A 215902-nucleotide genomic window follows, 5' to 3' on the forward strand; every position below is an offset into this window, starting at 1 on the left:
AGGGCAGCTCTGTTTCTGCCAGCTGAGAAAGGCTGGACACAAAATACTCTTTTGAGCCTCCTCCTTCTGGGCAGAAGCAGAAATAAAACTATTGTGCATTACTAGTATTTCTATTCCTATTGTATTATTTAGGCTTCACTTTCAGATTTGAGAACCAATTCTTTCCTCTGTCTCTATACACAGACTGTTAAAATATAGTCCATCACTCTCATAGCTGGATGTTTGAGTTAAGCCACAGCAGGAGATCTGTTCTCACTCTTATTTTAAGTAGAGAATTACTTTTTTGAGAATGTGCAAGTCTGTGCAGTTATAGTTTTATGCAATAGTCATATGATTATCATTAATATATTTCAGTGTTCACATTAAGAGAAATTGTCTTAAAATGCAAGATGTCATACATATTTTTTCTCCAGTAGAGATTTTAACTGGGTTTTTATCATTAGTATTCTTGGATTTCTTTTATATTTAACAGTAATTTTTTAATTTCCTGTGCTTGAAATGCATAGCCTTTTTGATCATTCCAGTGTTTTCATAACAACTGTTATTTATGTGTTGCTGGTATAAGCTCCCAAACCTCCTCCCAGCTTCATGCAGCTTTGTGTCTGGGAATCACACAAACCACGGATATGCACAGGCACATATTAATAAAAAATTCTTCCTGAAGAGTAGTGTTAGGAAATTGAGTAACAGTACAGATTTATTGTTAGTAGCAAAGTGTACTGCAGATAGAAGTAAATTTTGTATTTTAATAGAAACTTGTGCCCAAGCACAATGTTGTATTGTAGCCTGTTCTGCATTTAATGTTCACAGAGTGCCACACAAGCATTTTGCACACTTATATCTCACCTTCACATTTTTTTTCCTATGTTTTATCTCATTTATAGAGCTAGAGTCATCTTCAAAGTTAACTGAAGTTATGCTGGGTTTACAGAGAAAAGGATTGGGAACAGATGGGGAGCGTGTCTCTGCAGTGACAGGGAGAATGGGATCTGGATTTTCTTATCAGACTTTTGAGTGAGAGTCTCCTCTCACCTTTCCTTTGTTTATGCAGCTGACTTATGCCAGTATCTGAGAGAGGAGAACAGGTGGTCACTAAAAAGGTGTGTCTGGTCTTCATATGCATGATGCTGTATTGAGAAACCTTGCATTGCCTTCAGCATACACATTTTTTTAAAGCCATTTACTAGCTGTAGGAATTAAACCCATTTTAGGCTTTAGGCAAACCTTGTTAGTAACATCATAAGAGCAGAGGATCCACTGGGCTGCCTGGATGGTTTGAAGAGCAAGACTGTGACTAACTGATTTTCTCAGGATCAGATTATAGATGGTAATTACATATCTCTCTAAAATGAAGAGCAGCCTTGCCAGTAGAGCTGAAACATGTACAATTTTTACCAGGAATCAAAGACCCTTTTCCTCTTTCAAACAGGTGAAATCAGGTGAGAGTCCCTTGCAGTCAAAGGAGTTACAAAGAAAGATAATTGTAAGATAAGGCAGGCCCCAAATGTCAGGATTTACAAGGTATTACAGCTCAAATGATATTCAGACTTTGCATTAGCATCAACTGTATCTCCTTTTATCCACTAATTGTGTAATTCATTCAGAAGAGCAGATTGGTTTCATTTGTTACATGTTGTATGAGCCAAACCCCAGGAAAATATTTCCCTTGGCTCATCCCAAGAAAAACATTCACACGCGTTGTTTATTTTGATATTTTTCAAATACTACTTTTATGTTGAGTTTTAACTAGATGTTCCTTTAAGCTTGCTCTTCTGATTCCTTGTCCCTTTGGTATCTCTTAATTAGACCTGGTGACTAATTCAAATGGAATTATTTATTTAACAAATCCCTCCCTTTCCTATCACAAAGCATCTACAAGCAAAACACTTTATTTTTCAAGTTGGTATTAAGTAAAAATCATTTACAGACATTCCAAGCAGAATTCTTGTTCTGTAGCTTTCCGCTTGTGCTTCTTGAAAATGTACTATCAGTGCTCTGCAAGACAGACACCCGAATGACTGACATGGGTAGCTATGCGACAACTTGGAATGGAAAATGTTTACGTCCAGACATAGACTCTTCTACAAATATAGACTAATTAATAGTGTCAGACATTTCTCTGTTCTTCACACTAAGCTCTTCCTCATTGTTTTGCTTTTCCAGTCTGGACAGAAGGTAGGGTCCTGTACAGCCTGGGAAGGTCTCCATACAGTTGCTTGTCCTTGCAGTGGCAGTCAACAGCTGCGAAACACAATGTGAGCATAGCCTCCTGCCTCCTTGGCTCTCTTCCTTTGCTGATACATTGGGTCTCATCACTCAGAGGTCTTCTACTTTTACTGAAGGGAAAGGGCTAGGGAAAGAGACTGGAGAGCTGTGTTTACTTCTTATCAGAAGTCCACACCCATCGTGTTGCCCCTGCAATACATGAATGCATATCTGCATACGCACCTGGAGCATGGTACCATACCAGCGTATGAGGGAACATCTGTATACCTTTCCACTGACATTCTCATATACCCTGCTCTGGACACAGACAGGGGAGAAGAGGCCTCTCAGCTCTCTCCATGCTAGCAGCAGACTCGTGCTGGAGGACCAGATCATACCTCAAGGACACACCTCAGTAAAGCATTGTTTTGTAGGAGACAAGGGAGTCATTGATTTTTCCCAGGATTTTGAACCTAATGAAGAAGAAGAAATTGGTAGAAAAGCTGACATACTTTTTATCAAAAGAAAGAGAATATAGGAAACCATACAAACTTGCTGGGGTTACCTGCAGCAGGGCGCACCGCTGCTGTCTATAATGCACTATAGGCACAGACCCTTCTATGCTGGAGCTGATGCAAGCCTGATTTCACATGTACATACATCAACATGTCCATATGGTTAAAAATCACAGCAGAGTACCTTGAAGCTGAGACAACCCCAGAAGCATGTCACTGAAAGGAAATTACAAATGGCTCCCACAGCACCCCTGACACCCGTGCAAGTTTTCTGCTGGACCTGGGATTGAAGCCCCAGCACAGGAGCCACATTCCCACTACTTAAGTGCTCCACCTGAATTGCCCGTCACAAGCTGGCCAGCCACAGGCAGCCTTGCAGTCAGACACCAGCACCTCTTCCTGTTCAGGTACTCCCATCTGACAAGCACGGACAGACCAAAAGTCCCCATTGAAAATGCCTTTTAAAAAAGAGGTAGTTTTAAAGGACTTTAGCATCTTTGCAATATTTTCCTTGTTGTTTTTTTTTTTTCCCTAAACTATTCTTTAAGGAAATTAACAAAAAAATTTATGTTGTTTTCAGAATAGCTTGTTCAGTGCAATTTTGGCTAAGAAACATGGGAAACTACAGAGCAATGAAGCTGGAAAGTGCGGTCAAGCTGACCATTGCTGCCAAAAGGTTTCCATAGAAATTGCATAGAAAATACCTGCTGGTGGGGATGGTCACATAGGACTTAGAAATGATCATGTAGGGCTGAGTCTCAGTTTTAGGAGTTAGGGAAGAAGGAAGAAGAGGGGCTGACATCCCCTGAGCCTGGAAGAGGAAGGACACCCTCCTCCTCGCTGTCAGCAGGGGAAGGAGCCGCATTCGCAGATGTTCCCCTTTCCCTTAAGCTGGGTGTCACAGACTTCCTGGGCCAGTGACAGGACACAGGCCTAGCGGATGTCGCTGGCTGGCTGCCAAAGGCTTCTGTGATAAATAGGTCTGGTTAACAAAAAAACCTACCGTTGATTCGAGTAAGAGCTCTCCTCATTCAGTTTCACCAAAACAAGTGATTTTTTTTTTTTTTCTAGAAGATGTTAACCTTGGGGGAAGGGACAGGGGAAAAACAAAAAAAAAAAGAGAAGAACAGGCATTTCATCCCAAATGAAGAGCTTGGCATTATTTTGGCTCCTGAAGTTCCGTGGTGTCTCCCAGGAGCTGTGGCTCAGCTGGCTTGTGCCTGTGAGGGGCCTCCAGCTATGTTTCCCGCAGCACGTGATGTTTGCTGTGATGCACGGCCTGTTTGTAAACAAGGTAACATAGGGCACATACAGAGTCAAAGAGGCAGTGGAAAATAAGAGGCTGAAGATCATATGGGATATGTAAAGCTTGTCTCATTTCATACTTATTCACAGCATTAGCTTTTGTTGAAGGCTTAAGCTGTCCTAATCTCCACTAAAGCCAAGAGAATAACAAGCCAGCTATAATTAATCTATTTTCTTGGCTTTGGAGAAAATCCCAAGTGGTTATTTTTCTTCATCTACTCAGCTAATTCCAACAAAAAACTCCTCTCAGTGTCAGTTATGTGAAAAGTATTTCTGACTGAACTTGAATCCATGCAGTAGTTTTCAAAGTGCTTTCTTCTCTGATGGTTTGAGGTGTGTGCTATGAATGTGTGTGTATTTCATGTCCTGCCTCATGAATGTGTTCACCTCCTTTGAGTACCCTAGGTATGTGACATTGTTTTCCTTCTGCTTTCTTGCTCCATCTACTGGAACCAGTTCTACATGGCGTTTGAATGAACAAATCATATGATGAGTATATTTATTCTTGTAAAAAAAAAACCCAAAACTCTTATTCCAGTATTTAACATGGATTTTTTTTTTAACTTTATAATGAAGTGCACATTTTGTAAAATAAATCTCCCCCTTTTTCAGGCTCCTAATCAGAGCCCTGACAGTAAGAATACTCTTCTAGATCTAAATGTCCTCATAGGTTTGCATTATTGAACTTCAGTGTTTCCAAATTCTTATGAAAATACGTTGCTATTTCTCAAAAGATTAGATGTAGCAAAACAGCAACAAGTAAAAACCCTCTCCCAGCATCAACAGAAGGATGTTTCATGGAATTAGCTGAGATTGTACCAGACATATGTAACTGTCTTTTTAAAAATTATAATAATAATAATAAAACTGTTTCATAACAGATAGAAAAGGAGCTAAAAGACTAGATGCAAGAGGAAAGTTTACACCACACCTGTAAGATTCAACATAAGTTTACTGTCATATTTGTTTGTCCCTTGTTTAAAGAAGTGGCTACTGGAAATGTTTTTGAAAAATTTGGCTTTTTAGGATTAGGGCTAATTTTCTGTTTAAGCACTGGGTAGAAAATGTTAGAAGTTCTTTCGGTATCTGTGCAGCTAAGACCTACACAGTTTTTGTCTTCAATTTCTGCTGTCTTTGTGCATAAAATTCAGCAGAGTACCCAGGAATCACTCAAGAAACAGACTTCACCTTGTGAGCCACGTGCAGGTAGGCCTGCAATTTCTTCTCATAATTTCCCTTTAAACAGATAATAGTTTGTTCCTCTATCTATGAATTTCAAGTTAAATTAAGACTGGTGAAATATCAGTATTTTTGTCAAGGCTCATCTAGCATTAGAATTAGTAGTCAATGAAAGAATAACAATTTATGCTGAATGAACCAAGACATTTTATGCAATCAGATTAGGAACACTAGCACTAGTGAGACTTTTCTTCCTTTGGTCCTGTAATGGTAGTTGGAGTTCCAGCAAAGGATGAAGCTATGGACTGGAACATGATATTGGTAGGTTCTGAAAAGTATGTGTTTGCCAACAAACAGTGTGCTGAGACCTTTGTTTGAACAAGAACAGCGTTATTCTCGCAGCTCCATGGGCCTATTCTCCTGCTCTCCTGGTTCCACCTCCCCGGCTGGCTTCTTTCTAGCTTAAAGGGCACAACTTTCACTCTCAGAACAGCCTTTCCTAAAAATACGTGGTTCAGCTACAGGGCTGCAATAGTCATTCCAAGCTGATGGATCACATTGCTTCCTCGTTTATTCTCTCCCTTAACTTACTGAAATCAAGCACTATAGCATGGGATAACCGGCCCTGTCCCCAGAAGCTAGGTATCTTACATAACCTACATAGATTTAAGTAGATTATGGATCAGTATTCTTAGATTCTTACCTATATTATACTATTTATAACAGTATCATGTGCTACCTCCTCTTTCATCAGAATAGTGTTGATAAAGTATTTATTCTTTTAATTCCTTATATATTTAAACTCATGGATCATAGTGAATCATAGGTGTGTCTGCCTTAAATCCATGCCACATGGAAGCAGAGTGATAACTGTTCTGAAAATCAAGTTTACTAAATCCAGCCCTAACAAGACATCAGTATGAGTGTAGACAAAATCAGTAGTCAGTTTGGAAGAGTGATCCAATCTCAGGAAAAATGTATGGTCAAATCCCAAACTGCTGACTGCCCACATTTTCCATAGCATTGACATAGTGGACTCACTGAAGACCACAGTAATGGAAGGGTTTGCTATGGATGCACATTTTATCACTGGTGCCACATTTCTCTGACTAACTTACCTACATTTGGTTGAAAGCTGCATGCAGAGTTGCATAGAAGAAACACTCTCTGAACAAGGGGGCACTGAAGCCAAAAGAAAGACTTCCACTGATTCCAGTGAGGTTTGAATCTAGGGATCTTGTCTCAGGGGGCCACATTAGAGCCAGACATAATATAAACCCATGATAGTAATCATTTTGCTCATTAAAACTGTATCTGTAGAAATAGGTCATCAATAGGAATGGCTTAGAAAATGCTGTACATGAGTAGAAGAGTCGTTGTTAGTGTTTTTCTTAAGAATCAGGAAAAGTAAAGCAGCAGGATTGTGCTGACAAGCAGACTGAAAATACACATAAAAAGATTTCATTAGATCATTATGTATGAACAAAGTGTATTATCGGGCTGTCTCAGGAGTTGTTAGGGAATCTGATTAATTTTAACAATTCCATTGGCAGTGTAAAAGATGCAGGAAGGCAGCCAATTAATTAATGCAATGGTTAATAATTTAATAGTCAATTAATAATTTAGTACATTTGTAGATGATGGGTAAAGGATGAGAACTGTAGAGAATATTCAGGGTTTTGGTAGTACTGAGGGATTTAGGAAGGGCTGAAACACCTTATTTAGAAAATAACTAAAGGAGAACCTTCCTTAAAAATGTTGCACATAAGGCATACAGAACCTATACTCATTTTCATGCTAAAAGTATGCCTCAACCTCCATTGCCTGTGGGCCTTTCAGATGAACTGTGTACCGATGTCTTTTACAAGATAACTGGGAGTTCAGGTGTACACAGTCCTCCTCTCTCTGTAACTCTAAGTGCAATAAAGGCATTTCCTACTGGTATATCTGAAAATCTTGCGTCACTGGGCACGTGAGATGTCTTAACCAGTATGTGGCATGGAAGAATTTACCTACAAGAATAGGTCACAAAAAAACTGGTTTACATTTTCTTCTCAAGAGCAAAAGACCAGCCGGGGAATAGGAAGACCATCTGTACCTAATTAAAGGGTGAGACTGCATAACAGCAACAGATGTTATATTATTGTAGTCAGAAGAGTTTATTGCTAACAGTGGTAAATATTGTGCATGTTGAGTTGGATACTTCCAAGCAATAATTTAACAGACATACTTCCACATAGGCTACCCTTTTCTTCCTGGACTACATTTAATTAGTTTTTAGTGTCATGAAAGGTCAAATTGCAGAAGAGGTCTAGATAGCAATATTTTCTACATACTGGGAATGCTGAGGACTGAAAAGCCAATGATACCCATCACAAAAAGGCATCTAGTGCTGATGACTACAAAAACAGGCAAGTCTGCATGCTAAAGTTTTATACAAGCCTTATTCCTCCATTTTGTTACTTTGTAGTCTCACTGTTCTGGTTTGAGGTGCAATTATGTACATTGCTGTTAATGCGACTCCACATGAAGCCTAGAGTGTGGATTTGGTGTTTTGTGACTGTGTACTACTCAGGGTGGTATTAGCTCCTCACAAACAACGGGATGTGGGGTTTTGTTAGTTTGTTTCAATTGGACTCTTTACTTCACAGTTGGAGCAATCTGAAGGGCTATAAAATTCTGAATTAAATCTGCAGGAATATCCTTGCAGATTTTTTTTCTATGCTTACTTTTTTTTTCCTTTCTTTTGCAGAGATTTTAGCTTGTTTCCATTGCTAAAGAAAGGAATGACAACAGCTCACAGGTTTTGTTACTGCTTTGTGTTTCTGCTTGCATCCCTCTTCTCTTATTCCTTAGAGAGAACTTTCCATGCACATTTCTTGAAACAGTCATTCTCTGCTTCTGAGACACAAGTTATGGTAAAGGGGTGCTTTGTGGGTAGACTTACAAGTATCATGCTGATAAAAAAGGGATCAGATAAAGTCTGGCTTTGTCCTAAAGAGATAAGTCAGAAACTGGAATGAATGAATGAATGCCCTAGCAGTGATCTACAATTACAGGGGCTGATGGGAAGCAGTGTCAGGAGAATCAAGAGGTTGCCATAGAAATGTAACAATGGGTGCAATCCTCAGGGACTGCACCTGAGTCAAATACCAAACGTGCAGGAATTCTCAGTGAATGAAACGCTCAAGTTTAAGAGAAAAACAGAAACCATATCACAGATAAAGATAATTGAGCTGTCTGTCCTGTTTGTGATATCATGGTAGGTCCCATCTGGACATCAGCCACGATTGCTGCTATGCCGACTTTCCCAGCCTTGTTTGGGTGAAATATATAAACCTCTGGAGAACTTTTGGAGGACTAGTGTACATCTGCTGGCTTCTTTAGTTCCTTTTGCTAGGAAATCTAGAAACACATTATCATTTTTTAACCATAGCAAGCATTTCAGTTTCTTGTTATGGAAATTCTGTGTAACAGCAGCCTAATGCATTCAGCTTTGGGATAGCATTTTCTGACCATTTTTGAGTGACTCACAGTTTTTAAAAAGACAAAAGGGTATTTCCTGGGTAGAGGGAGGGTGTACAAAAATGGTTCTATTTTAAGAAAAGCCTTAACTCTGACTATCCTTCATCCAACAAGACGCTGGAAGAGAGGGTGCCATGCAGCCTGTAAGCCTTGTTCTAAATCCATTTCTGCATGTAGTCCTACATACCTGGAAAAAGAAAGGGACCATTATGATCATCTAAAGGTCTGGCAAGATTGATATTTCTACTGTTTGGAAACATAATGTTTCTCCCCATTAGAGGCATTTTGGAGTGAAAAGAAGTTAACTGCATTTCAATCAACTGGAGTTGTAAACAACAAATGTAGACAGTTCCAAACCCCCAAATCCACCACCAGAATACCCTCTGCTGTAAGCAAGGGAATAGATATCATTCCTATTGACTGCCTTCATATATCAGACCTTGGAATCCCTGACAGGGCTTGTTGGTCTTTTGAAAGTAAAATGATACAATTTGTTTTTGGGGAGATACAGTGCCCTCATTTGAATGTTCATCTTAGAGTGGGGAAGCCAAGGCTTAGCCCTGTCACAGATTTCCAGCAGGAAGCCATATTCTTACAAAAGATATTGATTCAGGCACCTAGCAAAATTAAAACAAAACAGAAGAAGCATAATCAACTAGGAAACTAGCTGTTTCTAATTCTTTCAATGATCTAAACATCTTAAGTACTCTGACTCAGGAGGTTAGGTGCTGGACTTCTGCAACCTGAAGCCCAAGTGCACAATCTAAGACAGGCATCGGGGCTCCTGCTGCAGTACAGGGAAGGAGATGGGCATCCTCCAAAGTGATTCATCTGCCCACAGCAGTGTCAAGATGGGATGAGTAGCTGGCTGGTGGTGCCCTTCTCTCTCTGGTGACTGCGGAGAGAACCTACCTAAATTTTAATACCTATGTTTTGGTCATACAAATCCCATCCTCTCAGCCTCCCCAAATGTAACAACATGACTTTTGGGCCTGACAAGGGTGTTGTTCACATGACCACAGGTGACTATAAGGTATTTATACTAAGAAAAAGCTTAAACTGTTTTTAAGGCGCTGGCTATTTTCCTAAAATTTTTCTACCTATCTCAATCAACTAGAAACACCATATAACCATAGATTATACCCAGTACATTGTGTCAGAAGCTCGTCAGATAGCTTGTCTTAGTACATGTGTATATAAAAAAGGGAGAAATCTTGTAATACTACACATTTTTGCACATTTACAGGCTGTATTTATAGCCTTGAGTGTATATAGTCAAATTCAGATCTGGGAAATATCCATACCAAATAGCTATTCATTTAAAAAAAAAAAAACAAAAAACCAAAAGCAGTGTCAAAAGTCAGCAGAACTCTTTCTGAATTAATTTAAAATTCATCAAATTAGTTTTGACAGGGGAAAAAGAAGAAAACATTTGTAGAGGTCAGACTTTTGGTTCAACAAAATTAAACATTTGTAATTTTATTGAAGTTGACATTATTATTTGAAGATTGATCTACTATATAGAAGGGATAAATACCCCTAAATGAAACTTTAAAAATGAAACTCCAGAATGAAACTTGTCATTTCAGCCCACCCTGAAACAGTTCTCCCATTTTCTTTAGTTTAGGCACAGAATGAAAAAAAAACATAATTATTTTCACATCTCTCATTAAATTACCAAAAATTCTTACAGAAAAAGATCTTTACATCTAAGGGAACAAACAAATCCTTAGGCTTCAGAAATATATAAAATATCATTATAATGTTAAAGAGCAATTATATTTTATACAACACCTGAAATGGAAGCACTTCTTTTGGTTTATGTTTTTGATGGTATTGGAAGCATTGTTGAGAAGACAAAAAAAAAGGAAAATCTTTTATACAGACTCCAAGTTTCAGCTTGGGTTAGAGACACAATCTACAGTAAAAGAATCAGCTTTTAAAGAAAATTTTATTTCATTCATTACAGAATAAAGTTATTCATTAAATGCTTGTAGATTAAAGCTTGGTTAGTGAATATGTTTATCTTCCAATAAAATGCAGTACTGCAAGATATTTTACTTTACAGTAAAAGCACAACAGCAGCAACTTTTGTTACTTTACGCGCAATGTACACGAAGATGCCATATGATTTACAGGGCTTGATTCCATTCTCACTCATCAGCTTTCCACTGGTGTTGGTTTAGTGTCGTGATTCCTCTTGATACTGGCTCTATTCCCAGTCTAAGTGAGAGGAGAATCAAACATGCGAAGTTTATTTGTTCGGGACAATGAATAACAATGAGCTTCCCTAGTTCTAACAGCTTTACTTCATTCTGATGCATGCGTATGTTGTGGTCTCTCTGCCCATAAGCACATACATTCAGGTTCCTGCTAAGCAAAACACAATATATCTGTAGGTGAAGGTGCTCACTGATTTTCATTCTTTCTGTTCCCACAGCTCTGTGCCCTTAACAACAGCCTTGCAGCACCAAGTGGCAGTGTACTTTAAGAAGGCACAATGACTCCTTGAGACTCCACATGTTTATAAACCATCTGCTGGCAGCTCAAGCCGTGAGACCATGCATTGTGCTCACTTCACTGTGGTCGGTCAGATCTGCCAGAAGATAGATGCTAGGGCAGGAGTGTCCCTTCTACTCCCCGTGCCCCACAGGAGGGTCTCTGCGGGAAGAGGGACGGTTGTGGTCCTATTGCTGAGACTGCATGAGTGAAAATTCCTGTGTGCCTACCCAACTCATATGCATCACCACAAGGAGCAGCTACAGCCACAATATAGCCCTTATCTCGCACTGATAAAGTCTGAAAATGTTGCAGCTCAGGTAGCATATAAAATGTAATGGAGACCCTTGCACATGGAGTTTCTAACGAAGCAAAAGAAGCCTCCTTTTTGCTTCCTGTCCCTTCCTTGACTGTCTCTCCCTCCCGTGCTCCAGGTTCAGAATCACATCACACAGTAAGCAGGTATTGCAGAGGTAAGCATAGTATGTTACCCTTCCCTAAGGAGTCACACTTCTGTGTGCTGTGAGCTAAAGGAGGCAAAGCTGCCTTTCTGACTTCGGTTAAACTGGCAGAAGCTGGCAGCCCGGATCCTTTCACCTTTGGTCCCACTTTTGCATTTCTGTTTGTCACGTGCAATAAAGCTTTCAATCAGCTTCAGTTTTTCATGTTCTTCCTTCAGGAAGAAGTCAACAAGCACGCTTTTCTCCTTTTTGATCTGTTCACTGATGTCCTTGGGGATGTCAGGAATCATCCAGTCAACCAGAACACTGAGGAACATCACCAAGTTCTGCAAACACAACAACAGATGTGAAGCAAGTACAAAAAATCCAAAATATTCGCACTAGAGCAAAACCAAACCTCTTCAATAGCTAGGAGGCAGGTATCAAATACATTTTGCTGATGGCATGCAGTAGTAAGCAGTTGAGTAAGGCCTTAGTTCAAGAAATAGCTCGCATTTGTGCACAACTTCCCCTCAGTGGAGTGGCTGAATTAAACACATGCTTTAGTCAGGTTTGAAATGGGAAAGGACTTGGATTCATCAAATGATTCATGGCCTAAGCAGCTAAAACAGCCTTATTTCTTACAGGCATTCAAAGGTGCTCTGTTCTCAACATCAAATTCATTAAGACTGAGTTCAAAAAACATTACTATAAGGGCAACATCAGTGAAAGCATCCTCCAACACAATCGTACCCATGTGTTTCCAATGTGGCTTGAGCAAACAGCAGACAACTTTTGTGGTCATTCTGTCCTCAAATCCTTCTGTCTGCTGACAAGCAGGACTTTTTTACATTACCACAGCATGCAAGACACAACCCTGTACCTCAGGTGTCAAGGTCGTTACAGGTGATGCTCGTAAGACGGAGGCAGGAAGCAGACTGGGCAAAAAGTTTTGCTTGTTTGTGAAATTTATATAAAAATTGTGCTTTGGGGTTTATATTATCATGATAATGCTTTGAAAACTGCTGTGTTGTGTTATGCCTCAAAATGTGTGAGAATGCTTGCTGACAAGGCTACTAGTATGAACCCTCCATCTCCATCTGAGACAATGGAGCTAATTAACCAGGGAATGTACTCTGGCAGAACAACTGGCAGGCTATCTGAAGCCCAGCAAAACCAGTTGGTTTCAAATATTTTGCAGCTGGCAGTGGAAAACTACTGAAGAGAGAGCAAAGAAGCAGAAGAGGGCAATATAAAACAGGCAAGACTCACAGTCACACTTAGGAATATTTGGCAGGTGAGGAGAAAAGATAAGCAGATTTCAATATGAGTGGTGGGCCCAATTTGACTGTGGAGGAATCCCAGATCATGGGGGAGACTAGAAGGCTTCTGCCGCTCAGAAGGCAATCCATGGTAGTAAATCCCTTTCCAATGAAATCTCCACAGTGGGGAGGATTTAATCCATTTACTTGTAGAAAGCAGCAATAGACCTTGGAGAGCTTAGTACTTCTGTTTCTTTCTTGTTTTGGGTAAAGAACAGCATTTCACAAGCCTGCATAACATTTATGTGCTTTTTACAAGTGGTGCCCTCGAGAGTATACAAGTCCACTTAACCAAAACATTTAAGAGCCTGGGGTATTTTGGGGATCACTGCTAGTGCCAGGGGCTAATGCAGGCTGTGGGGCTTCCCTTCCATAAAGGGAGAGGAAATCTCCACTGAGGAGGTGTGCCACAGTGCTCTGAAGGGCGAACCTGTGCTGGAGCCCTCTGACACCTTGGCAGGCTGAATGCAAGCACATCAGGCTGGGTATTTGTAAACAGAAAAGCTCTACTGGACATGGGCTTCTTTGGCACATGCATTTCAATTTATTTATTATGATATTTCTGTGACTGAAGTTGCAGCAACTCAACAGACTTACCTGAAATAGAATAACAAAAGCCAAGCGAGCAGATAAGACTGCCCAGTACTGTTTAGAAAACTCATACTGATTTTGGGACCAAGGTGGTTCTCTGTAGTCTTTGAACCTGTCAATGGAGACAGCTCAGTTATCACACAGTGTCAGCAATTTCCTCCTGCATCAATTGCTTTGATTAACATGATTTTCCAATCACAAAGCCTAAAGAATCAAATCCTCCAGATGCTCCTACCCTTATGAAATGCAGCTCCAGAAGTAGAGCCGGAATATCGCCACTGAATTTAGCAAGCTTAGTCTGGTTTCACAGTTGTAACCAAAATCAGAACATTGTTCTAATCTTGGAAATGTCCGTATTTTCCAGGATTTACAAATGTCCCCTTTTTTTGTTAATGTTAACTTGATCTCAGTGTACAGGGAATGAAGTGTTAAAATTAAAGCATAGGGATAATCCAAGGCATTTTCAGACTAAAGGAGACAAGTCTGTATTCATCTCACCTAAACCTTGATTAATTTAGGGAACAATTCAGCCCATGTAAAATCTGACTCATGCTTTGGTGATCCCTGTCTTTGCATTAACAACAGGGGGAGCCATGGGAAAGGCACTTCCTAAATTAACTGTCTAGCCTGAGACAGGACAAAACAGAGCCTTAGTGGTTTGGTGTAAAGACCGATGCTTTTAGTATTATCATCAATCATTTGGAAGCAAACAACAGGCTAATAAAAGTCACAGATGCTCCTAAATTGGAAAGTTTTGCAAATAGCAGGAAACACAGAAAGCAATAAGAAATACAGACAGGAAGCACAATGAGAATAATCTGGGGAAATGGAAAATAATTAAAAATAAAACAATTGAAAGATCTTTGAAAAGATAGAGTTTGAAAGAAAATGCAATGAAAATAGCCTGGAGCTTACAGTGTCCGTCAAGTTAGCACAAGTTTGAAATATGGCAGCAGGACAGTATGACTTGTGGATATACAAATAAAAGGCACAATGGTGCTTGGGGGTATTAGCCCTACTTTGAAGAGCTCAGGTAAAGCCACACCTGGAATGCAGCGTTCAGCCATTCAGCTGTGGGGATTTCAGTGAAAAAAAAAAAGGAAAAAAAAAAAAAAAGAAAAAGAAAAAGAAGAAAAAAGAAAAAAGAAAAAAAAAGAAAAAGAAAAAAAAAGAAAAAGAAAAAGGTAGCAACAAATTGAAAGCAGTTCAGCAAAACCATCCAGGGGCTGAGGAGTCTGATTCACCAGAAAAGATTAAAGAAGAGCACATGTATTGCTCCACTTTGGTAAGTAACATCTATAGTTGGACATGATAACCATGCACAAATTGTGCCCTTAGGACTGAAAGGGATAATTTAGTGCTGTTCACAGTGTTTGACTAGGAGTAATGGGATGAAATTAAGAAAGGCAAAATCTGTTTTGAATACCACAAAACCCTTCCTGACGGTAAGATTCATTAGACTGTGGAAAAGCCTCCATTGGGGGATAATGGAGAAGGTTCATATATAAAATCTGTCAGCTTCAGTTTGCAGGTGTGCTTACCAAAATTACCTTCAGGTTCTACCCACACGGTTTTGCATTTTAGATTATACATTTACAGTCTACACACACCCTACATCCTGTTCCTCCCCCAGGAAATTGAACCTCAAATCCTGGATGCAATTCTGTGCTGCACCTTCTGGAGACAAAGGATACAAGGTACAACCCATGATGGTGACAGGAAGGAAGGAGAGGAGCAGAAATCAACTTTAAATTGAGGGATGTATTAATTTATGGAAGCACTACCTGGGCTGTGTTAGACCCTGGATTATTTGTTTTGTTCAGTGGTGTGTACACAGCAGCCAAGCTCTCTGTCCTGTGTTACATGGGATTCCTCTTTGGGCCTGTGCTGTGCCTGCACTGTGAGATTCCCCCTCTAGTACCTTTCTGTACAGTGTAGATTCCCTCATGCTTCAGTTCCCTTGAATTTAATCTGCTTGAACATCAAAGCCAAGGAAAACCACTGAGTTTGTTGTGGATTTTGCCTAGCACTATAAATCAATCCCAGTCTTGAAACAGAGCCCGAGTTCACCTGCAAGGGTCACCAACTGTGGTGGGTTTTCCATTTAATGTACTCTGAGTTTCAAAACTATGTAAGTGTTGCAGGACATCAGACCCACAGAAATTTCTCCTGGCTCAGCTGGAAATCACACTGCTTATGATGCCTGAATCTACATTCAAGAGAACACTAGCAAATGATTTATGGTGAAGGGAGATGTTGTCAGAGCTATAGACAAGGTAGCTGGACCTCTTCCCAACCTCCGTTTTTAGTTATTCTATGGCACATGGGCCTTCAAAGTGCAAGTACCCAGGCCTTTTCAAACCACTACATTCTGCAGGTAGTTTCTTTTTTAAAAAGTCCATCTTTTCCCTTACCTCTTCAACTCTTCATTCTTAAAAAATTTGTTTCAGCAGGTATGCTAGGAAGAGCAAACCACTAGTGGTAGAAAGGCTATTGTTTAAAAAATAGTAAACAACTCTTATTCCACTGAAAATGGGCAAGAATATGAAGTAGTCAATGTGGTTTAAGGATAAAGCACAGAAGCCTTCTGAGGGGAAAAAAGAAAAATGCACACTGAGAGTAGAGATGTGTTGGAGAAGTGAGGGTGGATGGAGAGGACTAGGCAAGACTTAAACCAAGCTGAACTTCAGGCAGAGCTAAGAGAAATATGCAAGTACTTTTAAAAGTCTATTATGCAGGGAAAAAGAAAGACTGGTAGAAAATGTGTATCTAGGTGGAACTGTGAATCAGTCTAAGTAAGCTGATCTGTTTAATTTCCTTTTCCAGCTGGTCTTTCACAAGAAATTAAAGAAAACGTGACTGAATCACAAGAAAGTAGTGCTTGCTGAATATTGAAGCAGACTTGTGTTAAGGGAAGAAGTCCCTTAAATGATTCCGTTTGCTGCTTTCCTCTTTTCAGTGTGATCAGCATGCTTTCATGTACTCCATTGTGATAGCAGATTATAAAGATTAAAAGGGCTAATCCAATAAAAATGTCACATAATTTAGCAAGGTTTGCTTTTTAATTTGCCTCCAGCTACACAAATGTCATTTTGCTCTGAAAAAAATCATTACAGCTAATGGTATGCATCAGAATGGCGTTACAGCAATGTTTATTTGGAAGCAGTGTCAAAGAGTTCACAACATTGTAGCAAATGCTGCTCAAAATATTCAAAGAATGTATCTGGATGTTTGGTGGGAGAGTTGTTTCTGGCTTGTTATGGTTATTTTTAAGATACCTTAATCTCTGGCAATGCCCGTAAGGAGCAAAATGCAGGCTTATTGTAACCACATTTATCTCCAGAGGTCACAGAAATCTAAGAATAAGAGAGGTCAGCTTGTTCCCAACATATTTGCCAGAAACAGAAAAGCAGATTTTAGTTCCAGCTTAAGGGACAGTGTTTGTTGCTTGTCTCTTGGGACACAGGCTAGATGCCCCATATTTTATCACAGTGATAGTTCTGTCCAAAGCTGTGATTTTGATAAGATTCAAATGAGGCAGATGATAACAAAAAACAGTGAATGCGGATGCTGACATCTTTTCCTAATTGTTTCCTGATAATGGAATAGAAATGCTCTCATAGTTGTTTCTCATCCAGACTACTACATGGTCAAACATCTAGTATATGCTTATTGTTTGCAATTTTTTTTTTTTTTCTCAGTGGCATAGACCCCCATTGGCCATGACCGCTTTTATACCTAGTGTGGGTGGTTTCCTTCTCCCTGTAGTTTGGCTCTGTTGAATCCATGCTCATCTGAGGAGTGCATTTCAACACCTTTGTCAATGCACATGCTTCCAAATACACTGGCAGTCATACACCATAAACAGAGGCCAGTGACTGAGACCAGGTAAACAATAGGAAAGTGAAAGTAGCAAAGTCACAGTGAAGTGGAAGGTCCATATGGCTCAAAATGCTGTTGAAGGAAAACAGGGGCTAATTTGGGGATACAAATACCAGGAACTGATTGCAGAAAAGCATTTCACAGACTTACAACTCTCTTAAAAAGTACAGAGATGCTGCATACTCTCACACATAACATTATACTGAGAGCTCCTAGCAACACAGTGAAATGGGGAATAGCAGAGCTTTACCCTGCCTGCCACAAGCAAAGCAGCAGGTAGAGCACAGCATCCAGGTTTAAGCACTGGAGAGCTATTTTTTCCTTTCTGTCTGCCCTCAAATCTCATCTCACCTCCTCCCAAGAGGCAGCAGAGATTCCTTTGACAAAGTTCCTGACACCAGCACGTGGCTGTACTGAGTTACATGCTCTTTTTACCTACTTAAAAATTAGTTGTCTTATTTGTGCACTCATCCAGCCTCTGTTGTAAGTCAAGGTAAGAAGGTAGGTACATCCCAAAGGTAATCCCAAGAGGAGTGCCTGCGTTAGAGGGCCAGATTTCTCTCTGCATTTGCTGTGCTTCCGGTGATGGAACTGAGATGCGTAATTTTTGTGGGTTATAGTTGGGCAAGATAAATACTCTGCTTAAAATCAGTGGGCTTTTAAGTATGAATAGTTTGCTTGCACAGGAGCAGGAGATAAACATACACAAGCTACATTGAATAATGCCAACTTTAAGATTTCTTTCTTGAAAGTGATTACATTATGATATTTAATACACTCTCTAAGATGAATATGGATTTGTAGTTCTCATTGAAGAACTTTTATCTAGCCCTTCTCAAGCTATTTGAGAAAAACATCTTGTTCCCTAATAAAATCAGTATGGGAAAAAAACCCCTGATTTTGTGGGAGATAGGTATGTAGTCTACATTTAGAAATGTGCAGTCATTTAGGAGGAAGGGGAGTTTTTTGGCTACTTCAGGAACCTAGCTAGAATATGATCCCTTAAATAAGCAGTGAAAAGCAGTGAACTGTTCTGAAGGGTAATTTACAGCACCTGTTAGCAGCATAATTACAAAGTTAATTTCTCTCTTTGCTTTTAAGTGGCTGCTTGTTTCTAAAGTTATTTATTTTCAGAAGGGTAAAATCAGAAAATATATAAAATTAATTTAATTTGGGGGGGTCTTATTTTTAAAAAATCAAAATACCTGATTTATTTGAAATATTTTCTCTCCCCAACTTTAACATGAAGACAAAGATTTTGGTAGGACAAAAACATGCATCTTAACCAGCTTTAGTTACAAGGCTTCTATGTCACACTGAGAGCTGCTTTTGCAGATTTATAGAAGACACTAACAGTTATAACAACGGTAACCCTATTAAAAGCTTCCAACTGCCTTAGCTATCTATGTCTACTCTGTAAATACAATGTCTCTAAGAAACTCTGAATATCAGATTGGCAGAAATATAGGGTAGTAATGAAGAAATCTCTCTGCATTTTGAATACAGATTTATCAAGAACAATGAATTCTAGTGAATGGGAGGAAAGAAGAAAGAATTCTGAAGCTCTAACCAGAAAACACTGCTTGTTATTTACAACTTCTACAATACTAGCAGTATTTTTCGTCAGTCTCTGAGTATTCAATAAACCAGTATCACGAGAAAAGGCCAAACTGATGTTAGATGGTATGTGAATGTCACCTGTAAGATTTGTCTCATCATTCTGCTTTGCTTGGTAACTGATTTTGTGCCCTCACTTTGACACTGGTGCCGAGAGGATATGGTGATAGATTTCAAGAATCCCACCTTTGGCACCTTAGCCAAAATTTGACCTCAGAGTAAAACCACACAAGGAAAGTAAGCAAAGACCTGACTTTGATAAAGGAGACTGGGAAAGACAGAGGTGAAACTAGTTTTAGAATCAGGACAGGTTCCAATGGCAACTATCTGGAGTACTAGATTCAAAAACCTTGCCATACCTCAGAAGAAGACAGCAAAATATGTAAATATGCATCAAAGCAAGGAAGGCCAATTAAAGACTTGTGTATAGTAAAAACCATGTAAAAGAAGGCTCTCCTTCCAAAGAAAATGGAAGACCAAGTTTCGTGATGATTTCTTGCCATTGCAGAGGCAAAGCACAATGTGATTTCAAGGGAGTCCAAAAGGAAGGTGAGGCAGGTTGTTGAATGACCCAAGGAACCTGGTTTTGAACAGACTTGTATTTTATTGCCTTAAAACAGCTCTTTGAATTTCTGCATATTTTTATAAATATGGTTACTTTGAGAGCCCTAGAACCATGTTAGTGATTTCTCATGTAAACTGGAACTGCTTCATAGGTATCTGCACTAAGGGACCAGTGGGCTAGACATTTTGGACATATTTTAAAGGAAGTCGAGCCTTGTTTCCCCAGTCTGAAAAGATGAATCGGAAATATAAGACATGTATATGGGGAACAGTGCAGGTTTTAAATATGGGCAGAATATATTGAAAACTCAGATCTCATCAAATACTTAATAAAGAAAAAGAAAGCCTGGTTCTAATTAATGGGTGTCCATTTTAAAAACGTATTGTTCTTAATGAAAATTATGTCTTTCAATAACGAAATTATTTTTGTTTTATTTGAATAAGTCTGCCTAAAATGTTTATTTTGCCTTTTAATGCACTGGAAAAACCATTCTAAGAAACTTCTAACACAGTGAGAATACTCTAAAGCTGTACTCTTAAAACCACCTTTTTAAAGGCACAAATACTATCAGTTCTCACTTGGAAAAATTTTGTCTGACAAAAGACACAAAGAAATTACTTTGACTATGTAAATTGTCATTAGAAGTACTTTACCTGCAGAATAAAACATCCTGTGAAAATGGGGAGTTCTCTGGCTGTGTTCCAGCTTTGAGATGACTGACATTGAAGTATGAGAGCGTGTGATTGATGAAGCCATGCATGGTTCCATTTTGACTGTATGCATATTGATACATAAGGCGTGGAATGAAATCAGATGTGACAGCAATTACAAAAGCCTGAGAGACAAAAAAAAACCCAACAAACAGCATCATGAATCAATGGCTAATGTAGTTCAGATTAAGTTAATTCAGGTGATAATTTTCATGTTTAACTAAGTTTAGAGAGGTAATGACATGAGAGTTAAATGGCCAGACCTGGTACAGAACACACATAAATGCACAGTAACCCGCTCTGTCTCTCCAGGGGAAGATTGTAGTTAGGGAGGTGGAATATTTCTCAGAGCATAGAATAGCAAAACCAATTAATGTACTGTACGTTTCTCCAACTTTTTTCCATCCCTGGAATCATTAGGAGGTTAATCACTAGTTTTAAAAAAACAAGAAGACATAATAGCTAGCTGGTATAATTTGGAGTATAATTTGGTGTAGTTACACAGTGTTATCTGAGATAAACCAGTTGAGTGTAAGGTAGTCATCCTCCATTTTCCCCTCTGATCAGGATTTACATATCTGACATTGGTGGATCTCATGCTGGTATAAAAATGGTATAATTATGCAGTGAATCAGAAGCAGAAGTATCTAGATCATATAAATAAGAATTCATTAGATTCATTTAGAGCTATATTTTGCTAAATAGTTCTTCTGCATCAATATTATTCAGATGGAGAAGCAGAACCGAGCATTCAGTATTTTTTAAAACTGGGTATGCACATATTTACATTTCTGTCAACAAAATGTAGCTAACTGATATTTTAATGGAATCTGCAGGAAATAAAATTGTTCAGAGTTAGATTGGCACAGAAGATAACAAAGGATCATAAATCTGCAAAGTGTATTCAGGTGAAACTGAGAGGGTGCAGAGTTTTGCTCATCCAGCACAGCTGGAAACCTGAAAGCTATGCCTGAAAGCAAAATGGGTATGTGCAGGGCTACACAGATTTCCTACCTTAAATCCTGGAAACTGCCAAGCCATAAGTGCCCAGTGCTCCACCCAAGCCAAACAACACTGCTTGTCTGGAGGTATTCTAGTTCTCCCAGTTGTAATGATAGCTTACATACCACCACAGAGTGCTGTTGTGCTGGAAGGTATTGTACTAGATAAATTGCATAACACCTCTGCATAAGTTTCCCCTTCAGTGGTGACAATCATCTGCCTTTCTGAAGTGCTTTGATACCTTCGATATTTTACAGTTGGAGCTGATGACCTTAAAGGTCTTTTCCAACCTAAATGGTTCTATGATTCTATGATCTGTGGGTGGAAAACCCACTACATAGTATTACCATTAAGCTCCTAGGGGGTAAGTCTTTTTCATCTTAAAGCATATACAGGAAAATTTTCCTTAAGGAATACATGTAGAACAATAAATATAATATATCTTTATACCAGACATGCATAATGTTCATGTAATCATTCTTCTTCTATGAAATAATGTATTTTTCCGTTAAGATTTTTTAGCCTGGGGAGTGTGTGAGACAACAACAACAAGAAAAAAAACCTACGCTTACAGAAATACTCACTCTATGGGAGAAATTATGTTTAGGGATATAACCATACCTGTATATATCAGAACAAAGGCTAATGCTGTCTAGCTAGAGGACTTTCTGCTCCTAGAATCTAGGATGTTATATTTACATCCTTTTTATTCCTACTAACAGTTATACTAGCACAGTAATAGAAAAAGGCATGGGTATGAATGAGAAGTAGATCTTTGACAGTTATCTGTAGTGTTGCCTGCTTCACTGGTTGTTCTTATATGAATTAGTCTTCCTGTCCTACACAACACAAGGATAGAGAGAGTGGTCATCTCGTCTGTAATTAAATCATTGATTTACACTTCCATAAGAATGAGCTGGATAACTTAGATTTTATTATATTTTATAGCAATTGAGAAAAATTAAACTTCACTTTTAAATTATGTTGGAGGGACAACATGAACTCCCAAGATCATGGTTAGAAACGGGTGTAACCAAATACTTACATTAATGATAACTGAAAGCTTTCCAATACCACTCAAAATGTTATACCAAATTCCTGTAAGTGAAAAACAGAACTTGTTAATGAATTTACTATAATTTATTTTCTTCCTTATTGATTTTTTGGTGTTATCTGTACTGTAAAGTTTTTTCATTACTTACCTATATCTTTTGCTCTTACTGTATCTGGCCTCCTCAGTTCAGTAACAAACTTTTTTGCATCAAGACGGACTTCTATGATGTTGTTCAGAAGAGCAAAGAGAGGTGCCAGAGGGAAGGAGGCAACAAAGAGTGTGACAAAGCCAAATTGGATAACTGGAAGAGAAATATGCAATGTTTTTTATGTATTCTGAAGGGAGCTGGTAAATGCAACAGACAGCAAATCATTGATGAACTTTGTGGGCTACAAACACCATAAAAATCCACTTCACAATTTGGTCCCAGTAATAAATATCACAAGAAAAGGCTATGAAATACAGAAAGGTTTGTCACTATGCTTTGTGAAAGTTCCTAATAATGCTTCTAATCTCCAGCACAAGCACAAGCCAAGTAAATAATAAGTTTAATAAAGGACAAAGAGTTTGGGGTGTATTCTTTTGCATTTATACATAATCAACTGATTAAGACTGTGCTGTTCTTCCCTGTCCTTTTGCCTGTAAGGAAAATGATACAAAAGCAAGCAAGAGGAGAATATCTACAAGGTGTCACTGTTTCTTCCCAGCTTCCTTTGGAAAACTCGGTGGCAATCTGTCAAGAGCAGGAACAGAATAAATAACTTTGTGGATGAATGAGCCTGCGTTGTTGTACAGAATTTTAATTCCTCCTTATGTCACTGATATCCTCCAAAGTTAGAAATCTTCCTCTTTAAGTCCTAGCAAAGGAGAAAGCTATTATCACTTTTTTTTTTTCCCCTGGTTTTGAAATTTGGGTAGCTTGAGAGAAAGAAAGCACTAGTCTACTGGTCCTAAAGAACAAGTAGTATTGCAATGAAGCACAGGCCTCCTGAGTTCTCCATAGTTGCTAGAACAGATACACAACTAATAAGCCTGACTTCTTCCACAGTGGAAAAAATCCAACCAGCTAACCAACCAAAAACCCTCTCACTTTGAAGTGGATTGCACATTTTGTATCATCTTGCTCCCAGTAGTAGCACACACAGTGTTCAGCACAGCACCCGCAGTATAATGATATAAACAAAAAGACCACATTGTTTTCTGAGTGAATTACATCTCTTTCCCAGGGCATAGGATGACCTGTCTTCATGCAAACAAATTAGCAGCTAAGCAGCTAAGGAGCCAATGTCACCCTGCAAAAGCACAGTTCTGACACGACAGTTTTTCTGATGTCTCTCTGTGCACTAGAAATGCTTGGAATAATGTAGTACGAAACCCAGTCCCTCCAACCGAGCTTCTTCAGTTTTTGGGTGGACAGAGTATCCTTAATTCCCCCTTCTTTCAGTGGTACTTCAGGATCTACCTCATCTGCGTAAATCTCATTTGGGTACAATTAGAGTCTGAAAAGGGCTGACTTCTCTTTTTTTTTTTTTTTTTTCTTCAATACGCTAAAGTATTAACAAATTGACTAAAAGCGTCTTCCATGGAAAGCAGGAGGCATCAGTGGTGAATGCTACTCACAAGACTGAATCATTTCCTTGTAAAAATGCTACATTATTTTAAAGTAATACGTCAGGGAAGTGAGAGAGGTTTATTACCCTAGAAAACTAACAAGGAGTAGAAGAGGAAAGAGACCAAAAAGCATGCTGCCCAAATGCAGAGGCAATAATCCCAATAAGATTAAAATAATAAATCTAACTTTGACTTACATGTCAGAACCAAATATATAGCAGTATAGAAAAAGGGTTGGTGTGTATGAAACCCTATTTACTGTGGCTTCTTTTTGTGAAAATCAGGGGTGTATGTAGCAAAACTGTTTCCTTTAAAACAATTTTCTTAGGCATTGTTGTCACAGCCTAGAACTAACTGATAAAACAGATTTCTCCAGGACCTTCTCCTGCAAGCATCTTTTTTGTGTGGAAATTGCAAGTCTGCTGACTGACATTCCTGCTTTTCTCTTCTTAGTGACAATATATTTGCACAGTAAAGTATTATCTCTACATTATATACATGGCATTTTGATTTTCATTCTCATTGTTTTGCTTTGAGATAAAGAGTATATCCTAACATACACTAAGATGGAGCTTTTTCAAACCATACAAACAATGTATGCTTGTAATCATACTTTCCTGAATATTTTATGTTCAGAGTCAGGAAAAGGAATTAACAAGGAAATAAAAACAGATGTTAGAATAATGTCCCAAAAACCTGTGAAATGCTTAGAAAAATACTTATTTGGTTTTAAGTGAATTTAGCAATAATAATGCTGGGAGAATTCTGTCTAAAAAAAAAAAAAAGAGAGAGATTTGCAATGTTTTAGGTATAAACCACGCACACATTTGCTTTGATGTTGTTTGAAGCTCCTTTTATTCATTGCCTGGGAAAACGCAGTTTAATTTTTTTTCAAGTTCATGAAAGAATGTTCAAGGTATGCGAAAGACCTCTGGACAATTGTGTAAATATGTCTTCATAGAAAACTCTACGCCAGAAGTGTTTGTGTGGCCATCTTGAAATCTCTTCAATTTTCTAGCCTCCCTTTTATGAAAGTGTGAATGATGCAAAAAACAGGCAAAAAACCCAGAAACAAAACCAAGCATGCCATAATTTACATGGTCTTGTGTACTAGCAAACAATCATTCAAAACAAGCAATCTGTGAACAGCCTCAGCAATTTAAAGGTACTTCTTTAGTTCAGCCATTACTTGTAGAAACATAGATGTCAACAAAGCTGCATAGATTAAAAAGAGAAGAATTCCTGCCGTACAGTTCAGGTCCCAGAAGCAATCTAGTCACAGTATCCTGGAGTTCTGTGGACATCTGTCCAGTCACAGTGGAAAGATTTACAATACTTTTAGGGCACTCACAAAGACTGTTCCATCAAGGACAGCTGATGCTGAGGCATCCTAGTTTTGGCTAGAGGACTTGATAGCAGCCCTGGAATAGCCTTTTCATGTTCATGCTTATGCCACAAGGTCTGCATACAAAGCTCCTCTAGTGTTCACATACAGTTCTATGATCCCACACAGGAGCCCTACCTGACTTGGGTGATTATTATCCTGTGCTTTAAGGCAAAAGGCTAAAGAGACCTGTGCCAATAATTGGACCTCTGGACATCCAGCCTCTTTTATAGCTTTCCTGCTTGCCTGGTAGGCCAGCCTGGAGACAACAGAGATGAGCATCACCCAGCCTCATGGTACAAGCCAGGGAACAAAATGACTGTATATGGGGAAGTCAAGGACGTGGAAAATAACACCTTCTCCTGGGGCATCAAAGCAGGAGACTAGATGTGCTGTCAGAGACACGGACTCTATTTCTCATGAGTGAAAATACCCAAACCACATACTCTTGGTGTCCAGGACAAGTCACCTTTACTGTCTGACTTATGCAGGAAAGAGGCAGAGGCCTCAGAGCTATCAGAGGAGGTTCTCAACACCTGATGCCACACCTGCAACATATCATCCAGGCTTAGGCTGGCTGGGCCCTGAGAAAAAACCTATAAACAACAAACAGCATTAAAAGAAGTCTTTCAGACCACAGGACTTCTCAGCAGTCTACTTTTCACAGAAGCTGCTCCTCTGTGCACAGGGCCTGAACAGAATACAGCCCCAACAAAGACAGACAGAGTACATGCTGTCCCTCTAACTCTGGCCTCCAAATTATGATTAAGAGCATAGATCAAGGCTTTAAATTATGGATCTGGAGAGGGGTGGCTAGTGTTCTTATGTAAGGGATACAGAATCAGTCACAAGCATAAAACCACAGTGAATATCACTCAGGTTCTACCAGATTTACACACTGACTAGGGTGAGTAACCCTAGTAACTTTTACATCAAAACCTAACCTAAAAGAAGGTACTTGTTTATGATTCTGTTGGGGGTTTTTTGTATTTCTGTATCAATAATGTCTGTCATAGGCTCATGAGCTACTGGAAGTAAACAATGTAAGAGTCACTGCTGTGCTAAGTGACTTTCCAAGCCCTAAGAATAAACTTTCAATATACAGCCAAGCCTGGCTGAGAAACTAAGGAAAAGGTAAAATTTACTATTCTTTGGTAAGAAATGCATGCAACAAGCCTACACACAACAGGCTGAGTTGGTATTTTCAAATCCATCCTCATTATAGAGATTATAGAAAAATGCAGGTTTCTCTTCAATGATTCCTTTTTGTTTTTTTCTTTTGCTGCCTCACACATTGCCTTTTTGATGGCTTTTCCTGCTTTAGGGGAAATTCCTCCAAACCTCTGAGATTAATACTTTCCGTAGCTGGTAGCTACAGACATTGAATCTGATAATTTTTTTTCTTAAAATTTAAAAGGGATTTTTGCCATTGATTTCTAACAGAAGTTGGATGATGAAATCCTTGATTATTATTTCTCTTTGAGAAAAATGTTTTCAATTAATTGCCACATGGACCTTGGACTCTTAGAAGGGTTGGACTGGAGAAGGGAAGACTGGATGAAATAAGAATCTGAAAGTCATTGCTGATGTCAGTTTCTTCTCAAGAAAACAGTAGTGGTATAAATTTTACACGTTCACATGCATCATTTAGCTGGTTTTGGAGCCAATTTCATAAAGTTTATTTCATTAGCAATATTTATTGCTACTCTAAACATCAATTTCTTGCCAACTCCTATCACTGCAGGCTAGTTACACATGTTGCAAACTTGCTACCAGCTGGATGAGGAAATTGCTATACGTGCTATCCCCTTTGGGAATGGATATAGTCTGGTATATTGGGCTGGGTCAAAAGTCATTGCACAGTTTTAGAAACAGAAAGTACTAATGATAAATTTGACACATGTTAACAACGACAATCTATGTTTCAGGATACCTTGAGGAAAATTTTCTGATCACCCAGGAATATTAAGAGTTCAGCTCACTGAAGAAATTATCTACAAGAGCTTTCCCCAGAGGAAAACTTAAAGTTTATTTGCCACGGTGAAGTGATAGCCTCTTCCTCCTGCACTACTGGTATCTGTAAAATGTCACTGAAGTTAACAGAAGTCTGCCTAACTTGTAGACTTTGGATTTTAGCCTCTTATATTTTCTTTTTTTTTTTTTAGATTTTAATATGGCTTTTACCTTAAAACTAAAGACCTTGGTCTTGATGCTTGCTCTATGTTACATCAAAGTCATGAACTAAATGTTTGCTCTATGCTACATCAACGTCATGTACTTGATTTTGCTGGACCTGCTTCTAGTTAGACGTTTCACTTTCATAACTAGTAACAGTTGAAATATAGCTTTGTGCAAGAGTCAGAATCCATAAAATTATCATTTCTATCACTGGCCACCATGGATTTGCTCCAGTGTCTTGCTTCCATGCCACAGCTGCTGACTCTCCATCAATCAGTCAGAACTACTGTAGCACAATTCTTCAAGAAAACTTGCATTAGAGTTTATGAATATCAAATAAATATTTGCCTCATATTCCCCAGCTCTGTCCTAGCTACCTATTTTATTATCTTTTTAAAGCTTTTGTTTGAGAAAATCCTTTAGTCTTTATTTAGGGCCAGGAAACATCATAGTGTCACAAGCTGTTAGCCCAAAGCCTCAATATATAATCTTTCCTGACTAAAAAGACAAAATGACAATAGTCTTACTTCTCCATGCATGTCTTCCTGGGGCAGAGAGAACTGTCATCAAAATCATGGGTTTATGAATGGGGAGGAGGGACATGAAGTCAACAGGCCGTCAGAAAGTATCATTTCCCCTTCCCATGACGTTTAGTCCAAATGTTGAGAAAGCTTCCTACAGCCTCTCAACTACAAGGTTTCAGGCTTCTTGGTATAATAAATCAGAACAAAAGGAAATCACAGCAGCTTTAAAATTGCCATTCCAAAACTGAAGTGGGATAGTTATCACCAAACGCTCCTTTACCTGTTGCATATCATACTGCAAAACGCATGCTGATATTGCTCCAAACACTATGCCTCAGACAAGTAGTGCCTCATGAGGGCTAATCTGTTTCATAAGGGAATGCAAAGATTTGCCAAATGGGAGTAGGCCAGACTCTAGGTTTCCTTTGTAAAGGGCACATCTCAATCCTTTTGATAGAAATTAGTAGAAGAAACTCTATATGGGTACAAAAAGCAAGGTCTGCCTGTGATTAGGGCACAGCCTAGCGAATGGCAGACTTGGAGCGAAGAGTTTCAGCTTGGTCAGAGTCTTTCTGTGTAGTCTTAAAGTTATCACCCATCCTTAAAAGTAGGAGCATCTGGTAGGACAAACCTGAATGCAGTGAATATTCACACATGGATACATAATCTGTCCATGCCTGTCTCTGCATGAAACCCTATCATCATCTGGATGGGGGCACCCAAAAGCTACAGTAAGCCCAGCCTACAGGTTTTTTTTAATTCAGCTGCTTCATTCCTGGTTGAGAAGATACCAGTGGGAGCTTGCCTGAGTAAATCAGTGTGAAAATTAAGAACTAAGTTCTGAAACAACAGTCAGATTTCTCTCTTCTCCTTAATATAATGCCTCTTCTTATATCCCAGTCATTCTGCCATTTTAAGCAAATCAGGAAAAAAAATGTTGCTTCTGCACTTGCTGCATTGTTTCCCTCGCCTCCCCCTCTCAAATCAAATTTAGAAAGACAGGTAAACAAGCTGTATAACTGCCTTTTGCCTAGCTTGATGTCCTTCACTACAATCCCAGTTGACAGGTTCAGTACTGAGCTGCACAAAGTGCTTTCTCTAGGTGTGTGTGGCCTGAGTCACTCTGCAGTGAATCTGACAGCTGAGTGCAGTGATACAGACTGGGAGCAACGAGCAAGCTGGGGAGGTGCAGCTTGGGTTTCCTTTACTGTGCATTTCTCTTGAATCCCACGGGCAGGGCATAGCTCGCTGTGGCATACTACAAGGCTCAGTGAGCTATTCTCTTCGCTTGAGAAGATAATTCTCCTGTTGTAAATAAATGTTTAGATTAGTAATTCATCCATTAATTTGCAGGCATCTATCTAATTATACCTGAATGACTGCAGGATGAGGCACTAAACATTGTTTATCATCTAGGCACAAGGAACTAATCTAAAATATAGGCTTAGTGTCCAATGATTTATAACATCAGTAGCTTAGACCCTGATACTACAAGTGATTCCAGCAAGGCAAACCTTTGCATCTCAGTGGTGTCCTCATCAATGAATCAAGGGTGATCTCCTACACAGGCATCTTCAATCAGTGTGATGGTATCATCACAGACGCTATGGGAGTTTGCCATAGATAATGGAGAGTGGAAAGAGCTTCCTCACACACCTCGATGCTTTGCTTTAGGTCCAACTACAATTAGGGGAAAGCACCAGTATATAATGTTTGGAAAGTGGGAGATTCTAGTTCATAACATACTCAAGGCTTCATCCTGCTTCTGTACCAGTCAGCCACACTTCTTGGTTATCACAGAGCATACTCAGCAGCCTCTGGTCCATTATAACAGGGAAGAAGTCTGGATCCTCCTTACCCCGCCAGTGGCTTTTGCTGTAATTAGCCATTAATGCTGCAACTGATCATGTGCTTTAGTTCCCAGAATAAATAAGATCAACTACCACAGATGTGCAAGGACAAGTAATTAAATATTTATAAACAGTTATAGTTATTCTGTTTGTTTATTACCAATAACTAAAGGTCCTTGTCCTTTGAGAGAATTAGCTAACAAGGAAATTTTGGATGTTAAAGTGCAGACATTTCTGAGTTATGCCTGAGCGTAAAAATATATGAAAATGTCTACAAGGGGAAATCTCTATTTTCTTCACCATTTATACATGTACATATTTACATATTTACATAAATCCACCACTATATGAAATCCCATATATGAATTTCTAACTGTATTATATATTACATCTATAAATCAATATAGCCATTTCTAGATATATAAATAAACCATACATGGTATTTGCTCTTTTTTGATGTAAAATGCATTCTCTTTCAGATGTTTTGAGAATAGTGGCTTGTTAAAACAGGTGTTGTCACATACAATATTTAACAGATGTCTGGTTTTAGATAACATGCCCATTGACAAGCTGTGGTTCTCACCTGAATAGTTTTATGCCCTAAAGCTTGGGTTTGTTGGGTTTGCCTAGATTATTTCTCTTCTTCCTCCTCCCCCACCCATACCATTCACCCTTGCTCCTCCCCTGCCTCTCCAGGATCTACTCATGAGGCAGCTACAGGGCTGAGGGGTACACTGCAATTTTGGTTTGCATGTTGTGTGAAGAGCCTGGCTTCTTACTCCCCAGCATCCCTTTGTGCTGCTTCCTCTCATTCATTTCCCTGAGGACAGCTGAAGTTGGATTGTGTCCCAGGCCTGTAAGACTGAGTTACCTGGTGACTATTTGCACCTCTGTCCTCCTGAGTTCTGTTAAGCCATAGAGATACTCCTTGAAGTTTATAACAAACACACTTTAGAATGAGAAAGAAGGCATGTATATATTTCACTTTGGAATTCTCTATCAGATGCTTGATATTTGTCCTCAGCTTGTTCATCTGTAGTGTACTCCCTTATCTTGGTGTGTGACCTGCTCCTGCTGCAGCAGTGGATGAGTGGACGCATGGAGATGAATGTGATCAAACAACCTCAGTGAAGGCTGAGAGGAGGCAACAAAGGATTCCATGCAAAGCAGAATTACACCAAAAGTGGCTAGCTGTTGGGTTTGCTCTCTGCATCCATCTATACAGGCCAGATACTGTACTCAGAATTTCAAACATAATTTCATAAGTATAAGCACAACTTTGGACAATTGAAGTACATTTTCTTTTGAGTAAAGTGCAATCAAGACAACAGAGGGACCAGACTTCCAAATTATAACTACTGAGGACAATGGCAGAGTGCCAAACATTTTAAAATGAAAAAAAAAATTATTAATGAACAAACTCAGTGCTTTAAAGTTTCTTTCTTGACTCTTGACTTCCAGATAGCAAAAAACTCTCTAATGCTCTATCTCAAATGACTTACAGCAGACTCACTGACCTTGGATCCTAAATCAGAGAGTCTTTTAATGGTATGCAAATGATGGATCAAGTCACTTAGATGTCAGTAATCCACACTTGCAGATAACAAAAAGTGCATATAGTTCCACTCTGACAGACATTGCATCTTGAGAGAGGTATTTCTGTGAAACAGCAGATCCAGCTCCTGAATCCCACCTAGTGGAAATCAGGAACTGCTGCCTCCCTGACAGTGTGGCTGTCAAATATATAACTGGTGGTATCTTGCCACTTCAAGAAATAATTGCTCCCAGTTCCATCTGGGTTTCCACCAACATACTTATCTCCTCTAATATGGAAGAGCAAACTGTGGAGCAACCTTGAAAAAGTACTGATCTCTGCCATAGTATAGCAGCAATTTAAGAAATTGTGAAAAACAGCAAGCACATGCATACATGTAGGTGATATACACATGGCAGGCACCAGCTTTACAAAATTAGAATACTATTGACTTTAATAGGGTTGCTCCTACTTTACACAGTTTTGAAAGGTGACCAAATGTCCAGCAGTGCATGCCACTAGTGATATCAGTCACTCCAGAATGATGTGATGCATGCAAAGGAAGTATGCACATGCTATTTAAAAAACTAGAGAATGTCCTGGTTAAAGAACTGGTATGACAGGTGGGAGACTGAGAAATAATTCCCATGTGTGCTCTAGATTTCCTTAGAAAGTGTGGCCAACCCAATACCTGCATGCCACAGCTCTCCATGAGTAAAATGGGAATAACAATTCTCCATTCCACTGTCTTTTTCAGCTGACTGAGAAGCTCTTGCAGGCTGAAAGTTCCCTCCTGATGTATATATGTGTGGATTTTAATTTAAGCATAGCTGTGAATGCTGTGTATGTAATTCAACATCATGTAACATTCAGTTGGATAATCCTACAGTTTTCTGTTGTAAATGGCAACTTAGTTCTACAAGAAAATACATATTACTACTGTGACCACACCCGCAGCAGCGCTCTTTCCAGTTCTATGCTACTAAGTACAAGAAAGACATGGACATACTGCAGTGAATCCAGTGAAGAACCACTAAGATAATTAAGGGATTGGAGTACCTGAGGTACAAGAAGAAGCTGAGATTGTTGTACCACAGGAAGAGAAGCCTCAGGGGGATCTTACCAATACGCTTAAATATCTCTTGGGTAGATTAAAGAATACAGAGCTAGACTCTCTCAAGGGTACCCAGTGAAAGGACAAGAGGCAATGGACACAAATTGAAATATAGGAAATCAATTTAAATGTTAAAAAACCTTTTTTACTGTAAAAGTGATTGAATACTGAAACAGGTTGCACAGAGAGGTTATAGGCTTTCCATCCCTGAAAATTTTCAAAACCCAACTGGATAAGTCCCTGAGAAACTTGCTCTAGCTGACCCTGTTTTGAGCAGGGAGTTGGACTAGATGGTCTCCAGAGGTCCCTTCCAACATTAGCTATTCTGAGATTCTGTGGCTGTATGGTTTCTATGCACTGTTCTCAGCTGGGAACACTGGACTCTCACAGTATAAGTTTTAACAGATACTAGGACTCATCACTGTTGCTATGCTGGTAATGTGGTAGTCTCATAGCCCTGCCATCTTGCATGTAATTTCTGCAAAGCTACAAGTGTTTTGGGCTTTTTCCCCCCTTTATCATGGCAAGTTATGACATACAGTCATATGATATACAGTGATTGGCTCTATGTAGAACTATGGTTATTGCAGAAAGGGAAAGGAAATTCAGAAAACTTACTCATTTCCATGTATTCTGGAGTTAGCCCAGTGAAAGGTTCCAAGATGTAGTCAAGATCCCACTGCTGAGGGTTCTTTGATTGGTTGGTTTCCATTTCCTTTGTCTCAGTTCTTTCATCCTTCAGCTTCCTGAAGAGCTTCTTTAGCTTTCTGAGGAAAAAAAGTTCAGATTGAACCTACTCTTTTTTTTTTTTTTTTCCCTACAAGATTGGGTCCAAGTCTTTGTGCAACAACACAAAATTTATATCATGTTCCTTTGGTGCCCCATAGGTTTAGTTTACACCATCCTCTGAAGTTCAGATGCTGCTTATTGCCAGGTGACAGGCTGCTGGGGGCAGAAGTTCCTGTGTTCCTTTGTCAAGAGGAAAGTTACAACAGCATAATGCTGTTAAAATGGAGTTGAACCCAGTACTTTTTAGTAATTGTTTCTTTCTAGATACTTGTTGAATGGGCATCTTCCTGAAGCACAAGCACCTTGGACCTAAATAATACTAGTAATAAGTAATACTCTCAAAAAGAACGCACTGGGCACCTCTTCCTCAAGAAAGAAAGACAGAAACAAACAAAAATACCAGAAGGTTAGATGATGCCTTCATACCACATATCCAGCACAGGTGCACTTTTCTCTCACTGTGAAACTTGGGAACTTCCAATATAGTATACTTTTAAGGTCAAAATGAGCAGACATATTGCCAACCAAATAGTGTGCAAGAAAGTTCAAATTCCTAAACCTGGTGGACTTATGAACATTTTAGCAGAAAAAAACTGCCTGTTGTTCAAAGCAAAAGGAAATCACCACCTCTGCTAATAAATCTGTGGCACCGAAAAAAGAAGTGTCTCCAAGATACTGATAGGTCCAAAGCCAATTAGGACTCTAAAAATTAATATTATTGATTTAAATCCAGTCCTGTGACCACCAGAAAACACCTGCAGCTCTTCAGGTCCCAGTGCTCTCTTGTCACAAGCATCTGAGTTTATCTAAATAGACAAAATAAGATGCTGCTTGTGGAATCTTAAAGAGGAAGGACTCTTTAACCAAAATGATGCTATAACTAATAAAAATAATAAAATATGTACCTATGAAATGTTAAGTATAAGCAATGTCTTAATTTTACTAATGGCCTTTCATCCCAAATAAATGCAATTCCCTTGCTTCTACCTGAGGTGCAAACAGCGTTCAAACTAATGAAGAGAATCAGAATAATGAGTTTCAGCAAGGGCAGTAGAATTTGGTCTCAGAGAGGTGTATCATTCCTGTCATCCACAGACAGAAATCCTACCTTAGTCACTTTGGATTCAGTAGCAAATTATTGTTAGAAAAGTGTCACTTGGGATATACACAGTAACAGCCTCTTCACTAGTCCACAATGCCACCCATACCGGAACTTGCTGGGGAAGAATTAGACCTCACTGGAACTTCTCTGCGAGTTTATGTTTAAGCCACTGCAAACTACAGAATTCTGTAACCGCTAACATAAAAATTGAAGCATTTGTTGAGTGCTTATGTGAAAAATATATACTTCTGAACTAATTTTTTTCCTGAGAGTTTACTGATCATGTATAAGACAAAGGAAGCAGATCTACATAGACCCTGAAAAACTTACTTCACCAGGAGGAAGATGCTTTATGTACTTGCACAACTGTGTAATCTTCTTTCTAAGATATGTCATAAGAACTTTATAGGTTCTTAATTTTCCTTCAGCTACGCTGCAGTGTGTACAGAGGTGCAACACTGAGCTTGCAGACAACCACTGTTATGATGAGACTTGGAAATTCCTGATTTCGGTCAGGAAATTACTACTACCTGAAAAGTATACATCTTGCAAGACCAGCTACACTGGTTTTCACTGCCTCTGAAGCAGAAAAGCAAAACCATTTCCTACCATTTCTTCAGTAAACACAGATCATTTATGTCTCCCAGCTCCCGTAGATCAGGAAAGGCTGTATCAGAGGTTCTCATTTGATCACATTTTACAATAACATTGTCCATTTTGGCCAGACTATAAATTAGTCACATGGGTGAGCAATTATTTGTGCAAGTATTTCTTTGGACCTCAGTAGGAATAGTAGTATCAATCACTGTTCGACTGAGATGGGGATACAAATTTCACGACACTGACAGATACGTGGATTTCATAAGTAGTATAATCCCAGAGAAAAATGAATCCATCTCTAAAAAAAGCGTAAAGGATTCCCAATGCCCCTCACAGATGACATCAATGACTTCATGTTATTTTACACATTGAGAAATTCCCATGGGAAAATGCAACAGAATGAGATATTTCTTCAAAATCAAGGCAGTGAAATACAGTTGAATTAGCATAAAACATCAAGATTTGTACTTACTGTATGCTTTCATTTTGCAGATGAAATTTATCTTACACAAATATGCATGACATTATTTCATACTTTTTCACATATGTGCCATATGAGTGAAAATCCAGACTAATTCCAGTGATGTTTTGCCAGAAGTGTAAGCAGGGCCCTCCCACAAACTTTTCCCCCACAGCTTGTGATAAATCCTTTGAACTAGAGGTGTGTGGCCTGGAGACAGGAGTTTATGAGGAAATGGTAGGGGTTTTTATTTGTACCTCCAGTGGAGCAGAACTGCTTTCTCAGACCCTAACTTAAGTAGCAGGGAAAGGCTAGCTGGCAAACACACTAAAGGCTTTGCTGGGTAGGTTTATTGCTTTGTTCCTGAATATATACTGAGCCACACAGGAACACTGTGTCACCACATAGCACAAGGCTCTATAGTAGCCTGGAAATTACCACGGTGGCTGCAGAATTTCGACACATTCAATTTCATCACCAGTACGGAGGAAATGGGGATTGACAGACACACTTAAAACAGATCTAGATTGGGTCAGGCCCTGTGAGTCCCAGGATCACAAATCTGCAGAAATCAACACATCAACTTCAGCTTTTTGTTCCAGGTGCAGCTAAGATATAGCTCCTAAGTCTGATGGTAACATCCTCAGTACTTTGGCAATAACCAGATATATTGGGCTAACGAAATACCTTCAGTGCCCAGAACGTTCAGTTTACGCAGTTTTAATAAAAGGGTGGGGAGACTTAAAACACTTCACAAAAAAGAATTAGATGGATCCTCTCAAAGACATTTACCTCCTACATCATGCAAACTCGGCCATTTCAAGACACTAAAATTTCTTCCCCCCACTTTATGGCAATCAAGGGAACTTGTCTGTGACAGAGTGATACAGTATTTAGAGGGTAGGAGTTGGGGGGCAGGATTTAAAACAATCAAAGAATTCCCAGGATGGTCTTCAAGCATACCGCAATTAATTTCTTAATGTGAGGGACTCTCAGAGGACAGTGAACAATACATTCAAGACAGTGCAGATTTCTGTTCCAATAAAATGATATGAACTACAAACATCCCTCACATTTCCACGGGCAGATGAGATTGAAGAGCATCTCACTGTCAGTGTGCAGCAGCTGAGATAAAATTTGGGTGAAGTATGTACATGTGTGACCTAATCCTCTGGTTGTAGCACCACAGAGTCAAGTTATAGAGTTTAATGCATACACATAACTCCCCTGAGAACCCAGTAACCAAAACAACAGTTGTTGGTTTTAATGTTTATTTGGGAATACACTAAATCTGAGACTCAGTTACTCAGAATAATTTTTTAATTTTTCATCTGGCTATCTGTAAACCAGGCATGAGGAGTGGCACTATTAACCATTTTGAGTTAAGCTTTGAAGAGTGTTCTTATTTTTATTTTTATGGAAATTTTTAAAAGATCAACTAACTGAAAGCAAGCCAAACTAATTCAAATTTTCCACAAAAAAATGTACCTTTTTGTTGCTTCCAAGCATGTGAAGTTTCAGACCAAACAGAAATGTGTCAGAAAGCTAAAGGAACAGAGAACAGGGATTTGCACAGTGTTACTCCCCAGCTATACAGCAGTAGGGCAATGAAAATGAGTTTTGCAGAACTCTATAGCTGCACATATGATTGTGCTATTAAAACTAAGTTTTTAAATGTACTTGTGTGAAACCTGTTTTTTAATTACTCAGATCAACACTTTTAAACAAAGATGGCAGACAATGATAATCAAAAACTATTTTAGCTTCTGATTTCTGCATGCCAGGCGGCTCCACCAGTGAGAAAGAGGTAGCTTTGCCCATTTGGGATGAGCCTCCAAGAAGCTTTGTGCTGAAGAGGCACAAGCAGTAAGGTTTCATGACCCCACTAGTAGCTATATGAATCTGGACAAACACAGAAAACTGTAGAACTGTAGAACAGCCATTATTTCTGGTCCTTTTGCCAGTGAATATCGAAAAGCAAGATACATTCTTGAAAAGACTGAATTGCATGATAGAAGAATGAATGCAGAATCAGCGAGAAAAAATGAAGAACAGGTTTTTGTCAGAAGGCTATGTCTAGAGCAGTTAAAATGATGCTGCAGTTTCTTACAAGGGATAGTCACCAAACTTGTGTTAGATAAGAGGTGGGAACATGGTACAATTATGCTGTTTGTAATTCCTAATATAATCAATAAGCATCCCATTATGCAAGGTAATCAGCATCTGAAGAGAACATAAAATCACTACAGGAAACACTACAGGAAAACTCGTGAAGAACCCACAAGATTTTGAGAAAAAACATGAGGAAAAGAAGGGAGAAATCAAAATCAAGAGATCCTGCTGGGCTGCAAGCACATGCTGCACTTACATGAAGCCACCTTTTAAAAAAAAAACAAAACAAAACAGAGATGATTCAACAATTGCTCTATTTATACAGTAAAAAGGAGTAGCAGGATTTGAGGAATCTAGAAGACACGAAGATGACTTGGGAAAAATGAGAAATTTGTAGAGTGAGATAGAGTAGAATGTATAGAGGCTGGAGAGGCAGGGCAACTGGGAGGCAGGCTGAAATAGGACAGATGCAGGAAAATTATTTTGTTGGCACAAGTCTTTGTGTCTTCAGTGGCTGTGTAGTCCTCACATTGTATCTCCACCAGAGCTTGCCAGAAAGGTTGGAACTGAGGATCATTTTACCAATTTCTCAAGACTCTCAGTTAACAAATGCTCTTGGGTACTGCAAAGGCATATCACCTGTGACAGTCACCGAGAACTGGATTTGAAGTATTGCAAGGCAACACTTGCTAGAGGAGAGATGCAAATGGAGACTTTACACAAAAAGATAGAAGAGCCCTAGAATCCAGCTGCCAGGGATGAATGATTATTTATATCAGGTAGTTTTTAAGGTTACCTTTCCAGTTAATGCTTCTTCCTTTGTAGCATGATAGAAGAGGGTACAGGGAGAAAACTAGACAGGAAATACTTTTAGGTTGAGTAGCCAGAGTGCACGTCTCTAGAGAAAAGGAAGAGCAGTGACCCAGACTCTTGTGTCCTCGCCTGTGATTTTGTTTGCTGCTTTGGAGAAGGAACACTGAAGGTCCAGGCTTTGCTTCAGTCATATTCCTACAGTCTGTTCACATAAGGAGAGACCTTTTCATATTCACAGGTGGGGGTTACAAGAAGGAGGCAGGGGGAGAATGAAAGGACTTTAATATCTCATCCTGTTCCACAAATTTATGGTATAGTCATGCTTCCTTGGCACACTCAGACCTACTTGCTTCTACGGGAGTTTCAGTTGCATTGGGGATTTATTGATTTCTCAAACAGAAGAAAACAACAACAAAAAATAGGGAAAAAAGGCAAAAAAATACCCCTTTAATTAAGAATAATTTTTAAAGGTGAAAAGCAACATAAAAGATAATAGCTACGAAAGGGTATCTTTAAATTTATTTTATTAACTCTTGGTATTCTCATAGAGCATATTTAAGTACATTTTGAAGTAAGTGATGGAAACTGATGCTGGGTAAAAAGGCCAAAATCATGGCCCCACTGAAGTCAATGGGAGTTTTGCCATTGACTTTGACAGGGCCAAGATTTCACCCTAAGGGTTTATTACCAAGGTCAAAGACAGAGAATAATAAAATAACCACATATCTTTTTTTTTTTTTCAGTAAGTTTAGAAAAACAGAACTGAAGAAAAGGAGCTTTAAAGGAACTCTAGGTTAAGGGTCTCAAGTCCTGAAGCCTTTTAGGGTCAATTCCATTGCAAAAGTAAAAGAACTGTGGTATGTAACATATCTGAGTGAACTATGATATATTTACATCTGTTAAGCTTGTGAATTTCAGCCACACAGAACACACATTTCAATTCAAGAAGGCTTAATTTTCCATAATTCAACTGTTGCTGCATTTACCTAGCTGTTCTTATATTCTTGGGTGTAGAAATTGAAAAAGAAGTCACAGAAAAGTTTAGAACACCAGCAAGTCACATCTGTCATAGCTGTGCCGCTGTTTCTCCAGAAACATTGAAGGAAAAAACAAGGATGTGTCCCAATGACCCCAAACAATGCAGGGCTGCCATCTGAAGTTTAACTACATAACTCTTCAGCCAGCACCGACCATGGATAAGCCAGAATGAAGACATTGAATGATGGTTCCCAACTGTGGCAACATTTGGGACATTAGACACATAATGGATGGCTGTTGCTTATAAACTCAGTCTATCATCTCCTTAGTAGTACTTTTTGAGGGAAAGAGGCAGCAAATGGGAGTAAAGCTTTGTGATCTTCTGCAAAGCAGTTAAAATGTCTTGGGTTTTATGGTGAATGAAATCAAAAGGTTTTCTGAAAATTATCCTGAAATCCCAAGATTTCAATAAAGAAGAAAGCTTTTGATCTGGGTCATCATATAACTTAGCAGAGAGATATTTCCATGTTACGAAGAGAGGGCAGTTCCAGGTTCTGAAGAACAAATCCCCACTTATCACAGTCCCTTCTGCCTCTCTATATGGGTAAGGATGTCCTCAGTGAAAATATAGGGAGGCAATGGAAGAATACGTGTTATTCATTCCGACTCTCATTGCCTTCAAAAAGAAGCAAAGCAAAGGGGAAAAAAAATGTAGCTGCTGAAACTGAAGGTAGAAAAGATTAATCTATCTTTCTGCCACAGGAGGACTGTTCATCACAGTGCATAACCTGTGCAAAAGTAGACACCAGAAAATAGAACAATGGCCAATGAAGACAGAGATATCCTGGGAAGGAAAATAAAAAACTTATTGGCAAAAAAGAGATGATCTAACAGAGGAGATGAACTGACTGTTAGAGATTACCAGGGAAAACAGGCAGCTGAACAGAAGGGTAGGGGAGTAGAAATGAGGTAGAAAAATGGAATGAAATTGTCACATTCTTGCAACAAGATTTAGAGTGAGGGAACTGAGAAATAATTTGGCAGGAATTTTCTGTTTGGACTGGATAAACCTCTACTTTCATGGGTCAAAAATAATAAATACAGTATTTTTAACATCATAAAATCCCCATTAAAAAAGTCCAGTAGCAGTAATTTTTTGGAAGATGAGAAAAAAATCACACCAGGTTTATACTGAGAAAGCTTTAAGCCTTCAACATGTCAGATATTTTGGGAATGATTTACCACCCTTTTCTCAAAATAAACTACACTCAATGAGATGTAGACAGAAAACAGGCCTCCCTATTGAACTTTGACACAAGAATAATGAAAGTATCCATAACCCAAATTTGATTTGTTTGGGATTTATTTATTTTCTATTTAAATTTCTTCCAAAAAAAAGTTCTTGCTAGGAAAAGGGAGAAAAAGGGCTCATTTTAAAAATATTTAATAATCTTTTAAGCATCACTTATCCTGGTTTCTGGTTAGCATCTTCAAGGCCTTCCTTAGGGATGTGATCCAAAAGCTCCTGACACCAGAGTTGAAAGACTCTAACTTCAGTGGAGCTGAGGTTTGTAGCTAAGCCAGACTCTTCACCTAACACAACATTTACACATCACTGCCACCAAGGATGATTCAGTTAACAGACAAAAGAGCAAACCTCCCAAGGGGCAGGAACAGGACATTCTCAGTGGATTCCCAGTGCCTGAAGATCTGCTTGACATTGGAGACAGACCAAGAGAGCTTTCTAGCTGTATTTGGAGCAGAAGACACTGTGTACTAAGGATCCTGTGGCAGACAGCCACTGATCAGCGTGTCAGCATCTCTCCCATACTCTAGCTCCTCCATCATATTGAGATACAGGCACCTTAGAAACATGTGGACTTCATCTGTAAACCCGTAAAATAGTCATAGATCAAGTAATACATTTTAACATCTTTTATGAGCTATTGCTTTTCTCCTTGCCATCTCTCCTTCACTTTATACTAATTTGTATTCAATACTGCTACCCTGAAAGCTTCTCTAAAACTTCCCAAGAGATCTATCATACCTTGCCTGTTTTCCCAGGTTTCTAAAATTAATTTAGATCAATTATTTAATATATTCAATCACTTTCTTTAAGGCATTTACTGCAGATATAGCCAATTATTCAACATAAAATACAGCCAGATCATTTCATCACAACCAAAAATGTAATTTATCATCACATTCAATTAGAACCCACTGAATGCAGTGGCAAAAGTCCCATTCAGCTAAATAAGGATCAAGCGTTTAATTTATCGTGTCATAGGAGTAATACATGGTAATGGAGAAGGTTGGGATACATACGGGATTCCAATTTCAAACAGATTGTTTTGAATCAGTTGTTTTCCAAGCATAATGATGCTCAGCTGAATACAGAGTTCCATCAAACAGCCTCCTGGAGCACACTGTAATTAAACAAAACCGTAGAGTGTGAAGGGAGTAAGAGAATTAATTTAAAAGTACCCACCTGGGAGAGCTACTGATGTCTATATGTGCCCATCGCTCCTGCCAGCAATTTGTGCAGGAGCATGGAGCTCGTCGATCATTGCAATTCTGTGCTTAACAAGGTATTTCATCGCCACTCATAAAACTGCATTATGGAAAAATATGCAGAGCGCTGAAATAGCTTACTGTGCCCTGGGGCTACTATATTTCCTTCTAAAATATTTACTATATAATCAATGGAATAAACATAATGCAGTATCACCAATACTCTTCCAACCTGATGTCTCCCAAGAGGGAAGAAAGTCTTCAATCTTGCACTCATGTGCAAGCTTTATTGTAAAACTTTGAGTAAGTCTATTGGTTTTCAAGGGAATACCCACAGCAGTTAAAAGAAATTTTGGGGAAAAAAAAAAAAGTGTTTACAGGTTTAGCACAAAATGGCTATACCTTTTTAGGCATTAAAATTGCTAAGCTTCTAGTGATCTACAGAATGAGAATGAGAAGCCAGATTCAAGTTCTGGCTCTGCCATAAGTTTCCCAAGGACTTCAGTTAAATCATGTAATGTTGGTGTCATAGTTCCCAGTCATAAAGCATAGGAATGATGAAGCTTTACCTAAGAAAGACCACGAAGTACTCAAAACTGCAGAAAGAAAGAACATACAGGTGCCTCAAATGGAAAATTCAGGTTTTGTCTATGTAGAAGGTGTCTTGTTTTAACGTCTTCTGTTTTTCCCTTATTGCCTACACTGCACTGAAATACACTGTACATTTACCTCTTTTTGTTAAAGACTTTTTTGTTTGAATTTCATGTGTACTTACCTCTTCCATTCGATAACCATCGAACACATACACATAACGGCCAGGACGGCCAACAAATCTGAAAGCAATAACAATATGTGAAATAGTATACAAATAAGAAAAAAGTTAATTTTAACAACATAACTGTTCATCCATATTAGCTAAAATATTTCAGAACTAGCTACTCCAACATGAATCTTAAAAGACTCAATACCTATTCAATTTCGATCATTTAAAATTATTTCAAAGTAGTAGTCCCCTGCAAATGATTTTCTACTACATCTTGATGAAATAATTTTAGTAAAATCTTTTCTGTGCTAAAAAATAATAATCATCTCCCTCTCTTGACTGTATATCAAAAACTAAACTGGGAACACATATGCTAACTTACATTCTCTTGCATCTGAGTAGTGCCTTAAACGGAGTTATTTACACATCTATACAGCCAAGGCTCTTCTGAATACACAGGGAGAAACAGTGAGACTGAATTTATTATAACCATACAACACAGAAAAAATGGTTAAAAAAGAAATAAATTGGTGATATTTTTCATTAATGTCTTACAATATTTACAACTGCTGGTAAAACGTATCATTAATTCTTAAATCAATGATGCTGAATTGGATTAGTGAAGACTATAGATTAACAAACTTTACAGCCCCCAAAAGGAACAGAAAATGGTATGAAGCAGAACACAGAGGATGTTTTAAACATTTTTGCCAATGTTTGAGCAAGCAATCATTTTAAGCTTCCCATTCAAAAGCACACGGTATACTGTGGATAACTGGGTCCCAAAAGACAATTATCCTGAACCCATAGGAAGTCACACTTATTTAGCAGGACAGCTGAATTAGCTTTTTGGTCATTCAGTTCATTTGCCAAAACATGCAACTTCCAGTTGACTATAACTATTTCTTAATTTAACTTGATACAGGCAAATAGTGCAAAACATTGAGAAAGTAATAGATAAAGTAGTTCCACAATTTTAAATGAAACAGGAGAATCTTTATTCTAAAACCTCTAAGTGATGTTTCAAGAAAAAATTGCTAAAATGTGGAAAGTGGGGATCTGTAAGCACTACCATTCACTCATAAATGTAACACCCTTTTTAACTAAAAGGAATTACTTTCTGAGGTGTGGATTATTCTTAATTTAGAAAGAAAACTAAAATGTTGCATTTCAGTACAATACTTAGAAGAGAGACAGGACAGTAGTCAACATCACGCCCTGCCATTCAAAAGCACGTTTTAGGCCACCCTATTTATTCTATTTTTTCATAGCTGGTGAAGGTGCCCAGTCCCAGACTTAGTTATGTAGCCCTTTGTGCCCATTTTTAAAGAATTAGATATACAGAAATATCTATATACATAAATATCTATATGTAAATGTCAATTTATCCTACCTTCCTTTAAAAAATGCAACATAAAAAATTGGTGCATAAGAATTCACAAACTTCAGTAGGAATGCCTTCAATATCAGTCTCTCCTCAAAGGTTTTCTCTGTTTTTGGTACCTCTGGGCAGGGAAGGAAGGAATAAAAAAGAAAAAAGAAAGCACACCACAGCAAATATTAGTAATTTTAGTAAATATTATTAGTAAATATTAGTAAAAATTAGTTAATATGTAAACATCCCTGATATCCCCAAACATGGTTCTCCCACTAGCTATCTGAAATTTGAAGAAAAAAAAATTGTATCTTAATATTCAACTGCAAAAATCTAAAGCATTAGAAGCAGTTTTAATTTATATATCTATATAAATATACATATCAGTTACAGAACTGAAATAACAAAGTATTAATATCCACATCTCAAGAATGATGAAAGCAAAGTACAAAGACTTTCATCCAGAAAAAAACACCTTAAAAGCCTTTGTAACTTTGTGTGCACAGGCCTTTTTTCGATAATGAAGTCATTAATGTGCTTAATGCTAAACACAAGACTAAGTACCTTGCTGAATAAGGCATTAAATAAATTGTTAATTGCCATGCAAAAAAAAAATACACATTTTTTGCTAACATTTCTCCATTCACTATATATATATATATTCTACATTTCTAGATAACATCTAAAACTGCGTCTTACACATCATCAGTATTCATTACTCTGTTCCCAGATTTATCTCCAATTTCCATGGAAATTTTCTAGCAACAGAACACATAGATATAAGACAGAATCTTTTCAAATTTACAGCAGGATCTTCTTTTAAAGACTCTATATGGGTTAAACTCTTCTATTAGCATGCTCATCCTGAGCTGTTAAGTAATTTGAGAGCAGATAATCTGATTGTGGTATGTTCTTAACGGAATTTCTGTAGCACAGCAGAAGTGTGAAATAATAAGTTAGTTCCAGAGCTCTGGCTTTAAGGACTTAAAAACTTGGCTGTACTTGTACAGTTTTCTTTTGGGACACAGTTTGGGTGTTTTGGTTGCTTTGGGTTTTGCTTTTTTTTTTTTTTTTTTTGTTAAAAAAGAAGTTGGTGTTTATTTGAGCACTAAAGGAATAGCAAAACTCTAATGAATCCCTACTGCCCAGTTTTATCTGTGATACTTTCACAATATTTTCATAAAAGACCAACACACAATCTGGTGAGCCTTAAGCCATCATTCACTTATACATATAGAAAAGCTTAATTAAAACTTCGAAGAATATGAACGATTTGTAGATGACCCCATATGCTAGATAGATCCTCAGGACAACAGCTCAGGGCAACAGGAATATCAAATAACAGCGGTGCAGCTTTTAATTTGAGGGAGAAAAACCCTAGCCTTTGCCTTATGGATAACTCCCAGAAAGATGAGCTCAGCCTCTGGATGAAAATTTGCACACCATATATGGTTCCAGAGACTCACTCAGCACTTCACTCCCTCTCACACTCAGATATACTATATCATACCAGTAGAGGCATGCATAGAATTTGTCCTCTAGCTAGAGGAGTCTGCTACACAAGAAATGCATCCAGCGAGAAGAGATGCATTAGTAAGAGAGAAAACTTTCCCACAAAAAATATGATACACTGGTAATATATGGTTGGTTGTGCAGCATGTTACACCAAAACTGGGCACTGAAACCTTCCAGGTAGAGAATGAGCTGAGATATCTGTGGCATGTGCCTTAGCTCAATGAAGGAGCTTCTGCCTTTATAAGGCACAAACCCAAATACTTTTGATTTTGTCCCCATTTGACTGGTTGTTCTGAATGAGCAAATATGCTGCAAATCGAGTTTGAAACCACCTGATTTCTGAAGATGACCTATTCAACCTGAGAATACCAGGATATAATGCACTTTTGCTGGTTTGATCTGTGATAAGGGGGCATCAGTGCCCCACTTTGCTGGGTTCACAAGAGGTGTGTGGAGTCCTAGTTCATCCTCTACAAGTTCTCTGTATTGATTACAACAAAACAACTACTTTTTTCCTGCTGCACTGGTTGGTATTGAGGTAGATCTATTACTTTGATCCTATGATGAATGCGTTTGCTATCAGTAGTAGTATTCTTGTAACAGATGTAATTTTTCACTTGAACAAAGTTTCAAGTGCACTTAGGGTTGGAATAGAAACCTACGCTGTCAAGAGCTGTTCCTCCAGCCCAACAAGTCTGTTCCTCAGCTTGTCGATTAACTGCAGTGTGAGAAGAGAATTGAGTATGTTTTGCTCTGTTCAGCAAAATGAAAGTTCACAGGGTAAGGAGAATTTATCAGCATGATGAATTGTGATTTTTTTTCTTTTTAACATTTGGCGTCTGAGCCTAGCACTGGAGAAAGCTGCCTGAATGAACTTTCTAACTCATGTAATTTGTAGCACTAGAGATTACTCAAGCTGGATCCTTCTTAAACAAAACATATGATGGTTAATTAGGAATTCTGCCTAAATAAAGAGAGCAGGATTAAAATTAAATGCAAAGTGACAGGGGAAAAATAATCAGCAAGTAAGAAATTCTTGTTTCTTTCACAGTTCAGGCTGGCAGACATTACAAAGGGAGAGATTTCCCTTCTGTGCTTCCCCCAGAGAGGCAATGGTAGTGGCTTGCACTTCCCAACTTTTGCCTAGAAACTGCCAGAAATGAGAAGCTTCACCTTCACCTCTCCCTACTCTTCCCATACAGCAGTGTCATGCCTTAATAGTTGTGCCCTTTCTTACCTGGGCAGGTGCAGTGAACAGAATTGATCAGGTCACACACAGTTAGCAGCCTGTCAGTTATATGAAAGCTGAAAATCTGGGTACAGTTTTGGCCTGGACAGTAAGCCTGAGCTTCCTTACACCGCTAGAACAGTTCATTTGTGTAACCCTGCTATATTCTGCCCAAAGCCTGGCGCAAACCAGAAATAAACAAACAAATTAACCCCATACGGTGGCATTCTGTGAAAATTAATTGCTTTGTCTTAATTTCTTTCAAATACTTTACAAATTTAATCTAAACTATCAGGCCATCCTTACTGGTAAAACCACAGGACCATATTTCAAAAATTCAGGATTGGACCTCTGTTATGACAGCTACAAAACTTTAGTCGATGGTGTCCTTCAAAAAATAGGACCAGGAGAGACATTTTCACTTGTGACTTTGAGAGCATTTTGAGAAAGTGAGAATAAGAAACACAAATCTTAAGAGTTCCTAAGGGGAACTCTTCACAATGGGTCAGGCTCCAATTGTCAAAAAGTGTCAGTTTGGATGCTTACATTTAGATGCCCAAAATTAACAGGTAGAACGCTTGCTGCAGTTAAAGGCATCTGTGGCTGCTGATTGATTTTCAGTGTTTTGAATCATTGACTTCATGTTCCTAGACTTCGAAGCATCTAGAATTAGATGTGATGTATAAAAACATGGGAAACAGTACTTAATGACAGCTATAAGAATCTCATGCTAGGGCCCTATCAGTAAACAACTTTGGCCTGATTTATATAACAAAACAAAACCCCAGCCTAAACCCCTATTAGTAAATAACTTTGGCCTAATGTATACAGCAAAACCAAATTCTATCCTAAACCCTTATAGTAGTCAAAAAATTACTTGTCTTTAAAAGACTTAAATATATTACCAGGCTTGTAACAATACAATGACGTTAAAAACAACCCCTAACTGAAATAGCTATTATTATAAAAAATTCCAGTCCAGACATGCCCTTTGAATGGCAAAAAAGTTTTTTGAGTGGTACGGATCTGGTAAAAATCACATTAGCAAAATAACATGGTAAGCATCAGCCACTGTAACTTTGCCAAAGCCAGCAACATCTTTGAAACAACCCAATGACTTTCAGTAAACAAAGCTCCTAGAGGTAAAGATATATATATCAAAATACATACCAGGTCAAAAATTCTCAAACAGCTCTAGATAAGTGGATCATGGCACAGAGCCAGTGCAATGCAGAAATACCAGCTGAGATCCTGTAAATAGCACAGCTGTGTTAACATGGCATTATGGCCAGGCTAATTAGTCCTATTAGTAGCACACTGCATGTTGTGGCGTAGATCCCTAGTTCACAGAGGCATGTCTGAGCGTCTTACCCCATAGGCCTGAATATTTTCACTGGCACTCTGCAGTGGGAAATATTCCTGTAGAACCTCCTTGCATACTCTCATGTCAATACATGCAACATACTAATGAGGAATGTGGTGAGATAGTTTTACCAATTTCTGTCAGCCATTTCGCAACAGCTCCATAAATTTCATCAAGTATAAGTATCACAACGAGGTTTATGATGACAGCAGTTGCAGTCACAGTCACCCGAACATTTGACCTGGTTGTCTCATTTGTGCTGAACGACAAAGCTGCTGCTGTTGTGATTCGGTATACAATCACACCAAATACTGCTGAAAACGTCAGCATAATCTGCAAAGAAATGTACAGATAGATTAGTTCAAGTTTGAAAGCATTTAAACAGAAGCTTTGACTGAAATGCCAGGTTTGTTCCATGACTTGGTATTGTGTTGTTATTTCTTAAAGCAACAATAATACAGGGATAATCAAATTAAAAATGTGACCATTCAAAACTCTCGAACAGTGACGTAATGAAAAAAATGGATGCAGAACACTGAATTGGCACAACAGTTCCTGAGGATGTTGATGTACTCTCTGATTAAAGCTCCACACATTATTCATGCAATACTGGTGAAACTCAGGTAGCTCGGGTTCAAATGCAGGTATTAAGCAAGGTCCTTTATCTGGTGATCTGTCCAAGCCATCTGAACCTAAGGGCCTACAAGTGTGTGCAGTCGAGTAAATAGGCTTTACTGGCTGAAACAGTTTTACCTTTGCACAGCGGAACTAGCACCCTACTCGCCAGTTGTGTTTGCTCAACTCTTGCCAGAAGTTAAAGAAATATAAGTTTCCCCCGTTATTATTCTTTTAAGACTGACCTAAACAGTATTACTAGGGATTCACTTTACATTTCTGTCCCAGAAATGAGCTGATATCCTGCCACTCTTCATGGGCTAGCTTTGACCCATAAGATGAAGAAAGTCAGCCGTGCTACTTAAGGTCAAGTTCCCACAAGAAGAATTTGAATTTCACAGGGCTCTGGTATTCTGGTTGCAAAAAACACACCTCACAATTAAAAAAATAAAATAAATCAATAAAATAGCAATAAAAACCCAGCAAATTTTCATAGCCATGGCAGTAAAGGGGGAGAGGGTACATTTTTCTCTTTCATTTTTGCCTTTGGCAAGAATTCCAATGTACATTCATTATTTTAGGTGAAAGCTCTTGAGATCCTCAGATGAAAGAGACTACCTAAATGTGAAAGATTAGACTATTGCAGTTATTTCAATGGGCCTAGGGGCCCAGATTCACGATGCAGGTTTAAGGAAATTTAGCCATTCATTTTAAAGATCTAGCAATAGTTTATTGAATTCCTGTATGCAGAGGAAGGTTGTCTTATGAAAAGTACTTTTGCAAAAGAACCAGAACAAGAATCAGAGCTATATTCAAGGTTGAAAATGAAAACTGGCCACATTTAGTTTTAACAGAGAACTAGTAAACTTACTAAAAAATAACTATTTAGAGAGACTCATGAAGATATCAGATGAAATTCACAAATATGTTTTGTGAGAAAGCAGTAATAAAGTGTTAGATCTAGTAAAACATCTAATTTTGACTTTTTAAAGAAATGAAGAATTGTTTTAACTATTTTAAATCAAATACAGGTGAAGAGTTTTTGTTTCATGCTAATATTTTTCATTCAATAACTGGTCTAAAGAAAAAAGTCTAAACATGAAACACTTCAAAAGAAGATGTTTCAAATGGCATAAAATATTATTTCCTTTCCTTCTGTAGTTTTCATTGTGTGGAGAAAACCGCTCTAACTTTTCTGCTTATTTTTATCTTTTTCTTTTGACTTACCTACCAAACATGCAGACAAAAATTTGATCATGTTGAACTATCTGCAGCTCTTGCTGTGACAGAAGTGGTGCAGGAACACAAGGATTAGAACTTTTACCTAACTTACCCACTACAGAAGTGATCACGACAGTAGAATAATAACCCCAATAAAGAAGAGAAAACAATAAAGCAAAACCTGGCCGTAATCCAATTCACCTTCTACCTCTATAGTCACTTTCAGCTGTTTTCATTTTGTCAGTTTGGGTCACAGATTCATTCCTCTTAATCACCTTCCAAACACTCTATTTCTGTTTCTTTCCCCTGTGGATTTCTTTGAAATTTTTACTATTATGGTGAACAAGGAAAAATAGCGAAGTAAACTTGTATGTATCTTTCTGGAGGTAAAGACCTCTCTGGGCCTCCATAGACATCTGTCTCCATCACAAGCTTCCACTTAGAAATGGTATCTTAACAGTACAGGAAGAAGAGTCATCACTAAACAGAGAAACAGGAAATTTCAGGTCATGGAAGTTGAATAGCAAACTCTTAAACCTGACCAAAGGATTTAATTGATCCATAGCAAAGATTACCAGAGGATGAGATACTATCAGACGCTTGCACTATTCTAGCCTTGTCAATTCATGCAGTGCCATAGCAAGCTACACAAAGTTACCTGAAAAATATGTTTTATTTGTTTAAAGAAAAAACATGCTGGTTTTGCAAAAGCACCAGAGCTTCAGAAACGCCTCAGTTGCCCAGCTGTTTTTAAACATGTGCTTAGATGCAGATGGAAGAACATTCCTTTAGGAGTCTTCATTATCTGTGGATTCAGCAACAAGAGAAAATCGAGCAGGGCTTGTAGGGCTGTACAGTAACTGAGAGCATACTTCTCACTCCCCAGACAGTCACTGAGAGGGAGTGGTTCCTGTATCTTCACAGCATTTCTCCCTTTCCTTAGAATACCTCTTTTGTCCACATACCAGATCAGATGGCCACCTTTTATCCAGGAGCTTACTTTGCGTTTTGTTGTCATTGTCAACTTTTCATCTAGCGAGTTCTATCCCCTATTATGGCAGACAGTTTCTTCACCGAATATCTAAACTAGTCTGTCAAGGACTCAATTGCTTAGAAACAGATGTGAAAATTGGCTGCAGTAAAGGTCACCTACTGAGCCTGGTATGAATGAAGACAAACAGGAAAGCATACTAGATCTGAGAAGGAAGCTATAAAACCCCGTGGGCTAGACTGATACCTTCATCCAAGTAGCATAACAGTTTAATGTCCAAATAGTTTTTTAGTTCCCCAGTGGAGTTATTCTAAAGTATTATGCCATGTGAGTAAGAATAGGACAATACTCAATGAACCCAGAGAAAGGCTCCAGTCAATTCCTCCATGTCCTCCTGTTCTCTTCCAGCAGCCACCAACATTTGCATCACATACTCAGAAATCTTCACCCCAACATGTACCTTCTAAATGAGGAGTTTCTAAACTGTGACATATGTTATTACTCGTCACACACAAGCCAGACTTGCATATGTCCAGTTCAGCCTAGACCTCCTGCTACCACTGGTCTTACTGGGCAAATAAGACTTGTGAAATTCTGTTCTAAAATCCCTGCAAAAGATATTGTGTAAATCAAGGTTGGATCTTCTGCCTCCTCAGCAGTCACGTGAGGCTTTCTGTACAACAAAAGACCTATGACCAGATTTTGAAGCATCTGTAAATGCTTCAGCATCTGTAAATAATCCTTGGAATTATTTGGTGGTGTATAACACCAAGACCAATTGGGCAAGAGAACCAAACCTGACATTTTTTTCAACCTGCACTTTTAAAGAAACAAACAGCATACCTAGCTTAGGAAAGACAGGAGAAAAGCCAGAAAGAAAATGTAACACAGTTCTTGAAAGAGGATTCTCAAAAGTGAATATGCAAGTGAAAAATAAAGAGAAAAGCTTTTACAATAAGAAAACTGTTAAAAGCTGCAAGAATCATTCAGGAGAGTATGGCATGTAAGGGTGGGGGAAGGAGTGACAGAACACATCAGCATCATTCTACAGCAACATAGATGATTTAATGGAAAATACCTTTGGGTTTGTGCCACCAGAACCTTTGGGCCTGGAAAAGGTAGTATTAAGAAGTCAACAGTCCCTTCTACAGCACTAGAAATTGCAGCACATGTATATGTGTATATGTGTCTGAGTCTCCTATATCTGTGCATTGTGTATGTGCACACACAACATGTAAATTCAAGATTTCATCACCTATTACGTAGTGCCTACAGCTAAAGAAACTAGTCTCTGCGAATAATAGTAATGGAGGTAGATAAGACCAATTTAGTTTCCTCAGTGCAATACTACTGCACAGGCTGACAGCAAACTTTAGTCTGGTGTTTCCAATTCCTGTTTAACTAATCTAGCAGAAAAAAAGAACCATTACATACAGTAAAGAGTAGATTGTAATCTCCACATGGGAAAGCAGAACTGGCTCTCCCTCATCAAGAGCTGACTTGAATTTCATGCATGGTTTGTAGGTTGTCTCCTGTAGGTGCTTACATCTTATTAATGCTCAAAATAGTCTAAAAAAATCATTGTGGTCACTTCTCCAAATGATGAAAGCCAGCATAGTTCCACTAGTCACTAACAGAAGTTGAAGACTTGGAGCCATACATTTTACCTTTGTAAATCTCTCTGAGATGTTACAGTAAGCAGAGAGCGTAACACATAGTCTGTGACTCAGGAAAGCACTTTAAGCTCATGCTTAGGGGAGATTTAAACATGTAGTTAAAGTCAAGAACATATGTAAGCACCTTGTCTGCAGAAGAATGGCTTGTAAAAGCTACACCAAAGCTATATGCCGAGAGTATACTCCATATACTCTGCTTTAAGCAAAGTCCGAACTGATGCCAGTTAGAGGTTCTGTCTAAAAACCAAACGCTTTATATCACCTCAAGACGATAAACTCACTCAATATACACATGAATCACACACCTAATATGTACAGAAAATATACCTAATATAAAATATGTACATCTTCACAAATATATATAGTTATGAATATAACTACAGATATTTATAAAAATGCAGATTTTAGATTACTTCAGTTTGGATATAAAATATTTTTGATCATCAGAAGAAGAAATTAAATTTTCACAGGACATCTGTTGCAGTACATGCAAATTCTAGTATATTAGAAATACACTTAGGTGTTTTAAAATAACTTAGTCCGTAAGTAAATTTCCCGTGCCAGATGCTCCTGTGGTGAAAAACAGTCTACTTCATTGCTGTTTCATACTGGCTCTAGATGTGAATACATGGTTTCATTCTGTAATTTCCGTAACCAGAGAGATAATGGGATCGTTGACAATGTAAATTAAGGTTTATTAGCCAGGCTTTCCTATTGCTGTTTACAAAGTCTAGTGGCTTGATGATGTGTTTATGATCTGCTGGAAATTTTGCTAGGACAGCAGTGTCCACACTTTATAGTATACACCTTATTCTTTTTCTCAAGTGAGGATGGTACACCATGGTCTTCCTCAACTACAGTACAGTCTACCCCTAAATGTGTGTTGGACAGATACTTCTCAGGAACAGATTTATTTCAGCCGTATGTCATCTATTCAGTAGGCTCAACACTTCTGAATGTCATCCTGACAGATCACATACAATACTGTGCACACAAGCAAATACACAGTGGGCTTCCCTTCATCAGATAATGGAGGATGGAGCAGAAACCCCATGGGAGAGACAGCATCTAGTAATGAGCTGCTGTCATTACAAGAAGTCATCCGCCCAACAGCCCTTTCATAAGCAGCCTTTGGAAAAAGAGAATAGAGCTGGAGGTAGGCATTGAGTTCTATGAGTCTTCTAGCAGGACACACATTTCTCACAAGCTGTAGGTTATAACCCTAGCTTTCTTCTGATTTTTAGCATCTTTGAACAGCAATTCAGGATTCCACTGAAGATGCTCATTGCAAAGTTCCTCATACCTAAAAAATGTGGAGAAATGCAGATTATATTACCATAAATAAAATCAATCCAAAGTTTGCTGCATAACCAGGCATACGGTCACTCCATGTCAGCTTCTCCTTTTCATCCTGTGACAAAACACAAAGATAAAATAACAGACATTACAGAACTGTACAATAGCAAATACTATAGGTTGTAAGATCTGTTATTGAAAAACATTCTCAATTCCCCTACTCCTGTTGTAGTTTTTAAGACGATTATAAGATTTGTAACACTGATATTTTAAAGCAGGCTTTAATTTGAGTGAAAAGAGGGTAAGAGGATAAATAAGACATACAGAAAATGTTGGCAAACATCAGAAAATATCATACATAACTATGACTTTAATATTTAAAAAAATGCATTCAGCTGTTACTAAATTTCATACTATCAGGAGAAAGCCCTGAGATTCACCTTAATTTACATTTAGGGAAATCAAGATTCAACCATTTATTTTCAATTGCTTCTTGTAAAACTTCAGAAGAATAGTACTGGAGACAGAAATCATGAAAAGAATGCTTACTACCAGTGAACACAGATTTTTTGACTAATGGTTACCTTAGCCAAATATGGCCCCTAAGACAGTTCTTATAAAGACAACATAGTCCTTCCCCTGGTACTTGGTCTACAGAATAGAGAAACTACAAAGGCAAGACCCCTCTGTGATCTCTGCTGCCAGCCTTGTTTTCTTCATGTGCAAACAGCATCTCTTTCTTCATTACATAATTTAAAGCAACTCTGATCAGTGAAGTCTAGTATGCTTTTATTCTCCCTACACAAACCTAACTCCATCTCTAGCAACGTGTACATCTAAAGAAGATATTTGAAAGTGGGTATATATAAGAAATATGACTCCCTCCTCTCAAAATAGGTTTCTTAAAATAATAAGAAGGTCATTACTTTGTTTAAGTTAAACTAAAACAATATAATCAAATTAACTAAGGACACAGAGCCAGATGCTCTTTGCATTTCTGTGAACCACCATAGCTATCCCATGGACTAGTACTTCATTTACATTGGAACTAACCCAGAGTTATTCTGAATTTAAATCAATTTAAATCAGATTAGAATTCAGATCAAGGGTTTCAGATAAATAATTTCTAAGGCACAATTGTCTTCGGGTAAAAGTAAAAATCTGGGACTGTTATGCCTTTGTAAAAGGCTTTCTCAAAGTAGCACTAGGAGTACAGTATATACTCCAAGTGCAGAAACGCAGCCGTGAGTTTTCTCATGGAGTTTACTAGGATGTGGAATTAGACTGAAGACATGATCCTGTCTACGCATCCATTGCCATTGTGGTGGTGCCTCAAATACTGTGGGAAGTAGTATTACTCAGCATCCCTTCTTCTCAGCTCAGCTGTTCAAACAGAGAAGTTAAGCGTGTCTCCTTTGGGAGAATGCTGGCAGGACTGGGCCATAGCAAACCCAAGCAGAAGCACAAATAATTTGGCCCCATGTATGCAGTACATAAATACTCCATACAGTACATAAATGAAGTCTATCATTTAGCTGGAAGGCTGCTTTAAAAAACATTTATGTGAAAGCACAGATGCATTTCATTTCATTTTGGCTTTACCACTTAGCAATTATACAGGACATAAAGAAGGTCTACATGATTATACTCCAAGAAGGCCTGAAGGACACCATGTCTAACAATTTCACTAGGGGAAAAAAAAACTAAACAAGCAAAAGAGCAAAATGAGTTAATGCTAGCCAAAGCAGTTAAAGGAAAGAAGAAAATCTTTTATAACCATACTGAGGTGGAAAGAGGCAGGAGGAGGCAAAAATGACCAAGAAAATTACTTCAAAAATCTCTCTAGCAGTAAGAATTTTGGATACTGGATGGTTACAGGAAAGAAGAAGAAAAACTAGGAAAATGGAGGAGCAATGATTGAGATGTACATTTAGAAATGAATATCAGAATCTAAGGTGTGCCTAAGCCTACATTTTTAAGCATTAAGAGACATTAGGATCCATCTGTTTAAGGGTCCCAACTTCAGGAAAGTTTAAGGTCTGCAGTTATTAGAGTATCTGACCTCTTTAATCTCAGCATGTGTGTTAAGAACACCGTGACATCTAGTATGACCCATCATTTTGGAAGCCCTAGGTTTAGTACCTGAATACTTGTTTTACATAAATCATTGCTTTTCAAAAACACTTTGTGCTTGATGAGTTCAGTAAAATAAGTTCCTGCAATAAAGATTTAGAAGCATAACTAATTCTTAAAATTTCAATTTATTACTGGGAATAACTAAACGAAATATGACTACCTCCAAAAATATTACCTTGCTGAACAGGTCAAAAACAGTCCTTTCTCTTGCGGTGGGTGGACATTGTCTGGCTGCCAGATGCCCACCCAGCTGCTATCTCACTCTCCCTCCTCAACAGGATGGGGAAAGAAATCAAGATGAAAAGCTTTTGAGTTGAGGTAAAGACAGGAATATAACTTACCAACTGCTATCATGGACAAACCAGACTTGACTTGGGGAAAATTAATTTAAATTATCACTGTTTAAAATAGATACGAATGGTAAGAAATAAAAACAAAACTAAACACTCCTTCCATTTCACCTCCCTCCCAACTTCTTCCCGTGGCCAAGTTCAGTCCTTCATTCCTGACTCCTCTACTTCCCTCCCCAAGTTATTCAGGAGTATAGGGAATGGTGGGTTATGGTGTCAGTCTGTAACAGCTCCTCTCTGCCATTCTTTTCTCCTTACACTCTTCCCCTACTCCAGCGTGGGTCCTTCCATGAGCTGCAGTCCTTCTGGATAAAACTACACCACTGTGGGCCCTCCAGGAGCTGCAGTTCCTTCAGGAAATACCCACTCTGGCATGGCGTCCTCCACAGGCTGCAGTGTGGGTATCTGCTCCACGCTGGCTCTCTCCATGGGCTGCAGGGGAATCTCTGCTTGGGCACCTTGAGCAGCTCCTCCCCACCTCCTGCTCTCACCCTGGTGCTCACAGGGCTGTTTCTCACACTTCTTCCCCTCTTCTTGCTACCAGGCAGCATTTTACCCTTTCTTACACACACTTTCCCAGAGGTACCTTTTCTTGCAGTGAATGACACAAAGGTGAAATTAGGAAGAGGAGAGGGTGTGCATGGGAAAGGTCAAATGGATAAAGGAAGGAAGAGAAGATCAGCATGCCATCTAGTTAGCTTTCTCTTTCACGCATGCGTTTCCTTTAATCTCAGGTGATTTTGCCATTCATTTGCCATTCTCTGTAGCACTTAACCAAAGGGAGATCTGAATAACATGCCTGAGTTGCTATGACATTATAAGAACAAAGAAAAAGTTTGATGAAAATATTACTGAGTTACTTAGACAGCATACATGGCACAAAGCAAATCCTGAAATTTGAATCATTATAGTAGGCAGCTGAGTGCTACCTTCTCTTACAGCTCTTGTTAAGAAAACCAAATCTGTAAATTCACTTGGTATTTTCTGTTGCACCTGATTCTACTCTCTGGCTATAGTGCCACCTAGCCGCTAAAAGACTGTACTGTGAGGTATGAAGAACACCTTGTCTGCAATCAAAATATTATATTTCCACACTGCAGCAAGTGTGCTTTATTCTAAGTTAGTGGAATTGATTCATAGATTTCTCACAGGATACAACACATATTCCATTCTAATCAATAATGTGCATTACAGAACATTGCCTACATTTCAGACAGGGAAGGCTTTCCTGAAGATTGATGAAAACTCAGCCAAGCAAGCAGGGAATCTATCTGGAGCAGTCTAAGGTGCGTATGAATTTATTGATGTAATAAGATGAAATTGATCATCTGAAGAACAATCTCAATGACAGATATCTTACACTGTGGAATATTCCTCAGGAGAAATTGTATTGCAGGGAAATATTTATATGCAGACAGAAAACCTTATGATAGAGATTTTATTTTTGTGGTGAACAAGACAAACTAAAAGATATATTTTAAAATCTTTCTTTCAGTTTCTTTAAACATGGTGATGTATTTCCAGTTGTATTGCAGGAGAAAATAGTTGTTATTCTGGGTGTAGTGATGCATTCCTGTTTTCATTTTTAATGTGGTTTTGAATGTGTTCCATGCAGGAACATAATTCTTTCCTGTTAGAAAATAAAAAATAAAATTAACAAAAAAAGCAGAAAAGAAAAAAAATACAATTAAATACCACCTAGGTTTTGCTGCATGGTTTATTTCCTTATGAGTTACCTAACATGGCAAAGATTCAACATGTGCAGCTCTGCATCCTCAGGTGAGTCTCTGAGCTGTGGAAATTTGGAAATATACTGCACTTGGACAGTACCAAGTGGCTTTGTGAAAACAGTTCTATGTTTGTCTGTGAATTAAACCACAGCTAGTTTGCTCAGATCACAAGTATTTCAGTTATTTATTTATGTTTTCCCACAAGAGAACAAATCCTCAAAGCAGGTGTTTCTAACCATCAGCCATGCCAGCTCAACCTGCACTTGGGGAGTAAAGCAACATTCTTTCTTTCTTCTGCATCCTGCTTTCTAACTCCAGTTCTGAAATTCAGTGTCTTCAGTGTGGTTGCACCAGGGCCACCCCAGTGACTTCACTAGACTTGCACAGAGCCGCAATAATTGACTGGAACTTAGTAAACGATGCTCAGGGAAGAAGAGAATCCAGGACCCCTCTCTCTGGCTTCCTAAGGTCTTGCACAGCTAGCACAGCAACAAGCTGCAAAAATTATATTTCTGATGACAAAATCCAGAAGTTCATCTCTCAGTATGCCCAGGAAGCATCAAACAAGTAAACGTAATTTTTATAACTGTGCTAAAAACTGTGCTGTCCAAGTGAGCATCTAGAAATAAGAACTGGGGTATCAAATACAGCTTTTCTGTATTTGAGTAACACCCCAAATTTTACATGTGTATTGCAGGCTCAAGACAAGGAATGAAATGAGATTCTTCTGAAATAAAGGGTCCCTATAATTTTACTTTGGGCATGAAATAAGACGAAGATAAGGAGAAAAGGATACTTCAGAGCTATTTGGAGTTTAAAAGAACTTAAGAGCCAGAAAAAGCCTGCAGCAACAGGCAATATTGGAAGACAGTGGATTCCAGGTTGGCAACACAAAAGGGGGCACAATCAAGACACATCAGCATTTCTGGGATCTTGCAGTGGCTCACAATGGTAATTACAGCTAAGAAACTCTGGACAAGTTCATGGGACTGTTTCAGTCTGTAATAGGGACTACTGGGCCTCAAACTTCTAAGAGGAAAGACAAAACTGCTGCCACCCTGGGCATCTGCCAATGTCTGTGTCTATCCCAGTCTGAATCTATCTCCCTAGGCGTTCTACCTTCACCTCTCACTTAGAAAGCAGTAAGGGCATATAACAGTAAAGATGGCTCTGTTTTGTGAACAATGTTCTGCTTCAGGCTTGCACATGGAAAACGAACAGCCAATACTCATTTGGAGCCAGCTGAAGGACTGCAAAACTTTTAATTAGAAACTTTTTACCATCTTTGAAACATACAGAATAGCACAGACACTCCGATAACTTTCAGTGGAGCTTAATGGACACACTCTAAATCATTTGCAGAATAGAGAGCTATAAGAAGTGTGTGCAAGGCTCAGTACCAGGATCATGGAAATTAACGTAATTTAAGGCTAAGCAAGCTATTGTTAACCAGCCAGTCTTGGTCTCCTTTGTAACCACAGAACTTCCTTGAGGAAATTTTTGCTATAACGCTAATAAATGTGTCCTAACTAACATTCTTTTTAGAGAAACCTCTAATCACAGCTTGAGCACTACTATGATGAGCAGCCAGTCACAAGCATGATTAGGTCATTCCAATTGCTAATCGTCCTAGCTATTTAAAATGTATGGCTTATTTCCAGGCTGAATTTGCCTATCTGCATCTTCCAGTCTTGGCATTTAGCTGCAACTTTGTCAGTTAAGAGCATCTACTGGCAGAATATTGGTTTTGGCTGTAGGTTATTACAGACTGTGATCAAGCCACCTTTTGGCTTTTCTATTAGCTTAGAGCACTCAGTCAGAATGGGAACAATCATTCAAGCCCACAGCTGTGTTTCTTCCCCTGCAATGTGATGGGAAACAAATCTCCCACAGGCTACAGCCCTGACATAGGCCATTCACTTGGCCTTTCACATAACAAAGCCTATGAAAACATGTGTGAGTAGCCAAGTGCCTGTGCCTCAAGATACACACATGCACATCCCTTCCACAGGACCAGACATATGATGTGATGGTTACTGTGTTAGGTGAGGGTCATACTTCCAGTCATGGAGCACAAGGAAGCCTGGTGGAAAAGGAGACACCAGCCTCTTCTCTGTCAACAGACATGCTGGCAGAATGGAGGAAAGGATCTGCTAATCCAAGTACTTTCTAGTCCTTGTCAGTCTTAACACTATATTCTGAACTTTCTCAAAGTATATGTATGTGTATATATGTGTATATACATACTACTTGACATATATACACACGCACACACGTAAATATGTGTGTGTATGTGTATCACATGCACGCAATAAATACCTTGGTAAAAACTAGCTCTGATAATTAAATAAGAACTGAGATATGAGCTACAGTTCATAGCTGAAATCTTTTATCAAAGTTGTCCAAGGCATAGTGAATGTGGCCATTTGCCCAACCATGCCAGTACTGCTGGAATAAGGGTAAGCTGAAACATGGCAACTATATTTCTTACTGATTTTCCCTCTGCAGCAACAGCATGTACCTAGACTATATCAGGAAATAACGATTAGATGTAGCGTACATAGACAGGTAGGGCCAGATCTCAAAATCAAATCACATATGACAATGTTACTGAAAATTCTACCTTCACTTCAAAGATACAAAATTAATGCTCCTTGCAGTAGTTTCAAGGAAATATTTCAAGCTGCTTAATTCACTTAGAAATAACGGCAAAAGGCTGGAGGTCTGCTATCACTGTACTTTACATTTGTAAAGCTAGACTTGGTTAATTTAATACACTGTATTTTATTCAGAAATAAAAATGGTTCCTTTCTCTGCTGTATTTAAAACTTATTTTGCCCTAGATACTCATCTTAATGCATCTAGTGCATTGTAGCATATTGCAATCGTTATTGTGTAAATGGCACTGAGGTACTTATTCTTTATATCACTGTTTAAAATCAACTTCTTGATATTTACATATGGTTCAAGTGAAAACTGGCAGCACTTCTTTTTTTACATTGACAGTTTAACATATGGCTTTACAAGTATGAATTATTTATGTAAACTTGAAGCCATTCAGAACATTACCAGAAAAACACTATAATTTACACAAACAATAGGGTTACATCTGTAGTCATAAATATTCATTGTTTATCAATGCTCTTTGTAGATGATTAATAAATCATAATGAGTCTGATCCTGAGAAGGCAAAGGGCCAGGTGTACAAATACACTTAGACATCTGGTGGGATTTCCAAAGCAACTGACTGACAGTGGTACACAGGTCTGTCATACTAGGGAAGATGATAGTGGAATGCTACAAATAAGTTCATGGCATGAAGGGATATCCTGTCACTGGCTCAATTTTTTTTTTAGTGTAACTCCTGAACTTTCTCAGAGAAGGCAATGAAATACCACATATGGCTTTAAAATACGCTTATATAAATGTAGTCATGCATAAGGAAGACAGATTCTGAGCCAGATATGTGCCTACTTTCATTTGTGTGATTAGATCAATTCAATACACTTTGATATTGACTAGACATGGGCCTATCGGACACATTAAACAAAGGGAGAACAAGGTGAGTTTTAAAGACTGGCTTTAGAAAAATAATGTATTATCAGCAATACTCACTACCTTACATTGTCCTGCAGTTAACTGGATTTGCAACCACTTTGTACCCTGAAATCCAGAACACCATTACTCTAATAGTCAATCTGGTTTCACACTTTCTTATGTAAACTGTGAACATCTGATGGAGAAGTTAATGGAATAATAAAACTAGCACGTTTTAAACAACGTATCCAGTGTAATTTTTCAGCAAATGAATGACTTTTTACTAGTTCCCATAATTCAGTACCATTTTAATATTGGCAGTGATTTTAAAAGTTTCTCTCTGTAAATTATTTTAAGTATAGGACTATCTTTTCTGCATAAGTCCTTTTAAAGGGTTTGGTCACACAATCAAATACCCGGCTACTTGCAGTATCTCTCCCTAGAATATAAAAAGGTCCAAAATGATGTTAACATTTGTAACTTCAAGTCTATTTGCCTCAGACAGATAACAGTTTACCTGAAATTTATCTGTAAAATCATTCAGTCACTGTTATACACTTTAATATAAGCAACTTGGGCTCAATGGAACTAAGCCAGTTGGCAACTCTGCAATTTTCAAAACTCGAATTACAATTTTCTATGTGGGATTCTCTTAGCAACGTTTAATAGCCTTGTTATTTCTCTAAACTACATGTATTAGTTCCCTTAATTATGAAGGGAACACAAGAAGTTTAACTGAGCATATGGTTTCAGTTCTGGATGAGATGTATTTAGTGCTAGACTCTAAGGAAAGATGTCCTTTCTATGTTTACTTGAAGCTTATCTGGCCCAAATCTGGATCAGTGTCCTAGCTTGAAGAATCTAGGCTGAAATTCCTGTTCCAGTGAAATCAATCACAAAAGTCCCAGTGACTTCAGTGAAGCAGAATCTCATCCCAAGGCTTTGGCACTGCACACTTAAAATCAGATTCTCCATTGTCTTACGCCATGTGAAGTCACTTATGCCCACAGAAAGTGGGAGAAAAAGGCATGCAACACATTATCAGTTTCCTTTGTTTGCAATTTCAAATTTAGCTTACACAAACTGTGAATGACCACAACGACAGCAGAGGAGAGTGAAGTGGTGTAAATTTTAGTAACATTTTTAAGTTGGTAATGAAATGTTTGAGAAGCAGGGAAAGAATTAAAAGGAGATGTGGTTATGCTAGGTTCTTTCCCTGACTCCAGAACATTTATTACCAGCTGTAAAAAGTTAATTTTGTATCCTAACATTTAAATATGCTATAAAAATTGACACTTGATTGCAGAACGCAATCTACAAAGGCAAACTTTTGCCAATAATATACAGATGACATGGAGAGGAGAGTTCTGGGTAAGCACACAACTGGAAGACTGGAAGAATGGGGAGGGGTACAAGAGCAAAGCAATCTTCAACTCTCTCCGCGTCTGCTCCAGAAAGACACATTTCAGAAGTACAGAGGCCCTGCCCATGCACTTTCTCATGCTGAGCCATTCTAGCTGACTGTTTAAAGCCAGACAGTGAAATTTATTGGTGTACCATTTCTGCATTATCTCTTTAACCAATACTAGATATGCATCACCATACTGCGAGCACACAAAATGAACAAGGACTGGGAGGTGGGTAAAAGAGACACCAGATCTGTTATATGGACAGAACCAGAATAAGGGAAGAAACTACTCACAAAGTCTCGCTTCAGTATAGCAGGAGTAATTGCTACTGGCTTCCTCTGCAGACAGTGCAGAAAGAGGCACTTCCAGAAGGAAGAGTCAGAGTCCAACCTGGTCTTGGTCTGAGCCTGTGTCTAGGAAGAATATTACTTTTGGCTGATTATTATTTAGTTTATGTTGAGTAGATCTCCATAACAAACACCCCTGTATCTTCACACACAGAGCCTCTCCCCAAAACACGATGCAAGAGTGGAATAGTATAGAATAGTAAGAAAGAGATGTCAATGAAACACTGGAAGGCAAAGACAGAAATCAGAGATTAATGGAGCTGGAAGAGTAATGACAGACATACATTATGGCACTATTAGCATTATCTTTAGACTTGAGAGCTTTAATTTCAGGGAACTACAGCCATCAGTGTTTGTATCAATTTTATTTTTTCAAAAATGTAAATTCAATGATAAGTTTATTTTTCTAAATAATATACATTTTTGACATCATAAAATTGGCAGTCACTTTTCATGAAATACAATACTTCCCAGTGCTTCAAAAGCTGGAGTTTCACACTCCAAATCACAATGTTTGGTCACTTGATTTTTTGGTGGGTTGGTTTGTTTGGTTTTTTTTTCAACACAAGGGGGTAGAGATATCAGACCAAAGTTGACTGACAAGCACATATTAACAGCTTTCCACTAAGCCAACAACAACTTACAAAGTTGTTTAGATCTCCCAAATCAGATTTAAATAAAAGATAGAGAGCAAAAGTTCCTGGCACTCTAATTCCAAATCCCTTCTGATTTCCAAACAGGGAAATAATAACTACACATACACTAGGCTGAATTAGCTAATATTTATTCAAATTGCATATATGTGCTAAAACTGTATAAAAAACACACAAAGTTCTCCAGGGAGCTCCTTCCCACAGCATCCCAGATCTTTTGCCTTTTTTTTTTTAAAAAAAATACTTGTGTTGGCAGTTGGCAGTAAAATGTAGATCTATTGAAATTTGCCTTGAAATTCCCCAGTCAGATTTAATATAAAACAAGTTGGCAAAATTGGAAACAGTGGGAATCAATGTTTCACATTTCATTCTCTTGAAAATGCTGATTCTTTCCTATCGTTAACAAAATTGGAGTATGTATATCAACAAAATAAATTTCTGTAGTCCCATACCAGAAGAATGTTGGAAGTAGTGGCAAGCTATACATGAAACTGTGATTTACTATCTAGTTAGAGATCAGTATACTGTTTGTCCTATATTTAACATAGCAATGACTCTTAAAGTCGCATCAAATGGATTTGCAGATGATACTAAATTAGAAGAGGTTGTGAATAGTGAGGAGAACAGAGGCTTAGATACTGGGCTGTTGAGAAGTCAGAAATATAAGCATGAAATAGAATAAGATTCAAGTAGGACAAATAAAGGTTGATACAACTAGGAAAATAATTAGAAACAGCAATAATGCTCAGCAAAAAAAATCTAAAAAAAAGTTATATTCACAGGTAGTGAAGAAATGAGTGTTTTAAAGCACACCCAATCTGCATGGGAGTAAATTCAACATATTTGACATACACAGAATGAACTAAGTAAGTGGCGTGCAAACATTTAGCCCTTTAATGCGGTGGGTTAAAAAACCCTCTGACATTCACATATAGCAAGGAATGAGGCTGCATTTATGGCAGTTTTTTACACATGTGAAAGAGAGCAAGAATTGTATGGGTACATAAATATCACCGGGTGAGCACATGAGCACAGACCTGAGCTGACCCTACCTGTGCTATTTGGCGAACTAGAGAAAGTATGCCCAAAATGACTGGATATGAGGTCACCAAGAAGACCTCTGGAAAGAGTCATAAGTGGTGATTTGGCATGCTCCACTTCCCCTTAGAGACTTGCTCAAAATCCCCATGCCAAGCTGAAGATTTTCTGAACTTTTCGTGTTGTCACAGAAAGTGGACAAGATCCTGTTACTAAGATTATTCATTAACTAAGTCACTTAGCTAAGCTGTGGGAACAGGAAAAGAAATACTTCGGAGAAATAGACACCTTTCAATCAGAGGTAAGGCTAAAAGGGAGACTCTCGTGCAGCATTTTATTGCCATGCACCTTATATGGTTTTAGACTACTGAAATGCCTTTGCATCCTGGGGCATGACCACCTACTGCACTGGCCTGTGCAGACAACTCAGAGTTCCTACTGCAGAGCATAGAAGAACGTAACACTGCCACATAAACAATGCTTATCTACATCTCTTCTTATTCTGACACTGTCCTGACTATATCCCAAAGACCATAAAGCATTTACAGTTATATAGAATCTTACATTTAAACTTTATGTTATAACTAAATTTCAACAGAAGTTAAGAATAAGAGTTTCTGCTGGAAAACAGCTTTCAGTGTGAAGTCATCAACATAGTATTTCCTCAAAGTTCCCAGAAATATGCAGACAGATCCTTTCATTTGCTGCAACTACTTTGCACAGGACTTCTGGAAGACTTTCAAGGTAGACTCTGTCCAAAGGAAAATTGCAGGGATTTGTTGGGAATCCTTTGTTGACACAAATCTGAAACAAAGACTTCTATTACATGTCCCATTCCTCTGACTAGCTTATGATATGTGGCTGAAATGAAGGTGACAGATATGGCCTAGACCACCTACATTGCTGGTTTGTCTTTGGACAAAGTTTCAGCAAGTAGCCTGTGATTTGGGCAACAAGGCCTGTGACAGGCATCTGCTGAAAAGTCGGAGCTTCATGTTACCATTACATACACACAAAACAGTTATGTTCCCCAATGAGACAAAATAGTACCAAAATAAAGTCTTCCCAAATTGTCTCATTGTGTAGTATAGTCAGTCTCTGAATCTCCCATTCAATCATGAGTTAATGGGAGGAAAGATAGTACAGGGGCAGAGAGAGAACTTCTGTAGAGATCTCACACTCGTGTTTCATTCTACGTGCCCAGCCTCTTTCAAAAGGCAAAGGCCATGTTTGTTTTTCACCCTTGACAGAACATGCCTTGTTCACTGGTACACCTGCAGAGACAAGGGAAGGAGGAAAAAAGATCTTTGGAATCTAGAAATACAGAGGAATTCTCCATTTTTTGCAATTTTGAAATCAAGGCCATATGCTTTTCTATAATTTTCTACTTGGTTTTTTTGTTCAATCAGTTGTTATGGATTTGTTGCAGGATTCATTTAGTGAAATTCTGTAACTTGGATAATAGAGGAAATCAGTTTATATCAAAATTAAAGCAAAAAAGTATTTTAAAAGAAATTTATGCAAAGGAAATAGATGAACAGTCTTCATGTCTATTGATGATATGGGTAAAACATACACAGGATGGTATACTCAACACCAGGTCTGCTGACATCTGATGGTATTCAACTTTCTCAGAAGAGGAAGAGGGTTTTTGCTCAGGAGCTAGCAGGGCTGATTGACAGGGCTTTAAACTAGATTGGAAGGGGGAAAGGGGCAGTACTAGAGAGTGTCCAGAGGAGGCCAACGATGTTGCTGAAGGGTTTAGTGGGGAAACTGTATGAGGAGTGGCTAAAGTCACTTGGTTTGTTCAGCCTAGAGAAGAGGAGACTGAGGGGAGACCTCATCATGATCTACAGCTTCCTCACAAGGGGAGGAGGAGGGGCAGGCACTGATCTTCTCTCTGGTGACCAGTGACAGGACCCGAGAGAATGGCAGGAAGATGTGCCAGAGGAGGTTTAGGCTGGATATTAGGAAAAGGTTCTTCACCCAGAGGGTGGTGGAGCACTGTAACAGGCTCCCCAAGCAGGCAGTCACGGCTCCAAGCCTGATGCTATTCAAGAAGCACTTGGACAACACCCTCAATGATCTGGTGTAAGTTTGGTGTTGTCCTGTGCAGGGACAGGAGTTGAACTTGATGACCCTTGCGGGTCCCTTCCAACTCAGGACATTCTATGATTCTCTGAATAAGTAAGTAGTGGCTTAAATTACTACCAGGAAGACTTAGATTGGACATGAAGAAAATCCTTGGAGCAGTAAAACCTTCAATCCTTCAAACAGGCATAGCTAAGGCCTGGGACAAGTTCCCTAAGGAGGCTGTGGCATTTTCATTACTGAAGATTTTTAAGAACAGGTTAAAGAAACATCTGGCAAACATGACACTGGATATAGCTGGTCCTGCTTTGGAGCACAGTGGGGGAGCTAGGTGTCTTCATGCCTTCCCTTCTAAGCTGAATTACTGCATATGTTTTTTTCTGTGATGCCAATGACCTTTGCGGTCTTAAACTCTTTTAAACTACTTAGAATTTTTTCCTATTTCTTTTTCTTCAGAAAAATATCAAATTTTGACAAATCACATGCATTTTCCTCAAACTACCAGTAAAAGAAATTAAAAATTCAAGTTGTTACCAGCTGTTACTGATAGGCTGTGAGTAGAGGTAGTATCACACACAAATAAGTGATTGTCTCATCATGTATCCACACACTAACTCATGTGAGAAAATACAACAATCTTAGCACCATTTCAAGGGAACACTGGCCATCGAAGACAATACTCATTATATAAAAGAGGGTATTTATTATATGATGATTGCCTCACAGAAATCTATACCTAGAATATAACTAGAAAATTTGGGTATACCAGACCAATGACTTCACAGCAGCCAGTGCCTTAGCAATAAGACAAGGAGCTAATGAGACTGGCTGAGCCAGCACCTCACAAAGCTAATTTCACTTGTCCATAGCAGGGCAACCCAACAGAACTGCTAACCCACATGGTCCCAGCAAAATCTATCTTCATATGACATAAGTAGCAAACACAACAGAGGCCTGTCTGTCCCTTGACCTCCAACTGGGAAGTGTGACTTCCTGACCTGACAGACATATAACTTGTGTCCTAGACATGGACAGAGAAAGCAAGGAGAGGTGACCTATAGACCTTACAGGCAATCAAATATGCCTTCCAATAAGCCAGTGCTCTCTATCAATGGTCTAAGGCATCCTGTCACTTGATATCAGACCAAAAACCAGAAGTGCTAAGTTTACAAAGTCTTGGGACCTAGACATCACTCTAACAAAATGGTTGCTCAGGGGCCTCAGAGCTTCATGTCCTAAAGGCAACCATGACTACCTAGAGGTTCAGACCTAGTAGTGTCAGCCCAACAAGCTACAGTCCATTCAAATCAGCAAGCTCACAACTTTGTTATCTAGCATTGGCTGAGGAAATAAAGGAAATGTCTGATGTCTCAGACATTAGCTCCCACTTTGAGAGTTGTATTTGCTGAGTAAGCTTCCCCTCCTCCCTCTTCTGAGAAAGCTGAGTTCTCCCTTCATCCAATAGTTTTTCACTAGTCCATGACTCCTCACAAACTGTAGGACAGAGATGCTGAAGGTCATGATGCTCATCTAGAGGGTGTATGAGCATGAAGTCTTCCCATCAAGCCCCACTAACTAAATACATGCACACACATATGCAAGTTAGTGACTTTAATTACAGGCTATGGTTTCAGGTTGGAAATGTATTCCTTCTGACTTTTGGAGCTTGTTCTCTGGTCCTTTTATGAAAGATAATGCACTATCCTTGCCCCAGATACATCTGATAATTAAAGCTGAATCTACTACTATGATTAATTCAAGTTCCCTGAAGTCCTGAGGACACACGTATTACATGTGGTCTTGGTTTCTTTTTTTTGTAAAATGGTGCTACTACCAGTTTACATAGCTTGTGGGATTGGCACCGTGCAAAATTCACCAACTGCAAATAGATGGAGGTATTATAATTGCATCACCTATTGCTTAAAATGTATCAATGCCATTTTTCTCATGTTCATAGAAATGCCTAACTGAATTTATAGGATTATAACAGAACTCAGACTATATATTCCTGCCTGTGAATAATAACATGGAATCATTCCTTCAGAAATAAAGCAATTTCATTTAAGTCCAAATAAGAATGAACAAATTAGCAACAGATTAAGCATCTGGAACCGTTTAAATAATTTGACTAAATGTGCAAGATTATTAAGAAAAGATGTGCTTTCTTCTATTGGGGTTTATGTCTAATATTTATTTCACCAGAGATGAGCTTCATCAGGCAACAGGAGAAACAGCCAAAAGAAAACAGTTTGCTTGTTGGCTCAATAAATGAACTATTTGTTCTGTATTTTAAAGAAGGTGAAAACTGTCACGGTGCTAATCCTGCCAGGCATGGCCTGTGTGTGATTGGTCAACTGAACCCTGAAATCTGGTTTACAAAGGTCTGGAAATTATAAAACACTGACAGGTTCAGAGGAGACTAGTGAGCTCAGTGAACTCAAACTTCCAAGTCCAAGTTTCCAACATTGCATTTTGGGGCCTTCAAAGGCCCCACAAGGAATTTCAGGCTCCCACTTTCCTTCTACTATTCCAAAACATGGAACCTGACATATCTAAGGTAGATATCCTTCAGAGAAATGACATTAATACCACCCACATCTACCCCTTTTTCTTTTGCTGAATTATCGTATTGTCAGTACCTCAAGGGATGCCAGGTGGCTATTCTTCATGCAAAACAAGTTATTCAGAGATGCTATTCAGTATGGCCCACCAACCTTTGAATCCAGAATGTCCTCTAGGGACAATGAGTGGGTGGGCTGTTTCCTCAGCAATTACAAAAGAAGCTCTGTCATAATTTCTAGCCCTGCAGTTTTCTGCTACTCTAGAAATAACCCAGACACCATAAAACCCCTTTGTCACAGAACTTCTGGAGTGCATATTTTTCCATTCTTGCCTTATTCTTTAGCAAGACAGATATTTCCTCTGCCCTGCCTCCCACCAGAAGACTTCTCTGGAGGAGAAGCAGGCATCTATTCAGCAGTGCCTCCCAGAAAACCTACCAATTACGTCGTCTACATCATTCCTTTCTTAGCATTCTTCTTGTGGTCCCATTCATCCATATATGCTACGTGGCCTCGCCTTGAAGAACCTCCAGCACACACCTCACTCTTCCTTATGAAATCTTACTTCATTTGGAGACATCAGCCTCTGCCTCTCTTTGCAAAGGTCTCTGTCTTTGCTCCTGCTTTTGCCCAATCTTCTTACGGTATCTGTATCACAGAATCACTGGTTCCGCTACAACAACAGGCATTCTACTCCTATTTTTCTCTCACTGCTCCTCTTCACATGTCCATGTTGATCAGCTCCTTTCTTTACTTAGACTGGAATCTAGGGATAGCATTTTGGCATAGAGTTCTGTAAAATATTCTGTTTCCAAAATGTATGTTAAAATTAATCTTAATGATGGTAGAAAAACTATTCCTTTTATTCTCCTGTAACCCAGGTGAGATCGTAAGGATAAGAATAATGAAGAAGATGCACCACAGAGTCAATCTTAGTCTAAAGAAGTAGTCAAAAGGTCTTTTCTGAACAGATAGCAATGAAAAGTTAGGCTTCACAGGCACTTAAGCAAGCTAAAAAGGGCAATAAGGGCTTTTTTATTTTTCTCCAATGAAAGCTTTACAGCATTTCAGGAAAAGAAAAAAGGAGGGAGATATGTCCCAAATTAGGATAAAAATCTAAAGTGTTTGTTTTCAAAAGTGTTTTTAATTACTGTGAACCAAATGTTTTACGTCAACAGCTTAAAATATTTTGTTTTGATTTATTCTATTTTTAAAAACCCTCTAATATAAATTGCATTTTGAAAGAAAAAGTCATTTAATAACAGCAGTTGGAAACTCCTCACTCTATAAAAGTTGAACTAAGATATTTCATTAAAATTAAAACATGTTTTATGAAAAAATAGCTTCAGTAAACAGTATTTTCCAGTGGAGAGGAGTTTCAACTCTATAATTTTTTTAACAGCTCTGCTCTCAATTTTCTTCCAGTACTGTACCAACAGGTGTCTATAGAAGGAAAATGTCACAGGGGGACTTCTGACATTACATGCTCTGTGAATACCTGCTGTTAATGCTTATCATGCATGTTGTGTGTTATCATGTCAAATGACTCCTACTGGTAATGGTAAGATTCTACATAGTATACACTTGCTGGGACAGAAGACACAAAAAAAATACTTCAGCTCACTTGACCCTGCAAAAAAGGCTTGACAGACCTGCAGTTTGTGCTGTCTTGCATGCAGACATACTGCATTCAGCATACTCCACCTGCTTCAAGAGCTGCTGCTGAAATAAGTACTTCAAAAAGCAATGAGGAACTGTAAGGACCACTGCATCCGAGGTGGTTCCCATCTGAACCCTAGGCCAAAACCTACTGGTGCAGCACTACGTCCGTTCATACCTTGTAGCTTTGTGAAAGACTGTTGCCCTTGACTATGTCTCCCAAATATGGAGGTAGTATTGCCCTAAGCTGTATTAATTTTGATGTTTGTATCTGGAAAGGAAAGCGATGACATGTTATGGAATGCTGTTCAGCTGTAGCAGTTACTTCCTAATGCCTGTTTGCCTTGAAGAGACTGTTTGGTAAGCAGAGAATGGTAAGAGGAAGAGAAGGAAAACTTGCAAAGACTTTCTCCCAAACCTGTGCATGTACAGTGACAACATAGCAAAAATTTAGCATTTACAAATATAGACATATTTTATCAGAAAATCTTTTTCAATTTTTATCAGAATAGAAGTCTCTGCACCACCACAATATATGTCCATATTTGTATAGAGAAGCTTGAGAAAAAAACAGCAAAAAGTCTACCTCATAGAATAGTAATGATACTTGGTCTTCCAAGTATTATGTTGTTATCATAACTATATTAAGAAGAAAGATCTTGCCAAAAGGCTTATGATTACAGAAAGAGGGAACATACAATGATAAAGCTGATCTCTAAGTTCTGTGGATTCACAATTCTATGTCATATTAAAAATGTGACAGCAAAAGCCCCAATATGGCTGAAATTCATTACTGTGCTCTTGAACAGAGTAGTCTAGTCACTACATTTAAATTCCAAGATGTAACACTGTTTGACAGAACTGGAACTTGTGTGTTTAATTTCAGTTGTTTTAAATTGCTAGCTGTTTCATGTAACATGCACTATTTAATAATTCAGTACTCTCATTCTGTTAATGCAAGTTCTAATTGAACTCAGAGAGTCCAGAATAATCAGTAGCTCACCCAACATAAAAGTTATGTTCAATGACAATCATTGATACAACTCAAAAGGAGTATGTTGGGAGAAATACTTTACCCACAGGGACACTTCATGCTATTCCATAAGCAGATATGCAGAAAACTCAGTTGTGTCACAATCATATTCCTCCCCATGTGTTACAATCCAGAAAAGCAGAAAGACACAGCAATTCTTCTGGCTGGTACTTTTATTCTCTTTCACACTTGGTACCAGATCCTGTTCTGCTTCTGTCTGTGGGATTTGGACTCCTATTGGATTCCCAGCATACAAGAGGATCCACACTTTGCATGATCTCTGTTCACCATTTGGCCATTATATAGACGGATATCCCAGAAAAATATTATTCATCTGAAAGCATGTCTTTAATTTTTTTTATGTTTTCATAGTTAGCAGAATCTGTAGCCTAAAGTAACAATTAACCCTCTGAAGAACCTCTGCTGCCTATCTCATATGCATCACAATAATCGATACATTTCATGACCTTTTGGAAAGAGCACTGTGAACTATGATATCATACCTCATCTGAGGCAAATCTGTAGTACATGCTTAGTAGTCTGATAACACTTGTATTAATAAAGAAATGTACCCTATGCCTAGTGCTTGACATAGGAAAGGTGTAGAGTCAGCAAAATGTTAATTGTAATAAGTCTCTTTTCACAGTATCAGCTAGTTGCTCATCAATCTGCCTAATCATTACACTTCTCAATTGTACTAGATTTGTTTCTGCTTCTTCCATATTGAACTATGTAAAAGCTGAGTGCTAGGGCACAAGTCAGAGGCTTGAGCTGTTTAATGCCTATGCAGAAATATTTGCATTAGGCAAAGAAACAGAGTGCTTGAGCACATGAGCAGTCTTCACAGCAGCATCAGATACTGGGGAATAGGCAAGAAACTGGTAGACAGGGATAAGAGGTGTGGCTTTATAAAGAAGAGACCATGATATAGAAACTTAAAATAACGAAGCAAATGCCTGACAGCCACTTTGAGACAACCACTTTGAGACGGTCATTCACAGCTCTTATCAGCTACAGGAAAGTGTTCTCTGAGACAGTTAAACATGGATTTAGATGAACCTGATACAAAGGCAGCAAGAAAGACCAGCAACTAGTACAGAAATGTAATATTAGAAAATCCAAATTTTCAAAACTTCCAAGTCGATTTTCCTAAACACTACCAAATTTTGGCTTTATCACTTTTTCATTTTACTTTCCTTCTGGGTTTTGAGTCTTCACTATTTTTCCCATTTTCTTCCTCAAGAGGATATCTAAAAGTAACAGCTTCACAAAATAACACGATGCTTCTTAGCTATTCACATGACTTTGGGAAATAGGGCTTTTAAAAAGTATTAGATATGCTGAGGTATGTAATAAAACTTCAAGAGTTCATAAACCTGGACATTTTTTTGAGGATTTTGAAGATGTGGGTTCTCATGGCCAGAAGATTAGAATATGCTTTGGGTTCAGTGTTGCTGCTGACCCAGCAGCTCCTTTCACCATACTGTCTTTAACAGCAGGATCTCATCAAAGCATAACTTATTCAGGAGGTCCAGGTGACCTATGGAGATATAAGTATCCAAACTATTGTTGCAGCTGCATAATGCCATTAACAGTATACAGGGATCAGAATATAAGACTTTTTTGTACATAAAAGGTCAGCAGAAATAAAGTTCCACATAAAACAGTGGATCTTCTCTTACAATGAAGAAGAACATGATTTATTTCACGACACATATTTCACTGTTTGTGAAAATAAAAAAACTCATCACTGTCATCAATCATATTTTACTGTATTGTGTGACATGAATTGATTTAGGGTGTATCATTATATTGCAGAAATATAGACATATGCTAATATCTATGAAGGTACATACATACTCCTTGACTTCCATTAATGTGACCAAATAAAACAAAACCTACATTTATTGAAAAACAGTTCCTGGTACAAAAAAGACACAAGGGGCTATCACATAATCAGATAGACTGGGGGCTGTGGTCTACTAGCTAAGTGCACTATTCCTGGTACAAGTAACCAAACACATTTACTCATTTTAGAAGACCACCAGAAAAGGATACCCAACACACAAAATGAAACACAGAATTTACCTAGAAAAATGCACTAAAGAATAAACCAGAGTAGGCTTCTGAGCTGATCCCTTCTGTCAGAACTGTTCATATGATTCAAAATTGATGGAATAATCTTGTATTGGAGGAATCACCTTTGCACAGCAGTTATCTCTCTGAGAGAATATGCTTCAGAAAAATTATTTAGGAAACGGTTAGCAATCTGATATTCCTCTGCCTAAGTAATACAGAAAGGTCTGGTTAGAACTGAAGTATTTCAATTTCGTACACCTCTCCTTTTGCCCTAATCTAATGCATTAAGAAACAATTATTTAAGGGACATAATTTTCTAACTTTCCAGGATTTTGTATGACAATCTTGTCCCTGTTTAGCAGAGAATTACTGACACATCTGTATTTAGCAAATGGCTGCTAACTGGACCCAAATATAAAAAGTTCCATTAAGACATACCATGTGAATTGGGAACATCTTTTGTGGAGCTTTGGATTGGCAACTGTATACCTTCTTAACTTGACTAGATTTTTATCAGTGAAAGAGCTAATATGGATAATATCAATTTAATTAAGAAATAAAAAATGTTTTATTCAAGCCACTAAAATATTTTACTAACAAGAGATCAAAATTTAAAGTCTTCACTCCTATATATATAAACAATTCTGGAAATTCAGAATCATGGGGTTTTTAAATTTGGTTTTGACTTTTTATAAAGAAAATTCTTCCCCCAGAACACAAAAACTAAAGAATATAAGGCATAAAGTATAAGGTTCATATGTGAAAGAAATTTCATTATTCACTGACAATTTTGTTTTGTTTGTTTTGCTTGCTTTTATTATACAGCAACATATGCAGTGGGTCAGATTTTGATTCCAGTTCCACATATGTAAATTAGAAGGACTTTCAATTAAGCCTTGTGAATTACTCCAGACTTATACTAGTTTATCAGACATCAAGGTCTTGGTCAGAAATGGTGGCTTATATGAGTCAAGAACAGGCTGGGACAATTACAATTAATGGGTCAATTCCAGTTTGCTTGCACATATATGATCTATGATGATAGGCACCTGCAATTTCAGGAAGGCCAGTATATCCCTCATATAATTCTAACCTTCTTTACTACTGAAGTTTATGTTCAGTCAAGAATTCTGCGGTGAAGTGATCACAGCTTTGACAAGCAGATTGAGGTTAATGGCATGCACAAAATGTTTAAACAGAAACATAAGTATGTGCTTGAAAATAAAAACTCCATTCGCCAGAAGCAGGCATCTGGAGACAGCATCTACATTCAGACTGGCACATGCAGTCCGGCTACTACAGCAGGGATGGTCTGAACCTCAAGGAAACAAATGAGTATTTAAAAAAAGAGGATCTTCTGCCAGATCTTCTTAGGCATGAATCATCTTAAAAGTGCATATCCTTCTCCTATAAACACACACACATGCACAAACATGCTGACACATGAGCACGTATGCACAAGCATATATTTCTAAAGGTATCCTAATGCTGTCTATATATGATAGCAAGGCTCTTTTTAACAAGTTTTTCATGCAGAGTAAAAAAGCATTTCAATGATGGGGGAATGTTTTTATACTCAGTTTCTCCAGTGATGACTTTCATACTGTAGCATGGTAATTGATTTTGCCTGCATCCTCTACTAGTGAAAGACAGGGTGTCTAACACTGTAGGCAGTTGTGATCAGCCAGTTATCTGATAAGTATTTCCAACAATAAGACAAGATCAAATAGCAGGACAGCATTAGGTTTCCAGAAAGGTGGGAGTTCTGTTCTTGCTGTTTGCAGAAGTCAATGTGAATAAACACTATTCCTACTTACAAGACAATCAAGGTTGTACAAACAACTGTCATTTTTGTCTTCCCCTTTAATGAAAATACAGCTGTAAGCTTATTAGTATCCATTTCTATGATAAATTACACTTTGCACAAAAAAGGTTTGGGGTATTAAAATTATTTCCATAGTTGCAATTTGACACTGGACAATTTGTTACATTGTAATAGATATATCATGCTTTTCATAGATCTGACCTCTTAAATTTATATTTCATTCTATATTCCTTCTAAAATAAAGAAGTTTACACCAGCTACCAGGCATGATGTTGCACAAAAAAAAGTTTTGAATACTTGTCACTTGAGGCTTGACTCACATTGAAATCATCCATGGACCATAAGGAGAATAAAAGAAAGTGTTCCCTTGAATGTTAAATGAAAAATTCCTTCCTATAGAAACTTACAGAAAATAAAAGGCAGATTAAGTAATGAGTAGAATTCCTCCTATTTTCATCTTCATTTCTCTGCTGTTACATTCACAATAACACAAGTAAATTAGAGCTATATGAAAGCACACAGTTTTTTCTGAAAATGACATCTTGAAGTTGCACCTGATTACATATTTGTCCTTTTTTGGCTTATTTATACCTTGTCTTTCAGTCTTCTTATCATCACTCCTAGCCATAAGCCAAATTAATCTTGGTTTTGCTTCTGTTACAATTTTTACATACATCTCCACTTCTCATTCTAAGATTTATGATTCCCATGGCTATAGCTTCTCCAAGTCCCTATACTTCAAATCACAAACAAATCCAAAAAGTTATTTTCAGATGTCTCTCCAAACAGACAGAAACATATTAACAGGTACAAATTTACCAAGCAAGGCTTAAGCGGGTTCCCCCGTAATATTGCTCAGTGAAATTCCTGTGTTCACTGCTCGTGGAGAACAGGGGAACACCTAGGTAGCTCCATGGATTCAAACAGCACCATACCTTCTCCTACAGATCACTGTCTTATCAGTAGCATCTTAGCCAGCTGGTCTTCCTTTCAGCCCCCAGCACCTCAAATTTTCCAGCGGTTTACCCTTCTCTTCCAGCTCACCACACAAGTAATAGCCATTCATTAAAATTTAGAAAGGTCTTAACACTTTCCCATAAGCACAGAGTGATCACTTATCATGTTACACAAGATTCCCCTACCATTCCATGCAAGAAAAAGGATTTTATTTATTTTTACCAGCCAGTAGTAGCTGCAAAATAACACAGAGGAAGTATTTACCTCTTTCTAAGGAAAACCTGTCTAAGGAGAGGTGTGCTAGCCAAACCTTAGCAACAATCACAGAGCAACTCCACAAACTCTATTGCAGATCACCATCAGAGACAACAAGCTCATGTACAGCTTCAGACTCACCAAGATGAACAGACTTTAGTCGTCAAAACAAAGAATTATATGCAGCTAGAAGGAAATCAGTCTTTCCTCTCTGCCTCAAATAATAAGGTGAAGAACAACACTGCTTACATCCCCCACTATATCCATAATATGTAGACTGGAAGCCAGCACGGCACATGGGAAAAAGACAGAAACTTTTTTTTTTTAAGAAGATTGGCCCATCTGAGAAGCCTCTGAAGATACAGCAACCCCAACTGCAATCTTCACATGTGTGCCTGCTTATCAGAAACTTGCTATCCTCAGCTTGCCAGACATGGCAAAATTTAGACGTTATGAATAGTGGTAAAAATCAGCTATACTCTTCATGTTGTTGTTCAAGAATGTTACTTTCTAGTTCACTTCAACAAAATATCATTCAGTCTTCAGAGGGAGAAAACCAATTCTGTACACAGACTCCTTTGGTATCTCTGTTGATGTCCTCCACAGCAAGGGCAAAACAGGTTTCACACCTTTATTTTATTTAAATACTCAAGAAGAGGAAAAAAAACCAAATCAGCAGAATACCATTCAACTAAAAGAGTGATACCATTTGGTGGTTTTGGCACTGTAAATATTTTAAACTTTGCTCACCTCCACTGTTTTTATTTGTGCCACACCATTCAAAAGTACTGCCAAGACCTGTTTTGTAGAAGGCCATTGTGCTGGTTTTGGCTGAGAAGGGGTTAATTCTCCTCACTGTGGGGGTCGGCTACCTTTCCAGCTTCCCGCGCTCTGCCGCGTGGCGGGGGGGGGCTGGGAGGGGCAGGGCCGTGGGGGGGGCGGCTGACCCCGACTGGCCAATGGCAGGTTCATTCCATACCATGTGACACCATGACCAGTATATTGAGGGGGGGCAGTGGGAGCGCGGGGGCGGCGCGGCATCGGGTCGGCGGGCGGCTGCGGCGCGTGCGGTTTGTTTCGGCGGTTCGTCCGTCCCCCCCCGTCCCCCCCCCCTCCTCCCCCGGGGCTTTGCGCCTGTCGTTGTTCTCCTTTACATTGCATTTCTACTGTTGTTTCTTTTAATTTTCATTATTAAACTGTTCTTACCCCAACCCACGAGCGTTACCCTTCTGATTCTCTCACCCATCTACCGGTGGGGGAGTGAGCGAGCGACTGTGTGGGGCTGAGCTGCCGCTAAACCACGACAGTCTTTTTGGTGCCCAACGTGGGGCTCGAGGGTTGGGGATAACAGCAGCTGCTGGTCACAGCACCATGTTGTCTTTTTTTGCAGTTGGTGTTAAAAATCGGTGTTGGTTTGTTGAGTCTGCTGTGTTCTGCTGTGATTAGTAAAGTTTTGCCTACAAGATTTGTTATACAAACACTCGTTTTCAGCTTTCTCTGGTATTTGGGGTTTTTGCTGAAACCGTTACTGTACTTCGGATACCACCTTGTTGAGGCAATTAGCAATTATACCTCCTCCTCTGAGAGATTTTATATGGAGGAAATACAGAATAATACCTTTGCAACTTTGTTCTATGTTGTCTGTGCCTTTGTTACAACAACGTTTTTATATCTTGAACATCCTTGGGTGGTTAAGGTGCACTTATTAGTTTTGGGGCATGTTGTTTTGGTTTTGACTAAGCAACTTAAGAATATCACCCAGAAATCTGCCCCGAGGCTTGATAGTTACGAGTGGCAGGGCATGTGGGATAGCATGGGCAAATACCTAGGGCAGTGGGCACCCCCAGTGTTTTGGAGTTTCACCCCCGAACAAGTGCAGAATCCTAAAAAACTAGTAGAATATTTGGAGAAAGTATGTTGTTACGCTGGGAACTCCAGAGAGACACAGATAACTGCAACATGCTGGGGTCTGGCCCATGCATACCGAGCCCTGCTCGACAGTATTCAGTGCCCCCAGGGGGAAGAGAATGTCTCTGGATTGAAATGCAAAGTGACTGGCACTGTAGACAATCCAGCCCTGACAACAGGCACTGCAGCCACTCAAACCCCCACAACAAGTACCGGAGCTAGCTCAGAAAATAAACCCGTACCAGTATCAGTTGCCCCCATACACAAGACGAAATATTGGAAGCGGACATCAACTCGTTTAGAACAGGATGATGAAGAACCAGGGCCATCGCGGGGAGAGGAGGGAGAAGTAATAAATGAAATAGAGACCACCCGATCCCTGTCCTTAAGCGAGTTGCGAGATATGCGAAAAGATTATAGCCGTCGTTCAGGTGAGCACATTGCCACCTGGCTGCTCCGATGCTGGGATAATGGGGCCAGTAGCCTGGAACTAGAGGGAAAAGAAGCCAAAAAATTGGGATCCCTTTCTGGGGAAGGGGGCGTTGACAAAGCAATTGGAAAAAAACCACAAGCCCTCAGCCTCTGGAGGCGACTCCTGTCTGGAGTGAAGGAAAGGTATCCCTTTAAAGATGTTACATATCGCCCAGGAAAATGGACAACTATGGAGAAAGGCATCCAGTATCTAAGGGAATTAGCTGTGTTTGAGGTGATTTATGGTGACCTGGATGATCAACGGTCATCCAAAGATCCAGATGAAGCCGAGTGCATGCGACCCATGTGGCGGAAGTTTGTACAGAGTGCACCATCTTCGCATGCAAACTCATTGGCAGTGATGTCCTGGAAAGATGACGAGACACCAACGGTGGCAGAGGTGATTGATAGACTCCGGGATTACGACACAAATATCTCTTCCTTGCTTATCTCTGCTGTGGAGAAACTATCCCAAAAGGTCCAGCAACTCAAAGAAGATCTGTCCTACTCCTCACCTCGACAGAGCAGTGTCTCAGCTGTTAGGAATAAGCGTCCTTTGGCTCAAAGAAGGGGATACACACCACGGGCCACCCTATGGTTCTACTTGTGTGACCACGGAGAGGACATGATGAGGTGGGATGGCAAGCCTACTTCGACCCTACAGGCACGAGTACATGAACTGCAAGGAAGAACAGTCACTCAGGGAGGCTCTTCCAGGAAAGCTGCTGCTCCAGTGTCCAGCGAGCAAGTCCCCAGACAGAGGAGTAGAAGCACAGATTTTATTTCTAAGTGTAATAGAGGGACTCCTGATTCACATTTACAGGAAGTGAGTTGTGACTGCCATGATCAGGACTAGAGGGGCCCTGCCTCCAGCCGGGTGGAGGAAAGGGATAACTGGGCTTACTGGACTGTGTGGATCCGATGGCCTGGCACATCCGACCCACAGGAGTATAAAGCTTTAGTGGACACCGGCGCACAGTGCACCTTAATGCCATCAAACTATATAGAGGCAGAACCCATCAGCATTGCTGGAGTGACAGGGGGATCCCAAGAGCTAACTGTATTGGAGGCCGAAGTGAGCCTAACTGGCAATGAGTGGCAGAAGCACCCCATTGTGACTGGCCCAGAGGCTCCGTGCATCCTTGGCATAGACTACCTCAGGAGAGGGTATTTCAAGGACCCAAAAGGTTACAAGTGGGCTTTTGGTGTAGCTGCCCTGGAGACAGAGGAAACTGAACAGCTGTCTACCTTGCCCGGTCTCTCAAAGGACCCTTCTGTGGTGGGGTTGCTGAAGGTCGAAGAACAACAGGTGCCAATCGCCACCACAACAGTGCACCGGCGGCAATATCGCACCGACAGAGACTCTCTGATCCCCATCCATAAACTCATTCACCAACTGAGGAGCCAAGGAGTCATCAGTAAGACCCACTCACCCTTTAACAGTCCCATATGGCCAGTCCGGAAGTCTAATGGAGAGTGGAGACTAACAGTAGACTATCGTGGCCTGAATGAAGTCACTCCACCGTTGAGTGCTGCTGTGCCAGACATGCTAGAACTTCAATACGAACTGGAGTCCAAGGCAGCCAAGTGGTATGCCACAATTGATATTGCTAATGCATTCTTCTCAATCCCTCTGGCAGCAGAGTGCAGGCCACAGTTTGCTTTCACATGGAGGGGCGTCCAGTACACCTGGAGTCGACTGCCCCAGGGGTGGAAACACAGTCCTACCATTTGCCATGGACTGATTCAGACTGTACTGGAACAGGGAGAAGCTCCAGAACACCTTCAATACATTGATGACATCATTGTGTGGGGCAACACAGCGGAAGAAGTTTTTGAGAAAGGAGAGAAAATAATCCAAATCCTTCTGAAAGCTGGTTTTGCCATAAAACAAAGTAAGGTGAAGGGACCTGCACGAGAAATCCAGTTCTTAGGAATCAAATGGCAAGATGGTCGTCGTCAGATTCCAATGGATGTGATCAACAAAATAGCAGCCATGTCTCCACCAACTAGCAAAAAGGAAACACAAGCTTTCTTGGGCATTGTGGGTTTTTGGAGAATGCATATTCCAAATTACAGTCTGATCGTAAGCCCTCTCTATCAAGTGACCTGGAAAAAGAATGATTTCAAATGGGGCCCTGACCAACGACAAGCCTTTGAACAGATTAAACGAGAAATAGTCCATACAGTAGCTCTTGGGCCAGTCCGGGCAGGACAAGATGTAAAAAATGTGCTCTACACTGCAGCCGGGGAGAATGGCCCTACCTGGAGCCTCTGGCAGAAAGCACATGGGGAGACCCGGGGTCGACCCCTAGGGTTTTGGAGTCGGGGATACAGAGGGTCCAAAGCCCGCTATACTCCAACTGAAAAAGAGATATTGGCAGCATATGAAGGGGTCCGAGCTGCTTCAGAAGTGGTTGGTACTGAAGCACAGCTGCTCCTGGCACCCCGACTGCCAGTGCTGGGCTGGATGTTCAAAGGAAACATCCCCTCTACACACCATGCAACTGATGCTACGTGGAGTAAATGGGTTGCACTGATCACCCAGCGGGCTCGAGTAGGAAACCCCAGTCGCCCAGGAATCTTGGAAGTGATTATGGACTGGCCAGAAGGCAAAGATTTTGGATTATCACCAGAGGAGGAGGTGACATGTGCTGAAGAAGCCCCACTGTATAACAAACTGCCAGAAGATGAGAAGCAATATGCCCTGTTCACTGATGGGTCCTGTCGCCTTGTGGGAAAGCACCGGAGATGGAAGGCTGCTGTATGGAGTCCTACACGACAAGTAGCAGAAACTGCTGAAGGAGAAGGTGAATCGAGCCAGTTTGCAGAGGTAAAGGCCATCCAGCTGGCCTTAGACATCGCTGAACGGGAAAAGTGGCCAGTGCTCTATCTCTATACTGACTCCTAGATGGTGGCAAATGCCTTGTGGGGCTGGCTGTAGCAATGGAAGCAAAGCAACTGGCAGCGCAGAGGCAAACCCATCTGGGCTGCCACATTGTGGCAAGATATTGCTGCCCGGGTAGAGAAACTGGTTGTAAAGGTACGGCATGTGGATGCTCACGTCCCCAAGAGTTGGGCCACTGAAGAACATCGAAACAACCAGCAGGTAGATCAGGCTGCCAAGATTGAAGTGGCTGAGGTGGATCTCGGCTGGCAGCATAAGGGTGAACTATTTCTAGCTCCGTGGGCCCATGACACCTCAGGCCATCAAGGGAGAGATGCAACATACAGGTGGGCTCGTGATCGAGGGGTGGACTTGACTATGGATATTATTGCACAGGTTATCCACGAATGTGACACGTGCGCTGCAATCAAGCAAGCGAAGCGGGTAAAGCCTCTGTGGTATGGGGGACGATGGCTGAGATATAAATATGGGGAGGCCTGGCAAATTGACTATATCACATTCCCACAGACCCACCAAGGCAAGCGCCATGTGCTTACAATGGTAGAAACAACGACTGGCTGGCTGGAAACATATCCTGTCCCCCACGCCACTGCCCGGAACACTATCCTGGGTCTTGAGAAGCAAGTCCTGTGGCGACATGGCACCCCAGAGGGGACTGAGTCAGACAATGGGACTTATTTCCGAAATAGCCTCATAGACACCTGGGCCAAAGAGCATGGCATTGAGTGGGTGTATCACATCCCCTATCACGCACCAGCCTCTGGGAAAATTGAACGGTACAATGGACTGTTAAAAACTACACTGAGAGCAATGGGGGGTGGAACATTCAAGCACTGGGATACACATTTAGCAAAAGCCACGTGGTTCGTCAACACGAGGGGATCTGCCAACCGAGCTGGCCCTGCCCAGTCAGAAATCCTACATACTGTGGAAGGGGATAGAGTCCCTGTAGTGCACGCAAAAAGTATGCTGGGCAAAACAGTCTGGGTTCTTCCTGCCTCTGGCAAAGGCAAACCCATTCGTGGGATTGCTTTTGCTCGAGGACCTGGGTGCACTTGGTGGGTGATGCGGGAGGATGGAGAAATCCGATGTGTGCCTCAAGGGGATTTGATTTTGGGTGAAAACAGTCAATGAACTGAATGGCACAATGTGAACTGCTGTATAATACTGTGTGTCACCTCTGTGTTGTATCAATGATATCAGAGTACGAGCCTCCCAACCCATGGAAGATCAACTATGAAACAAGCCGTGCAGCAGTGATGGAACGATGACTGACTCGGTATGCAGCAACCCAACGCCACACACCATCTCTCCCACCCTGAAAGACTGATACAACAGATGGAGCCCAGAGTCATGGACTGGGTGAACTCAATGGACATTTTAATGGACATTTTACAGGGAAGGTCCATGAACTAAGGGAATGATGTCTGTGTATTATGTTAAAGGATGGGAAGGGGAGGGGTGGTGGTTGGTACGGTTGTATTGCATCATATGGGACCTGGGCATGGTGTAAATGGTATGGAATAAGGGGTGGAGAATGTGCTGGTTTTGGCTGAGAAGGGGTTAATTCTCCTCACTGTGGGGGTCGGCTACCTTTCCAGCTTCCTGCGCTCTGCCGCGTGGCGGGGGGGGGCTGGGAGGGGCAGGGCCATGGTGGGGGCAGCTGACCCCGACTGGCCAATGGCAGGTTCATTCCATACCATGTGACACCATGACCAGTATATTGGGGGGGGGGCAGTGGCAGCGCGGAGGCGGCGCGGCGTCGGGTCGGCGGGCGGCTGCGGCGTGTGCGGTTTGTTTCGGCGGTTCGTCCGTCCCCCCCGTCCCCCCCCCTCCTCCCCCGGGGCTTTGCGCCTGTCGTTGTTCTCCTTTACATTGCATTTCTACTGTTGTTTCTTTTAATTTTCATTATTAAACTGTTCTTATCCCAACCCACGAGCGTTACCCTTCTGATTCTCTCCCCCATCTACCGGTGGGGGAGTGAGCGAGCAACCGTGTGGGGCTGAGCTGCCGGCTAAACCACGACAGCCATTTAGTTCAGGGTAATCTTTGCTCAATTTACAGAAGTAAAGCTGCATCTCTTAACATGCAAATGTTGTACTGTAGACAATGTGAGGCAATAATACTCCCTTTTCAATATGAAGTAAATCCATGACATAAAATAGATGAGTTGAACCTGAACACTAACATGTTACCCAATTTTTTTCATGGTCTTGGGAGGAACATCTGATAAAACGTCCAACCAATACTGTCTTAATATTAATACAATGTTAAATAAATATGGTAGTTTTTATTGATAAACTAGTAGTTGTCTTCTTGGTTAACTGCCATATAAGAATTTAGGTAAAAAGCAAGGGCCTTTTGGTGAATTCAGTCATAAAATACTTTTCTAGCCAACACAGTTAGCTTGGGTGGATAAGGCAAATAATTTGGGACTTTTTGGCAAATGTTTAGATAAGAAACAAATCACCTATCTTTCTTGCAATCTTCACCAATAAGTCTACTCAGAGCCTGAAGTATTTAACTAAATATATGAATAAGACATTCCAATTTTAACCTGTAGGATTATTATGAGACAAATTAAACTTTTTCAGCATATAAATATGCAAGCCAGTTTACTACAAGACCATAAAGAGAGAGCATTTATTTTGCATTGAGATACAAAGAAGATGCATTGGGTGTTCCAGAAAAGAGTAAACATACGTTAGTAATGTTTTTATATTTTGTACAGCCATATATATTCTGCTTTACTGAATACTATTCATTTAATTATTCAGCCTTAGAATACGGTATAAACCCAGATTACTTTAAATTTCTGTGGCCCTCAGAGTTTTTAGACATGGACTGTGCAGCCATACAGTCAAAGAATGTCAATGCTACAAACGTTATCTTGCATCAACACTGCCTAACCTTTCCAACGGTAGAATCATCTAAAGGAGATTTCAGTGCAGAAATGGAAAACAAGACTCATTATGACATTAGACATTACTTGCTTTCTTTTCAGTGTTCACTTGTGTGATCTAAATGGAATATGACCCTTACAAACTTGTTCATTAACATTCATATACAGAAAAAGGTAATCATGCACTTCAAATGATTCACTAACACATTTTTCACATAAGATCTTTTAAGATATAGACATAAAATACAAATAAGAAGAACTCTTCCTTCCCTCCTACCTCTGAAAAATTTCACATTCTCAGAAACAGCCCTATTAAGGAAGGGCATTGAGTAAAAAGCTTACTTAACTAACTTTTAAAGGAAAATCTGAAATCAATACATTTAAAATCAAATGCATATTGATTTTGCCATTTTCCTCTTCAAAAATAAACTGGGTTAGTAAATTACATGAAGCTCTCAATTCTTGACACAATTCCTTAAGAATATTTGCAGATCTAATTCCTTCTCTATCTGGTCAATTTTACTGCTATGACTAGTTCCCAGTTAGCAAGATTAGTTCTGGTGGTAAAATCATGCACATGCAAAAGCCTTTTGAAAATCTTCAAATTTTAGCATTCTTTAGCTATTTTTGATGAAAATATGTAACAGTTATAGCAGCTGTACAATCACTCTAACAACCTGACTCAAAGTCAGGTGAAATTATGCAATACCCCCTCACTTTGACGGATTTCAGATACAGAGTAATTCTTACTGAACAATTAAGGTAAAGCCAGTAACTTCAAAGACATAGAGAATGATGGTTTTAATACCCTGAAAACTCTTTATAAATATCTGATTTTAATACTGTGATAAATACAGATGCTATATGTCTGCTTTCTAGGATAAAGCTTTCCTTAATGCTCTCTCATGCCAGGACCTTGTCTTGCAAGTTTTCCATTTGTAGCTCTCCCTTTCACTTCAGTAAGGGCTTTGGAGAAAAGAATAGCATAATCAAGCCCTTAATCAAATATATTAAAATCCTGATGATATACAACCCAATTAAGGAATACCTCTCCATTCCATAAGAGCTTTTTACAGTCCCTATAAAACATTTTCTTCCTCACCACATAAAACTTATTGTATGCATTGCCGTCTGTCAGTATGAAGTACTAGCCTTTGAAATGAAAATGGTGTAATTAAATCTACAAGCTGTTGCTGATTTAATACTGAAAAGATAATGCTAATTGGCTGAAGAACTTTCGAGCAACTTTCAATCATGCTATTAGCCACATTGTGAAAACCACAGCAATACTGTGATATGCCATTTTCTAAAAGTAGGATCTTCCTTATTGCATTTGCTGGTACAGTACTTCCCTCAAGCGGTAAATGTATTTCTGCCCACTATGAAGTTTCCTGTATGATATCAAACAGTAAGAATGCATATCATATCTCCTAACCATCTTGCATGCTATATTATTATAGAGTCAAGCCTTTTTTTTCCTGCTGGTCTGTGTTGCAACTGTATTATTTCAGATGTGAGACCTTTTAACTGTGTCAACCACAGTCCTATACAGTGAGCTTTATCAGCACATCTCTTACACTTATATATGACACATTTCAGAGCACAATATCACTGCTTCTGTTAAGCTGAACCTCACAAGAGGCAGCTCACCAGTTCTGACACGATCCCTAGTCCCATGCCTCAACCCACCTCCTTAACACCTTAATTCAAGACTGGATGATCTAGTGAAAATTCTGCAAGTTTTTCATAGAGCTCCATTTCAAGGAAAAAAAAAAAAAAAGAAAGAAAATAAAAAGCTGCTCAACAGTTAAGCTCTGCATAGTTCGAGATTTGAGATTTTCTATATTGATAGTTTACCCTCTTCTCCATAATCACCTCTCTCACCTACAATCTTTTATTTTTCTATGTTTTCAGCCAGACCACTTCTGCACCTCTAAGCACCAATCAGATATGACTCAAAATGTATTTTCTCTCATGGAAATTATCCTAGGTGAAATCATACTGAAGTGTTTTCACAAACCCATTTACATATCTCTTAAACTTCTTTCCTCCTGTGGGACTGGCTTTTCCACTGCTTTGTATCCAACTGGACATGTGTAAGGAGAAAAATACTATGAAAATGGTAGTAATGTGAACTTTCTCTACCTATGTATACTTGTAAAAATAGAGGTAAAAGGCAACAGAAAAGTGTGCGTCTAAGCCCTAGTCATCTAAGCCCTAGTCATGCATACAAAGTCTCCTTCAATAGTTCAGAGAATTTTCTAGAGAAAGAAAACTTCTTTCCTCATAATGAATGTAAAATTCTACCAGTAACCTCCATTAGGAACTCCACCAGTAACTTCCATTCAATAAAACCTTCAATATACTTACACACATTACAATTTTTCTAGAACAGTTCAGTATTGCAACCTCCCATGCAGCATCATATCAAATTCATGCAGGTGATTCCTCTCAAACTTACTTTGTTTCTAAATGTTCTGTTTTCAACAACAGATACCAGAAAGTCAGGCATAATCTACTTATGGTAAATTAATAAATTATTTTATTCTTTTTTTCTCTTAACCTCTGTATATTTAATTATCAATAGCTTTAAATTTGTTTTGCACCTGGTCATAATACTCAAATAGTGTTCAGATGATGATGGCAGCCTGGGTAACTCCTGACACTTTAAATGGTATGTGTGTTTGTGTCTCCATCTTTGTCCCTCTGTGTGTGTACGTGCAGACAGCGGGAAGAGAGAGGTGGTTAACAATTGTACAATACCACTTAGTTTTGGCAGGGTTATTACAACTATTTGTTATGGGATTTGTGACTAGGGATCATGCAACAAAGCTCTTTGAGCTTAGCTTCCTCCTCAGCTGTAGAATTTCCTCCATTGGCAGCCGTCCTCTTTTTGCTCCCAATTCAATTTTTTTTCACAACCAAGGCAAACTATCATGGAATCTGTATATATCCCATAGTATCACTGTAGTCAAAATGGGCAGACAGGGACTGGGTAAGCAAACAATAAGGTGGGTGAAAAATGGATTGATTGCTGGCTCAAAGGGTTGGGATCAGTAGTACAAAGTCCAACTGGCAGCAGTGTCCTTCAAAGGCTGATACTCAGGCAAATACAGTTTAATACATTCATTAATAGCCTGAATGTTTGGACTCTTCACAATTTTGCAGATTATAACAAATTGGATAAAGTGATTCACACCTTGAGTAGCAGGGTTGCTATTCAGGAAGACCTCAACAGACTGAAGTAATGAATGGATAGAAACTCAAACTTCTGCAAATGAAAAAGCAAAATCCTACACTTGGATGGAATGACACGGTACTGCCTGCGGTCCAAGTAGTAGAAATCAGTTTTGCCAAAAAGGATCTGGTGGTCCCTCTGGAGAACAGTTTGACGCAACTCAGCAGTGCACCCTTGCTGCAAAGAAGACCAAGGACACAGCGGGCTGTATTAGCAAAAGAATAGCCAGCAGGTTGAGGAAAGCAATTCTCCCACTCTATTTAGCTCCTCTGAGAGCTAAATCTTTCTTGTACTTCCTCAGTACAAGACAGACATTTATATACTGGGACAAGCCAAACATAAAGTGCATAAGGGTTATGGGAATATAGCTCTTATATAAAGGCTGAAAGAAATGGACTTGTTCAGCCTTAAGAAGCAAAGGCTAAAGATGCTATTCCTGTAGACAACTGCCTAGAAATAAGGTACAGGGTAAGACAGCACCACAATCTTCTTGGAGGGGCAGAGTGATAAGTTGAGAAGCAACAGTCACAAGTTGCAACAAGAGAAATTTCAATGAGAGATTAAAGTTCTTTACAACTAGGTTGGTCAAACATTACAGCAGATTTCTCAGAAAGGCTGGAAATCTCCATCCTTGGAGATTTTCAAAACTTGACTGAACATAGCCTTAAGGAACCTGTTCTAAATTTGGTCTTTCTTTGAGCAGGGGAGTGGACTGGAAAATTTACAGAGACCCTGTCTAACCTTCATCTCTTCTCCCAAGTTACTAGAGATAGGACAAGAGGAAATGGCCTCAAGTTGCATCAGGGGAAGTTTAGATTGATTATTAGGAAAAATTTCTTTACTGCAAGAGTGGTCAGGCATTGGCACAGGCTGCCCAGAGAGGTGGTGGAGTCACCATCCCTGGAGGTGTTCAAAAAACGTGTAGATGTGGCACTTCAGGGCATGGTTTAGGAGACATGGTGGTGTTGGGTTGACAGTTGGATTTGATGATCCTAGAGGTCTTTTCCAACCTTAATGATTCTATGATACCATGATTCTATGTTTCTATATAATATCCTATGACTATGTGGTTAATTGTAATACCATAACTAGATTATCTTTAATACCTGCCCCACCGTACAGTGCCCACACTTTTTATTCCTTTTTTCTTCTCTGTATATGTGCACCTACAATTGCTTTGGTTTTTAGGTTTTTTTTTTGCTGTTGTTTTTGGCTTTTTTCTCTCTCTTGCAAACTTTAGCTCAGGCTTGACTTCTGGCAATTGTTTGCTTCTGCTCTTTCTGTCTCCCAGGACAGAGTTTTCTGGGCAGAACAATCCATTTTCCTCCACTACTTTTTAGTATTCTGATGGATCTCAAAATCCTCCTTAAAGTAAAATATTCATTAACTTACCTCAGTGATCTTATCATTAAATAATACAGAACGCTTCTGTACAAGTGTGTTCTGTATCTTTCTAGAAATTTAACTTGAAGCCTCATCCACATTTTTGTCCCTGATCACTTCAGGCCAGTTAATCTTGAAAAGAAGTTTACTACATTTCTCAGTTTCGCTAGTAAAATTGAAAACCTCAGCTATGGCCTGAGGAAAGTTTAGGCTACCATTTCATTTAAGCTAAAATTCTCAGAATTATTTGATCCAACTTTATCAACTTGTTGCTTTAAAAGATTTGCTACAACTAACATAGGTAGTTGTGAATATGCACCTCAGAGTATGAGACGCTTGTTTGTAAGATAGTGACTTACAAAAGCAGAGGGATGCAAAAGAAGAACCCGAAGTAGGGAAGTGAGACCTACCTAGCCAGGTAAACAATAAATGACAGTTTTGCCAGGTGAACAACAATAGTAACAAGCCAGTATGTAAAGGTAAATGTAAAAAAAAAAATAATCCTGTAACTTGATTAATTTTAGACTACAATTAGCTTTACTAGTTACTGGCTTATTACAGTAAGTGGTTGATGCAGTTCTTTTCCCACTTAATCTTTTCTTTCCCCAGAATCTGCCTTATATAATAGTCATATTGTAACAACGAAACCATTGTGCAATAGATGCCTGGAATGACATTATTACTCTTTTTCTGCATTTAGACAGCATCCTTTCCCTTTTCCAAAGCATCAGACTATGTTATCTCCTTTTTGAGATAACTTGAGATATCTTCTTTTGAAGGCATAGACAATCCTTAGGCTGCATTTACCTTTTGCAAAGGCTGTGGATCATACCAACTTTTTGATAGGGTTACCATAGTGCCTTGTAGAGAAAAATGTCTTATTGTGCTGTGTTTTCAAAAATCTGAGCTTATATATTTTCAGGAACAACAACAAAAAAAAAATTGCAGAAACTTTCATTGAGAAATCTTGCCAAACTACAGTTTTCTACCTTATCCAGCTAAACAATATATTAAATTTAAATTTATATTTAAAGAAAGCTGCGAAGTAATCCTCAAGCCAGAATTGTCCAACTTTTTCCATATGCAAATCACTTAATTTAGAAAGAAAAACCAGCACCATACTTCCCAGTATTTTCACTGGTTTATCTGATAATATTTCTAATGACTATCAGTTGGTTTCAACAGAAAAACTACATGAGTTCATGAAAACAAAAATCGAATAGCCTGCTTTGATAGGATGAACAGGCCGTTTTAAACATGCTTATGCAATATCATATCTGGGGAGACTTTCTATGCAGATGACAATGCAAGATAAGGCAGAACAGTAAGTAGTCAAATAGAGGTCTTATCAAGCCTTTGTGAAGCTGAGCAGCCTTGCTGTTGTCATTGGGTTTTGCTCTAAGTTCTAGTTGGTCTGATTTACCTCTTAGTAAAATGTTCCTTACTCATTCACTAAAAGGCCAAAATGCAAACAGATATTTTTTGCAAAATACCAAAACATCCCTTTCATCATAGTAATGTTAGCTAACACCTGCCCAGCCTGTTTTTTTTAGAGGTCAGCATATGATAAAATATAATAAACCAAAAGCAAAATCTAGCAACTCATAACCTCAAAAGAAAAAAAAAAAAAACACCCACAAAACTAAACACAACACCACCCCACCACCCCTGCAAACAACCAGGTTTATAGGTTTTCTTTCTTCAATGAAGTACTGGTTTCCTGTTACCGTGGTGGTGCACTGTTCTGACTGTTCATTATTAGTTCACCATCAAAAGGTGTTTCAGCACCAGGCTCCAGGCTCAAACAAAACAGAACAAAAGAAGCAGAGCACATTACCTGGATGCAGGAATGAATATTCCTTACACTACTCACTTTAAAAATAAATGACAATACTAATCCCACTCTCAGGAACCATCAGTAGGCAAATCCACACAGAAGACTGCATTTTAAATGTGACATATTCTTACTTCAAACATACTCAAGATGTTCAGGACTCAAGAGCATAACTACTGAAGTATTTTTTTCTTAATCTGGATTCTCTTTAGCTCAGTTATCTACAGCAGTAGATTCTCAGCAGATTTGAGAGAAGGTGCATAGTCACAGACAAAAGAACAGGGAGTAAGAATCTTTAGGACACATAGCCTAGATTTTTGATACTGCTGTTGCAGCAGATCAACAGATTTGATCTGCTCTTGTTGCAGATAGCATGTGCATCTAGATAGCATAATGTTTCCTGAATTCCTAATCCCCACCTGGGACGCAAGCCCTAGTGCAATTTTGAGAAGAGAAGGGAATGTGTCATACCCCAGGTGCTCCCCACTAGTAGCTGCTGTTCCTTGTTCTAGCTGTCTCCTGCTTGATAATCCATTTTACCATTCTGTCCCACCAGATTTATGTACATGGGACCCAGCTGTCTTTGCCATAGCTGCATTCTTTTCTTTAACTCTATTTTCAAACTGATATTTAGTAATTTTGAAAATAATAGGACATTTATCCTGGAGCAGTATTTACAAAAGCAGTTGTTCACTTTGAGCACTTGCAATTTCTGTCCATCAAACACTCACAGCAAGAGGTGGAAACAAACAAATTGTAACATGGGTAATAATGCTGGGCAGCATCCCACATTAGACCCCAACAGTTCTACAGGCTCAGGTGGAGTGTTAATACTTGCTGCTTGCTCCCTATATTATCTACAGTCAAAGAACAGCTCTTCAGACAGTACTCCCTAGGTTGTCTCTCAAAGGAAATAATTTTCTCTTCTTTTTATGAGGTATCTCTGGCAGAGAGACAACATAGCCTTCCCCTTTCCATTTATTTCTGTAGAGGGGAGCACTCATTCCCATAATTTGTCCTCTCTGTATGGTCACAGTGGAAAAAAGAGAACCCTGAAATAGGGTTGGAAGGGATACATTAAGGCTGTCCATGTGAGCTTTGAACACTACACTTACTTACCTAGAGAGCTGACACTTCATCCCTGGAAATACCCCAACCACCTCTCCTCAATGGCTCTGGAGCCTGTCAGTGATGTGGGTACATCCTCACCTTGTAGGGCCTTAATCACTGGCCAGACAAAAGAGAAGCCAAAGCACCCTAAAAATTGTTGTCTTTCAGGTCCAAATTTTTGAGAAGAGCTCATTCTTTCAGTCCTTGCAAAAGAAAACTTTAGAAATGCTTTTTGAAAAGGCACAGCTGGCCAGATTTTCAAAAGTGCTCAACTCCCAACAGCTTTTACTATTCTCAGTGGGAGCTATCAGCTGTTAAGCCCTTTTGAAAACATAGCCATATAAAAAATTAAAACAAATTGAATTAAGTTGTCCTCTGGCCTGCATTCCTGACAACTGTGATTAGGCTGTTATACCTCAAGCTTGTGGATCAATGAGCAGCATCCTTACCTGAAAACAACCCAAATGTAGACGCTTTGAGACTGTAGAAGGAATGTGCCATCTTCTACAACAGCTCATCTCTTAGCAGCCACCTCTGCTGAATACCTGGGCTCTGCCACCATCAGCACCGTGCATCTGGTAGTGACTCAAAGTTTCTCTTCCTCTTAAAACTGCAGCCAACACACTTGGCTGGCTTAGCAGTGAAATGCTTTGGCATGCTGTATAGACTCCAATTATTTTTCAGCTGAAATAGATGAAATCTCACTAATCCTTAGTGAGTTTCATTGCAAACTACTAAATTATTGCACTGGGCTACTCCTAAGGGCTGTTTCACATTTAGCTTGAGTGAATGCAGAACAGCACCATGTCTGTACAAAGCTCCAGGAGCAAAACGGGAAACCTGGAGAAACTTGGAACTCTCTAGATTTTCAGGGTAGGCTTGCCAGGGTTCATTGTTTAAGTTTCATCTGGCCGGCTGAGTTTTATTTTGCTTGCCTGAAATTCCTACCTCCTATAATTTCACCAAAAGCCATCCAGGGATTTAAAGCAGCCTCCTAACCTCAATATGGTCATTTTCCCTACCAAACACTTCTGAATGCACCTGGCTGACCCAGTTCCCATTTGAAATGATCTTGCCATTATGTATCGTATGAAAGGTGATAGCTCTCCTTGCCAACAGCCAGCAGTTTCTCACAGTCCTGATGATGCTGTTGAACAGCTAAGAACCCAGAAATGAAGAGGTATGCTAAAGCCTCGTACTCTTTTGGGCATACCTTTATGCGAGTATCAGGTAGAATAGCTGTGTACCACTAACAAATTGACAACCTAAGGCTTTTCTGCCTTTGACTTCTACAATGTCATAACTGCTTTTTCCATAAAACAAAATATTTAGACAAATAGAAGTGACTCATCACATCAGTCCAGCTAACACTGTAGGCAAGGCAGCTGCACATGCAACTGAAATGCATTTAATCACCACATGACTTTACCTTTATTTTCCTGGAATGATTGCCCCAAAACTCAGTCATAACTGACTCAAGAGAGGGGCAGAAGGATGTTCAGAATTACTCCAGAGTAAGGGTTTAACTTGTGCTTCTAAACCCATTAGAAACCTTGAAACATTTCACTAGTAGTTACACAATCTAGCCCTAAATTAAAGACGGTACTACACGGAAATTGTAACCTTCTGTGAGACACAGATTTTGAAAACACTATTTCAGTGAAGTGTTTATTTGTCCAATAGCAAGAAACAAGAATGTGAATTAGACATTTCTTTAAAAAAAGTAATAATGAGCAAATACAATCTCTGCTGTTAAAATTTGCTGGAGAACTAAAAGTTCAGTTCTGATAATTCAAGCCTACACAAACTATTTTAAGCCTTCTATTTGTACTGAACGGCCACACTCAGATCTAGCAGAGTAGAAGGAACCAATATGTCACTTAATATTTGATAATGTCTTAGGGATAAAAAACTTTGGTCAAATATTAAAAATACTACTCAAATGTTTGGAACTGCAAATAGCTGCACTGGAATTGGAATGGTAGCTTCATTTTTCAACGGACAAGCTAGAACTGCATTTTAGAAAAGTCTCATTTCTGCTTTCTAGTCTGAAGCCATCATAAACTTTATGAAACAAAAAAGTTGTCACAATTCTAAAAGATATATGGCAAACACAAGCCAGTACCAGCCTATGTCACAGCAGTGGTGAAGAAAGACTGAAGGTGAACCTAAGCTTTTTAAGTATTGGGGAGTAGAAGACGACTGGCATATACATTTTTAAGACAGACTGTTCAACATAAACAGCTTCTATGCTTCTGTCCAATGAATTACATCAAAAAGTACGAAAAAGTTGAAAATCTGGGCATGCAGAAGTTGGGAATTCCAAAGTCTGTTCAGAAATTCATGACACAAAATTCTGGCCTGAAGAGTTACAGCTGTATGAAGCTGTAAGCTACTGAAAATCGATAAGACTTTACCAGACCCAACATTAGAAATCCCACCTATAACAAATGGCTAAAATGAAAATTGTGTGATACTACAATGGAAGTAAATGAAATTTCTATAGGAAATGCACATACATTTACTATGAGCAGGTTATATTTTTTTTTGTTACTTAGAGCTTATATTTGCTTGTTTGTCAATGCATAGTTTATACAATTCCTAGATATATTTTAGTGCTTTTGTTTTGAAGACAATAAGTGCTACTCTTAGCTTCAGTGGTTAGTTGATTTTGACTCCACATAAAAGCAAAGGAAATAGCAGAAACAGTAAACTCTGCTTAGCCAAGCTGATACCAAAATTTATATTTCATATACAGAACCTCTTAGGTCAGGGAGTGTTTCATCTTTGCAACCAGTGATGTATATCTTCTTTATCAATGCACTGCTTCATGTCAGCATACCTCTGCAAGTCAATTTTTTCTTTAATTTGTATTTAATTTTTACATTTCAATGAGTAGCAGTCTTCATAACATGTTTGTAATGATAGTCTTTCCACCAGATGCAGGAGAAACTGTGGTAAGTTTTAACACTCTCTTTCAGTGCTTTCTAAACCAAAACCAAGCACCTAGTTCTTTCTAAACCAGGTTCGGTAAATGTTTATGTACATGCATAAGATTTCAGGCATAAAAACCTGCTTGTAAGGCAGAGATCTGTGATGTAGAATGGTAAGGGGTGAAGGAACACATCATGCACTCACCAATGAAAAACTAAGTCCAAGATGGAAAAGAAGTATTTATTCCTAGTGACTATATTAAAAACCCATGTTACCAAAAAAACCAAAAACCAAAAAATTTGTGGGGAGAGGTGGAGGAGAGGACAGGCAAGGGAAAAATCAGTCTTTATAAGAGTCACACAACAAAAGAGCTCTTAGACAAAGCTCGGTTTTGGCACTATTAGTCAAGACTATATATATATATTGTTCTGCTGCTGTGGCAATGCTGTGACATGGTGACAAAATCAGATAATGATAATTTTCTTGAAGCGCAGACTCCCCCTCTGCCTCACCACTTATGAGTTTTTTTTTACTTTTCTTCCTTACATAAAACTGGCACAAGGAGATGGGGTGGGAGAATGATATAGCAAGTTTTATTCACTCTTCACTACTTACACAACTATAGGTTTTGAACAGTTCAGTCTACATTGCTTTTGGCCTTATGTTTCCTAAATGGGTAGCAATTAAGTTCTGTAAGTTGTTCGTAATTACTCTTTTAAAAGCCTGTGATTGTTTTTATTCTTTCATGATATCCTTTCTGCCCTTAGATTTTAGCCCTGCTTCTAACTCTGCATCTTAATTGCTCAGGCTGGTAATGCTCCATTTCCCATGCAAACCATGGAGCAATGGGACCGTTTCTTACCATGTAGTACAAACCTAGGAAAATATACTTCTAATTTATAAAAATCCAAACGTAGTTTTTAAACTATGCTTGAATGTACAGCTTATTAGTTATTCAATCTTAGCCATTCTGGAAGTAACCCAAAATGACAATTGTCTACTTTCTTTCTTCTACAACCTGTTAAAAAAATCTAGTCAAATTTGTGTTTGACTTAATTTTTCTGATTCAGTTTTTGTCTCTCTGAAACTGCTCTAGATTTTCCATTTCAGAAGGAGAAACTAACCAGAAAAAGCGGTCCTAAAATTCTGTGATATTCTCTGGCTTGGCACTTAAGTGAAAAGGGGCTTAATTTTTATCAACAGTAATTTTATACTGGAATAAATCAAAATAGATGAAAACTTGGCTTTTTAATATGGGAGCCTTCTAAATCCTGAAGAACAGAGGCAGAGCCCAACCATGCTGTGCTTGTTTCTGTAAGTGAACAAGCCTGGGGTAGGAATAATTAAGAAACAAATATTTTTGTTATATCCATTGGGAGAAAAAATCTGTCAAGAACAGGACTTATCTACATTCTAAATCTTTAGATCCTCAGACATTTTTAAAATTATCAGATCACCTGCAAAGTTTGCCATATTCTCTACATTAGGTTTCTTCAAGCAAGCTATTCCCAAATTTATAGCACCTTTAGGTCCCACTAAAGATACAGAGGAGGGGAAATACTTGTTGAAGTTCATACACACAAATTCAGCATGACACCCTTTCCACTACATAGCCTGATACTTTATCTCCTTTCACCTGCATGAATCAACAGGTATGCACTTAAACACATGGAAGGATGAAGCGCAGAAAGAGAAAGAAGTCATGCCATGCACTTAGAAAGACTCAGCTGCACATTTGTGTGGAAAAGCAGATTGAGGGGAAAAAAGAAATATTTGGATCAGAAGGTAAAATGATAAAAGGAAAAATGGTACAGAACCTGAAATGCAAACGGTGAAGGAGAGATCACAGAAATAAATTAAGGAAGACCAAATGGACATGGCCTGAGTTCTAATCCCATCTCTTTCACAGGTAGTCCTGTAAATGTTTAAAAACAGTGAGATCACCTCCTCTAGCCCTGCACTGATACTGATATGCAACAAACCCCTCGACGTTTGCCAGGAACAAGAGTAGGAAGGCTTACAGACTGTGCAGGACTCCCCCTCTTCAAGTACCACAGAGAGACACTCTTCTTTCTCCTTGAACTGCGTAAGCAGCTGCCCTCCTTACTCACAGCACACTGTCCTCTATGTTTGGTTCATTAAAAAAAAAAAAAAAGGGATGATGAAAAGTCATCACATGAAGGACAGCAGAGAAAAATGAGGCATGAAGCACCAAACAGCAGTGGCTGGAAGGCGCTGTAGTTGCATTGCCAAATTAGCCATTTTAAAATAAATTTTCTTTTTTTATTTTTAATGAAAATTATAATAATGTTTTTTTCCAGTCAGTTCTCGTGAAATATATTGATTTATAAACTACTAAATATGTTATATTTCCCTTGTGGCATAACACTATGTGAGTTTACTGAAGTACACTGCATTTGCCTTCCTTAGGGAATCAATTATCCCATTTAAAAGAGACACCAGTTTAGGTGGTATGGTTTATTAATCTGCCTTTAGTAAACCCAGGTTACATTTTGTCCCATTTCTCAAGTACTTCTAGTAAAGCTCAAATTTCATTTTCTTTCAAAATGTGCCTATTGTGGTCAAACAAATTTGTCTGCACTTGCTTGAATCATTTATTTCCTGCATTTCACAGCATTGCACAATAGCCGGAGTTGGAAGGGACCTCTAGAGATCATCTTAGTCCAATGCCCTGCTTAAAGCAGGGTCAATTAGAGCAGATTTTTCAGGCCTGTGTCCAGTTTTTCAGGCCTGTGTCCAGGGCACCTTTTTCCTGTGTTTGACCACCCACAGTAAAAGAGTTTTTCCTTATGTCTAAATGGAACTTCCTGTATTTCGGTTGGTGTCCATTACCTCTTGTCTACTTGTTTCACTGGACACCCCTGAGATAAGGCTGGTTCCATCTTCATGAATCCCTCCCATCAGGTATTTCCAGGCATTGATAAGAACCCCCTGAGCCTTTTCTTCCTGAAGTTCAACCATATCAGCTCTCAGCTTCTCAAGGGCTCGTACAACGGTATGCCAGATGCTCCAATACTTTAATCAACTTAGTGACCCTTCACTAGACTCACTCCAGTATGCCCATGTTTCCTTGTACAGGGAGGTGCAGAACTGGGAACAGCACTCCAGCTGTGTTACCACTAGGGCAGAGAGGAAGGATGCCCTCTCAATCTGCTGGCAACACACTTTGTAATGCATCCCAGGACACTGTGGGCCTTGATGCAAAGGCACATTCCTGGCTCGTGTTCTGCTTGTTCAACAGAGCACCCAAGTACTTTTTTAGCAAAGCTGTTTTCCAGCCAGTCATCCCCTAGCTTGTGCTGGTGCAAATTTAAATATAGATTATACAGTTTATATTCTCCCATACCCTTTTCCAACTAGTTTTCATGCCTTTGTCTCTTGTCTTAAAATCATCATCATACTGGAGTAAAGTATTGTCTTTGGCAACTAGAATTTAATTTTCACTACATAGATGTGTCAGTTATTTTGTGGGGGATTTTTATCAGTATGTTTAAAGATATTTCAACTGTTTTAACTTTCTTTTTAAAAGCCTAACTCAGAATTATTTTTTGCAACTTTTTATTTCAATTTTATAGCTATGAAAATACTTTCTTAATCATTGTGAGCTGTATTCTAAAATCTAATGTCTTTTTTTTGAGGTGATTAAGCCTAATTATATGCAGAGTCCTTTCCTACTATTTTTTCATGTATGCTTTGTATGGAAATTCACAATAATTTTTAAAACTTTCAAATGGTAAACATCTTCCCTGTTCAAGTCCCAAAGCTCTTCGGTCTAGCATACTTCACTAACTGACACCCTTCATTTCCCAAAGATCACCTTATTGCATTAAAAAACTTTATTTACAGACTATTTTTCATTTATTGGATATGGCATATTTACTGTCAGTATTGTCTCCATAATAGCAGACCATTTCAAGAAGTATATCTGAAACAGTTTGTTATCTAGGGTTTTGCTGTTTTGCTTCATAGTTCCTGGTGCTACGACTCAATCTTGCAAGGATAATTCCATAAGCATAGTGCGTGTTTTATATGTACCAGTTAATTGGCAATGGATCCAGTGAAAAGAAAAATAAAATCAGTAACGTCTTTATATTCAAAGTTTATAGAAAGAAGACTCCTTTTAAACTGTTTAAAGTGTTTGCTTTATCTGCAAACTAAGAACACCCATTCCTCATGTCTGGATTTGATAAACTTTCCCCTTTAAATAACACCCAAGAAGATCACATTAATTTTAATTTTCTTGTTACTCAGTGTCAGTTTTGTCAAGAGAGACAAAGTCTCTTTCTATATACATCTCTCTACATCAAGAAATCGATAGAGTGTGAAGAGCTGTCCCTGAAGAATGACCATGAGCAGTTTAAAAGCTTATGGGTAACAATCAGAGACAGAGACAACAAAGGGAACCTGGTGGTTAGTGTCTATTACAGGCTGCCTGATAAAGGGGAGCACACTGCCAAAGCCTTCCTCCAACTCCAGGAGGATTCGTGCTCGCAGGCTCTCGTCCTACTGGAGGACTTCAACCACCCTGACATCTGCTGGAAAAGTAGCACGGTGAGCTGTAGGCAATCCAAGAGATTCCTAGAATGCATTGAGGATAACTTCTTGAGCCAGGTAATAGACAGCCCTACCCGAGGAGATACAATACTGTGCCTGATGGTCACCAATGCAAGTGAGCTCATCGGTGATGTCAAGATTGGAGGCAGCCTGGGCTGCAGTGACCTTATATTGGTGGAGTTCACACTCCTGAGGGATATGGGAAAAGCAAGGAGTATAGTCAGGACCCTAAATTTTAAAAAAGCAAAATTCCAGCTCTCCAAGGAGTCAGTCAGCAGGACCCCCTGGGAAATGGTCCTCAGGGACAAGGAACAAAAAAGAGCTGGCAGATCTTTAAGGATGTGTTCCGTTCAGCGCAAGAGCTCTCGGTCCCCAGGTATAAGAAATCAGGCAAGGAAGGGAAAAGACCAACTTGGCTGAGTCGAGACGTGCTGGTCAAACAAAAGAGCAAGGAGGAACTGCACAGGCCGTAGAAGTAGGGACAGGTGTCCTGCGAAGAGTATAGGAACGCTGCCCAGTTGTGTAGGGATGGGGATGGGAGGGCCAAGGTGCAGCTAGAGCTGAATTTGGCAAGGGATGCAAAAAATAACAAGAAGGGCTTCTACAGGTATGTCAGCCAGAAAAGAAAGGATAAAGAAAGTGCACCCCACAATGAACAAGAACGGTAACCTAGGATCAACTGACGAGGAGAAGGCTGAGGTAGTCAACAACTATTTTTCCTCAGTCTTCACTGGTAACCTCTCTCCTCACCCCTCTTGAGTTGATGGACCACATGATGGGGACCAGGGGGGTAAAGCCCCTTCCACTGTAAGGGAAGATCAGGTTCATGACCACCCAAGGAACCTGCACATACACAAGACTATGGGACCTGATGAGATGTATCCCAGAGTCCTGAGGGAATTGGCTGATGTAATTGCTACTCTCCATGACATTTGAAAAGTCATGGCAGTCATGTGAAGTCCCTGGGGACTGTGAGAAGGGAAACATTGGGCCCATCTTTAAAAAGTGTAGAAAGGAGGACCTGGGGAACTACCGACCTATCAGCCTCACCTCTGTGCCTGGGAATATCATGGAACAGATCCTCCTAGAAGCTGTGCCAAAGCCCATGGAGGACAGGGAGGTGATTCAAGACAGCCAGCACAGCTTTGCCAAGAGCAAGTCCTGCCTGACCAACCTAGTGGCTTTCTATGATGGAGTGACTGCATCAGTAGACAAAGGAAAAGAAACAGATGTCGTCTATATGGACTTCTGTAAGGCCTTCGACATGGTCCCCCACAACACCCTTCTCTCTAAATTGGGGAGATATGGATTTGATAGGTAGATTGTTTGGTGGATGAGGAATTGGTTGGATGGTTGCATCCAGAGGGTAGCGGTCAATGGCTCAATATCTAGATAGAGACCGGTGACAAGCGGTGTCCCTCAGGGGTCCATACTGGAGCTAGGGCTGTTTAACATTTTCATCAATGACTTAGACAGCAGGATCGTGTCTACCCTCAGCAAGTTTGCAGAGGACACCAAGCTGAGTGGTGCAGCTGACACACCAGAAGGATGGGATGTCATCCAAAGAGACCTGGACAAGCTGGAGAGGTGGGCCTGTGACAACCTCAAGAGGATCAACAAGGCCAAGTGCAAGGTCCTGCACCTGGGTCAGGGCAACCCCCAATATCAATACAGGCTGGGGAATGAAGGAATTGAGAGCAGCCCTGCAGAGAAGGACTTGGGGGTACTGGTGGACAAAAAGCTGGACATGAGCTAACAATGTGCGCTTGCTAGCCAGAAGGCCAAATATACCCTAGGCTGCATCAAAACAAGAGTGGCCAGCAGGTTGAGGGAGGTGATTCTATTGCTCCATTCTGCTCTGGTGAGACCCCACCTGGAATAATATGTCCAGCTCTGGAGCCCTCAACACAGGAAGGACATGGAACTGTTGGAGTGGGTCCAGAGGAGGGCCACAAAAATAATCCAAGGGCTGGAGAACCTCTCCTATGAGGACAGGCAGTGGGGGAGTGACAGCAGAGGAGGAAACAGATGCAAGAACTGAATTCACTGGGTGGACCCAGAATTCTGGAAAAAAATAAAAGAAAACAGTCACCTGACTAAAGGATGGCTTTTGTAATGCATTGACAGGAAAACAACTGAAGCTGTATTTGTGATGCAGCATTTGTAAAACAAAGCAACTTCACTGAGATATTAAATACTTTCAAATATTAAAGTAGGTTAATTTTTAAAGAACTATTTGCAATGTAAGAGACAAGTATCAACACTTTCGAAATGGTATTTAAGTTGTTTCAAGAAATGAGGTCTGACCTATTTTCCAGGCAATTAATCTCAATAAAAAATCAAGCACAGAACAGCAAAAACAGGTCCAAAATAAACAAAAGAGACTGCAACACTTGCCCATGAAGTTGTCTCTGCTTTCTCTAAGCCACTGTAATTTGTTATGCAAAGATAAAATGGCAACGGGTGTCTATGGGTTAGGAAAGATTGCAGACTGATTTTCAAAGGACCATCCCATTTTAAACCCATCAGGATGATCTTCACTGTTGTTTGGAAGGGAGAGAGGTTGAAGGGGAGGAGATTACACAGACCACCATGCCAGTAAGGTGGCCATTTTAAACATTAGACTGATTTAATCGTAAGACTTTAACTAAATTTGGCAATTGGGCCAAAGAGAGCAGTAAACTTTAAAACTCTGGCGTCAGACAGTTGTAAAAGCTTTGTAACATCGTCCTTCAATTTTCTGGTTTGATTTCTTGGAACTTTAAGGATAGAAGAAAACCATGTGGAGGGTTGACTTTTAAACAGTTATCCTTACCTACAAAGAAACACCTAAAATTATATATGTACCACTCCACTATCTTTCAGTGGACTCCTTAATGGAAGAGGAGATGCACTAGAGGTTTCTTTTCACTGTTTGAAAAGTTAATATTCCATCTTTATTTACATAATTAGTTATGCACCAATCTCTGTGGCCAGAGTTGGAGTATTCAATTGGAAGTCATTAAATCAGTCCATGCATCCAAATAAGCTTTACATTTTTCCCTATACCAACAATAGAGATTGAAAGAAGCAGTGAATATGGCATCATGTATTAATAATGAAAAGTCTACTCTCACTAAATTCAGTTGTACAATACCCAGGTGACATCAACAATAGAAAAAGTTGATTTTAATAACCTGGTAGGAATTCAAGCTTATCTATTACATGAAATTGCATGTTGTGAAGGGGCTTCCAAACACAATGCCATCTTATTCCTGAATTAATTTAATCATGAAAATCAGCAGATCAGCAAGTGTTTTTCAAATAAGCATGATCATAGCTGAAAAAGTTGAGCAGTTCAAACTGCCTTCTTTAGCTCTTTAAACTTGAAGTATGTGGAATTTCAATCTTCATGGAATGGATGCCCAAAAGTATTTAATATAAATACAGTTTATTTCTTTAAAATTGCAGACAGGATTGCAGTATGTTTCAAATAAAAAATTCTTGGCAAGTAGCTTAACTGACTGTTGTTTCCACAGCCAATTTGTGTAAATTTTGTCCCAAATCTGAGCTTCTGTTTTGACCTTGGAGATTAATCGCATGAAATTTACCCTATAAATATGCTCAACAGAAGGTAAAAAATATACTTCAAGATACAGGAGTTTGTCACCAGCACACAGGAAAGGGAAAATACTCTAGTTTTTCTTAAGTTCAAGTGCCTGCACTAAATTAAAACCCAGCAGACTTCTGGAGATTTACTTTTCAACCTGAGACTTTGCTGTAACCCTCTAACCTGTTATTATAGTCTTTGACTGGGTACACTGTGATAGTAAGTCATCTGCAGTAACTGCAGGCTTAAGGACTAATACTTTATTACTCACTCAGGCAGAACTCCCATTAATTTCAAGTACTGATGAACAGAACCTGTTGGAATGAGTCTTTCCATTCAGTTTAATAAGAAAGAGACCCACATCATCTTTAATGTTGTCAATGAGAACCTTAGGCCTCATTTCAAGAAAGTACTTAACTGTAACTGTATTCAGGATGCTGAGGCACGTGCTTAACTTTAGTCATATGCTTAAGTCCCAGTTACATGATTAAACAATGCAGTTGTAGTACTGCCCTAGAAAGCATGCTTCCTTGAGCCAAAATCTTAACAAGTAACATAAATAAGACCAACAAACAACAGCCCTGCCTTCTCTTGTTTCTGACTTCAAAGCTCTCTTCTGAGCAAGACCACTGATTTTTATTTTGGCAGAAAGAGTCGCATGAGCATTACATACCCTTTTCTTAAAATCCTAGCTCTGATCTGCACTGTTCAGCCTCCAACAGTTGAATTAAAAAGCAACCAGTATTCCATTTTGATGTCTAGACAAAACAATGATGATTTATTCCTTTAGAAAAGATAAGCAGTGATTTCACTTACTAATAACTTTGGAAAAAAGGAATGGAAGCTAGAGGAGCAGGCTGATGTTATTGCAAGGTTGATCTCTATCATCTCTGGAAGGACACTGAGATCGGGGAAGAGCTGTGACAACTGGAGAAAGAACAATTTTGTATCCATCTTCAAAGAAAGGACAAAAGTATAATCAAGGAGTCAGCCTCACTTTGGTTGCTTGGGAAGTGGTTTTGAAACTAATCTCTGAACACATAAAGGAGAGTAGGTGATCGTGAGGAGTCATGATGGATTTACCAAAGGTGAATCATGCTGCACAAACCTGATTGCTTTCTGTGAGAAAATGACTGGACTTGTGGACAATGACTTGACAATGTCATTTTCCTTGACTTTAGCAAAACACAGGTTGGATCGTCTGGCTTAGAGGGTATTAGCTAACTCTACCAGGAGACCTGTAACAGCTGGAGTACTGCTGGAGTCTATACTAGGACTGCCCTGTTTAATGTCTTTAAAGAAAGAAAAGGAGGAGGTAATGGAATGCTTGCTCATCAAGTTTGCAGTTGACAACACATTGGCAGACATCAGTCAATATGCTCAAGTACACGGCTGCCATCCAGAGGGACCTAGACAGGCTGAAGGAATGGGTCTATATGAACCTCATGAAATTCAACAAGGACTAATGCAAAGACTTGTCTTTGAAACAGAAATTCCTTGCAGTAGTACAGACTTTACTGATAAGACCCTTTGGTGTCTGTGTAGACACCAAGATGAACATGAGCCAGGAGGTGCCTTAGCAGCAAAGACCAACAGCACCCTGGGCTGTATTAACCAGTGCTTAACCAGTGGATCAAGGGAAGTGATTACTGCCACTTCTCAAGCACTCATTAGCCTGCATCTAAAATATTGTGTCCAGTTTTGGGACCTCCAGTAGAAAAAATAAATTGCTCAACTTCTTGAGTCCTGCACAGAGCCCTGGAGCACTTGTCCCATGAAGAGAGGCTGAGGAACAAGTCTTGCTCAGCTTGTTTATGGAGGTCATCAAGAACACAGAGCCAGGCTCTTCACAGTTGCTGAGGGGATAAGAAACAATGGGCATCAGTTGAAACAAGAGAGGTTCAGGCTGGATATAATGAGAAGCTTTTTCACTATGAAGACAGTCAGGCAGTGTCCAGAAAGGTTTTACCATTTCTGTCCTTGGAGGTTTTCAAGACCCTACTGCATAATACCCTGAGCAACCTGGTTTGATATCATAGCTGACACTCTTTTGAGCAGGAGTTTGGACTAGATAAAATCCTGAAGGCTTTTCCAACCTGAACTATTCTATGATAGTACATTTCTAAGTATTTTCTTTCTTCATATCAAGAGTATTGGAAGAGCTACCTTCTTCTGATGGCTGACTAGAGCATATTTCTAAATACTGGAGTATAGAACTGTGGCTATACCTTGGGTTCATTTATTAGATAAAAATGAGAAAATTGTGCCTCAGATTTTCAGAGACACAGAGAGCGTGTGGAATATTTTCAGCTAGATTTTATGCACTACTCCATACAAAGAAAACCAAATTCCAAGACAACAATAGGGAAGAGGTTTGAGTACACACCATATAACCTATAGTCAAAGAACCCACATATCTACATAAGAACACAGTGAAAGACCATGTCATGAGCCTTTTGAGGACATAAATTGTGCTTATGAATACTCTGGTATAAAACTGGTATAACACAGAAATCAAACAAACATTAAAATAAACAGAATTATACCATTTTCCCTTCAAACGTGACATGTTCCCATTAGCCAACCAAATATTGGTACATAAGGAGAATGAGACGTCTCTCTAAGATTATCATCATAAGTGCCCTCATTCATCTTCAGTCATTCTCCATTTCTTATTTCCCAAAGTTAACAATGCAAGGAATAATTTGAAAAGGAAAAAAAAGAAAATTGTTATTACATATTCCTCTTACTATCCTTTATGCTTGGAAAGTGAAGCTATTTTTTGAAGTAAAGCAATGAAAGAGGCTAAAAAGACATGGGCCAATTTAAGAAATACTGGATCAAAACTGGTGTTTTTATCATATTAAAAATACAGTCCAATAAATGGTAAAAATTATTTTCTCAATATTTGTGATTAAGGAACTCTGGGTTTATTCACAGTTCTTTTACAGTTCTGATTATTTAAATTAGTATTTTGACCAATTATCTTGGTTTCTTCTACAGAGTTACAGCTAATTACTCGGTAAGACCTAATTGCTCTCTACAACTACCTGAAAGGAGGGTGTAGTGAGGTGGGTGTTGGTCTCTTCTCCCAAGTTACTAGAGATAGGACAAGAGGAAATGGCCTCAAGTTGCATCAGGGGAAGTTTAGATTGATTATTAGGAAAAATTTCTTTACTGCAAGAGTGGTCAGGCATTGGCACAGGCTGCCCAGAGAGGTGGTGGAGTCACCATCCCTGGAGGTGTTCAAAAAACGTGTAGATGTGGCACTTCAGGGCATGGTTTAGGAGACATGGTGGTGTTGGGTTGACAGTTGGATTTGATGATGTTAGAGGTCTTTTCTAACCTTAATGGTTCTATGATTCTAATATATTAAAAATACACTTTTCTGTAGTTAATCTTATCAAGGACTTGCTTAAACAATAGTTGTGCTCTAACATCTGAACTGTTTCTTAGACCTGGTGGGAAATTTGCTTCTGCAAAACTGGGTAAGGAACAAACTAGCAGCAAGAATTACTATTTCATGTTTCACAATGCTGAAATTTTAAAATATATACATAAAGTATTAATCAGCAATTTACAATGCTATTTTACATTTACGTGTATCATCCTTACAGTAGAGATTTTCCTCTTCAAACCAGCTTGCTTTAATGCAGTTGTTAGCTGAATAAAATGGTTCAGAAAGAAATATTTCTTCCTTTTGTTTCAATTACCAGCTGAATTAACAATTTTAATAATTTATTCTGCCAATTTCGTATAAAATGAATTAAAGGCAAGATAGAATGTCAGATTCAATTATTCCCAGGGTTTGCTACAAGTAAGGACATAAGCCAAGAGACAAGGCATTTTTTTCTATAAAGAATTTTTTCCTTGAGAAATATGTAGAATGAGTTATTCAGCTTCCTGCCAAATAGGAAAGATAAAAATATCTGTTGCATCATGTTTGCCAGATCAGCTGGACATTTAATGAGAAGGAGTCAGGGCCTGATCCATATCTCCCAGAAATGACTGGAAGGCTTTTTTTCCATCAGCTCCAGTGAGAATTGGATCTAGCTCCATCTTCACATTTTCAGGCACAAGACCAGTTTTTATTTCCTGACCTGCATGTGTTTCCCTTGAGGATATTACTAATGCACAGAGAGAGGAACAAGTTATCAGAAGATTACAAATACCCAACACCTTTTTTAGCTAACATTCTGCTTATACAGTAACTTTACCCCATTCAGTAAATACTTCTATCCACAACTTCAATGGTGTATTAAACAAGAACAACAAAAAATAATATTAATTGCTTTATTACAAATATTGCATCTGCCATATTTGTATGAATGTATTATCAGACATATGCGTTCATGTATGCACACATGCCTTCATTCTGCTGCAAAGACAAAGAAGCCTTTTAATGTACATGGATCAAGAAACTCTACATTGCAAGCCTTTATTTATGTGACCACAAAGAATTAAATAGTGCTACTAATTGTAAGCCAGATCATTGCAGGTTTCCAGAATCAGTCCCTTAGAACTTGTCAATTTTTTAAATGAATGTTGTAATTCATAAGGACTGTTTATACATTTGCTACCTACCCTGAGGCATTTCATGTAAATGTTTCAGCTCCTTTAGCTTTAAATGAATTATCTTCTGAAACAGTAGAACCTTAGGGTGTTATTGTAAGAGTAACTTCACACCAATCTTTTGTGAAGCACTCTGAGCCCTCACAGTTTCTTTCCCATTCTCAAAATAACCAATGAAATATTTATTAAAACATCCTGAATGACATAGGGTGGTAGAGGCTGAAATTCTGTTCTTTGCTTATTACAGTAGTGTAAATATTCTAAGCAGTGTTTGTATGAAAGCTATATGCTATAACAGAAACCCCATTGGGCAAGTAATACATTAGATCTGTAATACTATCTGTTACCAGTCTCATCAAGCTGATTTGGAATTTTTTTGCCTGGGTAGAGTGACTCATATGTTTACTGGCCCTGACAGGTGCTGGGCATCTTCGACACTCATTAAAGTTAATGACTTCAACAGTGGTCAGGGAAAACTGTATGTTGAAGTAGGTTTCATCTTAACAGGTATTCCCAAGTTATCATTTAAGAGAGTATGTAAGCGGTGTTGATTTTCTTCTGCAATCACACAACCAGCCCATAACCAAACCCCAATCCCTTCATTGCAAAAATAACCCAATTAACTTCACAGGGACTCCTTGTTGGAGTAAGGCAAGAAAAAAAGAATTGTGCCATGCATAGAGCTTTCCACATAAAAGCTCAATTTCTTGCCATAAAACTACTCACATCCTCACCAGAACAGAGGAATTAACATACTGGAAACTAGCCAGTAATTTTATAGAAATACATGCCTTTAAGTAAGCTCTAAATCAGTATTCTCACAATAGCCACAGCTTTGGCATCATTTCTATTCCAAAAAGCCACAGCTGCTGAACTGGAGACTTCTGAGTTCATAATAGATAAGTAATGAGATGGTTTAGGTAGTGGTGCCAGACCCTGTCATTTGATATCAAACACTACACTTGTTGACCAGGTACACCCAAAAGATATGCCTTTAAATTACACTAGTTAGCTAAAAATATTCAGGTGAGACCTTCACAGAGACTTATGCCATGACATAGGTGGTCGACCAAGATATGACGAGACTGAGACCTCACAGGCCTCTGTGCATTCATACAAAACCAAGAAATTAGGAGGACTGAATCTTTAACTACAGAGACCTGTACTTTGATGCCTGTCCAGACAATAGATCTGCACTGTTAATATGACAAAGTCCTGTACCCTGGCTTCCACCCAACAAGCCAGAGACCTCACAGAAACCTGTGCCTTAATGTTAACCTGCCATGCAAAACCCCATGAGCTAACGGTCTTGCAATGAATATAACATAGAGCCATCAGAAGGAGGAGAAAGAAAAGATTAAAACCACTAAAAATTAGGCAGAAGAGCTATTGCAGTCTTAAATACTCATCACTTTTAATGTCTAACTTTTCAGGAGCTTCCAAAACAAAATGTAATGGTACATTTCCACGGTTACATTAAAGATAACAGTCCAGTTAAAGAACTGACCTTTTTCCTCTTTAGCAGGTCTCACACAAACATCTCTTGCCATTACAATATTGTAAGACATTGAGGTACAAACCACTGAACAACACATCTTCCAAATCCAAACTAATGTCCTGTTTGCTGGAACTAATACCTATGCAAATGAAATCACTATAACAAAAGCTGTTTTCTTTATTGTCCACAAAGTACTGAAATTCTATGTCATTACTATAATAATTCCTGTTGTGATTATCTTACTCATGACTCTATGGATTAGATCCTGAGCCACCTGTCAACCATATTGCTATGAAAATTGATTTACTTTGCAGAACTAGCAAAGTGATGACCTGAAAGCCTTCCAATGGCAGTGCAGGGCTGCAAAACACCAGACCCCTAGCAAGCAATTTACAAAGCTGATTAAGAGCACCAAAAAGTGTCTTTTGCAAACTATTCATCAGAGGCAGACAAAAAGATAATCAAAATATAGTGAAACACAAATCCAATATAAGTGAAAAGAGTAAGTTGCATCTTACTTCATTTGAATTTCCTGTTATGTTTTTATTTTTCAGCTTTTTCTGCAGCAGTTTGGTTTCATACTCTGGTCTGGGATGCTCCTGCAAAAAGAAAAGAAAGAAAAACAAAACCCAAATGTGTGATTATGACTAAAAGAAAAGCAAAAATGTTATTCACAATCCAAGCCACCAAAAGGATTCAACACCATATCACCTTTCAGACCAGGGGGATCACTACAGGTATGGGATATATTATGGGATAACAAGGGAAGAGCATTTAGGGATTGCACAGGACTTACTATGGAAAAGCTGGAGTAGGAACCAAAGGTGGGGAAGGGAGGGGTCTAAGTCACTTGGGGAGGAGCAACTGGAACAATAGAGGGATAAGTGGATAAAAAGGGCTGGTCACATATAAGTAGTTTGTTGGTCTGTGTGGGAGTCTGAAGTCTGACCACCAGCAACTGGAGTAAGTACAGGTGTGAGACTGGGTAAGCACTAGTGGAAATGAAGCTGGAGTAGCTGGCAAGTAGGTGAAGGGTCTCTAAGGGTGAGACTATAGTGGATTTGGCTATCAGAGGGACCAGGGGAGTCCCAGCCAAATGCCAGGGAGAACATGGGGTCTGGGGGTCTCTAGGAGTGTGACCCACTTGAGGGGGGCCGGGGGAGAGATCAAGACCAGGGTGTTTGGCTGCTGGGGGACCAAGGAGGCCCCAGCCAGCTCTGGGTGAGCAGGATGTACGTGTGAATGAGTAACTGGAGAGGGGCTGTAGCATCACAGGCTTGTATCTCTGGGTGCCAGCAACTGTGGAGACTGGGGTCCAGGGGCAGGTACCAGGCAAAATGAGCCCAACTGCTGGTGGGATCCATATTGTACATATATGCATATATGTGTAGTCTCACTAGCAGACCTCCAGTCTGCTCAGCCAGAGAGAGGAGCAGGATGAGGCTGTTGTGCTCTGTGTGTCTGTCTGTGTGTGATCTGTGTGTCTGGCCATTTATATATATGCACATATGTGGTATATATGTGTGCTCTGTGTAGGTATGACTGCTGGAAATACATGCTTAGCCTCACTATAGGTTGGACCTGAGGTCATGGAGCTGTGGCTGCCTTGCCTCTCTTGTGCTGTTGGATCTGGCCCAGCTCCCCCTACCAGTAACCTTTCAAAGTCTGCTTGCAAATTATATTACTCTTTTCCAAGTTAGAGCATAAATTAAGCATGGTGGCACAAACTTACCAGGTTTTCAAAAGGAGCAGCTCATAAAAAAGACAAGTGCCATGTATCTCTTCATTCCTGCCAAGTACTGAATTCATTCAGAGCCTGGAATTTGAATTTGATGCCTCCCACAAAAGGGCTATTCCTACAGCATTGGTCATACCATCCATCCTTACTATAGTTAGAACACATGCTTATCTGTCCAGTCACAAAATTGACTTACTAACACTTTTTAATTAATCTGATAACCATTAAGGGAATAAAACAATTTCTTTAAAAATTAGTTAATCCTCATGGACAATAGAACAGGGATTGCATGGAACTTCAGCAGTCTTCCTTGGGGGATACACGTGCTGTTCATTTTCTGTTATCTGTAATGTTTTCATTACATCAGACACCATCTTGAGCATTCTCTGTTGTACACCAGTCTATAGATACAGTAAGACTTCTGATGTATTGCTTATCCTGATCATGAGATCTTCCTGATGCACAGAACAGGTATGTGAGCACACTATCATTTAAATAATTGCCTTATATGAATATTTCTGTATCTTTTTTAACTCTATGAACAAGTCATATGTGTCTGGTTTAAAGGCAGTCCCGCAAATTGTACATGTATTCTACTGGTCCCAGGGAGTCTGGTACTAACATGGAAAGTCTGAGGGAACTTCTTTTCACTAAAGCTCAAGTACAGCTATACCTCTGAGGATCTAGCACATCGATGTTATACCAAACAAATATAATGAAACTGCTAGCATAGCAGCTTGTTTCAGACTTGTAATTTCATGAAGGAATCAGGCATGGATGGCTACATGAGAGAAAATAGCTTGATGAAAATAGGGAAATGAGATAAATGAAGCTGTAAGGAACTGAGGATATCTAATCACACTATGGGAGCACCTGCAGAGCTGAATTGGATTTTTTCCTTTTTTCTTATTTTCTGCTAAGCGAAGCACTCTGGGACACCAGGGGCAGCTGCCAGAGGACAGAGCACGTTTTGAAAATTGACTTGAAAGGAAACAGAGTGAGAAAATCAAATGCCAAGCAAAAACTTTTTCTATTGACAGTTTTTCTTTGAGTGCATATACTGTTCAAATTTGGTCAAGGTATGTTTAGTTTTCCCACTAAGACATTTCAATGTCCTTTTAACTATATTTGATACAGGTATATCTGGATTGGAAAATCAGCTGATCTGCCTTCACTGAATCTGTCAAGTCATCTTACCCTTGACTGAACAGACCACTGCACCTCCTGGAATGCATGTATCTGTATCTGTTTTTTATGAGTATATGGCATGAAACAAATTTTTTTAATACAGATTTAGAGATACTCGATCCTGATCATATCTACACAGATTTAAAGGAACAACTCCCCTCTGCTGTAAAAAAGAGTGTGATTCAGAATCTATTGTTTGTCTGAAAATGGGAAGAGTTCTACACTTAGGACAATAAGCTAGAAATAGTTGTGATGGCTTGAAGAAGGCCAAATGTCCATGTAGGGATAAATATGAATCCCACAATGCTGGAATTTTGCCAGTACAGCTGCCAGACACTTATTGAAAACCATGTGAGCCAAGGTACTTTGAGGCCAACTGAGTGCTCAGAGTTGAAAATGATAATTCCCATTCTGAAAACAAAGAGCCAAATCATGAAATCTTTACTCAGACAAAACTCATATTGACATCAGTGGGAATTTTCCCTAAGAATGGTCTCCAGGATTTGCCTCAAACACACAACATGTGCATCCACAGTACATTGCAAATTAAGGCTCTGCAGGTAATGAGCAGTTTGATAAGAATATATATAGAGAACTGATCTCTCCTTAATTTCTCTTTAGTTTAGGAAGAAAGTGATAATGGAATTTTACAAAGCATGCATGACAAACACATCCCGGTTGTTAAGAAAAAAATGAACCTTAGAAACTATTCCAGATTATCACCAAAAAATAAAGCAACCCACTGCTTCATTTTTACACTTTAAGGAAACTCAAAGAAACACTGAGAAATCACTGAAGAACCTTATCCTAATATGCTGAACACAGGCAGAGCAGCAAAGCAGTACACCCTGATAGGAAGGAAGGTTTCCATAAATGAGAACTGGAATGATCCATCTGCTGCCCTAATCCAGATGGAAACTTGGAATGAACAGAACAGAGAGCCCAGCTGTTCTCTGCTGCAAGAGGGTTAATTATTACAAACCAAGGACTAAAATCTTCTGTTTCATATGATGACGACACAGTCGGGAGTGGGAGGAGAAGGCTAAGGTAAAGATTGTCATTCACTCCAATGATGTGTTTAGACTGTCCTAGTAATGGGATGCTCATCCAAGGAAACATACTTTACATCTCAGCACATATGAAGGGATGGCTAGTAGATGTTCACAAGATGTTCTTTTTAGTCCAGATCACTTGCATAATAAATCTGATTTATGTAAAATTTAAAAAAAAAAAGAAGAAAAGCTCGAATAAATCATCTAATGTTGTTATGTTTAGGGATGTTAAAAGACAAAAGCCACTGTACAAGTACATAGGAACTCAGCTATCAAAGGTATTGTAAAGCAACATAAAAATGAAGTAGTCTAAACAAAAGAACCCATAAGGTATATTATGGAAATATATTTGCCAGATAGATAGATAGATAAATAGTTAGACAAATAGCTGTCATGCCTTTGTTTGCTCCCATAAAGCAAGACCAGTAGTAGTGCTTTGGAGGATTACCTTCAAAACTGAATTCTGAATTACAACCTCAGAATTTTAAGTACCCTTAACACCAAATGCTGCTATTGCAATGTCAACAAATCACATTTGGTGGGTAACTGTAGCAGAATATAGCATCAATTGTTTTGTTCATTATTCAACTCAAATTCAACCCATTTAAATACTCCTACATTGGTAAGTGGAATTGTGTGAAGCCAGATGTCTCTTGAACTATGGTATTGAAAATTTTGCTTAACCTTATTTATTCTACTGTATGATAAGTTGTTGCTGAAACAAATGAGCTGACAAACATGAAGAAGATTAAAATGGGGTTTCACCCAGCTTGTCAGTGGAACAACTTCCAGCTTAACTTATTGCTCTAACATCGATAAAATATTAAGTGAAATCCAGAAAATTTAAAATGTCTGTGCATATCACTGTCACATTTATAATTTTTAGTTGTCCTATGGTAGTATTGAGTAGTTGCAATCATGGACTAAGACCCTATCGCTTTACCACTATATAAGCATAGAACCCCTTCTATAAAGAAATGTTCTTAAAGAATTTATTTTTTCCCCTTTGGGCACTGTTCTCTCTTTTTTTTTGTCTGATAATGTGTAACAGTGGGAACACTTGACTGTGGAGACACTCTTCAGGGGAGTGTGTTTATGGAAATTTCTCTCTGTCAATATATATGATTCAGTGTGCTTTGGATGGATTACAGATTTGTAGCTCTCAGAAAGAAATACAATAACCACTGCAAAATCCTTTAACTTTGATCTAAAATAGCTGTTTCACAAATCATAACATTATGGTCTCAAGACAAAATATCCTACAAATTAGCAAGGTTAGAAACAACCAGTTTCCTCCTACTAGGAAAAGGTCTTTTTCTTCTAAGCAAGTTCAAAGTCATGAGACACACTGGGCCTTGAACTTGTCATTGGTCCAAGGCTACATATTGCACATTATACATCACAGTGATCCCAAGAAACTAGGAGAGGAAGTTAAAAGAAGAGGTCATTCATGCATGAAAGAGGCAAACATTTTGTAGGTTCATCCTATTACAGTTTGTCAAGGGTCATAGATTTTAGATCTTCGATTGAGTGGGCAAGTAGCTGTCAAAGTTGAATGCTAAATCAAACTTACAACATAGTACTTACAACAATCCCATGGATAGAACTACTGCAAATGTCATTAATTTCCTTGTCTTGACCTTACCAGAGATAGATAAGTGAATGTAAGATAATAACATCTCTAGCATGCCAGATCTCAAAGTCTCTATCAGTCTCTCCCATTTTAATAAGAATGCCTCATAAATAGCTCAGTTTTTCCACTCTCTTCCAGGTAATATTAGATTGGATTTTTTGTTTTTGAAATAGTACTTTCTCAGCACTGGCTATTTATGATATTTCTGGAGTTTTAATTTCCCTGGAGTTTTCTTCTTTTCAGCCTCTGTGCACCTAGAACCCATGGTTTACAGGCAACCTGGCTTACTAGGTAAAAGCAATGTGATTCTATATAACATTTTAAGGCATACTACCTAGAACATCTTAAAGTATATACATCAGATGCAAGCTAACAAAAACTTTATAATATCCAGAACTTTCTGGTTCCAGAAGGTGGATATTCTGACCAACCATGGTCTTTCCAAACCTTTGTGAACTTTTCAAGTTGAACCATGATCCAGATTAGAGCATAGGCTCCTCTCTAATGTGGAGAAATACAGATACTTTGGCCAATCTGAACTAAAAATCTATCTCTGACCACAAATATTTTTTCAGTCTTTATTAATTTGTCTCAGCCATACCAGTGTCTCTTTTAATTGTTTCCCATAAATATCCCAATGACTGGATTTACAGCCAGGAATGTTCATGAAAACAACTTATTTGAAGCAAACACAAATGTTGAATTTGTAGTCAAAAGCTTTTATACTTGAGGCTTGAGTTTAATGACTTGAGTTTCACAGCAGCATAAGCCAGTCTAAGCCTGGGCTCCCATACTCTCAAACTCAATTTCACTTCGCACTAGCCACACATTTCCATTTCTGTCCTTACGCTGACTCTGGTGCACATGCAGCTGCATCGTATGACCAGGATAAAACTGCTACCCCTCAAACCCCCAACTACCCTTAAGCTTTATCAGCTGTCTGAACTGTTCACCACTCAGCTGTATGATTGCCAGCATGCATGTAAGAGGAGGAACCAGATTTCATGGCTGGGACAGTAGCGCTGTGGTAGCATGGAGTTAGATTGGCTTAAGATGGTATACAGTTGCAATCTACTGATGAAGTTGCATGCTATAGATGAGCTGGTTTAATGACTCATCATTGCTAAAAGGTTATTCCTAACCCACACATTCTTCTATTCGCCTGTCCAATGCCCTTATTCTACTATGAAAACGTATCTAATTAATTGATCCCCTCCACCACAAACACTGTCCACTTTATTTCTGGAATTACTTCTCCACAGCTTTAGTCAGTAGGTTCAGGTGGTGAGTGAGACACTGGAATTAGCAACATGAAAGTGAGGATGGGATCTCTACCTAGCGGTAGCGGTGAACTATTGAGGCATTTTATGCAGCTTTACTTTGTGAGTCTAGAGGTTCCTAAGACTTTGGAGAATATCATGGCCAATACATTAAAAAGAAAAAAAAGGAAAGAGAGAGAAAGAAAAAGAAAACCTAGCCTCTTAATTTTATAAACTGAGGTAAATAATTCCATAGATAATCACCTCAGGAAAAAAAAGACATGAATATTAGAAAAGAGAGAATCACATCCACCCTTTAAAGTGAGAGGAAGGGTTTTGATTTTCATCTAGAAACTGTGCCACGTAGTTCAGGTGCCTGAATTTACATTTTGGATGCATTTGTTCTGTTACGTCTGAGGAGGCGAGTCACCCACCTTCTATAGAAGAGCCAACGAAATTTGGATATCTAACTTCCAGACTCCTTTGAAAATCTCATCTCAAGATGTCTACCTTAATGCATTCATTTGAAAATGCTGTGATAGGCATACATTCAGAGACAGTGTGAATTTCATTATTGTGTAATGAACTATTAATGGACAAGCTACAGATCAGCTTCTCACCCAAATCTACATACAAAAAATGGCAAAAACTTTCTACACCGCCTAGAAGAAATTTAAACTTGCAGTAGAAGTAGCAGAGTAGGACGGAAGAAGGTAGATGGGATCTAAAAAGAGGCAGTGTGTTTTACTGACTTGAAGTCAAGATCCAGAATCAAAAAAGTGTTTATGTTTTCCAAGGGTTAGAATTATTTCTATAGCTCTGATCCAGAGGGGTGTGGATGAAACTAGGAAAAAACACACACTTATTACTTCTGTTACTTCCATTACTTGGAAAGTAATGAATAAAGCAAGGCCATTTGAAACCTGAATCAATAAAACATTGCCTCACACCACATAATCACATATTTGATATAGGTGTAATGTGGGACAGTTTTTATAGGCATGAGTTTGCAACAACTTTTCACTACTCATGTCAATGTGCATGTGAAAATGAAGAAAATTAACAAAATAAAAAAAGCTAAAGCAAAACTAAAGAATAGGAAACAATTCCGACTGCTGAAATAGGATGAGTTCTGAAACTGTGCATTCATTTTAAACAATTGGCAATTTTTGCTACCATTAAACAATATCACAAAGTATTATTTTAAATTTTAAAAGCCTTTCCAAATTCAAAAGTACTTCTAGAAATAACTTCCACTGGAATTAGTACTTCATGCAGATTGAGAGAAGAGCTACTTCTTGTTCCATCTTATTTTAGTCTTCGTTAATCTTCTTGTGTCAATCACATTTCATGGGAAAAATCACAGAATAAATAACAATGACCTAGCAATAAAAGACTTTACAGAATAATAAATTATATTTAAGCCCCTTTATTCTAGTTCATTAAAATAAGAGTTTCTTAACACATTTCTACATTATTTACATACGCAGTTGGGGTTAGAAAAATGGCAGCCTCCATTAATACACATAAGTACATCTAAAACATATTTTAAATTTAAAAGAAAAAGCTCATTTCCCTAAAAAGAAGGTTTTTTCCCCACACAAGAAAATAAATAGTGATGAGGTGCTGAGTTTCCTGGAGCAACTGCCTGAATGACTGGATTCTGATCTCCTTGTTAACACCAATAGCAGGTTAATCCTGGAGGCTGTCAGTGCGTCTAATTTACCTAATACTGAATCAGCCCAAGACGTCTTTAGTGCACAGGAAAACTGATTTTGTAAGGTGCAACAGAGGAGGACAAAGAAGAGGAAAAATGGGGTTGAGAAAAACCAATGTTGTCTAAGAGACCTTTGCATGAGAGAGCTGGGAGAGGGAATACTGTGACTTTGGGGGACCTGAAAAAGGCAGATAGAATTTGTGAGACTCTGGGAGAAGAGATGGTCCTTCTCCACCTCCTTACACCTGTCTCCCTCAGAAGACACGCTCTTGCAATACAAGATCCCCTACCCTCACTCCGTATCTTGCCTGTTCTGCAGGAAGCACATTGCTGGCAAACCCTGCTGGATCTCCTGGATCAGTGGGAAAGTAGGAAGGGAAGAAGGAAAGGCCTAGAGATGGTCCCTGTTCCCAGAGGGGCAGTGCTGGATACAGGATGCAGCAGGTCAGGACAGACAGTTATTGGAAAGCAGGACTTTCTTCCCTGTTGTTCCTTTCCTCTACCAGTAGCACCTCTTTTCCATCATCCATGCCCTGGGCAACAACAACCACAGTAAGGAGCTGTGCTGGAAGAGTCCTTACAGGTCCTCCCCATAGTTTCACACTCCAAGCAACTGCCCACCAGGGAACATGAAGACGTGAGCCTCCTCTCTGAACTCAGGGGGACTGCAGGAGGAAAGAACTCATGCCACCCCAGGTCACCCAGCCCATCACAACATCGTGAGGAATCAAGACTAACTATAAGGAATCAAACAGCTTTAAGTCTTGTATCTTGTAGACAATTCAGTCCTGGAAAGGACACAGGAGGTCATTATAATGGAAAAGGAATAAAAGAAAGGAAATGAAAGCATGTTGATATGTCTGGTAGAAGAGAAATAAAGGAAAACATTAACTAGAGCCTCAGCATATTGTGGCACATCTCTGGTTGTCTTGAAAGCCATGTCAACAGTCTTGGAAAGAAAAAAAGGCAGCCATATATCTTTACCAATTTATTGGCAAGCAAAGGAATTATCACCTGCTTTGGGTTACAAATTAAAACATATTTAAAGTGTGCCTTCATATGTAATTTTTTAATGGTGCAACAGCTGGTACTAAATAGTTTCCCCTAAGGCCTGAGGGATGACAACCGTTTTTCAACATTCCTTCCCCAACTATCCTAATAAATGTCTCATACTCCTAAACAGACCATTAAATCTAATGTTGAAAGGACTTATCCAGAAGATCAGGGCTATCCTAGGATCATTAAATAATTAGTGTTAACAGGAATTTCATGAAGGTGACAGGAGATTCACTGGAAGGAGTGACGAAACCCAAAAAAAGGTAGTTAAAAAAAACCCAAACACATAAAGAGACCAAAACAAGGGGGTAACAGGAAAATCAGAATAGGCATGGGAATAATGTGAGATAATGCATCTGGGGAAAATAACGAAAAATTAAGATCTTATTGGCACAAGAAACCTGAGAAGTAGAGAGGATGAAAGGAGAGATCTGAGACAAAACAAAATACTATAGCTACATAGTCTCCCTTTACCATTCTTGATTATTTTTTCCCAAGAGGACTAAGCTGTGAATACATACATATTTTATTAGAGTCTGCTTTTCACTCCTACATTTTTTAAGCAAATAAAAATGTCTTATACTGCTGTTTTAGTAGACACTATTAGAACTTCAGAAAAAGGAGTTTGCTCCTATAATTTTCAAGGCTGAAGACAAGCTGAAAACCTCAAATTAATCAGATCACAAAAAAAAAAAAAAGAAAATGTAGCAGAGAAGATCAAGTTAAACCATGATCAAGTTGGAAGAGAATGGTATATGCTGTATTCAGTGTTGGTGCGGCCTCACCTTGAGTACTGTGTGCAGTTGTGGGCCCAACCATTTAAGAAGGATGTGAAGGTCCTTGAACGTGTCCAGAGGAGGGCAACAAAGCTGGTGAAGGGGCTTGGAGGCATGTCCTATGAGGAGCAGCTAAGGACTTTGGGCTTGGCTAGTTTGGAGAAAAGGAGGCTGAGGTGACACCTCCTTGCTCTCTACAGCTTCCTGAGGAGGGAAGTGGAGAGGGAGGTGCTGGTCTCTTCTCCCTGGTATCCAGTGATAGGATGCATGGGAGTGGTTCAAAGCTGCATCAGGGGAGGTTTAGACTGGGCATGAGGAATCATTGCTTTACCGAGAGGGTGGTCAAACACTGGAACAGGCTTCCTAGAGAGGTGGTTGATGTCCCATGCCTGTCAGTGTTTAAGAGGCATTTGGACAATGCCCTTAACAACATGCTTTAACTTTTAGTCAGCCCTGATTTTGTCAGGGCATTGGACTAGATGATTGTCATACGTCCCTTCCAACTGAAATAGTCGATTCTATCTGTAAACATATTTAATGTCACCAAGCCTGCTTGCTATTTAATTCTGTCTGACCCAATCTACCTTCCTTATTACTTTATCTGAACTCAGTGATAATCCACAGGGTATATTCCCTTAAGAGTTACATAAATTTCTTTTAAAGTCATCAAATAGAAAAAGGAGGATCGAGACTTTGGGAATTAGAGTAAGCAAAAAAAATTTGCAAACATTTTGCAGACCACAGGATTTTAACTTAAAATCGCAACTGACCAGACATGTTTTTAATGAAGACTGTCACCTTAGTTCCTGCCTGTCATATGGAAACAGTATAACAGCATGACTATTTGAACAATAAAAACACCTCCACTCATTGGCATTTCAGTTAGTGGGGACTTTCTGTCCATTTAGCCTTCTGAGTTCTGCTCCAAATTCTAAGATTTAATCTTTTATAATTGCATTTCTATTTCAGTTTACACAGACTATTGGTAAAATGAGGTAAAATCTTTTCCACCCAGCAAACACAAAGCAGGAACATCCTGGGTCCTAGAAATACAATTTCTGAAAATTCATGGGAGGCCAATAGTTTCTACTCCCCATATCATTAGAGTCCCTCAGTATTTCTTCACCAGCTCCTTCACAAGTAGAAGAGGGTATGGATTCTCCTACCTCTACCCCTGCTTTACTGATGGCTATATCCCTTGTTACACAAACTGAAAAAAACCCAAATGCACAACCTGTTTGATTGGGTTACACAAACACAAATCTGTGGCATGACACATTGAGTTTTTATTCATGGTATTTCCAAGGCTTTGTTTTCATGGTTCTGGTCCACGTTTGTTTCTTTTCTTTCTCTCTCCCACTTAGTTATCAGTTACACTATTGCTTTTCAACACAATTATCCATTTTACAGTCTAGTACCCAATGCTATCTGTTATTTTTGTGGATTTCAGATGTACAAATGAAAATCCTCTAAGTCTCTACAGCTGCCATCTGCAAATGTGCATGCAAGCCTTAGGGAGTCTGCTTTCTCAGACTGCTGTTGCCAAGATATTTACAAATAAATGGACTAAATTAATCTCTCGTGTGACTCTTTTGAAGGAAAAGATTTGGCACAGTGTGTTTAAAGAAAGTAATTTTACTGAAAATTTTATAGTCAAGAGTCCAGAAAAATTACACTGAGGGCATTTATTTCAATATAATTCTCACAATGTACTTCTCAGCTCTTCAACTTTTATGGTTGTTTCCCTCCCTGTTTTGGTTCTGTAACTTCCCTTTTTAAAGAAATTGATAATAATAAATAACTCCATCTAGTCTTAAAACTGTTAAACCTTTTGAACTTCTTCCTTGTGCCTTTCCTTCTTGCTATGCTAAATGATCCTGTGCATTCCGCTGCCAGTTCTTTCTTGCCTAACCTGATCAGACACTATTTTCCATTTTCCAACACTTGTAAAGACTTCACCACCACTGAAATATGGTGCCAGTATCTGTCTTACAGACTAGTTTATCCTTATCCTTAAGAATCTAATGAATAAAATGTGAACAAAACTTAGAATCATAGAATCATAGAACCATGTAGGTTGGAAAAGACCTTTAAGATCATCGAGTCCAACTGTTTACACTGCCAAGTCCACCACTAAACCATGTCCCTAAGCACCATGACTATACATCTTTTAAATACCTCCAGGGATGGTGACTGAACCACTGTTGGAACCAGCCTGTTCCAATGCTTCACAACCCTTTCAGTAAATAAACTTTACCTAATAGCCAATCTAAACCCCACCTGTGCAACTTAAGGCCATTTCTTCTTGTCCTATCTCTTGTTACTTGGGAGACCAACACCCATCTCACTACGACCTCCTTTCAGGTACTTGTAGAGAGCGATAAGGTCTCCCCTTGGCCTTCTTTTCTGCAGGCTAAACAACTCCAGTTCCCTCAGCTGCTCCTCGTAAGACTTTTCTCTAGACCCTTCACCAGCTCTGTTGCTCTTCTTTGGACGCGCTCCAGCACCGCAATGTCCCTCTTGCAGTGAGGGGCCCAGAACTGAACACAGTATTCCAGGTGCAGCCTCACCAGTGCCAAGTACGGGGGCACAATCACTTCACTACTCCTGCTGACCACACTAATTCTGATACAAGCCAGGATGCTGTTGGCCTTCTTGGCCACCTGGGCATACCGCTGGCTCACGTTCAGCTGGCTGTCAACCAACACCCCCAGGTCCTTTTCCACGAGGCAGCTTTCCAGCCACTCTTTCCTAAGCCTGTAGCGTTGCATGGGGTTGTTGTGACCCAGGTACAGGACCTGGCACTTGGCCTTGTTGAACCTCATGCAGCTGGCCTCAGCCCATCAATCCAGCCTGACCAGATCCCTCTGTAGAACCTTCCTACCCTCAAGCAGATCGATAATCCCACTCAACTTGGTGTCATCTGCAAACCTATAGAAGGTGCACTCTCATCCAGATCATTGATAAAGACATTAAACAGAACTAACCCCAATAAAGAGCCCTGCGGAACACCACTTGTGACTGGTCATCAAGTAGATTTAACTCCATTTACCACAACTCTTTGGGCATGGCATCCAGACTGTTTTTTACCCAGCAAAGAGTATGCTTGTCCAAGCCATGAGCAGCCAGTTTCTCCAGGAGAATGTCTGGGAAACACTGTCAAAGGCTTTACTGCAGTCTACCTAGACAACATCCACAGCCCTTCCCTTATCCACTAAGCAGGATGCCTAGTCATAGAAGGAGATCGGGTGAGTCAAGCAGCCTTTCATAAACCCATGCTGGCTGCCTGGCTGTGCTGTATATGCCACGTGATGGCATTCAAGATGATCTACTCCGTAACCTCCCCCAGCACCAAGGTGAGGCTGACAGTCCTGTAGTTCTCCAGATCCTCCTTCCAGCCTTTCTTGTAGATAGACGTCACATTGGCAAGCCTCTAGGCATCTGGGACCTCCCCAGTTAACCAGGACTGCTGTAAAAGTATTGAAGGTGGCTTAGTGAGCACTCCTGGCAGCTCCTTCAGTACCTTTGGGTGGATCCCATCTGGCCCCATAGACTTGTGTGTGTCTAGGTGGTATACCAGGCCACTAACCATTTCCCCTTGGATTGTGGGGCTTCATTCTGCTCCCCATCCCTGTCTTCTGGTTTAGGGGGCTGGGTACCCAGAGAACAACTGGTCTTACTATTAAAGACTGAGGCAAAGAAGGTATTAAGTACCTCAGCCTTTTCCTCATTCTTTGTCACCATGTTTCCCTCTGCATCCAATAAAGATTGAAAGTCTCCTTAGCCCTTCTTTTGTTGCTAATGCATTTATAGAAACATTTTTAATTGTCTTTTATGGCAGCAGCCAGATTAAGTTCTAGTTGGGCTTTGGCCCTTCTAATTTTCTCCCTGCATAACCTGACAACATCTTTGCAGTCCTCCTGAGTTGCCTGCCCCTTCTTCCGAAGGTCATAAACCCTCCTTTTTTTCCTGAGTTCCAGCCAAAGCTCTCTGTTCAGCCAAGCCAGTCTTCTTCCCTGCCAGCTCATCTTTCAGCACATAGGGACAGCCAGCTCCTGCATCTTTAAGATTTCCTTCTTCAAGAATGTCCAGCACTCCTGGACTCCTTTGACCTTCAGGACTGCCTCCCAAGGGACTCTGTGAACCAGTCTCCTAAACATGCCAAAGTCTTCCCTCAGAAGTCCAAGGTAGCAGTTCTGCTGACTCCCCTCCTTACTGCTCCAGGAATCAAAACCTATCATTTCATGATCATTATGCTGAAGATGGCCTCCAACCATCACTTCACCTGATCTAACTTTCACATTTTTGCTGAAGTACCAAAAGCTGACAGAAGATGATACAGTGCATGGCTTTTTGCTTAAGATGTCAGGTCAAGAGACATGTCCATTTTGAGCATTATTCTTCAAGAAAGAGCTGAATCAACTAGAAAATGTCCAGAAGGGAACAAGAATAAACAGGCATCTAGAAAATGATTCAAGAACAAAGAATGAAAGAGCAGAGGCTAGTTTCTTTGAAAGAAAGAACAAGAAAAAAAACCTTTACTAAGGAGATTTAAGTTAGACACTAGGAAAAGCTTATTAGCAGTAGAGATAGATAAGTATTAGAATAAATTGCCTAGGGAGGAAGTGAACTCTCCACTGCTGGATTTATTTAAGAACAAATTAGACAAACATCTTTTCATAATCATTTAAGTAGAGTTGATCCTACCATGCACAAGGGATGGCCCCTCAAGGTCCATTCCAGCCTTATTTTTATGATTCTACGTTCTTAATTCTTCAGCTTGTGCTGAGATGTGTCTGGCACTCCTTCACTTGTCATAAACAAAGGATTTGCTGATCCCACAGTTCCTGTCCACAAACTGTTACCACTTCAGAGCTCTTCATCACAGGAGCTCAAAAATCTACAGATTCCTTCAGAGCAGTTTGCAAATATTGAGCTAAACCTTAGGATTTTGTACTGCAAATGATGAACTTGATATTCATTAAAATCTGGTGGGTTCATCAAGTATGCTGCAGAGCCAAGAGTTTGCACTCCAGCCTCTCAGCTTGTACTGTAATTAGTACAAAATTGCTGTTCTCCCGGGTAGCAGTTTGACATTCCACATAGCACAAGCAGTAATTTCTAATGTCCTGATGCACTTGGTCTGCACCATAGCTTACAAAATGCGAGTACTGGGTTATACTGTGAGCATCATCCATTTTATAACTGGGTAGAGAGTAGCGAAAAAGCTGAGAAACCAGAGGCAAAATAAGGGAGATTGTAGTCAAGTCATCAGTGAAGGAATACTTAGGCGATCTTCCTTATGCTAAAGACATTGTTAGAGGCTGCATTTTGGGATAGTGATGGAAGAGCAATACTGGAGTCTGCTGTCTGTTCTCAGGGTTATTTTTTCATTTTATCTAATGATTCTTATCTGAGGAATAGACAGAAGTGGAATAACATTATCACCATGCTACTTCATTAAGTTCATGATGTCAGCTTACTTTTCTTCTGGGTTATTTGCACTCTACATCCTGTTTGAGCTGAGATCATGTAGCAGGGCTGGAGGTTTGTATGTGGTCTGTTGTTTAAGGAACTGTGCTGAAACATGAAGAAATGGATTTGAATCCTCCCATCAAACCAAGGTAGGCCTACAACTTACCTTCTAGGAACCTGACCACATTTTATTAAGTCAATGAAAAGAGCAAGGCACACTGAATTCTTCCATACAGGTACTCATGTCACCATTAACGATAAAAAAAAAATCTAACTGCTGTAATTCTGAATTACTGAATATGACCCTGTTCAAGGGCCATGCCAGCATATATTGCTAGGGTATATGTAATAGAAGCACCAAAGGCTACCTGTTCTTAGTTTGATGTTTAGACCTAGTAACTGCTCTCTCTTTAGTCAGAGTTAGAAATTAATCCTCTGGTGAGAGTCAGTAATTTAAACAGACCGTAGGCCATGACATGTGAAACAATGCCTAAGAACAGAACTAAAAATCAAATTTAGGGACACTGTCAACACTAATAAACAAGTATGTCTCACCTTTTGGTCAACTCAGGTACAGTTAAAAGCCCCATGGGCTGACTGCAAAGCACTTAAAAATTGTTCTCAAGAAACCAACCCCAATTGTGGTTTGCAACAGCTCTGTGGGTGAGAGCTCAGGATGTTGCACTTATGGCATCATAAATACAGCACAGACCTGGATACAAATATTATTTTTGCTACCCTGACATGTTACAATCATCATCACAGAGAATTTTTGCTACACATAATGAAGTAGCATCTATATGAGGAAGTACTTATTCTGTATCATTCTATTATTACACTCTGTACAACAGTGTATGGGCGTTCTCAACAAAGAATGATCTGCTATTACCTTATAATCCCTTTCAACATTAATTATTAAAATTAGAGCACTGACCAGTAAGATATAGGTGATGATTTAATGAGACATTGGTACTCAAAACTGTATTGGTTATATTCATTTAGAAAAAGAGAGCTATGAGCAACACTGGGCTGGAGAACAATGCATATCTTCAAATACAGAATAATTTATGCAGTAAATTAGCACAGAGAGAGGAAACTTACTTCTTCTTCCTCCAGTCCAGTTAGATCCCAAAAGTAACTCAACCTCATCTGCAAACGCTTCCATTGTTCAAGGAACATAGTAGCTAAAAAAAAAAAATAAAATTATAAATCCAATGCACTATTTGAATCCTATTATGCTAGGCCCTTTATAAATAAGCACTAAGAAACAGCCCCAGACCTAATTTTAAAGAAAGAACACAAGAAAAGCATGGAAACAATAATTACTGGCTTTTTACAAATAAAATACGGGAAGACACAACATGGATTGTCCAAAGGCACTGGCAAGTTCTTGTCAGAGACTGGAACTGAACCCACATCTTCTGATATCTACCCCAAGAACATAATCTCTCTTGATTTACCATGAGTCATTCTATAATTCCTGAGTACAAAGAACATAATGAAACAAAATATAGGTCTAAATATTAATCTGTAACTTTCTAACTGGCCAAGCAGATTTTGCTGTTTCAGTGTTTCTAATCACTCAGAAACATGTGACGACTGTAGGTGTAGCCTGCTAGTGAAATAAATCATTGATACTTATATGTAAACTAAGACAGACACTCAGTAATGTGTAGAAAATAATGTTCTTTAAAATATAATACAGTGGTACAGTTGAAAGTTTTTGTCCTGCGTAGACATGGTGGTTTTGTCCTAAAGGACTGCCTAGCAGTTCAGTCTCCTGCTTTTCCTTTTTCATTAATTTGAAGGAACAGATGCATTGTTGTCTCATGTTTACAGTCTCCTGACCTTCCTCTCATAATTACTGTTTCCTCTAGATAGCCCTTTGCCTAGCTGCTCATGATTTATGGACTTACGGATTTATTAGAAATAGCACTTCTTACTCTTGACTTGTGGACACTTATGTTCAGATGACTGTATCAATACAAAACCAGTATATAACAACTAAAAAAACCCGCTATACATATAAAAAACTGTGGGCACTGCTTTCCATTTTCTTGTGCTTCATTTAACCTGTTCAGTTGGTGAAAAGGGGACTGTAAAAACATTGTTAGACCACAGCAGTATTTACATCTCTTTGAACATCTTGTAGATAGCTCCACAAGACACACAACTGTGGAGAATTAGATCTCTTCCTTTGACTGCATCTACACTTGGTGTGAGCTGTAAGATAACACTGGGAAAAGTTAGACTACTATTAAAATAACCTGACTCTTACAAGACAGAATCTGTTTCAACAGTTAGTTGCAAATATTTTCTGCACAGGTATCCTCCTATAATGTAAGAAATAAGTATCATTTAAACACTGGGCAGGCAGTACACTGAAAGTAGATCCAGACATAAAGCAATTAAATTGCTATCTCTGCTCCTTCCTTCAGAGAGGAAATACAAAAGCTATATTTAGCATGTTTTGAAAACTCAAGAGGTTTTAGATATCCTAAATACAAAAACATTAGGTTTTTTTATAGGGTGCTATTACTCATTCAATTTTTTCCTATTATTCAAAAAGTCAGTGCCGCATTTAGCTCTGTAAGAACTTATTTGGCTAGATGCAGCAGCTACTCTGAAATCAGCAAGTTTGCACTGTCTTATACTAGCAGCAGAACAGTGTCATTACATTTAACTGTCCTTCTAATAAGCACATCTGACAGCTGAAATTCAGCATCCCAGAACACCAGTGACATCAAGCACAATTAGCCAGGCATTACTCTGTATTTTGTCAATATGGTCATTTGCAAACAGTATTGCTAGAATCACAAAGATACTTTATGAGGCATCAAGATCGGCTAGTAAAAACACGATTCCTTTCAAGATATTAACCACAGTAATTCATCTGCCTTTTACTGGATGGGAGAAGGCAAGCAGGATGAGAGACTTGTGCCCAAAACCATAACGAAATTAGGTCAGTTCAAATTACCGTACTTTGCTCTTTTAAGTATACAATTTTAAGTTATAAAACATGCCATCACTATACTATATCCTACAAAAAAACATTCAGGCAACATCTACTCAAGGTAGTGTGAGGCAAGCTGATTAGGTATGTGAAGGATATGTGTCATTGAGCAGAATGAGCTCTAGATATAACCAGTATGGTCTCCTAGTAGTAAGGCAGCAAAATTGGTGTAATCTAAGACTTAATAGGGAAGCTGGGCAGAGTTAGTAAAGGGTACTTTATTTTACTTTGCTGTTCTTTTTATATGATGGATGTAATTTCTTGCCCTGATAAGCTCAGTTATCGTGGTCCCAAGAACTGACTTTTCAATTCTGTGGGTAATATTTTTTGGAGAGGGGCTAAAGCTCAGAAATAATTTTGTTATTCTTACATGCCTTTTTTAAAAAGCAATGCATAGGGAACTTTTTGTTCCTTTACAGATTCTACTAATTTATCTTAGTGCAGGGATATATGAACATTCTGCTTTGCACATTGCATTGCTGATACTAAAATATATTTCTGTTGGATGAGGCTGCATGGAAATGATTATTTGCATGGATGTAAGTTTACAGTACAGATTCTCTGTTAGGGAAATACTGTTTGCCTATGAAAGAGAAAATGAACTGTCATTCATACACATGCTGTCCAAACAGCTACCCTGAAACTTGACAAGGCAGTGTATTGCATGCTTCATGGCAGCAGGTAAACTGTGACACCTCATCTGCCAGTCTACTCTGTAATTGGCAGCAATCTGAAGTAGGAAAATAACTCATTGTGAGAGCGTATATATTCATAATCTTTTGCCATTTCTCTCAGTCGTAGTGCTTACATATTCTCTAACTTCTGCTGAAGGGTTTCCAGGAACTGGTAAACAAAAGTTTCTTACTTCCATGATTTGTTCTGTCTGCAAGTTCCTTAAAAAACCTATGCTATCCATACCCAACACCAAGCTACCAATAGTCATTTCTAAAACAAGCTGTAAAATTTTAATATGGTTGCAAAGTATGACACACTGCTGAGGGGTGGCCATAGTACAATAATATATTTCCCAATTTCGTATTAAAAATGAAAATTTAATTTTGTGAACAGTGAATAGGGAAATAAAAAATCATTTTGCAGTAGCAATAACACCTTTAACTTTCACAATAAGCAAGATCTAAAGTGAGTGAGGCATAACACCAGCAGTAATACACTCAAGCATAGTGCACATGCTTGTCAGGGCAGAGGTGAGGCCAGAAACAATAAGAACAATAATACAATGCATTCATTAGGGTTTATGAAGTATTTTGATATCCTCAGTGAGACAGGGTATATTTGCTATTAAAGAAAACCAAGCTTGTTTAAATGGAATACTTTAGGACACATTGTAATTAAAACAATAACAGCCCCATTGTTCCTGGAATCCCATAAAGTTTTGATAAAATTATGTGACTAAGTTGTCCCACATGGAAGTGCACTCTGTGCTTAAATTAAACCCTTTCAGATGCCTGCACTATACCAATCCCCAAATACATTCCTGCCCCAAAAGCAGAAGGTGTTAAAGGGACTGGCCATGTCAACAGAAAATGAGGAAAAACGTGGCAAATCTTAGAAGTCCCATTAAACAAGGCAGTAGAGGGAGAAAGGACAAATTTTTCTTCCTTGAACTAACCAGCTCCTCTCCATTTACTCCAAGCTTGCTGCTGACAGAAGAAAGCCCTCTAATATTGCTTTCTCCAGTCTCAGCACAGACAGCCCCTCACTGGCCCTCTGAGGCTTATCAGCTTCGTAAAGCCGTATGCATCACATTCAGTCTAATAGCACTTTGTTATATGTAAGGCTACTACATTGTACTGCTGTGCATCGCAGCTTTCATTTCTGTCAGTAGTCTAAAGACTAAAAGACACTATTAATGTGAAAAGCAATACTCACCCCAGAGAGCCATAAAGATGGAGAATAAGACTGTGGCAGGGTTGTCAAATAAGTGGCTAGCTCGAGCAGTAGCACATGCAGAGCTGAGGTTCCAGTAATCGCAGAACTTGTCGCACAGGGGGCACATGGTGAAGGCATTGCGTTGATCACACATTTCTTTACTATGAAGGACAAGTGCACAAGTTCTTAGGGTATTACTACTCATAAAAGGGGATTGTACAATAGTGATACTAAGCAGCACATCATAGCTATTACAAGGTATTTGCAACATATGTGGCTTGAAGCTGCAGAGAACAGAAGCTGTGTGTCTTTTCAAGGCACATCACCATGCACTCAAATATTAAAACACTTATAGGCACCTTACCGACAGAAAAACAATGCAACACAGCAACCAATTGAACCTCTACACTGTATTAGTGAACTAGGGAAGACTGCATCACTAAAGACTGAGGTTAGCCACACTAAAAGAAAACAGCTGAAACAGTCAAAGTGGAATTTGCCGTCTCTACTCACAGTTACATGGTTTGATACAGATCAGATTTAAATTAACAAAAAATAATTCTGAAGTGCCTGTAAAGAAAATTCTGTGCCCTTGACAAAACACACATTTTTAACATGGTGGCACAAAAATCCATGTCAAGTACCATGCTACTTTCTGTATTAGGACTGTATGCAGTAAGTCTGCATAAAAGCTATAACCAGCACCCAGGCATGTTGGTTGGTCTGTGTCACAAACAGAATAAATCTGCCATACCATTTGCAAGATACACTAGGTTTTTAGCAAGGATGTTCTCTTTCACAACATTTACTTTGAGATTCACCTCTACCCTGCATTTTATTTGTGAGGTATTTATAAAAGCAATGGTTGTTTTCCCAGGATAGGGCTTTAAACACCTATTCTCATCTGTACCACCATCTGCTATAAGCTTTTGGCTAAGTTCTTCAAGTCTGAGCAGTCATTTTAGGGACCCATACTAATATGTTTTAAGGGTGTTCCGATATTGTCTGCACAGTGGTTTCAGGAAATCAGATACCTTTACATTTCAGGGTTCTCAAGTCTGAATGCTGAATATGGGCATGGTATTCTTGGTCTCCATAGCTCCTTGTTTTTCTAGTACAGAGTGCTAACCTAATTTTCAAAAATAAAAAATAAAATAGGAAAAAATCCCCTTTCCCCCCAGCAGTAAATCTTATAAAAACTAAAAATCCTCCACTTTTGCCTCATATATTCAGATGTTAAGTTGTATCTCCTTTACCTCAATTTACAGCATTTGTTCTGTTGTCCTCTAGAAAATGTGAGATAAGAGACTTTCTTAGAGATTTAAAAATATTTTTTTGAAAGTTGTTATTTTAATTCTTAGTCTTATTCATTATGCATTTACTCAGTTTCTAAAAAACTTTTAAAAGTCATTATCACTCTTCTTAACCAGCCAAACCCTACCTGACACTGCTGAGTGTGCTTTCAGTTTTCTTCATAAGGTTTGTGTGTGAAAGACCTTCATACCTCCACAGTCTTACTTAGGTGAACTGAGTAGTGCAAAGCTCAAGTGTCCTTGCCAGGATTGTGAGCTAAGGAAAGACTTGCAATATTGCTTCACTGATAGCTGGCATATTGTGATTATGGTTGTTCCTATACTGGCCATCATTAAACAGCATTTTTTCTATGACTTCAAATGAAGAAAGAACTATTCAAACTGTAGTATCAATATGTTTAATATTATACCATTTGAAAGGCATACAGCTGTTTCCAGCTATCATATCGTTAAAGTAATGCTCTCTTCTACTTCAAAAGGCAGTAGAGGGTGCTGCAGATACATCTTAGCCATAAATCTCACTTAGATTTAAATGTTAGCACAAGCTTTCTCACAGAGAAGCACAGCCCATCAAGATTCATTCAGATCAAGCTAAGAAAACAAACCCTGACTCAGAAGTGGTGTTATTCATCGTTTACCTATCAGTAATAATATCCTACTGCAGCGATCTGCTTGAAAAGTTGCCAATTCACTTGAGAGAATGCAGAAACTGCCGTAAGGAGTGTGACCAGCAGTATTAGTAACCCAGTATCCTGTCTCCACCAGAAGTCAGTCACAGATAACACAGAGGAAGTGTTCTTTTTTCACTGAGAAATAAACATTAACATCACTCTGACAATTTCACAGTTTTTGTTTAGTATAACGCCCTCAGGATACACAGCACAAAACTAAAAATGTTTTTGTAAATTTCAAGAGGAGAATACTGTGTATACTAAATATGCTAAATCTGCTAACTATTGTTCATCTTACTTGGGCCAAGAGCCTGATTTTACTACGAACAACAAAGTAATCAAAGAGTACTGAACAGTGTACTCCCATTAACTTCAGCGAGTTCTGCACGATGTCATTCTGGGTGAGCACAGAGATATGTGCATTCGTAAAAAGCAAACGGATGCCATAAAATAGAACTTAAAATAATGCAGTAGACTCACTGAACATTTCTGTTTCAGGAGCTGCAATACTGAACAGCCAAATAAATGTGTGTCATTCAAATGTCTTGTCAACTCAGTGCATGTTTATTTCTAACGCTCACAGGGTTGTTAATGGTAACATCACTAAGGTTTATGAATAAAAAGCAAAGTCTTGCGATTTCCAAGCAACAAATTGTCGATCACAGACAAGCTTACCTAGGAATGTCACTCTCAATGGTTATACATCCATAAAGAAATACAATAATCCCGACTACTGAAGATGGAATGAGGAATTCTGTATATAAACCCAGCCATGCAAAATAAAGTCCTATCTTTTCTCCAAAATACTTTCTGAAAAAGAAGAGGGGAAAAAAAAAAAAGCACGTGTCAAGGATATAATTTTCCAATGTGTTTTACAGCTTCTTAATAATTCCTGAAAGCTAAAATACTAATTGTCAAAAACATGGATGAAAACCCTGAGTATCTTGAAGTCAGTACAACCAAATGAAGGGGGTGATTTGAGCAGTTCGGGGTTCACCATTCTGAGAAGTTAAAGACATTCCTGTATCATCATAATACATACTTAATATCAGCTCAGGGAAGACTGTGGCTTTTGTGTCTCTTAAGTGAAGTCAGTGAAATATCCCTCACTTCCATCAAGAGTAGCAGAATTTCAACCAAATATTTAGCAGAAAACATTGGAAAGGATTCAGCTCCTCAGAAGAGTATCTAGATATGCCATCATTCTTTGCCTTTATAGTCCTCCGGGATTCAACGGGTGACAGTCATGGAAAATATACCTATGGGGACACACTGACAACATCCTCTGGTATCTTAAAAGTCTAGTAGTCTTGAATTGCTGTTAAAGAAGGAAGGCTTACTTGCATGCTTAGCACTGGCTTTTCAGAGGGAATAAATATTTTTGACAAATTAACAGCCTCTGGACAGCTGGTTTGAAAAAACTGTTTTTGCTCTGAGGAACTATTCACTGTAGATGTTGATAAATATGTGCTAGTACTCAGCCAAACATCATGATGAATCACACTGCAAGAAGTAAACTAAACATAGATGAAACTCACTGATCATTCCAAAGTACTGTTAGGAGTGATTACAAATATTGCAAAACACCAAGAGCTTCAAAGAACTCAAGAACCCGTCATCACCAAAATTAGACTCAATTTAGATAAAAAGCAACATGGTTAGAAACATTTCACAAGCCAGAGAATAAGATGGAGGAATGCTGGACAGAAAGCAGCTATACGGAGAGTGCTCAGGGCAGGACACTGCATTTGAGTCAATGACACATACATTCACACTGCAGCGGCAGAAAGAAAAAAAAGAATTTCAAGATAACATGTATAATAAAAGAAAGACAAGAGTTGCTCCTCATAAAGGCTAAGCACAGTCCCACTCTGAGATTGATTCTGAACACACTCATACTAGGAAAGTTTTACCCAAGCTTAGCACCCCAGTTTTAAATCTAATGAAAATGGTTAAATGAGATTTTTGGAGGCCCAGGATTTCTTTTAACAGATCTAATTCTATTCTGACAGAATTTAATGACAAAACTCTGTGTCTGCAGAGTTGAGTTCAAGTCCTTTTAGCAGCATAAGCAAAACTGAAATTTTCTACTCCAGAAGCTAGGTCTCAGGGCCAGGCTGCTCCTGCCACAGGAGATACAGGGGCAGGAGTACAACCAAGGCAGAGAGCCATGGGACAATGAGACAAGCCTCCAAAGTTGTTTCCAACTCAGATGAAAGGAGTAAGGGTAGCAATAGTGGGGTTTTATTGTTGTTATTATTATTATTACTACAGCTCCTGTTGTTCTTCTCACACCGTCACAGTTGCAGCTAAATTCACATTCCTAGGCTCTCACATAAGAAAGCAGGCCATGCAGTTGTGCGTGATTCAGTGTTGCCTTACATGAGTGCCTATATTTGCTTATGTCTAACAAACCACGTTTATCCTTTAGGAAGGGCACGTGCAATCATAAAACAGAAAACAGAACAGAAGCACTTTAAGGTGATACAGAGACAACATTATCTTCAGTATAAGCGGATGCCATAACTTGGACAACCAGCACAAAAGCAAGGGAAATTTCAGGAATCTTCTGGGAGAGGAGCACAGCCCCTACACCTGACATTTGCAAGCCTACCGTAAGCAACAGGCTGTGTGAATTATCAAACAACAAAAGTGGAATAATGATAAAATGACTCGACTGTCAATAACTTAATTAGCTGTGTAATTCTCTTTTGTTTCAGAAAGACAACTTGCACAAGTCAGAATGGGAACACTATTTGGAGTAACCAGTCTTTAAATAACATATATCAGTTTAGTCACTACATTCACACCACAGCATAGCTTTTAAGCACCTTGGGACAACGGGTTATCACATTTACACAGAATATAAGGAAATATGATATTATATAGTTTATAACATGATAAACATTAATATTTATGTTGAAATATAATCTCAATATTGTAGGACTACCCTGTAACCTGGCACATGCCAGGTAATTTTGGAGGTAATCTTTAGGAGGTAGTTTTTCTTTATTTCCACATTTGTTGTTTTTTTAATTTTTTATTTTAATGTGAAGCAAGGGAGGAAATAAGTGATTAAAATATAGAAATAATCAGATGGCCTATAGCTTTTCTTCAAGCCTCCTGTATGAGTCCACATACAGCAGCAATGGCCTTGGAGCAGCATAGGACAGAGGAAGACTCAATTTGCTCTCAAGTTTCCTCCTGATTGCGAAGTGACACACCTTGCATTTGACTGAACACATCCTGACAACATGGAACAAGGAGGAGGAGAGGGCGATTATTCTGATTATGTCTTCTTACTCCTTCCTTATTTGTAGAGTTGGGCAACATTCAGAGCTAGTACTGGGCTCCAAATAGGTCAGAGCAAACATGAAAAATAGTCCACAGTCTGAACTGTTCTAAACTGTCTATTGTTTTGACAAAGGGCCACAAATTAGCACAGAAAGTTTTCCAATCCCAGAAGCATTAGAGTAAAGAGCAGCTGACCAGGGTGAGTGAAGTTGAAGTTTATTCCTGTAGAATTTTTAAGCTTTCCAGTGATAAATGCAATCTGTAACCTATAAAGCAAAGGGTTGCTATTTGCATCCATGCCAAGAGAAAGTGAGAAGAGCTCAACAATGTCCTGGCAGTATGGAAAGAGCAGTTGCCAAGAAGAAAACTGCACAATGTTCTGTGGCTTAACTGTTTTGAAAAAGAAAAATAATTAAGACTGCTGTGCCCAAGCTCAGTCCACCAGCATGCCAGAAAGTGAAATAATCTAAGGAGAAAAAATGACAGTGCTTGGAAGCATGATGATAAATTTAAATCTGAGTCTATCAAGCTAGAAAAACACAGAACATGGACATGTTTCTTCTTTTTTGACATGTACAAAGAACTGTTCTCCCATTGCTCTGAATAGGAGTCAAGCCTTTGCAAACACCTGTGACCACCTGTGACAACATCTACTGTGGCCACAGCTGGATTCAGTGGTTTTTGGCTCAGGCCTTAAGAATACCATGAGGTAGGTTTCTTTCTAGCATCCCTCTAAAATCTCTTATGAAAGGCACACCAGCATAGTTTTACAAGGTTTGAAAGCATTCTGCCCCTACTCAAGTCAATAGTTTCATATTAGTAGATTGCAATGCTATTTCACTTTAAAAGCAGGATGATAAGTTTTCCTAAATGTGGACATATCATCCCCTCTATATTTTCACACTAATAAGAAAAAAAATAGAATGATTGTAGTGAATGAAGAGAAAAAAAATGTGTTCTTCAAGGGTAGAGTAAGATGTACGTCAGGAAAAGGAACTTTTACAAGTATTTGTATACTTACACCAAGAACTTGGCATCTTCTTTCATTTACATTGGGATAAAACCAGTCTTTGTTATACTCAAGGAATTACTCATGATTTATGCTGGAATGGAAGGAGGAGAACTGAGATGAGATTTTTGCCCTACCTCAGTAGCTAACTCACATCCAGTTCACATATATCCAAACAAAGCTAAGGACTAATCCTTCCCAAAGTATGCTCATGGATGGTCCACTGCAGAGTGCCACAAAAAAGTATGTCCTGTGCATTGCATGACTTTTATTTCCACATTAGCTATATTCTAATGTAGAGAAATGTCCCTTTGTATAAACATGTGCGATGAGTACAGCAGTTCTCATCCAAAGCAAGGGGGATATGGGTTTGGTAATGAATGTGTACAGCTCCTATCAGAAAGAGCAGCCAAATATTTTCTTCTGTGTGTTGTTACAGTGTAAGGTCAAATTTTGTGCTTGTCACTTTGGAATACTTTTTGAACGCTGGTAAAATGGCCACCTACCAAGCAACAAGTTCTCTTGAGCAAGAATCATATCTTTAAGGAGAGATTTCGTCAAATCATCCATAACTCCTTCAGAAGCCAAAAAAAAGTTGCACTTCAAGCAAATGATCCAAAACAGCATTAAAAAACTACAAGAACCGGTTGTAGAAAGTGTATTGCCTCTCATGGCAGAGTTAGAATAAGTATACAGGGGGATGCAGTGAAAATGTGTACTCATTTCCCTCTGCTTCACCCATATAACACTTGAACTAGACATCTGCAATGTACTTCTGTCTGTCTGGTTACCAAGCCAACATAAAAAAAAACCCACCCCAACAACAACCTGACAATTAAACTCTATGCTTGCATGTTGGTCACAGTGCTTCCATGCCAGTGTAACTTATAAATAGACTAAGATTTGGGGAAGGAGGGAGAAAGAGAGAACCAAAAAAACCATTAGTTTTTGACTCTGTGAAAACAAGCGTGGGATACCTGGAATGTGAATAAAGCATGTGGTGCATGACACATGCTGGAAAGAACTCTGGAGTCATTCAGGAACAAAGTTAAAAAAGCAAGGAAAAGATACTGTGGACACTGAGTCACCTAACTGGGAAATCTGTTGAAAACTCTTCAGTTTTTTAATTTCCATACCCCAATCTAGGCCAGCTGTTGTTCCACGTTTACCACAATTCATTCAACCACCCCTATGGCGGTGGAATAGTTTCTATGCAAAACTAGACTGATTTACAGCTACTCATTGGGTTGGCTTTCCCCAGTGCAAATGGTCAAACAAGTCACATGTATTAATTATGCCTTCAAAATAAACCTATTTGCACAGATTGTGCAGAAAATTCTGAGAGGACGAGCAGTCCTCTCAAAGTATAGTTTCATGTCAGAACTTCTCTGTTAACCAGAGACAGTTTAAAAACTTACTTTCCTCCCTCAGCTACCAGCCCAGGTGTGCATTCCCTTTCTGACCCACAGCAAGCCAGTTCACAGTGTAGGCCTATGAAGAGCTGTGACAGAGCAGTGGGGAAAATGGCAACCTGTGGAGAGGGTCAGGAACACAATTAGTTCCTTCAGGGAGCTTTGTCACCAGGACAAAATCTACCATTAAACCAAAGGTAGAACAATGAATACCCTTACAAACAGAACTAATTTCTAGCACCTATCAAGTTTAGAACACAGGAGATTTTTCCTTGTTTCTGAGATAATAGTTCCCACCAAACTGAAGTTTCCCTCTCAAAACTGTAGACCTATTTCAGAAAGACTGCTGAAGTACAGAGAAAATCCCAGTCACTCTAGCAGAATCAGGAACAGGACATAACATTTCTGTATACCCCACTGTTTCACTCCATGTAGAGTTGCCTCGGTCCAAACTTTTCTGGACTTGTAATTTTTTTTCTCCACTTGAAAATTTTCTCAGGGCAAGATTCAAGCATTTATTACAACCATCTGGGACACCTGGGTGGAATTACCACTCAGCAGCAGCACTGAGGCTGCTGTGCATCCAGAGATCCTAGAGATTTCTACCATGTTTGTGCCTGACAGCATATATGCACATATTCTGTCCAGACAATCCAAGAAGAAACATATCAGTGCTAAATCCAGATATACAGAGAGTGCACCAAATGGAGCAGTATGGAAGCCAAGAAAGGCTCCTGGCAGAAAACAACCCCCCTTGGAACAACTTGCCAAGGGTATGAAAAACTCTTTTTATTAAAATTTTAAGAGGAGAAAAAAAAGCAACTACAGAACCTCAGCTAAATTACAGTGCAGCTGAGTCTGAGGCAGGAAAGAAAAAGGCCATTCATTAGAAAGGCCAACTGGTTCCACATACAGAAAACAAGGAAAGAAGCCTCTGTCCAAGGTAAGAACACATGGCTTTCCCTAAACTGGAGAAAAAGATCAAGAGTGTCCAGTAGAGAGTGATTATGAGTGTGCTTGTGAAAATAGTTGATAAGCCAGTGCAAGAATCCTAAATCAGACCCTAAATGCTGAAACCTAGCTCTAATGTTTGTGTTTGTGTCCACACCTGTAAATGTCCCTCATTCACTTTGGAACACTTGGTACCAGATTGGTAACACATGGAATTAAGTTCAGAGCCACAGCCTGCCTTTTTATTTCTATAAAAGACTTCATACCCTGTGTATTTTCTCTAGCAAGTAATGTACTGAGTCATCTGCAGTGCTTCTGACTTGAGAGCATTCACCAAAGACCAACAGAGAAACTTACAAATCTGACCCTTCTTGTCTGAAAGTAGAATGAAGCAAGATGCCTCTAGAGCCATTTCATCAAGGCCTTTTAGTTAAAGTTTTTGTTTGAAATGAGTATTTAACAAATATTTGCCATCCTCTCCAATGGTACCTGAAGTCTGGAGCCAAACCTGCCTAAATTACATATTATACCAGCCACAAGGCATTGTGAAATATTACTCATGATCCATTATAGGATAAAAAAAACCAGTGTCAAAATATTGCAACTCCTTAGAGAACAGAAATTTTGAAATTCACTTAGATGTAGAACTATATTTTCCCCTAATCTCTTGGCTCTTAAGAAATAAGTACTATTCAACACAGTAACAGGGTTCTGTTTAGGGAGAAGCTAATGCGTGTGGAGAGAGGGAACATTCAAGTTCTCAAATTCTAATGTATTCAAAAACCTGGGAAAGATATCAAGAATAAAACCCACAGAATTTATTTATTAACTGCAATCTAAAATAGCAAAAGATCAAACCTTACCCCGTAAAGAAATAGAACTAGGACAAGCCACTCACTAAGCTTCATAGATTATTCCTTCCATAACCTTATTCCTTCCATTCCAAGAAATTGTCGGACCGCAAATGAAAGGGCATAGTTTGTGGTGATGGATTACAAACTGAAAAAAGGCTTTGTTTACTGACTGTAATACAAAGAACAATAGAAGCATAATAAGTAGACATGTAATGTGATTGAGACAGAAATTAAGGCTGACTACCTACCAATTGTATAAGCAAGCAACATGGTGCTGGTTACTCAGAAGCACTGTGACTGCATCCTCCCCTCTGATGTGGGAGAATATAAAGCTTTAGTGCTTCTATAGTGCATTTTTGGATTTGTGCATGGCCTTTGTAAAGTGTCCAGATCCCCACAGTTAAAGAGACCTTTTATCAGAGAGCTAGAAATAAAGACAATGGGATTTGCAGGAACATAAAAATAATCGTGTACTCATACATAGCACTTCAGGTGCAGTAACAGCAGTCCCTAACCTTATGTAGTTTTTGAAAGTATTAAGCGCCTGATTACATTATTCTGTTGATGTCTGGATTTGCCTGTCATATTCTTTTCCTACAGAAGTTCTACATGTCTCTGAGACTGCAGTAGCCACAGCACACCTTACTAAAAAGAGACATTTTCAGCAAGAGTAGTAATGCAGTGTTTGTCATCACTTCTAAGAACTCATGCAGAAGACAACCTACATCCACTCAGTGTCTTTTTTTAGGTTTCTTTATTCTTTAGCATACTTTGGCATTAAAAAATGTCAGTAAATCTCTGAGCCTTGAAAATTAAAAATCCACAGCATGTGGCCTTGCTACCTGAGGCTGAGTCAAAAACAATGTAAGTCAACAGAGGTTACCTATGAAGAAGTGAGTACAGTTTCACTTTGTAAACACCTCAGCACACCAAGTGACACTCTATATAAGATACAAATAATTCATTCAGTTACACATAGAAGTTTTTTTCTCATAATATAATCCTACAAGTAAGTAGTAGCCTATTCAATATGACACAGTGAATCATCCTTTCTTCTAGACTGGCAGGGAAGTTACCTAGTCTTTTTCTTCCTATTTTTAACACCTATTATGAGTTGCTTTTCTGGCTTTTCTTTACTTGCAAATGACATGTTTGCCCAAGTTTTTATCTTGGACAAATATGAGGTCACTGATGTTTTATCACTTTCCTATTCTTCAGTTTTCACAAGATAATTTGCACAGTTTTCATCACCAAGTTTAACAGAGCTTGAAGCTCAAATACTTACTTCTTTTCATAAATAATATTGATTTAAAATAACATATTTCATGAATGCTTTATTGCTTTTCAATTTAATATAGCTAATCATTACTACAGAGTCTGAATTAATTACATGTATTTGCTTTAGTAATTCTAAGTACTTGCACTGTATTACTGCTGTCACATAGACACCACCTAGTGGCTAATTTCTAATAAAAGACAAGGATAATAAATTCTTTTTTAGTCACAGTATTAGCTCACACCTTGGGATAGCATGGCTTGCCCTTTGGCATTTTGAGGCAATTTCAACTTATAGAACTTTCTTGTTTCACTAAAATTTGAACTGCTAGTCCTCAAGACTTCTGACACTGTGACAAATGGAACGGCAAACAAAACACATTCAAATGCATCCTGCAAGTCGAATGCATGCAAGAATTTCTGGTTCATTATCTTTCAGGCCTTCAGGAATCCCAGGTAACAGAGATCAGGGGAAAGGTTGGAGGAAGGAAGAGGTAGTCTTGATGGAAGAGGATCAGGTCAGGGAACACTTAAGCAAACTGGACATACGTAAGTCCATGGGCCCTGATGGGGTGCACCCACGAGTGCTGAGGGAGCTGTCAGATGTCATTGCAAGGCCACTCCCCATAATCTTTGATTGATGATGGCAACTGGGAGAAGTGCCCAAAGACTGGAGAAAAACAAATGTCATCCCCATCTTCAAGAAGGGCAAGGAGGACCTAGGGAACTACAGGCCAATCTGCCTCACCTTAATCCCAGGGAAGGTGATGGAACAGCTAAGCCTGGAAACTGTTTCCAGGCACATTAACAATGAGAAAATCATCAGGAATATTCAGCATGTCTTCACCAAGGGGAAGTCATGCTTGACCAACTTCATAGACTTCTATGATGAAGTGACTTGCCTGGTAGATGAGGGGAGAGCAGTGAATATTGTCTACGTGGGCTCAGTAAAGCCTTTGACACTGTCTCCCAAAATATCCTCAGAGAGCAGTTGTGATGAGTGGGCTGGATGAGCAGACAGTGAGGTGCATTGATAACTGGCTGAATGGCTGGGCACAGAGGGTGGTTATCAGTGGCACAAAGTCTAGTTGGACTAGCAGTGTACCCCAGGGGTCAATACTGTGTCCAGCCCTGTTTCCAGTTCAACATCTTCATTAATGAACTGGATGATGGGGCAGAGTGTACCCTCAGCGAGTTTGCAGATGACATAAAACTGGGAGGAATGGCTGATACGCCAGAGGGTCATGCTGCCTTCCAGAGGGACCTTGACAGGCTGGAGAAATGAGCTGACAAGAATGTCGTGAAATTCAGCAAGGAGAAATGCAAAGTCCTGCACCTGGGGAAGAACAACCCCATGCATCAGCATGTGCTGGAGGCCACCCAGCTGGAGAGCAGCTTGGCAGAGAAGAACCTGGGGGTCCTGGTGTACACCGGGTTGAACATGAGTCAGCAATCTGCCCTTGCTGCAAAGAAGGAGAATGGTATCCCTCAGCCACTTTAGATAAAGTATTGCCACCAGGTCAAGGGAGGTCATCCTTCTCCTCTGCTCAGAGCTGGTGAAGCCACAGTGGGAGTACTGTGTCCAGTTCTGAGCTCCTCAGTACAAAAGACACATGGACATACCAAAGACAGCCCAGTGAAGGGCTACAAAGATGATTAAGGGACTGTAGCACCTCACATATGAGGAAAAGCTGAGACAGCTGAGACAGTTTTGCCTGGAGAAGAGATGGCTCAAGGGGGGATCTTATTAATGTCTGTAAATACCTGAAGGGAGAACGCAAAGTCGATGGAGCCAGGATCTTTTCAGTTGCGGCCAGTGACAGGACAAGAGGCAATGGGCACAAATTGAAACACAGGAGGTTCCCTCTGAATATCAGGAAACTTTTTTTTAATGTGAGGGTGACTGAGCACTGGAATAGGTTGCGGAGTCTCCCTCCTTAGAAATATTAAAAAAACGTCTAGACACAGTCTTGGTAAACTGGCTTTAGATGGCCCTGTTTGAGCAGGGGTTTGGACCAGATGACCTCCAGAGGTTCCCACCAACCTCAACCATTCTGTGATTCTGTGATCTTTGAGCACTTCAAATGCACGTATTCCATCAAGACAGTAATACACAACAGCAATAATCACCAGCTCAATATTGCATTGAAATGTTAATTTTTCTGCTTTCTACTGACTGTGGAAATTCAGAGATTTCTCATGTTGGAAACCTTTTTTATTTAAGTATTTTCTGGGAATAATTGTTACATGGTGTATCAGACAAAACTATGCTCTAATGTAACTTTTATACACAGAGAGATAGGATCCTCATACAAAGCATCTTAATATTGGGTTATACCTTTAAATCAAAATACAAGGGTTGTAAGCCATGTTGTAAACCATTACAATCCTGGTCAAGGAGTCAGAAGAGGACCTCCTCTCACCCCAGTGTGCCATAGCCAGAAGTTTCTACTGAGATTAAGATGTCAAGGGCAGTTTTATGAGAAAGATAAGCAGAACTGTAACCACCCGAATGCAGGAACTGTTTTCTACTCCCTGTAGTTCCCAGCCATACATACATCTAGATGTGTACAAATATTTGTATGCTTGTATATAAAAATGTGCAGGAATTTCTCTTTTGTTTCAATGTGGCTGCCCACCTCTGGCTTTTGCTTCTCCAGTTTAAAACAACAAACTTTCATTTCCTATCACAAACACTGATATCACCTCCAGAGACACCTGTTGGATTGGGACCTATCACTCAAGTCCATTAAGAAGTACAAGTTTCTGGCTTTGAAGTTTAGACATCATATAGGCACTACAGAACATAGCCTGAGACCGTTCTGCACAGAGATAAAACTGAACTTTAGCTGCCTACAAAACTACACAATCTAAGGGGGAGGCACCAGGAAACTGCACTGCAACAACTGAAGTCTTCAGAGCCTTGGCTTTGCATAAGTCCTGATGTAGATGTGTGCATCTTTTGCTGGATATAGCTTTTGAAAATCCCACCAAAGGAGTAAGGAATCTGGATGGTAATGAGGACCTTAGTACTCAGATGGTGACCTGAAGCCTGGGAATTATGTTTATCAGAAAGCAGGGATCTGGTTTTCCTCAGCACTGCAATACAAGCCTACTGATTTAAAATTCCACCTCTCATACAAGCACCAATAAATAAGACCAAGCTCTTGCCAAAACAGACAGAGAGAGAACCACTTCCTACGAGACTGGCAAAGTCTATGAAATGCAGAGCTGTAAGTAAATCATCTCACTCCAGTCACAGGCCTGCACCCAGCAGAATAATTCAATACAAATTCTTCAGTGATTTATGTTCCATGAACAAAAACCCTCTGCTTTGCAATAAACACAGGCTGGAGTACTCATGTAAGCCCTGTAATGAGAAGTTCCAGGGGTGGATGGGAAACTCCCTACAACTGCAGATGAAAAGTGCTGTCCTAGCATCAAGCATCTAATATGCAGTCCATTTAATGCATGTATGACATGATACAAAAGTCCACTCATAAATAAACTGGGGTCGTGAGGGGTAATGAGATCACACAGGCACTGAAAAGGGGAAAGAATTGCAATGATGGAGAAAGCGTTCCTTTCTTAACAGCTAGGGCTCTGCTCCAGGGTCCCGCCTGCTTCTGGCTCCCTCCAAGAAGCTCCAGTGAAAACTGGCACAAAGGACAACATCAAGGCTGGCATAGCACTTCCCACAGTACCTAATGTTTTAATGATGATGAACTGTAAGTTGAACATACCCCATGTTCGGAATGAATCTTTCTTGTAGAGTTCCTTGGAACAATAAAAAGATGTTGGACTCAAAGTGCAAAAAGGTTATAGTGAGAAGACATGCTCAGATTATTGCCACGAGCACATTCTCAGCAGAGGTTTGGAAAGGAGCTAGATGGACTACTGCCAAAGTTACTGGTAGAGCTCATGGGCACTTTTCTACTTAATGCTATGTTTGTTCGGTTACTGCACTTTCCCAGGCTTAAAGCTGTTTTCTCTTCCTAATAAAGAATTCCTTGCATATAGCCTCAGCATCTTTGTGAATGTTGAAGATATGCCTGCTAAAGACAGTCAGGGAAGAATTGCATAGTGTTCCCATATTTGTGTGCGGGAACTCAGTCATTTAGTTATTTATCATGAAGAACTGTTTTTTACTCTAATTATCCACCTGGCATAAGGGGATGCTCTCCAGGGTCCCACGAATCACTGTCATTTCAGAAGAATACTACAGTAGTTCACCAGACTAAGGGCAAAAGCACAACACTAAACACACTGATCACTAATACCCAGAAAGAAAGAAATCTTCCTCCTCCCTCAAAGGGAAAGGGAACCTTGGAAAATGAGGAGCACCCCACTGGCACACAGTGAAGAAAAGGGGTTATATATATATGTAGATATATATATAGAAAGAGAGAGAGAAAAGAATCAATGGGTAAGCCTGAAACATTCTTGGTTTCCACTGAAGAGGAATTTCTGTTAAATAAGGAATCGAACTGTCAGGTAGAGGAAAGTTCCTCATTTCAACAGTGTACAGACCCCACACTTCAAGAGATCTCTTACTCAGAAGGTAATAAATAACCACCTGACCTAGCAGTTGCTTCAGCAGAGAGAATATTTCAGGACATAACTGTTCTCCAAGCATTAAGAAGTAGATATTATCCTGCATATCTACCACGGTGGAGTTTTCTTTTCTCTCTGCAGCCTTATGGAAGCTGGTGATAGTCATGTGAGCCTTGCAGAGGGAGGGTGTGAAGGGAGCTCACTGCTCTCAGTCTGCTGGCTGCATATAGGAGGCAGGCCTCAATGTTCCCTGCTTTGAAACCTGGCTTTCAGAAAAGACACAGATATTTGTTGCAAATCTGGGAAGTGTAAGACTGAGCTGCTGGGTCAGCCAGCCCACCACAGAATACTGTGCTGTATATATGTGTATATATATATCTCTCTCCAAAAATATTAGTCTGCACAGATTAGTCTTAACTCTGTGGCAAGCATTAGAGAGTGTTCAACCCCTGTGAGATAACCACATACCACAAGGTTGCTTTCTGCCAAAGTGGTTACATTGCATAAGAAATAAAGATTGGACATTTGGTTAGGTTAATTCACAATACTAACAGCAGAGTGACAGGGAAGCAGAGGAGTTTAAACATACAGGAGAATTTGTGCTTTAAGTATCAGTAACCACAAGTTAGCGTAAACAACGATTGAACAACATTTGAGTGTAACTCTGGAATTTGGGAGGCCACCGCAAACCTTCATTTTCAAGTTCTTGCAGTTCTTAACAGTATATGGAGACAAACGATCTCTCTCCAGAGATGAAGATATGGCTACAAAGAACAGTGGTGAAAGAAGCAGTGATTTGCTAATGTGTTGATCAGGAGAGATTGCCACAGTTAGAGGAATCCTGTACCACACAATCGATCTTAACTACACTTTTACCAAGGAAACACTACGTATCTCTAAAGACAATAAAAACACCATTTCAGCAGATCTCCTGTTTTCTTATTTTATCACTCTTTTAAAACTACCCTATCCTGAGTAGGGCAAGCCTATATACCCATTTTGGTTTTTGTGGTGAAGATTGATGAAAGAAGAAAAAACAAAAAAAGGCAAACCAGTAAGAACACTTTTGGAACTTGATTACTTACATCGAATACTGCACTACACAGGTCCCAAGACATTGAAAGTGAAGTCAACAGTATACAGAGCCAAGACAATCAAAATTTGAAATGTCATAGGTCTGTCATCACTTTAAAAACTGCCAGGAAGAGAAAGCTATAGGCTGCTCTGCTTTAGGAAGACAGCATTCAAATGCAGGAACAGGGGGGTACTGGTGACTGTTCAGTCAAGAACAGGTTCAACACAGGCACACTGCAGTAAAGGGCCAGAATTCATTACAGATGAAGTTGAAAAAATTTTCCATTCAAAAGAAAAACATATTTTAAAGTAGGAAGGAAGAAATATATTAGGCAGACAGTTTGAGTAACAGAAACTCCCAAGTTTTGATTTAGATGCTATACACTATAAATAATATTTTGACTAACACACTTTTCCACCTACTCCTGCAAAAAGAGTTATTGTATACATAACCTTAATATTTACAATGACCATGTCTTCCTACTTTTAGGTTTTACAGCAAGATAAGCATATACAAGCACTTGGAGCTTTGAAAGTAATCATGCTATAGATAATGTAGCCTTTTAGTTATTAAGAAGTTAGGTGAAGTCCTAGAAATAGGAAATAGAAATGAAAACATGAAAAGGGAGGTGGACTAGAAAGAGCTGATGAGCTGGGACCTTTTAGAAACAGTAATATAAAAATAAGCTCCACCATAAATAAAAAAGCACCTAGCTCTGCTTGACTTCCTTAGGGTGAGATAATTTTATACTAATAAAAAGATAAAAAAAGGAGACCTCCTCTCTATGATGATGATCAGGAATTTCAGTTCATACACAGATTCCCATCTGCAGGTTCGTCAAGATGCCTGTTAAGAAGATAACCTGCCAATTTTCTAGGAGTTAAGTAAGCTTTTTCTCAGAAGGATAATCACCACTGTGTGACATCAGTAACCTTAGAAGACTCACTTCATCTGTCATTTAGAGCTCCTAAGTGATAAAGGTTGCCAGAAATATAATTAAGTACAAATTCTATTGCACTTCTTATACTTGCTGTATGTTTTCTTGACCTGCCGCAACTCATTAGAGGTGCACTGCTAAAAGACAAGAGACAATGGATGCAAGTTGTACCAAGGAAAATTTGATCTGGACAGAAGGAAAAACTTCATCCCCCTAAGTGTGGTGCAGCACTGGAAAGCGTGCCCAGAGAGGCCATGGATCTCCACCCTTGGAGATTTCAAAACTCATGAGAAACCTGATCTGGCTTTCAAGCCAGCCCTGCTTTGTGCAGAGAGTAAGTGTAGGGACCTCCAGAGGTGCCTTTTCACACCGTATTCATTCTAGAATCACATAGTTAAAACTTGGATTAGCGTATTATAACACTTATAAAAATCATAAAACCTGTTTTCTTTACTCATATTCATAAAACTCCTAGGGAGTGTCCTCCTGGTCTCTGGATCAATAGTAGTATTACCTCTTAGGAAACTCACAGATGCATTAACTGCAAAAATTGCTAAGAACTGGGTTTGAACTCATCTTCATTTGAGGAAAAAGCATCATCAAAATAGAAAAAAATCAATGAACCACAGATAAGTTTTTATAGCACCTTTTAAATTACATTACAAGGATTGAGAGGAACTACTGTTGATAAGTGCATTCTACAAGAAAGCTACACTAGAGAATCTCCTCTCTAGTAGAAATCAATACTTAAATTAGGATTAGAAAAGAAGTATAATATAACAGGAAAACCTCTAGAACCCTGAATGTCCTGGAACTGCAACTGTCATTCTGTACTTGTTAATATATTACTCATGCCTTCCAAGTCTAAGGGTGACTGAAGAGGAGATAAACCATTTTCAGTACTTCTAGCCTAAGATATCTGTTAGCAAAAAAATCATAATTTCCCTCTCAAAAAATGTTTATCATCCTCTTCATCCAACTTGAAAACAGACATATATGAAAGGCAAAAACTGATTCATATGGCTATACTTAGACGTTCATATGCTTTTGAAAATAAAACACTGCATTAGCCAGGCTTTTATTTTAAGCAACATTATTTTACATGTGGATCTGCACTGAGAGACTGGGTGTTATAAACATTTTACAAATCAAGCCTCAATTCACACTGTACTGTCTGCATGATCTGCACTATATATTCCCTTCAAGGTTTTAACTGGAATTGTTTTGCTGTAGAAAAAAATATGTAACACCCACTGTGTTCTCATTTGGTGAAACCCTCCTCACTCACAACTGAATTTCTTAATTTACACACACACAACAAAAAAAGCTTTTCCCTATAGCCCAAAGATGTTCATAAAGCCAGAGCAGATTACTTTTAAAGATTCATACTCAGGGGTGAATGGAACTGTCAGAGAATATCATACTGGTCCTTGATTTGGTTTTATGTTTCTAAGAACCTGAAAATATTCTATGATTGACTATGCAATTAGCATTTCCTCAGGATATCAGACTTTAAAAGGAACCTCAGAGAATCCCTGGTCTGTACCAAGAATGACCATAACAAATGTGTGGTTCCTAGCTTTGGTGTGCAATCACTTGGAAACTGGCAACAACTGTACGGCCAGAAGCAAGGAACTGAGACACCAGGAATGATTTATAATAATTTTACAGTGCTATATCTAGTCTTCCAGCATAGGCACTTTGGCTAAAGAATGACTTTCAATTTGTATTCATACTGTACAAAGGTGAAACAGGAATAGTAAGAAAGATTTGCACTGTTGCAAGATGTATTAAAAAATAGACTAATAAGTCTAATTAATTTGGGGATGTGAATATTACTTAAGCAAAATATTTCACCACAGTTAATATATTTGAAAACATCAGTCAGAAAAGGCTTTGAATATGGGGCAAAATAAATGCTGCTTCTTCTGTCCATCAAAGCCTGAATATAAACTTGTTAAGTTACACAGTGTTCCCATAACAAGAAAAAAGTTGAGTATAATCTAATCAATCTAAGAAAGAAGGATCATAGTAAATTATCAAAATCCACGAAGTGTGGAGTTGATGTTTGCCAAGGGAATAAGCATCCACATTGAGACAGTGCTCAAATCCCCTCCATGCTACAGAGGTACAAAAACCTAGTTTAGTTGCAGGGAAAAAAAAAAAAGGCAGTAACTCTTCAGGTATGTATACTCTAAAGCTCTAACATTACCCAGAAAATAAAAACCACATTTATTTTAATGGTAACAATCAAACTTGCAGTCAAGCAAAGTATAGAAGATAAAAGCAAGAAAAATCATCTCTGAGAACCAAGAATCAATTGCACATGTCTGGTCCTTTTTTCTTTCTCACAGAAGTTTAAACCACAGAATTTCTATGAAATCATATCAGCATAGTGAAACACTATAATGGAGACAGCAAGATACAAATGAAGATGGAGTGTAAGCAGATGTACCTCTATTTTTAATTCAGCTGAGTTGTCAGGTCTTGTAAAACTTGAGAATTCCTCTAGCCCATCACAGTTTATCTTAACATTTGTAATATTTACTAACAACATACCAGGTGTTGTAATCTTGTTCTGAGTTTATCTGTTCCATACAGTAGCCTGGCCTGGAATAACTGGTATTCAAAAAGTACATAAATCCTGCACAAAAACTTTGGGGCAAAGAAGCGGAAATTTCAAAGCCTTGCAGAACCTCTATAAGATTTTATGGTCTCACAACCATTTGCCAATTTGAAACATTTCTCTCCCAGTAAAGAGCAATTCTGCTCACACTATGAGTTAATGGTTAAGACTTTGAAAAACTATATGCAGTATTTCAACTCTAACTCAATATATAATAAATATGTTTTAAAAAGATTATTGATTATCTGTATTACTAACGCCAGCTTTTGCAGGTAATCGCGTAGGGGCAGGCTGTATAATATGTATACAAATAATATGTATACAAATTATCCAAAAACAGATTTTGGTTTTTTTTCTATTGTTCATTAATATCACAGTTCATTTATTCCTAGACAGATATCTTGTGTAAGAATATTTCAAGTCAGCTGTTTTCACAAACATTTTCTTTTCTTTATTCAGTCTTTATAGCATACAACAAAAATTGTTTGATTTGGCTTTCTTTTATATATGTTGTGGGAATTCCTTAAAAAGAATGGTTGTTTTATTTTGTCTTATTTTAAGCACAACTTCTATGTTTGTAGTGTCAAAATGCAAAATATACAAGAAACACTGGGAACACATATGGATGTGTTCAGATGAATAAAACTTGTAAAACCAGGAGTAAAAAAATCAAATCAATTTCAAAACTGTCAAATACTTTCACACTGATTCATGATGTGAACAGCAGCTTCTGATTATTCCCCAGACTTTGTGACCATACTCTCCAATAAAAAATCATCAATGTAAATGGAAATTAATCTTTTTGAAAGAATTAATGTTAATGCTTTTTTTAAAAAAAAAAAAAAAAAAATCTGAAGTATGACATTCTTCCAGGAATAAGTACTCTACAAAACAAAGGTACATTATTGTTCAGTGTATTTTTGTTACAGTAAACTATTATCAGAGCTACAGAAAATCAGTGAGAGAATTATTTTTAATGTTCTCATCAATCCAAGATTTCATTTGCTGAAATAACTGGAAGGAACTTAATTAATCTGCATCAGCTAAGAACCAGGTCCCTTAATGTTTTATACAAATCCATATTACCTTATGAGGTCAATAGGCTGAAACTTGTAAAATACTCCGTATCTTGCCCATTCTCGAAACAGCAACTAAATTAAAAAACAAAACAAAACAAAACCAGAAAATTAACAAGAAACAAGTGCTCCCATCTGTTTTTACAAACATCATCTAAGAGTTAAAAATATATGTACCAAAAAAAGCAGTTTCCCGTACTTCAAAACAAACTTCCATGTATATTTTCCATACAATTACGGAAGACTCCAACCAAGCTAGAGATGCAAGGAAGGTGCACACACATCTTTCTCCACATACCTACCCCCACCTCACCACATTTATTAGATAGTGATGTTAAATAGAAAGGCTCAAAAGCTAAAATAAAAGACACTGTGGTCTTGTGGAAATCTTTGGAAAGATGCTATAAATAATCCTACTTATGGAGTGAAAATCTTCTGTGATGTAATTTGTTTAAGGTCTGGAATCACACCATAGATAAGTACTGACCTGTGTTTCCCGGTCCAAGGTAAAGTGAACTGAGGTAAGAGTTCAAAACTGGTAAACTGGTATGTAAAAACATCCCAAAAGGTAACAAATGTGGCAAAATCAGCCTGCTCTCCTGCTCAGCTCCGGAGGCTACTATACCCCGTAGAGCCTGTATAAAAGCCCCTTCTCTCTCCATGCTGCACATGGACACACAAGTTCACATGTTTACTGTTGGAAATGCAAATGCACCCACAGCTTACAGACAGCACAAAGGAAGGCGCAGATCCTACAGAAACTTCTTACGATGCGAGGAATGCAGTGGGAACATAGTCAAGGATAAAAGGAAACATTTCAGGACCTATGCTCTATTAACCACAATATACTCAAATGCAGTAGGCAAGGGACCCGGGATAGCCTTCCTCATTCCCTCTTTCATTGCAGCGATCTATATGGAACAACACTGTTGAAGTTTCAAAAAGAAAAAAGAAACCTTTGACTATTTTTTACAAGCGACTGTAAATGAAACTGGTAATTATGGTGTGAAAGACATCACACTGTTCTGACACAAAAGCCAGCTGCTGGGTAGAAATTACCATGCAATTAACAATTTCATAAAAGAATTAATTTGACAGTGGGACATTTTATAACTGTGTATTCATTTATTAATAATCCAGAAAGGACATTAAAAATGAAGCTTTCCAGGATTATATGAAGACCAAAGGAAGCAGGCAGGAAACATGAGCAGGATCCAACAGAGTTAGTGACTGTTCGCTGTATTTTATCTTCAGAGGAAAATAAAAATCAGAGCAGTCCTGTGCAAGACAGAAAAATTTTCAGTGGAACCACCTGAATTGATGGTATTACTTTCACAGTTTTATGATGTGACAAGACTGTAGACAGTCTAACACAACATGCTCATTGAAAACTATTTTTTGAAGTACAGAATGCATGAAAAAATAATAAATAAATAACCAGAATATGATTATAAGTGAAACTAAATTAACCACATCACTATTTATAGATTATAAATTTGTATCATCTGAGAAGAGAGGTGTCAAGTCTTTTATCTCTATTTTCAAAAAAGAGGAGAAGGGGGGCCCAGAAAAAGGGTGGCACATGAGAGGTGTGGTCAGGTCCTTTAAAATAAGGCACCAGGTCATTCCTAGTAAAATTGGAGTAGTCAGGAAACTGCATTTTGAGAACAAGTTTCGGTGTGGAATATTTGCTGGATCCAAAAGATGACCTTATACTTCAGTTCCTCCCTTGCTGTGAGCACTGACAGTCCCTTGCCTGTCTCATGGAAATCGTAGTTAGTGTGAAGCAATGTAATTGCTGAGTTAATATCTTGGAGACTTCTGTTTTTCTGTAAACTTTGGCTGCAATTGGGCAATAAGTTTTAAAGGTGCTGGCGAGTAACGCACAAACCAAGAAACACATGTACATAAATACACAACCAGGTACATACAGAGGAAAGATAGTCAAGAACAGAAATTGTAGAACAGTAAGATACAGATTATTCTACATGTGTAATATGTGGAACTCATCAGCTTAGTTGCAGTATAGATTGCAAACTGTTTAGTTCTATCTGCAGAATGGATGCTCATTAAGCATGGAGCTTTTTTCCGAGTAAATAATAGATTATTGCACAAAGGAGTTATGTAAGTATGTGAGAGCCAGAGAGGATGTTAGCAACAAAGTACCTATAGCTTTTGCAGTTATCAATAGTTGCATCTGTCATCTGGTCCATTTTGACAGCCCACAGCACCATCTTATGAAATTAACAACACAAAATAAGTGTGGAGAAATTTCAGATACTGTAGCTGCAGAGTTATCTTTAAGTATTTTGAGGTTTTCCAATTACATTTTTCTACTGTTTATAATGCCTCTCCTCTTGCAGATGCTGTATGAAAGAACTGAATAAATATCAAGTGAGCAATTAAGACCTGGGTCCTGCAAACATGTGCCTGACAAAGTATTATTCTTCAGAATATGGAAACTGCCTTGCAATCATTTAAGTGAACAGAGCTGTGTCATGTCATACATCATACAGCATAAAGTATTTTCTGTTCATAGATCAGGGAATAAACCCTACACTGCTGAAGCAATTGGGAACTAGGCAATGATATTTAAGGAGTGTGGAGTCTCAGCTTTTAGAATATTGCTCTTACAGAGCATAGTCTTGCAAAATGCTTTGTACTTGTGGAAAGAAATGATAAGACTAAGTTTGATTTTCTTTGGCTTCAACAGGAGTTGAAGAAGATTGCCCTGGCTGCCACACTGATATTTACATATGAATACTTGTGGTTACCTGTTCAAAATTACCCCTTGCCATTACTCCACAGCATTACCTACAAATTTATTTATTTATTTCCACAAATAATCATACGAATAAATGCTTTCACTGAAATACACAAACCAAGAAAGTTAAAGCTATTAAATTATTACAACTACTTAACAGCTGTTTTGAACACAGCTACAGAATGGAAATTGAAGAGCAAAAAGAAAGGTCTTCTTAAAATTGCAGTCAGTTCAGGAACAGGTTGCTATGGCATTATGTCAGGCTACAGAATCACACTGTTTTTTCTGACTCCAAAGCACTGAAGGTGAGTTCATGGCATGAATATTTTCCATTCCTGTGTGATGCCCACACTAAACCTCAGTCTCAACACTGCAATTTTACAAGATTAAGCTAATCTGGAAGGTGGAATGTGCTTTCTTTCATGATATTTGTTAAATTTAAAGGAATTCTAGGAGAGTTTTGCAATATAATTTGTTGTATTTTATCAGCTTCAGTTAAAAGCAGTACTTTCTGTAAGTTTATAATAATACCTTCCAATCTAATATTCTAATATTCTAGGGATGCTGTTGTAGTATATGACAACAGTATATTTCCCAGAGAGGTAACTAAGCCCTTATGTATTTCTCAATGTCAAACATACTGCTAGCAATGAAGGGTTACAAGTTGCCGGTGGGCTAGAAGCTTAAAAAAGACCAAGTCAGTGTTTATACTCATGGTGAGGTATTACCATGCTGCTGTGCAACAGCTTTCTTAAAAATATTTTTTCTAGAGCAGAAATCACACTAAAACAGGGAAAATCCTTTTCTCCAATCAATAGTCTTAGGAAATGAGTAGGTTTCATTGACTGCAGATTTCTAATTCTCATAGGATGTGACAAAAGTATTGTTTCACAGTACATTTTCTCCAAGGAAATCCTGAAGAGGATTAATAAGGATTAACCTTTTATGTTATGAACTGGTACATAAACCTTAATTACTTGTGCTGCCTTATTGGCCTAAGTACCCGAGACAGGCTCAGTTCATCATTTTTTGGGCTTATACAACAGACAGTTGGAATGGAAGATACAGATAAGTTAAAACAGACAAAATAAAAAGGGGCAGAGAAAAATAAAATTGAAAAAATGCCCCCCTTTAAACCTGATTGGGGCTTTTCAGGAAATTAAACACTGAGACTATTAGATTCAGATAGAAAACATATGATGTTATGCATAGAAATACTACAGCAGATTCAATGGCTAGGCAGCAGAGACATATGTGAATAATCAATGAAGTATTTCTGGAAAGAACTTTTTATGTTTTTAATATTTAACACTTCATAACTGAGCCTAATAGGCAGAATAAAAAGAAGGCGGCACAAAATACAACTAGTAGGGTGAATATTTTTCCAGACATTAGTCCTTTTAGGCCCTCTTCCCCCCTTCTCCACAGTACCCGGTCTTCCTCTATTGACTAATGTTCATTTACCTTTCTTCTCTAAAAATTTTGCTAACCTTATAAGTCATGAACTATGTGTCTGACTTTCAGAGTCCATTACTATATCACTATTGCCACTTATTCAGAGAAAATTCTGCAAGAGCAGAGTAGACAATTTCTTCATGAACAAAAAGTTCAAAATATCGGACATAAATATACAAGCTTCTTTATAATTTATTTTCCAACTTTGTCTCTTTTGCTTACCGATGTTAATATACTAAATTAAATTGTATCTGGCACATGAAGACATTTAGTTAACACTATTTATCAAAAACTACAAAGAAGATTATATTTTCAAATTTTTACAAACCCAGCATTGGAGAAATCAAATTTATTTGTATGACCTATGAACTCAGTCTTCATTTCAAATGCTCAAACAAGCATAATTTCTGGTAATTATACTCTTGAGAACTACACTGTGTTTTGCCAAATCAGTGGCATTTTCTTACCTCTTCAAGCAACAGATGCCATATACCAACATGTAATACCATAGAATCAAAAACATTTATGAAAATATTTACAAGTCACCAAGAATATATGCAATTTAATTTCTAGTATAGTAAATATTTTAGGCATCCAAACATTCTCTTTTTCTTCATTCTTCACTCCCCCCCCCCTTTCCCCACAATTTCCCCTCTTCATTTCCTCTCCTATTGTTTGTATATCAAGGAAAAAAAAGAGCAAATATTAAAGAACAGCATGGAATGGATCTTAATGGATTACAGTAATTAAATATTTTTCCTCATTTCTAATGGTGAGGGTATGTATTAAAAACAGTCTGAATGCACATAGTCTGATTATGCATCTATTTCTCTTGTGCAGATGGTGGGTGATATATCTTCAAAAGTCATTTGATAGCTAGAAACTTTTTATTTACAAAATAATTGGAAGCAGATTTTTAGAAATTCCATGTAAATTAATTGAATGCCCAATCAAATGAAAAATACAACTATGTTTTATTCTAGTAACCATTGTTCTATAGTACCATCTGGTAGTGGAAAGAAAGTAATCATGTAAGTTATTTAACAGCTTTTGCTTCCTGACAGGTTGAAAAATCTTGTCTATGCATGCAGAGGGAAAATTGAAGCATTTCAAGATGTAAATATCAAATTAAATTCACGGAAATACTTCTTAAGAAGACTTTATAAAAAATCTTGTGAAAAAATTTTTATATGTGGAAATAGAGGAAAGTAAGTAATGAAAAAATATATGCATTTGTGAAAACATTTACTTGATTGAACACTGAATAATGCTTTATGATAGCATTTAGGACGCTAATTCACATTTATTGCATTAAATCTAATACAAAATTAATTTTGCAACATATTTTACCTTTCTTTCATTCATATCATCATTTTGGCCTTCATATTCACCCTAGAGAAAGAAAATAATTTAATAACATGTAAAACCAAATACAATTCAATAAAAGATTGCTCAGTATTCCTACATTGTTGATTTTCTCTTTGGTCACAACCTGAAATGTACCTGCGTAACAGTTTTCATGGTAGAATCACACACTTATATTTTCATTGTCACAGGCAATACACATATGCACTATTGAGTGATACCATCAGAGAACCTGATTTTTAATAGTATATACGTACATCATGCAGTGGGTATGCTGCTTCATAAACATTGTTTGCTATTAATGTGCCAATACCTAAAAAAACAAAAATTAAGATGGTCAACAGCTAGGTACAGTTAAACAGAAAAACATTATTACATATTTTATTTCATGGCATTACAAAGAGGACTGAGCTGTATTACTTAAAATATTCAAAATCATGTCAGGATGAGCATATATAAACCTAAAGGCACTTCACTACGGAAAACGTTTTAACAGAAAGGTTCATTTCCATATAGTGCTTTTTCTTGAGTGAACTAGTATGATACAAAGACTGTTTTGACCACTTTCTCATCCTGATAGCAAAGACGTGTATGACTGAGGAGGAAAGCATCTGGGAAGTCCTTCCTGAAGCTTGACAATGATCAGAACCACGGACCGTGTCCTGGTTTCAGCTGGGATAGAGTTAATTTTCTTCTTAGTAGCTGGTATAGTGCTGTGCTTTGGATTTAGAATGAGAATAATGTTGATAACACACTGAAGTTTTAGTTGTTGATAAACAATTCTTACACTAGTCAAGGACTTTTTCAGCTTCCCATGGTCTGCCAGGTGCACAAGAAGCTGGGAGGGGACACAGCCAAAACAACTGATCCAAACTGGCCAAAGGGATATTCCATACTGTATGACGTCATGCTTAGTCTATAAACCGGGGGGAGTTGGCTGAGGGGCAATGATTGCTGCTTGGGGACTGGATGGACATCAGTAGGTGGGTGGTGAGCAGTTGCATCAGTCATTTTTTCCTGGGTTTTGTTTCTCTCTCTTTCTCTCATTGTTTCCCTTTTCATTACATTTATTATTATTATTATTATATTATTTTAATTATTAAACTCTTCTTAGTTCAACCCATTGATTTTCTTACTTTTGCCCTTCCAATTCTCTCCCCCATCCCACCAGGGGTAGGGAGGGTGAGCAGGCAGCTATGCGGTGTTTGGTTGCAGACTGAGGCGGTCCTTTTTGGCATGCAATGTGGAGCATGAAGGGTTTGAGACAATAACAGATTAAGCAGAGTTTATTAAGGAATTGATATGTTAACAGTTGCTGGTCATGATACCGATTCTTCTGCTCTCAATATTTGTTTATCTAATCTGCACCGTGCTCTTTTTTTGCTGTATGTGTTAAAGATTGGTGTCGGTTTTTGCAGTTTGCTGTGCTCTGTAGTGATTAGTGATGTTGTACCTGAGACACTTGTTATTAAAACACCAGTCTTGAGCTTTACCTGGCATTTAAGCTTTGTACTGAAACCATTACTGTACTTCAGGCACCACCTCATGGAGACAATTAGCAATTATACCTCTTCCCCTGAGAGGTTTTTTATTGAGAAAATACAGAATTCACTACCTTCTTCTATGATGTTTCCTCCTTCCTTACAATGTTTTCAGCATCTTGAACATCCTCAGATAGTTAAGATACTTCCATTGGTATTTCTTGGGAATATTGTTTTGGTTTTGTTGAAGCTTAATAAGTAATTTAAGAATATTGTCCAGAGATCTACCCCAAGGCTCAATAGTTACGAGTGGCAGGGTGTGTGGGAGAGCATGGGCAAATGCCTAGGACACTGGGCACCTCCAGTGTTTTGGAACTTCACCCCTGAACAAGCGCAGAATCCTGAAAAACTAGTAAAGTATTTGGAAAAAATATGCTGTCACCCTGGCAATTCTAGGGAGATACAAATCACTACAATGTGTTGGGGCCTGGCTCATGCCTACCAAGCCCTGTTCAACACTATTCAGTACCTCCAAGAGGAAGAGAAGGTCTCTGGACCTGACAAAAAAAGAACAGGCACTGAGGCTACTCCAACCCCTGCAACAGGCACTGCAGCTGAACCAGGGAACCAGCCCATGCTGGTATCAGTCACCCCTATACAGAAGAAGAAATCTTGGAAGAAAAGTCAGCTGGTTCAGAAAGACATGATGAAAAAGCAGGGCCATCATGAGGAAAGGAGGAGGAAGAGGAAGAACTCATAAATAAGGTGTAAACCACCTGATCCCTATCCTTGAGTGAGCCATGAGATATGCAAAAAGATTTCAGCCGTTGTCCAGGCAAGCACATTGTCACCTGGCTGCTCCGATGCTGGGATAATGGGACCGGTAGCCTGGAATTAGAGGGTAAGGAAGCAAAACCACTGGGATCCCTTTCTACAGAAGGGGGCATTGACAAAGTGATTGGAAAAGGGGCAGAAGTCCTCAGTCTGGAGGTGATTCCTGTCAGCCATGAAGGAAAGGTATCCCTTCAAGGAATATGTTATATATCGCAAAGACAAATGGACCACCATAAAAAGAAGTATCCAGTACCTGAGGGAATTAGATGTACTGGAGGTGATTTATGGTGACCTGAACAACGAGCAGCTGTTCAAAGATCCAGAAGAAGTCCCTGCACACAACCCAGGTGGCAGAAGCTGGTACTGACTTGTTGGCAATACTGACCTAGAAAGATGAAGAGGCACCAATGGTGGATGAAGTGGCTAGGCCAGCTCCAGGAATATGAAGAAAGTATCTCTTCCTCCCTCATCTCAGCTGTGGAAAAACTGTCCCAGGACTTCCAGCAACTCAAAGAGGATAGGTCCTACTCTCCACCTGTACAGACCAGTATATCAACCATTAGGAGAAAATGTTCTGCAGCTCAAGAGAGAAGATATAGAGGGTACGCACCACAGGGCACCCCATGGTTCTAGCTACATGACCATGGAGAAAATATGAGGAAGCGGGATGGAAAATCTACCTCGAGCCTAGAGGCATGGGTGCATGAGTTGCAAGCAAAAACAATCACAGAAGGAGGTTCTTCCAGGAAAGCTGCTGCTCCAGTTTCCAGTGGGCAGTTCCCCAGACAGAGTAGAAGGGCTGATCTTATTCCTGATCTTAATGAAGAGACGTCTGATTCATATTTACAAGAGATGAGTAATGAATACTATGACAGGACTAGAGGGGCCCTGCCTCCAGCCAGGTGGAGGAAAGGGACAACTGGGTTTGCTGGACTGTATGGATTCAATGGCCTGGTACATCAGACCCACAAGAGTATAAGGCTGTAGTGGACACCAGTGCACAGTGCACCCTAATGCGATCAAACTGTATATTGGCAGAACCCATCAGTGTTGCTGGAGTGATGGGGGATCCCAAGAGCTAACTGTATTGGAGGCCGAAGTGAGCCTAACCAGGAATGAGTGGCAAAAGCACCCCATTGTGACTGGCCCAGAGGCTCCGCACATCCTTGGCCTCAGGAGAGGGTATTTCAAGGACCCAAAAGGGTACAAGTGGGCTTTTGGTATAGCTGCCTTGGAGATGGAGGAAATGAAACCGTTGTCTACCTTGCCCGGTCTCTCGAAGGACCCTTCTGTTGTAGGGTTGCTGGGGGCCGAAGAAAGACAGGTGCTGATTGCTACCACAACGGCAAACTGGTGGCAACATTGCACCAACCGAGGCTCCCTGATTCCCATCCATGAACTGATTTGTCATCTGGAGAGCCAAAGAGTGATCAGCAAGACTCATGCACCCTTTAACAGTCCCATATGGCCAATGCAGAAGTCTAATGGAGAGTGGAGACTAACATTAGGCTATTGTGGCCTAAGTGAAGTCACACGGCTGCTCAGTGCTGCCATGCCAGAGATACTAGAACTTCAATATGAACTGGAGGAAAAGTAAGTCTTATGGCGACATGGCACCCCACAGAGAATTGAGTCAGATAACAGGACTCATTTCCAAAACAACCTCATAGACACCTGTGTCAAAGAGCACGGCATCAAGTGGGTGTATCACATCCCCTATCATGCACCGGCCTCCAGGAAAATCAAATGATAGAATGGACTGTTAAAGACTACACTGAGAGCAAGGGGGATGGTGGTGTAGAATATTTAAACACTGGGATACTCATTTGGCAAAAGCCACCTGATTAGTCAACACTAGAGTATCTGCCCATCCAGCTGGCCCTGCCCAATCAAAACTTTTACGTACTGTAGGGGGAGATAAAGTCCCTGTAGAGCACATAAAAAATATGCTGGGCAAGAGAGTCTGGTTTACTCCTTGCTCAGGCAAAGGCAAACCTATTTGTGGGATTGCATTTGCTCAAGGACCTGGGTGCACTTGGTGGGTAGTTCTGATGTGTACCTCAAGGTAATTTGATTTTGGGTGAAAACAGCCAATTAATTGAATGGCATGGTGTTATTTGCTATATAATACTGTATTTCACCAATTTTATGATTGCTATATGCTATATCAATGATATTACAGTAAGCATCACCCAGATTAATGAAGAATGAACTTTGATGAACCTGAGCGAAGTACAGCGGTGATGGAACCAGAACTGGCTTCAGCATGCAACAATGCAACACTACACACCATCTCTCATGCCCTGGAGGACTGTTGTGGGTGGACCCCAAAGTCAAGGACTAAATGAACACCACGAACATTTTACAGGGATGGCCCATAAACTAAGGAAATTATATCTGTGTGTATATATATCAAAAGACAGGGAAAGTGGTGGTGTTTAATTGGAATGTATTGCAAAGGGTAGGACCTGGGCATGACATAGATGGTATAGCATAAGGAGTGGATACTGTCCTGGTTTCAGCTGGGATAGCGTTTTTTCTTCCTATTAGCTGGTATAGTGCTATGTTTTGAATTTAGTATGAGAATAATGTTGATAACACACTGATATTTTAGTTGTTGCTAAGCAGTGCTTACACTAAACCATGGCAACCCCCACCGATGCACCCAAAAAGTAAAAAAAAAAATCACTTTCACAGAAGTTTGTGATTGAAGATACCCTTACTCTCTATTGACTAATATTAGATCAGGTCTCATTTTCACTGAACTAAGTGCTGGGTTTTCTACCCATCCTCCTATCAATACATAAGGCCATCCTTCTCAGTTTGAAACAATTCTTCTTTGTTTGCAGGAGTTAAATCAGTTTGTTCTAACCAAATCCACAGTTATGCTAGAAAGCTGGATATACCAGGACAAAAACTACTGAGTCCTAAAAATTGCAAACAAGCAGTCTGGTAAAAGTGACAGGAAGATACAGGGACACGGCACTATCGCAGTGACCACAAGGGCTTTATCAACTGAATCCCCAGCTAATGACTACAGCACCCTTAGACGTACATAAGACCACTATTGGCTCTCAAGACCTATGACTTATAGCCATTCTCTCTTCAGTCTCTGCACGTGAAAACAATTGTTCCATAAGATGACAATTAAAGTTAAGATTAGTAGTCTATTCCAGACCTCTTTGCTTTCAATGTCCAGTAAAAAGTGAACAGCTAGCTTGTCTTCAGGGATGAAAAAAAATGGATAGTCAAATTCGACAACTATCATTCTAAAATGCTTGGGAAAAACCTCTGGAAAGAGATGTTAGGTAGGCATTATCAATAAATCTCTTCCTTAGTACAAAGCAAAATACTCTTACCACCACGTGCATTAATAGAAAGAGGAAATTTTCACATTCGGGTCATGCCACGTCCTCTACTGAGAGCATTCCATGTTTGGACAGTTTACAATGGTTGACAGTTATGCTAGATGAAAATATGCCTTCCTTGTGTAATGTTATAGAAATGGAATCAGATTCATCCTTACACAGATGTAAAAATCAAGAAACAAATGTGTTTGAATTGTTAGTTTCCTCCTATTATATAATGAAGCATATGTTTATGACAACCAAAGACTGTTTTAAGTACTTCCGACATCACTGTCCTACCTCTTGTGCAAAATAAGCAATGGAACCTTAAAAAACAAAACAAAACAAAAAAAAAACGAATAAAACCAGGATGCTTAAAGAAATCTTTTGAACCACTCATGATGAGTGGTCTTAAGACCAGCGAGACGGGAAAACCTTAGTGACAAATTGTCGTGGTTTAACCCCAGTCAGCAACTAAGTACCACACAGCCGCTTGCTCTTTCCCTGCCGATGGGATGAGGAGAGAATAGGAAGAGTAAAAGTAAGAAAACTTGTGGGTTGAGATAAACACAGTTTAATAGCTAAAGCAAAAGCTGTGCATTAAAGCAAAGCAAAACAAGGAGATCATTCACAACTTCCCACTGGCAGGCAGGTGTCCAGCCATCTCCAGGAAAGCAGGGCTCCATTATGTGTAATGGTTACTTGGGAAGACAAATACTATTGCTCCAGACATCCCCCCTTCCTTCTTCTTCCCCCAGCTTTAGATGCTGACCACAATGCGGTATGGTATGGAATATCCCTTTTGTCAGTGGGCTGAGCTGTCCCAGCTGTGTCCCCTTCCAGTTTCTTGTGCACCTGGCAGACCACGGGAAGATGAAAAAGTCCTTGACTAGTGTAAACGCTGCTTAGCAACAACTGAAACATCAGTGTGTTATCAACATTATTCTCATACTAAATCCAAAGCACAGCACTATACCAGCTACTAAGAAGAAATTTAACTCTATCCTAGCTGAAATCAGGACACATACGAAGCACAGGACTTTTAGGGGAGGAGTTCAAAAGACTAAAAGAATTAGTGAATTTAGGTAAAACATGATGCATAATCATGTTTTGGCTATGGGCCAGAAAGATGGGAAAGACAGGAGGGCTGCAATATTTGCTTCACATCAAATGGGATCTTGAGGTGGATCATCCTGCATTTTTACCTTAGAGTAAAAAAAAAAAAAACTGCAAAATCACTACTAGCATTTTTATCTCTAATGATGGCTTTTATTATACTATAAATGAGAACAACCTATTAAAATAGAGACAACTTTAAGTAAGAGACAAGAAAATCCCATTGGTAAAGTACTCTTTCCTTCCTACTGTGTCCTTGTAGGACAGATTTTGTCTTTCAAGCTTTCTCTCAGCCCAACAACTTACAAAGTCTTAAGAGTTCCAACAGGTTCTACACAGTGTCTCTGGATCCTTTGGGAAAGTGGCAGCTCTGGGGGCTGGCTTTTATGTCAACAGGCTTAGTGTCCCTGCTGGACTTCAGGCTTCTTGTTTTCTGTACCTTACACTGCCTTGTCTCAAAAATCCTGCACTCTGGAGACATCTACTTGCACAGGCTCCACAGCTGTCAGGGAAGGCATGGTCTCCTTGGTCACCAGGAGGGTTTCCTGGATGCCAGCTGGAGCAATCCAGCAAAATAATGTAACATTCCTCTCTACTGCCCCACCAGAGCCTTTGAGCAGATCAAAACTCAGAACAACACAGAGCAAACACTGAACAAAACAGACACTAGCTGAACAATGTTTTAGAAATCAAGAATGATTGACATTTTCTCAACAATCTTTTCTTTTTTTTTTTTTTTTTTTTAAAGGAAACAGTGTAATAATAATAAATTTAAATGTTTGTTCTGGGCAAAGCCAAGTAGTTTTGGTTGAAAAAGAGGAAGTATTTTGGTTTGGGTTTTTTTCATATAATTTGAAAAAAAATTTTCGATTTCAGGAAAGCCTAAATTAATCTATTTTCCACTCCAGCTTCTGTACCAAACAAATCTGTTACTGCAGCTTCACTGCACAAAGATACACTAAGACTGTACTCCAGCACATATATTCTTTGCAACTACATTACCTTAGGACATTGTGATCTGCACATAAGTGGTCAAGCTTACAGAAGGACTTTCAGAAAACATGCCAGATGTTCTATCACTATCACTCCTTCACCACCAGGGAGATATATGTCATGATATCACAAGGGATGAAAGAAAAGAGTAGAGAAAAAGTGAGCACACTTGTACATGTTCTGAACCTCAAAAAACCAAAAGTTGCAAATATTTCAGGGTTACCCCAAAAGTATCATAGAATACCTTCAAAATAGTCACAGTGAAGCCATATATATCACTATGTAGTTCATGGATACAATTTTTAAAGCTGCAGTGATAAAAAATAACCTGGAAAGATGTATAATTCTTTTGAAATGGCAAGAAAAATCTGCTCCTGGAAGAAGTAATAGGACATATTGTAGCTGACATCTGAATTTTCAGAAGCAGATCATATAATCATCAAATATGATTTTATAACAACTCCTGAAATGCAAGTTATGTGCCAGATCCTGCACCTGTAGAAATGAAAAGCAAGCTCCCATTACCGTCTCCTATTCAAAATCATGGACCAGAAAGTCTGATTTTATTCCTCAGAAAAAGCATTTTTTTTCAATCTCTATTTTTTGTGGAAATGTGCCAGCATACTTTTGTGTTCTGCTAGAAAAATAAATATTCTGTGAGATACCTGAACAATTCATTTTAAAACAACATATATAATTATCTTCCCTCCTTCTTACCCATGCTGTTTCTGGCCTTTATAGATGTGCGCTTCAAAATTTCACGTACCTGTAATATATGGAGAAAACTAGTGATATAATACACAAACTGTCCTTTAGCATTCTTTGTATCATGGAGCTACCAATAAAACAAAACTGTAAAATAAGAGTCTTCTGTAGAATTCATTTGGACATACATCTAAATCATGTCTCACTCATATATAAATGCATGACTTGAGGCCACTAGTTAATACTTAACAATGTTATTGCAATTCTAACCTAACATTATCTGACTAACATTTTTAGGTTAAGTCCTGCAGTGTCAGATCCTTATAAAACTACATGAAGTATAAGGACTTCAGGTAGAATGAGAATTTTACACTAAAGAAAATCACAACAAAATCTGACTTTTTTAAAAAAATATTTAGCTTTCACATCTGGAGGTATAATATCAAGATGCACATAAAGTGATTAGTAAGCGTGCTGTATCTCTGAAACCCAAGTGTGCATGGATGAACACAGCGTGTTAGGAGGAGCTGGCATTGCATATGTAAAGAGAAACCTTGCCTCACCATCCTGCTGGAGACCTAGCAGGATCTCAGGAACATTATACAAGGTTTCTCACCAAGCAATGCTGCAGCTAGGAAGTTACTACAGGATTGCAGAGGAGGTCCTTTTACAGAATATAATCTAGTTAAAGATTAGGAAGAGGACTTAGTAACAACTTTGATCAATGGAGAGGAGTCAGTAGCAGTGTTTCCCTACATAGCATTTCCTACTCCTAGACCGCTGGGCAGCTCCAGAGGGGTATTTCTTCCATACTTAGGACTGCTTAGTGTTTTGCAGGAGCAAAGAAATGCATAAACTGATGAAATTAGCAAATAGCCAACACTCACTATTAAAGCAAATTCCATTTAGCACAAGAAATCTATTATAGGTTACTTGTGTTGACTTACTATTCGGCTGCGGGTAGCATTGTCAAAAAAGGTGTCTTTGTCTTTAATGTTATACCTAAAATGTTGAAAAAAAAATAATCAGTTATGTTTTCAGTCATGGTAGTAATAAGGAAGATAACATATAAGATTCTGATTTAGAATTCGTTTAGAAACTACAGCAAATTATAGAAACAGATGTTTAAAGGAAATACAGATTAAATAGTACAGCATAATAGACTGTGCTCTTTAAGACTTAGTCTTTCAGACTTCTATCTGGATTGCAGTGATGGTGGGCATAAAAATGCAAAAATATTAACTAACATAAAATGCCTTTTGGGTAAGGAGAGCTTGTCTATTGTTTACGCAAGATGATATTTTGATCTTTTCTTTATAACATACCCTCAACAGTATAACATTCTGAGGTTATGTTATTAGGCTTCAGCTAGCCTAATGCAGATGCTCATTACCCTTTCCCAGGCAACTAACCAGTAATATTTCACTTGCCTTCAAATAACCATTCTATGGGAATTACGCATTCCCTTAAACCTTAAAATCATCGTGTGTGAAATAAGCCTTCCTAGTTTATTCCTCTCAACCAATCTGACTTCTATTCAGTATTAATTAAAATTGTCCAAGAGGACAATAAATGATATGGCGGGTCATTATATTTATTACTGAATTTTATTTATCAGACATAAATACAAGGAGACACCCATGTGGAAAAAGGAGTGTTTAATGTCAAACTTGGGCCAGAATTATTACTCTGAGTGAAAGGGCAGGTGTCAAGAATTCCTTATCTGCATATTATCAGCTAAGTTTTAATTACTATAATAAATCTATCAAGAGGAAACATATTATCAGATTTCTACTAGCTCTTTCTTTTTTCAAAACAGGCAGTAATATCCTTAACCAAATAATCAGGAATTTGATGTTAGGATTTTTACAATTCAAGCTAAAAACATAGATGTTTTATTTGTTGCACTGTTTCCAGAGACTTATCCTCCAGAATGAAGTAGAACACTGGCAAAAAGTCTCTGCAACTTAGATTTCTGTTAATCCACTGAAACCGAACTCAGTGCCAACACATTTTCATTTACTTTAGATCTATTTACTTGGCTTTCAATAAATTCAGTTTTATGCAGACATATGCTTTTATCACTTGGAAATGTTATCCAGTAATATTCTGACAACTTGGATATTTCCTCAGGATTTCCAGAAATACTCAATGATTTTCTGAATTTTAACTGAAATACTGGTAGAAAAAAATTACATTAAATTTGTACATTAAAGTTTACAGCTTTCTTCTTTGTTCATCACAATTTAAAGTACTCACAAATATATTTTTTCTCTGGAAAATGGGTAAGACAGGTTTTTCATGTTGGTATTTTCTTGTTGTGGCACCTGGGGTTGTAGAGGTTCAGTCAATTTGCACCATATTTCACTTAACGTTTTCAGTATTCCCCCTTCTTCTGTGATTTCATACATCTGAGTAAAAAAAATATTGTATATTAACATGTCACTTCCAAAATCTATTGAAATAAAAAAAAAAAGATAGAATTTGCTATACACGTGTTTAAATTAGTAATTGAAATAAGCATCTTATCTGAAGATATATTCCCATATAACAGCAAGCACCTGAATCCATAAGGGTTTCAGCTCCAAAAAGAAGTTCTTGTCCTTCACAAGCTACTTTCAGAAGAAAATCCAATGCAGAACTGTTAATACAAAAAACATCCTTACTAACTAAATTAGGAGCTGTAGGGAGATGACAGAAAGACAGAGTAATTATTTTGACTTTGTAACTGGGAATAGAGGGAGCAGACAAAGCAGAGAGGACCTTTACCTGCTGCAAATTGCTCTGCTCCATCAGAATAAATTATTCCTGTGTAATAATTTCTAGTATGGTCTGACAGCACATGTATATGTGCCATTAGAAGCAAGGATGCCAGCCTCATGGCTTATGTGACGGTTAAAGTGCAAGGGCCTAGCTTTTGCTGATTCAGATTGATGTGAAGCGCTAGGGAGCTTCCCAGAGGTCTGAAGGCATTTTTTCCTGAAACACAGCCAAGCTTACCAAATATAAGCTTATGCTCTCCTCCTAGGACACTCCTTCCAAAACCAGCTGTCTTGCCGTCCTCTGGATGCATTCAAGTACCTGAACATCATTCTTAAATGGTAACATCCAGAACCGCACACGGTACTCAAGCTCAGGCTGCACCAAGGCTGAATACAGTGGGTTAATCACCTGTTTTGATCAGCTGGTTATGTTGTGTTTGATGTACCCCAGGATGTGGTTTGCCCTCCTGGCTTCCAGGGCACGCTGCTGACTCATATTGAGCCTGCTGTCAACCAGCACCCCCAGATCCCTCTCTGCAGGGCTGCTCTCCAGCCACTCCTCTCCCAATTTATACTTGTGCCTGGTGTTACTCTATCCTAGGTGCAGAATCCAGCATTTTTTCTTGTTAAATTTCATCCCAGTAATCTTTGCCCAATGCTCCAGTCAATCTAGCTCCTTCTGCAAGGCCTCATGTCGCTCAAGAGAGTCAACAGCAACTCCTAGTTTGGTATCATCAGCAAACTTGCTAATGGTGCATTCAACTTCTGCATCTAGACCAGTGATAAATATTTTTGAACGGAACTGGCCATAGAATTGAGCCCTGAGGAACACTGCTGATGACTGGTCGCCAGCCAGATGTAGTCCCATTCACTACCCTTTGAGCCCTGCTGCTCAACCAGTTCTTCACCCAGCACACCATGTACCTGCTCATCTCATAGTTAAATGACTTGTCCAGGAGGATGCCATGAGGAACGCTATCAGAAGCTTCACTAAAATCCAGAAAAAATTCCATCTACCACCTTCCCATCATCCACTAGGAGGGTAACCTTATCGTAGAAGGATATAAAATTAGTTAAACAGGACTTACCCTTCGTGAAACCATGTTGACTGTGCCTGATGATTTCATTGTCCTTTAAATGCCTATAAATAGCACCTGGTGGGATCTTCTCCATAACTTTTCCAGGTACTGAGGTTAGACTAACAGGTAGCTTCTTCAGTACTCTGGGATAAGTCCCATTAGGCCCCATGGACTTATGAACATTCAGCTGGTACAGATAGTCCCGTACAAATTAAGTATCCACAAATGGGAGGTCACTCTTCCTGCAGTTGTGGTTCTCTGACTGAGAGGATCAGGCAGACCGAGGTCTGTCATTAATGTTAAAGACTGAGGCAAACAAAGCATCGAAGGCCAACAATTTTTCTTCATCCCTATTTGTCGGGTGACCATCTTCAACAAGTATTGCTTCAATATTTTCCTTAGACCTCCTCTTGCTATTAACTTACTTTGAAAAGCCTTTTCATTGTCTGACACAGCACCGGCTAGGTTTTATCTAGCTGAGCTTTGGCCTTTCATTTTTTCTCCCTGAGTATGTGAAAAACAGCTCTGTAATCTTCTGCAAAGCCTGACCTTGCTTTCAGAGGAGGTACAATTTCTTTTTCTTCTTGAGCTCCGTGAGGAGTTCCATGTTCAACCAACTGGTCTTCTGCCCCACTTCCTTTGCTTATGACACACTGGAATTTCCTGCTACTGTGCTTTTAAAAGGTGGTGACCAGCACTCATGGATACCTAAGCCCTCAAAAGGAGATTCCCAGGGGGCACTGCTAGCTAGCTCCCTAAGTAGCTTGAAGTTTGCTCTCTTGAAATCTAGAGTAACAACTCTGCTGACTTGTTTTCTTGTTACACTGAAAATTTTAAACTCAATCATTTTGTGATCACTATGGACAAGACAACCACCTACTGTCACATCATCCGTGAGTCCTTTTCTATTCACAAATAGCAAGTCTAGGAGTATATCTTTCCTAGTTGGCTCACTGAATACAGAAATAACTGTATTGTCATATGCAGAAGTATACATAAAATTGCTCAGAAACTATCTTTTTCCAGCACATCATTTGTCCTGAAAAATTATTTAAGACTGAACACTTGAAAAAAAGTTTTTTGCAATCAATTTGTCATGTCTAGAGGTGGGCAAATACTTTCCACTGAAAATGCTTTGTTTAAGGTTTCTTTGGATGTTTGAATAAATAAATACAGCATCACAGAAAATACCTAATGTGCTTTGAAAACAACCTTTTGTCTCTCTGAACAAAAACAGAGTTTTCTCTTTAGTGGTTACTGGCTGAATTTTTCAGTTTGGATTGCCAAATCCCTAAAATACAAGATTTTGGTTTTTCAAAGTGGATTTTTGTTTTCTTCACAGGAAATTCCTCTTCCAACTGTTTCTAACTGCAAAAAAACTTAAGACATGAACACAGGTTTCCTGTCATGCTTGCTTTCTGGTAGCACACTCTTAGTGTTCCATTTCTGCTGTTGAGGTAATAGAAGAAGAATGTAGTCAACAAGAGTTGTCAGCAATCTTCTCCTTGTCATATCACTTTTAACAACTTATTATCCTAGGGTGAATTTTCAGGAAAATTGAGATCTGGTTTCCTTGCCAGTAGACGTATTTCATTTTGTCGTCTTCTACACACCAAAACAAATTACAGGTACAAACCTGAATAGTGTTTTCATAACTACCTAATCGATGACTGCATGTCCATTTGCTCTTTGAATATTTGTCAGACTATTCAATAGATGTTGGTTATATGGCAATCTCATTCAACATGAAGTGTGCACAGACCAAATAGGTTCATTGAAATCTGTTGCTTTAAAGAAAAGCGTGCTATAAATAATGTATAAAATCTAGCAGTTAAATGAAGTAATTTTTCAATATTTTTAGATACCTTTACCCCTGATGATTCTATGTTTTTAGAGCTTTATGATTTACTGGGCATTTTTTCTCCCATTCAGAAGAGAGAAGGGAATGCAGAAGTCTTTGTAAGTTACTAGGGCAACCAGCGGAGACTATCAGCTCCTGGAGACCTTAACTCAGAACAATATGATGGCAACATTCCTCAGTTAAACAGTGTAAAACTGTCTTCAGTGTATCTGTAAAAAGCTAGCAGGGGAAAATTCCCCTGAGGGTAAAGGAGGCAGAAATGAGCAGGCACTGAAAATGCACAGAAGGAACAAAGCTAGGAAGGGGTCAAAGAGAGGAGTTGAATATGTAGGTCCCTTTCTAGAAATGGCCTACACATCCATCAATATATGCTAGGAAGGACAGAGGTACTGTAGTTGACTTTTTTAAAAGATTGATTACAAGTAACCAGACTTTTTTCTTCTGGGATACAAACAGAATACAGTAGCAGTATACAAGATTGGTTTGCCCAAGCCCCTGACAGTGACAGATGATAACGTCACAAGACATGAACAACACTGAAGCTTTTGCTGGGTGAAAACAATCAATATGAAATAAAAAGAAACCCAACCACCAAAAAACACACACACAACAACCCTGTGGAAGAAAATCAAGTTGGTCTGTCATTTAATTCTAACAACAATGCAATTAAATAAGTGTTCAGTAGTGCAACTGATGAGTATCACTAACTGAAAGCACAAGGCAGTTCCACTAACTTCAGTGGAGTTGTTCGCTAGCGTGCCAAATCATTGCAGGACCACAGATTTTGGGATCTGCTCCTCAGAATTTACAATGTTTGCCAGCAACTCCACTGAAAGCTCTGGATATTCTCAGCTACTACGAATGCAAAAAAGATAGTAAGCCAAAGTTTTAATGAGAATGGGCAAGTATGAATGCACTAAGTCTTTGATACCGCCAAAACAGACTTTCTTAGCATCCTCAGACTTTAGAGAATACTTAAGGCAATGACCAGCTATTATACTATCTCCCCTACTGCACCTCACCTTTGAGGAAAGTTCCTTGACAAAAATCCAAATAGCTACTGCCTTCTCAGCTTTCAAAGCCCTCCTTAAAACTCACCTCTGTCATCACTCTTCTGATCTCAGTCTGTCAGCCAGCTGCCTCTGTGGCCTTTGAAATCTCCTTTGAAAACCCCACCTTAAATCTAACTCTGAATACTAAATAATCTCAAAATAATTAGTAATGTGAAAGAATATGCCTGGAAATTAATTTGCTCTGATTTTGAAATAAAGTAACTCTATGGACTTCTATACATTTAACTGTCATTCTGATTCACCCTTCTCCAGTCATACAACTAGTTGACAGAAGATGGAAAACACTTACCTTTTTAGTGGGCATTTTTATTTTAAGGAGTTCCGCTTCTCGACTGAGTACTTGCCAAGGTGCGTGTATACGGACAAAACTCAATCCTTGGCTCTTATTCTGAAACATAAACAATGTGTTTCAATTTTATTGAACAGAGTACAGTAATTAGGTGTCAGCTGCAACTAAATCATTCAACAGCAGGCAATCACAGTGAAAAACCAACTTCTGTTATATCTGGGCTTAAAAGTGAGCTTTTCTTTAAAAGCTGAACCTTCTAATATTCTAAAATCCATTAATCTACTGCCCACAGTGTAGCTGTGTGTGCAGCATGAAGACAGAAGTCTACAGTTCCAGATGTTGGAACCATGTGAACCAGAAACCCCCAAGCTACAGCTTCAATACTCAGATACTTTGTAAGTCATCTGACTTCATCAGTGGGCTTTTATGCCCAACTGAACCAGCAAAGAAAAAAAATTTCTTCTGCTCTGGGTGGGCTTTGCTTTAGGTTCCCATTTTCAGTTTTGCCAAACTATTTCCTGGACACTTCATCAGATTAGTGGTTCCTTACAGGGGATCAGGCCCAACATTTACTGCCCTAAATATCTGCAGTTGGACTAGCAACCCTAAACAAAACATTCAAATTTAATTTCTGAAGAGACATATAAGTCTAATGTTTATATAAATAACTGGTTATGCTGTGCAGAGGCAGAAGACTACACAAGAAGGCCTCTGCACAGCCAGTTTGCTGTGATCTGGGCTATCAAGAGGGTGCTGTCCTGGTAGCACATCTGAGCTACACAAAGGCACTCTAAGATCAGAGCGCAGCACCACCGGCAAAAGCATGAAAATGAAATGTAGGCATGTTGATTCAGACTTTTCCTCAATGCACACAAATAAATTATATCAGTAAATTATACAGATAAACGCTTTCTGTGGAAATGAAGGGAATAAAGGTTGGGAGGGAGATTAGAAAGAGGGTATGAGAACATATTTTAGGAAGGACACAAAAGCGGACAGGGCAAGACTTTTACAGGTTGATTAAATGCTAAGATGAATGATCGTTGTGTAGCTGTGTGCATGCTGGGACATTGGTGCTAGGCATACTGTTATTTTGCATTTGCATATGTGTGTAAGGATAAGGACAGTCCCCTCCCTTCAGGGGAGGATGAACCTCTATTTGCCCTCCCTCACATATCCCAGAATTTAGAAGTGAGACAAGAAAACTGAAGCAGGGTGTCCAACTTGCTAAGAAGCATAGCTGGGTTACATGTTGGCCTTAAATGCAAAACTTGGGGGCCCCACCTGTGAGTAGCTGTCTGTTATCTGTACAAACAGTTGGATATGTCTAGAGAAAGAATGTTAATGGACATAGCTTAATGTCACTATAACCAACAAGCAGAATAACTCTACAAAGCTGGGAACATAGGCCATATCCATGGAAACTTAACATCTTAAATTGACTCTAAGTTCTCTTTCTCAAAAGCTTTGAGTTAAGAAAAGTTTTAAACAGAAATATGAGTCACAGTCTAAAGGTATGTCTAAATCTAAGAGATTATTGTAGCACATTTGCCTCAGAAAAGACTCTCCTCTTAGATACAGTGATTTTTTTTTGTTTTGCATACAGTTTATATCGATTTCCAGATGAAGCTGTACCATACCACATCAGAATCAGCATTTTAGAAACAGTATTCAATCTTTTAAAAGTGTATAAATGCTTACAACTTTGGTAAACACCAAACATGCATTTGCAGAATGTTTCATTATACTTCCTGATTAAATAAATAAATAAATGAATAGATGGAAATCCTAGTATTTTTATTGCAATCATTTTGCTCTTATTTCCCTCATAGCTCCAACATGAACTACAAAGATCACTACATCACTTTCAGATAATGATTCTTCAGTGGACTGATGTTATTTTAAAGAGCAGAATGAGCTGCAGAATGTCTCTTTCATCAGTCCACTGGGGAAGTCAGCTTTAAGAGAAGGAAGTAAAAATTTACTGGGCATGAGCAGATGTTCTGGTAATCATTCACTGAAAAGATATTAATAACAGATGAGAGTTTAAATTTCAGAGGGTGAAAATCAGGAGGCTTCTTCTCAGCTTTTGGCTAAAATCAAGCGTGTGTCCTCTGCCTGGGGGACTATATTCCACATTGGCACGAGCAGGGACAGTCTGATCTAATTGGTTGTTTCCCGCTCAGGATCATATGACTACACAGATTGCAAATAAAATCAGTCAGATAATTTGAGAGAAAAGACCAGATGAAGAATATGACCTTTGTATATTTGAACAAAAATTTGTTAGAAAGTTATGCTGTTCATCAAATGATATCTGATGCTGAGGAATCAGAGACTTAAAAATCTTTAAAAAGCCTTAAAAATCACCCCATGATGGGAAGTTGAGATCATTTTAATAAAAACTAATGCAAAGTAAATAAAGTAGAGGAAACCAGACCAGATGATTCCTGTTGCATGGTAAACAAAAAGTGCAAACAATGGACTGCTGAATATTTAGCTTGGGTTTACCAGAACCACGTTTCCTGCATCTTCTTATATTTTCCTAACATTAAAATTAATCAAAGAAATTCAAAATAAATTTTAAAACATCAATCTCAAGGGATAAACCACCTACCTAGTTTATGATTGAGCCACCAGAATAAAAGCCTATACCAGCTACTTCTCTGATAAGGCTCTTCTTCCCACTTTTCAAGCCTTCACCTGCAGTAGTTCCAGTCATCTGTTTGCATGCCCTTTTTGTCATTATCCTTACAATAGCTGGTGAAGATCTGCTCAACTAACTTCACCAAAAGTTAGAACTTGTTTTTCTCATTGCCAGAGTGGATTTATAACTTTCTACTGGAGACATCCATTAAATGCTGTCATTTGGTTAATCACCTGAAATGATCAAGCTACATGTGTTCATGAATACAATTCAGTATTTGCTCTAACGAAATGCTGTCAGTCTTCTATTTTGAATACTCACAATCACCACTGCTTATTCATTGTACTCTAGATGTATCACTAAAGCTAATATGTTGGCTGGCTAACATTATTTTTGTCTGACCATTCACTTGTTATTTAATACAGCCATCCTTAAGCAAGTCCTTTTTCACTTACAGCTGATGTCCCACAGGACTTTATTCTTGGCCCTGCATTGTTCTATGTCTATACGACTGCACTCCCTGATTATATTACTCAAATGACTAAGTATTGCTATACAGATGACAAACAGATTTGTTGCTCTCATGATCATTTTTTCATCAAATCTATATTCCATATTACAGAATTCCTCCAATAAGTTTCAAGAGTGGAGGTTTTTCAAAAAGCTGGTTCTGAATTTTTCATAATATATTTATATCTTGGCTTCTTTTCTATTTTTTAAAGTTGAATTGGGCCTTCCCATTTCAATAGGAAAACTCAGTATTTAAGACGAATGGAAGAAAATCTGGAAGGTCTGGTTTGCTTTTCCATCAGCACATGAAGAAAAATATATCAGATATTTCTTTCAGTCTGTCGTGTATTCCTAGTAGTTTAAAGCAGGACTTCAACAGCAGTCTATATTGCATTTTTTTCTGTCTTATAATGGAAATATATAGGCTGAATAAAATACAAATTTCTCCAAGGTGACTTTTTCTACTTTTTATGCCTTTACAGTAAAATACATTAGCAACTGCATCAGGTCTAAGATTTATTGCAAACTTATCATCACGGCCATAGCAGAAAAAAATGCATAACTACAAAAGCTGTTATATAGATGTACATAAATATGTACTCCTATTGCTTAGAATTTGACTAGTGAAAACTCAAAAACAGATTATTCTTTTTAACTAAAAGCTGAATGTTCTGAAACATAGACAATCATAATAGCTAGACTAAGTAGATAAGCTCTCTCTGTCCGAAAATTTAGATTTGTCATTGAACTTAGGTTTCTGCAAGTCAGTTTTCCAGTGAGAATTTTGTCATTCTAAAGTTAGTGGCATATCCGTATTTCTCATGCACTTTGACAATTACAGTTGTCCAGCCATAACATGGAACATTTTTGAACCACTATAACACAATTACCATGCTTTTATTAACCTCTTCTTGTTCACAGTTTCTCAATTCCAGCCTTTGCAGGGAGGGGACAGAGAGTTAGGAGATGCACCATGAAGCAGCCTCTATTGCAACAGGAGTTTGTGGAGAAGTCCTGTTGCTCCATAAGAGCATGGCATGCAAAAGGTGTAGTATTGCGTGTCCAGCCCAAAGACTTCTCTTAGTACCATTATTTTGCCAGGCCAATTTGACTCCCCCTTTACCTCATTCAGACAACCCATTTGTCATGTGTCAGCCATGTCACCTCAAATGAACTGTTCTCAACAGTTTAGATACCTCTAATATGAGCTATAGCATATGATGCTAAATGCATCATATTTGTCAGTCACGGTTAAGGCAACAAAAAGGGCAAAACCAATAATTATACTCTGGGAGAGCCTCAGACTTTTTTGTGACTAGCATATTGCTCCTAGCAACTCTGCAAATATAGAATTCATTGCTGAATGCTATATTTTAGTAAGTTTTTCTTATTCATTCCTCATCATGAAATCACTCATTACCCATCCTATATTAAAGGAATATAGTTATATATAACTATATATTAAAGGAAATAAGTTATTTTAAAATACTTGTCTAAAGAAATAGATTTCTGCTGTGTATCTTGATAGGAAGAAAAGAAAAACACTGAAGGGTATGAAGAAGCTGAACAGAAGTGATTAACTACTGTCTAAGGGAGACCAAGGGAACTACTAATCTTTCTTACAATTTTTTAAAAATATCCATAGGAAATGGAAAGGCATAAATTATAAAACCTGAAGCATGCAAACTTCTTTCTTAAAATGACAAACTATCTGGGCCTTAAACATTTTATTGTTCGTTGATTATTAAATAGACCGAAAAATACCAGACACATAGAGACAGCAAATTTCTAATGGCTTCAGTTAATATAATCAGACATCTTTTGCTGACATTGGTAATACCAGCCACACTAGGAAAGCAACAGTGAGACAGTTTGCAGAGAGGAAGAAAAAAGACAGGTCCTAGTAGCTCAGCAAAAGTAATCATCTTCCCTCTATTCCATCACCAAATAGATCAGTCACGTCTGCAAATGCAATTGTTCAAAATTAATGCCTATTCTCCTGAAAGCAGCCCTGGAAATTGAGGCAAATAACAATGTGATGTGATAGTGCAAATAAAATGCAATTTCTCTTTACTGTCACGGAACTCTGGTCACATACGTCTTACGAAAGCTGAGCCAAATATTGAGCTGCTGGCCCCCTGCACGGGTAGCACGTGATGGAATGATACGGCATTGCCAGATTCAGACAGTGACTGTGAAAGCGTCTATGTTTTGTGCCAAATCTATTGAATCTCTATCTGTACAAGAGTTGGTGTTTTGCTGATCTTAATGTTTTGTATCCAAGATACAAAATAAGTTTATTGCAAAGCATGCCTATCAAAGTGTATGTCAGTTACATTATAAAAAGTAAGAGCAGTGCACTAGTCCAGGTGAGACATCAAGACCCAGAATGCCTTGACACAGAGATGTCAATCCAGAGCAATTCCCTGGCATATTATCTATGTGATTGTAGGCAAGTAATTTCATTCTTTTTGTCACTGATTAAATGAAGATAATGGAACTTCCTTCTATCAAAATATGTCTGTGAAGATAAATATGTTACAGATTGAGAGGTGCTCAAATAATACAGTAAACAAGTAAGAGCGTATGGCTACAGACAGTAGCCACACTACACATCTTATAATTTTCACATTTTCCTTCAAAAACTGTAGCCCATTTTGCCTTTTGCCAAACTTCCCCTTTTCTATTTCCATTATTTCTCTGGGGTACACATTTACCTTACTGTATGGCTGTATAGTGCCTAGCATAACAAGATCCTTCTTAATGACTGCATATTCTCTTGCAACAGTATTACAAATAATTAGCAGCGATCCCCAACAGCTCCAAGAAGTTGTGCCACTCCTGACAGAAAACCAGTCACACATAGCACAAGTGTAAAGATGCAAAGCACAGGCTTGTTCACTGATGGCAAAGGCAAACTCCATCCAGTTCACAGAATTAGGTTTATTTTTAGCTGCTCAACAATATATGAAGTAGACATGCTTAAGTCCAAATTTCAGACCTTAAGCAAAGCTGCGATAATATACACATTTTGACACTTTGCCTTTCTCTTTCTTCATTTCTACCAACAGTGATGGTGTTAATGTCCTGTTTATTTTACTCCCTTACTCCCATGTCTGTACATGAACAGTTAAAGAATATTCTAGTGTGTATAAGCAAAGAACAGAACACCTTGGAATGGAAGATCTGGCCAAAACACTTCAAAATAAACTGTATAACTTTAATTCCTTAGATAAAGCACTGTGGAATGAGACAGTTGACTTTGCACATCCTTTGCAATGTTTCTTCATGGCACTGCTACCTTTCCAACCAAAATCTTCCCACTCATCTATAGACAGAAAGTTTCTCTGAATAGAAGATGATACAGGAAGCCTTAAACAGAGGCATGCTTCCCCTGAAGAAGATGGAAATATTTAATGGCACACAACAGAATGAAAATGAGCTGTTAGAAACTCAAGCACAAATGTAGAATAGATTGTTAAGTCTGCCAAATACAAAAAAGGCACAGTCCTCTGCATTACGGCAGTACTCAATGTAGAATCTGTATGGAGGGGAGTAACAAATATGTCAGGATTGTCATTCACTTTTAATTCTTTCTGAATGCACATTTCGGATTTAAAAATTACTGCATTTTCCTGGTTCTTTTCCAGATAATTATCTATGGCTACTAATTACTGCAGCATGAAAAATGTGACTTTCAAATGTAAAGCAAAACCTTCCTTATTTGCTTAGGATAATTTTATCAGCAAACTTTTCCTATGTCAATGACATAGAAAAGCATATCACAATTTCAGTACATATTCTGAGATTGAAGAATACCAGAAATAATAATAAAATGCAAAATTGGAAAAAAAAAAAAACAAAACAAACATCCAAATCAGAATTCCTCAAAGAGGGAGAGGGAAGTGTTTCTTCTCTACCACCTCCTGTATTTTGGTAGTGTCAATGGAAAAACATGTAATCAGCTAGCCTGGCTACATTCAGTGCCAAATTAACTAGCAAATTAACTAGCAAATAAGCCAATGTAAAATACATCATATCAAACTTGATATCAATAATAAAATGAACAAACTTCTTGAGGCTGAAGAGTTAACCTTAAAAAGGGCAAAATGTAATTCCTCTTGAGGGAATGATACATACTAATCTGCACAGAGATTTATACCCTAAACAATTTTCCAGATGAAGCAGCAAGATCATGGAAATCAATCTTTAGACCAGATAACAGACATGTTACCAGTAGGGGGATTAATGACATAGAGACTGAACCCCTACTCTAGCAGACTCAACCTCAAGAAAAAATTTGGAGGGGAAAAAAAAAAAAGAGTGGGTTGGATACCAAACTGAAAACTAGGGGAATGGCACCTTAAAATACTGCTTCATCGCTCAATACTTGATCTGGGATACTAACAAACAAGCATATAAAGGGATGATTCAATTTTGCATTGAAAGATTTTAAATTTCAGTTCATTCTTAGGAAAAGTATTTTGGAGGGTTTGCTTTTCTTTAATTTAAAAGTGTTAACAGATGGTGCAAATGTATTTCATTTACTAAGTATGTTCTAATCATATGCTACAAGCCTTTTCAGGATGGTGTCTCCCTTTGAGGTCTCAACAAAGATCAGTAGCAGTAAAAGAAAGGTTGGCTGTATTTGCAGAGGCTTGATTGGGAGGGGATTAAGGTGAAGATAATCAAAGTGTTCTGGCTGGCTTGTTTGCTGGTGGGGAATTCAAAACCTCCCTGAACAGTTACAGCCTCCTTATAAACGGGGAGAGAAGGGGAAGAAGCACTGGCAGTCGCACAGTAACATCGCGTGACACAGTTTGGATAAGGTGACAGGTCCTGGGGCGGATAAAATAATTGGTTAAACAGGAAACTGGGAAGGAGAAGATCCTGCACTGCTGAAAATAAGTCACCAAAGAGGTTTTGCAGAGTCAACACTGTACAGCATCATCATAAGTGGCCTGGAAAAAGAGATAAGCCGTGAGAAGACAAACTGCACTAATTAAGTGTTTCAGGGTAAGAACGATAAGGGCAGACTGTGAAAAATTGTAGAAAAGCTTTATAAGAGTAAAAATCCTGAACAATGGCAAGTGGCTTTCAATGTAAATAAATATTAAACAATATCCGTGGGTTTAAACCAGTTTCACATATAACATGCTGGGCTCTGAACAGATCTACACCAGTCAGTAAAGACATCTTGGGGATGCAACAGAAAACATCAGCTCAGTATTTTGTAAGAGCAAGAAGTAAAGCAAATATTATATTCCATTAGGAAAACAATAGAGAGTAAAAAAAAATATTATTTAAACATAGCAATCCATGCTGTATCCACATCTCTTGAACTCAATGTGCAGTCCATGCCTCCTCACTTCCTAAGGGATGACTTAGACCACAAACGGGTTCAGTGAAGGGAAACAACCACCATAAAGCCTTGCTGTGACAGCTACACAGGAATCACTGAGTAGACTGAGACCCTTCATTCTGGAAAAGAGCAATTTTAAGGAAGACATTGTAGAAGTGGTGCATGATAAGGAGAGGTGGTGTGGATGGACTGCCCACTGTCTCTTTCAGGGCAAGAACTAAAGGGCCTCAGACTAAGGCAGACTAAGCCATTGGGAGCCAGACTCAAAATATACAAAAGAACACAGATATTAATGCAGTGGGTAGTACCTCTGTCTTGCCAAAAGATTTCTGGGTGCAAAAACTGTATGATGCTTCACAAAGACACTACACCAGATTTTGGAATAGAGATCCACGGAAGGTTACTAAATAGACAAACTACACCAAGTGGGGAAAATTACCTGAACTGAAAGTAGCTGCCATCAGGAGAACATTAGAGTAAAAGTGTCATAAAATTTATACTATTCCTATTCTTCCTAAACATCTTACCATTGCAGCTCTTAGATACACAGTAATGTATTGATGGACTTTCTCAAACTACAGGATCATTTTATGGTAATTATGCCAAATCTCACAGGTGGGACTTCAGGCCTTTCTTTCTTTCTGGTATTTGACCTCCTATTTCCTACTATCATCTCTTCTTCAATTAACTGCACAGCAAAAAATACACAGTAAGCAATCTAATTGCCTCACCTTTGGACAGATTATAGGCTGCTATGACTCACCTCCATGCCAGTTAAAAAAAAGGCTGGTTAACAGCTCTCTGTTCAATGGTGGAGCAGAACCTGACTGGTGAAGGTGTCTTGGTAGGTGCTTACACTGTGCCTACGTTCCCTACCATATTGCACCCTGCAGCATCTCAAATCTAGAGAGCAATAGGGACTCAAGAGCCATCATTAGTTCATAATCTCATGGCTGAGTAGTTCCTCTATCTTCCAATTACGTTACAATCTGTTGATTAGTTTATAACAGATAACAGAGATTATGATACAATTGCTTTCCTTCTGAGGTTTTAATGAGACTATCAGGCTAGGCTGTCAGGTAATGTAATTTGGCACAGATACACCAAGTTAACAGAGCTATTTAGATGGGCATGATTGAAGGTTATGACCCGAAAACTGAACACACTTAAATCTGGACTCATGGAGGTTTATCACCAAGAGGAAAAGATCAAAGTTAATTTGGAATCTGCAAGCACTGACTGAAGGAGGAAGAAATCCAGACAAAACTTAATACAAGGAAAAAAATTTAAATTTATTTTATTTTTGAGACTTAAGGGCCAGAAATACTTTAATCTTCACCAACGAACCAAAGGAAAGCTAATGATGCCGTTTTGTAATCTGTCCCAATAATCTGGTTACCTGAGAAAAAAACCACTACTTGCATAGTACAAAGGAATTTGTTCTGTTCTCAGTAGCTGTCAATAGGAATAAGCAGGAGCAAGACTGAAGCACAGCATACTCCATGCAAGCTTCAGAAAGTAATTTCTCTCTTGAATTAAAAGGTCTCAGACTGGGTGAGTCAAGATCCATCAATGATCAGAAAATGATTTGAAGGCTACAAAGACTAGTGAGCTATTGTCAATCAAGTGGGATTAGAAAATGTGGGATTTAACCTTAGATGGTGTCATGGTTTAACCCAGTGGGCAGCTAAACACCACACAGCCATTCACTCACTCCCCAACAGTGGGATGGGGAGGAGATTCGAAAAAAAAAAAAACCAAAACCTTAAAACTCATGGGTTGAGATATAAACAATTTAATAGGACAGAAAAGAAAGGGAAAATAATAATAATGATAAAATATTATACAAAACAAGCAATGCACAATGCAACTGCTCACCACCCACTGACAGATGCCCAGCCAGTTCCTGAGCAGCAGACCCCCGGCCAGATTTTCCCCTAGTTTATATACTGAGCATGACATAATCATATGGTATGGAATATACCTTTGGTCAGCTAGGGTCAGCTGTCCCAGCTGTGTCCCCTCCCAACTACTTGTGCACTCCCAGCCTACTCACCGGTGGGGTGGTGTGAGGAGCAGGAAAAGGCCTTGACACAGTGTAAGAACTACTTAGCAACAACTAAAACAAGAGTGTGTTATCATCATTATTATCATCCTTAATCCAAAACACAGCACTACACCAGCTACTAGGAAGATTAACTCTATCCCAGCCAAAACCAGAACAGATGGGAAAAGTGAGTGCTGGAAAAGGTCACTATCAGTATATCTCCCTTTCCTACATTTTGGCACTAAAAAATCACAACTCTCATATAAAAAATAACCTTTCCTATGTTAACAATGTTACAATTTAAACTTCTTTAAGGCATGTGCTCTTTAAGGGATTTCATCCCATGTCCAGACTATAGTACTTGACTGTGTTTAGCTGCAATGGTGATAATTTTTTTTATTATTATTAGGTTGTAGTTACAGTCCTGGTGCTATTCATTTTAGGTTGTACAGCCAGGTGTGGAGAACAGCAAGTATCTGATTGCAAAAGAGTACAATGGCATTTCTTGCACTTCTTCAGCAAACAAGATGACTGAATTCAGGTCAGAACATCTCTTTTTCTTCTGCTAAATACACATAATGCAAGGGACCAGACTGCATTTCCAACTGCCCAGTGTCAACATGGGTATAAAAGAGCCACGCTGACTCTGGGACTAGCTCCACATATTCAAAGACTTCCTAGAGAAGCAGTTCCTAGCCAGCAAGGCACAAGAATGTTTCAGATGAAGTGTGGAGGCCAAGCTGATGAGCACTGCTGGATGCTTGTAGGCTCTGTAGATGATTAGAAGTCAGCAGCAGCAGCCCAGCAATCTGAGCAAATCACCAAGCAAAGAAAAATAATCGCTTGAAATGTTGCAGCTGAGCCTAACATAAGAAGCTTAGCAAACAGGCTGGGAATCATTGTCCAAGAAATAGCTCGTTCATAGAGGAAGAGTGCAATATACTATTTCTGGAACTCTAAAAGACCCAGGTCTCTCAGCTAATGTGGTACCTAGGCTGGAAATAATATCTTCCCACAGGGGCATGAAGATCACTACTGAAATCAGCCAGTAAATGGGCAATATTAGATTTTCAGAAATGTTAATTAGCCAGCACTTTCTAGTGATCTCTGTAGAACGTGCTGAATTATCAACAGCTTTGAAAAACAGCCCTCAATACATTCTATCACCACATCAGGTATCTCTCCTATCAGTACTGCTAGTGTCAGCTCCCCAGAAATGATGGTCCAAAAGACAAACACTCAGTAGATATCAGTAGATCACCTATTACAACACACACTACGTTCATCCATGCTAGCAGTACTCCTTTGTACATGCCATAGCCTATGATGGCCAGAATAGCTCTCATCTCTATCATCATAAATTTGGAGTCACTCCGGAGAAAAAAAAGGAAAATGCAGCTAGTCAGGATTTACAAGTGCGAATTTGCTCCTTTGTAACAAAAATTAAAGAGGGATTAGCCATCAGCTATATTGCTTATTTGACCAGCCATCTGTCAGGTAAAAAAAAAATAAATCAGTTACGAAATAATTGTAACTGAAATGTGAGTTTCAATTTTATTACAATTCTAAGAATAAACTGTCAGCAAATGTTACTGTAACAATGTTGGGTAAAGCCTGACTCATTATAAAGTTTTAGCTTCTCCAATACATTTCACAACAGCATTCAACAAAAACACATTTTAGTAAGATTTTATTTTTAGGTTGACATTGAAATATGAAGATTTATGTAGAACGATGAATAAATCACTTCTAGAGATGTAAGGGTCAGGTGGGCTGTTAATTTTCCATTATGAAAAAGATACTTAGCAGATAGAATGTAGAATATTAATATTAACATGACACAATGTCAAAGGTTTTTGTGCCTTGAGAGGGAAATTAATTAGCAAAGCAAAAATGTAAGATTTGTTATTCTAAACCTGGTGGTATCACACAAATTGAAATTTACAGGAAATCATGACAAGATTTTTGTAATAAATATGGTGCTATACACGGATAGCAGTAAATACTTTCATTCACATCTTCAAATCCATTTTATCCTCATTAGTACTCCTCATTTTGTCATTTTCATATATCTTTTTGCTTGTTTTACATCAGCACACTCAAAGAAAATCACAGCTCCTCTGTCTAGACAGCCTTTTTAAAATATACATATATATTGCATTACATTGAACATTTTTGTACCTTTGCTTTGGCACATTTCTGCCATATTTTTCATATACTTCTGCCATACTGAATAGTGTTAGCAAGTACTATTGTTTTCTGATAAACATTAAACATTCAGAAAAGGGAGACTATGTAACAAAGACACATACACACTATGTTAGGCTGTGACTTAACAACGGGAAGATATGTTCAGTGACCACACATTCAGTTCAGAATGCCCAAATCTTGCATAGCAAAAGCCAGGTACTCTCAGGAGAGTTCTGCAAGGCCTGCCTGATGCTGGGAGGCTAAGGAAGATCAAGCCAAATCTTTCCTGTAGGTCAGGCACTGCAATCCTTAGACATGTCCTTTAATGGATTTACTCGCTGATGTATTTCCTTCTATGCATCATGATAGCTACTCATGAGCACTAAGTCAAAGCTTTCTGAAATCAGTGGGGGAATAAAATCTCTTTATACTGGTGTTATTACGACCTGCAGAATCTAGCCATCATTTTTAAAGCCCTGATAAAGCCACACACTTAAGCTTGCATCTTAAGTGGGTACTTTAAGAGCATTCACAAACTGAACATGCAGGAAGTGCTTCCTGTAGTAAAATCTCATGTTATGCTAAGTTTTGAGTGCCCCAGTAGGGTGTGCTCATAAGGACTTCACTGACTGCTTTCTTGAGAAAGAACCTTAGAACACAGTCTCGTAACAGAAACTGCTATGGCATTCACTGTCCTCACATGTCTGGCATCACTGGAGAAGTGTTAACATACATGAACAGTACAGCAGCATCACATGTCAAGTAGTATCATTAACTCTAAGTTTATCAGAAAGGATATATCAGGATTCAGATCAAAATAAAAAAAAAGGGGGGGGGCGCTTCTTTTTTCACTTGTTTTGGCAGTCCTCAGTAAACAGAGTTATCTCAAGCAAAACTCTGGTTTGTTTGAGGGATCATCACAAAATCTATCTGTTTAATACTGATCACAAGACCCTTTCTGTTATTAGCATGCAGTAGGGAGAGTACTGTGAGATGAGAGATTCAGAGTTATTCTGCAAAACTGGGAGCAAGAAAAACAAACAATAAAAAAATTAAGAGATTTAAGCAGTAATTGGCAAACAGTAAGAAATGAGCAGACTAAGTCATGGTAATAAATTAACTGCATATTTTGGCTTATTAAAGAAACAATACAGAAAATTGTGTCTTTGCCTTCCATTACTACATATAAACTGGCGTTTATATTACACAAATATTGCATTTGTGGTCAAGGACAATTTAAATGCATTGTAATATCTTTAACCATAAAGTCCTTTGGTCAAATCAAGATCTCATTTACACAAGTTTGAGAGGAGAGCACATATTACTGATTCTTTGTACTCCCACTGCAATTGATCTTGGCTACTCTGTTCTATTTCCTTATACTCAAAACATAATCTTGGTAATATAGGATTCATCTTTTTTCCTCTCTGTTTATTCAGAACACACTGGATTCTCATCTGTCGCAAGCCCCAACAGATGTATAAATAGCAGTAACCACACAGATCCAGAGTGCATTATATAACTTTTGCACATGATGTTAAAACATTCAAATTTTAACTTTATCATTCACTATTAAAAATACTGAGGGGGTCTTTTGCCAAAAAATTCACACATCAATCACAAATAACTGACCAGATGTTTTGGCTGAAACAGGATTCCACTGGAACATTCACACATATACAAAATGACCCCTTAATACTGGTAGGATATTATGATTTTAGGGCTTTCTTAAATTTCATTTCAACAAAGACCATTAACTAAATATTTGCAACATGTGCTAGCTCTTTTCAAATATTTATAGAGATGGTTTACAAAAAAAATACAAATAATTGCAATGCTTCCTTTTGACTAAAAGCACACACTTATACAAAAGTTTATATAACTCTGAAAGTCTAAAATGTGCCTTAATTCCCCTTGAGTCCACTCGTTAGTATAGATATATATACACACACATGCACAGTGTACGTACACACAATTTTATATATATACCCAAATTAGAAAACCCTGCTTGAACTTCGACCCTCCAGAGAGACTGCCTTGGCATTCAAACCTTCTCCCCCTGCCCCCACCAAAGGAAAAAGCAGGATTTGGGCTTCCCAGTGTGTGAATACAGAGTAGCTTGGAGAGCGAGTCCCGAGCAGGAGCATCCCCGGACCACGCTTTGTTATTCTCTAAAGCAGCCTCCCAGGGAATTCAATTGCCTGAAATATCACTGGTCCCCTCTCTCTGATCCATCTGAGCACCTCACCTTGCAGGCTCACCACTCATGCAGACAGTTAGTAGGTTGCAATTTCACATTAATTCAGGCTGGTGTAAATTGGGAGGATACCAAATCATTGATTTGGTATGAATCTCTGAATACATTTGATGAATCATAAATGTATTTTCCATTAAAATCTCACTCCAGTACACTTTGCCTACCTGTAGTTAACAGGCATACATCAATGTCTAATCATAATATATTTGCCAAACTCACACTTTAAGAGAAAAGTAATATTAAATTTACAGAAGTAGTGCACCTTTTACCATCAACTAAACAGAACAGATTGGTAAGCAACATTTAATGACTACAAAATGATAAATAATTTAATTGGTATTTATTTTATTATTAACAAGTGAAGTTTTATAATTTGTAGAAAGCCGTCTATAATAAATACAGCTATTACTGTTACAGGAAAGTGGCAGAATAAAGACACAAATTCGCTGAGAGGAAGAAAAGCTGAAGAAGTACAGAGTGTCTATGTAAAAAAACATCATGTGAAGAACAGAAACCGTGGGGAGCACACCTGCACAGGGGCGTTTCAGGTGTGAGAATTAACTGTGAAGATCAATACACATATGCTGCTAAGAGACAGCTTCTCGGTTTTCATTCTCATTCCCCTTCACGTGAATGCATTTATATGTGTCAAAACCCATTTGCCAGTGAAAAGAGTTAGCATCACTCAATTTCACCTCCACTTTTCTGTTGTTTTGAAGAATACATGTCAATAATAAAGGGCATAAAAACTGGAAATAAGGACTATAAGGAGCTCAGAGAGCATGCCAGGGAAAACGGGGACAGGAGGTCCTGTCCCCACCAATACCTTCAGACCCATCATAGCTTTTGGCTAGTTATGTTTTAATCGTGTCTCTATCCTCATGTATTTAACAACATGGGAGTAGTATTTAAGTTATACTCCTTCCAGAAGTCTGACATTTGACAGCAGTTTTGCAATTGACATGGAGAAACACTTGGGTATGAATCCTGCCAGATTTTCAGCCTGGCAGTCAGTTTCCATGTCCCCGCAAGTCATTCACTTGGTAGGAGTGAATGCCAGAAGACAAGTACTGCTACTTTAGGGGACCAAAAGGAGGGAAGTAGCAGAAGTGGTTCACATGCAAGAGGCAATAGCAACTCCTCAAGACCCTGCCATTCCTCTGTAGAGGTGATGGGGCTGGGCAGGCAGCTGAGAGCCAGGAGGAGCTCTGTTCTTCAAAGGTGCCTATCCATTTATATGACCGCATATGCTAATACAGACACTCACCTCAGATATGGAGAGTATTAGTCAATATGAATCTACCCTTTCCTGTTTCTACTTGAAAGAGCACTTAGATTTGTACTAAGTAAATGGCCTTCTCACTCTTGCATTTCTTCCACCTTCACATCTGTTTTCAAGGTTCCAGGTAGCAGGAAGGTGTCCACTGCCTCCCTTCCTGGTTTTGGCTTACAGCTTTTGAGGTACAGTTCCTTGGTTGTGCTTTTAATTACACTGGAGTGCTCCATAATTATATGCCCATTATTTTCTTTGATAATTACCACTGACACATACAAGGGGAAGAATATATTTTAGAGCTGTCTATTAGCCTTTTGTGATACTTAAAATTCTACAACATTAACAAAATTGGTTTTACAGTATAATTACATTTACATCTTTTATGAAATAATGGAAATTGAGAATTAATTTCAAGGAGCACAGTACATTACTACAGAATAGCTATACTGGTACTGGGAGGGTTACCAATCTCTATATTATAAACTATATCGACTTTTAATACTAAAATGAGCTGTCCTTAATAACATAATCCAGCAGCTCTCCTGATATGTGGGGTTTGTCCTGCCAGGGAGTAAGTCTGATAATTCTAGTACAACATTATTAAGATCTGGAAATTAACAACAATTTTTAGCTGGACCTTGGAGCATTTAACAAGATTCTTTGTCGTGACTTTTCTGTGAAGAGACTTGACAGTTGGTGGCCAGATGTGACACAAACCTAAACCAACAAATACTTTCCAGGACAGTCACTTGTGAACTGTGGCTCACATGTGAAAAACAAACTGGGATCCCTTGTGGTGCAAGCTGTGACTTATGCTGTTAACATGGTGCTCCCAAATGTCTCCTGCAACAGGTAAGTTTAAAAGTAATGCAAGTCCTCTAATGAGCAAACTTTGGTGCCTAACTTAAGCCAAGCTTTGCCAGCTTTGGGTGAGCAGTTTATTAAGGATGGTGTCACTTTAAAACAGGAGAGAATAGGGGAGAAACAAAACTTTGCACAGAGATCTTTGAGAGAGAAGCAGTCATGAATTATAAAGTCTTTGTGTAAGTAGCAGTCCCCGGCCTTTCACAGACAAGCAGATGTCTTGGACATTATGAATTCATGGAGGCCTTCAACAGATCATAACTGATGGACAGCAGGGAAGGATGAAGGACTGACTTCACATAGACCAAAGAAAGACACACAGCCATACTGAGGAGTGACAGGATTGCTACAGTTATAGGATATGAAAATGAAAGAGCATCATGGGACAGAAATGGAGAATCCTAGGCAGAGCAGTGGCCTGTGGTGGATAGGAGAGCAGCCCTGCTGAAGAGTGGTGTGAAGGTACAATGGTGAATACACAGACGTCAGAGATAGGTGACCATGTCAGGCACTGGTGAGGTGAAGCAGTTACCATGCATTGATCTGTGAAAGCTGAGCAGTGCCATTGGAGGTAAAGAGTAAACGTTACCTAACAAAATCACATAGACCTGTGACAAGCAAGCAGGCTTTCCAGAGGTACAGAGTGCCACAGCATATTGAACTTTACTGCAAAACCCTGAAAGTACACCTACATAACAAAGAATATCATATGAAATTTCCTAGGCCCCGCTATCCAGAGTGTGGACAAGGAAAGGGTGCAATAGCCTTCCATTGACCTTCTGTAGGTACACAGCCTATAGGATGCTACTTTGTCTTGATTACCTAACAGGGTCTGGTGGCAGATAAACATGTGTAAATGATTAAAAGACAATCTTTCTCTGGAAGAGAAAGATGTTGGTATTCTTCCAGTGTACTCAATGTTGACACCAGTCTACAGAAAGTAATGGCCGCTTCCACATTTTGAAGAGAATTATTCTAAGTGAAATTGCAGAGAGAAAATCAGAATGGCAAAACCCCAGCCACAACTCAATCTGGCTACTGTTGTAAGGGATAACAAAAAGTGTTTTTACAAATACATTAACAACAGAAAGAGAGCCAAGGAGAATCTCCATCCTCATTGGATGCAGAGGGGAACATTGTCACTGAGGATGAGGAGAAGGGTGAGGCATTTAATGCCTTCTTTGCCTCAGTCTTTAATAGTCAGACCAGTTATCCCCAGGGTATTTAGCCCCCTGAGCTGGAAGGTAGGGATGGAGAGCAGAAGAAACCCCCCATAATCCAGGAGGAAGCAGTTTACGACCTGCTGAACCACTTGGACACTCACAAATCTTTGGTGCCGGATGGGATCCACCTGAGACTACTGAGGGAGCTGGCAGAGGAGCTCGCCAAGCCACTCTGTCATTTACCAGCAGTCCTGGTTAACAGGGGAGGTCCCAGATGACTAAAGGCTTGCCAATGTGATGGCCATCTACAAGCAGGGCCAGAAGGAGGATCCGGGGAATTACAGGCCTGTCAGCCTGACTTCAATAATGGGGAAGATTTTGGAGCAATTACGTCTTGATAGCACTCACCAGGCATGTGCAGGACAACCAGGGGATCAGGCCGAGCCAGCACACGTTCATGAAAGGCAGGTCCTGCCTGACCAACCTGATCTCCTTCTATGACCAGGTGATCCACCTAGTGGATGAGGGAAAGGCTGTGGATGTTCTCTACCAGGACTTTAGTAAAGCCTTTGACACTGTCTCCTGCAGCATCCTCCTAGAGACCTAGTGGCTCATGACTTAGACAGGTGTATTCTTCACTGGGTAGAAAACTGGCTGAACAGCCAAGCCCAGAGAGTTGTGGTGAACAGAGCTAAATCCAGTTGGTGGCCAGTCACAAGTGGTACTCCCCAAGGCTCAGTGCTGGGGCAAGTCTTGTTTAATATCTTTATCAATGATCTGGATGAGGCGATCAAATGCACCCTCTGTAAGTTTGCAGACAACACCAAATTGGGCGGGAATGGTGATCTGCCTGAGCGTAGGAAACCTCTGCAGAGGGACCTGGACAGGCTGGATTGATGGTCTGAGGTCAACTGTATGAGGTTCAACAAGGCTAAGTGCCAGGTCCTGCACTTGGGTAACAACAACTCCATGCAATGCTACGGGCTTGGGGAAGAGCAGCTGGAAAGCTGCCTGGTGAAAAAGGACCTGGGGGTGTTGGTCAACAGCCAGCTGCACATGAGACAGAAGTGTGCCCAGGTGGACAAGAAGGCCAACAGCATCCTGGCTTCTGTCAGGAATTGTGTGGCCAGGAGTACAGATGTGATTATTCCCCTGTACTCAGCACTGGTGAGACCATACCCCAAAGACTGTGTTCAGTGTTGGGCCCCTCAGATCAAGAAGGACATTGAGGTGCTGGAGCGTGTTTAAAGAATAGCAACAAAGCTGATGAAGGGTTTGGAGAACAAGTCTCATGAGGAGCAGCTGAGGGAACTGGGGTTGTTTAGCCTGGAGAACAGGAGGCTGAGGGAAAACCTTATGGCTCTCTACAACTACCTGAAAGCAGGTTGTAGTGAGGTGGGTGTTGGTCTCTTCTCCCACGTAACTAGCAATAGGATAAGAAGAAATGGCCTCAAGTTGCATCAGGGGAGGTTTAGATCGGATATTAGGAAAACAGTCTTTACAGAATGAGTGGTCAGGCATTGGAACAGGCTGGTGGAGTCACCATCCCTAGAGGTGTTCAAAAATCATGTAAACATTGCACTTTGGGACACAGTTTAGGAGGCATGGTGGTGTTGGGTTGAGGGTGGGTCTTGATGATCTTAAAGATCTTTTCCAACCTAAATGGTTCTAAGATTCCATGATTCTAAGTGGTGTCTTTGTGTTCCCCCTAGAAAGACTGTGGTTTCCAGCTATAAGAAGGAAGATCAGTCTACATAGCTTCATTTCCCCCCTAACAGTAGCTCATTCTCTCTCAAATACACTTTCGTCTTTTGTTTTACCACTACACCTCTTATGAAATGCCAAGGTCATTGACCTAACTCCACCTGAAGAATTTCCTTAAAAGTATAGGTCTTAATCCTTTTACTGTATTCAAGAATGCTTTAAAATTATTACAAAAATCAAGGAATTTAAGACAGAAGCCAGCAGTAACCGAAGAATTAATTCCTAGATGATAGAGCTTAAGTATGGAGCTAAAGCAAACATATCTACCATTTCTATTAAAAATAAAAAAAGAAAGAAAAGCAGCCCCACAAAAACCAAGAAATAAAAGTCCGTACACCTGTTAGAAATGTTTTGTCCAACTATTTTGCTTCTGGTCATTAAATCCTTGTAACATTAATGCTAACTTTGCATAACTGCACAGAAATAAAAATCAAGCTCTTACAAAAATATTTCTTTGGCCAATCACCATGAGCACATACCTATAAACATAAGAGAGACTTACTAGTGTGCACTCATTTATCAGCCCAGTGTATCAAGAAGATAATTTACTCCAAAGGGTAAATTTTCCATGTTGTGCATGGGGATTTAGCCACCTAACTCCCATTAATATTAATGGCAATTGTGCAGCAGCCTGATGCCACTCAATTTTTTTTTTCCTAGTTCTTCTATTCAGGCAAAAACAATTGCTGATTTGGAACAACAGAAACAAAGATACAGTTTGGAATTATTTGCCTCGTCCTACAATTTGAAAGTCCTTACAATGAATGGAAAAACAACTTCTTGTTGAAAACAATCTGATTACTACCTCCTGTATGGCTTATGTATCACCGTTTGGCTTTTTTTCAGGATGTAGGCATTGGCAGAACTGTGGTTAACGCGCAGAACCAATCTCAGTTTGACTAAGCTGTAGCTTCTCCTCCAGCAGTCCCAGCCTGTGGTATGTTAAATGCTTATCATGTTAAGCTGCTTTGAGGGACAGTCTGCTACACTGCGCAGCCTTGGAACCCACACCACACTGGAGAGAGGGAAGTGACCTTAGCTCTTGCAGAACTGCGTGGGCCCTACATTCACCTACATAGACCTGTGGGGTCATTGTGGAAGGGAGAGAGGAATTTGTGAGCTGTTGCCTGAATGCATCGTAACATTGTAACAATGCAGATGCCATCATGGCAGCTATGAATTATGACAGTATTTTGGTTTTTTAGTTTTTTCTTAAAAATGGAGAACATAAACTCAACTCCTACCAGAATGAAAAGGCAGTCTCCTGAAACTATTTTTAAAAACATTAAGTGCTGCAGTGTTCCGAAGTACTCTATATCCAACAGTTCCCGCTGTTAGGAGCAACTAGATGCTCAACATTTTTGAAATTAGGAACAACATTTAGAAGCTGCTGTTTAGGTGTCATCAAACATACCCATCCTTATATTAAAGTAGAATATCTCAGGCCTTCAAAAACCTTGCATGGTTTCAGTTTTCTCCTGTTTCCCCTTAAATTATGTTATCTGCAAATACATTCATTAAAATCGGACAATGCAGACCAACCCTCACTCCTTTTCACTGAAAACGTTAAGTGAGATAGCATTTGGTTCCATAGTGCTACCTCTGGTGATACAAATAGGTGGAGTACTCAGGTAGCGTGGAATTTGCATGGTTTGTGCCATACTTGAAATAGACAGGAAAACTGGATAAGAGTTCGACTGCAGAAGAGTTGTATTTCTGATGTTTCCAGTGGCCAAAACAGATCCTCAGACAGCTGGAAAATAGCAAAGCATCCACAAGCTACAGAAGCTATGATGACCCTAGTCACCATAAGCAAAGTCCAAATTTAAACAAAAGCTGGACTCATTTTCAGCTCCCATACAGACCCAGCACATAGAGCAGTGAAGCACACTTCATTTCTCCCTCCACTTTTAATTTTATATATATATCTTCAGACTCTTGTTGTCTTGCAGTAGAAGTGTGACAGTTAACTATCTTTCCATGACAACTTCCCACCACTAAATCTGTTCTCCTCCACACAAACTACTACTGAGTGGATGGAGCTCAGCACCTACCTAGAACTTAGGCCTAGAAAGGATTTAAGAAACAGTTTGTGTTGAAGAGGACACTCTGATTTCTGAGGGAAAATTACTTTTTTTTCTTTAAAGGACATTTTCACTATCCATACTTAACAGCTTGAACATCAATTCACTTTTCATTCTGAAATGCCTGCCTTTCGTATATAACAATTTATAATGTACACACCATTAAAAGGTTTAGTTATGCATCTGGAAGGGAATATTTCCTTCCCTATAGTGGGTCTTTTCCTGGAGAAATATGCTTGCCTGTCTAGTCATAATGTCACTAGCACCAGACCTTTTAATAACTTGAATTTGGGCAGAATGACACACACAACCATTAGAGTCCTCAGTAAAGCAAGACCACCTTAAAAGAGTCCAAAACATATAAAAACAATCCCACAAGCCTGAGTCATTATTTACATTACCTTTCCCTGGAACTGCTAAAGAACAGCAAATTCCACCCCCTCACTCTGCACATACACAAACAGTTGTTTTTTCCCCATAAGATGGTCCTATCCTTCCTCAGAGACTAATTTCCATAGTCAGATACCCCTCGGTCTATTCTCTGTTGGAATCCATTCCCAAATCTGAGATGACAGAAGCTGCTGAATGCCCTTTATTGCATTCCCTTGGCACAGGTGGCACTGTACCATTGGTTGGTTAATTGAGAGGATTTTTCTCTCCTTTTCATGTTCTTTCAAGTTTTTTTTCTTCTTCTTTTTCTTCTCTCTCTCTGACATTCCATTTTTAATTTCTAACTCCTCTATCCTCTCCCCCAGCTAAGCCAAGAGTATTCATTGTTGCTTTCATAATTGCTTTCATGATTTGTGAGCTGATAAAAAAATAACACTGGACTGATGCTTACTATGAAAATCCAGAAGCTCTGGACAATCAAGGCTTTTCTCTAGCCAGTTGCATCAGAGGCCAAAACAGAAGTATCAGAGGTGGAAGATCCCTTTCTAAGAAACCACTTGCTTCACTTGGAACTTCTTTTGCCCTGTGGCAAGAAGGCATGGCACCTTCATTTTTCTCTCCCTGGCTCTGGAGGAGAATGCTATTTTTGCTCACTGGAAGATGTGTCCAACTCTCTTCTTCCAGAGAGAAAGAAGTGACTCAAGAACAAATCCTATTCCCTATTTTTTCATCAATAAACGCAAATTAATTTGTTTCTCATTGCTGCCCTTGTTTCTCATTTTATGTCAGACACAGGGTTTTCAGACAGAAAATGCTTTTTAATCTGCTTTCATACTGGTCAAAAAGAACAAGGGAATAAGTGAGGCACCACCTTAGCTTGGTATATAAACAGTATATAAATGAATGTTTAAGTTTATAAAAGCAACATATTAAAAACAGGGAGCACTTATCTACAGTGTTGCATCCACTCCCAGGTAGAATTCTGAGTGTCTCTCACTTACAGGAGTTTCAGGCAGATGTCCCTGCTTTCCTTTGCATGAGGTGTGAAATCATGACCAAGAAGCAATTCCTCCCAAAAATAACAAATCATATAGCCACTACTCAATCAGCAGGAATGCAGAAGTGATCAATCCCTATCTCTTCCGATCAATCAGAGATACCTCTAGGGCTGTTTGCTGCTATAGACAAAGTAGGCAATTGCCTGGGGACAGAAAAGCAAAGAAAGTCCTGTTTCCCCTACAATAGAATCACTGAAATTCAGCAATTCTTTTTCTGCCATTCTTTTCAGCGAATGGTTGAGATGCATTGGGCAGCAGCTACTTAAGTTGGGGCAGTCCTCACCCAACAGCTGTAGGAGCTGCTGCTTCACCCTAACAAACAGCAGCATGATTTCTATCCTTTAAAAGGTCAGAAAAGCAACAAATCCCAGGACCAAAATCCCCAAACTATCTCCTATTTACTACTTTATTGTCATGAAACTACTAATCAAGCTGCACTGGTGTAAACAGCTTACAGAAATTATCACTATTCCAGCCTCCAAGTCTCCTCTGCAGGCTCTCTAGCTACTGCAGCATCATCAGTGCAGTGCAGCATCCCTCAGGGCTCCCTCTATTGATCTTCAAATTGTCTCCATGGATTTAATCTGCAGATTAAAATTTCTGCTGCAAACAAGACCACTGATAATTAAAAAATGTTTTCATGGATTCATCTCTGAATAAGCCAAGCGGCTAATTTTGTTACTCTTCATCCCTTATCCTACGGGTGTCATCTCCCTGCTATACCCTACCAGAGATATATAAGCCATTTCTGTGTACTTCTACCTAGTAGTTGGTAGAAATGGAATTAGCTCCTCCAGCAGGTGACAGAACCCAACACAGGACACAGTGAAATGGAGAACAAAATTTGAGAGCCTATTAGCCATTTCTATCAGTCAAGTCTGATACAAACAGCATTGTGTAAAAACAGTGTATGTAAAAATAGGACGCTTCTTGCCCAGCTCCCATTGCAAATATCACCAGAATGTACACCCCAACTCTGCCACCATCTGAATTTCAAGATATTGATGCTTCCATTTCCCTACCTGCAGACGGTTGATGAGATTAAGCACTGCTGGTCCAAGAGCTTTATAAATGTTATTGATAACATATGTGCCCACTCTTATACATCTCCTCAATTTTCTCTAAATCCCTTAGAAGCCATTTTGACTAAGATACCAAATAGCTGAACATTAAGTGTCTGGATGTTAATTAAAATAAACAGAGTGAGCCTGTCTGCCCATTCATCTTTTCAAGTCACAACACAGTCATTAAAAACCAGGATTCACAGCATGGACTTTTCAGCTTTGACAGCAAAGCCACTCTACCTAGCCACCTGTATTATTGATCATTATTTTAATACTGATTGAACCATACCTAATTCCTATGGGGCTACTCCAAAATCCTCTCTAAAATGAAGACATAATTTCCTTTTAAATAGTTAATCAGCTTGCCAATATTTTGATCATGTCCACTTCACTATCATTGAAAACCTTGCCTTGCCTGTTCAACTTTAATTTTATAAGAGCTGCGTATTATATTTCAGCCCCATATAAGTAACATACAGGAGCAGAACATGTTTTAGCTAATTAATGCTTCTGTAACAGGAGTAGCTGAAAATAACCATCAAATATTTATATAATGGGTACACTAAGAGGCCCCCAAAGAAGGACTTCCTTATTCCAAGTGCTGTACTAAGAGTGAAATCAAAGTCCAAAGACCTAGAGCACAAAAGACCTCAACCTGCTTCCAACACTACATTACTCTGCATGCATTCTCATTGGCTTCAGGAGCTGTTCATTAACATGGATAAAGGTCTTGGACTCAAATTTCTCTATCCTTTTAAAAGTAATGTTAGCTGTTATTAAGCTTTCCTCTGCACTTTAGATGAATGAACATTTTGAGACAACTCTAACCTTCACACTGAGTACCTGCAAGATGACTTACATGTCATGTACCAAGGGCATGAGATGCTTTTCTTGGAATTTTCCAAAATCTGTCAATATGATTTCTGGATAAAGGCATCATTCTTCCAGGCTCTTAATTAGTACTAAATTAAGCAACATCCATAACCTTTTAACTAAAAGTTGAAATATTTTACACCAAAATCAAACTCTTGGCCATTAGAATTTTACTTTTTCATACTGAAAAATATTAACATTAAAATAAGCTACCTATGACATAAATGTGACGTTAGGGAATATAGCAGACCCTAGAAAGCAACTCATATAGCAGGAACATTGATGGCACTGCTCAATAGAAATATCCTTACCTAGAGGTGGGGATAGGAGGAGACACAGAAACAAAAAGCCCCCCTGCATTGAATAATTTACCATGATGATATTTTGGTTACTCTTGTCCTTCCCAGCTGACAGAATATAAAAGATAAATCCTCCTCCCACTGGCAGAATATACAAGATAAAACCTCCTCCCACTGGCAAATGGGGAGCATTTCAGCGTGGCAAAACAGTGCAGTTTAATCCCATAGGTAGAATCTAGCTACAGCACTATAAGCTTTTCTTTTGTTCAGGTTGGGGAGGGTTGGCTGATTTGGGTGGGGGTGGAGGTTGTTTGGGTTTGGGGAGGGATTGGGGAGGTCTGTTTGTTTGGTTTTTAGGGTGGGGGTGGTTTTTTTTTTACACAACAATTCAAAAATATATCTTGGAATATCAAGCAGAAAAATTCAGTCACAACCACCATCATCAGTAGTGTTGTTATCCACAGTACTGCATAAACTGATACATTGATGACCTTAAGGACTTTCTTGCCTCAAAGTGTAACGTAGCCAACAGAGTTTAATGAGACAACCTTAAAACTATGCTAGCCCTAAAATTCAAGTTAGATGAGCTTCTTGGAGGGTAATTTACACTTGGTTTTAAAATTGTCTTCATCTTCCTCATAAAAGATATTTTCATCTCCTAAATGCTATTTAGCAAAGTACGTTTTATTTCCAATGTGCTTGAAAATGATCCTACTTTGTCAGAATGCCAAGGTATTCCAGTGTCTTCTTATTCTATTCCTATTATGCTTTGCCATACATAATACTGACTGAATACAGTACATGTTGCAGTTGCGGTCATTAAAGCAGCAGTACAATTCAAATTTAAGTGAACTACTGATGCTCTACAGTAGGTGAAACACAACAGTTTCCCCCAGAAAAAAAAAAAAAATTCAACCCCAAGACCTGCCTGCAATGTCAATGGTATTTATTACCCTTCCTGAGAATCAAGGTGGAATATTTAAGGGTATCCTTAAGGTGGCCCTGTCTCAGGCTATTCTTTGTGTAAAATTTTGCTTGGGCCACTAGATTAGACAGGGTTTATTTGGAGATGACTGTCATGGCTTTGGCAGCTAGTTCACAAAGGTAAATGTGACTTGCTGCCATTACTTCACAGTTTACAAAGACATGCCAAAGAACCTGGGTTCTGGCATAGACGTCTTGGAAAAAGAGTTTTACTGTACTTTTAACTGTGTTACTTGGAAGCAGAGGAAGAAAATCCTGCAAATGCTAAATGCTATGCAGATTAGCGTGTTTACAGGATCTGTGTTAGCAGGGTCTGTATTAGTCACTATGTAAAACTGTAAAATACAAGGTAGTTAATTCTACATATACATGCAAGAGTCAACACCAGGCTTTTTTTATCTAACTTCGTAGACTGGTCAAACAGAGCAGTCACAGATGCAAACATTATTTTTGTTCATAGCAAACTATGCTAAACAGTAGTTCTACTGCTTTAGTTCTGTGTTGCTATGCTGCTGTCATCAGATGTGAATAGGGAGTTTCCTCTTCCATCTTATTCTTTCCACCAAATACTTCCACATAACCCCAAATTATGCTAATTCGGTTGTTTTCATGGGCACAGGCTGCACTGGACCACACAAATGTTTTGATTTGAAGAGAAGATAACCAGCCAAAGAGCTCCTTAAACTTGATCTGCCACTTGCAGTCTGGGACACATGGAACATCAAGATTGAAAGTTGATAGTGGCAGTATTTTTTATAACACATGGATACATGCTATGGATCAGGTATGACTTTACCAGGAAGCACGGTAAGAAGGTTGTCAAATCTCATTACAACCACCTATCATTATGGGTATCCAATGTCACATTAGAGAGGAAGAAGTTGTAACATTCAATTTCATGCCCGTTGCCTTCATTATGCACTTTGGCTTGGACACGCAAAATAATACCTCAGTTTAAGAACAGGAAAACAAAAAAACCCAAGGTTATCTTAAGAGAGAACAAAGTTTCTCTGGAGGATGGCAATAACAAATGACAGAAAGTTATAAAGACGTTGAAAACTAGTCAAAAAAATCCTTAACTGACAAATAATAAGTGGGTGGATATGGAGACAGACCATAATCTTGCTTATTTGCCACATAGTACAAAAAGAGTAATACTGCCCTCTCCACATACAAATTATGTATCTTTATTTATTTTCTTTATTCTTTTACGCAATGAATTGGCAATACAAATGAGAAAGGTGCTCACTCCTAGTTGTTCAGCGTATAACAACCATATTAGCATCATATGTTAAAAAAAATATTAACATCATGGAAAAACCCACTTTTTCAAAAAGGTGGTTGTAGAAATAAATATTTTTAAATTGTCATAATGCTATCCTGTGTTTCTAGAGATGAACTTCCTGACATCTAAATAGTTTTAGCCTACAGAAGTAGGTTCTAGAGGAACTCTAATATAACGTGAGGTTAGTAGGCTGAATAGCCCAATGTAAAAGATGTTGTGCTTAGTTATTTAGGTTAATCAAGCTTACAGTCTTTGCAAAGTAGGGTTAACTGAGATCATAGACTAAGCAACTTCCCAGCCACATGAAGACAGAGGCCCTTAGAAGTCATTAAATGCTGAACCAGCTATATTACTCAGTGAATATATCCTTCATGACTCCCACAATATCAGTTAAAAAAGGACAATGGCTTGTTCTCTTTTTCTTTTGTTGTCTGGGGTTTTTTTTGTTCAAACAATGAGGTTCACAAGAACCAGAACTACATAAGCCCTATCAAAGATTTTTTTTTAGCTGTATAACTACTATAGGCCACTTGGAAAGGACAGTGTGGAGATGTTCATTGAAGAACACAGACATAACAGATATTCTTTTGCCCTCTTCCTTTCTGTTGCGACTGCTTCAAGTAAAAACTCATGCTGTTTCAGAAAAGAGATTGTGTTCAGGATATCCTATTGTTCTTAAATGAATTTTTTATTTGCAAGACCATATGCAGGTGACATAAGGTAGAGAAGCCAAGGCCTTATCTAACCCAAGGGTCCAAAAGTGGAACCCTTCATACAGGAGCTGCAGCACAGAGGACTGTTTTGAGTTACCTTTGCAGCCAGCCCTTTGAGCGGGAGATCAGACTCATCTTAGGACATGGTTCAGAACATATGGCAAGAGTGAGATATGCATTAGAGAATATGTCTCAACTTCTAATACTACTATATGAAAAAGTTCTACTTGTTATACCAGCACTGGGGGGGGGGAGGAACCAACAACAAAAAAAACACCACCAAACACTAAAAATGTACAAGATGAAAGTCCACTGCATTACATACCAAAAATACAGCAAGCTGTGATTAAGACTGTTCTGAGTTTAAGGAACCTATAAACAGATATTTTTTCTGACTAACATCAGAAGTTGTTCTCAACACACAATTTTAATCAACATATAAGGCTGGCTGTACCCTTAACATGTGCCTGAGCAAGCATGTTTTGTGAAATTCACAGCAAGATAACAAAGACACCAGCTTCAGCATGTTTTAACACGAGTTATCTAACAGGGAAAAAAAAACCAGCCAAGTGAGAAAAAGAAAAGTAAAAGCCATATGTCTAATGCAGGAAAGAAAATGGATCATGCATAGTCTCTTCTTGTTTCTCAGGAGATTCTGAAGGGAAAAACACTTTCCCCTTTTGATTAGACAGCTTGTGTATTGGGCGGGGAGTGAGAACAGGAGTGTCTACGTACATACACATATACAGATAGAGAATTGACAGGATTGCATTTTTCGTAATTTTCAAAATCAATTTATTTTTCCCATAAAAGAACCGGTCACCAAATTATTTCCTCAGAATTTTCCAGCTCATTTACAAAAAGCTTTTTCCTCTTCAGAAGGAAAAACGTGACAAAAAGCTTTTTCTTGATCAGCTCTCTATGACATCATTTATTACTTTGTGTATTATTTAAGAGCGCACATCATCACTTGGAAAGGGTCTGAACCAGAATTTAAATCCAGCTGGACTTCGCGTAAGTAATGAGTCAAATAATCAAATCCAAATCTCCTGCTAGACTTTTCAGGTTCGATGAAATTCAGAACTGAAAGAAGCCTCCAAAAACAGCTGTTCTCATGGGGTTTATGCAATTTGGTTATAAAAATCACAGCAGTAAGACAGTCATGTGTTAGCAGTACTGAACCTTAACCCCAACGCTTAGCATAAAAGAATCAGGGGCTGAGATCACTTTTTTCTGTTCAGTGCAAGGACGGCTCAGCGAGGCTGTGCAGTGAAATACAACCCATAGCCACCTGCAACTCAGCAAACTGAGCAAGGAAAATGTTGAGTCAAAAGGCCGCTCTATTTCTTTCTATTCCTGCCAGTGATTTAACGTGCATATGCTATGCCAAGTCAACAAGACTCAAATTTTCAGATGTAATCTGCAATTTGGTCCATATTTTGGAAGTGTTGACTGGTGGCACTGAAAGCAATATGAGCTGTAACTTCTCAGCACCTCTGAAAAGAAGCACTAAGTTTCTTAAATTTGGTGTCAAAACAATACAGCACCTAAAACTAGAACCCAGAGGAGACTTCCCTGCAATGGATATAAATATCCATCACTTTCAAAGAGGTCCAAAGGGATAGCACAGCACTCAGTGCCTTAACATGGGATTTGGAAGATCCATGCTCAATTGACCAACTGGCTGCAGTCAGGTAACCTAACCTCAACTCCCAGCTGATACAGCCGTAGTGCTTTCTAACATCATGCACAGGTGGTGACAAGAAATACATTAAAGCCTGGGAGGTTTTCCTGTAGCTGTTCATTTTGTAGGTGGAATGAAGAAAATGACACAAAGTTAACTTGTGGCTGGGAAGAAAGCTGAGAGTCACACTGAAAATCACTGAGTTATTCTGAGGAAATATAAAATGTCTTAAAAGCACTTTGCATTCCAGCAAATTATTTGAAAGCCTTTCTCATTTTCACTTTAAAATGTAAACACAATGTTTTGTAAGAAAAGTGTGTTCGCTGCAAGCCATAAAAACATTTAGATAAAGAAATAAGTTTTTTTACAGAAGACTGACATTTCTGCTCAATACTACATTAAACAGTAACAGCCACACGTTTCCCAGGCAGTAAGAACCAAACAACATAGAAACACCCCCACCATCTTCTTCTATTTTAAACATGTAAGAAAATAGCTTGTTCAACATATTTCTGCAGGTCCCTAATTTGGTGTTGCCACAGCAGCAGCATTTGACCCAGGGATGTTCAGTACTGAACTACTGCTCAGCAGCAAGAAGTTGTCTTTAAAATTAGTTCCTTGAGCTGGCCATGAGACCTACGTCCAGGACATCCTACACGTGCTGCAGCTGCAGAAGCAACAGGGCAGGAGTCAGCGGGGCTGTGTTAGAAGGAAAGCAGCATGCGTGCTTATTTTTAAGAGTTGGTACAGGTGAGATTTGCCTCTCAGTTAACATTCACGCAGGGCAGGAATGAAGGCGGGCCAGGCTGGGTCCTAATGTACGTCCTGGCCTCGCCTTCCAAGCCCAGAGAACGGGCAGCCGCGCGCCGGGCACCCAGCTGCCCCGCCAGCACAGCGCGGCCGCCTCTGACACCAAAGCGGCCGTTACCCGTCAGGGCGCCCGGCGCCGCGCGTGAGGAACAACTCTCCCCTGCTTACCTCAGGGTCTTTCTCTATCTCCAGCCCCGCTTCCACCAGGTTGCGCTCGTATTCCTCCCGCTGCAGCCGCTTCTCCTCCTCCAGGGCGTCCTGTGGGCTGAGCTCAGTTGCCTCTGCGCCCGGTGGCCCCGGCTGCTCCTCGGGGGCACGCTGGCCACCACCCTGCCACTGTGGCTCAGCATGGCCCTTCCCAGTCCCTCCGTTCAAAACTAGGGCCAAGGAGGCAGCTCTGTGAGTTGGCTCCAGTGAGCCCGTAGCAGGCGGGTGCCGAGCGAGGCGTTTTCGGTAGTGGTAAGCTAACACGTAGTCGACCTTTCTCTTGCTGTCCCTGAAATGCATGCCACTTGGGGACGCCTTGTCCACAGCCCCTCCTTGTGTCCCATCCAGGTAGTTGTTTATAATCTGGGAGAGAAACACACAAGTCTCACGGACAAGAAATCCAAAAAAAGCCCAAGAAGCAGCCAGGCCTGGGGTCTATCTCCACAGAAGCACGTAAAGCTGTGCAGTCAAAACTGGAGGTTAGCTGGGGAAAGGTATGACCTACAAATGTGCACTCTGCAGACCAGGTTAAGTCACACTGAGCTCCTCCAACTGTGAACAAATGAGAGTGGCTAAAGACAGTGGTCTTGTCCCAGTGCTAGGGATACCTACTTGGCAGGCAGGTACAGAGACACACCAATGTTGTCTCTCTATCCTGCACATACACAGACCATACAGAAGACACCCACAGTTCGAAACGGGATTGAGGAGTGGGAATAAGGATCGCATTATAGACTGGGATATAAGAAAGGATGTGCTGTGGAGGAAAGCTGGGCAGAGGAGGGAAGCAAAAAACGATGTGTAGGAAGAAAGCAAAGAAACTGATCTGCGCCAGAACAGGATGAGGATCTTCAGCATAGTACAAGGACAAGAAGGGTGGGGCTAGAGAGAAATGCTTTGGAAAATACCAGGGATTAAAGAGTATCTGTCCCACGGATGGCTAACAATTCTAGCTGACCTGTATTTAAACATTTTATGAAAAGACTATGTAATAGACCAGTAATGCTGCAAAAGGAAATCAATGACTAAAATTATTCAAATGGTCTATGTTGCACTCAGTCAACCCCTTGGACCATCCCTGCTTCCTTGTCTTGACTCTCTGCGGCACCTGTGTTGAACTCTGAAACCAAATGTAAGGCATTCACTTTCACTTCTTGTTCGTTAAGGTAGCCCATTTGTTTTCCAAAACTGTTACCAACTACCATTTCCAGCGCAATGCTGTAGCTTAAAACCCTTCACAGAGCTCTCCAAAGTGTCATTCATTAGAGTGACACCAGCCCTTCGGTGACTGGGGAATGACATACAAGCAAACAGGGTCAACCTGATCCAAAGCAATCAGCCCATAACCTAATTCCAGACATTTATGGTTCCCATAGGTGGCTACACAAGTAAAATCTTGACAGGTACCATTTACAGATTTCTTTCTCTCCCTACCTCCCCTTCCATTACATGCACCAGTAGTCCTCAATGCAAAGTTAACCAAGCACGCTGTATGGCAGTTTTCTTGTTTGTTAACACAACACAAATTTTTGAAGGTATTATATAAATGTGCATATTATTATATACGCTGACATTTCCCAAATTCTTGTTTTGCATTGCTTTGCTTCACTTAGTTTCCCACAAAGTAGCTTTCAGTCACTATATCACTAAATAAATCTTGGTTTTATATGCATACTACATCCTTCATTCTTTCACGAAATTATCACCAAATAATCTGTTCTGCACATTTCACTTATCACACACTTTATGTGTAAAGTGTATATACAGTCCCTTTAGGCATACCTAAACTTACACTCAGCACTATATTCTGGCAGAATATAAAACTGCTTGGGAGATAGCATTTTATTGCAATTCCCCATTTCCTAGTTAGATACGTTTTCAGCTTGTACTCACAGGCAGCCCATGTAAACCTCCTGGATCCATCTCTACCACAGTGAAGGAAAACCAATTGCAGATTTCTAGTCTCCCTTCCAGAGGGTTTCACACTCTACAGTGCAGAAATAATGATGTCACCACTGCCAGGTCACTGGCACAATGCAGTGCATTAGCTGACTCTAAGGAAGATGAGCTCTAAGCATCCTCTCCTCCCTTACTGGCAAGTAAGGCAGAAATGAGAAGCACAAACAAAACGTGGGAGATGGAAAAAGGAGGTTTGAAAGCATGAAAACTCACTAAGAGGTTTTCCTGTTTATTACCTGTGTGTAGCCAGCTGCCACATCCCAGCCACCTGAGAGAGCACCATAGCAACATTTGGCGTTGCTGGAGTTACACAGAATAAAAGGATGAGGAGATAAAACAACACCTCTCTCTCCCTCCCTCTCTGTTGCCTCTTTTCCTCATTCTTGGCCGCAAAGTGGCAACCCCATTATTATGGGCATCTATTGCACAGAAAACAAATCAAAATCCCCACAGATTTCAGTAAGGACATTTTCTGGCCCTAAATTTGCACTGCTTTCCTCACCATGTGACATTCTGGCTCAAGAAGACCTTATTAGGAAGTAACACAAGTAAGTTGCAATTTGCAAAACATCACTGAAGGACCTATCAGTATTTTTCTCTCCTCCCCTCTCACAACCATTGTAAAAGTCAGAATCAGTGATATAAATTACTATCTTCAATCCCACATTCATTGCTTCATGACATTTCCAAAACAAGTAGCCAGTGTACCAAGCAATAAGAAAAAGGGAAGGTAAGATCTGTATGTCATGATAATTTTATTCTAGTCCTCTAACAGCCAATATATCACTACAAACATATCCCAAGAGATCTCTCTTCTAACAACAGCTCTGCTCTGAAGACTAGGCACACTACACTTCCACTTTCCAATCCAGCCCACGCTAACACCTGGGCATGTGTTGGCCCAGGTTTTGCACAGGGGTAGCCAATTTAGCCATCAACCTGCAGATCTTTTCCTACACTAGGGGTAATAGCACCACCACTCCCACCCCTCATTCCTGCTCTGAAGGATTTTGGCTAAAGTAAATAATTAAGAAAAGCTTGGTGAGACTACTAGAATAGCAATTCGTTCTTGATGTAGAGTAAGAAAGCCTACTGAACTACCTAAGGCTGTAATATCAGTTTATTTGCATAGTCACTTTTCCCAGGACAGCATGGATTTGCCTGACACACAGGAGGAACACACCATGCTCTGCACACCCTGCTTCAAGCCTCTTCCTCATCTCAAAGGCATTACAGGTAAGTCGATGAACATCAAATCCTACTTACAGAACTGCTGAAGGACTCCATACGGCTGAGTGTGTCAAAGGCTCCATTGGTCCCACTACTGTTCAAGGAAGTCCGGTTTTGAGGAACTGTGAGGTATTTGCTGTTGTATGCTGAAAAAGAGTCCCTTGCTGATTTTGCTGTCTTCTCTCTGTTCAGAGTTGGGTGTGAGGAGGCTAGAGGAAAGTCTGAGAATGAAAGACAATTTTTGTTATATAATCCAGGTTTTGTACAGATAGCTTCCTAAAGGAATGGGAAATGCTATAGTTAGTAGGCACTATTCAATGTTAGATGCTGTACTTCAGTAAATGGAGAGGGATGCGCACAAGTGCAGAGGAACAGCAGGTACTTTCCTGTGTGAACTGCTGGGGAAGGGGGAACAATGATACAACACCGCACTTAGCTCAGCCTCTCCCTGGCCGCTCAATAGCGTTTGTACTGCTGCACTTCAGTCATGAGGTTAGGAGCTGTAAAGTCTGTCCTTTGCAGCAACCTAATCACCCCCCAGGATGCTGTGAGTCTTAAGTGACTTCACCATAGTCCTTTGGGCAGCATTGATGCAGATGGAAGCTAAATCACCACAAATAAACTGAGTCACATTTGCTTATGACTTACAACTAGGCCTGAAATGGACTGTGTTTCAGTTCTAGTGTGACGTGACCAACTATAGTGGGATCAGGTACAGATAGAAACTTCTGGCTAACAATGAGTCTCCACTAAGAACTCTCAACTTCCGAACATGTAATGGTATGAAACTCTTATAAAGTACATCTAAAATTATGCATGCAGGTTTTGGCTTGAGGCACTAACATCTTGAACCATTTAGTTTTAGATGTGTTCCCCATCTCTTGTATTGACAGATTGCATGATCACAATGCAGCATAATAGAGGGGGTGAAGGGGTGGGGAGTTGCGTGCCAGCCCCTGTTCACGACCACCACCATTGGTTAGCTACATACCTGTCATAAAGCACTGTACAGCAACAACAGAATATGAGAAGAATGCTTGGTCGCAGGTAGGAAATGCAGAAAGTCAATCCCATATGGGTATTAGCACAGTGAAAAGAACGATGATAAAAAGTAATAGGTACAGAAACTCTTTTGACATACAAATGTTTCATACTCTTCCCCCCTCTAGTGGTGCCATAACTGAAATGGACTTGGTTGTTCTTTACCCATTGTTTCTTTGAGAAGCTTATTGGGGTGAAAAAACTATGGCTTGATCCTTCAGAAGTTATTGTTTTCTACCAGAGAGAAGACACAGCAGAACCATCTGCCTATATAGTTAGCCCCACTACCACTAAAAAGGAGAAGCACCATGCCTCTCCTGTCAGGACTTCTGTCTTCCCCAGGAAGAAGAAATAACTGGAATATTCATTGGGTCCTATATATCCAGGGAGACACTACATCTATAGTATCTCTTCTTGCCTTCTCATGTGGCAATCCTAGTAATGCTGCAGTTCTTTTCCTCCACCTTCATCTTTTGTCTAAGGAAATAAAAAGCTTCAACAGCATAGTATAGTTACTTTCCAGCCCGGGAGACACTGCCCTATGAGATTTGCTGCACTGTATTATGAAAAAGCAATTTCACCTTCTCTGTCATAGGAAAGGACTGGAAAATTTGGGCAGTTTCCTCCACACCTTCCTCATGGTGATAGAGATGGGGGAAGAGGGAAGGCAGCAACAGCTGTGTCTCTTGCTTAGTATTCATGAGACTGAAGAGTGTTTCTCCTGCATTGCTGAAACAGCCAACTGGTGACAGAGATACCTTGCATTGCATCTCAAAAGACAGGGCATTGAAGGAGGTGGCTGCATGCAGGAAACCTATAGCGTTGCGCAGTGATTATCATCTTCTAATAATTCAAGGAAAATCTAAAAGAATATTCTTACAGATGGTGATAGCAAAACTTTCTTTTTTTTGGGGGGAGGAGGGTGTATTTCTGAAATCTGGAAGTCATATTTCCACCTTATTTAATTGAATCCCTTCTTCCCCTCCCCAAGAAATCTAAGGCAATGTCTGCCTCCTACTGCTAATCTTCTATGCCTTCTACACAGGCTGAATCTACTTACTCACAATCATGTGCTAAGAGAGGAGCCAGTAAAATGCTAAAGAAACAAATGCACAGACCTTACCCCTAAATGTTGTGATTATTCTTATGTTTCCTGTCAATAATAAATTAGGGTCCTGCAGCACTTGAACAGTAAAGTAGATTGACTCACCAGTCTTCCTTTTCTGATCTCTCAAGAAGCCTTGACCTTGGTTTACTTTAATGAAGCTTATAATGATGCCACAAGGGAAACTCAAGGAAAATAATTAATAAGTAAAGATTTCATTCCCAAAGGCTACACGCAGTGTTTCTCCAGTATTTTCAGACTAAGCTTGGGATAACTCACAAGACCTTTGCACAGTCAATTAAAGACCTTGTTTTTTCTTTTCCCAGACCTTTTAACTGGGCCTAGGAAAAAATATCTGCAATTGCTTTATAATAAAATTATTTGATTTCCATTATGCTTCCCAACCTTCAGAAACTGTGTCATGAACCTGAGGTTAACATTGGTAAGGAGGTGAAGCAGTCAGGGACTTCCAGTCAGAATAGGTTTTTTGATGGAAATGGAATTTCCATGTCTGGATTGGGAAGACTCCTGTTCTCCCAAAAGCTTTTCATGTTCCCAAATCAAACCAACAACCAAAACGTTTTGTTCTGAATGAGATCCACATTTGACAGTGCTTGCCTGTGGTACTGCAGCACTTCAGGGGCTTCTGCATCAGATGCTGCCTGACCTCACTCTACCCTGTAAGCCTTTATAACATCTGGGCTTACATGTTCTCATTGTGTAAATATTCTAGAGGAATTAGTATCAATAGAAACAAACTGTGTGTGTATGTGCATATATATATATAAATTTTTATACATGCACAGATGCATAGCTTTTGTACATATATATATATCCCCAGAGAACAGCAGTAGAGTGAATCTTGAATTCAAACTGGAAAGCAAATATTGAAGAAATACACTCATTCTAGAAAAATAGCCTGGGAGCCATCCCCCCAGTCAAACATCTAAGCTGTAAGTGGCTTCCAAGGACAAGCTATCTCCAGAACAGAGATCAGTGACTAGCTCTAGTTCCAGCGCCAATTCACAGCCAGTAATTATGTACTTCCTTGCTCAGTCTCTCTGCACTCCTTTGCTTTGGCTTTTTGTAAACTTAAGGGTTGGCTGCATGTGCACCAATTGACCTCAACGTTTGAGTTGCCAATTCCTTGTCTAAAGTGCAAAGCTGAAGAAGCTGCACATACTGCCGAAAGTGGAAGGACTGAGAGGGTGTGTTAAAGGACCATACTGCTTGTGAAATATTCATTAAGGGAGCCTACCTAATTAGGAACTCTGTATGAAATCCTGAATAACAGCCAATTATCCAATCTGAGTGGTCCAGATGGTCAGATTATCATAGGCAGAACCACTTGCAGAATACATTGTAAATGGTTTGGCCACCCAGGACACAGATACTGGCCTGCTTTCATTTATCATCTTCTCTTTCCAGATACATATCAGAAATGGGCTGCATTCCTGAAAGACACCAGTCAGAAGTATACCAGTATTTGCACAGACTCCTCTGCAAGGCTGTTCAAAACATCTGCAATTTAGGAGCCTTTTTTGGCAAACTTGTTATTCCTTTGACCCTCCAAGTAGGTATGAAAAAGGACTACTAGAATTCACTGTTTTGATGTAGCTTGACTTAAACATATCTTTTTAAAGGACATATATATATATATATATATAAGTAAAAAGATACACCATGGTTACACATATGTTCTTTACATCCCCACTAAGCTGATGACTTCTCAGTTCTGAATATGCACATCTAGAGTTGCTGATTTCAATACACCCAGCCACACCTGTATATGTATTTTAGTCATACTGCAATTTTCTTTTTCAAGCTGCCACCCCTTGTCTCCGCTTCTTCCTCCCTTTGGTTGCATCCCCAGTTTCATTCCCCAGGAGGTCTTCTAGCCCAGGGCATATGGCTGGGAAAATGTGATGAAGATGGAAAGTAGACAGAGAATTGCATGGGGCTGTGCTGCCTACCTTACGCCTCAGCAGGACTGTACCATGTCTGATCTTGTCTGAACCATTACTTCCAGCAAGCCACACCTGTACTTCCATTTCCCAGAAACTTCCTCTAAGTTCCTCCTCTCCATGGCAGGCAGGCTTCATACCCTCTAATCTGAAATTTGGTTTAATTTGTACTGTGCTGCATTAGAGACAATCCAAAAGCCTTATCTGTCTCTAATTCCTATGATTCTTAAAAGACACTAATGGTAGTCCTGAAGGCACAGTGGAGGGAATCACACTCTGCTGCAGCTCTGAGTTTGGTAGAGCTGTGCACAAGAATTCTGGCACAAGATGAGCTTCTTCCCATATCACCATATACTTTGAGACTATAATGAGTCAATAAGCTGTTAATATGCAGTCAACAAAGCAACTTTTCCATAACCTTCTGGCCCTTTGTATGAATGCATATTCACTGATTCCCTAAAGTTAAGAGTTATTGGCACAAAGGATAATAACAATCCTCATACAGTCACTTTAGTGAAAAGAAGGCCTATGATCATCTGCTTCCTGGGGGAAGGTGAGTCTGGAGCAGAGCATGATAGAACAGAGCAGTGAGTGACCCTGCTGACAGGGAGCCCACATGCAGAGCAGCAAGTCCAGGTCAGGATCAGGGCTGGATACAGTGATCAGGATCAGACACAACCCAGTGATCCCCCAGCAAGACAACAGTGACACGGTAGGTCTGAGGTCAAGCTGGGAAGAAGAGCCAGTGGGTCTGGGTCAGGGCCAAACTGGCAATTACCTGAGACTGGGCACAGATGTAGCTGCTGCTCAGCTGCAGTGTAATGCAGGTGGGGGCAAGCAGTAAAGCCTCAGTTTAAAAGCAGTTCCCAAGGGAAGGGAGGGAAGCTCACTTCCAGCTTTCTTCACAACAGCTCTGGTCCACAAAGGAGCTGGCCTTGGACTCAGCCAACTAAACTCTTTAACGTGACCAACTAAACACCTAGATGGGGTGATGCGCTCTAGGCCCTGACAGCCCGTCCCTGAACTGCTGCCAGAAACAACATTGCAGCACCTCAGACAGACAGGGGCAGGCAAGGCAGAGAGTATGGCTCCTTGCTGGCTTTGACTGGCCTGAGTAGCTACGGTCACAGACACAAGTGTAAAAATCTTGGTTGTGCCCCTTTGGTAGACCCTTCATACACAGGCGCCCGCATCTCCAGCATTAAGAGCAGGAAGAATGTACCTCAGTTAAGAGATGCTCACTCACCTCTGGCACATGCCATGAACCAGAGAGTCTTTTAAAGGGTGGAAGATTATGAACCTGAATGGTCAAGAATGAAGGAAATGGAGTAGAGCTGTGGAGATATATGTGGGAACTACATGGTATAAAACAAAAACTTGCAAAAACTTGACCCGCCTAAGGAATGGCTTCTTTAACTGAAGACTTAATGGAGCTGTATCTATATAATACAATTGTACATATAACTTCACAGGCTCCCCTTTTTTTTTTTTTAATCTTAGTCTAAGCATAAAGATTACAGGAAGTCCCTGCTTTTTCTGACATAAAGTATATATTAGCACTAACTCCAGCAGTGAAGGACCAAGGATAAATAAAGGACACTGGAATAACTTGACAAAGATCTAATTAAATCTAATGGCTCTTTGCGCACTGTGGTCTGGTATGTAAATAATTTTAGGATGGGGACTGGATGGGAGAGCACAGAAATAGCAGGATTGAGTGAGCTGCATGATAGTTCAGAGTTCACAGCTCTAACGATGAGATAGTGTGGAAACAACCACAGAACTTTTGACCGTATCAGTAAAGTAGTAGTGACACAGTATTAGCACTGAACATTTTTCTGAACTTATACACTGGGAACTAAGACACAGGCTTTATGCACTGAGCAGATTTGTTCCTTGCATATGGGAACTGAAAGCTCACTGCTGCACGTTGTCTTCTGAAAAAGGATATTGCTTGTTCCCCCCAGTTGCATTGCAACAAGACAAATGCAGATGGAAACAGCCGAAGTCTAGCACAAGACATTTGCCTAGTAATTGTCTTTTCTACATGGATCACAGCACTGACCCACAGCTGCACTCCTGAGCTTCAGAAGAAATGAATTCTGTGTGTTTTATCTCTGAACTCTCTGTATGTAACCTGGGCCCCAGACTTTTCTTGGCTTTATTTAGGTTTCTTCTTTTTTAGATGGAAGAAGACACAGAAGTCCTTTCAAAGTATTCCTTTCTCTGTTCCCCACCCCTTTTCCACCTATTCAACTTCATAGGTAGCAATTAACAATGAAGCAGAGAATAAACTTACCGTGTGTGTGTGTTTCCATGTTGCCTGGAGGTTTGGCTGGAAGTTGCGTCAGTGCTAATAGGATGTGGCTACGCTGATCTTGTGCACAGTCTGCTTCTGCACTGGCTTAAGTAGTGAACAGCACTAGCAGCTATTTCCATCCTGGCTTGATCCTGCTTTAAGCAAATCACAAACTGAAGCTAATTAGTGAGACCTTCTGTTTTGGTGATTACCATCACGGAGGAAAGAAAGGGAAAAGGGCAAAACTTGCATGACCTGAGAGGCCATGGCAATTCTCTGCTGGAACTTCAGCATCTTGTCTTCATGCTCCATATCACCTCAACAAGCAATGTAAGAGGCATATTTTGTCCTAACTCCCCAGAAGGCAGTGGAGAGGGAGTGGAGGAGAAGAATTAAAAAAGATAATGCAAAACCAGGGCTCTACAACGGAGCCAGCTCTGTCCAAAATACTGTTGTTCAAGGATTAGACTATCTTGGAAGTAGTCTGTGTAGGGAAGAGTGTCTTTATATCTGCGAAGTTTTACAGTGCTTCCAGGTAGGAGGTAAGTGCAGAAACCTTTTTATAAGGCTCTGTGTCAACTGCTCAAGTTACCTTACTGCCTGGATGCTGCGCTGTCATTACTGCATGAAATATTCAGGGGATTATCTTGTAATCAACTGTCTAATCAGAACAGGTGCTTAGCCTTCAACCTTACAATTTAAGCAAAGTATTGGGAAGAAAAGTTGTTGATGACTAATACCACCTGAGGAAAGACTTTTATTTGCTGATGATAATTGGAGGGAAGTGTAATTATTTGGTGTTCAAATCTTATTCTTTTAGCCTGTTTATGACACTACGACAGTTCCTCTTGTGTGAGAGGGGAAAATGGATTTATTCAGAGACTGAATAAAGTACTGTGTTTCTACTGCGAATTAGGATCAGGTACTGTGTCATGACTGGCAAGAAGCGCGGTTGTCTGTACCACAGAGAGATGTATTGATGCACTATGGCTAAGCTATCAAAGATACTGAGTGTATACAAGAGGCAGTGGGGCTGTTGTGTCCCAAAATTTGGGCTGGGTGTAATAAAACTTTCCCAGCAAGGCTGAGAAATACATGTGCTGGTTTAAACTCTGGACAGATTTTCACTGAGTAGTTGTCCTTTTAATGAAATAGAGAATAAGATTAAATTAGAATGTGTTCATCTGTTTACTTTGGCTCAACTGAAGT

The 215902-nt window shown here is 39.2% G+C and overlaps 1 protein-coding gene across 1 annotated transcript; it reads right to left on the bottom strand.

Moving 5' to 3' along the window:
* Positions 1 to 10182: 10182 nt before the first annotated feature.
* ANO2 (anoctamin 2) lies at positions 10183 to 209282 on the bottom strand. Its single transcript, XM_075088002.1, has 25 exons — positions 209276 to 209282; positions 208321 to 208505; positions 205057 to 205458; positions 173565 to 173663; positions 168760 to 168911; positions 167448 to 167502; positions 166513 to 166561; positions 158282 to 158337; positions 158010 to 158051; positions 152451 to 152515; positions 134053 to 134187; positions 131394 to 131554; positions 127592 to 127674; positions 111115 to 111195; positions 54055 to 54129; positions 48347 to 48548; positions 44128 to 44239; positions 42747 to 42804; positions 41786 to 41886; positions 33225 to 33373; positions 22560 to 22712; positions 22403 to 22455; positions 20299 to 20480; positions 13588 to 13693; positions 10183 to 12015 (listed from the first exon to the last, which is right to left on the bottom strand). Exons 1-25 carry the CDS (start codon positions 209280 to 209282, stop codon positions 11734 to 11736), a joined length of 3045 nt encoding a protein of 1014 aa, XP_074944103.1. The 3' UTR covers positions 10183 to 11733.
* Between the last annotated feature and the right edge of the window lie 6620 nt (positions 209283 to 215902).

This window comes from Phalacrocorax aristotelis, chromosome 1, assembly GCF_949628215.1.
Source record: "Phalacrocorax aristotelis chromosome 1, bGulAri2.1, whole genome shotgun sequence".
In the NCBI taxonomy this organism is placed as follows: domain Eukaryota; kingdom Metazoa; phylum Chordata; class Aves; order Suliformes; family Phalacrocoracidae; genus Phalacrocorax; species Phalacrocorax aristotelis.

What these genes read in the sequence shown, in the direction of transcription:
- ANO2 (XM_075088002.1), bottom strand. An exon ending in AAAGGCCAGAAACAGCATGG is followed by an intron (nt 158,338 to 166,512) that starts GTAAGAAGGAGG and finishes TTGTTTTTTTAG; the next exon opens with GTATTGGCACATTAATAGCA. An exon ending in CTGTTTGAAATTGGAATCCC is followed by an intron (nt 33,374 to 41,785) that starts GTATGTATCCCA and finishes TTTTTTCCTCAG; the next exon opens with AAAGCTAAAGAAGCTCTTCA.